This window comes from Triturus cristatus, chromosome 5_2, assembly GCF_964204655.1.
Source record: "Triturus cristatus chromosome 5_2, aTriCri1.1, whole genome shotgun sequence".
Taxonomy (NCBI): Eukaryota; Metazoa; Chordata; class Amphibia; order Caudata; family Salamandridae; genus Triturus; species Triturus cristatus.
Genome location: NC_140588.1, coordinates 492616126 through 492904483, shown reverse-complemented (window position 1 = coordinate 492904483; position 288358 = coordinate 492616126). Strand labels below are relative to the sequence as shown.

The 288358-nt window shown below is 44.2% G+C and overlaps 1 pseudogene; it reads left to right on the top strand.

The window, feature by feature from the left end:
* The first annotated feature begins 254371 nt into the window (after window positions 1-254371).
* Window positions 254372-270646, top strand: LOC146823198 (chloride intracellular channel protein 5-like; annotated as a pseudogene).
* The last annotated feature ends 17712 nt before the right edge of the window (window positions 270647-288358 follow it).

Genomic DNA, 288358 nt, shown 5'->3' with positions numbered 1-288358 from the left:
ATGAACAGACTACCGCCCACCAGGTAACGAGGGAGGTTTATCCAACCAAGGACAAATAACACAAGTGGTGCAAGTAAATTATACACAAAGACAAACTTTTTAACATGCACTAGGACCTGTTGGCTTGTACGGCAGAGTTATCAACTCTGTTTGAGAAGCCAGGAGCGATACTGAAATTGGCAGATGCCCACTCTTGCTTTTTTGAGTACCTGGGCTCATATTTCACTGCATCTGGGCAAAGGAACGACCCCAGATATAAAAATAGGGACTCAAAAACATGGTTCGATCAAGATTGTAGAAGTTCCAGGATCCAACTATCTAAGGCAATCAAATCTAGGGGTGTAGGATTCATCATAACCGTTAGGTAGGTCTATAAATTAGCCCTTTTTTAAAAGCAAAAAGAGAGCAGGATGCATCCATATGGCAGCTCCTGCCCCTGCAAATCATATCCAGGCCTCAGACTAGTATGAGCACTTCAAAGCACTCCACCCCTGATCCTGATATGCTGAATCCTGTGGTAGATCTCCAAGACCTCTGCAGATCACTAGCATCGATGTATTCACCCTGAGTGACATTGAAGCCTCTATTGGCTCAATTGTCTAGGCCAAAGCTCCGGGCCCTGATGGTATACCTGGGGACCTTTTCATACAAAACAGTTTCAACTGGTCTCGATATATATTATTAATTTCTAATGCTATAGCAGGAGGTGCCCTGATCCCAGGGTCCTGGAGGGGGCAGATGTGATTTCCTATTCAAAAAAGGCACTTAGACTAAGCTTGTAATTATAGGCCTATTAGCCTAATTGATTCTATTAAAAAGGTATTCTGTTGTGCACTCTTGCATAAGATTCAGGCCTGGATTAAAGAAAATTATATTCTCACACCCTATCAAGCGGACTTTACAGTAACCCTGGGAGGAAAAGTACGCTACGCTCGCGGAGAGTGCGTAGTGAGCCCAACTACGCACTACGCGAATCGCACGTAGCACAGTGCTAAAACGCGTAGTGTAGCGGCATTTTTTGCTCACTCGCGGTCCTCAACGTTAAGTTGGCGACCGCGAGCGAGCAAAATTAACATCCCGGCAAGACTTTTTCCTCGTTCGCGATAGGCAACATCAAGTTGCCAATCGTGAGCGTGGAAAATAAACCTCCTGGCGAGTTTCTCAACGCAGGGAGGTCAGGTTTCTCATTGCGAGTGGTCGCGTATGCTTCCGACCGCTCGTGATGAGAATCTGCCAGTCCATGTTGCGAAAGCTGCCGCTTGAGTACAAATCTACTCGAGTGGCAGAAAACGACCGCTTGCACTGTGCATGATGCTGTTCGCAATGATTGCACAGTGCGGACAAGCATCCGGCACTGTGCAATCATTGCGAACAGCATTTCCTCTACCGCACTACGCAGTTCGCGTAGCTACGTGTAGTGCGATGTAATGCAAAGTGCACTTGCGCGACTACACGAACTACGCCCAGGGTTACTTTACAGAAAAGATGGGGACAATAGATCAGGTGTTTCGCCTTCTCCTTTTATATTGGAAAATAGTTGTACTCAGCCAGGGCAGTCTGTACATCACCTTTATTGACCTAAATACAGCCTTTGTTTTGGTCCCCAGAAAGAATCTGTAGCAAATTAAAAAAAGTATGGGCCTGGCGAGTGAAATACCCAGCTTGCCTGCTTTTCTATAATCCTTAGATTTAGTCTGAAAGCGGATTTTTCTCTGAAGTTTAACCACTTATTTATTGCTTTAACTGTGGAACTTCAATTATGACATAAGTTATTGTATTTTAATGATTGGGTGGTCTTTTACGATATGTATACTGATGATGTGGAATCTTTTATGGCATGTGTGCTGAATTAAAGTATTTATGACAGCAAAACCATTATGCAACTACACATCATACTTGTTTTGGCTGTGGTCTGGCTAAAAAGTCCCAAGTAGACACTTTTCCTGTTTGTAGGAAACCAGGGGGCCACATGTACATACGTTAGAAACTGCAAATTCCTAATTATGATTCCATGTGAATAGCAATTTGGAAATCGCAATTTCAAATACATAAAACTCTATTGAGTTTCATTTGCGATACCCAGTGGGTTGCAAATTGACCTACCTCATTAATATTTGCAGCCCATTGGGAATCACTAAAAACACAGGCATAGTGGCCTTCTGGGGACAGCAAACTACCATATCTGTCTCTTTTGAATAAAACAAAGGTTTTTTTTTTAATGCAGCCATTTTCCTCAAAGGAATATGGGATGCGTTTCAAAAAGAAAAATGTATTGTTTCAGTTTCCTTTTTTAAGAGAAGACAGTGGTCCACTACTCTTAATAAATGTTTTTGCATGCATTCACAAAGGGGAAAGGGTCATTTGGGGGTAAAAAGTGAATGTTTTGCGACTGCATTTTGGTCACAAATCATTCATACATGGAACAAAGAGTCGCTGTTAGTAAGGGGCATCCTTAACACACCCCTTCCTAATACCGAATCACAAAATCCTAATTGTGATTTAGTAACCAGTTTTCAAATCACGATTTGGGCTTTGTATATGCCAAAACGTATTTTTGCATTTGCAAATGGGACGATTCTGTGAATCGACATGTTTGTGACTGGCAAAACGTTTCGGACATGTGGCGCCAGATTGTTAAATTACACAAACAAAGAGTTCTCAGTTTCCTCTTCATAGTTCGGCGCAATCAATATGGATTTCATCAGTGAGAAATGAGTGTGCTATATTAACAGAAACAGCAAAACAATATAACAGGTAAGAAATATACAAAATACTAAAATAATGCACAATGCGTTTTTAATCAAAAGGAGACTTTGGTAGAAAAAATGTAAACACACTGATTTCAATTTTGTTTGAAAAGTGGTGTCAAATAGTGGAACATAAAACACAATTTAACACAAATTTACTAAAAATGCAAAGGCTCTATGAGAGAAATCATTAAATATTTGGGGTCCTTTTGATGGTTTGTCCAGCCACCAAAACTGGACATTCTAATTTTTTTAAACTGTCATATAGTCGCCCCCTATGTCAAAAGATTGCTCTAGTATATCAAAGTGAACATTCTGTCATGGTTGCCCCTCATACCACAGTTGTCGTCCCTTATGCCAAGAATTACCTACAGTTTCCCAGCGCCAACATTTTTCATGGGCGCTCTCATGCCAAGAATTGCCTCCAGTATGCTAGTGCCATGATTTTGCAATAGGTACCTTCTTAAGTCAAGAATTACCTTGAATATGTCAGGAATATCTGCAGACTCACATATATTATACCTCAGTCACACTCACCCTAACTTTCAATCACTTACACTCATTCATACTCACTTACTCACTCTCACTCATTAATTCTAACTCTTGCACTCACTCTTACTCTACCTCACTCATTCTCACTCTTACTGTGATTCACTCATATTTATTACTTACGCTCACTTGCACTCACTCTTGCTCATTCTTACAGTCATATTCATTCCCACTCACTCAATCACATTCACTCATACTTTCTCGCTCACACTCACATGCACTCATTTATATTCTCACTGTCTCTCACTGTCTCATTCATACTTATTCTCACTCTTTCCGACTCATGTATTATCTCTCTCAGTTACCCTCATTGACACTAAGTCTTATTCACTCTTTCTCGCTTCTCCCACTCCTTCATTCAAACTGATGCTCACTCACTTCCAATAATTCTTTCTCTCACTAACTCTGACTCAATCATGCTCACTGAAAAACACTCAGTCTTGCTCTTTTTCACCCACTCTCTTTCACCCATCTTCTCACACACACACACACACACATGGTCACACATCCAGATGCATGCTCTCTCTAACACAAAAACACTCTCACTCACACACTTGGATATAACATAATTTTAATATAGTTTACCTTACTTACTCAGCTATCAACCAATGTCATATATTAGCTCTTCTTGCTTCATTTTGTCTACGCTAACAGTGAAGAATGGACTAATATTCATTCTTAGTATAATGAACAAATGGACTGTAGAGACGGAGGGTGGAGCCTCAATGCCCATAAGGGTGAGCTGCTCATAAAATATTGGAAATAATATTTCTTCCTTTGAGGACAAGGGCCACAAAAGCAGTGCAAGGGGTCACAAGGGACAAGCCAGGGAGGCACAGCTGCAAATTCTAGTGACCCATAAATGGCACCCATGTATCAATTTCCCCACATGTTGGTTTTTTCTATCTATTCTTTTTGTCTCGTTATTACCTCTGTCTCTCAACTGCAGTCCCCTCTCTGTCTCTCTGAATGCTAACAGGAGTCTCTTTTCATTATGTTACTTCCACCTATCCCTACTCTCATCTCTGTCTCTTTGAACTGCCTCTTCCTCCCTTTCATATATCTTCCCCACTTCTCTCAGGTGTCTATTTTCTTTCATGTGCCCCTTTCTCTGCTGTCTCTTTCTATCCTGGTTGTTTATCACACATACCTCCTCTCTATTTCAATCTCTCTTAGCTGTGTCTTTCTGTCCAGTCTTCTTTTCATATCTTCAACCTGCCTCACTCTACCTGGAGTCTCTTTTTTCATCTGGCTCTGTCTTCATCATGTCTCTCTTCTCTATCTCTCCATGTGCTTCTCCCCTAAACATGAAGACATTGATGTACACCTAATTGGCATAGTTGTTGTACTGGTAAGTACCTTTCGAGTGTCATACCATATACCTGGGCCTGTACTTCAAATGCCTCTAATGGGCTGCAGCACTGATTGAGCCAACAACAGAATTAAGCAAATTCTAATCTGTCTCAAGCCTGTGTAAGCAGTTTACTGCCACTTCTACTTGGCATTTAAAACTACTTGCCAAGCCTTAAACTTCCCTTTTATTACATATCAGTCACCCCTTTGGTAGTCCCTAAGCAACCCTAAGGGCAAGGTGCTTTGTACGTAAAAGGTATGACATGTACCTTTATGTTTTTCATGTCCTGGTAGTGAAAAACAGCCTATTTTGTGTTTCAATAGAGTGAGGCGTACCACTCTCACAGGCCAGCACTGGGAATTTCTTAATAGAATTTTAAACTGTAATTCCTGATCAGGTAGGAGTAGCTTTTTCATGTTTGATATCTTTGGAATGGTAATGATAAAGCCTCCTTACTGGTGAAGTTGGATTTACCCTTACTGTTTTTCTCTGTACATACTGCTATTTGTGCCTGGCTGCCTTTCTTCAATACACATCTGGTTTGGGTGACAGTTATATTTTGTGCATTTCATCTCTACAGCCACAAACTCAGGAAGGTGAGGCTCATCTGCATTCTAAGCACTCATATGCATTCATCTGCATTCTGATGGGTCTTTCTGGGCAGGGAAGGAATGGGAGGGGTTGACACTTGCACTTTAATTGGTAGTGTCCTATCCACACACAAAGCACTGGTTTACTGCCCCAATGTTAGCCTGGCAGAAAGGACAGGGCTGAAAGTGATCCTGGTGCACTTCAGAGAGTTCCTTTGAAGTCACCGCCTACATCAAACTCACTTTTGGGTATAACTACTGGGTCTCTGACCCCCTAAAATCAGACACTTTAGAATTTGAACTGAACCCCTGTCAGAAGGACTGATGTGCTGCTTAAAGGACTCTACTGTACTTCTTTTCTGATAAGACTGTTTTTCTGCTTGTTGCCCTGCTGCCTGCTTCTCCCTAACTCTCCTGGAAATACTTTGCCTTTCCTCCAAGTGATCTCCAAGAGCTTGCTGGCTTGCCTTCTGTTTCGTGAAGTCTCAGGGACACAAAAGATCTCCTACAATTATGTTGGTGCTGCGGGACACAATATAGTTCAGCATTTGCAAATGGGAAGATGCTGCAAATCATGGCTTGGCAAGGCGCACCTCCATGCCCAAGCTCTGAAACAAGGCGTGTGCTCACAGTGACAATCTTAGACAGTGCAGGTCAGTTGGTCATTGGAGAAGCAAAAACTATATTGTCGGACTCTTTACTTCCATGTGAGGAAGTGAAGTCAAATGGTGCATCCTTACCAACCTTGAATAAGAGGCATATCCCTTCATTCCGCTGGGTTGAAAGGGGTTAGGTTGATAGAGGTGCTCCACATGAGCTGTACCAATCTTTATATTATTTTAGCATTTTTATTAGGTGGTTGTTGGACTTGGCCCTTTTTGCAGGGTCATCCCTGAACTTTTTGCCTTCCTCCTGTATTTTTTCTGACCTGTTGGTGGCTGTTTTATGACTCTGGGCACTTTACCACTGCTGTTCAGTGCTAAAGTGCATATGCTCTCCCTATGATAAATTGATGTATGGATTAGTGATTCCATGATTGGCTAGTTTGGTTTACCTGTCAGACCCTAGTACAGTGCACCAGGAGTGCCCAGGGCTTGTAAACCAAATGCTGGTAGTGGACTTGCAGCACTGGTTGTGCCACCCACAGAAGCAGCCTGTAAACATGTTTCTCAGGTCTGCCATTGCAGAGCCTGTGTGCAGTCCGGTACTGCCATGCGGACTGGGCAAGTGCACCCACTTGCCAGTCCCTAAACCTTCCCTTTTCTTCCTATCAGACACCCCTATGGAAGGCCCAAGGGCAGGGTGCATTGTAAGTATAAGGTAGGACATGTCCTGGTGTGTGTGGCATGTCCTAATAGTGAATTACAGCCATTTTCGTTTTTCACTATTGCAAGGCTACCTGTTCTCCATAGGCCAGAATGGGCAGTTTAGATTATTACATCTTATAATCTTAACTGACTCAGGGAACATGGTGGAAATTCGAATTTAGTATGCCTGAACTCAGAATGATAAAATACATCTTTTAGTGAAGTTGGTTTTAACATTCTGTGTTTGAAAATACCACTTTTAGAAAGTAGGTATTTTCTTGCTTAGCTGTCCAAGCCTGCCTCTGCTAGGTTGTGTATTGCTTGTCTGGAGTTTGAGTGACAGGGCTGAGGAATTCCAGGAGACAGGGTGAGGTAGCTCAGTGGTGAATAGAGAGATTTACATCTAGATGGGAGGGAGGAGTTGCACCTGGGACTTGAATAGAACTGTGCCTTCCCTCCACAATGCTGGATCCACCTCCTGTGGTGTGTCTGATGTCTCTGCCCTGCTTTCTGAAAGGGAAGAAGGAGTCATGTAAACAAAGTGCTCCAGGACTGACCAGAACCGGTTTGGACTAGGCAAAGGCCCCTCTGCCCACAGAGGACAAAGGATTTTGAGGTATAAGTAGTGGAACTCTGATCCCAAGAATTTAGGTCAATTTTGGAACAAGAAGAAACCTTTACTGAGGAGCAGAACCTGAAGAAACTGCGGAGAGACTATCCCTAAACTGAAGTGCTGCTTGGGGGATTGGCCTGCAGTGGTTTGCCTGACCGCCAAAGGAAGGAGAAGAGACTTTGTGTGCTTATTTCAACTGGTAAGGATCTCCAAGGGCTTGAGAGAAGTGCTTGCCTCCTGCTGAAGTCTCAGGGACAACAGACTTCAACCACCAGCTCCCCAAGAGTTCTTTCGAAGTGCCTGCTGCTGTTTCGGGCCTTCTGAGGGACTGAGTGTCGCAAGGAGCGGGAAGCATGACTCAAGAGTTAGAAGCATGTCGCCATCGCTGCTGCTGCCGTCGCATCTTGGATGTCGCCGCTGTAGCTGTCGTATTGCACCGCATTGAGAGAAGCGTCTCGCAATGCCAAAGAAGGGTGTCGCCTTCGCATCCGCTGGGGCTGTCGCATCACACCTCATCACGAGAAGTGTCTAGCATCGAGGAAGAAACGTGTCGCCGTCGCTGCTGCTGCCGTTGCATCTTTGATGTCGCCGCTGTAGCTGTCGTACTGCACCGCATCAAGTAAAGCGCCTCACATCCACAGAGTAGCATGCCGCTGTCGGAGCTGCTGTCGTCGCATCACGGAACACGGGTGTCGCCGCTGCAGTTGTCGGATTGAGCGGAAGCGTCTCGCAACGTCGGAGAAGAGTGTCACCGCCAAAGCCGCTGTCATCGTATCACTGGAAAAGGGTGTCGCCGCTGGAGCTGACGCATCGAGCCGAGATCTCTCGCAACATCGGACAAGCGTACCGCATCAGGAAGATCTTCATGTTATTTCTTTGCACCAAACCTTCATCGCATCAACATCGTTGCAACAGTTTCGTTGCCCTGCGTGTCGCATCTAAAGGTACATTTACTTAAAGTGTCGCATTTAGGAACTAAAGTGAACTAAGCTAAATACTACCATTTTAAAGTAACAGTATTGTGGATTTTTGTCGTCTATGGTCTTGTGGTAAATCTATATAAAGAATACTTATTTTTAATATAAAACTGGTGTGGTATCCATCTGTAGTGTTGTCACTTGATTACTGTATGTGTTCACTAATGCTTTACACACTGCCTCTGAGATAAGCCTGTCTGCTCGTGCCAAGCTACCAAGGGGGTGAACAGGGGTAATTTTAGGAGTGTACCCCTTTACCCTGACTAGAGGAGAGGGTCCCTATTTGTCACAAGTACCTACCTGTGCCAACTAGAGACCCCCAATTCTAACATTGGTGGTCAGCAGTGAGGATTTGGACTTGCATTTGTGACTCATGTACAATGATTGGTGAATACTACTAGTGAGTGCAGACCAAACGCAACCACATACTGTTTTTCTGTTTTATGGTGTCCTCCTGGAGGTATTTTTGATACTATGGCTCTGGTTAGTTGTTGCAAAATAGAACTCGACTTCTGGCATATGTTTGTCTACACAATGAAGGAGCTACGTCTGTTTTGTAAGGAAAGGGGGCTGTCTGTGAAGAGAAGGTCCAGGGAGGATCTAGAGGCATCCCTATTTCAGTATGAGTTACCCAGCTGGAAGACAACACTACCAGTTGAGTCTGAGAAGGAGGAATTCCCTGAAAGCAAGGGAGAAAAAGAAAAAGATAGCTGGCTTCTGGCTCATGAGAAGAGGATGAGAGAGATTGATGAAGAGCTGAGAGAGATTGATGAGGCTCAGAGGGCCTTAGCCCATGAAGAAGAAATTTGGGCAGCTCAGAAAGTGAGCTTTGCTGAGTTGGAGGTGGAGTCCAGCTCAGATGGTGGCAGCAAAATTGAGGTATCCAGTGCTGAGGGAGTAGTACACATACCCAGGGATGTGGTGCCTGACTTGAAGGAGGGGGTATAACATACACCAGGAGGTTCAAGGACATGAGGTAGCTCCAGTAGTGCACAGTGTCCTTGAGGAGAATGGGGAAACTGGCACAGGGGTTCATAGTCCTAGTAGCGGGAGAGAAACTCTACTGACTCTTGATGAGAGGTGCAGGGAGAGGGGTTCCCCCATCATTGAAGTCCTGGTGTGTGAGTGTGAAGACCGCCCAGAAGAGTGTGGGTTAAGTGACAGAGACAGTCAGATGCTGTCTTGCCAATCTCAGGAGAGTGGTGTGGAGTACGTGAGTGAGGCACTGGATGGAGAGGTGAAGGATAGTTTGGTTAACCCTTGTAGGGGGCTGTGTGATCCAATTGTGGGAGAGCATATTGTAATTCCCTGTTTTACAGAGCTATGCCAACACCTGTTGGAGAGTGAGTTCTCTGACCGCAGGGAGCTCACATTGGAAGCAGACCTTTTGGTGGATTCCAGAGGGTCTGGAGAGGCATTGGGGAGTGATCCCAAGAAGAGTGGTTCAGGTATCTTCCAACCCAGAGTGGGGGAAGAGGTTCAGTGTAGCCCAGCTAGGTCGCAGGATAGTGGGAGGGGTGTAGGGACTCACGTCCTGTCTGTGGAGAAGGAGTGAGTGTAGGGCTTCATGTCCCAAGGTGCCCAAAACCCGGCCTCATGGTTCTTTAAGGGAACACCAGGAGGGGAGCCTAGTCTGTCCTGAGGGGCTGCCCATTGTGCAGGATCCCCTAGTGTCTGGTGAAGTGGGAGTGTCTGTAAGCAGGCCTCCATCCGTTCTGGTGTCTGGCAGGGCCACTCCTAAGAGGAGGGTGCAGAAGTCCAGACTGAGGGGTGAGAGGGGGAAAGAGTCCCCAGTTGAAGAACCAGTGGGTCAGGGGCCAGCCAGAAGGGCTGTGTCACCAGTGAATGACCATGGTGACACCACTTGTGTCCTGGGGATCTTCGCGCACTGTCAGATGGACAGGGATCGGGAGATCTGCACCAGGCAGACTATCACACAACACATGAGTTATGTGTTACCCTCAGGGGGGGGCATGCGTGCTCCCAAGGAAGTCCTGGTGCGCCGGGCAAGTGTTCAACCACTGGGTACAGACCCTGGGTTGGAGAGCCAGGTTCAGGTGTTGACTGACCTGGAGGAAGGGGCAACTGTAATCAGTGTCCTGACCGGTGTAGCTTCTGGGGGTACTGCTCCTGATGGGAGGGGGCAGTACTCTGGAAGGGGTTGCAGAGGGAGGGAGTCCTCGCCTCTGACCCGGTGCAGCCTGAGGGTTTAGACCCAAAGTTGGAGAGCCAGGTTCAGGTGTTGTCTGACTTGGAGGGTGGGACAACTGTAAACAGTATCCTGACTGGTTTGTCTTCTGGGGGTACCGCTCCTGATGGGAGGGGGCAGTGCTCTGGAACGAGGTACAGAGGGAGGGAGTCCTCGCCTCTGACCCCGGTTCAACTGGAGGGTTTAGACCCTAGATTGGAGGACCAGGTTCAGGGTGTCCCCCCTGACCTGGACGCCCAGTTGCAGGATAGAACCCCTGAACTGGTGGGCGAATTGTGCAGAACACCTGCCACAGGTGCCCTGGCAATTCTAGAAGGGGGTACCACTCCAGGTTGGAGGGTACAGAGCCCCAACAAGGAGGAGGAGGACCGGGTGTGGGAAAGCCCACCCCAGTCTCCTGTCCAGCTGCCGGGTACAGGCCTGGAGCTGGTGGGTCAGTGCCAGGATGTCACACCTGACCTGACAGGGGGAGAGTGGACACAGGGTGCCAAGCACCTGGGACTACCGCCCCCCACTCTCTGATGCCACAGAGGTTTGAGAGCCCTGAGAGGCATAAGACCTGGGTCTCATCGCTGACAACTGTCAGTGGCCACAGTGGCTTGCTGTCTGTCTGTTGGGACACACCAGTGAGCAGGCTAAGGTTAGGTGCTGCACAGGTGGTGTCCATAGGTGAGAAGGGTTCCCCATGGACTAGCTTGGTGGGCCCTGAGAGTATGGACAGAGGGATTCCAATAGGTTCAGATTGGCGTAGAACTGGAGTCTGCCCCTGCAGTTGCGGGCCAGGTCCATGTTCTATCGCCCAAAGCAGGGAAGCCCATCAAGGTAGTGAATGGTCCACCCTGCGTTTTGGCTGGAAGGGGATTTTGTTGGACTTGACCCTTTTTCCAAGGTCATCCCTGAACTTTTTGCCTTCCTCCTGTATTTTTTCTGACCTGTTGTTGGCTGTTTTATGACTCTAGGCACTTTACCACTGCTGTTCAGTGCTAAAGTGCATATGCTCTCCCTATGATAAATTGGTGTATGGATTAGTGATTCCGTGATTGGCTAGTTTGGTTTACCTGTCAGACCCTATTACAGTGCACCAGGAGTGCCCAGGGCTTGTAAACCAAATGCTGCTAGTGGACTTGCAGCACTGGTTGTGCCACCCACAGAAGCAGCCTGTAAACATGTGCCTCAGGTCTGCCATTGCAGAGCCTGTGTGCAGTCTGGTACTGCCATGCTGACTGGACAAGTGCACCCACTTGCCAGTCCCTAAACCTTCCCCTTTCTTCCTATCAGACACCCCTATGGTCGGCCCAAGGGCAGGGTGCATTGTAAGTATAAGGTAGGACATGCCCTGGTGTATGTGGCATGTCCTAATAGTGAATTACAGCCATTTTTGTTCTTCAATATTGCAAGGCTACCTGTTCTTCATAGGCCAGAATGGGCAGTTTAGATTATTACATCTTATAATCTTAACTGACTCAGGGAACATGGTAGAAATTCGAATTTAGTATGCCTGAACTCAGAATTATAAAATACATCTTTTAGTGAAGTTGGTTTTAACATTCTGTGTTTGAAAATACCACTTTTAGAAAGTAGGTATTGTCTTGCTTAACTGTCCAAGCCTGCCTCTCCTAGGTTTGTATTGCTTGTCTAGAGTTTGAGTGACAGGGCTGGGGAATTCCAGGAGACAGGGTGAGGTAGCCCAGTGGTGAATAGAGAGATCTGCATCTAGATGGGAGGGAAGAGATGCACCTGGGACCTGAATAGAATTGTGCCTTCCCTCCACAATGTTGGATCCTCCTCCTGTGGTGTGTCTGATGTCTCTGCCCTGCTCTCTGAAAGGGAAGGAGTCATGTAAACAGAGTGCTCCAGGACTGACCAGAACCGGTTTGGACTAGGCAAAGGCCCCTCTCCCCACAGAGGACAAAGGATTTTGGTGTGCTGAGTTCCTTTTGCCCCCCGATCCCTTCTTGCGGCTCCTGCCGGTCTGTTGGGTTGGGTCTGGTTCCGCTGCCCCATTCCTGTGGTGGTTTCTACTCTCTCATGGTGGGTGGTCCACCAGGCGGTGTTGCGGTGTTTGTCTGGGCTTTTGCTCCCCTCTCGCTTTTTGGCTGTCCGTTGGGCGGTCTTGGTGTGTTGGACCGGCTTGCTGCTTTCTGTTTGGTGCCTGTTTTCTGTAGCTGTTGGTTCCCTGCAGTCTGGTTCTGTACCTTCTCTGTCCTCCTTCGACCTTTGGTTGGGCAGTTTTCTGGCGGCTCTTCTTGTCTGGGGGCTCCGGAGTGTTCGGGCCTTCCAGTGTTTTTCTGTCCCGGGCTGGTTCTTCCTGCTCTTGGTTGCCTCTCTCTTGGGTAGTTTTTTTTTTCCACTCGTTTGGTCTGTTGGGTTTACCCTCTCTCGTGGGTTTCCCTTCTGGTCCGTTGGTTTCTTGTGAGTTTCCATGAAGCCGCTTGGCTTTGGTATGTGCTCACTTTGTTAGTCATGTGGCGAGGAAGACTAGCGAGGAGGTAATGCCCCGATTACTTACCGGTAATCTTCATTACTCCGAGTATAGTCTTCCTCGCCACATGAGTTCCCATCCCTCCCTCCCTGTCTGGCTATCGGCTTCATGTTTGTGCTTGGTAGTTTCAGGCTGATGGGTTGGACTGGCCCGCCTCTTATAGAGGTCATGTGTGTAATGGGTCGGCCATATTGGGAAGGGATGGGAGGAATGGGAGGGTGACTTTTTTGCTTTGGAGGGTTCTGGGGTGGAGCTGAAGCTCACTTTGTTAGTCATGTGGCGAGGAAGACTATACTCGGAGTAATGAAGATTACCGGTAAGTAATCGGGGCATTTACAAAAGCTCTCGCGAGAGCAGCGCTAAAGCGCTGTCTCAGGCGAGACCTAAAAATCCCCACAATCATGCAAAGCCACAGGTTCTTGGGTCCTGTTCCCACGCTGTAAAAAAGAAAGCCACAATTGGTAAAGATCACAGTGGCGAGGCGGACTCATGCATCCAACTCTCCCAAACAAAAAGCAGCAGGTCCGAAGGCTGCATTTAAATGGCGGGCTCAGGGCTCCCATCTTTAAAACAAAGCACCGCACTTGCAAATAACCCAAAAGGGCGAGGAGAGGTGGGAAATCACATCCCATACTTTCAGTCTCTCCCCATCCACAACCCCACCAAGAATACCGAAAGAAATAGAACAATGGTTTCTCCTTCTTGCTAGTGAATGCAGCACCATATCCACGCTCGGCCCGACGCAATAGCACCTTCTCTTTCTCCTCGCCTGACCAAACAACTGTACTTCCGCTTCCACTCCAATGCAAAGGCCACAAGTCTGCATAAAAGAAACTGACAAAGGACTGCAGCAAATACACAGTATAATACTTGACCTTGCGGTCACTAAGCACTGGCAATGACAATACCAGTGTCTTCATTTATATAACGTGCTACCTAAAACCTCTCTGCAGATGAGCGCACCATTTGCGGAAGCCTTTATGTTTTTTCTTATTTAAGTTAACTATCGTAGAAGCAGATGAGGCACTGCTGACATTTTAATTTGTTTGAAAGTGAAGCATTTAACTGCAGATGTATGACGCACAAACTTGCCCTCAATTGGCATTAGAGCGCTTTACACAAAAAAAATATTTTTACTTTTGAGTCAATAATTGCACTTCTTTTCAGGTACAGGGATGTTCAGTTATTTACACTGAATCACGGAATGTGGAGTCGAGGTCAAAACTCGAAGAAACAGTTGTTTCAACCCTTCAGGTGGAATATTATTCTGTTAATATAACAGCCACACCACATATATTAGTTATTCTTAGAGCCATTGAAAATATGCAATAATGGAAAACCTAACGGTAGCAATGGTGACCAAATTACTTGGCAATAAAAGGAAAATTATATTGCATTATCTGCCCACTCTGTGACATTAATATTTTGTTTTTTTTATTTCACCACACATTCCTAAAGGTTTCTAAAAATAAATAAATGTTGGACATTAATAAATAACTAAAATGTTGGACATGTTCCAGAAGCAGTCAACAAATTATCCTCAAATTATTATGAACAAGTCTTTTTAATTTGAAAACGGTGGTGCTATTCAAGTAATCCGACACCTATTGCCAAACAATGCTAAAACCACCAGTAGCAATGCATCTTGTGAAGTAATCAGGTACTCAGTTTCAAGTCATCCTCAAATCATCAGGAACAGTCACACCATGTGAAGTCATCCTCAAATCATTTTCAAGTCATCCTGAAATCATCAGGCTCAAGTTTCTAAACTCTGCTGATGACTTTAAGAGCTTTATGATGTCTGATGACGTGAAAATGACCTCTAATGTAGTTGGATGATCATCCAATGACTCTGGGATTGCTTCTAAAGTCATCCTGTTTGACCTGGGTAAGTAATAGACCCCCACCCGCGACTTATCGACCTGGGGCGGACGTGCACATCAGCGTTACCAAAAACGTGTTACATGCACCCTGCACTCAGATATTTATGGCACGTGCGTTGACCTTCCAAGATATCCTGCTGGCTACCATGATGTGTCCCGGCTATGGCTCCTCAAGACTGAGGAAGAGCCATTTTTGCTCCCCAGGGAAATAACGGGCAGTGTACTGTGGAGAGAAACATGTATTCCAAGGAGTGGCTGCTATAATTTTTTTTTTTCTTTTTCCGCATAAATAAACTGAAAACCATGAAATACTATTCTGTCTCTCTTGTCTCTATCAATTTGCAGTTCAAGCATTGTTCGTGTCAGTTTTTTCGATTGCCTTCCATCTAAAGTGTTTGACAATTATACTGCAGTACTGATGTTGCAATGGCATCGGCAGGGATCAAGAGGTCGATCCCTCTATTTGTTTTAATTTAAAATTTGATATCTGGATAAACCGTCCTTTCTGTTTCAATTGTACCTTTTTATTATTTCTTCAAACAAAAAAATGCATTCCGCAAGAAGGAATCTTCGAAATGTTCCAAACGTGTCAACAAAAGTTAAGTGGGCTTGTTGGCGAGTGTGTGGCAGGTTGGGCCAGGCATGCTAAAGTGCAGGTGCCCATTTGGCTCTTTCATTGCACAACTGCCCGGCCCAGTCCCCCAAAGCAGCCTCGTTAAGGGGTGGCTTCTCGTACACTGGTTTCCCTAAGCTGCCCGCATCCTCCAATGGCACCGGGTGCATCGGAGATTGAGTCCCTGCCACCGCCCCTTTGTATGAGCACCAGTAGCCCTCACCCGAGCCCCAGCACTGCCAGGAGGAGCAACCAGCGCCTGTGTCCCCACAGCCCGTGGCATCGCCGGCCCAGCATAGTGATTAACGAGCGTGAATGGCAAGGGTGTTTGGTGTCCTGGCAGCATTCAAAGCAAAAGCAAGCACAGCGCGCTCAATATAAACAGCAGTGGCTTAGTTATGCCAACATGGATGCTGGCTCCCAATGTTTGCCTGGCTGTGCGCCCTTTCCATTGAGAGTCACCTGAAACTTCTGCCCCAAGTAAAACTGCTACAGTGTACACTTTTGTCACACGTGCGTACGATGTAAGGCATCGTGCGCATGCGAGACAAAAAACGAGTGCGAATTCACCCACCACTCACACAACAAACAAGCATTTAAAATGCAATAGGACTCATATTTACGCGAGACCTATTGCATTTTAAACTTTAGTACGGGCATCCAAGAAAGCACGAAGGGGAGCGAGGGGGTGGTGGTGGGCCGAGAAATCACAGACTGTGGGAGGGAACGTGGGGCAGCAGGGGAACAAAACAGTTTTGAAAGTAAAGGGGCCGATAGCTGTGGAAGGACAAAAATGACGACATGGACGTTAGGAGGCGGGACTCATAAGACAAAATCCAATCACAAGGCAACATTTAGAATTGAAGCCAATCACAAACATGGGCGAAAAGTGGGTGGAGCTTCCCCCGTTATCCCGTATACAGCATGCATCACAAAGCGAGCAACGCATACGCTGCATGCTAGGCTAGACCTAACAAAAAAGGGCTGGATCGACATTTTAATTATAGCAGCTCGGCCTACCATGGGCAAAGAGAAAAACCTCCAGTACTCCAACATTCTCTGAACCTCACCCATCATTACATAGTAATTTAACTGGTGCAAATGGAAAATCTTGGCAGTACCAAAGATGCTTGGTATTTAATCGGGCGAGTGGGCTCCACTTTTCTCTAACCACAAATTGAAGAACCTCCATGGAAGCATTAAACGAGCTGCACCAATCTTGTGGATATCCCTAGACATAAATTAATTCAAAGATATGCAAATTGCAACAGAACCATGTACCCTTGTGGGAGTAGTGATAGGGCAGTGCTGTCTCAGCAGACCTACAGCCCTCTATGTAAATGGGTGCCGGCAGTACATTACAGAAGATGCAACTTGAATATCCAATCTTTGCAATTCCGAGATGTTCTTTTCTATCCCAACAAAGCGGTAGAATTTAAACTGTCACATCGGCACTCACACAGTGCTCATCAGGGATAAAAAAATAAGACCCCAGTGAGCTTTGCACGTTTAGCTGTGCCTGATGTAAGCAAGCAAGCTCAACTCTGGGCCTAGGAGTGAACACATGAAAGTTCTTTCTTTTACTACATGATGGAAGAATTTCCATATGGAATGGGCTTCCTCTTTCCCCACCCCATGCAAGTTGTGCACGATCTGCTTGTTTGCATATGTGTGAATTCAGCAGAGGTTGCACGCTTTCAAAGCAGAGTATGCAGACAGAAATACCCTTGGTGAATTAAGAAAGGCACTCCTTGTCTCTCTTTAAATATGTTACTATTAATCAAGCGCCTTGAAAATCACATTTGGAAACGGACCTCATGCGTCCCGGCACAAATTATGAGGAAATTTGTAGTGACTCTATTTTGGGACTTATGCATTCCGTGACCATTGTATTCATTTAGATGCCCTATTTCTCCTCTCTAACCTTCTCTTGTATATATCCCGATTCTCCGTCAGTAGTCATAATCTAAGAAAAACTGCATCTCGAAACCTCCTTAGAATATATTGCACTATGATCGCATAATGGAGAAAGGAGCATGTCACATAACTGTTTGGGAATATTTTAGCTGAGGACAATGTGTCCTTGAACGCATCATTCTCCCTGCAGGTCCATCAGCGTATAACGAGCTGCGTGTCTCAGCATTCCAGAGCCTAGTTGTAGGCAGGGGGCTGTCTTAGGTAAGGCGCTAGAATTCTGATTTCAAGTGGAATAAAAGTATACCACTACTACCCGTCTTTTAGAGACTGGAGTACGTCGTACACAACTGTCACAATTTAACAGCTCCTGACAATTACCAAGTCAGCTTCTGTTTACATTTCAACACCGAGGAACATGGAGGGGGGGGGAGGGGGGTCCTGACAGGGATCACCATGCTCGGAAATTTGGTTGCTACTGACGCATATTTTAGTGTGACACTTCCTGGTGCATCATAGTATTTGCCCCTTAACAACTTCATGCTACCTTGCTGGTGAGTTAATGTAATCCTCTCTTTTCCAAAAATTAAGAAAATATTATTATAGTTTGATGTAATAACAGCCATCTCTTTTGTTAAATTAACTTAGTGCAGCCAAATAAACCGCTAAATAGTTCCACATGGCCTGTATCCACGGCCTGTTCAGAATATTCACTGCCTATATAAATGATTTCCATTAAATTCATTGCATGTAAATGCATCTCAAATTCATATCCTTAAACTCTGCTATGGCTCTGGCCCTCATGGGAGTGAATTTGGCAATAGCTCCAGAAACCACGGGGTTCTGAAGTTTAGAAGCCTCAAGGGATAGAACTTCAAACAAAGTTGCTTTCTATAAAATTAGTTTCTTTCTCACTGTAATGAACATTTTTTTAAATACAGCCTCAGTGGTTATGGATTTGAATGTTCATTATTTTTCAGTGAAGATGTACAGTCAGCCACTTTACAGTAGAGCTACAATGTGAAATGAGTGCATTAGACTTGAATTGACGATGGGTCTACGAACAATCAGAGGGTTCCCTTCCCATGCAGTGTGGGCGAAAGCACTGGCTATTTCACCTAAGTAATAATCAATAACAGAAGAGGGACCCTGAATATATAGATAAGCGAGGAAGACTTCAGGGAGAAAGACCAATGAGAAACAAAACTTCCTACACTGTATGATTTAAATTAAAGGCAATATGTCCATATGATAAAATAATACCCACAGTCAACGGTGTATACAACTATAATATTTCATTTATTAATGGCTTTTGTCATTTTTTTTATATATAAATTTATCATTTTTTTGAATAATTTTCATTGCAATACATATAATATGGTTCACATCAAACTGTTGAAGCACAATCTATGATTAATTGTACAACCAGGTCAAAAATAGAAAATCATATGTACAACATATATGGCACACAATTAACAACAATAAATCTGTAACTCAGAACAATGACAATATGTAGACAATTAAAATCATTGGTTGTAAGATTTATACATAGGACCAACGCCTACGCGCGTTTCGGAGCTCAAGAGGTGGTCTTTAAAGGCTCCTTCTTCAGGGCGTGTATCTGTGGTCTTTTTAGAGGCGAAAAGAGGTGCTTCAAGATCTAGTTAGATGCACAACACTTCTATATTTAGAATTAAACAATTAGTTTTGACAACCGAGGGTCTGTGGGTATAAAGAGATCACAATAAGTGATTAGGGATATTATTTAACTTCCTTTGACTTATTTAAAACATGAGAGACGAGCAGGAGCTATGAGATAAGAAAAGAGTAAAGATCTCAATGTACATACGTGATAAAAGCAAAACACCGAAATACAAGAATTTGTGTAAAGAAATATCTTTATAGTAGCCAAACCACCTGAGTTGAAAAAAGTAGAAAAATCTCAAAGAAAAAAGAAGAAAATTGGTAAAATTAGGAAAAAATAAATAAGATAAACGGTTATATTGACAACATACTTGCCAATGGCAGATTCTTACACACGAGGAAACCAAAGACGAACTTTCCTCTATCTTTGGTGTAGATAATTTAATACACTACAATGAGAAAGAAACAATCACTGTAACAACATAATGGAAAACTCAAACGTCTGCACTAAGTAGTGAGGCAACTGCGGAAGAAATTCTTCTTCTTATATATTGCAATTTAGGGAGAAACCTATACATTGTGGAGTAAATGATCTTGATCTGCTGTACCTCTTACCGAAGTGGTAAAGTTTATTAGTTCTAAAGATGTCAATGTCATCTCTTATGATAGGTAATCTTAAATTGTTCGATGGGTAGTACAACTGTTGGTCAATTAAGTTAGGATAGGAAGCTGGGAGATATCTATTATAATCCAGCTGCATCATTTTAACATTAGATTTCCTGTGGTGGCCTAATTGAGTGTTATAAAGACGAGTATACATAGAAACCAAGGGCATGGAGCCATAAGGATCACGTAATCAGCCGTAGTCTAAGTGGTGCTCCCAAGCGTGGCCGGTCAAAATGACTAGCAATAAGGACAGAATACTCATTTATGTCTCTCGCTATATAATGGACTAGAGCATAGATGGTGTATTCTAGGCATATCCGGAATTAGATATAGATGCCCTATATGCGCCTAAGGAAACAATAATATAGTTGTAAAAATATATCAGTCTAATGAATTGGATAAGAATCCAAAAGAGTTTTTTGTATACGTGGGTTTTTAGTCTGTATGTTAAAGTCAATGGGGCCTGGCGGGGTGTGTACATTAAATGTAAGTTCAAAAGATGTAAAGAGAAGCAAATAAATTACCTGTCCGTCTCAATCTATCAATCCTAATAAGGACGGGAAGCTCTCGGGTATGGATCCAATTAGCCGTGTGCGCTTTAGCACTCTATAGGGCAATCTATAGTAAGATTACAAAAGGGATTGCATTTGGTATTCAAGTCACTACATCATTGGCGTTTCTTTAAGCGCCCTAGAGGCTAAAAAAAGTGCGTTCCGCTTCTTACCGAACAGTAAAACTGTCACTGGTCAACGATTCCAAGATATTCGTGTTGGCTCAAAGTTAATGGAGCCTGGCGGTACTCCTATCCGGTTTTCCCGGGGTTTTCAATAGCGTGTCTTAGAGATTGGGCTTTAATGCTCATAAAGATGGTCTGCAATTAAAATTATATTTAATTTAAAGATTCAACACTAGACTAGAATTATGAATAATCGCGTAAAGGCATAAGATGTAGCGTCTAGCTCTTACCAGTTAATTCTGACATCATTTGTAATGTATTCCATGGATCGCCTTCGCCGAGGTGAATGGGTGACGCCTGGCGTTTCCCTTATAACGGAGATTCCGGAAGTGATCGCCTAGTCATAGGCATTAAAATAGGACTAAGTACAAGACGAGAAAAGTCCGGAAGTCTTCATGTGATAATAGCCACTGAAATAGGACTAAGTACGAAAACGGGGAAAGTCTACCACTGGTAAATTCCCTGTTCTAGTTGTAAGCCATATGGTAATAAATGGCGGCAGACATATTGGGAGAGATAAAAATATATATATATATATTTTTTTTTTTTTAAAAAGAACATATGTTTGACAAAAACAATCAGAGATTTTATCTTGTCCAATAAGTCCATAAATGAAGTCAGTTACAAGTGGAGGACAGGAGTGGGGGCCACTCAGTCTGGGGATCACTTAAAAATCGGGGCCGAAAAAGTATTCATGCAGCCACTCAGATACAGCTGTAGAGGGAGCAGGTAAGAGAACCTGAAATATAATATCCTAAATGAGAAAACAAAACAGAAACCGTCCCTCTCATAGTAGTTCCTAAAAGTTATTTCAATATCTATTCGGATACACTTAAATCGATAGTAATTAAGTGTGACAGGGGCATTGTTAGGGTGACAAAGGTATTATCTCCTCTGTTAGCACTAAATAAGTCACAAAAGCGATGATATGTTGTCATCATTAGCAGGCTGTCATATTTATTATGGATCTATAAGACATATCTCCAAAGTCATTCACCTTTTTTTTGGGCTAGATGCCTCTACTTGGAGGTGATTTTATATGCATCTGTAGGTTCTGTGTTTGTATAATTACTACGAGCTCAATGGGAGGGAGAAATGGATATAAGACCAAATGATTAAAATGGACAGATAATTTCCCCTCTATCTACAATAATATAGAAAATGTAGATATAGGGCCAAATGATAATTTGCCCTCTGTTACAGTGGATGGAGTCAAAAGTAGATATTATATAATCGCGTTTTTCCAGGAAAGATGTTAATAGGGGCCCTTTTCTTGTGTCTTTAAGGTAGATCGAATCATAAGTGGATATTATATAATCGCGTTTTCCCAGGGAAGATGTTCATTAAGACCTTTTTCTTGTGTCTTAAGGACATATATCCAAAAAACCTCTCTTTTACGTCTGATAGCATCCACATTGAGGCTGTTGAGGGGATGTACATGTTCCAAGATAAGCCACCTGAGTTCAGAGATACTATGGTGTTTCTCAATCCAATGGGCCACCAGTGGCGCTCCCTCGCGTTTGTTTAGTATTGATGACTTATGTTCGCTAAAACGTACGCGAAATTCTCTACTCGTTTCTCCAACGTATCCTTTGCCACAAGGACAAAGGATAAGATAGACAACATTCCGGGTACGACAATTAGTCATGTTTTTAAATGTGTACGTCTGTTTGTCCCAGATTAGTTCATCAGTCACCATGGCATGCTGGCATGCGTGGCAACTCCCACATTTGTGGGTACCACTAATTGGTTGAGTTCCAGTAATAGATTTTTGTGCAAATGGATTAGTGGTAGGTATTTTTGCTTTGACCAAAGAGTTTCTCAGATTTTTGTTGCGTCTGAATGCAAAAATAGGTCTCGGGAGGCTCTTCTTGGTTTGATCCGTATTAAGAATATGCCATTCTTTATTGATGATTTGTCTGATTTTGTGATCGATATTGGAGTGGGTAGTCACACAGACCAATTTCTCATCAGTTTTAGGCTCTTTGGGTTGCAGCAATATGGATCTATCGTGATATTTGGCTCTTTTGTAAGCATCTTTAATGAGCTTAAAGGGATATCCTCTGCTTGCAAATTTCTGTTTGAGTTCCTCTGCATGTATATCGTAATTGGATATAGTAGTACAATTCCTGCGTAGCCGTAAAAATTGACTAAAAGGGATGTTATCCTTTTGGCTGCGCGGATGAAAGCTGGAGTACTGAAGTAGAGTGTTTTTAGCAGTGGGTTTGGTATACAGACTCACCTCAATTTTAGCATCAATAATTTGTATCCAAATATCTAGAAATTCTATTTTGGATTTACTTATATTAGGGCTAAATTTGAGGTGGACATCGCAAAGGTTAATCCATGCCATAAATTCCTGCAGTTGCTCTTCCGGACCTCTCCAAATGAAAAAGATATCATCAATAAAGCGATACCAGCTTTTGATGTTTTCGCTGAATGGAGCCATTTCATTGAAAATAAACCTATTTTCAAATTCTCCCATGTATATGTTCGCTACATTGGGGGCACAGGCAGCACCCATACTTACTCCAAGTATCTGTTTGTAGATTTGTCTGTTAAATTCAAAGTAGTTTTCTTTTAGAACAATGGCTAGACATTCTAGCAGAAATAGCCGATCGACCATAATATTGCTGTTCTCCAGGGTGTGTTTGACTGCTTCTAGTGCTCCTAGCTGTGGAATGTTGGTGTATAAGGCTTCGATGTCCATGGACACTAGGAAGTCTGTGTGGATGTTAAACTGCATGCCTTCAATTTCCCTAATGAGGTGTCCTGTGTCTTTTATGTATCCTCGGAGATTAAAAACCAGCGGTTGTATAATTTTGTCTACATATTTGGACAATGGTTCCGTTAGAGAGCCAATCGTGGACACGATGGGTCTAAACGGAGGGCTGGAGGGATTCTTATGGATTTTAGGTACTCCATATAGGATAGGTATTCGATGGTATTCTACATTGAGATAGTTGAATTCTTGCATGCACAGTGATCCTCTGTCAAGAGCTCTTTGGGTGATTTCTAAAATGTCTCTTTTAATCCTTACTTCAGGGTATGTTCTGGTTTTGGCATAATGTTCGGGAATAGCAAGCATGGCCTCAATTTGTTGTATATAGGCCGGACTATCCATAACTACAATGCCTCCACCCTTGTCCGCGGGTTTAATAGTTAAACTAGTATTGTTGGCCAATTGTTTAAACGCTTGATACTCTGGATAATTCAGATTGTAATCCGGTTTGGGAACAAAGGACAGGAGTTTCTGAATTTTGGTGGAGACCACCTTTTCAAAAACACCTACCTCTGGGCCAATTAGGTCTACAGTTGGAGTAAAGATGGATTTGGGTCTAAATCCTGTAAAGTTGTCACTAGTCTGAAGAGGGTTATCTTCAAAGAATCTTTTCAGACGGATTTTACGAAAAAATGATTGAATATCAGTCATTAATTTGAACCGATCCAGGTTGGTAGTGGGAATGAACGTGAGCCCACGAGATAGCAATTCCATGGCAGGCGTATCTAGTTCGGTCTTTGAAAGGTTAAATACCGGTATTGTTTTACTGTCTTTGGTAGCTGTACTTTCAGGGGTGTTTATTATCTCTGTGGGGAAACAGTCTTTAGATGTACTGGGTAAAGAGGCTGGATTGTGATAGAGTGATACTTCTGTGATACTGTTATTGTAGGAGTTGGTACCTACTCTCTCCAATATTGGTTTCTTCGGGTCTGAAGAAATTGGGGGGTATTCTCTGATTGTTGGTAAGAACCCCTTTCGGAGTTCCGATACCGGGTTTTCATTTGGCCTCGTCTGTTGCCTAAAAAATGGGCGTTCCTTCTAGGGCCTTGATAGTTAGCCCTTCTTTGTCCATAATTGTCAAAGGAGTTGGGCCCACTATCTGTGTCTGATCCAGAGGTATCTGAGAATCTAGTTACTTTTTTATTAGACCAATATTGTCGATCATTAGAGTAGGGTTGATCTATTTGATTTTTATAGTATTCTGGAGCTAAATAGGGATAAACTCTTTGCTCACTAAAATATCTAATATCTTTCTTGAGTTTCTCCGTTTTTTTCTTTATTAGGTATTCACAAAAGGAGTTCATCTCGTTGTTAATCTCCTCTAATTTGTTTTTAGCTTCTTCTAATGAGTTGTTTTTCTTTAGATTTTCTTCCATCTCTGCTATTTCTTTAAGAAGATCTTCCACTACCTCTCTTGCTGTTTCTATGATGAGTATCATTAGGTCTCTTGAGCATCTGTTAGCTATGAGAGACCATTTCTCTAGAAATTTCCTCACCTCCACGAATAGACCCGGTATGTTCCTTATGCGGAGTCCATTTGGAATAACCCCTGCTCTTAAGTACTCCAACATGAACTCCGCATGGGATTCCGTTCTTCTGGTTTTCTTTCTGAGGTTTAGTAATTTCAGCCAATCATCATTGATGTTATTTCCAGTTATAAATTGTCTATCTGTGGTGGAACTACCACCCAGAAGTTTTGAGAAGTCCTCATCAGTAAACCCGAAGGTTTTGATCTTATCCATATTGTATCTAAGATAGTGTGTATAAAAGTGTATCACACTTAATTAAATTATCTATCCCTCGTGTCAAAAGAGTTTGAAATATGTGCCCAGTAGAGGTTCAACCAATTCAGAAAATAAATACAAATACATACAATATCAAGAGAAAGAAGAGAAATAAATAAGTAGAGTTGTAAAGGAAGCTCCAGGAATAAAGAAAATTAATTAAGGACCCTCACAGCAACGTGCTGGGGGAAACAATCAATAACAGAAGAGGGACACTGAATATATAGATAAGCGAGGAAGACTTCAGGGAGAAAGACCAATGAGAAACAAAACTTCCTACACCGTATGATTTAAATTAAAGGCAATATGTCCATATGATAAAATAATACCCACAGTCAACGGTGTATAAAACTATAATATTTCATTTATTAATGGCTTTTGTCGTTTTTTTTATATATAAATTTATCATTTTTTTGAATAATTTTCATTGCAATACATATAATATGGTTCACATCAAACTGTTGAAGCACAATCTATGATTAATTGTACAACCAGGTCAAAAATAGAAAATCATATGTACAACATATATGGCACACAATTAACAACAATAAATCTGTAACTCAGAACAATGACAATATGTAGACAATTAAAATCATTGGTTGTAAGATTTATACATAGGACCAACGCCTACGCGCGTTTCGGAGCTCAAGAGGTGGTCTTTAAAGGCTCCTTCTTCAGGGCCTGTATCTGTGGTCTTTTTAGAGGCGAAAAGAGGTGCTTCAAGATCTAGTTAGATGCACAACACTTCTATATTTAGAATTAAACAATTAGTTTTGACAACCGAGGGTCTGTGGGTATAAAGAGATCACAATAAGTGATTAGGGATATTATTTAACTTCCTTTGACTTATTTAAAACATGAGAGACGAGCAGGAGCTATGAGATAAGAAAAGAGTAAAGATCTCAATGTACATACGTGATAAAAGCAAAACACCGAAATACAAGAATTTGAGTAAAGAAATATCTTTATAGTAGCCAAACCACCTGAGTTGAAAAAAGTAGAAAAATCTCAAAGAAAAAAGAAGAAAATTGGTAAAATTAGGAAAAAATAAATAAGATAAACGGTTATATTGACAACATACTTGCCAATGGCAGATTCTTACACACGAGGAAACCAAAGACGAACTTTCCTCTATCTTTGGTGTAGATAATTTAATACACTACAATGAGAAAGAAACAATCACTGTAACAACATAATGGAAAACTCAAACGTCTGCACTAAGTAGTGAGGCAACTGCGGAAGAAATTCTTCTTCTTATATATTGCAATTTAGGGAGAAACCTATACATTGTGGAGTAAATGATCTTGATCTGCTGTACCTCTTACCGAAGTGGTAAAGTTTATTAGTTCTAAAGATGTCAATGTCATCTCTTATGATAGGTAATCTTAAATTGTTCGATGGGTAGTACAACTGTTGGTCAATTAAGTTAGGATAGGAAGCTGGGAGATATCTATTATAATCCAGCTGCATCATTTTAACATTAGATTTCCTGTGGTGGCCTAATTGAGTGTTATAAAGACGAGTATACATAGAAACCAAGGGCATGGAGCCATAAGGATCACGTAATCAGCCGTAGTCTAAGTGGTGCTCCCAAGCGTGGCCGGTCAAAATGACTAGCAATAAGGACAGAATACTCATTTATGTCTCTCGCTATATAATGGACTAGAGCATAGATGGTGTATTCTAGGCATATCCGGAATTAGATATAGATGCCCTATATGCGCCTAAGGAAACAATAATATAGTTGTAAAAATATATCAGTCTAATGAATTGGATAAGAATCCAAAAGAGTTTTTTGTATACGTGGGTTTTTAGTCTGTATGTTAAAGTCAATGGGGCCTGGCGGGGTGTGTACATTAAATGTAAGTTCAAAAGATGTAAAGAGAAGCAAATAAATTACCTGTCCGTCTCAATCTATCAATCCTAATAAGGACGGGAAGCTCTCGGGTATGGATCCAATTAGCCGTGTGCGCTTTAGCACTCTATAGGGCAATCTATAGTAAGATTACAAAAGGGATTGCATTTGGTATTCAAGTCACTACATCATTGGCGTTTCTTTAAGCGCCCTAGAGGCTAAAAAAAGTGCGTTCCGCTTCTTACCGAACAGTAAAACTGTCACTGGTCAACGATTCCAAGATGTTCGTGTTGGCTCAAAGTTAATGGAGCCTGGCGGTACTCCTATCCGGTTTTCCCGGGGTTTTCAATAGCGTGTCTTAGAGATTGGGCTTTAATGCTCATAAAGATGGTCTGCAATTAAAATTATATTTAATTTAAAGATTCAACACTAGACTAGAATTATGAATAATCGCGTAAAGGCATAAGATGTAGCGTCTAGCTCTTACCAGTTAATTCTGACATCATTTGTAATGTATTCCATGGATCGCCTTCGCCGAGGTGAATGGGTGACGCCTGGCGTTTCCCTTATAACGGAGATTCCGGAAGTGATCGCCTAGTCATAGGCATTAAAATAGGACTAAGTACAAGACGAGAAAAGTCCGGAAGTCTTCATGTGATAATAGCCACTGAAATAGGACTAAGTACGAAAACGGGGAAAGTCTACCACTGGTAAATTCCCTGTTCTAGTTGTAAGCCATATGGTAATAAATGGCGGCAGACATATTGGGAGAGATAAAAATATTTTTTTTTTTAAAAAGAACATATGTTTGACAAAAACAATCAGAGATTTTATCTTGTCCAATAAGTCCATAAATGAAGTCAGTTACAAGTGGAGGACAGGAGTGGGGGCCACTCAGTCTGGGGATCACTTAAAAATCGGGGCCGAAAAAGTATTCATGCAGCCACTCAGATACAGCTGTAGAGGGAGCAGGTAAGAGAACCTGAAATATAATATCCTAAATGAGAAAACAAAACAGAAACCGTCCCTCTCATAGTAGTTCCTAAAAGTTATTTCAATATCTATTCGGATACACTTAAATCGATAGTAATTAAGTGTGACAGGGGCATTGTTAGGGTGACAAAGGTATTATCTCCTCTGTTAGCACTAAATAAGTCACAAAAGCGATGATATGTTGTCATCATTAGCAGGCTGTCATATTTATTATGGATCTATAAGACATATCTCCAAAGTCATTCACCTTTTTTTGGGCTAGATGCCTCTACTTGGAGGTGATTTTATATGCATCTGTAGGTTCTGTGTTTGTATAATTACTACGAGCTCAATGGGAGGGAGAAATGGATATAAGACCAAATGATTAAAACGGACAGATAATTTCCCCTCTATCTACAATAATATAGAAAATGTAGATATAGGGCCAAATGATAATTTGCCCTCTGTTACAGTGGATGGAGTCAAAAGTAGATATTATATAATCGTGTTTTTCCAGGAAAGATGTTAATAGGGGCCCTTTTCTTGTGTCTTTAAGGTAGATCGAATCAAAAGTGGATATTATATAATCGCGTTTTCCCAGGGAAGATGTTCATTAAGACCTTTTTCTTGTGTCTTAAGGACATATATCCAAAAAACCTCTCTTTTACGTCTGATAGCATCCACATTGAGGCTGTTGAGGGGATGTACATGTTCCAAGATAAGCCACCTGAGTTCAGAGATACTATGGTGTTTCTCAATCCAATGGGCCACCAGTGGCGCTCCCTCGCGTTTGTTTAGTATTGATGACTTATGTTCGCTAAAACGTACGCGAAATTCTCTACTCGTTTCTCCAACGTATCCTTTGCCACAAGGACAAAGGATAAGATAGACAACATTCCGGGGACGACAATTAGTCATGTTTTTAAATGTGTACGTCTGTTTGTCCCAGATTAGTTCATCAGTCACCATGGCATGCTGGCATGCGTGGCAACTCCCACATTTGTGGGTACCACTAATTGGTTGAGTTCCAGTAATAGATTTTTGTACAAATGGATTAGTGGTAGGTATTTTTGCTTTGACCAAAGAGTTTCTCAGATTTTAGTTGCGTCTGAATGCAAAAATAGGTCTCGGGAGGCTCTTCTTGGTTTGATCCGTATTAAGAATATGCCATTCTTTATTGATGATTTGTCTGATTTTGTGATCGATATTGGAGTGGGTAGTCACACAGACCAATTTCTCATCAGTTTTAGGCTCTTTGGGTTGCAGCAATATGGATCTATCGTGATATTTGGCTCTTTTGTAAGCATCTTTAATGAGCTTAAAGGGATATCCTCTGCTTGCAAATTTCTGTTTGAGTTCCTCTGCATGTATATCGTAATTGGATATAGTAGTACAATTCCTGCGTAGCCGTAAAAATTGACTAAAAGGGATGTTATCCTTTTGGCTGCGCGGATGAAAGCTGGAGTACTGAAGTAGAGTGTTTTTCGCAGTGGGTTTGGTATACAGACTCACCTCAATTTTAGCATCAATAATTTGTATCCAAATATCTAGAAATTCTATTTTGGATTTACTTATATTAGGGCTAAATTTGAGGTGGACATCGCAAAGGTTAATCCTTAAGTACTCCAACATGAACTCCGCATGGGATTCCGTTCTTCTGGTTTTCTTTCTGAGGTTTAGTAATTTCAGCCAATCATCATTGATGTTATTTCCAGTTATAAATTGTCTATCTGTGGTGGAACTACCACCCAGAAGTTTTGAGAAGTCCTCATCAGTAAACCCGAAGGTTTTGATCTTATCCATATTGTATCTAAGATAGTGTGTATAAAAGTGTATCACACTTAATTAAATTATCTATCCCTCGTGTCAAAAGAGTTTGAAATATGTGCCCAGTAGAGGTTCAACCAATTCAGAAAATAAATACAAATACATACAATATCAAGAGAAAGAAGAGAAATAAATAAGTAGAGTTGTAAAGGAAGCTCCAGATACTTGGAGTAAGTATGGGTGCTGCCTGTGCCCCCAATGTAGCGAACATATACATGGGAGAATTTGAAAATAGGTTTATTTTCAATGAAATGGCTCCATTCAGCGAAAACATCAAAAGCTGGTATCGCTTTATTGATGATATCTTTTTCATTTGGAGAGGTCCGGAAGAGCAACTGCAGGAATTTATGGCATGGATTAACCTTTGCGATGTCCACCTCAAATTTAGCCCTAATATAAGTAAATCCAAAATAGAATTTCTAGATATTTGGATACAAATTATTGATGCTAAAATTGAGGTGAGTCTGTATACCAAACCCACTGCGAAAAACACTCTACTTCAGTACTCCAGCTTTCATCCGCGCAGCCAAAAGGATAACATCCCTTTTAGTCAATTTTTACGGCTACGCAGGAATTGTACTACTATATCCAATTACGATATACATGCAGAGGAACTCAAACAGAAATTTGCAAGCAGAGGATATCCCTTTAAGCTCATTAAAGATGCTTACAAAAGAGCCAAATATCACGATAGATCCATATTGCTGCAACCCAAAGAGCCTAAAACTGATGAGAAAGTGGTCTGTGTGACTACCCACTCCAATATCGATCACAAAATCAGACAAATCATCAATAAAGAATGGCATATTCTTAATACGGATCAAACCAAGAAGAGCCTCCCGAGACCTATTTTTGCATTCAGACGCAACAAAAATCTGAGAAACTCTTTGGTCAAAGCAAAAATACCTACCACTAATCCATTTGTACAAAAATCTATTACTGGAACTCAACCAATTAGTGGTACCCACAAATGTGGGAGTTGCCACGCATGCCAGCATGCCATGGTGACTGATGAACTAATCTGGGACAAACAGACGTACACATTTAAAAACATGACTAATTGTCGTACCCGGAATGTTGTCTATCTTATCCTTTGTCCTTGTGGCAAAGGATACGTTGGAGAAACGAGTAGAGAATTTCGCGTACGTTTTAGCGAACATAAGTCATCAATACTAAACAAACGCGAGGGAGCGCCACTGGTGGCCCATTGGATTGAGAAACACCATAGTATCTCTGAACTCAGGTGGCTTATCTTGGAACATGTACATCCCCTCAACAGCCTCAATGTGGATGCTATCAGACGTAAAAGAGAGGTTTTTTGGATATATGTCCTTAAGACACAAGAAAAAGGTCTTAATGTACATCTTCCCTGGGAAAACGCGATTATATAATATCCACTTTTGATTCGATCTACCTTAAAGACACAAGAAAAGGGCCCCTATTAACATCTTTCCTGGAAAAACGCGATTATATAATATCTACTTTTGACTCCATCCACTGTAACAGAGGGCAAATTATCATTTGGCCCTATATCTACATTTTCTATATTATTGTAGATAGAGGGGAAATTATCTGTCCGTTTTAATCATTTGGTCTTATATCCATTTCTCCCTCCCATTGAGCTCGTAGTAATTATACAAACACAGAACCTACAGATGCATATAAAATCACCTCCAAGTAGAGGCATCTAGCCCAAAAAAAAGGTGAATGACTTTGGAGATATGTCTTATAGATCCATAATAAATATGACAGCCTGCTAATGATGACAACATATCATCGCTTTTGTGACTTATTTAGTGCTAACAGAGGAGATAATACCTTTGTCACCCTAACAATGCCCCTGTCACACTTAATTACTATCGATTTAAGTGTATCCGAATAGATATTGAAATAACTTTTAGGAACTACTATGAGAGGGACGGTTTCTGTTTTGTTTTCTCATTTAGGATATTATATTTCAGGTTCTCTTACCTGCTCCCTCTACAGCTGTATCTGAGTGGCTGCATGAATACTTTTTCGGCCCCGATTTTTAAGTGATCCCCAGACTGAGTGGCCCCCACTCCTGTCCTCCACTTGTAACTGACTTCATTTATGGACTTATTGGACAAGATAAAATCTCTGATTGTTTTTGTCAAACATATGTTCTTTTTAAAAAAAAATATATATTTTTATCTCTCCCAATATGTCTGCCGCCATTTATTACCATATGGCTTACAACTAGAACAGGGAATTTACCAGTAGTAGACTTTCCCCGTTTTCGTACTTAGTCCTATTTCAGTGGCTATTATCACATGAAGACTTCCGGACTTTTCTCGTCTTGTACTTAGTCCTATTTTAATGCCTATGACTAGGCGATCACTTCCGGAATCTCCGTTATAAGGGAAACGCCAGGCGTCACCCATTCACCTCGGCGAAGGCGATCCATGGAATACATTACAAATGATGTCAGAATTAACTGGTAAGAGCTAGCCGCTACATCTTATGCCTTTACGCGATTATTCATAATTCTAGTCTAGTCTTGAATCTTTAAATTAAATATAATTTTAATTGCAGACCATCTTTATGAGCATTAAAGCCCAATCTCTAAGACACGCTATTGAAAACCCCGGGAAAACCGGATAGGAGTACCGCCAGGCTCCATTAACTTTGAGCCAACACGAATATCTTGGAATCGTTGACCAGTGACAGTTTTACTGTTCGGTAAGAAGCGGAACGCACTTTTTTTAGCCTCTAGGGCGCTTAAAGAAACGCCAATGATGTAGTGACTTGAATACCAAATGCAATCCCTTTTGTAATCTTACTATAGATTGCCCTATAGAGTGCTAAAGCGCACACGGCTAATTGGATCCATACCCGAGAGCTTCCCGTCCTTATTAGGATTGATAGATTGAGACGGACAGGTAATTTATTTGCTTCTCTTTACATCTTTTGAACTTACATTTAATGTACACACCCCGCCAGGCCCCATTGACTTTAACATACAGACTAAAAACCCACGTATACAAAAAACTCTTTTGGATTCTTATCCAATTCATTAGACTGATATATTTTTACAACTATATTATTGTTTCCTTAGGCGCATATAGGGCATCTATATCTAATTCCGGATATGCCTAGAATACACCATCTATGCTCTAGTCCATTATATAGCAAGAGACATAAATGAGTATTCTGTCCTTATTGCTAGTCATTTTGACCGGCCACGCTTGGGAGCACCACTTAGACTACGGCTGATTACGTGATCCTTATGGCTCCATGCCCTTGGTTTCTATGTATACTCGTCTTTATAACACTCAATTAGGCCACCACAGGAAATCTAATGTTAAAATGATGCAGCTGGATTATAATAGATATCTCCCAGCTTCCTATCCTAACTTAATTGACCAACAGTTGTACTACCCATCGAACAATTTAAGATTACCTATCATAAGAGATGACATTGACATCTTTAGAACTAATAAACTTTACCACTTCGGTAAGAGGTACAGCAGATCAAGATCATTTACTCCACAATGTATAGGTTTCTCCCTAAATTGCAATATATAAGAAGAAGAATTTCTTCCGCAGTTGCCTCACTACTTAGTGCAGACGTTTGAGTTTTCCATTATGTTGTTACAGTGATTGTTTCTTTCTCATTGTAGTGTATTAAATTATCTACACCAAAGATAGAGGAAAGTTCGTCTTTGGTTTCCTCGTGTGTAAGAATCTGCCATTGGCAAGTATGTTGTCAATATAACCGTTTATCTTATTTATTTTTTCCTAATTTTACCAATTTTCTTCTTTTTTCTTTGAGATTTTTCTACTTTTTTCAACTCAGGTGGTTTGGCTACTATAAAGATATTTCTTTACACAAATTCTTGTATTTCGGTGTTTTGCTTTTATCACGTATGTACATTGAGATCTTTACTCTTTTCTTATCTCATAGCTCCTGCTCGTCTCTCATGTTTTAAATAAGTCAAAGGAAGTTAAATAATATCCCTAATCACTTATTGTGATCTCTTTATACCCACAGACCCTCGGTTGTCAAAACTAATTGTTTAATTCTAAATATAGAAGTGTTGTGCATCTAACTAGATCTTGAAGCACCTCTTTTCGCCTCTAAAAAGACCACAGATACACGCCCTGAAGAAGGAGCCTTTAAAGACCACCTCTTGAGCTCCGAAACGCGCGTAGGCGTTGGTCCTATGTATAAATCTTACAACCAATGATTTTAATTGTCTACATATTGTCATTGTTCTGAGTTACAGATTTATTGTTGTTAATTGTGTGCCATATATGTTGTACATATGATTTTCTATTTTTGACCTGGTTGTACAATTAATCATAGATTGTGCTTCAACAGTTTGATGTGAACCATATTATATGTATTGCAATGAAAATTATTCAAAAAAATGATAAATTTATATATAAAAAAAACGACAAAAGCCATTAATAAATGAAATATTATAGTTTTATACACCGTTGACTGTGGGTATTATTTTATCATATGGACATATTGCCTTTAATTTAAATCATACAGTGTAGGAAGTTTTGTTTCTCATTGGTATTTCACCTAAGTACCCACTCCTGTACTTCTAATTTTATTGCTACAAGTTCTGAAAAACATGCTTGTCAGATGGCCGGAAGTTGTCGATAGGACCACCAAACATAGAACAATATATATATATTTTTTTTCTTCGCAGAAAAGATCTGGCAGCTGTTAGGTTGGCTAGACAAGCTTATAAAAAATCTATAGTAGCTGCTAAACGGGCATGGGAGGAGGAACATTGGCAAGCACAAAAGAGCGCAGCGTTTTTAAAAGATTCCAAAACCTTCTGGACTTTAATAACCCAATTAACTAGAAGAGACTCTGATCCAATCCCCAACAATATAACCAAACAGCAGTGGTCTGTGCACTTTTCAAAACTATATTGTAATGAAGTAGAGCCCGACTACCTCCCGTCTGATAGTCCAGACCCCAACCTAACCTTTTCACAGCCTGATCCATCAGATCTGTTTACATTTGTGGAGGTTCAGATTGCCATTAAAAGTATAGCTTCCGGGAAGGCAGCGGGCCCTGATGGCCTACCAGGCGATTTGATCCTCCATGACCCTCTAATATGGGCAGAACTTATCTTGAACGTGATGAATTTACTGCTAAGTGGCCATTCTATCCCTGACTCATGGAAGGGTGCAGAGGTGGTCACAATCTATAAGAAGGGGGCGAGAGAGGAGCCTGCCAGCTATAGGCCGATAAGTTTAATTGATGTCATCCAAAAGGTGGTTGGCAGGGTTCTCAACTCACGAATGTGGACCTGGCTTGAAGAGGGAAATGTTGTAACACATCTACAAGCAGGGTTTAGGAAGAAAGTGGGTACTATGGACCAGATGTTTAGATTTCTAGCCACATATTGGAAGACCGTCCTTATTGGCGGAGGATCCTTATACCTGGCCTTTATCGACCTCAAAACTGCATTCGATCTCGTTCCCCGGGCCAAACTTTGGCAGGTCCTACATGAAATGGGGTTACCACGATACCTTTTGGAGTTTATTAAAAGACTGCATGAAGGTACATATGCAAGAATTAGATGGGGGAGTGAAGGCCAATTGACTGACCTTATTCCTGTTCAGAGGGGGGTTCGCCAGGGATGTGTGATGGCTCCGACATTGTTCTCCCTCTTTATTAATGGGGTGGTAGACCATTTGAGGGAGGACCCAGCGGATGCCCCTGCCCTGGCGGGGGAAAAAACACCTACCCTCCTATTTGCAGACGATACACTCCTCATGTCCAAAACTCCTATGGGTCTCCAGAAACTGCTCGATAGGTTTTGTGCCTTTTGCGACAATCGTGGACTTACCATCAATACCGCTAAGACAAAATTGATGGTATTATCCAGAAATAAAAAACATAAGAAAATCACTGTCGCATTAAGTGGCACCCCATTAGAAGAAGTGGACACCTTTGATTATTTGGGGGTTAGGATAAACTCTAAAATGAAATGGGATTCCCACATTGTCAAAATGTCTTTAAATTTAAAGAGAGTGACAGGAGCAATCCTTAGAGACCATCGTTTATCCTCTACGAAGCCTATTAGTCCTGCTTTATTGGTATATGAGGGTAAGGCACTCTCTGCTGCTTCTTACGGGTCCGAATTGTGGGGATCGGAAAGAGTTGCCGACCTAGTCTCTGTTGAACACAAATTTATGAGAGAATTAGTGGGTCTTTCAGTCTCCACCCCTACCAAGCCGCTACTCTATGATTTGGGACGTCGTTCCATCAAAGACATTGTTGGTCTCCGCCCCGTTTTATTTTGGGTCCGGCTTAGGAGGACCCCAGAACTGAGCAATTATGCAGCAGTCCTTGACAAACTTATCACTCTAAATGATTCCAGGCTGATCCCATGGCTGAAAAATTGGAGGGATATGGTAATTAAGCTAGGGCTAAAAGAAGAATGGCTCCTGCAGCAGCCCCCGCCAAAAGATATTATTAAAAAATTATACTGGTCAAGCGTAGAGGGAATGGCTCTGACAAACCCAAAGCTGGGCACTTTGACTGACGCATTTTTGACCTGCAAGCCAGTACCGAAGCTGGAACCGTTTCTAGATTTCATCTCTTCACCAAGGGACAGAGCTTTGTTCCTCAAAATGAGGTTTGGTACGCTACCCCTTAATGTTTTTACAAACAGCTGGAAAATTTTTAAACCTAATTGCACAGCTTGCCCGGGATGTTCCAATCCTACTGAGTCACTGGGGCATTTCCTGTTTGCCTGAAAGGCATACAGGGCACCCAGAAAACGCTGGTTATCCCCAGTTTGTAGTAATCTGGGAACCAGGCAATCATCAGTGGCCCTCCGCATCCTAACAACGGATACCACATCCATGATGGTAATTTGTGGGGTAGCTAAATACCTTGGGAAAGCATGGCAATTACGCTCTAAACTGGTTGAAGCAAGCATCGCTTAGATTGCCATTTTTGTCTTTTCATGCCATCTATATGAAATAATTTTCTATTATTGGATTTGTATCTTCTGCCTACATCCTCTTACCACTCTGTTTTATTTAATCTCCCCCTTTTAAAAGTTTTGTAGTTTTTTTTTTTTTTGGAAATTTCTAAAGTATACTTTTATATGTTTTTTATTTCTTGTGGTTTTATCTATGCTGAATTGTAACTACTTTTATGATACTTTGTTATCGAATAAAGTATAAAATCAATCAATCAGAACAATATTTACTTTGAAAAAGCAGAGCATACCATATTTTGTGATTTGCAGCATAGCATATATTAGACATCTATTCATTTGGAGATTTTGTGTTGCTGAGATTTGTTGAGACAAAGCCAATTGACAAAAGAAGTCATGTCCAATGTGATCAAAATGATTCAAGATATATACCTTTAGACATTGATATCTAGCGTGTCATTGTTCAAAGAATAAAGTCGAGTTCACTATTTATTTGTGTTTTCTTAAACTGTGAAAGGCAAAATATGAAACCGGAAATTATTTTGGAATTTCTGACCAACAGAACCTGATGATTTTCATGTCACAAAAGCAGCTACACCTGGTAGCGATTCGAAGGCAAAGGTCAACGTTGCTAGTTGGTTCTGCATTTCACAAATTGTGAAAGACAATGTGGCCAGCAACAATTAGCAAATTCTCTGAAAGTGTCTCGCCGATAAAACCTGACCATCATGTGCCTCTCGAGGAGCTATGACCCACCACAAACAGATGCACACCAATACGATTTTTTCATTTAGTACGAAGACAAATTATGTACCCAGATAAATGCGTATCCATATCTCATTTATGGATCACTCAGATCCACGTGTGAATACATAAATTCTACAACGCACAAACATAGCGATGTTTTTATTTGCAATGTTTTTGGCTGCTTTATCGAATTATCATTAAAATGATTGTATCATATGATGACGCTTAGATATGCCTTATTGATTCTAGGACTTACGGACTTGTAACATACCACAAAATAGCTCACAGTTTATATGATTTTAATAAATCTCTTATTCGGCATGCAGTGTTTAGAACATATAGGGCCTCATTTATGAGAAGTGACGCATCGCTGTGTGAAAGCAGCGATGCGTCACTTCTCAGTGCGCCCTCCTTGCCACATGCTGGATGCGTCATATTTACTGTATGACACTTCATGTCGCAAGGAGTTACAGATATGTATGTATTTCTGATGTATCTGTAGACGCAAAATTGACACATTGCTGGAGTGTGTCAAAAATGTGACGCAACTCCAGCAACGTGTCCTTTCACATGGGGCAAGCCCCATGTGAAAGGGCCTGCGTCAGTCTTACGCCTTCTGTGAGGCAGGCGTAAGATTTTGACGCATTTGCACCCTAGAAGTGGCTCAGTGAAATCTCGTAGATTTCACTGCGTCACTTCTACAAGGCTTACTTACGTGGGAACGCCTACCCTGCATACATTATACCTGACGCAGGTATGATGTAGTGCAGGGGTTTACACAGTGACGCATGTGCTTAGATGCGTCACTTTGTAAATAGGGCGCAACAGGAGGCATGTTTTACGCCGCCGATGCGTCACAAAAAGTGACACAACGGAAGCTCAAAACTGTCACAAGGCCTCATAAATAAGGCCCATAGTACTTTAGTCATTTAACAGTTATCCAACATTATGTTTCGTGACCACACTGAAATATATATATCAAATCCTGTGTTTATCAGCTTAATCATTGCCCCTTTCTTGTATCCAATCGTATTTGTATATCCGATTCTATGAAGAATCTATCTAATATTTAGAGGAGATAATGAAACTATGCATACCCTAAAGATGACAGAAGGGAATTTTTATCTACAGTTAGTACAAGTAAAAAGGAAGGTGCCCACTTTGCCCTTTTACAAATACAGAATTGGATGATTAATGGCTTATGCTCACAGGCATTCATGAGTATGCCAAGTAGTACTGTTGTACTTCTTGTACTCATAATTGCCACTGGTAATGGGTGTCAGTGTCTGTCAGTATGAAACTAAATCTGTGAAAACTCTTCCACAGGATAATTTTGAATTCCTCAATTGCTGGAGATTTACTATGTATTTATTTATTTATAAAGTTTTATATAGCGCGAACAAGGTCCCAAGGGATATCAGAGCGCTTTACACTCAAACTAGCCCTGGAGGCTAATAAAGTAACAACCAGAAGATGAAAACACAAATGAATAGTAAAGTGCATACAGGTTCACATATCAGTTATGTTAAACAGAGTACATTGTACACAGTATGTCAATACATTTTTTTTTTTTAAAAGTATAGTAGTAAATGTTGAAACAATGGAAGTAAGAACAATGTCAACGGGCCAAGGGGTTAGCCCAATTACTGAAGGAATTTATTCATCAGGAATCTTTTGACTTCCAATTTGAACACCGTTGTTCTGGTGATTCTGCGTATATCTGGAGGAAGAGAGTTCCATATCTTTGGAGCCGCGCCGGAGAAGGCTCTGTTAGAGGTTCTCTTTTTGTTCAGGATAGGTGGTTTCAAGAGTAAGGTAGTAGCGCTTCTAGAGGCTCTTACACCACAAGATAGTTCATGTTTTTGCGCCAGATACCTGGGCGTCTTGAAGTGGATAGCTTTATGTGTCATCGTGGCAATTTTTAGCTGGATTCGTGCTTCATAGGGGAGCCAATTTAGAGTTTTTAGGACTGGAGATATGCGCTCATTGCGTTTGGTTCCTGTAACCAGTCTAGCAGCAGCGTTCAATGAGGCCCTTAGCGGAGCCAGGGTGTATTTTGGCAGGCCACAGAGGGTTGCGCTGCCATAATCTAGCCTCGGTAGGACAAGCGCTTTAACCACCTGCTTGAAATCCTTAAGCGGGAGGAAAGGTTTGATGTTTCTGAGTGTCCTTATCAAGTGGTTTGCTCCTTTACAGGTGTTGCTGATATGATTTTTCATATTCAGGTTCTTGTCCATGGTGACTCCTAGAGATTTGGCTGAGTTTACGATGAGCGGAGTGCAGTTGAAAGCAGTGAGGTGGCTCAGCCAGAGGTCAAGATTGGGGGTGTGATTCTGAGGGGAGACAAGCAAGAATTCAGTTTTTGAGGTGTTGAGCAGGAGCTGGTTCTCAGTTAACCAGTTTTGAGTATACGTTAGGATGGTGTTGAGTGATATGAGGTTTTCTAGGGATGAGATTTTCAAGTAGAGTTGCGTGTCGTCGGCATACATGTGGAAATGAATATCCATGGAGTTAAGTGTGTTAGCTAATGGTTCCAGGAAAAGGTTGAAGAGGATAGGCGATAACGCAGATCCTTGGGGGACCCCCATGAGAACAGGCGAAGGCTTGGAGAGAGAGTGATTTGCCTTGACTCTCTGAAATCTGTGATGAAGGAAGGACGAGAACCACTGTAGCACCTGATCACCAAAACCCATCCTGTTTTTCAGGATAGCTAAGAGATTGTCATGATTGACCGTGTCAAAAGCAGAGGAAAGGTCAAGGAGGATCAGGAGGCAGGATTCGTTTTGATCGAGAATCTTTAGAATGTCATCCATAACATGAATGAGGGCCAATTCAGTGCTATGCCCCGTCCGAAAGCCGGATTGATGTTGGTCCAAGAGCTGGTAGTTCTCAATGTGAGCACAGAGTTGGGACTGAACGCATTTTTCAAGGAGTTTCGCAAGTGGAATAAAAGTATACCACTGCTACCCGTCTTTTAGGGACTGGAGTACGTCGTACACAACTGTCACAATTTAACAGCTCCTGAAAATTACCAAGTGAACTTCTGTTTACATTTCAACACCGAGGAACATGGAGGGTGGGGGGGGGGCGAGGGGGGTACTGACAGGGATCACCATGCTCGGAAATTTGGTTGCTACTGACGCATATTTTAGTGTGACACTTCCTGGTGCATCATAGTATTTGCCCCTTAACAACTTCATGCTACCTTGCTGGTGAGTTAACAATGTAATCCTCTCTTTTCCAAAAATTAAGAAAATATTATTATAGTTTGATGTAATAACAGCCATCTCTTTTGTTAAATTAACTTAGTGCAGCCAAATAAAACGCTAATTAGTTCCACATGGTCTGTATCCACGGCCTGTTCAGAATATTCACTGCCTATATAAATGATTTCCATTAAATTCATTGCATGTAAATGCATCTCAAATTCATATCCTTAAACTCTGCTATGGCTCTGGCCCTCATGGGAGTGAATTTGGCAATAGCTCCAGAAACCACGGGGTTCTGAAGTTTAGAAGCCTCAAGGGATAGAACTTCAAACAAAGTTGCTTTCTATAAAATTCGTTTCTTTCTCACTGTAATGAACATTTTTTTAAATGCAGCCTCAGTGGTTATGGATTTGAATGTTCATTATTTTTCAGTGAAGATGTACAGTCAGCCACTTTACAGTAGAGCTACAATGTGAAATGAGTGCATTAGACTTGAATTGACGATGGGTCTACGAACAATCAGAGGGTTCCCTTCCCGTGCAGTGTGGGCGAAAGCACTGGCTATTTCACCTAAGTACCCACTCCTGTACTTCTAATTTTATTGCTACAAGTTCTGAAAAACATGCTTGTCAGATGGCCGGAAGTTGTCGATAGGACCACCAAACATAGAACAATATATATATTTTTTTTTTCTTCGCAGAAAAGATCTGGCAGCTGTTAGGTTGGCTAGACAAGCTTATAAAAAATCTATAGTAGCTGCTAAACGGGCCTGGGAGGAGGAACATTGGCAAGCACAAAAGAGCGCAGCGTTTTTAAAAGATTCCAAAACCTTCTGGACTTTAATAACCCAATTAACCAGAAGAGACTCTGATCCAATCCCCAACAATATAACCAAACAGCAGTGGTCTGTGCACTTTTCAAAACTATATTGTAATGAAGTAGAGCCCGACTACCTCCCGTCTGATAGTCCAGACCCCAACCCAACCTTTTCACAGCCTGATCCATCAGACCTGTTTACATTTGTGGAGGTTCAGATTGCCATTAAAAGTATAGCTTCCAGGAAGGCAGCGGGCCCTGATGGCCTACCAGGCGATTTGATCCTCCATGACCCTCTAATATGGGCAGAACTTATCTTGAACGTGATGAATTTACTGCTAAGAGGCCATTCTATCCCTGACTCATGGAAGGGTGCCGAGGTGGTCACAATCTATAAGAAGGGGGCGAGAGAGGAGCCTGCCAGCTATAGGCCGATAAGTTTAATTGATGTCATCCAAAAGGTGGTTGGCAGGGTTCTCAACTCACGAATGTGGACCTGGCTTGAAGAGGGAAATGTTGTAACACATCTACAAGCAGGGTTTAGGAAGAAAGTGGGTACTATGGACCAGATGTTTAGATTTCTAGCCACATATTGGAAGACCGTCCTTATTGGCGGAGGATCCTTATACCTGGCCTTTATCGACCTCAAAACTGCATTCGATCTCGTTCCCCGGGCCAAACTTTGGCAGGTCCTACATGAAATGGGGTTACCACGATACCTTTTGGAGTTTATTAAAAGACTGCATGAAGGTACATATGCAAGAATTAGATGGGGGAGTGAAGGCCAATTGACTGACTGTATTCCTTTTCAGAGGGGGGTTCGCCAGGGATGTGTGATGGCTCCGACATTGTTCTCTCTCTTTATTAATGGGGTGGTAGACCATTTGAGGGAGGACCCAGCGGATGCCCCTGCCCTGGCGGGGGAAAAAACACCTACCCTCCTATTTGCAGACGATACACTCCTCATGTCCAAAACTCCTATGGGTCTCCAGAAACTGCTCGATAGGTTTTGTGCCTTTTGCGACAATCGTGGACTTACCATCAATACCGCTAAGACAAAATTGATGGTACTATCCAGAAATAAAAAACATAAGAAAATCACTGTCGCATTAAGTGGCACCCCATTAGAAGAAGTGGACGCCTTTGATTATTTGGGGGTTAGGATAAACTCTAAAATGAAATGGGATTCCCACATTGTCAAAATGTCTTTAAATTTAAAGAGAGTGACAGGAGCAATCCTTAGAGACCATCGTTTATCCTCTACCAAGCCTATTAGTCCTGCTTTATTGGTATATGAGGGTAAGGCACTCTCTGCTGCTTCTTACGGGTCCGAATTGTGGGGATCGGAAAGAGTTGCCGACCTAGTCTCTGTTGAACACAAATTTATGAGAGAATTAGTGGGTCTTTCAGTCTCCACCCCTACCAAGCCGCTACTCTATGATTTGGGACGTCGTTCCATCAAAGACATTGTTGGTCTCCGCCCCGTTTTATTTTGGGTCCGGCTTAGGAGGACCCCAGAACTGAGCAATTATGCAGCAGTCCTTGACAAACTTATCACTCTAAATGATTCCAGGCTGATCCCATGGCTGAAAAATTGGAGGGATATGGTAATTAAGCTAGGGCTAAAAGAAGAATGGCTCCTGCAGCAGCCCCCGCCAAAAGATATTATTAAAAAATTATACTGGTCAAGCGTAGAGGGAATGGCTCTGACAAACCCAAAGCTGGGCACTTTGACTGACGCATTTTTGACCTGCAAGCCAGTACCGAAGCTGGAACCGTTTCTAGATTTCATCTCTTCACCAAGGGACAGAGCTTTGTTCCTCAAAATGAGGTTTGGTACGCTACCCCTTAATGTTTTTACAAACAGCTGGAAATTTTTTAAACCTAATTGCACAGCTTGCCCGGGATGTTCCAATCCTACTGAGTCACTGGGGCATTTCCTGTTTGCCTGTAAGGCATACAGGGCACCCAGAAAACGCTGGTTATCCCCAGTTTGTAGTAATCTGGGAACCAGGCAATCATCAGTGGCCCTCCGCATCCTAACAACGGATACCACATCCATGATGGTAATTTGTGGGGTAGCTAAATACCTTGGGAAAGCATGGCAATTACGCTCTAAACTGGTTGAAGCAAGCATCGCTTAGATTGCCATTTTTGTCTTTTCATGCCATCTATATGAAATAATTTTCTATTATTGGATTTGTATCTTCTGCCTACATCCTCTTACCACTCTGTTTTATTTAATCTCCCCCTTTTAAAAGTTTTGTAGTTTTTTTTTTTTTGGGAAATTTCTAAAGTATACTTTTATATGTTTTTTATTTCTTGTGGTTTTATCTATGCTGAATTGTAACTACTTTTATGATACTTTGTTATCGAATAAAGTATAAAATCAATCAATCAGAACAATATTTACTTTGAAAAAGCAGAGCATACCATATTTTGTGATTTGCAGCATAGCATATATTAGACATCTATTCATTTGGAGATTTTGTGTTGCTGAGATTTGTTGAGACAAAGCCAATTGACAAAAGAAGTCATGTCCAATGTGATCAAAATGATTCAAGATATATACCTTTAGACATTGATATCTAGCGTGTCATTGTTCAAAGAATAAAGTCGAGTTCACTATTTATTTGTGTTTTCTTAAACTGTGAAAGTCAAAATATGAAACCGGAAATTATTTTGGAATTTCTGACCAACAGAACCTGATGATTTTCATGCCACAAAAGCAGCTACACCTGGTAGCGATTCGAAGGCAAAGGTCAACGTTGCTAGTTGGTTCTGCATTTCACAAATTGTGAAAGACAATGTGGCCAGCAACAATTAGCAAATTCTCTGAAAGTGTCTCGCCGATAAAACCTGACCATCATGTGCCTCTCGAGGAGCTATGACCCACCACAAACAGATGCACACCAATACGATTTTTTCATTTAGTACGAAGACAAATTATGTACCCAGATAAATGCGTATCCATATCTCATTTATGGATCACTCAGATCCACGTGTGAATACATAAATTCTACAACGCACAAACATAGCGATGTTTTTATTTGCAATGTTTTTGGCTGCTTTATCGAATTATCATTAAAATGATTGTATCATATGATGACGCTTAGATATGCCTTATTGATTCTAGGACTTACGGACTTGTAACATACCACAAAATAGCTCACAGTTTATATGATTTTAATAAATCTCTTATTCGGCATGCAGTGTTTAGAACATATAGGGCCTCATTTATGAGAAGTGACGCATCGCTGTGTGAAAGCAGCGATGCGTCACTTCTCAGTGCGCCCTCCTTGCCACATGCTGGATGCGTCATATTTACTGTATGACACTTCATGTCGCAAGGAGTTACAGATATGTATGTATTTCTGATGTATCTGTAGACGCAAAATTGACACATTGCTGGAGTGTGTCAAAAATGTGACGCAACTCCAGCAACGTGTCCTTTCACATGGGGCAAGCCCCATGTGAAAGGGCCTGCGTCAGTCTTACGCCTTCTGTGAGGCAGGCGTAAGATTTTGACGCATTTGCACCCTAGAAGTGGCTCAGTGAAATCTCGTAGATTTCACTGCGTCACTTCTACAAGGCTTACTTACGTGGGAACGCCTACCCTGCATACATTATACCTGACGCAGGTATGATGTAGTGCAGGGGTTTACACAGTGACGCATGTGCTTAGATGCGTCACTTTGTAAATAGGGCGCAACAGGAGGCATGTTTTACGCCGCCGATGCGTCACAAAAAGTGACACAACGGAAGCTCAAAACTGTCACAAGTCCTCATAAATAAGGCCCATAGTACTTTAGTCATTTAACAGTTATCCAACATTATGTTTCGTGACCACACTGAAATATATATATCAAATCCTGTGTTTATCAGCTTAATCATTGCCCCTTTCTTGTATCCAATCGTATTTGTATATCCGATTCTATGAAGAATCTATCTAATATTTAGAGGAGATAATGAAACTATGCATACCCTAAAGATGACAGAAGGGAATTTTTATCTACAGTTAGTACAAGTAAAAAGGAAGGTGCCCACTTTGCCCTTTTACAAATACAGAATTGGATGATTAATGGCTTATGCTCACAGGCATTTATGAGTATGCCAAGTAGTACTCTTGTACTTCTTGTACTCATAATTGCCACTGGTAATGGGTGTCAGTGTCTGTCAGTATGAAACTAAATCTGTGAAAACTCTTCCACAGGATAATTTTGAATTCCTCAATTGCTGGAGATTTACTATGTATTTATTTATTTATAAAGTTTTATATAGCGCGAACAAGGTCCCAAGGGATATCAGAGCGCTTTACACTCAAACTAGCCCTGGAGGCTAATAAAGTAACAACCAGAAGATGAAAACACAAATGAATAGTAAAGTGCATACAGGTTCACATATCAGTTATGTTAAACAGAGTACATTGTACACAGTATGTCAATACATTTTTTTTTTTAAAAAGTATAGTAGTAAATGTTGAAACAATGGAAGTAAGAACAATGTCAACGGGCCAAGGGGTTAGCCCAATTACTGAAGGAATTTATTCATCAGGAATCTTTTGACTTCCAATTTGAACACCGTTGTTCTGGTGATTCTGCGTATATCTGGAGGAAGAGAGTTCCATATCTTTGGAGCCGCGCCGGAGAAGGCTCTGTTAGAGGTTCTCTTTTTGTTCAGGATAGGTGGTTTCAAGAGTAAGGTAGTAGCGCTTCTAGAGGCTCTTACACCACAAGATAGTTCATGTTTTTGCGCCAGATACCTGGGCGTCTTGAAGTGGATAGCTTTATGTGTCATCGTGGCAATTTTTAGCTGGATTCGTGCTTCATAGGGGAGCCAATTTAGAGTTTTTAGGACTGGAGATATGCGCTCATTGCGTTTGGTTCCTGTAACCAGTCTAGCAGCAGCGTTCAATGAGGCCCTTAGCGGAGCCAGGGTGTATTTTGGCAGGCCACAGAGGGTTGCGCTGCCATAATCTAGCCTCGGTAGGACAAGCGCTTTAACCACCTGCTTGAAATCCTTAAGCGGGAGGAAAGGTTTGATGTTTCTGAGTGTCCTTATCAAGTGGTTTGCTCCTTTACAGGTGTTGCTGATATGATTTTTCATATTCAGGTTCTTGTCCATGGTGACTCCTAGAGATTTGGCTGAGTTTACGATGAGCGGAGTGCAGTTGAAAGCAGTGAGGTGGCTCAGCCAGAGGTCAAGATTGGGGGTGTGATTCTGAGAGGAGACAAGCAAGAATTCAGTTTTTGAGGTGTTGAGCAGGAGCTGGTTCTCAGTTAACCAGTTTTGAGTATACGTTAGGATGGTGTTGAGTGATATGAGGTTTTCTAGGGATGAGATTTTCAAGTAGAGTTGCGTGTCGTCGGCATACATGTGGAAATGAATATCCATGGAGTTAAGTGCGTTAGCTAATGGTTCCAGGAAAAGGTTGAAGAGGATAGGCGATAACGCAGATCCTTGGGGGACCCCCATGAGAACAGGCGAAGGCTTGGAGAGAGAGTGATTTGCCTTGACTCTCTGAAATCTGTGATGAAGGAAGGACGAGAACCACTGTAGCACCTGATCACCAAAACCCATCCTGTTTTTCAGGATAGCTAAGAGATTGTCATAATTGACCGTGTCAAAAGCAGAGGAAAGGTCAAGGAGGATCAGGAGGCAGGATTCGTTTTGATCGAGAATCTTTAGAATGTCATCCATAACATGAATGAGGGCCGATTCAGTGCTATGCCCCGTCCGAAAGCCGGATTGATGTTGGTCCAAGAGCTGGTAGTTCTCAATGTGAGCACAGAGTTGGGACTGAACGCATTTTTCAAGGAGTTTCGCAAGTGGAATAAAAGTATACCACTACTACCCGTCTTTTAGGGACTGGAGTACGTCGTACACAACTGTCACAATTTAACAGCTCCTGAAAATTACCAAGTGAACTTCTGTTTACATTTCAACACCGAGGAACATGGAGGGTGGGGGGGGGGGAGGGGGGTACTGACAGGGATCACCATGCTCGGAAATTTGGTTGCTACTGACGCATATTTTAGTGTGACACTTCCTGGTGCATCATAGTATTTGCCCCTTAACAACTTCATGCTACCTTGCTGGTGAGTTAACAATGTAATCCTCTCTTTTCCAAAAATTAAGAAAATATTATTATAGTTTGATGTAATAACAGCCATCTCTTTTGTTAAATTAACTTAGTGCAGCCAAATAAAACGCTAATTAGTTCCACATGGTCTGTATCCACGGCCTGTTCAGAATATTCACTGCCTATATAAATGATTTCCATTAAATTCATTGCATGTAAATGCATCTCAAATTCATATCCTTAAACTCTGCTATGGCTCTGGCCCTCATGGGAGTGAATTTGGCAATAGCTCCAGAAACCACGGGGTTCTGAAGTTTAGAAGCCTCAAGGGATAGAACTTCAAACAAAGTTGCTTTCTATAAAATTCGTTTCTTTCTCACTGTAATGAACATTTTTTTAAATGCAGCCTCAGTGGTTATGGATTTGAATGTTCATTATTTTTCAGTGAAGATGCACAGTCAGCCACTTTACAGTAGAGCTACAATGTGAAATGAGTGCATTAGACTTGAATTGACGATGGGTCTACGAACAATCAGAGGGTTCCCTTCCCGTGCAGTGTGGGCGAAAGCACTGGCTATTTCACCTAAGTACCCACTCCTGTACTTCTAATTTTATTGCTACAAGTTCTGAAAAACATGCTTGTCAGATGGCCGGAAGTTGTCGATAGGACCACCAAACATAGAACAATATATATATTTTTTTTTTTCTTCGCAGAAAAGATCTGGCAGCTGTTAGGTTGGCTAGACAAGCTTATAAAAAATCTATAGTAGCTGCTAAACGGGCATGGGAGGAAGAACATTGGCAAGCACAAAAGAGCGCAGCGTTTTTAAAAGATTCCAAAACCTTCTGGACTTTAATAACCCAATTAACCAGAAGAGACTCTGATCCAATCCCCAACAATATAACCAAACAGCAGTGGTCTGTGCACTTTTCAAAACTATATTGTAATGAAGTAGAGCCCGACTACCTCCCGTCTGATAGTCCAGACCCCAACCCAACCTTTTCACAGCCTGATCCATCAGATCTGTTTACATTTGTGGAGGTTCAGATTGCCATTAAAAGTATAGCTTCCGGGAAGGCAGCGGGCCCTGATGGCCTACCAGGCGATTTGATCCTCCATGACCCTCTAATATGGGCAGAACTTATCTTGAACGTGATGAATTTACTGCTAAGAGGCCATTCTATCCCTGACTCATGGAAGGGTGCCGAGGTGGTCACAATCTATGAGAAAGGGGCGAGAGAGGACCCTGCCAACTATAGGCCGATAAGTTTAATTGATGTCATCCAAAAGGTGGTTGGCAGGGTTCTCAACTCACGAATGTGGACCTGGCTTGAAGAGGGAAATGTTGTAACACATCTACAAGCAGGGTTTAGGAAGAAAGTGGGTACTATGGACCAGGTGTTTAGATTTCTAGCCACATATTGGAAGACCGTACTTATTGGCGGGGGATCCTTATACCTGGCCTTTATCGACCTCAAAACTGCATTCGATCTCGTTCCCCGGGCCAAACTTTGGCAGGTCCTACATGAAATGGGGTTACCACGATACCTTTTGGAGTTTATTAAAAGACTGCATGAAGGTACATATGCAAGAATTAGATGGGGGAGTGAAGGCCAATTGACTGACCGTATTCCTGTTCAGAGGGGGGTTCGCCAGGGATGTGTGATGGCTCCGACATTGTTCTCCCTCTTTATTAATGGGGTGGTAGACCATTTGAGGGAGGACCCAGCGGATGCCCCTGCCCTGGCGGGGGAAAAAACACCTACCCTCCTATTTGCAGACGATACACTCCTCATGTCCAAAACTCCTATGGGTCTCCAGAAACTGCTCGATAGGTTTTGTGCCTTTTGCGACAATCGTGGACTTACCATCAATACCGCTAAGACAAAATTGATGGTATTATCCAGAAATAAAAAACATAAGAAAATCACTGTCGCATTAAGTGGCACCCCATTAGAAGAAGTGGACGCCTTTGATTATTTGGGGGTTAGGATAAACTCTAAAATGAAATGGGATTCCCACATTGTCAAAATGTCTTTAAATTTAAAGAGAGTGACAGGAGCAATCCTTAGAGACCATCGTTTATCCTCTACCAAGCCTATTAGTCCTGCTTTATTGGTATATGAGGGTAAGGCACTCTCTGCTGCTACTTACGGGTCCGAATTGTGGGGATCAGAAAGAGTTGCCGACCTAGTCTCTGTTGAACACAAATTTATGAGGGAATTAGTGGGTCTTCCAGTCTCCACCCCTACCAAGCCGCTACTCTATGATTTGGGACGTCGTTCCATCAAAGACATTGTTGGTCTCCGCCCCGTTTTATTTTGGGTCCGGCTTAGGAGGACCCCAGAACTGAGCAATTATGCAGCAGTCCTTGATGAACTTATCACTCTAAATGATTCCAGGCTGATCCCATGGCTGAAAAATTTGAGGGATATGGTAATTAAGCTAGGGCTAAAAGAAGAATGGCTCCTGCAGCAGCCCCCGCCAAAAGATATTATTAAAAAATTATACTGGTCAAGCGTAGAGGGAATGGCTCTGACAAACCCAAAGCTGGGCACTTTGACTGACGCATTTTTGACCTGCAAGCCAGTACCGAAGCTGGAACCGTTTCTAGATTTCATCTCTTCACCAAGGGACAGAGCTTTGTTCCTCAAAATGAGGTTTGGTACGCTACCCCTTAATGTTTTTACAAACAGCTGGAAAAATTTTAAACCTAATTGCACAGCTTGCCCGGGATGTTCCAATCCTACTGAGTCACTGGGGCATTTCCTGTTTGCCTGTAAGGCATACAGGGCACCCAGAAAACGCTGGTTATCCCCAGTTTGTAGTAATCTGGGAACCAGGCAATCATCAGTGGCCCTCCGCATCCTAACAACGGATACCACATCCATGATGGTAATTTGTGGGGTAGCTAAATACCTTGGGAAAGCATGGCAATTACGCTCTAAACTGGTTGAAGCAAGCATCGCTTAGATTGCCATTTTTGTCTTTTCATGCCATCTATATGAAATAATTTTCTATTATTGGATTTGTATCTTCTGCCTACATCCTCTTACCCCTCTGTTTTATTTAATCTCCCCCTTTTAAAAGTTTTGTAGTTTTTTTTTTGTGGAAATTTCTAAAGTATACTTTTATATGTTTTTTATTTCTTGTGGTTTTATCTATGCTGAATTGTAACTACTTTTATGATACTTTGTTATCGAATAAAGTATAAAATCAATCAATCAGAACAATATTTACTTTGAAAAAGCAGAGCATACCATATTTTGTGATTTGCAGCATAGCATATATTAGACATCTATTCATTTGGAGATTTTGTGTTGCTGAGATTTGTTGAGACAAAGCCAATTGACAAAAGAAGTCATGTCCAATGTGATCAAAATGATTCAAGATATATACCTTTAGACATTGATATCTAGCGTGTCATTGTTCAAAGAATAAAGTCGAGTTCACTATTTATTTGTGTTTTCTTAAACTGTGAAAGGCAAAATATGAAACCGGAAATTATTTTGGAATTTCTGACCAACAGAACCTGATGATTTTCATGCCACAAAAGCAGCTACACCTGGTAGCGATTCGAAGGCAAAGGTCAACGTTGCTAGTTGGTTCTGCATTTCACAAATTGTGAAAGACAATGTGGCCAGCAACAATTAGCAAATTCTCTGAAAGTGTCTCGCCGATAAAACCTGACCACCATGTGCCTCTCGAGGAGCTATGACCCACCACAAACAGATGCACACCAATACGATTTTTTCATTTAGTACGAAGACAAATTATGTACCCAGATAAATGCGTATCCATATCTCATTTATGGATCACTCAGATCCACGTGTGAATACATAAATTCTACAACGCACAAACATAGCGATGTTTTTATTTGCAATGTTTTTGGCTGCTTTATCGAATTATCATTAAAATGATTGTATCATATGATGACGCTTAGATATGCCTTATTGATTCTAGGACTTACGGACTTGTAACATACCACAAAATAGCTCACAGTTTATATGATTTTAATAAATCTCTTATTCGGCATGCAGTGTTTAGAACATATAGGGCCTCATTTATGAGAAGTGACGCATCGCTGTGTGAAAGCAGCGATGCGTCACTTCTCAGTGCGCCCTCCTTGCCACATGCTGGATGCGTCATATTTACTGTATGACACTTCATGTCGCAAGGAGTTACAGATATGTATGTATTTCTGATGTATCTGTAGACGCAAAATTGACACATTGCTGGAGTGTGTCAAAAATGTGACGCAACTCCAGCAACGTGTCCTTTCACATGGGGCAAGCCCCATGTGAAAGGGCCTGCGTCAGTCTTATGCCTTCTGTGAGGCAGGCGTAAGATTTTGACGCATTTGCACCCTAGAAGTGGCTCAGTGAAATCTCGTAGATTTCACTGCGTCACTTCCACAAGGCTTACTTACGTGGGAACGCCTACCCTGCATACATTATACCTGACGCAGGTATGATGTAGTGCAGGGGTTTACACAGTGACGCATGTGCTTAGATGCGTCACTTTGTAAATAGGGCGCAACAGGAGGCATGTTTTACGCCGCCGATGCGTCACAAAAAGTGACACAACTGAAGCGCAAAACTGTCACAAGGCCTCATAAATAAGGCCCATAGTACTTTAATCATTTAACAGTTATCCAACATTATGTTTCGTGACCACACTGAAATATATATCAAATCCTGTGTTTATCAGCTTAATCATTGCCCCTTTCTTGTATCCAATCGTATTTGTATATCCGATTCTATGAAGAATCTATCTAATATTTAGAGGAGATAATGAAACTATGCATACCCTAAAGATGACAGAAGGGATTTTTTATCTACAGTTAGTACAAGTAAAAAGGAAGGTGCCCACTTTGCCCTTTTACAAATACAGAATTGGATGATTAATGGCTTATGCTCACAGGCATTCATGAGTATGCCAAGTAGTACTCTTGTACTTCTTGTACTCATAATTGCCACTGGTAATGGGTGTCAGTGTCTGTCAGTATGAAACTAAATCTGTGAAAACTCTTCCACGGGATAATTTTGAATTCCTCAATTGCTGGAGATTTACTATTTATTGATTTATTTATTAAGTTTTATATAGCGCGAACAAGGTCCCAAGGGATATCAGAGCGCTTTACACTCAAACTAGCCCTGGAGGCTAATAAAGTAACAACCAGAAGATGAAAACACAAATGAATAGTAAAGTGCATACAGGTTCACATATCAGTTATGTTAAACAGAGTACATTGTACACAGTATGTCAATAATTTTTTTTTTTTTTTTAAAGTATAGTAGTAAATGTTGAAACAATGGAAGTAAGAACAATGTCAACAGGCCAAGGGGTTAGCCCAATTACTGAAGGAATTTATTCATCAGGAATCTTTTGACTTCCAATTTGAACACCGTTGTTCTGGTGATTCTGCGTATATCTGGAGGAAGAGAGTTCCATATCTTTGGAGCCGCGCCAGAGAAGGCTCTGATAGAGGTTCTCTTTTTGTTCAGGATAGGTGGTTTCAAGAGTAAGGTAGTAGCGCTTCTAGAGGCTCTTACACCACAAGATAGTTCATGTTTTTGCGCCAGATACCTGGGCGTCATGAAGTGGATAGCTTTATGCGTCATCGTGGCAATTTTTAGCTGGATTCGTGCTTCATAGGGGAGCCAATTTAGAGTTTTTAGGACTGGAGATATGCGCTCATTGCGTTTGGTTCCTGTAACCAGTCTAGCAGCAGCGTTTAATGAGGCCCATAGCGGAGCCAGGGTGTATTTTGGCAGGCCACAGAGGGTTGCGCTGCCATAATCTAGCCTCGGTAGGACAAGCGCTTTAACCACCTGCTTGAAATCCTTAAGCGGGAGGAAAGGTTTGATGTTTCTGAGTGTCCTTATCAAGTGGTTTGCTCCTTTACAGGTGTTGCTGATATGATTTTTCATATTCAGGTTCTTGTCCATGGTGACTCCTAGAGATTTGGCTGAGTTTACGATGAGCGGAGTGCAGTTGAAAGCAGTGAGGTGGCTCAGCCAGAGGTCAAGATTGGGGGTGTGATTCTGAGGGGAGATAAGCAAGAATTCAGTTTTTGAGGTGTTGAGCAGGAGATGGTTCTCAGTTAACCAGTTTTGAGTATACGTTAGGATGGTGTTGAGTGATATGAGGTTTTCCAGGGATGAGATTTTCAAGTAGAGTTGCGTGTCGTCGGCATACATGTGGAAATGAATATCCATGGAGTTAAGTGCGTTAGCTAATGGTTCCAGGAAATGGTTGAAGAGGATAGGCGATAACGCAGATCCTTGGGGGACCCCCATGAGAACAGGCGAAGGCTTGGAGAGAGAGTGATTTGCCTTGACTCTCTGAAATCTGTGATGAAGGAAGGACGAGAACCACTGTAGCACCTGATCACCAAAACCCATCCTGTTTTTCAGGATAGCTAAGAGATTGTCATGATTGACCGTGTCAAAAGCAGAGGAAAGGTCAAGGAGGATCAGGAGGCAGGATTCGTTTTGATCGAGAATCTTTAGAATGTCATCCATAACATGAATGAGGGCCGATTCAGTGCTATGCCCCGTCCGAAAGCCGGATTGATGTTGGTCCAAGAGCTGGTAGTTCTCAATGTGAGCACAGAGTTGGGACTGAACGCATTTTTCAAGGAGTTTCGCAAGGGTGGGTATGTTGGAGATAGGTCGGAAATTATTGAGGTCTGACCTATCAGCGTTAGGTTTTTTTTAGTAAAGGGGGTACTTGGGCTGCTTTTAAGCAATCAGGGATTGTGCCTTGTGACAGCGACGCATTTACAATCCTTGTCCAAGTAGGGATGAGTGCATTCATGATTTCCTTGAAAATGGATGGGGGTAACGGGTCACTGAAGTGGTTAGAAGGGTTGATATTCAGGAGAATCTTTGTGATATCTTGTTCACTGAGCAGGGCAAAGGTGTACCAGGCCGCATTGTTCTTCAGTATCAGGGGGGTACAGTTGAGCTTTTCAAAGAGGACAGGTGGAAAAGCTGCCCTGGAGGAGAGGAGACCGGCATTCTTAGCAGCGAGCTCAGATGATATGAGTTTAGATTTCTCAATGAAGAAAGAAGCAAGATCATCACATTAGGGTGGACTGCTTCCAGGTTCCGATAGGTTTGGGCCTACAATTGATTGCTGTTTGACCAATTCGAAAAGTTTCTTGGGGCGGTTTGCCGCTTGATCTAATTGGAGTCTGAAATAGTTAGATTTGGCGTTCCTGATTTGTTTGTAGTAAAGGCTCCTGGCATCTCTTAGGAGTTTGAGTTGGTGCGAGGAGGGATTCGATCTCCAGGAGCATTCAACTGCCCTAAGGTTGCGACGTTCCGTGTTTAGGTTTTCGTTATACCACGGTTTGGAAATTTTAGTTAAGGCATTTTTACATTTGAGGGGAGCAATGTCATTCATGATGTTGGAGATGGTCATATTGTAGGAGTCAGTGAGTAACTGCACCGCCGTCAGGTCCGCTTGAGAGGAGAGGGTCGATGTACAGAGGGTGGCTAGCTCAACCGGGTTTACTAGTCTGAGGTCCCTTTTCCATATCTTTGATTTCCTTGGTTGGGCCTTCCACAAATGTACCTCTTTGTTGATATAAAAAAGGATGCAGTGATGGTCTGACCAGTCACATGGAGTAATAGAATCCAAGGTGACAATCTGCTCGTTAGAAATAATGAGGTCAAGAATTTTTCCTTTGTTATGGGTTGGTTGGTCACAATGCTGGGTCAGATCCTGAATATCCTTTACATTCTAGTCTTCTCAGTGGAGTAGCTAGAAATGCAAAGAATGTTCAGAAGTCGATTTATTTAAATCAGGCTCTCCAAGTAGTAGCTTGTGAGCCATTGCTAGCTCTCCATCTACCCATAAATAGCTCTCCCGTGTTCAGTCCATCCTAAGAAATTAGAAGCTTTTCCTTGGTTGAAAATATATAATTTGAAGACAAAATATGTTTTCAGAACTCATGAGCTTATGTTTGGGTAGACCTATTACTAAGATTAACTTGTTGCCAGGGGCATTGCAGCTATCACTTTGTGTATTACCCATGTAGAGGCATTTAACATCGACAAAGACTTTCTTTACATTGCTGCTGGAGTGCGTGCCTTATGCACTGAGGTGATAACTGCTGGCAAGGTTGGATATGGCGGCCTCTAATTTAACCTTGTTTGTTGAGGTCAGTATTCAATCTTTATAAATATTAGTAGTTTAGGATGATTTTCAATGAACATAGGTAGTACTTACTAAAAAAAAGATTGGAGACCCCTGATTAAAATTAAGTTGTATTTTAATTTGCTCCATTCCACTTATTCTAAACGGTTGCAACATGTCTGCACATTATCTTTGCATACCTATCTGTGTTGTATATTTATATTTTGCTAGGAAGAAAAATTCCTTTTGTATCATTGATGGGTTTAGACACTCAATAAGTCATCATACTTATACACTGTAACTCATCATTGTGCTCATGCATCCATTCATCCATCCACTGACTCATTCTTCGATTCACTCACTGACCCAACCACAATAAAACACACATATACTCAACAACATATGCAACATAAATTAAAAGAATACAAGTAGGAAATAGAAAATAGCCTGGTGTCTAAGCACTGTGAGCATATGCTTGCAAAAATGAAACTAAAAATGGTAGAGGATAACTGTTTTCCCGTGGAATTGTACATAATCATAATTGTTTTGCTCTGGAAGTATACCCGTTTGTGTAAAATACTATGATTAAACAGTTTAAAACTTGTGCTCCTTTGTGTGTCTGCTGTAAAATGCGAAGTACATGCAAAGTACGTAAAGCTTTCAGAAAAGAAAACTTTTCTCAAACTTTATACCTTTCTCAAGGAGGCATTATTTTTTTTGCAAGTTCAACCTATATTTTTATAGGTAGGACTTTGTAGCAAAATCCATTGGTCACTCCATGGGAACACCCATGTATCACACATGGGACGCCCCCTGGATGCAAAGTAGCTCAAACTGTTATTTTATGTAATTTTAGAGCTACTTTACAATGAAAATAAGGATTTGTGGCAGAGGGTAAGTCCCAACACAACACTTTGCACTGTTTTGTGTCACCTTTGTGCTGCAAGCCTATGTACAGTGTTAGTATGTGTGTCCTAAGATTTGTGTGTTTGTGAAAAATAGAGTTTCTGTTTGAGTGGGGTGAAACCCTGCTTAAACAACAGCCAGAATCCTTGCCATGGTGAACCACAAAAAGTCCCTACATTAGGCTGTGCTTAACCCTCTGTTAGCTTGGCAAAAAATCAGGCAGGTTTATTTTAGAGGCTATGTGTAAAGTATTCATGCAGCACTCAAACAGAAATAAAGTGAAAATAAAACACAAGAATTTCTAAACATAGATTGAACTTTAATACATTATTTGACAACAAAAGAAGAAAAATACAAATAGTAGCACCTGAGATATGAATATTTAAACTTCAAAGTGAAAAATAGTGCCTAAAAAACAAAAGCACCAACTCTGGACATCTAGTCATGCATGACTGGGGCAAAGATGAAAGTTATGGGGGCGTGGCTAGCAGCCGAAGGGAATGGCCACAGGCTAGCGCGGCTCCGGATCCCTCGCTGTAAATCCTGTATAATATCCGTCTGTAATCCTGATTAAAAGCCCCCATTTTGAGACAATTCCGGCCCTGGAGTCCCGGGGCAACGATTGAGGACGATTATTGTCAAGTGGGGGCTGAGACTCACCGAGTGGCGTCTGGCGTGGCTGGAGCCCCTGAACATCATAGGGGCACGCCCTCGCTCCACTGATTGAAGGTGTGGAAGCGACGGGCATGAGGCAGCGGATCATTCCTATCGGGGCCGGCCAATATCAGTGCTGGAGTCAGTGGGCAGCAGACAGGCCGTGAGTCACTGCGGTCTCGGTCGCCCGGTGCTCCCGCTGTTTACCTGAGCAGAACAGACCTGCGGTGCCGAGCGTGACCGCACTCAGCCGGCAATGAACTAACGTGATGCCCTGGCTTTGTGGGCCCAACGGGCTGACACCCCAGAATTCAATCGCCGTCGGCTGAGATAGCAGCAAATTGGCGGTGAGTGTGGGCCAGGGCCTGTTTCTCCCTCCTTAGCCCCGAGCGGACCCACGGGATGCACTGGGAGAAAGAGCGACGGCCGCCAATATACCCGAGACCCCGGCCTATAAGGCCTACTGTGCTGCATCCTGCAATTGTTGGCATTGGCGGCCAGACCTGTGAAGCATTAGTGGTGAATGCTGCAGGCACTAAACATGACCCAGCGGCCCCGCGGGACGCTGGAAGGGTTTTTACGAAGTGCAGATTTGCAAGGTGGCACCCGCACTAACTACGGATCTGCGTGTGAGTATCTCCTGAGGGACCCCCACCAGACGGACCTGCAAAGCGTGAAGAGGGGTGCTCCACCCGAGACATCCAGCAAGACTGGAAGCAGCTGCACAATACCCATGGATACCACTTGAAGCGTGTGCAGTCAGACAGCGTGGGTCATACTGCGTAGGGGGACAACTCCTAACCCAGAAAGGAGACCAGTGGAGGCTATTTATCATTTAATTGATTGCCTTATTTGATTAATCCGCTACTGCCCCAAAGGAATGTGGAGACCTAGAGCCTTGCTGTTGATGGGGGGGGTGAGGAGCCGTTACATTCTGTGCTGGTTGTAGGCCTCTGAGAGCTCCGCTCTGCGCCGGGCTCCACATCCTCCATCCTGTTGCTAGGGGGTTGTTAGGACAGGAAACCCGATAGGCCTCCAGGGGGTATCACTTTCCCCCTTGGGCAGGCAATGGTGAGTACTGAGGCTGATCCCACAAACCTCAGTCACGACGGGGCCAAAACACCCTATATCATGGTGACCGGGAAAGGCGCCATAATGCAAGCGCAGAACGAGCTGGCCAAATTTGCGTGGTCAGCCTCTGGGGAAGAGAAGGAGACCATGTCACAGGAGGTGTCTGAATCGCAGCAGAGCCCGCCACAACAGCAGGAATTGACACTTCAAGACATTATGGCGGCCATCACGGGCATGCGGACCTCCTTAGAGACTCCCATCGACACTGTGAACGTAGAAGTCTCCCTTATCAGGGCTGACCTCAGAAAAATGTACGCTTGTGTAAAAGAGGTGGAAGATGTCACGGCAGAACTGAACAGAAACACTATTGTTTTGAAACAGCAAGTCACTCAACTACTAGACCAGCAAACCAAGATGGCGAAGCAGCTTGACGTGTATGAAGGTCGGGCGCACAGAAATGACATAAGAATCCTAGGCGTTCCTGAGCGCGCGGAAGGACCTGCTGTAGACCTATTAGTCGAGGAGTTAATCCTGAAGAAGCTACAACTGAAGAGACTCTCAAATTATTTTTCCATTGAGCACGCCCACCGCATCCCCGGAGGAAGGCCTAAACCTGGAGCCCCTCCAAGGCGCATTGTAGCGCGAGACTTCAATTTCAGGGACCGAGACATTATATTCTAAACCGCACGTGCCACCCCACCGTTCAAGCTGGAAGACAGTGCAATTACCTTTGCCCCTGATTATACTGCAAAAGTCCAGGCTGAGCGTCGCAAATATTTGGCGGTCAAACAGGCGTTGAGAGACAAGGAGGGGAATTATGCCATGTTGTTTCCTGCAAAACTCCGAGTGGAATCAGAAGGCAAAGTCTGTTTTTTTTCCTCCCCTGAAGATGCGTGGGACTGGTTGGAGGGTTTGCGTTGAGTGGAGAAACCCAGCAGAGTCCGCACGGTGGTCCTCGGACTGGCAGATCCGACCACGGTGATGGAAAATGTGGCGACATGGTCAGAAAGCAGAAAGAGTCGGACTGAGGGTCACCTAGCTGATCTGATAGGACTCTGAGGTCTGGTATGGACACATTGACCACATATCTGTGACTCTGTGGGGGGCAGTGATATAACTAGAACAGTGGGGGCTTCTTCTCCACACTGGGTTTTCATATCTGACCTTGATGCATATGCATGAGACTGGATAGCTGTTTCTTTAATAATTCTTTGGCTACTATTTTATGTGAAGGGGGCTGGGATGCACCCACAGCGTATAGTATACTAACCAATTATCCTTGCACTACGGCGGGGGGGATACGGCTGCTACCTCTGCACCTTTAAATGGGGGATGGGGCGATAGGCACTCTGTCTTGTTGGGAAGTGGGTAATTCTAAATCCACTGGCAGGGGGACAGGGAGGAGGGGTGGGGAGTTTGACAGCATTGTTTTTGGTTTGTTTTTCTTATCCAATCACACTTTGTGAGCAGTCGGACTTACTCACTGTTTCTTCCACTCCGACTTTGTGGTATGCAATAAGGTTGATTCCTAAACAGTCTTTGCCCAAGGGTAATCTTCAATATTTACATCCAGTGCACATGTTGAATGATATGTCTGTTGCTCCTCCCATAGAGCATTTGCACTCCTGTAGATCTCTAATGCCTATCGTATGGCTGGAAATACAATAGAAACTTCACTGTCTGTTCTGACGTGGAACGTCAATGGACTGGGGGACAAAATCAAAAGAGGTGTAGTGTTACAGTATCTTAAGAGACACGCCCCTGATCTGGTTCTCCAACAAGAGACACATGCAGTGGGAAACAAATGTCAGGCCCTTACACGGTGGGGGGTATAAACTCCTAGTTCATGCAGGATTCACCACCGGCTCCAGAGGCACGGGTATCCTTGTTAGGAAGAGCATTGCATTTACTCCAACACGCACATGGGCAGACCCCCAGGGGAGGTTCGCAGTACTAGAGGCCAGTTGGGAGGGAAAGCCGCTTAATATGATATCAGCGTACCTTTCTCTGATTCCAAGTGACTTGCCATTGCCAAGGCTTGTTGGGTCCAATCTGGACGCCGACACCGCAGCACTCGACAGACTTCGTGGGACAGCTCGAATCCAGCTCCTGGTCATTATCGGCGCCTCCTGGACCTCGTGGCTGAAGAGTCAAGACACCTGTCAACTCACCTGAAGCACCCGACATCTGTGGGCATTGGTCTATCGTGCCCTTGGTCACTGGTAAGTGACCCAGACTCTATCCTCTCTGCTTTCAGGTTCCTTCCATCCTAGATCCGGTCTTGAATCTCTCCGGACACTTCTCCTCTCCACGGCGGCAGCTCTTCCTGAGCAGCTTCCATTGAAAACAGCGATGGGACCCGACACCATTTGACACCTATGCACCCGGCTTCCCTGGGTGAGGTAACTCGAGTACTCCAGTGCTCCCGTGGGTGTTGGCCCTAGACACCTCTAAGTACAAAAGGGTTCGCTCGTAGATATCTTCTAAGTGTCCTTAAACTCTAAATTTCCAACCGCGACATTCCCCATAGAAGTAAACGGCAATTCGCGGCTGTGTTCTCACACTGCACGCGTCCTCCGTGGGTCCCCTGTGTCACAACCTTGGGTGGTTCCTTGTGGTCCAAGCACTTCTGCAGGCTCTAGGCCTTGTGTCTAATTCAGTCGTGGTTCTTATGCCACTTTATTGGTATATGGTTTGGTACGCCCCTAGGGCCCACACGTGTATTTGTGCTATTACTGTTGATTGCTGACTTGTAACTTAAGTTCTTCGAACTCCAGTCTCATAAAGAGACTAGAGCGGTGTGTTTTATCTTAACTACATATATTTTAAATATATACCTGGTGTGGTTGTTCTTTCATTTGATCATTCAAGAGATTATAGACTGGTAAAACAAGCTGTTTTACATTCCTTCAAGACTTAGCCTGAAGGCTGCTCTCCATAGCTACCACAAGGATAGCTTTCAATAAAGGTTGTCTTTAACCTATCACCATAAGGGGTTGTTTGGACTGATACAGGGTGCCCACTATAACTACTGGACAGCATATATCAGTCCAACTTCTCAAAAAGGGCAAAGAGGCGCTGGCGGACCTGGGGAGCCTTGTTGTCGATCTCCCAGTGGGAACCCTAATATTAGGGGGGATTTTAATATGGCCATGGATGATCATAAAGACATATATGCTCCACGCCCTCTAACACGCCCAATGACACACATGGAGGAATTCACTCATACCCTAGGCCTGAGGATGTGTGGAGCTCCCTACAGACTGACGTGACACACTATGCGTTTTATTCCAATGCACACATGAGCATGTCCCACATTGACTATTTCCTTACACACCTGATGGATATCAGGCACTTTAGGCACCCACAAGCCTTACCAAGAGGCATCTCAGATCATTCCCCAGTGTGGGTTGAGTTTACATATTTTCAACACAGACACCGTAACACCGGAGTTCGTAATCCATGGTTGCTTACGGTCCCAGATATAAGGGAGAGCCTGACCACCCAGACAGACCACTACTTCACTGAAAATGTGGGTTCGGTAGATGCGGTGCAGATTGTATGGGAGGCATATAAGGCAGTGTTGAAGGGGCATGCATTAGCATTAAAAGTAGGGTATATTTGAAAGCAGAACCAGCAGTTGCTCAATTTAGAGACCGAGCTCCAACAGTTGAAGGCACAAAATGCACCCTCACCTAGTGCAGCCACCACACATCAATTAGTTATCAAGCAGTTGGAATATAGAACCTTGGCCGAGGAGAAGACGGGGGCCAGATTGCTACAAACACAACACAAGATTTATGAGATGGGACATAGGGGTGGGAAGGTGCTAGCCTGACTGGAGAAACGAGAACAGGGGGAGCGCTGGGTACCTAAACTTACCCTGCCTACAGTGGGGCAGATTACTGACCCGCAGGGTGTTGCAGAAGCTTTTGCAGACCACCTAGAGAAGGTCTATACCTCCTCAACTAAGTATACGGCAGAATACTTGTGTCAACTGTTAGCTGATATACACCTACCCACCTTATCTGCTGTTGATAGGAACGCACTGGAGAAAGACCTTACGGAAGATGAAATTTGTTGGGCAATAAACAATATCCAATCAGGGAAAGCAATGGGACCGATGGCATCCCTATTTAATTCATCAAGACTTTGGCCACGCGAGTCACCCCCCCCACCTTAAAAATATGTTCACTGAGAGTTTTGACAGAGGTGTCCTACCGGACGATCAGCGACTGGCATCTATCGTTGTCATTCGTAAGCCTGGCAAACCTGCTGACAGCTGTGGTTCTTATCGACCAATTTCTTTGATTAATGTCGAAGCCAAGGTTCTGGCCAAGCTCCTGGCTAATCGTCTTATCCCGATAATCTCATCGTTAGTTCATGCCGGGACGGAACACGGCACTGAATATCCGTCAACTCCACAGTGTTTAGGGGAGGCAACGGTATATGGAGGAAGATGCAGTGGTGCTCTCCCTTGATACATCCATGGCGTTTGACTCTATTGAATGGCCCTATATCTTTCAAGTGCTAGAATGCCTGGGGTTTGGCCCAATATTTCGGGGTTGGATCAAACTGTGCTACACGGAACTGCGTGGCCTAGTTAGGGTTAACAATCGTGTATCTCGGACCTTTGCACTGCATAGGGGCACTAGGCAGGGTTGCCCACTATCCCCCTTATCTTTTCTCTGATCCTAGAACTGCTGGCATCCTGGGTGCAAGGAGAAGTGCTACTTAGAGGTTGGAAATGGGAAGATGGGCACGAGGATAGAATATCGCTGTACGCAGACGACATCCTGGTGTATCTGTCGTCTCCCGTGCGTCCCCAAATAGGTTCCTAAATATCTTCACTAATTTTGGCAGATACTCAGGTTATGCCATTAACTGGACTAAATCAGTTTTATTTGTTCTTCAGGGCTCAATTCCTAGGCTTCCCCCGGGATGAAAGCTGGAAGTGGCCATTGACTGTTTTTGATACCTAGGGATTTTTATCACCCCGACCCCCAACTCTTTCTTTACAAGAATCTAGCTGCCCCACTGGATAGACTTAGAAACGGCGTCGCTCATTGGAGATCCCTGCCACTCTCCTTGCTAGGCCGGGCGGCCTTGTTTAAGATGCTCGCTCTCCCGTGGTTTTTGTATGTTTTTCAGAATTGCTCATATAAGATTTCTGACTCATATTTTACCAGTATTGACCACGAGGTTCGATCACTGTTGTGGAATGGAAGGACGCCTTGTATAGCACTGCATAAGTTAACCAAAGGATTGTTCGATGGGGGATTGACCTTCTGGACATGCTACTTTATTACTGGGCGTCGCAGCTCGTGGTGATAAACCACTGGTTGTATCGCTCTTCGTTAGACCCTGCCTACATGCTCGACAAATATCAGTTGGGAAGGGAGGGATACCTTGGAGCTCTATATACAAAAAGGTCCAGAGAGGCAGATATCTGGGCCCCATGGCCAGCACGGTGGAGCTCTGGCATCAGGCTACTAAACACTTAGGCTGGACTGCTGTGCTGACTTAATCCACTCCGTTGTGGTACACTCATAAGTTAGGACTTTTGTGCCATCATCCTGGGTTTGATAAATGGGACACAATCGGGCTCTCCAACATAGGCCATCTTGTAAAAAAAGGTAAAATCATAATGTTCCAGGAACTACAGGAGAAATATGAATTTTCTCAGGGGGAGACGTTTCGATATCTGCAGATCCGTCATGCCCTAATGACCGCTCTCCCAGATATGGGTAGTCTCTCGGAGTCCCCACTAGAAGACTGACTGCTCTCTGAATCAATCCCAGACAAAGCTATTTCTTTAACATACCGCAAGCTATGTAACAACTTGCCTGACCCGTTTCAAGCTCTTCGTAGTTGATGGCAAGCTGACATCAGGGACATCAAAGATGAGGATTGGCAAACAGCACTGATGTCACCGAGAGAGGCAGCGATTTTGCTTTGCTTCCATTTGATTCAAATAAAAATCTTACATAGAACATACCTCACCAGGGTCACACTGGCAAGACTTGGGACTAGGCAGGATGCATTTTGCCTGAGGGGGTGTCATCAAGAAGCAACTTTCTATCATACTATATGGGATTGTCCATTCCTACGATCCATATGGGAGGTGGCAACTATGCACATGCAAGATGCACTTGGTAAAAAGATTAGCTTCACTACACCCCTAGGGCTTCTCAACATCTGGGAAGTGACCGATCTCAAAGAAGTGGAACAACAACTAGTCACTTTGGGTTACACATTAGTTAAAAGAGCAATAGCAATGAAGTGGGGGGTGCCGGGGCGACCATCAACAAATGCCTAGGTAGCTAAACTGGATAAATGCATGATTGCAGAAAAATAAGTGTTTAAATTTAGAGGATTTCCCAAGAAATGGGACAAAAAGTGGAGTGGGTGGAATACACATCGAGGGGACTTATGTCTATCCCAACTGTGGAAATGGAAAGGTCTGGGAATAATCATTATGCACCTGATCTGCTTGAATGACTATATGTCTGCTTTGAATACTCTGCACCTGATGTTACAAGGGGAAACAGTCTGCAAAATATTACATGTGATGATTGGAAGTTTGTATTCAATAAAAACAAATTATTTAAAAGATGAAAGGTATAGCCAACCACAATAGAGAGTGATTCAGATACAAAAAGTGGATTGGGCCCAGACTCACCTTACCGGAGCTAGAAGAAATTTTTATTAAAATGTCTGAGAGAGTAAAATTCAGCGGGCAAGGTAGGATGGGGTCATGGAGAAGGCTTCTTTATTCAGACTTACTTTTTTTGGGGTGGGGAGTCGAAGATCGCCAGCAGGATGGACCTTCAGGCTGCAGCTGATGAGGGCTCCAGAAGGCCGGATACCCCTTCTGTCAGCAGCTGCTAAACAGAATTTTCTGCTATGGAGAAGAACGTAGCCAGAGCTACAGTGAAGTCAGGCCAACCAGTGATGCACCTTGGGCAAATTGGTGAACAGGTAGGTCCTGCTCTTCGTTCGGTTATCATAGAACGTTTGGCCGAAATTGTTTCTTTTCCCAAGTTTTTTATCTGGCCTTTCTTGGCATCTTTAGCACCAAATCAAGGGTTCAACACCACTTGAAGGGTCAGGACTCATTTAGCTGTGGTCCAAGTGTGAGTCCAATATGTTGGAGCATTTTCTGTCTCTAAAGCTATTATCAGGACGCTGCCAACCAGCCCTTGGAGTCACTCTGGAAGTCTTCGGTTCAAATATTGAAGCAGGTCTCAAGCAGCAGGTGAGTCCTCTGAGGGTACCCGGCAGGCTTCAGGCAGCAGAGCAGTTCTCTTGATGCAGCAGGGAAGTCCTCTGAAGTACACAGCAGGCCACAGGCAGCAGGGCAATCCTCTGAGAGTCATTTTGCAGGTCCAGACGTAAACTGAAGAGTAGGTTTGATGGTCCTACTTTTATACCTGGTGTCAGCTTTGAAGTAGAAGAAACTTCTGGTGTTTTTCCCCTACAGAAGTGTTTGGAATTTCCAGCCTCTTTTACCTGTTACCCAGGATGTCTGGGGCACAATAGGCCATTGAAAAGGCATTTGTGTGTGTGCTGAGGCAGTATCTTTGAAGTGCAAGTGGGCTGTGCATAGTGGTGCCCCTCATTCTGCTTGAATGGCTCATCCTGCCAAAATTCAATTCCTCTATTGTGTGGCTCTCTTGGGGAAATTCAAAAAGGTCAAATGCCAACAACATTGAGTCATGTGAACTAGGAATTAGACTGCAGGCACCAAATGGTTAGGACAAGAAAATGCCAACTTTCTTTAGGTTAAATTAATACAATACCACCATTTAGGAAATCAAAATTGGGTGTGCAAATGTATAAATGGAAAAATAAGGAATTTGTATAGCAATAAAGTACAATGCAAAAATAATATACGAAGGGTGAGTCAGCAAAACGTGACAGAGTAATGGGAAATCAGCTGATTTCCTTACCACAGGCAAGTGACTTAAAAAGTGACTTTTCAATGTATGAAAATATACATAAGCAAAAAGTCACAATCAGAGTTACATCTCATACTCCACAATTAGATACAAATTACAGTATCGATTTAACGATGTATGTGTTGACGATGTTTTGATCCCGGGAACCATGAGTTGCAAGTCCAGTCGGTTTAACGAGTATAAGTGGTCGATAGGGCAGTATTCAATCAAATTTCTTGGGTGCTCAGTCCAAGAGCACTTATACTTGTTGCACTGACTGGACTTGCAACTCATGGTTCCTGGATGGGACAATAACCACTCTCCGTTGCCCACGACGTCCGTCGTAAGGGGCTCCAGACCTCTACATAATTCTCCACCCGATCGTACATTTGTTATCTTCCATCTATCAGGAATTGACGAGGACTTCTCAGCAACTTCCCAGGCACTTGTTTTTATCATTTACTCCTGATGATATCCCTATACCTTAATTGGGATCGAAACGTCGTCGACACATACATTGTCAACTCTATACTGTAATTTGTATCTAATTGTGGAGTATGAGATGAAACTCTGATTGTGACTTTTTGCTTATCTACATTTTCATAAATTGAAAAGTCACTTTTTAAGTCACTTGCTTGTGGTAAAGAAATCAGCTGATTTCCCATTACACTGTCACGTTTTGCTCACTCACCCTTCGTATATTATATTTGCGTTGTACTTTATTGCTATTAAAATTCCTTATTTTTCCATTAATCCATCTGTACACCCAATTTTGATTTCCTAAATTGTGGTATTGTATTAATTTATCTTGTATGGGACCACTGTTCTCTTTAACATATGTCCACCCTTGGTCACTTCAGACTTCTAGGGTCTCCTTGTTCCTTTTTCAAACTTTCTATAAGTGGCATTTTCGTAATTGTGACTTAAAAAATCTGATCTGACTTTACGATTAAAAAGGACTTTAAATTACAATCCCTCAGACACCAAACAAGACATTACTTTCTGCTCCCCAACAAACATAACTACTTCTTAAATGAAATAAGGAAACCCAATGTTATCCTATGGCAGGGGTAGGCCTCACAGTAGCGAAACATGAATTTGGAGATTTTCACTACCAGGACATGTAAAACTTAAACGTTCATGTCCAACATTTTGAATACTATGTACCCTACCCTATAAACTCCTTATTCCTAAATTAGAGTTGGCTTGTATGTATTAAAAAGGGAGTTTTATGTCTGGCAATGGGTTTATTTTGCCATGTGTAATTGGAAGTTTAAAACTGCATGCAGGCTGCAATGGCAGGCCTGAGACATGGTTTAAGAGGCTAGTTAAGTGGATTGCACAATAGGTGCTGCAGGCCCACAAGTAGCATTTAATTTACAGTCCCTGGGTACAATTTGTACCACTTTACTAAGGACGTATAAGGCAATTAAATATGCAAATCAGGTTAGACAGTGTTACTATATTTTAGAGATTGAGTACAAACATTTTAGCACTGGCTAGCAGTGTAAAGAACACTGTTTTCTATGGCCAACAAAAACAAATTCAGTAGAACAGGAGGGGAGAAGGTAAAACGTTTCTAGTAACGCTGCAGAGAGGGTCAAGACCAACAATCTTTGTAAGGTGTTTTTATTTTGAAAACTCCTTATACATTTTACATTTCCTTTGATTGCGTTTGGTAGCATGAAACAGTGTCCACTTGATTAACCCTATATATGATTTAGCAAATGATTATATATTGAGGAAATACTTATTACCCCCGGTTTGCTTAGATACATATTGGAAATGCCGCTATTAGTAGAAGTGCAAATAGCATACAGTATTTTCTTTTTTTAGTATTGTATTTGAATATTTCCTGAATATTTCCATTTTTTTCCATTTAGATACTTTAGAGACAACTTACAAACGCATTTAAGATTATGTGAAGTAAGCTACCAGGGTACTACTTCACGAGCTCATAAATGCCTTTGTGAATGAGTCATATATTAGGACTTTGGAAACACATTATTAAGGTGATTCTTCCATTTTGAGGTTTTTTAGAGGAAACAATGTCATTATAGTTGCTACACCAGGAAGCAAAATTGAATATGTCCAGAGCTCCAGAAATGTCGCTGAAATAAGTTCACAGTATCCTGCCGAGGCAGCCATAAACAAAGTAGCACCAACTGATCATGTTAAATGAGACCAGTGAATGCGTCATGTAAATGTAAATGTAAATTGATACTTGTATAGCACACTACTCACCCGCAAGGGTCTAAAGGCACTTGTACGAATACCGCTGTGGAACCCATCCTGGCTTTCCCTGTGAGGCGTCCACTCCTGGGCACCCCCAAGGTGGAGGCCAGGCATCCTTAGCGTTGTGGGGGCTGTTGTGGAGATTAAGCAAGCTATTGCCCAGAGTTGCAGAGTGGGACTCCATGATTGGAATGGCACCGAGGCGAGAATCATCAGGTCCGTGGAATTTGTTGAGCCCAAGACCCGCCGAGGCGGGGAATTGAACCCTGGTCCCGGGCTAGACCTCTGCTTCAGGGTCTGCCGCTCTATTGAGCCACACTTCTCCATGGAGAACAAAAATGTTGTCATGATGCTTTTGTTCCTCTGCATTTAGCCATGTTTATTAGCTCCATCCATGACAACTGGCTTTTCAGAGCCAAGAGTGTTGCAAGTGAAATCAAGTAGACCCACCATGGTATCACTCAGAATCACTATACTTAGCTTCGGACTCATGCAGCAGAGAACAAGCTTCCTTAGACCTCTGCCTCCTCTTTTGCCTTTTATGCTGAGCCTTTCTATACCCTGCTTCCTCCACTACATTTCCAGGAGATATTAGAATTATTCAAGGACTCTGCTTATGATTTGATGAAAAAATTCGGTCCCATATGCTTAGAAAGTCGACTTTTTCTTTTTGATATTTGTGATGGGTCTGGTCATGATACTCCCAATTTCGTGTCCATCGTCATTGATGCTCCGTACAATGAACAATAATTAGGCGCTTGCATCTCTAACTCGGACTTTGAGTGGGAATTAATACCAAGGGTGGACCTGGGAAACAAAAGCAGGCCTGGCAAGAACGCTCAAACATGCCCTGCTCATTTTGCCACTTTGCACAATCTCTTTTCACCACCTTATCTCTCTCTTTCACTCCTTCTGTAATCTATCGTTGATCACTTTATCTCTACTTCTCTCTCCCTGTCTCTCTGTTCTTCTTGAAGCTTCACCATGCCTGCTGAAACTAACTCAGGAACTGGGGAAAGCGGTTGAGGGACCAGGAACGACCCTGGGATTTCAACACTGGCATCTAGAGGCTCCAGCCCACCGGGGAAATGCCTGGTGGAATAAAAGGCCTGTCCAACCCTAATCAATAGGGGTTGTTTGGGTGCACTCTTCCTTTTGTAAGACCTTTTGATTGCTACTAGGGATGTCCCTTTTCCTTTCGCAGATGCTCGATTTAGAATTGGTTGGGTGGTATGGGTAACATTATCTCTGTGTTTGAGCTGATGCCCAATCATTTGGACTGTCTTTCTTTTTCCAACTACTCCTGGCTCCTGCCTATTTTTTTCCATACATTTGGCCATTTATTAATATGAATGGTCTTCATCAAAATTTCTGTTCTCTGCAGATGCTTTTCCTACGTACAGAGCATCGCTCCCAGTGACTTAGGGCCCGATTCACAGAACTAACTTAAGACAAAATCCTAAACTTACTCCCATTTTGGTATTCACAGAAGGCACTTACTCATTTTGGTATTCACAGAAGGCACTTACTCATTTCGGTATTCACAGAAGTTAGGAGTCCTAACTTTAGGACTCCTAAATGCCTTCTGTGAATACCGAAAGTCTTAAAATTTGGTTTTTTCTCAATTTGGTAGTAGTATAGTTAGGACTCCTAACTTTAGGACTCCTAAATGACTTCTGTGAATACCGAAAGTCTTAAAATTAGGATTTTTCTCAATTCAGTAGTAGTAAAGTTAGGACTCCTAACTTTAGGACTCCTAAATGCCTTCTGTGAATACCGAAAGCCTTAAAATTAGGATTTTTCTCAGTTTAGTAGTAGTAAAGTTAGGAGTCCTAACTTTAGGACTCCTAAACTGAGAAAAATCCTAATTTTAAGACTTTCGGTATTCACAGAAGGCATTTAGGAGTCCTAAAGTTGGGACTCCTAACTTCTGTGAATACCGAAGTGGGTAAGTGTCTTCTGTGAATACCAAAATGAGTAAGTGCCTTCTGTGAATACGAAAATGGTAGTAAGTTTAGGATTTTGTCTTAAGTTAGTTCTCTGAATCGGGCCCTTAGAGGTTTGGGCGATTTCATAAGTTCGGCATGATTCATCTTTGTTAGAAGCTACATAAGGAGTACCAAGTATAGTGTTGCATTGTTAGACGGCGACCTCAGAGGAGCCTGGAAGGGGTCCGGACTACCCTGAGACCCACCCTCGAAGTATCGTAGCCGGGCACTGGCGGGAGACTCCCCAGGGGGAGGAATCTCGTATCTAGGATCGTACTTCTGGCACCACACGACACAGAGTGACCACACCAGGTATTCTTAGAAATAAATCTTTATCAAGTAGGTTATCACTGCAAATATGTACAAGGTGAGCACGAGCTCAATGAGTCTTGGAAGGGGTAGAGGGTAGCGGGACAGTCTCTGGTAAAGGTTCAAGGCAGGGACGTATCCGGCGCACAGCTCACAATCCTCGAGCTGGGGGCTACGTGGTGGTAGTCGAGGTCCGGCGGGACCGTGAGAGTCCGTTGGAGCCGCGAGTCACTCAGCGGGCTCAGGTGCAGGTTCAGAGGTCTTACGAGGTTCAAGGAGCCGCGAGTCACTCAGCAGGCTCAGGCACAAGTTTGGAGGTCTGAGGAAATATGAATTTTGTGATCAGTTATGTCCCCTATCGTAGACCCCAACGGCTCCATGTACATGCTATACGTACATGTATGTTCCCTCCTGCTCCAGTTTTGAAGACGCAAATATATGTGCGTCCACCGTCAACATGTCCTCTTTCAGATCCACTATGAATGGGTCAGATATTCCTTTCCTAAGTATGAAAGGCCACCGACTTTATGTGGTTCACTTTCCACATTTTACAGATTCAGGCGAGTAGGCCCGAATTCTGTCATCAAGCCTTTTCCTGCCTTCTCTCTCTGAAAGCTCCAGTCTGAGCCTGCATCTGTGACCATGAACTTTGTCTCACTCCCTGCGCGGCTAACGGTGCCTGATCCAGCCCGTCGCCTGCCAAAAACTGTATTTCACCTTCAAGATTATCTCCTCCGCCCCTCATCCGATGCATTCCTGTCTAGCAGTTTAGGTAAACATTCCTCCAGCTACCGTGCAAAGGGGCCAGGCCTCGCTGTCCTCATGCAAGTAATTCATAGCCCTGTTACCATGGAATATTCCTACCCCCTCGCATCTAGTGTAGACACTTAGACGCTTGTACACGCACTAACAGTCCGTATAGTCAGTATAGAATAAGATTCTATCCTAAGAGACCTCTCTTTTTGGATAACACAGTTCTTTAAACATAGGATACTAGATATGATTTGGGATTAGGTTGACATAACCCCAGACTTCTGTCTCCACATGTAGAGCTAAATGTCAAGTCCCTTTCTCCCTCTAGTTGCACGTCAATCACACGTCATGCGGCTGCGCACGCATCTCTGCCAACTATTTCTGCTGACATTGCAGGATTCTCTTATGGATCCACCCACTTATGACATCATGTATAATGACGTTTTCTAGTTACGCCTATTCTAGTTACGCATGCATAGTTCATTTTGTCTTATCAGTTGATACGCCTACTGCATCTGTTTTACTGTAATGCCTTTTCTATAAAAATGATTACCTGTCAATAATATATGCCCTTCCTTCCTGAACTTTCGTGGTGATGGAATAGAACGCCAACAATTCGAATTGTATTCCTTTGTATAGGAATAAAGCCTTTTTTAAACCTCTAATACTACGGATTCTGCCTCTCATTTTACTGAGTTATTCTTAATAGACTTTACCGCATAAAAAATAGTACCGGTAACGAAATATTTACCACATAAATTGGCGCCCGAATAGGGACACTTTCTCATCTCACGCGCCGGCGGTGCGTTGCAGGCCCGGTCTCCTGCCACAGCTGAACGGACAATAACGCGTACCCGCAGGATTTCCTGTATCTCCCTCCGGCCAAGCGGGGACGACTGAGGCTGCGATCAACACCCAGACGAGGCGGTGAGAAGTGCGAAGTATCCCGACCAGAGCCTAGCTGAGAGAGCAAGATCCGAGGTATACAGAGACCCGCCAGGTTCCGAAGTTCCGAGTCCAGTCCGGTCCAGTCCAGTTTCAGTTCCGTTCCGAGCTACCCGGTGAGTACCATTACCGGGGAGGCATTTAACGTGCACATAGTCTGTGCCGGTCAAGACGGGTTTGGGTACACAAATCCGGTCTGCACTGTTTTAGCAGTGTATCTGTACTGTTTAGCAGTATATATAGTATGTTTTGCATATAAATAAGTATTATCTAGTGTCAGTATTATGTCAGTAACTAGTTTTCTATTAGTTATCATTGTTCGTAAAACTGTTAAGTGTTAAATGTTTTAAATACGTTCTATATACTGTGGTGTGAATGACTGTTCATTATTGTGTTTTTATAAAGTGTGTCCCAGTCATAAGGTCTAAAAATGCCGCTCTTCTCGAAACTAAGACAGATCAAAACTAGAAAAGGTGTACTCGAAGAAGCTGTTCCCATCCCACCTAGGGACACTCCAGGGTACTTTATGTATCATAAGCATGGCCTAGATGCCGTATTATTTCTTGATTTATGGGTGGACTACACCAAAGAATTACCAGAGAGTCAGAGATGGCCCGCAGCGGGGACCTGGGATGCAGATTGCATCATGAGAGTAGAAGAAGAATTATGGAAAAAGAAAGCCAGACAGTCACAGAAAGATGCCATTGAATTATGGCGTAAAGAATCATATAGACGTACAGAAAAAGCACTCAGACAAGAAGATAAGGGTAAGGAGAATTCAAATAAAAACCGAGAAAATCTATTACTTGAGGAAGGTACCCGAGTAAGATCAGAACAAATAGACAGACAAAGAAACGCCCTTATGAATGGTATGTATCCACTTCTGGCCGAAGGGTTACCTAAGGCTACTCCGGAAATACCAAAAGACTTGCCACCTCCATTGTTTCCAATAAAAGCACATCCCAAGGGGCATCCCAGAACCGCAGAAGATGTCTTCCTTTCCTCTTATTTAGATGACGCAGCTCCCGAGTATGCTAATACCGCACCACATAGACCGCTTGCCGATGGTGCTCATCGCCAAGATTCTCCGTCTGTACCTCCACAACAACAAGCTTCGACACACATTCCGACAAACACATCTGTTTCTACCGCTTTTCCCGCAACGACGGTTGCTGTCTCGCCTTCAACAAATCCTTTCACGTCCAGCACCCCAGACGGTGCTACAGGAGGTACGACAGACATTTTTTCTACGCCACCCAGAGGAAATAAATTTTCCCTTAGAGAATTAGCACACCAACGTACGCCCAAACTAGCAACCCCCGACATGCTCAAGGAACTTCTAGTAGATTGTAGATATGATCCTGTACCCGGTAAACGGGACGAAATGCTGCTGTCATCATTACGTATTCGACGAGCTGCAATATATTTAACGAAGCTACCAGGAATGGCTACACATTTAGAAAACATATATCACTTTGTCCAGTCAGGACGAGGTCCTGAAAGTATTAGCAGAGCCATGGAGTACCAGAAAGCGGAGGTACAGGGACAACTGTTACGTTTCCTCATAAACTGTGTGATCAGAAATCAAGACCGGCCTGGGGTAAATCCGGAAGAAATGCAAAAATTTGTCACTTGGGGCCAGAATATATCAGACGGAAGACATGATAAACAGTTATGTATAGTAGCTATGTACCGAAAGATCCGCAAAGAAGTAGAAAGAATACACGAGGAAAGATTAGAGGTAGACGCCACTGACTTAAACAGAGAGGAGGGGGAGCAAGAATCAGACCAAGTAGATACAATAGCTTATGTAGGTAGAGGAAGATCCCATAATAATACCAGAGGTTTTAACGACCCAATACGTCCAATACGTCCAGAATGTAATAGACATCTTCCAAACCCTATGCTAAACACGAAATCCCCTGAACACTTATTCCAAGCCGCTGATAAATTACTCCGAGATCGAAGGGGATACCACGTGCTTGATTCCATGGACGAACAAGAATTAGCCAGGTCAGCAGTACAATGGGCTGACAGTCCCGGCGAATACAATGATGATGTACTTGCACACACGTTTCTGAATCTAGACCCATATGAACAGCGTTTAGCTAGTATATACATGATTCAACACCTCCTTATATTATATAAAGGCCAACACTCCGATCCAGGACCCTTACCTGACATATTGACAGAACTACTCACGAATATATGGAGAGGGTCAGGTACTGATTTGATTAAGGAAATTCTAGAATCCCGAAACCAATATTTAAATTTCATATGTCCAGAACACGTTCCAGTTCCCATTATGGGAAGAAAAATGTATCACATAGATAGACAGAATCCGTTACGCGAAGTACACCCAATTAGAGGTGCCGGTGATAATTTTACACGCGTGTTTGTGTACACGCCTATAACTAAACTGGAATTATTAGAAATGAAGAAAGTAGTACCCAGCCATGACAAGGACCCAGCAGGTTTCCACCGTGAGATAAAAGACATGTTACTCATGGGAGAGTATACCTACCCCGATATTATGAAAATATTAAAGGTCCTATTACCCGCCGGTGTTTATGAGAAACTCAAAGAAAAGGAATGGGAGGTGGGAGACCAAAAGATAGATTGGACAGCATTAGAAAACGAAGAAAAGGCCCGAGCTGCAGGAGCAGGGCTTGGGGAAAAGACTACAGCACTAGCAGGATTACTAATACAGGTACTGCCACGTTTATTAACTACGAAAAAGGAAGACTGGGGTGCGATCTCAGCCTGTAAACAAAAACCAGATGAAGACACTAGTGATTTCTATTCCCGATTTGAAAAATGTTTTAGTATAAACAGTGGCATAAAAGCCAGTAGTGAGTCATATCCACATCTGTTTGTGACAAAATTAGTTGAAAATTCTCTGCTACAAGTCAAGAATAGAGTATTGAAATTCGAAAGTACCTGGCAAGGTAATACCCCATCACAGATGCTACAGATGTTACAATATCACCACAATAGAATTAGAGAAGAACAAGAACACGAACAAAGACGTATGAAAGATACAAAAATGAAAATGCTTGTTGCACAGTCAGTTCCAGCCGATAGTCATCAAAAGGGTGATTCCGCAGGTCCTGCAAAAGGGACATGCAACTATTGTAAACAACCAGGTCATTATATACATGATTGTCCAGTCCTGAAACATAATATTGCCACAGGTAGAACACATGAGAGACCACGTCCACCTAGACAGGATCAGAATCAACAACTAATGCCTCAGCAGGCACAACCTAGGTTAGCTCCGCAACAACTAGCTCCGCAACAGGCAGCTCCACAACAGATCGTAGCACCACCACAAGCGCAGCCTGTCGCTGCAACTCAAGCAACAACACAACAAATGTATCAGTATGCACAAACAGATTATCCCGATTATCAACGATACTCATGAGATAGCCTAGAGAGGGAAGTTGGCTTACCCCTTATAGAGGTTCCAGTAGACCAAGAGGGACCTTATGTACATAGTGAACTATTAGGGGAAGACAGAAAGTTTTTACTTGATACAGGGGCAAGCAGAACAACTATAAGACGCAGTGAAGTTCCAGGGGCACCCCTCTCAGGCTCACAAAATATTTCCCTTGGATTCTCAGGAAAACCTATAATAAATGACGTAACACAACCTCTTCCACTTACAGTCGGTCCATTGACACGTACTACAGATTTATTACTTACTAAATCATGTCCAGAAAACCTGTTAGGTATAAAAACATTGAAAGCTTTAGGAGCCATAATATGTTGCTCTCCGGAAGGAGTACGACTATTTTTACGTGACTTTAAAGGTCACTACGTATCCAGAGACATGGATCACCGACTGCAGAATTTACCTACACATTTATGGGCACAAGGCCCCACTGATGTTGGTTGCATGAACATTACACCATATCGAGTCACACTAAAGACAGGAGTGGTACTACCACGAATGCGACAATACAAGTTACCACCAGATGCTGTAACGGCCTTACTGCAAATCATTGACGAGCTCATTGCACAAGGAGTGGTTGTCGAAACCGACTCCAATGTATGTAATTCCCCGATAATTCCGATTCTTAAAATAACGGATCCAAAAGCTCCGCCAGTATACCGATTAGTTATTGATCTGCGCGAATTAAATAAATGCATTGTACCACAATACCCCGTGGTCCCAGACATCTCTTCATTACTCACAACTATTGACTCAGAAGCAACGTTTTTTTCTGTAATTGATCTCAAGAATGCTTTCTTTAGTGTCCCAATTGATCCAGACAGTCAATATTTATTCGGTTTTAGTTTAAATGGACGAAGTTTTAAATTCACACGCGCACCTCAAGGATTTACAGAAAGCCCCAGCATCTATAGCCAAGCACTAAAGCGAGAACTTGACAGTATCCACATGCCAGTTAACACTGCCTTGCTTCAATATGTCGATGATCTGCTGATCACCGCCCGAAGCGAACATGAATGTGAAAAAGCGTCACTGACGGTTTTAAAATTTCTGGCGGACAAGGGGCACAAGGTGTCCCCTTCCAAGCTGCAATTCTGTGTCCAGCGAGTTGTTTACCTTGGGCACTCGCTGTCCAAGGAGGGAAGGCAGCTTACACCCGATCGCATCCAGTTAATTGCTAACATGCCACCACCCAAGACACAAAAGGAGGTGCGGGTTTTTATAGGCCTCACTTCATACTGTAGGCAGTGGATCCCTCAATATGCATTTCTAGCAAAACCACTCATCCAATTGACAACACAGGAGGCAGCCACATCGACTGTCCTCCCTTGGACTCCAGAACATACACATGCCTTTGAAAGCTTAAAGAAAGCTTTATGTCAAGCACCTGTCCTAGCAACACCATGTTACAGTAAACAGTTTACACTCTTTGTTACAGAACGCGAAGGTACTGCTTTGTCAGTACTCACTCAGGAACAAGCAGGATCACACAAGCCATGTGCTTATTTCTCTAGTACATTAGATCCAGTAGCTCAGGCACTTCCAGCGTGCCTGAAATCAGTGGCAGCAACAGCTTTAGCAATCAGACAAAGCGATGCCATAGTGTTAGGACATCAATTAACAGTACAAGTACCACACGCAGTAGAGGTTCTCTTGAACCGCACACAAACACAACACTTGACTATAGCAAGACTCACCGGTTACGAATTAACATTGTTTCAGCCACACATAGAAATCAGACGTTGTAATACGTTAAATCCTGCCACACTGTTACCAGTAGGCGGAACAGATCCATTGGCACATGATTGTGTCGAAGTCATTACTATCACGACGAAACCCAGACAAGACTTGACAGATATCCCTTTGACAGATCCAGACTTGACATTATATGTAGATGGGTCATGTATGAGAACAAGTACAGGAGAGTTAGTGGCCGCTTACGCAGTCACAACAGACACTGAAGTCATTGAAACAAATTGTATTAACACTTTGTCAGCTCAAGCAGCAGAGCTCATCGCTCTGACACAAGCCTGTATTCAAGCCACAAATAAAAAAGTCAACATATACACAGATTCACGTTATGCATTCGGAGTCGTCCATGACTTCGGCGTACTGTGGCGAGAGAGAGGTTATTTAACTTCTCACGGTGCCCACATCCAACACGGACCCCTCATTCAAGCCCTATTAGACGCGATTCATCTACCTACTGCAATATCGATTATGAAATGCAAAGCCCACACAAAAGTTACCGATATCATTTCCCAGGGTAATGACCTAGCTGACAGAACAGCTAAACAGACTGCTCAGAATCAGACTCACACAACTGACATGACAAAGACAATAGTCCTGACACCAACACATTGCATGACAGTTAAGGATCCCGCCCTTGATGTAATTGACATACAGACACATGCTACACCAGAAGAAATAAAGAAATGGACTGAATTAGGAGGGATCCAAACAGATCAAGGATGGATGACGAAGGAAAAATCTATATGGTTTCTTCCCGACTCAATGGTCCAAGTCATCATTAACACTATACATAGTCCAGCGCACCTAGGAGAAAAAGCTATGCTAGACAGCATTCAACACATTTGGTTCAACAAACACTTGCGAGCCGCAGCGAAACAAAAAGTTCGTACCTGTATGATATGTTGTCAGTTTAATCCAGGTAAAAGCATCCCAGTAGAGCAGGGTGGATTCCAAACTCCCGATCACCCTTTTGAAGTCCTCCAGATGGATTATATCCAGATGGAACGATGTCGAGGATTCAAATATGTTCTCGTAGTTGTCTGTGCTCTTTCCCGTTGGACAGAAGCATACCCGGTTTCAGATTACACTGCCCCGACTACTGCCAAACAGTTAGTTCGAGAATTCTTCCCACGGTACGGTTTACCACGTGTTGTCTACTCAGATAACGGCCAGCCGTTCTCATCCGAATTAATGAAACACGTTTCCCTTCTATTAGGATACCAATGGAAATTCCATTGTGTCCGACATCCCGAGGCGGCAGGTCTCGTGGAACGCCATAATCAAACCCTGAAAATTAGATTGTCCAAAATATGTAGAGAGAAAGTAGTCGATTGGATAGTAGCCTTACCAGTTGCGCTCTTTTACATGAGAATGGTAGCACATTCTCGAACAGGGCTATCCCCGTATGAGGTGATCTTCGGTAGACCACCAAATATGTGGGGGACGCCTATACCTCGTAAAATCACTGATGTTGACTGTAATATGCTGACAGATTACCTGGCTTCCTTGATGTCTGCACTACAATCTTGTCGTTCACAGGTATCCGCAGCTTTTCCCGACAATACTGAGGTGAAACCCCATGACGTGGTTCCTGGGGACTTGGTGTTGGTCAGGAATTTTGACCGGAAGACCCAACTGGATCCTAGGTGGAAGTCACCGAAGTTAGTTCTACTTACCACAAGGACAGCTGTGAAAATCGAGGGAAGAAAAGGGTGGTTGCACTCGAGTCATATCAAGAAATTTTATGGACTACCATCCAGCGTAGAGACTCAACCCTGTATTCCCTCACAAACAGACTCAAAGCTCCCTTTGGCTGAATTAACACAACCAGAACTGTATAAACTAAAATTGAGGTCCAGTAAGTCAGACAATTTGATTGTTTAAGTCCTCTCCAAGGTGAATCGGTTGAATTTGTCTCTGACATGTATCCTCTGGACCGGAATAGAGAAAGAAATAATCAAATGCTGCTCAAGAAGCATGCGTATTGTAAATCATTTCATAGTCATTGTACAGTAACATTATTAATTTTGTTTTTTCTAAGTCTTATGATCATCATTGTCAGCATCCTATTGCACATGTATTATCCTATTCCTAAGCGTGCTTATAATATAACTGCAGAACATTCTTTTAGTGAATTACCTCCACATGAATTGTCTTATAGATTTGCGCTGCGCAATAACACTTTCATTAGTATGCTACATCATTCCCATCAAACCAGCAATGCCACAAATTGTTGGATATGTGGCCGACTCCCTCCCTATCAGAACTATAAGGGAGTTTTGCCCCTCTTTCCCTATCCGTTCACACACAATGGCTCCTGTGGAGCATGGTTTAGTTTGATCAATTCCCTAGATTCGAATTCTGCAGTTTATCAAGACAACTGGGTATGGGGAAACCTGAACTTAGTTTTGCTTAAAGTCTGCTACCCTAACAAGGAGGGACTTCCCAAAAGAACAGGAACTGATCTAGAAAATGAAGTATATGGATTAGGTCATTTTACACTTAACCTCATGATCCTGAACGTTGAATCTGAAGCTACACCAATCTTGCCCGCCATGTCCGTATTCCCAGTAAAAGGGGGATTATGTATAAGAAAGAATGGCTCCATACACATGGGCCATAGTAAATGCACCACTGTAATAAAATTCAGTGATCAAGGCAAGTCTACATTTAGAGCTTCTCGTCATTCTTACTTTATATGTGGCCAGACCGCATATATACGCCTACCTTTAGATTGGGATGGTACCTGTTACATAGCATTCCTCCTACCACCTGTTTTCCTAGCTCCTCCTGATTATCATAGAAATACTCATTTAGTACACAATAGACAGCAGAGAGATCTCCCAATTGTCGATTACACTGAAACAGCATGGGAAAAATACACAGATTTCAATAAAGGTTTCTTTCCCTATATAGGTACAGTCACTAATAGTAAGCTGATACGTAGATTAACCAGAACCCTCGAAGCAGTAGTGAACGAAACTATTTCCGCCTTAGGCAATTTAACAGAAGAGCAGTCTGCTATGCGGATTGTTGTGCTTCAAAATCGTCTTGTCCTTGACGTCATCTTGGCCGATAGGGGCGGAGCTTGTAGGGTCATCGGATCAAGTTGTTGCATTTTCATACCAGAAAATTCGCCGTCAGTATATAAAGCCATAACACGCCTTCATAAGATTGTCAGCCAGATACACCAGAGTCCAGGCACCTGGACTTGGTCCGGTTGGTTCTGGGGCGTGTTGTCAGCCTGGGGATGGAGAATGCTCTCCTTCCTAGGTATTGGCTTTCTCATACTATTCAGTTGCTGCTTATGTCTACAATGTGGGCCAGCGATTTGTGGTCTGTGTGCCACCTCGTGTATCCCACATCCAAGTTTTCGTTCGAGATCCCGGAAGAAGAAAGAAGAGCAAATGATGCTATATGAACAGATCGATGGATTGATGAAGATCGATATCTCCTAAGGGTCCGAAGGGGACAAGGAGGGAATGAGGAAATATGAATTTTGTGATCAGTTATGTCCCCTATCGTAGACCCCAACGGCTCCATGTACATGCTATACGTACATGTATGTTCCCTCCTGCTCCAGTTTTGAAGACGCAAATATATGTGCGTCCACCGTCAACATGTCCTCTTTCAGATCCACTATGAATGCGTCAGATATTCCTTTCCTAAGTATGAAAGGCCACCGACTTTATGTGGTTCACTTTCCACATTTTACAGATTCAGGCGAGTAGGCCCGAATTCTGTCATCAAGCCTTTTCCTGCCTTCTCTCTCTGAAAGCTCCAGTCTGAGCCTGCATCTGTGACCATGAACTTTGTCTCACTCCCTGCGCGGCTAAGGGTGCCTGATCCAGCCCGTCGCCTGCCAAAAACTGTATTTCACCTTCAAGATTATCTCCTCCGCCCCTCATCCGATGCATTCCTGTCTAGCAGTTTAGGTAAACATTCCTCCAGCTACCGTGCAAAGGGGCCAGGCCTCGCTGTCCTCATGCAAGTAATTCATAGCCCTGTTACCATGGAATATTCCTACCCCCTCGCATCTAGTGTAGACACTTAGACGCTTGTACACGCACTAACAGTCCGTATAGTCAGTATAGAATAAGATTCTATCCTAAGAGACCTCTCTTTTTGGATAACACAGTTCTTTAAACATAGGATACTAGATATGATTTGGGATTAGGTTGACATAACCCCAGACTTCTGTCTCCACATGTAGAGCTAAATGTCAAGTCCCTTTCTCCCTCTAGTTGCACGTCAATCACACGTCATGCGGCTGCGCACGCATCTCTGCCAACTATTTCTGCTGACATTGCAGGATTCTCTTATGGATCCACCCACTTATGACATCATGTATAATGACGTTTTCTAGTTACGCCTATTCTAGTTACGCATGCATAGTTCATTTTGTCTTATCAGTTGATACGCCTACTGCATCTGTTTTACTGTAATGCCTTTTCTATAAAAATGATTACCTGTCAATAATATATGCCCTTCCTTCCTGAACTTTCGTGGTGATGGAATAGAACGCCAACAATTCGAATTGTATTCCTTTGTATAGGAATAAAGCCTTTTTTAAACCTCTAATACCACGGATTCTGCCTCTCATTTTACTGAGTTATTCTTAATAGACTTTACCGCATAAAAAATAGTACCGGTAACGAAATATTTACCACAGGTCTTACGGTTCTTTGTGGAGCCGCGAGTCACTCAGCAGGCTCAGGTACAAGTTCGGAGGTCTTACGATCTTCAGGGAGCCGCGAGTCACTCAGCAGGCTCAGGTACAAGTTCGGAGGTCTTACGATCTTCGGGGAGCCGCGAGTCACTCAGCAGGCTCAGGTACAAGTTCGGAGGTCTTACGATCTTCAGGGAGCCGCGAGTCTCTCAGCAGGGCTCAGGAGGGTCCAAGTTTCAGGAGCCGCGACCACGTCGGCAGGCTCTCGTTGTTCCAGCGTCGAATCTGCCGGACAGACCGAGAGCACCCCCTGTTATAGGTCGACCCCTCTTTGATGTCCGGAGTCTGTGCAGGCAGGGATCTTGTCACCTGGGGGTCGCTTGTCGGGATTTCCTGCTATTGTCTTTTGATCCCTTCGGGGCCGGGTCGGGAGGAGTCCCAGACACCCAGCAGGCATGGAGCCAGCCCTCAGGGAGGCCGGAGGGCCGATCGAAACCCATCGTCCCAGGGGAGTTCAGAGGTGCGATAGAAACTGCTCCTCCCTCTCTCATCCCCTGGAAGCGTGATGTCCACCAGCCGGAGTGACGCCTCTAGGCCCGGGTCGCGCTGGGGCCGGCGGCCATCTTGGTGCATGAAGTGGGCACGCGGGCCCGGGGTGGCCGAAAGGAGAGAGGCCATGGACGGGGACGTCCGGGTCGGTGCGTGTGTCCTGGTGGGGAGGGTCGGCTGGGCCGTGTGCTTGGGCTGCAGGTACCAGGTTTCGGGGGTGCGGGGGCACGTAGGGCCATTCTACGAGGCCGGGTCCAACACGCGTCCCCCCCAGCTGAAAGCCGGAGAGAACTGCCCATCATCTTGGGGGGTTCTCTTCGCTGAGGCGGAAGTACCGGGAGAGGCCGTCAGCGTTGGCGTGGTCCGTACCAGGGCGGTGTTCTACGGTGAAATCCATCCCCTGGAGGGAGATTGACCACCGCAGTAGCTTGGGGTTTTCTCCTCACATCTGCATGAGCCATCGCAAGGGCCGATGGTCCGTTTGGACTCTGAAATGGGTGCCGAACAGGTAGGGTCGTAGCTTTTTGAGTGCCCAGACCACGGCAAAGGCTTCGCGCTCTATGGTGCTCCATCTCTGTTCTCGGGGCAACAGTCGCCGACTGAGGAAGGCGACGGGCTGGTCTAGGCCTTGGTCATTCACTTGGGACAGGACGGCCCCAATGCCATGCTCGGAGGCATCGGTCTGGACTATGAACTCCTTGGTGTAGTCGGGAGCCTGGAGGATGGGGGCAGTACACATGGCCTTTTTTAGGGCATCGAAAGCTTCTTGGCAGGCAGCCGTCCACTGCACTTTCTTTGGCTGTCTTTTAGACGTGAGTTCTGTGAGAGGGCCGACAAGGCTGCCATACCCCCGAATGAATCTTCGGTAGTAGCCAGTGAGTCCCAGAAAGGCTCGGACCTCTGTTTGGGTGATGGGTGGTTCCCAGGCCAGGATGGCGTCGATCTTTGGCTGTAGAGGGGCGACCTGGCCGCTCCCGACCTGGTGCCCCAGGTAGACTACGGATCCTTGCCCGATCTGGCACTTGCTGGCTTTTACGGTGAGGCCTGCCTGGCGCAGGGCGGTTCGCACTCTCCGGAGGTGCTGGAGGTGCTCACTCCATTCTGAACTGAAAACAGCGATGTCGTCCAGATATGCCGCGCTGAACTGCTCTAGCCCGGCCAGGACCCTATTCACCAGTCGCTGGAAAGTGGCCGGGGCATTTTTCATCCCGAAGGGCATCACGCGGAAGCGGTAGTGCCCATCGGGGGTGGAGAAAGCGGACCGCTCCTTGGCCCCTTCGTTGAGCGCAATCTGCCAATATCCACAGGTGAGGTCGAAGGTGCTGAGGAACCGGGCTGCCCCTAGTCTGTCAATGAGTTCGTCGGCTCGTGGAATGGGGTGGGCATCGGCTCGGGTAACGTCATTGAGCCCCCGGTAGTCCACGCAGAATCGGAGCTCGGGGGCGACACCGGGGGCCGCTGCCTTCGGGACCAGGACCACGGGGCTGGCCCAAGGACTGTCAGAGGGCTCGATCACCCCCAGGGTCAACATCTTCGAGACTTCGGCTTGAATGCAGGACCGGACCCGGTCAGGAACCCGGTAGGCTCGGTGTCTTACCGGCGGGCTGTCCCCGGTGTCCACGTCGTGAACACACCAGTTGGTGACCCGGGGGGTCAGGGAGAAGAGGTCGGAAAATTGTCTTAGGAGATGGCGGCAGTCCGCTTGTTGCTGGGCAGTGAGGGCTGGGGAGAGGTTCACTCCCACCACGGAGCCATCCTGCTCCTTGACACACAGGAGGTCCGGGAGGGGATCCGACTCATCTTCGGCCCCGTCATCGGTGGCCAGCAGGAGGCTCAGTTCTGTCCGCACGAAGTGAGGCTTGAGGCGGTTCACGTGCAGGACCCGGAGGGGATCCCGAGGCGACTGGACGTCCACCAAGTATGTGACTTGACTCTTCCTCTCAACCACTTTGTAGGGCCCAGTCCATCGGTCCTGGAGGGCGCCAGGCTTCACGGGGGCCATGACCCACACCTGCTGGCCCGGCTGGAACTCGACCAGAGTGGCATTCTGGTCGTACCAGCGCTTCATTTCTTCTTGACTCGCCTCCAGGTTGGCCTCGTCCAGTTCTCGGAACTTCCTGGTCTGGTTCCGGAGGGCCAGGACGTATTGGAACACATCTCGGGGGGTGGTCTGGGGCGCTGCCTCCCACCCTTCCCTAACCAAACTGAGGGGACCTCGGACGGGGTGTCCATAGAGTAATTCAAACGGGCTGAACCCTAAGGACTTCTGGGGGACCTCCCGGTAAGCGAACAAGAGGCAGGGGAGCAGGACGTCCCACTTACGCCGGAGGGGCTCTTCTAGGCCAGCGATCATCCCTTTCAAAGTCCTATTAAACCTTTCTACTAGGCCGTTCCCCTGGGGATGGTACGGGGTGGTGAACTTATAGGACACCCCACATTGTTGCCACAGGGACGTCATATATTTTGAGATAAAATTAGAGCCGCGATCGCTCACGACCTCGCGGGGAAAACCCACCCTGGAAAAGATCCCCATCAGGGCCCGGCCCACCACGGGGGCCGTAATGGTGCATAGGGGAATAGCCTCAGGATAGCGGGTGGCGTGGTCCACTAGGACCAAGATGAAACGGTGACCTTGGGAGGTGGGGGGGTCCAGTGGTCCCACGACGTCGATTCCGACTCGTTCAAAAGGGGTACTGACGACCGGGAAGGGTTGGAGGGGAGCCTTGCGCTTCCCCCCACTCTTCCCACTGGCCTGGCACGTGGGGCAGGACTTGCAGTGGGCTTCTACCGCTGCTCTCATTCTAGGCCAGTAAAAATGGGTCACGAGACGGCTGTAGGTCTTGTCCTGACCCAGGTGGCCGGCGAGGGGGACGTCGTGGGCTAAGCCCAGGAGGAAGTCTCGGAAGCGGAGGGGTACCACCAATACCCGTCCGGATCCCAGCTCCACCGACTTCTGCTCACTGTACAAGATGTTATTTTCCCAATAGATTCGGTGCGTCCCGGTCTGGTCCCCTGCGGCTTGGCCCTCGGCCTGGCGCTGCAGCCCGACCAGGGAAGGACAAGTGGCTTGTTCCCGGCAAAATTCTTCCCGGGTGGGCCCCCCCTCGTGGCGCCACTGGGCCAACTCGGGTAGGTCTCCCAACTCGGGGACCGGGGCGGGGTCGGATGGTGCGGGTTCGTCGCGGGCGACGGACCCTTCTGATGGGGGGACGGGAGGACCCTCAGCGGGGACCGTTTTGGTCTCTTCGATCGGGGTGCTTTCGACTTCTCTCCGGGGAGTGAGTCGGGCTGACATCGATCGGGTGGTGGCGCACACCCACTCAGGGAGTCCCATCATTCCTAGGTGGGCCTTGCGCTCGACGTGCTTCCAGGGAGAACTCTCCAGGTCGTTCCCTAAGAGGCAGTCGACCGGCTGGGAGGTTCTTACGGCCACCTTGAGCTTACCTATCACCCCTCCCCACTCAAACGGCACCAGGGCTACCTGACACATACTTTCTCTATTGTCTGCGGATATTACGGGGCAAAAGACGTTGGGGAGGATTTGCTCCTCGGGGACTAGGTGCCTGAGGACACCGGTGATACTGGCCCCGGTGTCCCGCAGGGCCTCGACTTGGTGGCCATTGATCTTGACGAGCTGCCCGTATTTCTGGGTGTTGGAGGGTAGGAGGCTACCAGGGATCATCTCCCTGTCTCCCAGGGATACTAGGGCCATCGCTGCGGGTTCCCACTCCTCGGCTTCCTCAACCTCCTCCCCCAGGGCTACGTTGGCTATCTGTCTCGTAGGGGTGGTAGGGGAGACTTGGGTGGCCATGGGGCACTCTGGGTCATTGGCGTAGTGCCCGGGCTTCTGGCAACGGAAACATGTGACGGTCACCCGGTGTCCCCGTCTCCCAGGGGGCCCTGTCACTGGTGGGGGGGGCGCCGGGAAAGGTGGAGGTTGTGTCTTCGGGGGGCTAGGCTGGGATTCTCTCGGCCCTCCCTGGTTCCCTCCCCCTCTCTGGCGGGGTGGTCCCTGACTGGCTCGGGGGTACTCTCCTACCATGCCCCGGGAGACCCGGGTGTTGGTCCAGCGGTCGGCCTCCACAGCCAGCTTCCGGGGGTCCGTGAGCTTGCTGTCAAGCAGATGCTGACGTAGTTCTATGAAGCAGTTCGCAGCCAGGTGTTCCCACAACATGAGGTCAGTGAGTTCGGCAAGGGTGGTGACTTTGCTGCCCTTGATCCACTCATCGAAGGCCCGACTGAAAAAGTTTACATACTCCACCCAGGTGGTGCCCGGGATCTTCCTGCAGTCCCGGAATCGCTGACGGTACATTTCTGGGGTGAGGCCGTATCTTGTGAGGAGAGCCTCTTTCATGTGGCTGTAGGAGGTCTGCAGGGAGAGGGGTAGGTCGAGCAGGGTGTCCCTTCCTTCGCTCAGAAACCGCCCCCACAACCCCGCCCCCCAGTCCTTCTGCGGGATCCGATGGGAGGTCATGGCGACCTCGTAGGCCCTGAACCATTGCTGAATGTCATCGTTTTTATAATATTCCTTGACCACATCCTTGGGGATGTGGACCTTCTGTTCCACTGGGGAGGCCGTCTCTCGGTTTCCCGGGGGCCTCCCTTCCTCATTTCTGGCCTTGAGCTCGAGTTCCTTCAAGCTGCGTTCGTGCTCCAGCTGGAGCTTCCTTCCTTCGTGCTCCCGTTGGAGCTTCTTTTCTTCTAGTTCGCCTTGTACACGCATTTGTTCTACCGCTAGCTTTTTTTCCGCTAACTTTAATTCGCCCTCGATTTTGAGTTTGGCTAACTCGAGTTCATGATTGCGACTTCTCTCTCTGTCCGCGAGCTCTTCCGGGGATAGGCCCCCGTCTGGTACGATGCCTCGCACCTGATTGCTGCTGCTTTCACTCTGGGGGGGTTCGGCTTCGTCGGGGCGCTCCCCCGTGCCTTCCGGGCGGGAGACCCGGTCTCCACCCAAGTTTTCAGTGCTTTCTGCAACTCTTCCTTAGTGTTGAGACCAGTGGTAGCGATTTTAAGTTCTTTGCAAAATTGCTTTAGCTCTTTGTGTGTATATTCTTCTAGATGCTCCACCTGGAACACCCTGTTGGCGTTGGTTTCTGCGGGGCTCACGTTGCTTCCTTCTGCCATCTTTGTCGGTAGTGCTTCCGTTGTTCACGGTACGATCTCTAGGTGATGGGCCCGAATCCCGTCGCTTGCCACCAATGTTAGACGGCGACCTCAGAGGAGCCTAGAAGGGGTCCGGACTACCCTGAGACCCACCCTTGAAGTATCGTAGCCGGGCACTGGCGGGAGACTCCCCAGGGGGAGGAATCTCGTATCTAGGATCGTACTTCTGGCACCACACGACACAGAGTGACCACACCAGGTATTCTTAGAAATCAATCTTTATCAAGTAGGTTATCACTGCAAATATGTACAAGGTGAGCACGAGCTCAATGAGTCTTGGAAGGGGTAGAGGGTAGCGGGACAGTCTCTGGTAAAGGTTCAAGGCAGGGACGTATCCGGCGCACAGCTCACAATCCTCGAGCTGGGGGCTACGTGGTGGTAGTCGAGGTCCAGCGGGACCGTGAGAGTCCGTTGGAGCCGCGAGTCACTCAGCGGGCTCAGGTGCAGGTTCAGAGGTCTTACGAGGTTCAAGGAGCCGCGAGTCACTCAGCAGGCTCAGGCACAAGTTCGGAGGTCTTACGGTTCTTCGTGGAGCCGCGAGTCACTCAGCAGGCTCAGGTACAAGTTCGGAGGTCTTACGATCTTCAGGGAGCCGCGAGTCACTCAGCAGGCTCAGGTACAAGTTCGGAGGTCTTACGATCTTCGGGGAGCCGCGAGTCACTCAGCAGGCTCAGGTACAAGTTCGGAGGTCTTACGATCTTCAGGGAGCCGCGAGTCTCTCAGCAGGGCTCAGGAGGGTCCAAGTTTCAGGAGCCGCGACCACGTCGGCAGGCTCTCGTTGTTCCAGCGTCGAATCTGCCGGACAGACCCAGAGCACCCCCTGTTATAGGTCGACCCCTCTTTGATGTCCGGAGTCTGTGCAGGCAGGGGTCTTGTCACCTGGGGGTCGCTTGTCGGGATTTCCTGCTATTGTCTTTTGATCCCTTCGGGGCCGGGTCGGGAGGAGTCCCATACACCCAGCAGGCATGGAGCCAGCCCTCAGGGAGGCCGGAGGGCCGATCGAAACCCATCGTCCCAGGGGAGTTCAGAGGTGCGATATAAACTGCTCCTCCCTCTCTCATCCCCTGGAAGCGTGATGTCCTCCAGCCGGAGTGGTGCCTCTAGGCCCGGGTCGCGCTGGGGCCGGCGGCCATCTTGGTGCATGAAGTGGGCACGCGGGCCCGGGGTGGCCGAAAGGAGAGAGGCCATGGACGGGGACGTCCGGGTCGGTGCGTGTGTCCTGGTGGGGAGGGTCGGCTGGGCCGTGTGCTTGGGCTGCAGGTACCAGGTTTCGGGGGTGCGGGGGCACGTAGGGCCATTCTACGAGGCCGGGTCCAACATGCATGTACTGACATTTGCATGAACTTTGGTCTATGGACGTCGAGGGCTCCTGATCTCTGAGTGGAAGTAATGAAAGAGCAGACATATTTATCTTCAAAAGACGTTTCCACGTTCTTCCCTCTCTCATTCTCCAGCTTTCTCGTGCATCTCAGGCTCTTCTTGATAGTTGGATGAAGAGTTTTGTGCCTTCTTGCTGGATTAACTACCAAACTTGTCATGTTGGAATCTTTAAAGGACACACTTCCCGGGTTTGTTGGTGCTGTGTGCTGGTTTTCTCGGGGGATGGGATTTGTCTGTGGTAAGCATGACCTTTTCTCACCGGAGTCCCATACAACCACCGCGCAGCCCCCTCTGACAATGATGAACTGTGCCTTAATTATGGCTCCCAGCAGGAGGATGGCATAATTTGAAATAGGAGCCTAACTGATGGCTCCTTCACCACCGCTGTCCAAAGGAAGCACCAAATCCGTCCTCTGCACCCAGGCACTGAAATAATGGCCTGAGGGAATCGCGCCAGAGTGTTCCACAGACTGCTCTGAAACATCTTCCTGGAAAACCATCACTAAAGGCAAATATTGAGGTAAATAACATCCCAGGATTCGTCTGCAGCATTTCTTATGTAGAAAAGAATTTGCGGTGGCCAAGGGCTACAATTCGTTACAAACTCAACTCACCACAAGCAGAGGCGCCTATGCAGGGCTATTCTCTTCAGACATCACACCTACCTCTCCAATGAGGCCCAGGGCTCCGAAGAGGTGTGAACTTCTCTCCCGTCCACTCCTGAACGTCTGAATCTCAGCAGTGATGGGTAAAAATTGTTGCAAGACAGCGGGCAGGGGTTAGTGGGTTGAGGGGATGCTGGAGAGGGCAAGGGGGTCCTCAGGTGCTGCTGCCATGATGACAGTGGAGGTGGTATGGTCCACCAGGGGGAAATGGGAAGATGCTGCAAGTAATGGCATGGCAAGGGTCACCTCCATGTGCAAGCTCTGATACAAGCCGCGTGCTCACAGTGGCAATCTCAGTCGGTGCGGGTCAGCTGGTCATCGTAGAAGCAAAACACGTAGTGTCAGACTCTTTAGTTCCTTGTGAGAAAATGAAGTACGTTTCGTGTATGCTTACCATCCTTGAATAAGAGGCAGTTCCATTCATTCTGAGTGGTTGAAAGGGCGTGGGTTGATAGAGCTGCTCCACATGAGCTGTAGCAATCTTGGATATCCATAAGCATTAATTCATGCAAAGAAATTTAAACTGCATCGGTACCCTGTGCCCCTGTGGGAGTAGTGCTAGGGCTGTGTTGTCTCAGCAGACCTACGGTGCATGGGTGCAGGCAGCGCATTGCAGAAGGTGTAAATTGATGACCCAGTCTTTGCAATTCCAAGCGCTTTTCTATCCTAACAAAGTGGTAGAATGTAATTTGTCACATCAGCACCTACAGAGCTCACATCAGCAGGGCTCCAAGCTTTCCGTTTTTACTGATTTTTACAGATAAATACATACAGAAAACTATTTATTTTCCTGTCTGTATTTATTTTTAAATACAGAAAAATATGGACAATAGGCTTTCTTTGGATATTTTTTCTACTGTCAATCATGAGTGCCAGGTCAGTAGGTGTATAGATTGAGAGGTAGGAGAGATTAACAAAGATAATAGATTTCCTAACTAAGCTTAATTAAGTGTGAATCTACAGTTATTTACACTATTCTACCAAGCAAGTGTTCTCAGATAACGCTATTGCACTGTATACTGCTGAAACCTCCTGGATATTCAAATGTGAGTATACGTTTATCAGTTAAATAAATGTGGAGAAATACCCATTGCAGCTTCATTTATACAGAAAACACAAAATAATAATGGATAAATAAAGAAAAAATTGCACAAAATAAATATGGATAAATACAGACGAAAATGTCGAAACAATAAATAGAATAAAACCGGGAGCCCTAATTATCAGTAACCTCCCCTCTGCAGACAGTGCTGTGCCAGGTGTAAGCAAGCAAGTTCAACTCTGGGTCTGGGAGTGAACACATGAAAGCAATACATTTTATGACATGAAGGAAGAATGTCCATACGGGTTGGCCTTGCTCTCCCCCATGCAAGTTGTGCACGATATACTTGTTGGCATATGTGTGAATTCAGCATACGTTGCACGGATTCAAAGCACCGTGTGCAGGCATAAATACCCTTGGTGAATTGAGAAAGGCACACCTTGACCCTCTTTAAATATGTTACTATTGATCAAGCGCCTTGAAAAACACATTTGGAAACGGACCTCATGCGTCCCGGCACAAATTATCAGGAAATTATTAGTGACTCTCTTTTGGGCCTTATGCATTCCGTGCCCTCTGTATTCATTAAGATGCCCTATTTCTCCTCTCTAACCTTCTCTTGTATATATCCCGATTCTCTGTCAGTAATAATAATGTAAGAAGAACTGCATCTCGAAACCTCCTCAGAATATATTGCACTATGATCGCATAATGGAGAAAGGAGCATGTCACATAACTGTGGTGAATATTTTAGCTGAGGACAATGTGTGCTTGAACGCATCATTCTCCCTGCAGGTCCATCAGCGTATAACGAGCTGCGTGTCTCAGCATTCCAGAGCCTAGTTGTAGGCAGGGGGCTGCCTCAGGTGAGGCGCTAGAATTCTGATTTCAGGTGGAATAAAAGTATACCACTGCTACCCATCTTTTAGGGACTGGAGTACGTCGTACACAACTGTCACAATTTCACAGCTCCTGACAATTACCCAGTCAGCTTCTGTTTACATTTCAACACCGAGGAACATGGAGGGTGGGGGGTCCTGACAGGGATCACCATGCTCGGAAATCTGGTTGCTACTGATGCATATATTAGTGTGACACTTCCTGGTGCAACATAGTATTTTCCCTTTACCACTTCATGCTGCCTTGCTGGTGAGTTAATCATTTCTTCTTATCTTTCCCCAAAATTAAGAAAATATTGTATTTCGATGTAATAACAGCCATTTTTTTTTTAAATGAATTTAGTGCAGCCAAAGAAAACGCTAATTAGTTCCACATGGTCTGTATCCACGGCCTTCTAAGGGTAATCACTGACTATGTAAATGATTTCGATTAAATTAACTTCATGTAAAAGCATCTCATGTTCTCTGCTGTGGCTCTGGCCCTCATGGGAGTGAATTTGGCAATAGCTTCAGACACCATGGGGACTGAAGATTAGAAGACTCAAGGGATAGAACTTCAAACAAAGTTGCTTTCCATAAAATTCGCTTCTTTCTCACTGTAATGAACATTTCTAAAATACAGACTCAGTGGCTCTGCATTTGAATGTTAATTATATTTCAGTGAAGATTTACAGTCAGCCACTTTACAATGTGAAATGAGTGCTTTAGACTTGAATTGACAATGGGTCTACGAACAATCAGAGGGTTCCCTCCCTTGCAGGATGGGGGAAAGGACAGGCTACTTCAACTAAGTAACCATCACCCGGACTTCTACTATTATTGCTACAAGTTCTGGAAACATGTTTGTCATAGACAGATGGCCGGAAGCTGTTGATAGGACCACCTAACATAGAACAATATTTACAATGACAAAACAGAGCATAGCAGATTCTATGATTTGCTGCATAGAATATATTAGACATCTATGCATTTGGAGACTTTGTGATGCTAAGATTTGTTGAGACAAAGCCAATCGACAAAGAAGTCAGATTCTATGTTGACAAAATGATTAAAAATTCATTAATTTAAACATTGATGTCTAGAGTTTCATTGTTCAAAGGCTAAAGTCTAGTTTACTACTTTGTTGTGTTGTCTTAAACTGTGAAAAGCAAAATATGAAATTGGATTTTATTTAGGAGTTTCTTACCAACAGAACTTGATGATTCTCATGCCACAAATGCAACTACACTTGCTGCGGTTCTAAGGCAACGGTCAATTTTAGTAGTTGTTTGTGCGTTTCATAAATTGTGAAAAGCTATGTGGGAAACAACAAATACCAAATTCTCTGAAAGTGTCTCACCGATTAAACATGACCATCTTGTTCCTCTTGAGAAGCTATGACCCACCACAAACTGATGCACATCGATACAATGTTATCATTTAATATGAAGACACCATGTACCCGGATAAATGCGTTTCCAGATATCATTTAGAGATCACCCAGATCCACAAGTGAATATACAAGTTCTAGTAAGCACAAATATAGGGATGTTTTTATTTGTAATGTTCCAAACTTCTTTCTCGAAATTATAATTAAAATGATTGAATCATAAAATGTTGCACCGATATGATTTATTGATTCTGGGACTGAAAGTACTTCTAAAACACACAAAAGGTGGTAGGAGGCTCCTTGCAATAAGCCTAACCACTCACAATCGCTTGGGTTGCACTTCAAGCCATCATTGTTTTTCTCACCATGCCATCTCAGTTTGGACACAGCCATATGCAAATCAGTCTTGACCCTGCTCCTCATTGAAACAGTCCAGCCCGAACTGCCAAGCCGGGCCCTCTCTGAATCAGAACACAAGCAACCCAGGACCGGTGTCACCCTAGTTATGGGCTCATCAGTGGGTTGGAGCTTACTTCCTGTGACACAGTGAGCAAGGGAGATACCCATGCCAATTAGGGTAGTTCATGAAACACACAAAAGTTGATGGAAGGCTACTCTAAGTAAGTCTAATCACTGGCAATCACTTGGGGTAGCACTCCAAACCTTTGTTTTTTTGCTGACCACGCTACCTGTTTTGGACCCAGACATATGCAAATCAGTCTTGACCTTGCTCCTCATAGAAACAGTCCAGCCCGAGCTGTCAAGCAACCCAGGGCCAGTTTCACCCGAGTTATGGGCTAATCAACAGAGCTATTGCCAGTGGTCAAACTTATTGCAAGCAGCCTCCCATCTCCTTTTCTGTTTTTTTTACCGCAAGGGATCCTGATATCCTTCTCTCTTGTCGACATATTATGGCTGGTTTTAATGGAGCTAGATTCATAATTTTCTCAACATTTTTTCAGCAGCCCACTAAATTCCATCAGAGGAATTTTGTAGACTTATTAAATATGTTGCCTCAAGAGAGTAAGCCTAGAATCCTTGTCATTGTTTTGTCCTCACCAACCAATGCCATTGTGATACATCGTCTTCCCTCAGAGCGGAGAATTCAATACTGAGCTACAATAATACCCTTCTAGTACCTGCTTTACAGGAGGCTATGGTAAATTGTCCTTGTGCACCAATTCCTCTTGGAAGATTGAACAATTTTCTAAAGGGCTAGAGTTGTTTGAATACTTCTATCTATTCAATGTAGGTGTCTGTGATTTTGGGATGTATAGACCAATATCAATCCCTCTAACTATAAAATAAAGTCACAATTATTCATTATCAGGTCAGCAATTACAGGTGAATTAAAGACAACCCCATATCTCTTCTCAAATTGAATCTTTAGCCATTCTACTAACTTTGTATCTTTGGTTCAGAAGTCAGATTTAAAGCAGATAGCAAATAATGAATTAATTAATGAAATAATTAATAAAGAACTATTGCCTGGAGGTGTTTTGGCTCTGTGCGAAAGAAGGAAAAAAGTGATGCCTCAACTAACGTTTACTGTACAAAAAGCCAGGTTTTTAGTGACGTCATGAATGCTAAAAGCGAGGTGGCAGCCTTTAGACTGTGAGGGAGGCGATTCCAATATAATGCAGTGCATCTGAAGAAACTCCTGAAACCCCAGGAACACCGTTTTAAAGATGGCACCACTAAGTGCATGGTAGAACTAGTACAAAGGGTCCTGCCAGGCACATATCATCTCAGGTTCTTCCTAAAGTAGATGGGACCCTGCCCATGAAGATTTTTATAAGCCATACATAAGGCTTTGAAAATGATTTGTTTCTTCACAAGCAACCAGAGCAGTTTGCTGATGGCTGCTGTTGCATAATAGAATTTAGGAATCTTCAAAAGAATATGTGCAGCCTCGTTTTGAAGGGTTTGTAATTTATTTAAAGAATCCTTGGGCAGATTTAAATCCAGACTATTTCAGTAATCAAATGTGGCCAAGACCAGCATGATGACCACCGTTTTTCAGAAGATCGAAACGTAATCATTCTTCAATTTCTTGAGAGCTGCAGACAGATCCAGCAAGATGAGTGTGGCATTTCCACCCTCATCTAATGCTGATCTGATTTGCTAAGTGGCCACTATTAGCACAGATTCTGTACTGTGGCCTTACTTAAAGCCAAACTGGGTGTCATCGAGGAGATGATTAACACCAATATAATGGACAAGTTGCTCATTCATCACTTTCTCCCCCAGTTTGGCTGGAAAAGGAAGCCAGGAGACTGGGCGGAAATTATCCAGCACTTTTAAGTTGTTTTTTTTTAGCAAAGGGAGCACTGAGGCTGCCTTCCAGTGAGTTGGAAATAATCCTGTCTCAAACATGACCATACAGATCTTGGAGAGATATTAAGCTAATGTCTCTGATACTAATTGAACTACTTTAGGCGGACATTGGCCCTTGAGGATCCAGATTTAGTCTTCATGATGACAGTTTTTAACTCATCTACTGTGGGAGTCTCAAATTTCCATAGGCCCACATTTCCAGCAATCAGCTCAGTTGACCGAATATTGCTATGGTTAGAGAATCATTTTGGACCGTTCAAATTAAATTGACTATGAGTTTTTAATGGGAGTTCCTTGAGTAGTACCGGTCAGAACAATCTGTAGATTTTTCCAATAAGTTCAAAATAGATGACAAAATTCACTCAAGGCTCTTCAGTGTCTTAGAAAAGCAAACATAATCTGATGAAAGAGTAAGAAGTGGATTGAACAACAGACCTGAAGTCACAACGATATTTGACAATACAGATGTATGACAAGATGTATGGAGTACAGCAAAACAGGTCCATTGACTTATACTGAGGATTTGGTATTGGAGATGCTACTACCTCAGAGCCCCTATTGCAGTCCAAAGCAATTTTACAGGTGAAATGTGGGTATGGTATAATCCTACAGGATTGATGAATGTGGGGCCTGTGTAGCTTCTTGAGGATCCCCACGATTGCACACAGGGGTAGCACTAGATTTGAATTCCCCATAAGGTCTTTTTTTAATTTTCACTGTTGGGGGACAACTGTTGCTGCTGTTGGTTTGAGCTTTTATTCCCACATGAACCTTCAGTGAACACGACCTGAGAGAGATCCTCTATCTATGAATGTATTTTCCTCTCTGCATGCACTGTTTATATAGGAGTAATATTTCTTCAAATGATTTTAAGAAATATGCAGGAATTGTCCCATTGGCATATAGAATTCCCAAATAGGGCACTTTGTTCGTTAAGGGATTTTATTTAGTTTTTTTACAGTTTCTGGGGGAAAGGATTTTTCCTGATCTAAGGGGCATATTATCAAGAAGCGGTGTTAAAATTATCGCCGCTTTAGCGGCAGAAAACTGCTGCTAAAGCGGCGATAATGGACTAGATAATATGCCCTTGAGAATTCCCATAGAAGCCCATGCTCTGGTGTCAACATGGGCTTCTATTGAAATTCTCTGCAGCATATTATCAAGCCCATTATCGCTGCTTTAGCGGCAGCTTTCTGCCGCTAAAGCGGCGATATTTTAACGCCGTGCTTGATAATATGCCCCTAAGTTTTTTTGCGGTCATTGTTTCCTCAAAGGTGGTCAGAGGAAGGTGACAGAAAATAGGAGCAGAGGGAGTGAGAGCTCACGGTAACCAGCAAACTGCCGCCAAACCTAGACGGGCTGCTTCAGCAGAGGATGGAATCTACCTTGCGGCCACAGCCACTAATACTGTAGTACTCCAGACTCTCGACTGCATTGTTTAGTGTGATCAGCTGGCGCCCACAGACCCCTAGCTGTATTTTTGTAAATGTTAGCATAAGGGGTTTACATGCAGAACTGAGCACAAAATTGAAAAAAGAAGACTTGAATATAAGTGCCACCTCACCTTCCCTTTCGTGGCGCTACACAACCCAAGTGTTTAAGGGAAGGGGCATGAGAACGCCCATAGGCCTCAGTAGGAGCGTTTCCCTTTTTTAAATTAGTTTGCAGCAAATTGCAGCTCACACTTTAAGTATACCAGGATATATTGAGATATGCGGCAAATGCCGAGTAGCTGCTATCAACCCTTATTGGGGCTTCAAGAGAAAATCTATTTAAGTGAAAAAGTAAAAAGAACTTGCTATTAAATTTAAGGCTTAAGGTTTTTTGAAAAACAAAAGTCATAAATCTAAGAATACAAAGCAGAAGATTTTGCAGCTCCACGTAACAACAATGCTTTAACATTCCGATTTCGATACTTCATTGACACGGTGGTCTGCTGACTCAAAGAGGCAAGCATCCCTGTGATGGTGGGATTCCAAGTGGTTGGCAAATTGTGACCTACCTCATTCATATTCATGAGGTAGGTCATTTTGGGACCCACTAGGAATCAATAACAAGTTTCATACATTAAGAATAGCAATTTCCTAATTCGGAGTCAGAGATAATCACAATTAGGAAATTGCTTTTCCCCTAATGTTTGTACATCTGACCCTTAATGGGGTAGCATTTGCAGATGGGTTGTTTTTTGTTTTAGCATGGCCATTGAAAGAGAGCTAGTCATAAACATATTGAGACTTGGAGTGCAATTTGGATGTAACTTAATCACATTTTTGACCAAGAAATAATGGTAAGGAGTTTTATCAATATTATTGTTTTAATTAATTCCATAGCCCATATCCATTGTAGGTGTTTACAAAACTGCATGGTGCTTAGGGACTACAAATGAAAAACTTCCCATTTTCTGTACGTTTCCAAGTTTGATTTTGGCATAATATACAGTGCAAGTGTCATTCATGTTGGATGTGATTCACAAAGGCGAACTTACACTTTAGAGCAACTTTACTATTTTTTTGCTGTTCACAAATTTAAATTTAATAGTAAATTTCTGACTGTTGAGACTCCGCAGTCGGAGCAGAAAACCCCACATATAAAAATATTGACCTGTCCTCTCTTTTTATGTGCAGAGTTTCTTCCCCAACTGCGGAATCTCTGCAGTCCTAAACTTACTATTAACATTTGTAAATTGGAAAAAAAAGTAAATTTACACAAAAGGGAATCAGACCCTTTGTGTTTAATATTTCTGCTTCTTCAAACAATCTGTTTGTGTCTTCTGAGAGATGTAAAAGAAAAGTATAAGTTCATTGAAAATGCGCTACTTTACTGTCTTGAAGCATTTCATATTTTGCAGCAAGATCACATTAAAACTGTACAGTAAGACTAGCCATGCTGAGATTTTGCCAGTGATTTAGTAATTCATGGGCAATTAGCAGAAGTGGACTAGAACCTTTTTTGAATATTTCAGTTGTTAAAATGTGTTCACACATATAAATATATTAGTTTGCCATTTTATATCCACATATTCAAGTTTTGTGTTGTAGGTGTAAGCTATGATGTGTCTTTTCCATTTTATTTTTCTATAGTTCTGTTACCTCAACAAATGAGTAAATAAACTTACAACTGTCTCCATTTTCCCCTTTACAGTCTTACTGCTTGTAGTGCAACTCTCATTTCAAACAAAATTCTTCACTACCAAGATTGGTGCTTCTTTCTAAATGTAGATATATCCAGGCACAAAAGCAATTAACAAAGAAATTAATTCACACTAATGCCATTAAAACTTTTACCTACTTCGCCGTGGGAAAGGTAAGTGCCTCACTTCACGGCCTAATAATAACAGCATTTTTTGGAAAATTGAAATCAGTATTGCGCACTATTCGCACTAGCAAATGTTATTCACAAGTATCTGGCAGGATAGTTCTGCTTTTGCCTACTTCATCATGTGCACAGATTCCTGCTATGAATGTGGCTATCTCTGCACATAGAGTTATATATTTTTGCACTAAATTTAGGAGAGACAAGATAGAGTAGTTGAAAACTGGGAAATATCTACCACTTAATGAGTGGGATTAAAGGAAATTTAATGAAAGGTTTAGGGACATATGTGTAAAGAGTAAAACACACACAAAAGTGTAAGACAATTGCTATTCACAAAGGTTATACTTCAATCTTCTATAGTAGTAAGAATGATAAAACAGGCTCAATACTGCTCATTGGTACTGAAACACATTCTCATAGAAATCGGTGGTGACAATAAAGAACAACCAAATAGGGAAAAGTGGGAAAGAATTTCAATTTTTTATTATAATTAAAAAATATATAAACAACATTTTTCCAGTACAACTAAAACATAGTCCAACAAAACTACAAATACATGCAACACACTTGCTACTCTGACAGGGGTGCGGAGACAGTAAAAAGTCAGGACTCACTCACAACCGCATCACAGATAGCCTGCTCACATAAGAAAACAAGACAGAGACAACATAAAAACATTTGTTTCACCATTTTGGTAAACATCTCTGTTAGTGTGGCATTTATTTCAAAACCAATTATTTAAGGAGGATTTATAGGCAGAAGATCAACAACTTTGGCATCTCATGGGAAGCCTCCATTGCTAGTTACCACTTCTCTTTAGATGTGATCTTTGAAATGGTTGCAGACTAGGAGCTGGAGTACACTTCACCCAAAGCGCGATGTTAATCCATTTGCGAATATTTTAAAAAAACTATCTGACTGCCATTTCCCAGTCACTAGATCTTTGCTTATGTTCAGTGGGGACATTGCTGGCACAGACAAAGTGAATAACAATGCTTGTAATAAGTATTGCATGCATTCCTAACTGAATGCACCAGTTTATCACCATGCTATAGTCACTGGCGGAAAGGCAAAGTGGGGGAAGGAAATTCTATGCCTGTGCCTACTTCCCTCGGGTATTAGGTGCTATTGATTGCACCCATGTGACACTTCTGCCACCCCATCACAAAAAGTACAGTGTCTGCAACAGACACCACTGGCCCTCCCTCAATGTGCAAGCTGTACGAAATGCATGGGCTGCTTTACTGAGGTGTATGCTGTGTTTACTAGGAGCAGACACCACTCCTATATCTTTCCAGTGGCGGCTCCTCTGCTAAGGCACTGCTTTTCGCAGTGGAATTCTTTTTAAAATAAAATAATAATAAATCTACGTTTATGCGCACTGTGGATGTTCTCCATGCAGACTGCATAACAGCCTGCATTACAGTCTACATGGAGAACATGCCCAGTCTCCCATTCTCGTATATATATATATATATATATTTGCACAATTAATTGGTTTTTGATTTGACTATTCCATACGAGCAATACTAGGGAGCTGATACCTTTACTGCATGCTGCTAAAGAAGTTACTTAGGCTTCATTTTCTCCTTCAGGGGGCATCATATATTGTATATTATTAGACCTGGCACCCTTGGCATGGCTTCCCATGACTTTTCACCTCTGACCTCCTGTTTTGCTGACTTATTTTTGCTGGCTTTAGGAGTGCTAAAGTGCACATGCTCTGCACTTAAGACATGGTAACGTTGACTTGACCAATTGGTAAATTTCATTTATTTATAAGTCACTAGTAAGGTGCAACACATTTGTCCAGGGACAGTAAATTAAATGCTACTAGTGGGTCTGCAACACTGATTGCACTAGCTATTTAAGTAGCCCTCCAAACATGTCTCTGGCCTGCAATTGCAGAGCTTGTGTGTGCAGTTTAAACTATCATGTCGACCTGGCAAGTTAACCCTCTTTTCAGGCGCAACCCTTCATTTTTAATACATATAAATACATATAAGTCATCCCTAAGGTGACCCTGGACAGCTCAAGGACAGGGTGCAGTGTATTTAAAAAAGTAGGTCACGTACTTTCAAGTTTTGCATGTCCTCATAGTGAAAAACTCTTACATTCGTTTTTTATTACTGCAAGGCTTTACTCTCCAATAGGTTAACTTTGGGATTAATTAATTACAGCTTATAAGTAAAATTTACAATTGGGAAGAGATGGGTCTCTCAAGTTTGGTTTATTTGGAATAACAATTAAAAATCCTAACTTATGGTGAAGTTAGATTTTAACTCGCAATTCTGAAAAATCCACTTTTAGAAAGTTGGCATTTTCTTACTTTCACCATTTCACATCTGGGCTGGGTGTCAGCTGGGCTTTCTGCATTCCCTCCAGATAGCCATACACAAAGGGAGTTTAGGTGTGACTAATGGGCCATCCACATCCTGATAGGCCATCCTGGGCATGATGGGAGGGAGGAGCTGACAATTGCAGCTGAAAGGGCTGTGTCCTGTGGCCACACACAGGGCTGCATACCCCCTTGTAGTGAGTCTGGATCCGGTGAAGGAAGGGCAAGGACTCTGTGAACTTTAGAGACCTATCTTTGAAGTCTCCCTCACTTCAAAGGTACAACTGGGTGTAAGTACTGGAAAGCAGAGCCCAGCGTAGCAATGCTATACCCATCTCCGTCCAGGTGTTGTGCTCCCTCCACCTATTGGTCAGTTGTAGTTACCAAGATGTCATTGCAGTGGCCGGAGGGGTGTCACAGAGTGCTCATACATGTTTCTTTCACAATTTCTTAGACGTCATGCTCCACCACATAAACCAACACATCTACCTGCCCATGGATGATGTGGAACAGTAAAATACTAAAATTCAATTCTACAGGATAGCAAGATTTCCACAGGTCATCGGGTGCATAGATGGCACCCATGTGGCCATATGTCCACCATCTCACCTAGAATACATATTCCAGGACCACAAAAACACACATTTCCTCAACATTCAAGTTGTCTGCAATGCATACAATATCATCACGGACATTGTGGCCAAATATCCAAGGAGCACCCATGACTCCTACATCTTTAGGCACAGTGGCACATACCACCGACTAGAAAGAGCGGAATTTGATGAAAGATACTCACTCTGTACTAGAATGTCATGTCCACAGTAAAATGTATTGACACATTCATTACTCTCTGTGTGTTGTCTCACCCTTATATGCATTTCACCCAGTGACTGTGCATTTGCCCTTCAGCCATAGATCCTCAAACCATACCTGTCTCCCAACACCCCACATGATAGGCGTTACAACATGGCACATAGACGCACCAGGTCCATGACTGATTGCAAATTTATCCTGCTCAAATCACGCTTCTGGTGCCTTAAAAAGAGTGGTGGAGCCTTGCAGTATGTGCCTGACACTACATGCAAAATTGTGGCAAACTGTGCCATACTCCACAATGCCTGCAGAAGAGGCTTACCCATAGAGGTGTCTGGATCAGACTTGGAGGATAAAGACCTTGTCCCACCTGCCCAACAGTAAATTGAGGGAAGCACAGCAGCAGAAGGCGCAGGGACCACATAGCCAGACATTATTGTTCAAGGCACGATCTATCCATTGACACAGTAGCCTCTACAAATGGCATTACAAAATGTAGATCTCACAAAAAAAAATTCCCTTTATTTTCAGGGCTCACAAAAACCTTGGTGGAAAACCCGTCCATCATCTTCAGCATAACATAAGAAAAATTTACATGTTGTGGTGTTATTCCACCACTAACATAAATATTAATTTGGGCAACTGTATGGCACATTGCCAGTCAACAGTTATTTCTACACGCTAGGTCCGGCAGGGGATGATCCGGCAAGTGGAATGACAGCCTGCGGCTGCTGCTCCAATGCTCCATTTGTGAGTCTGCAGCAGAGACACTACTGCAGCTAGACACCTCACTGTCTGCTGCATCTCTTGTTCCTCCAATGACAATGGTGGTGATCTGTATCACCTCAACTGTTGCTGTAATTTGTTGCAGCCTTCGCGCAACATCACCACTGTAGTGGCCCATCTCAACCTGCAGGCTTTGAGTGTGCTTTCTGTGTTGGGTGGTCGCCTGCACCTGCCTCCCACTTGCCCTGGTCAATGCCTCCACCCTATGTGCCTGGCCATGCTCCATGCCCCTTTGCTGCCTTTCTTCCTCTGACAACATTGTACACAGTTGCACAATTGCCTCTGTAAGTTCATCAAATTTCTCATAAAGCCATGCCTGGCTGTCAGCCAACTGTTGGGTAATGTTTTCAAATCCCCGGCTCAGCTTATTGTTAATCAGCCTTATTTGTTTTTGTTATAGGTGTTGAAACTTCAGCATTGCCTGCTCAAGACCACCAAACACCACCTGATTGTCTGCCTGGAAGTGAGTGTCAAGCCGTGATTGCAGATGCCTTCTTGCTTGCTGCTTTGGAAGAAGGTGCTGAGCCCTGGTGACAGGACTGCATTTGATTGTAGCTGGCTGATGGGATGCTGGGTCCGGTATCACAGTAGGCTGTTGTGATCTTGATGCAGCAATGCACTGGACATGGGAACCACTTAGCTGATCCCTGCCCTTCCTCCATCTGGCCCTGCTCCTGGGCTTTGCCCACATCATCAGGCCTTTCCTGTCCTCCTGTGGTGGTGCTATGTTGTTCAGCTTATGTCAGACCTTAACTGCACTGTTTTTGTCACTGACTACGTTTCCCATAATGCACCAGCTGTTACTTTTTGCTCATGTAAAGGGAGCATCTAAGTGTAGTTGGGTGAGGGTGTGTAGCATGCATGTGGAGAACAGGGTTTTGGCTGGAATGCTGAAATAGTAGACATTTTGCACTTACCAAGGGGTGGTGGTGGTTGAGATGTGTTGAGGGTCTCAAAGTCAACCACTGCCTCTGTTTCCAGTGTACTCTACACCATTGCTTCTGCAGTTGATGGTTCGTTACGTTGGATGGACCTCCTCCTGTTCCCTAGACATCACACAGCCATTCTGCCACCTTGTCCTTTGCCCGGGAGCATAGGTCATAACCACCAGTTCCATTTAAGGGCCGTGCCACTGAGACCAGCTGCAGCCAGACGGTCCACTTAGATGTCGTGGTTGACGGTATCAAAGGCTGCAGACAGGTCCAGGAGGATCAATGCTTGAGTCCTGTTTACATCTGCCTTCCCCTTTAGATCATCCATTACAGATAGAATAATGGACTCCGGGAGCGGGCTGCATGGAAACCTGCCTGATGTGGGTCTAAGAAGTTTGTTTATTCAATATAGGAGCTGAGAGTCTTTGCTACGTGTGTATCCAACACGTTAGCCGAGAAGGGGAGGAGGGATATTGGCCTATAATTATCAAGCCTCTGAGGAGCAGCTTCTTTTTTTCTGAAGTGGAAAAGTCACTGATTCTTTGAAAGCTTGTGGAACTGTCCCTTGAGTTAAGGATAGGTTCAGAAGAGAGAGTGATCTTCGGAAATGCTTTGAAGATGGATTTTTGCACTTCAGGTGGACAGACATCGTTTGGGGAGCCCGATTTTATTATGTTTAGGTACTTCAAGAGTTGGTCTTGGCCTATGCACGGTAGGTGGTCTGGATGTCAGTGTTGATATTTACAAACCAATTTTCCACCTCCTGATGTTTGGTATCTATGGATTCCTGAATTTTCTCTATTTTCTCAATGAAGAAATTGCTTAGGGCATGGCAAAGTTTCTGTGTAGCGGGGTTTGGTGGGGTGACACGATCGGGGTTAGATAATTTCCTTACTGTGTTGAAGATATCTTTGGTTTTATTAGCTGAGTTCAACACCTTGTTGGAGAAGAATAGTTTTTTTGCCTCCATCTTTCTATTTTTGTGCAGCTGCCAAAATCAGCAGATGCTCAGAAGACTTAAGATTCCTGCTAGGCAGGCAGGGATCTCATGATTTGGTGGGCAGACCTCCAACAGGAGAGTGCAGCCTTGGCCACCTCTGACCTTGCACACTGCCAGCTATCTGACATGGTTGAAATTACCACGTATAAAAGCTTACATGCATTGAGAATGCACTATTAGCTAAAAGACATTACGCCTGTGAAGGTGTCAAAAAATCAAAATAACTAATTAGGGTCCAATTCCGATCTCGCTGGAAGAAGGCTCCATCCGACTCGGATCCGGAGGGCTTTCCGACCGACTCGATCTCCGGGGCTCCGAGCGCCTGAGTACGATGCGAACAAGCGCTGACGGACACGGGTCGTTCGGAGCCCCATTGAAGTCAATGGGAGCATGCCGTATGACGCGTACATAGGCTCCCATTGATGAAAAATGTGCGTTGCGCACAAAGGCGTTCCCTGTAGTGGGGATGCGTCTGTGCCACCTGATACCGTACATGCATGTGGCCCTGTGGTTGACTTGTAAAGCTACGGGTGAAGGGGGTCCGGCGCGGACCCCAAAGTCCGCTTCCCGGAGCATTTACGTATCGGATGCTCCGAATCGATACAGCTGTCCGAATCGTGCATCGTACTGGCTCCATCGTAAATCGCCTCCATTGGACGGCATGGTTTGCCTACGGACGAGACGTACGGAGCGGTTCGGACCCAGAAACGATTCGGTCGGTGATTTCGTGTTTCTCGCATCGTACTTGCTCGCTCGTACAGCTGTACGAATCGGTAGGAAAACACGCAGACGGTTCGTACTTTTTCCGGCCAGATCACGTTCGGAGCAGTTCCGAGCGAGATCGGAATCGGCTCCTAAGTGATGCAAAGGGCTGAATGTGGGCAGTAAACCAATTTATAAGAAAAGAGCTGCTTCTGATAAATGCCTAGCCTTGAAAAGTACAAAATGTATTAGTACATGAAGTGCCACCTCGTGTCACCTCGGCTGGAAGACCTTTCTTGACTTCTCAGTTCCATAACTACAGTAGAAAATGTAGAAATACAAGCTCACAAAAAATCAAGAACTTGAGAAAGGAGACAGAAGTTGTTTGTTGTGATAACAGGATTGAGCAGTAGAGTGCATGTAAGTGTTTGAGAGAAAGCAGAGACACGTACAATTAGTTATCAGGGATTCAATGTATGGAGTGGAATATCAGTTGTTACAATGCAGTTCATTATTTTACAATTCATGCCCTATATGCATATTTAAAATGTATATTAAAGTATTGCATTAGAATGTTGAAACTTTTTGGGGGGTAACTAAAATTACCTGTACTAAACTATCTTCTTACCTATCTCTAAACCATAAAAACATGTTAATAAATACTATACCAGTCGCTACTCTTAACCTCTTAACCTTACCTGAATATTAACAATCCCTTAATATTCGATACACAACCCTGAACCTGCCTGCAAATTTTTCCTTAACTATGTCTGAACCCTAAAACCCTAAAAACCTTACCACTTTACTCATCCCTAAATGCTGAAACCCAATTACTACACCATACCCTTACCCAACCCTATTCCCTAAAAATCACTTACTAACCTCTTCCCTTGCCCATCCATCGACCCAAAAAACCCTTTATTACCCCATACCCTAACTCAACCCTGAACCCTTAGATGATGGTATTAACCCCTTTCATTAACCATCCTTGAATAATAAAAACTTGAAAAACCCTTACACCTTTAAATACTTTTACCCATTCCTAATCCCTTAACGCCCATAATACTCCATAGCTTTACCAATCATGAATCCCAAAAACGTATTACTAACTCTTTTCCTTACCCATCACTGAACTCTACAAACTTTAAAACATCCTTACCACCCCATTCCCTTACCCTTACCTGGACTTGACTAGAATTCTTACCCAACCCTGAACCCTAAAAACCTGCTACTAACCATTTCCCTTCACCATAGCTGACCCCTAAAAATCCTAAAATACCCATTCAACCCATACCTTTTTCTGAGTTCTAAAACGCCCTCGCCAACCCATACACTTACTCCTCACTGGGCTCTTAAAATTACTTACAGCCTTTAAACACCTATTTCCCTTAAGAGATGAGTTTAACTTGCATTGTAAAGTTCAGCATATAAAGTACTGAAAAAGGGCTCTTGTTATACTTACCAGTGTTGTATCGCCTTGTGTTCTAATGGGCATCATGGTAAAGATTGCACTGTAAATGTTACATAGTTATTGAGGGGCAAGTCAATTAACACATAGGAGCAAGCACAAATAAAAGGGAAGCCAACAGCAAGAACTGAAAGAGAAAGCATTATGGGTGGTCAAGACAAGTTGAAGGGAAAGAATGAATAACTGAATGAATAACTTGAAATACTGAATGTAAACTGAATTATCATGAAAGCAGAATGAAAGACCAAGAGAGTTACAACCATAGTTCAGGGAGGTCATAATGAGTTGAAGCAGGAAAGAAGATAAAATGGCAAATTATTTGGATATGGAATGACTGGAAATGACAGAATCTAGCAATATATGTAACATGTTGAGAGGAAAGAACCAGATTTAAAGGCTGTATGTAAGAATATTGACTTCAAATGTATTCTGATATCAAAATATTGCAACCAAAAGGACAAAAACATTGAAAACAATTGCATATTTATTTTATTTGCTTCAAATACATGGATATAAAAATTACTTTTATTATCCATTATTTTACTATATAACTGTTTAAGTCATAAGAATAAATAAATATATGAAAGATATTAACCAAAAAACCCATTGACTAAAGAAAACGTCGATATTTACTAATGATTTTTTATGCAAAATAAAATAGCAATATAAACAATAAAATATATGTATGGTACTCTAGTTCATAAGCCTTTTTAATAATTTGATAATCTATTTAAAAAAAGGCAAAGTTTCTGTCCATTTGAGGCTGAAATATGTTTAATATTTTAAAATGAATTTCATTTTTCTTTAAATAAGTATATTATATAAAGTAGTGCATTATAAAAACATTAAATGTGAATACAGACAATTAGATGTTTCAAATCTAATAACTATTAGAAAGTATTTTAAAATGATACAGCAAAACGCTAATAATACGATTAATTTCAAAGTTGTAGCAAACATTTCTCTTGTGCACATAAATTTCATATAGGGAATAGGAAATATATATGAGAATTAATTCAAATGATGTTATTATGGCTAGTTTTCCATGTTCCATATATAAAAAAAAATCATTATAATGATTAAAAGACTGAAAGAAGAAAATGTAAATATGTATATCAAGGTACTGTGATTACAGCTTGAACTACATTAAAATGTTTCTTTTAAAGGAGGTCCTCTGGATATAATACGGACACTGTTTCAGATTGGCTTGTATATCAGTAGCATACTTTATTAATACCTATGTGTGCTCCTGTCATTGGAAGGAGGAATCATCTGCCATTTCACAGCATGAAAGAAAAATTAACTGTTGTTTTCGTACATTAGGGAATGTTTTGACTTGTTCAAAATACTTAGAACATAGTATAGCAGAAATAGACATACAATTCTCTTCTTGACTGACAATAATTATATATTGTTAATAATTAATTTGTGTGGATAGAGGTAAACTCAATGAAATGTTGTAATGGAAGCAATCTTATGGTTGCACACAATGTATAATGAATATGGAGTTTGGAGCATTGTATGGAAAATAAACCAGCAATAAGAATAACTTGTAATTTTTTGCAAACACATATTTATAGGCATGTTAACATAAGTCAGTGTCAATGTCACTTTTGTGATTTACAATATATAGGTTCACTCAGAAAAATTCCTGTTTTGAATTGAAGCAGCACAATAAATAAACATTTTGACATAAATATACAATAACCGTTTAGGCGAAAAAGGGCTGCATGGAAAAATATTGGGAAAAATATATTGAGATAGAGTAATATTGTGTCCAAAATATCATCACTAAAAATATTGTAGTTTACATACTTTGTATGCAAACTACAAAAGTATCCAAAAAACTGGTGAGGACAAGAATATAGTCAAAAACACACACATATGTGTGTGTGTTTATAAAGCATTATAAACAGTGTATTTAACTTATTGAATTTTCATATAATAAAAAGATAAAAAGTAAAGATGAAACACACTGTAATTATTCATTGAAAAAATATATATACGTTTAGAAATATAAACATTATGTAAATAATTTTTAAAAAAAAATGATTTGTAACAATAAAAATATTAAATGTAACAAACTTAAATCACAAACCATATATTATAATTTATTGAAAAATAAAATTAATACAAAAGCAACTAAATAAATTCTTTCTTTTGATATATACTGTAAAAATGAAGAAATAAAAATAAATATTCACAATCTAAACTAAACAATTGTAGGGAAAGTGTTAGACTTTGATGGAATCCGATTTACTATTCTAACTCAAACGTGAGCAACAATAGGGACATTATTGGCCTTTGGCGGGGTTACATTTAGTATTGGCTTTCCAAAATAAGTATAAGTGTTGAAAGTGTTGGACTTTGGAGGGATAAGATTTACTATTCACACTCTAATCCAAGCCACAACAAGGAAATGTTGTACTTTGGAAGAGTCAGATTTACTATTCCCACTTCAACATAAGCAAAAGCAGGGAAGTGTTGGACTTTGGAGAGGTTAGGTTTACTATTCTCACTACAGTCTTAGCAACAATAGGGAAATTGCTGGCATGTGAAATGGTTAGATTTACTATTCCCACTTGAATCTGAGCCATAGTGGGGAAAGTGTTTGACTTTGGAGGTTTTAGATTTAATATCCCCCCTCTACTATGAGGAAAGCATGGAATTTGCTGGACTTTGGAGGGGCTTGTTTTACTATTCCCAATCCAATCTGAATAACAGTAGGGAAAATGTTTGAAGAGTTAGATTTACTTATGCCACTCCAACCTAAGCAGAATCAGGGAAAATGTTGAAATTTGGAAGTTTCAGATTTTCTATTTTCATTCCAGTCTGAGCAACAGTAGGGAAAGTGTTGGAATTTGGAGGCGTTAGATGTCCTATTCCTACCCAAATCTTAGTAACAGTAGGGAAATGTTGTGCTTTTGAGGAGTCAAATGTAATATTCTTGTTCCAACATAAACATAAACTGGGAAAGTGTTAGGCGTATTAGGTTTCAGATATACTATTCCAACAAAATCCAATCAAAGCAACAGTGGATGAAAGTGGAGGACTTTGGAGGGGATCATTTACTATTTCCACTCCAATATGAAAAATGGTAGGGAAGGTGTTGTGATTTGGAGGCAGGTATTCATATTTGTAGTATGCTATAGTGGACAAACCCATACTTTTTGAAGGTATAGCATTTGCAAACTATGAAAGACTTCACAAACTAGAAATCACAATCCAAAACTAGTACAGATGCCTTATAATGTGACATTAGTTTACCGTGCTCTGTAAGAGAACTTTTCTGAAAGGACTTGCACATAAGCATATATTAAAGTGAAAATCCACAGATGATTTATTTTGTTTTGGTTACCTGTCAGTATAAACCCATTCAAAAAGTATACTTCATCTTAAAAGGACAGACAACAGCCCCTTCTGACAAGTTTGCGACATAATATGTCAGATTTAATATCTAAATACACTAAAACTCAGAAGACTAATTAATTTGAGATGTGTTCATGTCAATGCTGTGCCATTGTCAGATTGTGGATGATGTCAAACCATCTAGAAGATATGAAGCTTGAGGCGCTGAAAAACTTTACACATTTTCAAATAAAAAAATATGACTTTTCTCCTGCTTGTGAAGGTCACGGACGAGTAGGAACCATCTGAAAATAAGATACAATGCATACTGCATATTTTGGCTACGTTACTCAAAGTCGGGAGTTGGAGGAGCAGCAATATATATGCCGAGTGGGTCCGGTAACTTGATGACTGACTGATTACAGGGAAAGCTTCTCCCTCTATTCTATGGACCCTAACTCTATACCAAAAGGGATAATCCAAATATGACACCAAATGAGTAAATCTTCTTTTATTTCATCCTAACACTTACTGAGTTAGTTTACACTTAATTCTCCCTGTTGTCATAGAGTAATGATTGCTTAGGGTGTAACCAACTAGATTTATGCCATCCTTACACATGTCATTGACCTGGATGGGCACGTCGCAACTGCTGAAACATGTTCGAGAAAATGATGTAAGGAAAACTAACTTTCCATACATGCCGTTGTGATATTTATCCTTGTTGAACTGATCCATTTACTAAAGACATGTGGTTACTAGATGACAATTTTAAGTTACCTCTCCCATACTTTATGATATCTGTCAGTGCCCAGGGATCTTCTTTAAGCCTAATCCTTTTTAACATAAATGTCCTCCCTGTGGGATCATTTGACTTTAATCTGGTCCCTTATGCCAATGACACACAGCTTGTGATTTCCCTCAGTTTTGGCTTAGTAACAACTCTTCACAGTTAGGAAACTGTCTACCTGCTGTACCTGAATAGATGTATCTTAATTGTTTTAAACACAACTGCTGAAAGACTGGCGTGATGGTGGCGAGGAATCAGCCCAACCTCTAGTCCACTTCATGGTGGCCTGGTGTCTTGGGCCCTTTACCAGCCCCTAAAACTATTGTGAACAACTTGGTTTTATGGCTTGATCATAGTTCAGAACACAAAATGAAGAACTTATCAGCCTGCTGCTTTGGTCTCTTAAGGTGCCTTAAGAAAGTTGTATAGGCTCACCTGCATTCCACTCAGAAAATCTGGGGTCCAGGCCATTATTACGTCTTGGGGTCCAGGCCATTAGTACATCATGACTGGACTACTAGAACGTCTTGTACATGGGCATCTCACAGAAGCTACTAAGGTAGCTTCAAGCTATACAAGGTGCCACAGCACATCCTCTCCTGCATATTTCCGAACATCAATCCATCTCGTCCTATTTGATTAATCTTCATTGGCTACTGATTAATACATTCAAAGCCCTCATATTGCACCTTCTCTAACATGTGTCCTTTTTCATCTTAGACTTCTGATTCATCCCTACGCCCAGCCTAGGGCTTTCAGGTCCTTCAGACATTTGGAACCTAAACTTTGGAGCACCTTACAGCACCATTTGTGCCTGAGCACTACTGTAGTGATCTTTAGGAAACAACTGAAGACCTGGCTATTTTATCTTTATCACCCCTGCTTCATTGTAGCAAGTTCTTTAGCACTGGGAAGCCCTTGATGGGTAGCCACATGCTTTGCAAATCCTAAATAGAAACATATCTAGAGCTCCTCAAATGAGGCTGAGCCTGCTACAGAAGAACATTACTTGGGATGAGATATTAGCCCTAGGATGAAGCATTTCTCGAAATGTGGACGAGGGTTTTCATCTTTTAAAAGAAGGAATCCTTGTAGAGAGACTTTGTACTTTCATTCTGTTATAACTCAGTTTGATGTTACATTTGTGTTTCACAGATCTAGGATCTGACCCTATTTCAAATGTTGTTCTAAGAGTTAAAGGAATATAACATTAAAAAATCAGCAAAATCTTTACTCTGGAGCTGAACACCAAGCCACAAATAATATTCCACTGCATGCAATTCCACCGAAGTCAAAGCAATGTGCCTTAGATTAAATAGCACTTCTACAAGATAATTTGGTTGGTAACTAGGTGCTGTGGTCCCTAACCAAAATCAGGTATTCCACCAATAGTGCTAAGCAATGTCGAGCAACAGGGAAATGAGTAACTGTTCATTCAACGTCCGCTTGCAATGTCAGTCTGGTCACACCTCATTTTAAAACAGCCAAGTAGGTATCTAACTGGAGACACCTTCTATGTACCTTACAGTTACCCATGACTCATCCAAGCACATTCAAAGATTACAGCAATCACTACCACGATTCCTTTAACAATGTGTGTTCTCTGCAGATCTTGCATGGCAGCTACACCAACCAAAAGAGGGAAGCAACTGCACAGGTAGGGGAATATCAGTTGCATCAATATTACCCAACATAGAGTCTTTTTTCACAAAATGAACCTTTCACAAGGCTAGTGGTTCAATGACCCATGTGCCAGTAAATATTTGAATTACTTTAATGAGGGTCAAATGTAAACCCCTGTTGAATGGTGCTGACATGCCCATAATGATGATTAACTCACAGCCGCAGATGCTCTCAAATTGAATTGGAGCAATATCCAAAACAAATTGTACTTACCAAAACAACAGGGCATATGCAATAATATCTCACGCGAACAGCACATCAACCTAGGTTGCAGTGCTCCATTGCTTGGAAGGGGGAGAGCAGAACAACTATATGGCCCAGATTTCCCAAGACTTTAAATGGGACTTGCATTACTTTTTAAAACAAACCAAAGTTTGGCTAAGATTTACAATACAACACAAACCGCTATTTACATTGGATTTTAACCAGAAGTGTGCAATGCATGGGTTTTGAATGCAAATCTCTATCTGAAAAGAACTATAGTCAGGTATTTTTGCCATAATCCTGCATCTCCATGAGGCAGGTGTCTTTCCCTCCTTGCATGTGTGCTGCAATCAAAAGGACATATAAAAAGAGAGAAATGCCTTAAAGCCTATTTTTAGAACAGGATTGACCCCTTCCTGCACAAAACTATGCTTACCACAATGCAGACACCCTTGCACTATGGCACAAGCGTGTCTGTGCTGGTACATGGCAGCTTAAAGTTTGACAGAACAGGGAAAGAGCAGAACGGTGCCACATTTCAGGAGATATACTGCTAATCCGCTCTTTCCCAGGCAATGAAGCTTTGCTACTTGCCATGCTGCATTGCATGATTTCTTCCTAAATCTCGGACTATCGCTACTGCTGCTCTCTTCCCAAGTGCTGCCACTCTTTCTGGCTGAATATATCCATGCAGATGCAGACACCTTAGCACCATAGTGAAGAGATACAGTATTCAAGGGGTGAAAGATCCTGTGTATTGGCCGGTCCTGCTTTAATGAGGATTCTTAAGAAATCAGAATCACTGAAACCAAACTCTATATGCTCTACAGCCAACAGGTGTTTCACCCCCTTAGGATATGCAGGTCTGGGGCTTTTTCAAGGCTGGTTGCACAGTGTGAACACAGAAAGTACACATATGGATGTATGATGTTACAACGCATGCGTTTACAACGCATGCTGTTACAACGAAATTTTTACAACGCAAATGCAGTGACAACGCAAGTCTTTACAACGCAAGTCTTTACATCGACTTGCACTAGATCGCGTGCTAACATTAAAAAAGTGTAATTTACTATTCTAACTCCAGTCCACGTAACAGTAGGGAAGGTGTTTGGATAGTAAACTACACTATTTTTAATGTTAGCATGCCATCTAGTGCAAGTCGATGTAAAGACTTGCGTTGTAATGGCAGGCGTTGTCAAATGTAACAGTTTCGTTGTAATGGTAGTGCGTTGTAAAAGTTTCGTTGTAAAGGTTGTTCACCACACATATATTTTCAAAATAATAATAAGTGTAGGAATTGAAGACAAACAAAGCCCGTTGTACAATCATAGTGTAATGACCATGGTTAAAATTCAAGTTAGAAATGTGAGTTTTTAATTGTGACACAATTTGAAACATTGCAGGATTATAAAGCAATACCAGTTAAGTTCAACCAAACCAAGCATAGCATTTATGTGGCAAAGATAAGACAGTTCATTAGTGGCAATGGTTTTCATTTTTGGTAGATATGAAGATACTTAACCACATTAGTATTGTAGACAACATTTAAAATTATGAGAACATATAAGTAAGTGTGGGTAGCAAAACCCAGTGGGACATAAGGAAAACCCATTGTCGGTAATGCGCAAATATACAGCATTAGTAGTGTAATAGTCCCATTTAAAAATATTATTGAATTGTGTCATCAATGGTGTGATAAAGATACGATTTGGGAAAAAAGATGGGGAAAATAAACAAAGAACGTTTTTAAAAAAAAGGAATGATGTATTATATTGCAGTACAGATTTGTGCATTCAGTGTTAGTGTATATCATGCAATGTTTAGTTTAGTTTAGTTTTATCCATTTATAGAGCGCTTGGTTACACCTAACGGTGTGTCCCCGCGCTAAGACATCTGAGAGGGAGCTGTTCTAGGGGCGAGACTAAGGTCATAAGACTAAGGGAATTCTGTCTTTCTGTAAAGCCAGGTTTTAAGGTGTTTGCGGAAAACTGTCTCCGATGTCTCTGCTCTTAAGTGTAACGGCAGAGTGTTCCAAGTTTTTGCCGCCCTATATCTGAAAGAGCGAGCTCCTAGTCTGGCCTTGTATATCCTAGGTACTGTAACCAAGGCCTTGCCTAAAGACCGCAGATTCCGGTCCGGAGTGTATTCTGTTAGTAGAGACTGAAGGTATTTTGGGCTGGTCTTCCTGAGGATACGGTGGCCGTAACATAAAGTCTTAAAAATGATCCTCTCCTCCACTGGCAACCAATGTAGTTTTTTTAGGGCATTCCTTGAATTCGCTCTTCTAGGTAGACCAAGTACAAGTCGATATTATAGTTCTAATCCCTTAGTTGTGATGCATTATACTATTGTGGAGAAGTCTTAGATGATGTTTTACCATCTGTAAGATGGTTGGGAAGTTGTAAGACTGAAATGGTATTTATACACCAAGGTGTGTCAACCTCGTGAGAGGGCAAATGGTCTGGGGTACCTATGGTACCCAAAGCTGTTCTGGTAGTCTTAGATGGTGTTTTACCATACGTATGATGGCTGGTAATTGGTAAGACCTAAATACTATTTATACGCCCAAGTGTGTCAACCCCGTGAGGGGGCAAACAGTCTACGGTACCTATGGTAGCTAAAGCTGTTTGGGTAGACCCATGCCATGATAAATAAGTCAGACATGTGTCCCAGAATCAGAATAAATTATTTAGGCTGCTGTAAGGTATATTATAATATATTCATCAGGGATTGACTGATGCCATGTCCCCATCCTGCTTCAGTTATATGACCGTGTAGTCAATGTACCTGTGAAATGATGGCTATATTTTGCTGGAGAGCCGTGTCGGGCATGTTGAGCCTGTGGTCTGTAAGCCAGTCCAAGGACAGTTCACTTGTGGTCGGAAGAAGACGATGGCTACACTACGTTTAAGAGTAGCAGACCGAAAGTACGTGTACACAGGAAGTTATGATGTGCTAGTTGGTCTAATCGGGATGGCGCACTCTGGGCGCCATAATGGGAAGAGGCGCGTGGAAGGTTTCTAGTCTTGTGAACAAGTCATATTTGTGTAATTTGATATAAAGTCTGTAATAATAATAATTAGCAGGGGAAGATGTGCTGGTATGTTTTGTTTTCTCAGAAAGGCATAGTCAAGGCACCATACCGACGAGTGGAGCAGGCGGGGGCAACGGCGGCCGTCGTATATTTTCAGCTGGCAGGCAAAGGAATCTCATTATGCAGGTGCGATGATGCGCTGGAAGCTTACTTAGTTTATCTGCAGAACATATATTATCATGATGATCCCTGATCTACTATGTGATTACGCTAGTAACGTAAGCCTTATGATTCGTTACGGGTTTCTTTTTAGTGACCATCAATATAGTCAGCCTCTTTACCCCCATAGAACATCAGGACGGCTTAGCAGCAATCAAACAGACCATTTGGACTAGACCAGCACATTTTCTTGAATGCAATTAAATGTTTCTCAGCATGCTGGAATTGTGCCTAACCCAAAATTTCTTCAGTTTCAACCAAAAGTTCTACAAACAAAAATGCAGAACTGTGATGGGCGCACAATTTGCACCGCCCTACACATCTATCTTGATGAGCCACGTGGAAATATTCTGGCTCTGGGATCCATGTTATTCCCATTTTATCACACACATATCTTTTTCATATGGCAGGGAGGAGCAGATCTACTGCAGCAATTTCTGGACCAACTGGATGCGAACCCATGGCACATTAAGACTACGTAGTCCTTTACCCAAATAGAGGTTAATTTCTTAGATCTCACACTGTTTATAAGGAATGAACAACTTTACAGCAAAATATTTCAGAAAAATAAATTAGTCAATTCTATCCTTCGGGCAGACAGCTGTCACCCAATACACAACATCCATAATATACCAAAGGGTGAATACTTGAAGGCAGATGAAAAAAATATATATACTTTAAGAAATTGTTTTCCGTTGAGTGAAGCCAGCTAGCCAATTATTGTATGAAAAATAAAGAAGCACACAAACATTTTGAGCGTGCCTGTCAAAGGAGCTTTCCACAACACTCCAAACAGTAATTTTTGCAAAGAGCTATGTTCTAAAGAGGAGAGCTTGCCGTGGAATCGGTGTTTCAAGGCGTGAGATCCATATTTTTGGGCAGTCCATGAAAAAGCATGTTGCATGGTGGATGACTCCTTGAAATGGTACCTGTAGTGGTATCACAAGGGCACTGGTAGCAGTAGCTCTGGGGCGCCAACGTTACCTTGGATTACAAATAGGACCTTGAGGGCACCTTTACAAATAAACGCAAGTTGCAACATGAGCATTCATGAAGAGTGGCCCGGTAACTCTTCTGGATACTCCGTCCCAGCACAGATATTGATACTGCTAGCACTGGTAACTCGGAGATGGGTGGCACAAATACTTGGGGATTACAAGTGGGACCTTGATTGTACCCTTAGAAACTTACTAGGCGCATCAGTAGTTGCATGTCTGATTCTCTCCACCCGCCCCCCATCACCTGCTATTCCCCATTTTTTTCCTGAGTTTCACTCAGAGATTCAAACTGAATCTAGCACAAATCCTCTTATTACCCTTTTAACCTCCATTTTTGGCCGCATCAGAATTCAAAGGCCGTGTGACAAGCTCAGTTAGTTGGTATTCACCACATTCCCAATAGTCACTACCATGGGCTCACCTATGGCCCACCAATTAATTTACTACTGTGGAAAGTCTCATATGATGGCAGCTTTCTCCAGTTGTAAGTGCAGTGCACAGTCTATAAAATCAGTAAATCCGGTCGCAAATTCAGCTGTTTGCTGTTGCGGGTTGCATTTACACAACCAAAGATTCTGGGATTCGGGTCAATATATAGCAGTTACAGAAGTTGACCAGAACTTCAGAAATGTGGAGAGGATATGGCCTAATGGCTAGAGCGGGCGAACCGGGTTTGAGTCTCAGCAGGGAAGAGGTGAATCAGGACAAATCATTTATTCTCCCTGTGCCTAACAAAATTAATGTGTCCATCCGTAATGCAACAAGTGCTCATGTAAAGCAGTCTGAGACCCTCGGTTCTAGTTCGCGCTATATAAAACTCCACCACCCAAAAAAAAAAATCGCATTTTGTTTGTCATTTTCAGGGTTAGGTGTTCAAGCCCTTGCGCTTGTTTTCTGTCAATGCAGGATCTTTGATACTGTTTACACTCACCTCTGGGCACGAACATTATTAATTTAAGAAAGGATGAAAGAAATAGGTTGTCTGATTGTGACAAGCAGCACTTTCCCAAAACAAGTTACAACATTCATAAACAAGCATTTGCAATGCAATAGGTCTCGCATTTGCGAGAGTTTGAGCTATTGGCATTGTAAATAGCAATGCTTTTTATTTATGTATTTTGAAAAGCGGTGCGTAAACATGCACTTTGTACTTCAAGTCCTTGCTTACGAGAAGCAAGGCTGGCAGTAAAAGAAGCGCAGTTATTGCCAGCCTTGCTTCTCCTAAGCAAGGACTATAAGTACAAAGTGCACCCTCGCAGGATTTCAAAACACACAAATAAAATGCATTGTCATTTGCAAAGCCAATAGCTCAAACTCTCGCAAATGCGAGACCAATTGCATTGCAAATGCTTGTTAAAGTTTACAATCTGTTAACGAGCTGGAATTGTTCGTATCTGTATTTTATTACTTTACTATATTAGTGCAGTATTACATAGCCGGACTTTGGTTTAAAGTGTTTTAAAGTGTAGAAGGAGATGATAAAACCAATGTGACAGAGATAAGGATCATATTGTTCAATGGATCATTCTTGTTATAAATTTATGTATTTCCTCTGGCTTGCATAAGCAAAGTAGCATGGAAGATAGTCTAAAGAAACGAGATGATGCAAGAGAAATAAAAGGACACAATTCACCAAGTTTTTTTCATAAGTCGATCTGTCTTTCTCCAGTTTTAAACAACAGTAGTTTTATTTCTGTTTGGAGACAGCTTTTACTCTCGGCTAGAACTTATTAATCACAAAAAAGAATAAAAAGCAGTATAAAGAGAGGGGGTGCAGCTCTGTTGCTTTGCTGAACTTATTTACAGCACTTGATTGGGCAGCAACTGCTTGTGAAATACCTTAATTGCTCATAACAGACAAAGGCAAACACAAACCTAGTGACAAATACACTGAAAATGGTTTTACACTCTGAACTCTCCAAGATGCAATAGGATGGGAGTGTATATTGAGGTTCCAGGACTTCAGCTTTGCCCCTTGCCTGTTGTTTTTTTTCTTAGTGGGTTTCATTTGATTGAGCTACAGTTCTTTAAGCACACCTATAAAATTCTTGCTCATAACTGAAAGAGATATTGCCGACACAGAACAAGTAAAGTAAGAAAGGGCTTACCTGACCCAGGCAAGTTACGAATACAATAGGAGTGAGTTTTACCTTGTGGACGCTGTGACAAATGAAATTGGAAGTGGTTTTACATTAAGAACTCTCTGGCAAAGGCATATACATGGTTCCAGGCGCGCAACACCCATTGGGCTCACCGGGCTTCAGCCCCCCCCCATCATGTGTGTCAGCCCGGCTGAGAGCGGGCTGGCGTCCGTCTAATTGCAGCCGCACCCGAGTACTTCACAAGTCTTTAAAAGACCATTTACTCATTATTGAGGCTTTTGTTGTGTTTTCACCCCTTCTTACAGCCACCCTGCCTATGGCTGGAAGACTTAGCCGCCCCCCCCCCCAATCTTTTTCAGCCCCCCCTGAAATTTGGCTCTAGTTGCCCGCCTGCATGGTTCCGTGCAGGTCCTACCATTCTATCGTACGCCCGAGACCCCGAGAGCCCGCCGGCTTCCCTGCAACTCCCAACATCGCTTCCCTGCGCCCCTTGAGCACTTGAGCACTGGACCTGGGCACAGCGCAGGCACGGATTGCCCGGGCTGCCCAGGCGCCGTTAAGGTCGGCACTGCCTGCCTGAACTTTCTGCTGCAACAGTTCGTACTGGCATACAGAGTACCCAGCACAGAGGCAGAGATGCAGAGGACGGTTGGTGGACTCCCAGGATATAGCGCAAAGGGGCGAGAAGGCTCCCGCAGGCTCCAGCGGCCCCAGTGCTCCCCGTGCTCCCCGTGCTCCATTGCCCCTGTGTGGCGCCTCCTGCAGTGGAACGGGAATCGGAGCGTCTGGAGTGCTGCTGGAAGTCCTGCTGTTCAAGCCCCTGCCGGAGCGCTGGAGTGCTGAAAGCCATTGGACCCAGGCGGATCCTGCGGGGGAGTGGTGGTGAGCATAGTGTAAGCAGCGGGTGCAAGTCCAGGGGCAAGGAAGGGGCAGGTGCGGGAGTGAGTGCGGGTGTGGGCGATTGCACTGTGGCAAACCTTTTGGCGCACAGAGTGGTGGCAAAGACAAAGGCAAAGGCAACTAAACAGCCAGTGTAGCCAGCAAGCCACATGCGTTGCCTGCCGCATCTACTCAGCCCCCGCTTGTCCCCACCTCACCCCAGCTCCCTGGCCCAGACCCCTCATGCACAGCTCCATAGGGGACTTTGGATCATAACACACAACACTCAAACTCTAGCTGGGTGTACAGGGCAACGTAAAACAGTAAAACAGTAATCGGCAGACGGACGTGAACAGCGCAATAGTAACGTGCAGAGACGCAGTACTGATGAGACGGTGACAACCACTGCGGCATTAACGGCAGCAATGAAACGCAGCCTGCAACGCATTAAGGATAACACGCAGGAGAGCGGAAGAAAAACGCACAATGAATAACACACTGAAAAGTGATCATACCACTTGGACAAACACGCGGAAGAGCGCACAACGCAGAATGCAGAACAGCCAGACACGCGATCACACAGCCCGCCTTGCCTTGAGCTGCTGCCCTGCTAGTCCTGCTAGCCACAGCTGCTGATATGCTCTTCAAATCACACAGGCTCGATGAGGTCAGGAAGAATGAGAGAGGCCATGCCACCCAGGACAAGGGGGATAAAAGGAAAGAAACAAAATCCCATCGATCAGCTCAGTATCGAACAAAAGCTTATCGCAACAGATCAGGATCAAACTGAGACAACAGCATGGACGGGACTTACCGGCATCGCACGCTCTAACCAACCCAAGATCTACACAAAGTTCAACTTTCTAAGAGATGCAGGGTCAGTTCTTTATTCCAGTAGTGCAACCCTCAAAGGCCTGCAACCGCCACTGCTTCCCCTGCAGTCACAAGTATCTGTCCCAAACTTTCTGCCCTTGGACGAAGTCAGGGCGCCACAGCAACAAGGCCAGCAATCTCAGCTCAAGCCTCAATCTCCAAAGCATCCTACGGGGGCGCTAGCGGCACGTATCACATCCCCTGCGGTTCCCGCAGAAACGCTTGGGAACTTAGGATTCTCCCCAATAAAAACTAGCCAACAGGGAAGTACTCAGGGGACTCCTACTGCAGAATATAGGCTTAAAAAAACAGCTGCACCTCTGCTACAGCCTGACGTCAGGGATGGGGACAGGGCCACCAAACAAAACAAAGATGAAAGCAACGCCGAAGATGAGGCAAGGAGAGCAGTTGGGTAACAAAACAGTGTAATCAATTCCAGCGCCACAATCAATATGATGACTAGCTGCCATAGCACCCCCATCAAAATAACTGATTCAGTAAGCACAGAATCTCCAACAATTTCACCACTCCTTGTTCAAGGGAGTCTGCTTACCCAACAAGGAGGAGCACATGCAGGGAAACTAGACCTGAAACAGAACGAGGAGGGGAGGGCGATAATATCCTATTTAAACACACAAGAATGGGAAGATATGCTGGCCACTTATACATCAGATCAGGAACAGGAACAAAGGCTACACTCTCCCCAAGAATTTCCTTGGGACTCACCTCCAACAGACCAGACCAAAAGGAGCGGGCGCAAATAAAGGAACAAAACGCTTTCACTTGGACCTCCCTATTAAATACAACTGGCCCTTGAAGCCCTGCAATATCAGTCAGAAAAGATGGAGATCCAACTAACATTATTGAACACATTGGCCGTCTTTACTGCAGATATCGACGTGAAATTGGGAAATCTGAACGGCCTGATTAAAATAGGGCAATCAAATGCCCACCTTAGCTGCAACTGTGACCAGGTGGTCGACAAGCTGTCCACCCTGCCCACAATGCTAAGCAGCCTGATAAAGGACACTAAAAGCGCAACAGCAGGAAACACAATAAAAGGCCAGGGCATGTCCAATAGAATGAAGGGAACAACCAATGGTCAGCAATATAGGTACAGACAACATTAATGTGGACACTGAGAAGACGGGAGGGTCTGGTAACGGAGGACTATTAAAACTCAACGCCAAGAAACTTCGTCAACAGAAAAGGAAAGGGCGCAACCAAAAGCTCCACACAAATGTAACAGCTTACTTCCCTATCTTTTCAGGTTCACATAACAAACGTGATACCAACTTAGAAGATGCAAGCTTTTCAAATCAAGCACAATCGCCTCCAACTATCTGCGAACATCTCCCGGAACAGGGAGATGCTCCAAAACAGACTTCCACAAGTAGGGCACACGCGGAAAGTGGAGAAGAAAATGGACACGGACCCCCACCCAGGATCAACATAGAACACAAAGAAGGTAAAAGACAAGACATTACAACCACCTCCCACTTAACAAATCCTGACAGAGGCCACATCCAACAGGTAACACATTGCCAAGACGTGAGAGGAGAGACAAGGGTCTCATCCAATAAACTTGCACTCTTACAACAGTCAAGTGGAGAGGCGTGCAACCCTGGGGCCCGAAAGGTTGCCAAAAACAAAGCAAAAAGTCACCAATACGAGCTCTATCAATGGGCCCAAAAGAGAAGCTTGTGGAACGTCAGATAGGCCAAACAGGAGCCATTGCTCAGAGAGTTTAAAAGGCCTAGCATACCAACCAACGCTTGCCCTAGTCGGAGGTCACTGGAACAAGGGCACAGGACGGGGGGCTTGACTCAAAACAAACATCTCCCATGTCAATAACATCTAAGGCAGACTCAAGGAAATCTATGGTAGAAGTACCAAGTAACCAAGAGGTAACACAGCTCAAAGAAGTAACTAGCTCCATACTTCTAACCTAATCGATGGCTACAGTAAATCCACAGTTGCCGGTAAAACAACCAGCAAGAACCAGACAACAAGTAACAGCGGTTTTGATTTTCTATTCTCTATATATTTCTAAGGGACATCAGGATATGTTAAATCGAGGGAACATTCTAAGATTAATTAAGTAATTCCTAATCTTGCCAGCATAAGGTCAAAGGATCTACTCTCCATAGAGTTCATACACACCACCAGCCTTCAAAGCCCAGAGGCAACAAAGACAACGTGGAGCACAAGCAAAATTGCAGAGTCAATTCTAGCAGAACTGGGCATATTCCAAACCTGGGGCACTGACATTGTTCCCTTTCATAAACCAGCCAACCCATTTCCACTACTAAGCAACGCAAGCCCAGGACCAAAAACACACCGAGCGCACTCAAACTGTGTACTTAGAGGCGCTCGGGGGAGATCACGACAACAGAGTGTCAGCAGCCAGTGGGACTAACCAGAGATACCATTGAGGGCAGTCGCCTACACAAGCCAAGGGCTCAACAGGGAAACACTATCCCGTATCATAATCACACGCACAGAGGAAAACTGACGTTATACACAAGATAGAGTCCACAGCAGGGTAAAGGAGTCCCCTCTTAGACTAAGCTCGTGGAACATCAATGGCTTAGCAACAAAAATAGAGGACTCAGACTTCTTGAAGTACGTCACAACCTTTAATATAATCTTGCTGTAAGAAACTTGGCTCACGGTTCCTCAGCACATAGAGGGTTACACATGCTTTGCCATATCAGAAACAAGGACCGGCAGATTTGGCCACTGCTCTGGTGGGCTGGCCACGTATGTCTCCACGACGAGCATACCATCAGCAACTCTCATGAACTCGACGTCAAACGTAGCAATTGCAGTCACAATCACTATCATCCTGGAGGAAGAAGAAATGGAGGTGTGCCTAATCAACTCGTATGTCCATCCCAAACGCAAAGCGAAATATTAAAAAAATCTCACTAACCAAGTGGCCAAGTATGCCACTGATATGGAAAATCCAACGTTTATCCTGAGAGGGGACCTAAACCATTATCTTATGGCTCGGCAGAAGGGGAGGAGGTATCTGCTCAATCTGGAATCCATAATATCCCCTCACAATGCGTTCCACTGTATGGAAGGAAGAAATGCTGCAACAGCCGCTTTCTTGATGACTTAGAACACCCAAACCTTCGAGCACTAAATGGAAGATTCCCGGATGACTCTCCTCCAGTCGATTCATTTTACTCTGCAAAAACAAATTCCATATTGGATTACACCTTCATAAGCCTCGCTCTGTTCTCATACATTCTGGGGTTGGGGTTATGGGAGAGAGTGACCATCGCCCCCAGGAATTTCAACTAACAGTTACTGCACCTAGATCAATAAGGTCAGATGTAACCTTGGGGCCTATTTTCACCTCCAATTTAAGAAGGATCAAATGTACAACAACCAATACAAATTCTCAGGCCGAAGCAGCAATTCAACTTTTTAACCGCAAGCATCCAGCATAGATGACCAAATTGCCTACTGGGGACAGTTTACTGCCATACTGCTAGAAGAACTCGCAGATACTTTCCCTATAAAAAACACCCGTAAAGAATGTGGAAAAAATAAAATTCAGAAAGACAAAAGAGTACAGCTCAAGTCCCTCAAAAAATTAATAAACTCAATTCCGCGCAGGCTGAGAAGATTCCCAGGGAATGCCAGCGGACGCTTATCCCTGAAGGACCAAAGGGCAGCACTAAAAAGATTGAAATGGAACATCAATAGAGAGCGTGAGGATGAAATATGGTCAAAACTCCTATACGACACAAATTGTAACAATAGTGCCCACTTCTGGAAAACTGTGAACGGGATTATACGCCCACAACATAAGGGCATTGGGTCACACATCTCGGAAGCAAACTGGGTAAAATATCTTACTACACATTTCAACAACCAAATAGAAAACGCCGGAGTACAAATGGTCAACAGCTGGACTCCAGAGGGCCAAGCTGGAGCAAACAAATCTGAGAAAAGGGCAGGGAGCCTCCAGCCACAGAAAGCACACCATCAGGTGCAGCTAGATGCTCTCTGTCACTCTCAATTAAAAAGCAGATCACCAAAGGAAGAAAAGAAGGAGCTTCAGGACCGAACGGCATTCCACCTGCCCTGTTCAAAGCAAAGAGTGAGGACTGGGCGGACATCCTGCAACCTCTATTTTTGGAAGTCAGGCTGCTGAACAGAATTCCGGAATCTTGGAAGGGCTCGCCAATTTACAAAAAAGGAGAGAAGGCTGAGCCCAAAAACTATCACCTAGTAGCTCTGATAGATAATGAAACAAAATACTTTGCGGGCATCATATTAGAGGAGCTTATATCCTGGGCTGAGGCAAATCAGATAATACCGCTGGATCAGACCGGGTTTCGCAAAATGGTCAGCACATCAATAAACATCCTCACAATCTCTCTAATAATCGACGCAGCAAAAGCAGCTAAATTACCACTACAACTATGCTTCATTGACTTTAGCGCTGCTTTCAACAATGTAGAGAGGGGCAGACTGTGGGGGAAACTGGCACGATGGGGCATACCACAGCCCACTTTATATATGCTGTCGCTTCTACACTCAGATACCTGCGTGCAGGTGAAATTAGGCGACGGCACCCCCCTTTCCTCGAAAATTCCCACAACAAAAGGACTGAAACAGGGTTGTGTGCTTGCACCAACCCTGTTCAACCTATTCATGGACGACCTTCCAAAGGTGCTTGATGCCTGCAATTCCCATTCACCCAGGATAGGAGGAAACACATTGACCAATCTCATGTATGCAGACGACGTAGTTCTACTTAGTCATACTTACGTCGGACTCCAACATCTACTGACCGAAATGCAGGACTACGCAACAGAAAACAACTTAATAATAAATCTGAGTAAGACTCGGACAATGTCAATAATTAACAAAAAGAACCTACAGAGGAATTGGTTCCTGGGCGGCACCAAACTCGATCCAGCTCACGAGTACAAGTGCCTAGGAGTCACATTCGATGAGGAAGGGTCATTCAGGCACCAGAAAGAGGAAATAAGAAATAAAGGTCTGTTGATCGTTCTAACGATGAAAAATCTGGCAAATAAATTGATGGGGCCGACAATGACCCCACTCCTGAAGGTAGTCCAGGCTAAATGTCTCCCCTCAATTGCATATGGTAGCGAGGCAATGCAGGGAAGTGACTCTAAGGATCTGAATAACACGCAGGTCAAAACCTATAGAACTATGTTTTGTCTTCCGCACTATACATCACCTGCTCAAATAAGGTTGGAGTTTGGTCTTCTACAACAAGTCTTAGCCAAATATGGCGCTTGCATCATCTGCTGGCATAAGTTCAGAAGTGCCACTATAAATACGCTAAGTTACTTGCTGTGGAACGACATACAGCACAGGGAGTCCTCCCAAGCTAGATGCTACCCTCAGTTAGCCCTGGAATCTACTAAACGTACGGGGCTTTGGGATGCGCAACTCGGATATCTGAACTTCAAAAAACTAGTCTGGAAAAACGTAAAACAAATTTCCTTGGTGGAGGACAAGGCAAGCTTCTCAAACAGATCACACACCTGGATGAACCTTAACTCCTACAAATCAATTGCCCCACAATCATTCTTTAATCAGGGTTATCATAAGGTCATCAAAATGAACTTTTTAAGGCACAGACTGGGAATCTTTCTGTGTGCTCAGTATCTTCCACCATGACCGAGGACAACAGCGCAAGACACGTGCAGGCTGTGTAACACCAAGAATGGCGATATTCCAAACCTAATTTGCTTATGGAAGGAACTGCATCAAGCACGGCAACAGCTTCTAAAAGAACCTCTTAAACAGAAAGGCATCCACACCAGGAGACAAGCAGTGCTGGCCTGCTTAAACCCTGAAAACACCCAACTGAACTGCAGATTGGTAAAATGTCTTATGTTGGCTGAACAAAAAATGCCTAAAATACCAAAATATGCTCCAGAAAGCATTGCTGCCGTAGGCTGTCCAGCTGACGGTAAGAGGCCCTAGACCGATCACACTAAGGATAGTCTACCAGTAGCTCAGGGATAATCCTTGCAATAAATCGAGACAATATGGACAGCATACTTAATACTACCTGACAAAAGGGCAAGCATGACTGAAGCAAAAAATCGGAGTCTGCACCCCACAGCATCCAGCGAGCTAATGACTAGGCCTGGGCGGTAAATTTCGTTCCGTTCGCGGAATTTGCGATATTTTGACATTTTCACATTCCGCGGAAAGCGCGAAAATGTCAAAACTTTCCCAACCTGACGCGAAACTGAAGTATTTTTCTTGTTCGTGCTTTAATAATGCATTCCCTGCGTTCGCCGACGAGTTTTCCTATCCATTCGCGCGCGCTACAAGATGTTGGATTGTTGGTAGCCGGTTGCGCTATCCCGCGAGAGTTTGAGATCGCGAACACGTCATTGCGATCGCGAACAGGAAATAAGCTTCGCGAGCAAGATTTGCCAACCTCAGAACGTTGAAAGAGTAATTTGATACAACTCAAAATCTATCACCTGCACATCAAAGCAAATAACAGTAATAAAAGATTTACTTTCTTAGTCACTTTCCCAGTGTGAAGTGAGACTTCCGACTTTTGAAGTGTGAGAAGCAGTTTCTTACAGAAGCAGCTTCATAAATTGAACCATCGGGTGTTATTCACAAAGGTAGCTTACCCTTATGAGTAATTTACTTGTGTAATATACTTTAATACTTTTGAATACCATTACTACCTTTGGCTTTTCACAAAACCTGATTATAAAGTTCCTCAAAGTGTAGACCTACATGTCTCTACCTCTTCAGTTTCGAGTATGGAGTCAGAATAATCATAATGTATAGCAGTGTAGTTCCTACCAGCAACGTATGACTGTATTTTCCATATGGCAGAACCTCTGCACTCAGGGCAGAGACTTTGCCTTCTGTTTGGAGTCTCTGTATGGTAGTGAATAGAAAACATCTGTATGTCACTGAATAGGAGAATTGCACACATCGGAAAGAAATCAGACACGCCTTGCACGCATTCCATTACAACCACATAAATGTTGCCCATACCATAGGATCTGTTTCTTTTATCTTTAGGTTTTGGGTCCTACAGCCACCACTGTATCTTTCTCCCTCAAGGATTTTGCCTGTGTGGAAAGGAAGAGAAATTTGGATAGGGGGGAGGCAGGTTACGTATTTAAATTTGCAGGTTATATACCATAAGCTGTTACATGGACTCCCACTGTTCTCCCTCAGTGGAACTCAGAAAGCAGTCTTATATCTACAGGTCATAGACTCTATGACGGCATTTGAGGCAGCTGTCTAGACTATGAGGAACATTTAGAAAATTTGCAAAATGAGATGTGGTGAGTGAAGGGGAAATTCTCTAGGAATTAGATGGTTCAAGTTCTTACTGGAAAGCCAAATGGAGTTGTTTCTGTCTCCCACCTCTCGAGAAGGATGTCCTCTCTACAATGCAGGTTAACACTGCTCTGGTGCCAAGTAAGACCATAACCACCCCCGCTTCTCTACTTTCCATAGCTGCCAAATTTCCCAGATCCATGTATGATTAGGTCAGGTAGTCCCTTCTTTTCCTCTGAGACTCACAGTCTTGGTTTTGGACCTTGGAAAACATGGCAGATATGACCCTCTCTGTCTTTATAAAAACCAGTCTACAAGTACTCATTTATATCTGTCCTTCACTCATACCTGTATTGTTAGCCACACTTCACATTAATACCCCTCATAAATTTACTGTAACATAAGCTCGAAAATTGTATATGTTTGTTATTATTTATTTTACTACTCTACATACACCTAGATTGATAGCTTCAGCTTGGGCAGTAGACATTGCAACTGCAGTATGGCAACACACAGGACGGGTCTTACAAAGCGGACCACCTACACAGATTTGCAGGCCCCTATGCTAGCAATTCAAGACATTACAGAGGATTGTTTTAACTTTTTTTTTTTTTTTTTTTGTATTCTAACCAGTAATGTCAATATGTGTTTTGCCATGGCTTTTAATTGTACTCAGTTCTAATCTCCTCATGTATCCTGGTACACTAATATATACTAATGTTTTAGTTTTAACTTTTATGGCTGTGGTTTGTTGTTCAACAGCACTGGGATAGTCACCACACAGCAGAGAGATGGTACACACTAGGAAGTATAAAGTCAGTGCACTTGCCTAAGGTTCTAATACCTATAAATACTACTGACAGGGTAGCTGCGTGTTGTTTCTCACACATTCCTGATATAGCATGCTCAGTATGTCAGCCTATTATTTTTTTTTCAAACTTTATATTTTCATTAACATAACATACAGTAGACAAGTGACTTTTACAATCGTCATTTCATGTGGTGTGCTGTATGCAGTAATTTTGATGCATCTATAGTAGGGATTCCATTACTTTCATAGCATCTTCACAGGTGAGCCAGTTTATATTGGGTGCTCCTTGACCAAATCTAGGTTGGGCTTCTATTATGACCCCCCTCCCTCCCTCATACGTACGTGCCCCATTCTTCTATGATCCCATTTTAATAACATTTTGGCCTCTTGTTCCAGTGGTCACATACATACGACATACTGTTCTGGGTTGTAACCTATCCCATACCTGTGGCATCTAATGCTGTACGCTCCTCTTCATCTACATCTTTCCATAATAGGTACTGTTGATAGAGTCCCCGGATATTTTTGGGCCTGCAACGTACAGGTATTAAGGCGTTATAATGATCTGTTTGTGTGGAACAGTACGCCAAATCTGTGTGCCAGTCATGCAGCGTGGGTACTGGGCCTTGCATCCAGTGCATTAGGATTCTCCATTTTTGCAAAAAGAATGCCTATTGCTGCCAGTTTCTGGCCTGATTTTTGTATATCTTTGTTGTACCCTAGCAGTACAAACACAGGGGAGTCGGATAGCTGCTCCACCAGCAGATCACTCAATGCTGCAAATACTTCACCCCAGAATGCCCGAACACCCCCATACCATATGTATAGAATTAGCTTCACTTGCCCCGCATCGCGGACACCTGTCTTCTTCCCTCATGTCAAATGTATGTATCCTGGCAGGTGTAATAGGCTCTGTGTAGGTAGTTATAATGTATTAATCTATGCCTACCATTTTGTGAAATGGTCCTGGTACATGCATAGCAGTATGCCCATTGTGCCTCAGTAATCTCTATTCCTAGCTCGTCCTGCCATTATTGCTGTGTTTTGCTCAATGCCTGAATATGGTATGATTTGGAGAGTGCATATGGTACAGTTATCCCGTGCTGCGGCAAAACAGCCTGGAGCAAGTGTGTTAGTGAAGCAAGTTCTCATGGTTCTGCCATGTCCTCCCCCACTATTGCCCGCATTGATTGTCTAGGACGGTGAAGTTGATATCTGTCTAACATAGTTAGTGGGGGTGCTTGGGCTTGTATTTTTTCCCATGTTTTCAATACCCCTTTGTGAAAGAGATCTGCCATATGCTCTATGTGTAGGGTGTTAACTGTCAGCCTATTCTTTTACATATTTTTTGACATCAAATTGGCACTGAAATCTGGTAATGTAAGGGTATCACTATAAGATAAGATAGGTCTTGTATTGCCTATCAGAATATCCCAAAATGAGTAGTGAAAGCATGTACCTAGTATTTTGTCTTTGAATTGCAATGACTCACTCTCTTAAGTATGTCTCTCTCCCCTGTCAGCTTCTGTCATACAACAGCCCCTGATGTTATCCTTCAAAACATTCTCAACTAGGACCTCAGGGGGCATCCTAGCAGCAATTATGCCCTCTACCATCCATTCATCAGGTAAGTCTGGGAATTGTGATCTTAACTTCTTCATGTCATCATTTGTCCTTTCACTAAATCTTTTTCCTCTTTTGTGTTAGTATATAAATGTTTAAAGATTTATTTCATAGTACTGTGTGGGCTCCTCTACTATATTTGCATCTGATGTCATGATGACTTAGATAGACTGAGAATATCAAGTGAACCTGCATCATATCTCTATAACTGCTGGATCTGGAAATACTTTGGAAACACCATCTTCAAGGGCTCAGGTGCAGAAGCTGACCTCATGGGAGATCTCATCCATAAATCAACTCTTAATAGCATATGGTGACTTAGGGTCACGTGTCTCTGAATTTATTTATATTGAAGTATTGAGTTGAGAATTTGACCCAAATCGTGATGACATGTTCTTCACCTGATGAAGTCTTCTTCTTCTAGGTACTGGAGCCAGACAATGATGTTGAAACATTTATAAGTGGAAAATGGCTTGTAATCGGAAGAAAGAATTTGATTCTTCTCCAAGCAACAATATATGTGGACAACAGTGCTTACCGACAATAGCAGGGGAGGAGGAGCAATAGCTGGTCGAGGAGGGGGAGGCGGAGGAGGACCTAGACTCAGAGGAGGGCATTGTTGCCCCCATGTATAAAATCTAAAAGAAAACGGCTTAATGGACTGGGAGCAGTGTACCTCCTAAATCCCTTCTGAGAATTGCCTGTCCCCCTCTACTAGTTAAGGAGCTACAGATACTAGTTCCACCTACACACCAGTCGTTAAACACAACTATCAAAGTACAGGTCTCGCTGTACAATCATTTACACATTCCTCACGTGAGGCTCTTCTCCGGTCTTCTATTAATCCTTTGAGGGAGAGCACACCTCTGGTGAGGAGCAAGTATCCCCCATTCATGAATCTTTCCCCCACAATTTACAAGGTGCCACCCCTTTCCATACTGAACCAGCAGGCCATGTGAGGTGGCCATCCATGCAGGGGGACATGTCAAGGGCTAATGTTGGCTACTGGAAGGTTCAGCTTTACCAGCACAGAGTTAAGTACAGAATTATATTTGTGCTATGGAGGCTACTGAGATTTCTGACTTACTTAAAGTACTTCCTCAGATGATTGACAAGCAGCACCGTCCTTTGATACAATTGCAGAATGTTACCAAGATATGATAAAGATGTAGCCCCTTAATTATTGTGTTTACTTTGTATTTTGAAGATAATACCTGTGACCATTTTCTCTTTATATAACACAGACTTGTGTCAACCTTTCATCTTTGTTGACTGTTTTATGTTGCATTTACCTCATAAACCACATACAATAGTGTTATGTATGCAATTTTCTATGTTCATTTTCAAAGTGTAATGCATTGAAAAACTGAAAAACTGCATAGTAACATAGAAAACATCATCTAATCTAATTACCCAAACACTTTCTTTGACTGACATACAATGCATCTTACAGTTTGATTTATAAATGCAAGTTCAGTTCTGAATTTAGTTAGAAAAGGGTTCAAATGCAGTAGTCCAATATCCAAAATTATAATAAAGTCAGACAGCGAGCTAAAGCGGCCATGTTCAACTCAGATTACTGGCTTGGGGGACAAAAGTCTGTGGGGATCCTGACTTGCCATTTTAAACATGATGCGGAGAGCCTCCGCTGATGCGGACTAAATTGTCTGGCTGTTTGGATGTGTCCAGAGAACATTTCTCATGATAGCATCCAAACCTTGCCAATTAAGTCCCAGATGTCCACAGAGCGTGTTCCCTGAACTTCTACAATTGTCATCTGGGCCTTCTTGAGGGCAGCCACTAATACATATTCTGGGGAAAGGAACTGGGCAGCACAAGAGGAATGTGGGATATTGGGGGCTGACGTGTCCCTTGACTCAAGATCTTCTGGGCAAGCACCAGGAGGTGTAGTTCATGACAGGGCAGAGGTTGTAGTTGGCAGCCCCCATGGAATGGGGGCCTCAGGAGTTAAGGAGGGGCTGGCACACCACAGTTTTGTCTTGCTCAAGGCAAGGAGGAGAGCCAAGAACTTCCTCCTCCCTGGCTAGTGGTGCACATATCCACTGCCCTGCCCCTCATGGTGACTGTTCAGCCTCTGCCCAGAGTCTCTTGAGAACACACCTTGTCTCTGGGTGTGAAGACTTCCCCTGCTGGTGATGGGTTAGTGATGTCTAGTGTTCGTGCCCACCTCCCAGCCGAGGGTCTATCTTCATGCCCGTGGTCCTACTGTGATTGCTGTAGGCAAGCTCAGTCCACTGAAACGGAATATGAACAAAGGGAGACTTTGTTAAATAACTGAGTCAGTAATGCATGTCTACAAACTTTTAGTTAAAAGGGAATGATTTCCGCTCTTTTACAAGTATTGACAATGTGGAGACTGTAACCAACCTGTAACCTGCTTTCTTTCTCGTAATTTCATACTCAAATTTGATCTCCCTTACATTGACAATTCATAATATATCTACATATTCAGCTAATAAAAGCAGGTGAAAGGGTTGGCAATAGTTGAGGTATGCCAAAATTCAATTGTAACCTATTGGAAATGGAGATTCACAACAGGTTCCACAAAAATCATTTTAAAGGAGCTTAAACTGGTCTATGATTTTGTACATCAGAACATTTACACAATATTCATTGATAGTGTAAAGTTTTAACGTAGGACATATGGTGGTTTGGAAACTAGGTTAAGGTACACAAGGCCAGCATTTCCATAATGACACAAATGATCAATAGTCAAGCCAAAGAAAACAAATAAAAACATGTGTGTTCTTAAATTTGACCTTTCAAACTTTCATACAATAACAAAACATCATCAATAGAACATGTATGATTATGACAAAGCTCACAGTGAACACCTGACAGGACAGCACTCTCAAATTGCACATGTACTTAGGTACCTAACATACACTTACTTGCATTCTCTCTCCTGTTCAAACATGTCCAGCCGACGATGGAGGGTGAGCCATGCAGCTATTAGGCCCCTACAGCACAGTGATGTAATATGGGGATGCCGCATATGTGGTTGGGAAGACAAGCACATAATGTCTGTGTTGGACCTCATGCTGAAATGTTTTGCAGTTTTGCCTTCACTTTGTTCAGAATTCTTTTTGTTGGCCTTAGGCCTCTGAGCACTTTACTACTGCTAGTCAGTGCTACAGTGCTTATGCTCTCTCCTTTAAAACTGATTGCTATATTTAAGTTACATATATGTCCCTTGTAGAAAGGTATACATTATACCTAGGGCCTGTAAATAAAATGCTGCCAGTGGACCTGCAGCACTTATTGTCCCACCTACTTAAGTAGCATCTTAAAACATGTCCTGGCCTGCCACCACAGCCAGAATGCAGTTGCAAACTACCATGTGGATTTGGCATTTAAACTCCCTTTGCCAAGCCTTAAACTCCCATTTTATTACATACAAGCCACCCCTAAAGTAAGCCCTAGGTAGCCCATAGGGCAGGGTGATGTGTAATTAAAATGTTGGACATGTACTTTTAGGTTTTACATGTAGTAAAAAACTCCTAAATTATTTTTTCACTACCATGTGGCCTACCACTCCTATTAGATAACATTGGGGATTCCCTATTAGATTTATTAAATTGTAATATCCAGTTGGGAGAGGATGAGGGCCAACAGCTAGAGAAGTTGTACTCAAAGCTGTGGAAATGGGCTCAAGTCTCGGCAGGAATTCTAAACACCTTGTTAAGGTTTCGCAAAAATATTTACGAATCCTTCATGCATGTGCCCCTAAATCTCCCCGTGCCTACCAAAAATGAATTAGTCCATCTGTAACGTAACTGGTGCTCATGTAATGCCCAATGATACCTTTGGGTTGAGTTTATACTATATAAAAATCTGGAGAAAAACATTTGGGAGCAGGTAGCTATGCCACGTTCGGTATCTATGGATCTGTGATGATAAATCTTCAATAATGGTAAAGATGAATTTGTTTATTACAGTTTTGAAAATGCTACTTTTGAAAAGTTGGCATTTACCTTCATACAAAGGACCTAACAGCCTCACATTGTCATTACAGCGAGCTTGGAGCAATGACAGGTGAGTCAGGAAATTCCATGCAATTCAAAGAATCTTTCTAGAAGCTTTGTCTATCTTCCAAATGAACGGCACCAGGGTATAAAAATGGGACCATCATCACCACTGTTCAGTTCCCTCCTGAACCTGAGGAGGGATTCTAAGAGGACTGCCTGCTGTTGTGACCTGCTTTGCACTCCGCAAGACTGCTTTGCTGTACTTGGAAGGACTGCTTGCTGCATGGGGGTCTGCCTTGAACTCTCGGGTCCAGACCTGCTGTTAAGCCCTGCATCTTCACCTGAACCCAGGACTACCAGAGTGACTCTAAGGGCTAATTTGTTGGCATCCTGTTGAGAGGCATAGAGACACATAAGTCTCCCAAAATTATGATCCCGCACCTGAATCCAGCCTGAGTGAGTCCTAAAGCCCCAAGAGGTGTCCTCAGTCTTGGACCCTAGGTTGTGGTGCTAAATGTACCGATATGACCAAATCCAATACCAGCCCTCTGCCTCTTCCTATTGGAGATTTTTGACTTTCATTTTAGAGAAGTCCAAATGTAGGAATCTTCTCTATGGCTTTGACCCAAGGCTATAGCATGACGATGCTCCCTCCTCAGACACCTCAGACACCTCCTGCAGACTTGCCCCTCTGAAGTTTACCTTCTCAGACAAAATATTCTAAGAATTTCTTCTATGTACGAAGGTAAGAGCTGACAGGGCACAATCCACTTCTGGAGTCCTAACCACTGACCATTGCGGCTGGCCACATTTTTCAACTTTGGCCCAGTCTTGTGTGACTTAATGTCCGCGGTTCACGCTTTGATATTTTAGGTGCTAGTTTATACTAAAAGCTTAAACAATGCATAACTCCAATTCTGCTAATTGGATTTCTGTTGTTTTGGTGTAAAATATTTATTAAAATGTACTCCTTTATTCTACACAGGTTAATTTAGCAACTTTTTGTGATTCACCTAGCAGGGGATTGCCACTGTTGCTTGACCAGTGCAAACACACCAGTCTATCAATGTCGTGGTTTCCCATCTAGCAGGTGTGCTTGGTGTGTTGTGTGAGGGGCGTGTCTACTGGTGCAACCCTGGGCACTTGAAAACGTAAGGATGTAACAGGCCGGTAGGTGGTCTAGCTTCACTGCACTGGAAGCAGTCGCCAGACAGCTGAATTACACTTCCGGAGGAGACCGCATAACAGTCTGCGGTTCCCGCCTGGACAGCGCTTCAGATTGATGATTTCGTCTCGTTCAAGTCTGTGCATCAAGTGCCGGTATTTTTAGCGGCAAACGCACAGGAGCGCTTGCCTATTCCCTCTGTGTGGCTAGCCCTGGTGTGTGTAGCCCAAATGTATATGCTTGAAGCAAGCGCAGGAGCGCTTGCCTATTTCTTACTTCACGGCTCTTGCTGGTGCACGGAGCTCCTTCCTGACATCCTGGGGTAAGCGCAGGAGCACTTGCCTATACCCTTTGTGTGGCTAGCGCCGGTGCGCGTAGCCAAAATTGACATGCTTGAAGCAAGCGCAGGAGCACTTGCTTATTTCTTACTTCACGGCTCTTGCTGGTGTACGGAGCCCCTTCCCAACATCCTGGAATAAGCACAGGAGTGCTTGCCTATTCCCTTCTTGCAGCTAGCGCTGGTGTGCGTAGCCATTTTCCTGGGTCCCCCAGAGACAGGCTCAGGAGCGCTTGGTGTTTCTGGACAACGTGCAGGAGTGCTTCCTTTGATATTTTCTTTTTGTGGCACAACGTGCAGGAGCGCTTCCTCTGATCTTTTCTTTTTGTGGCAACATGCGCAGCAGCGGTTCATTGGTCCTTATCTGTTGAAAGGACACATAGGAGCACTAGCCCTGTTCTATTTACTTTGACAGCATGCGCAGGAGCACATTGTTTCTTTTCTATTTCTGGGGAAGTCACCTCCTTGACATCTGTTATGTTGCCAAGCCTCAGGTGACTATATGATTCTCTGAGTGCTGTTAACTATTGTGTGTGAGTCTGCATGAGTGAAATCAGTGGTAATAGTGTTTGCCCATATTTTTCTCCTTCCAGATGGTGTTTTCTTGAGGGATTCCATGACCACCAGGGTGTGCACCATCCAGCTTTTCATTTAGGATATCTTCTCATACCTCTAGGACTTCCCCCCCACCCCGGACACCATCTTCTTCGTGGTCAGTACATATGCCTTTTCTAGGGTAAGGTGAGAGACGGTGGTGGTTGTTCATGTCTTCCCTGTGACAATACTTCACAAGCAGAAGGTAAGACTTCTGGGGTCATGACAATCAACAACCCAATTCCTCACTGTCTGAGGTACTAATTCAAGTCCAGTGGTGAAGGTCCTTCCAGGGCTTGTGACACAGCTTTCCCTGCAATTCGTGGGTGAAAGTGATGATGTTCTGTCAGATTTGAGCCTGCGCTGCATTGCTCAGCTGTGTGTCAGAACCCTATAATGCTGAGGGTTCCTGGTAACGACCACTTCAGTGATAATATTCAATGCACTCACGGAAAATTATGGGGCCTTCTCTTCAAGTTCCTCAGCCATGTTGGGTGCTGGATTGGGCAAAGGAGCAACAGAATGGTGGAGGATGGTGCTAGGAGGAGAGGATGACTCAGAATGAAAACAAAATGGGCGACTTCTCATTCATGTATGTTGTGGTAGGTGGAGGTCTCTGTTCTCAGCATGTATTCCCCACCCTGAGTTAGAGTCTCTGCCCCGCATATGAAGGAAAGCCTTCACACACAGAGCAGACTCAGCATTGAGACACAAGACACTGTACATGTACTACAAGAACTCCAAATATAAGACAGTATCAAAATCAAAGCAGGGATATTTAGCGAACCTAATATATGTATAATAAGTTATGATTTTCGAATGTTTGCCCTAAACCACAACAGTGGTTGTACGCTGGTCCTGATAAGTGTTACAATGCATGAGAAAATGAACAGTCCGATTTTTTATACTTGAGCATTGCACGTTAGTTAGCAAAATTATGTGAAGTACGCAAAGTTGTCTCAAGATATGATGTATGGTCAGTGTGTTAGACATCCACCATTCTGCATTGATAAGAAACTGCACTATCACATAAACGCAGTAACCAAACTAGCAGTTCAAGAGAAAAATTAGTTGATCTGCTGATTTCCACACAGAGAAAGATAGAAGATGCAAAGGCAGCAACCCCTCATGTAGGTTTGTGAATAGCACTTCGAAGAACTTTTGCAGTGCTATTGCAGTACTATGAAATGTACCCCACAATGGAGTTTGGGATTAGGACCCTAGATTTTCAGTTTTAGATTAGAAACTGAGAGCCAGATGTACAACCCTTTTTTGCCGCCGCAAACAGGAGACTGACTCGCAAAACAGCATTTGCGACTCTCGCTATTAGGAAGGGGCGTCCCTGTGTAATAGCGAGTCACCATGCCATGTACTGTTGTTTTGCAACCACATTTGCAGTCGCAAAACACTCGCAGTTTACCACCTACTTTAAGTAGGTGGTACACCACTAACAAAAGAGAAGGGGTCCCCACGGGACCCCTTCCACTTTGTGAGTGTGTGCATAAGTATTTTTAAAAAACAGGCATTGGCCCCTGTGACCCAACCTGGCCACCAAGCCGGCCACCATCCCTGTGACTGCTGGCCATTCCCAATGGGGTCGCAAATTGCGATTGCCTCATGAATATTGATGAGGCATGCAATTTTCAACCCCATTGGGAATTGCAAACAGTGTCTGAGACACTGTTGTACATTGCATTTAGCGAGTCGCAAATTGCGAGTCGCAATTTGACGCAATATGTGACTCGCTAAATGCAAGCGTCATACATCTGTCCCTAAGGCCCAGATTATGAGTCTGGCAGTCCACAGCCTGCCAGACTCACCTGTGCGCGGCGGTCTCCCCACCACCCTATTACGAGAGAAGCGGTGGGACCACCACAACCCGCCCCAGCCACCAAGGAACTGCTGTTTCTGGCGGTGCTGCAGCAGTGTAGAGGCATCCATAGAGGCATCCGTAGAGACATCCATATGCTTGGCGGGCCCACCAAGCATATTAGGAGTTCCCTCTACACCAGGGTTTTCATGGAAGTTCCTCCTTCATGAAAAACCTTTCAGTCCATGCCATGCAGAAACTGTTTTTTTGTTCCCATTACTGTGCTCATTTTTAGAGGCGCCCCTATGGGAATAAAGCCCCCCAGTCAGGAGGAAACTCCTTAACTGTTGGGTGTTCTGACAACAGCTTTGGCAGTACGACAACAGGGCAAACCTGGCTCTCCACCCCCAAAGTCATAATCGGGCCCTATGAGAAATATGATTACATTTTTGGCTTAAATTATCATTCAGGGTACTGTGCAAGGGTGCGTTAATGTAAGCCCCTGAGGCCATGGTAAAACTGTGACTAAAGCATTCTGATCAAATTTCCTAGATGACTAGCAAAGAGAGAAACTGTAGTGGGCAAGCATGAACTAGCTTTTCATTAAAGGTTTAGCATTTTCCTGTTTGTACCAGTCTTTACAAAACTGCAACATTAGCTAGAACTCAAAGGAATCCACTGAGCAATACATTAATGTATTTTCAAGAAAACTCCATTCGATTTTTTTTCACAGTGGCAGCTTGAAAATTGAAAGCCAGGAACATGGTGAAAAGCATATGGGTATTCAGAAGTGTGATAATTTGATTCTGTGTTTTAACTTTCATTATAAATGTTCTATTAAATGACCGAACAAAAGTAACATTTTGTCTAGACACATGTTTAAAATTGTATACATTAATATCAGCAGGTTATGAATTTATATGTCAAAGTATAAATAGTTTCTTCCCTAGACACATTTTAAATGTGCTTAAACAGGCTAAACATATAATTTGTTGTCAAAATGACCCTGCACTATATTTCACAATTTTTTGTAAGAGCTTGCCATTGAGTTGGAGATGGAAAATAGTAGTGCTGGATACAGCAATTCAGATTACTTGAAGCAAAGCTTCAATGCAGAAGAGCAAGGGGAGGGGTAGTACTGCTACCTAAAGTATAAGAAACATCTCTGACATTTTACCATGTGCTACAGGCGAGAAATATTAGATCTGCTGTTCCCACACTGAACACATGATCTCAAAGTAACAAAAGAAATAACCACAATGTGTGCGCACTGCTTAAACATGGACATCATATAGGGGTTGTTTGCTACCTGCAACCCCTTGCACTGTGTTTGTGACCCCTGGCCTCAGAGGTGACAAAAGCAGTACCAAACCTTGAATTTAAACAGTGTTCATGGGAACACTGTTCATCTCATTCAGAACTAACTGGGAGATTACAACTTAAGTTAAATAAATTCAGGAGTGGAAGGGTATTCTTCATAATATAAAATAAAATTAATCGATTTAAAAAAAAAAAATGTTTTTAATTGTTGCCATGGTCCATTACTGTGAATACTTGGAAAAAAATATGTTTGAACAGAACCATCACCTCGGTGATCGTTACCTGTAAGTTATGGTCAATGAAACTTATTGTCAATGAAAAGGACTAACTCACGCTAGCAAGATAGTAATAATGCACTTACAGTCTGTACTTATTAGTATTAGTGGCCCTGATCTTTATTGTTTTTTTAAATCTCTTTTTTGAAAAACTCCTTGTGATATAGCAATGTTTTCTCACTTTTGAGTATACAATAGGACTCCGTCATATCAGTTATTATGATCTCATCAGAATTAAGGTCTTGTGGCATATTTTCCTGGAATTCAGGGTCAAAAGTCATATGATGTCACTTCCTGTGACGTCATGGAGATGTCTGGTAGCTTCTGCAGCCCCAGGGACTTTGGTGAATAGATGTTCCTGCATTTAAATATGTATTTTTATCATGCGTGTTGCATGCCCTTTGTTTGGAAGTCACAGGTGAAAAAAAGATTCTTTGGGATAGCCAAAATTTTTTTTAAAGGGCCGAGCTATTGTCTTTTCTAACACTTGTTTGCACTGGCATGCAGATACGTGCATCTATCCACCTGCACGAGCATGTCTGGCACTTTTGGAATTGATTTCTTATTGAAAAAAGGAGACCAACTGCCAGATGTACTAAGGCTTTTTGGAAGCGGCGTGTTTAGGACATCTCTTCCAAATAGCAATTCGTAATGGTATGTTTTGAAGCCAAACTATGGTTGCAACACTTTACTATTTCACTGACTACAAAATAGTAGTGGGAACCCATTTATAAATGGGAAGGTGTCCCCAAGAGATCCTATCCCCTGTATAAATGTCAATAACAACATTTTTACAGTAGGTCTAATATTTAAAAATGTTTGCAAGACTTTTCATTTTTTTTAAATGTAGCCTATTTTCCTTTAAGACAAACTAGATATGCATTCACATAAAAAAGATTTCTTTATTTATAAGTGATCACAAACATGGTGATCTGCTGACCCCTGCAGGTCCCAGTTCTATGGTGGCAGCAAATCATAGTGGGTCGCCATTTGTGACCTACCCCATTATTAATAATAAGGTAGGTTAAATTGTGAATCACTACAATTAGGCATTTAGCAAAATGACCTATTAGTACATAAGTTACTTTGTAAAATGCAACACTGGTTGCAAAAATACTGGGCACAAATTGCGGCCAGTATTTTGCAAACAGTGTTTGGTTCATCTGGCCACACATTACTCCACAGAAAGGAATGAAAGTCCATACATTTCCAGAAAGTTTATATTTATGTATAGATAACATTGTGATCCTATGCTTATATTGGTAAGTACAAAAATATCGGAAAACAATATAATTGACACTAATATCATCCAAAAATAGAGAAAAATATTAATTGTTTAATAAAAGTAGGATTTAAAGAAGTAAAGGGCAAGTATTTTAATGTATAATTTTAATATAATGTAAACAAAATATTTTATACTAATTCCACCAATATGTAATACTATATATAGAAATATACTGTTACTTAAACAGACACAGTCGTGTTTATATATTTGTATGTGTTTATATATGTATATACGAATATATATATTCAGATAGTGTAACATAATTTAAAAATATTTATTTTACATTATATACATTGTTTTATTTTTATTATGTAGTAATGAGAAACTATATATCTATTGTATCTATCTTTCAATATATATATATATATTCATTTAGAATTATGTTTTCAATTGAATTTGAATGGTGTTCCAATCCAAAATTCTAAAGAAGGGAGTGGGAAATATTGAAGGTTATCTACCGCGTTTACCTTCTTCCCCGCGCTGTTCTACTGGATCCGCTTGATGGCAGCTATTTTAGCAAGGCTGAGGTGAGCGTTCTAGCAGTTCTTGTTGAGAACAGGAAGGGGGGTATTTAGGCCGTAAGCTGGCACAACCGCGCAGCAAGCGTGCCGGTGTCACACCGAAGGCGTGCCAAACCCAAGCTTTTTTGCGCTCATCAGCATCACGGAAGCGGCCAGCACCACCCATGCTGCTGGTTTGAAGCCAGAAACAGTGTTACTAGTAACTGGATAAAACCACCAGGCTATGGAAATCAGAGGTGAGATGGGGCACCTGGGGAAGAGTAAGGAAAAGGAGAACAGGGGAAATCGGGGAAGCCTTAAATGTGGTCACATTAAGGCTCGCTCGCTGGTAAAGCACACACATGAGCTCTATTTGTTACTAGACTCATCTGGCTGGGACATGTTATTCATAACTGAGACCTGGATTCCAAATGGTGCAGAGATAGACTTGAGTATTACCTGCCCACTGGGATATAAGGTATTAAAACAGCCTAGAGCCCACAAAAGAGGAGGAGGAATAGCAATCATTTTCAAGCTAAAGTGGGAAGTTGATATACTCCCAGTTGATGATATTCAATGGATAGAAATCTTGGGCTTCTCCTTGAAAAGAAGAGAGAGAACTGTACTATCTGGGATTTTATGCTATAGGCCCTCAGCAAACTTACTAAATGACTTCCAATCCCTCTTAAATCTAATCTCAAAACTAACCCTAACCCACTCCAAGCTACTAGTGGTAGGAGATGTTAACATCTGGGCAGAAAATAGAGCCTACACCCAAATTAGCAACTTTTGCACATCCTGTGAAACTTTAAGACTAGAGAAAACAGTTAAGGGACCTGCACACCAAGGTGGAAGCTCCCTGGATTTGGTATTGGCCCCCTACAACATGGTGGTTATAGAGGATGTGGCCCTGGTCAGCTGGTCAAATCACTACCTGATCATGTTTAAATTAATAGAGCTTCCCATAGACAACTCTCAAAAACCACTAGAGCGAAGGTACAGGGAAGAACCTGGGCAAAACTTAGGAAGCTGGAGGGAAGGAAAATCTTCAATACTACACACTGGTTCCACGAGGATGAGAAAGTACACACTAACTATAACCATCTACAGAACAAACTTACAACCACATTAAATGAACTTAGTCCAATAAAACTGATGACACCAAAACAAAAACCGTCTGCCCCATGGTACACTGAAGCCTGAAGGAGTGAAAACTGAGTGTAGAATACAAGAAAGACAATTGCAAAGAACTTACACAGATAAAGATAAGTTATAACTGAAAGAAGCATTAAAAAATTACAAAATGGAAATTAGAAAATCAAAACCAATACGATTATCACTGCAGCTAGAAAAACTAAAAAGGTTTTTGAGATCATTAAAGAACTTGCTCACCCAGACTGCGCAAAAACATAGTAGAACCAATATAGGAAATATGTAATAAACTGTCAGACTTCTTCCATATTAAAGTGGAACCAATCTTAAATATCATTAGTAAAGAGATTTCTGGGCACGAGCAATGTCAATTTCTTCAGGCTCGATACTAGACCCTATACCACACAAACTCTGAAAAGAAAGGGGGAATGAATTATTCCCAGCCTTATGAAAAGCATGTAACCTATCACTAGTGACAGGGGCGGTTCCAGCAGTTTGGAAGAAAGCACTAGTCACCCCCTTGGTTAAGAAACCCCAAGCTGACTTACAAGATCCTAGTTACTTTCAAACTATCTCGCAGCGCTCCCCTTTGCTGCTAAGATTGTAGAAAGGCACCCTAGCAAAATACTGTCAGACCTTCTAGAGTCTAATCACCTACTTGAACTAGAACAGATGGACTTTAGACCAGCCCATGGCACGGAGTCTGTTCTAATTATATCAACAGTCACCTGTGCTGATTTTATTAGATTTCTAAGCAGCGTTTGAGACTGTCAACCACTGAATCCTACTCCACAGATTTCAAGAGATCGGGATGGAAGGCACCTTCCAAAAATGTGTTGAATCCTACCTATCAGAGAGATGGCAGGCTATCTCTCTCCCCCATTCAGATAAGAGTTCAAAGAGTTCGTCCATGGAATGAGACAAGTGTCAGCCCTAAGCCCTATTTTATTCAATGTGTATCTACGCCCCCCTACTAACCATAATTAAATCCTTTGGGTTGTCTTTCACAAACAATGCAGATGACACCAAGTTGATTATATCTCTGGATAATGATGACCCAAATCAGTTGAACAACCTCCATGTCTGCCTTACAGAAATGGCAAACTGGCTCAGTAACAAAACACTAAATTTAAACAAAAGCAAACAGAGCTCTTGTGATGCTCACCCAAAAAACTTCCCGGCAAATCCCAGATAACTTCTGGCCATGGACAAAAACCGTAGATCTGAGTACTGCTAAATCAGTGCAATATTTAGGGGTGCATATAGATACAAAACTCTCGATGGAAACTCAGGTTAATAAGATAGTGGCAACTTGTCATAGTCTGATTAGAAAGCTGAGGAAAATCCTTCCTCACATGGACACTGATGGACTTTCAGAGTCCATGGGAGCCCATGATCAGCAGACCGGTCAGCTTAGTTGCGGTGCCTGCAGATGTAGGGAAGTGACTCCTTCACTTCAAGGGAGATTCCTTCAGGTGTCTTAGATGCCCACAGGCCGTGGAAGGATTCCTGTATGGAGCACAGGCATGGATGCTGCAGCAGACGAGCATGGTGAAGAGATCAGGAGCAGCAGAAGTCTTCCCTGTTGCAGCCATGATGCCCAGAGCGAAGTCCATCGAAGTCCAGAGTGCCCCGATGGCCACACTTGAAGTGGTGTCTGAATTGTATCGTGTCCCATGACGAATCTAGGGACCCACCCTCAGGTGCGCCCTTAAATACCCTAGAGAAAGGGATGGGATGATCCAGGGATAAGGAAGGCTGGACAAGGTGAAGGATACTCCCCTGCCCTTTGTCCAGTTCTGCAGCAGAGCAGTAGCCAGCGGTTCCCTCAACTGGTTTGAACTGGACTATGCATGGAGGGCACTAAATGTGCCCTGCATGCAGACTATGGCAAGCGCTGGCACCCTGTCCCAATACACTAAACCCTGTTGGGGAGGTGGTCACACCTCTCTGTGCCAGGATACCTATGTTCTGCCTTCCCCTGCTCAAGCTTGGCTCGGCAGCAGGATGGCAGTATCATGTCCCTGGTCGGCAGCAGCCAGCTTGTGCTGTCTGGGTCTAGAAGACTGGTACCAGGAGCACTGAGGGCCTAACAGAGGGCCTTTATAGTGCTTGGAATCATACCTCCCACACTGTTTACGGTGTATGGTAATGATTCCAGCATGTTTGATAACCAAACATGACAGGGTTCGTTACAGCCAGTTTCTTTTTTTTCTTCTTTTGTCTAGTCCTCATTCGCCTTAGATAGAAACAGAAATATCCAGGGCTTATCTGCCCCCCCCTCGGTCGGCACCAACCAGAGAGCTCTGTTTCAAGGTGGTGCACTTTACACAGAACCTCTCCTTTCTTGGTTGGCCTATTCCGGCCCTCTCTCAGAGTCACCCAAGGGACACCCGGAGTGATGAAGTATCTCAGTGCAGAGGCATAATCATAGGACTGTGCTTGCCTCAGCTGCCAACCAGTTTACACACGGTAGCCAAAATCTCTCTTCTTATTTGGTGATGATCGTTCTAACTTAATTTTATATCTCACAGAGTTGATCCAATCTCTAGCAGTCAGGGGGACGTTCTTAATCCAGTTTTTACAAATTTCCCTCCGGGCAAGTAAAATTAAATAGAACATTAATTTGTTTTTATCAACAGATAAGGAATCATGCTGTATGGAAACCCCAAAGAAAACCCACAATGGGCTTACTTGAAGCTCCAAACCGAGTATTGTAGAGATACTATTACTTACATCTGCCCAGAAGTGCTGCAGTATTGGACAATGCAGGAACATGTGCATATCATCTACCTTTTCTTGGGAGCACTTAGGGCATCTTAGAGTGGCAACCTTCCTAATTTTAGAAAGACTTAAAGGAGTCCAATAAACCATATGGACTCAAAAAATGTGGTCTGTGCTTGCCAGATTTAGTTTACTATGCATGGGTTTTTCTTGTAAGGAATGGGAAAGTGCTATTAAGTGAAACGGATGGTTCGGACAGTGGGAGAATGTTGAAGGTGATGCTTTTAGATGTGAAGGGAAGGGAGCAGGGTTTAATCTGTAAATTCTGAGATACCAGATACTTTAAAAAAGTGCGTCTGATGACCTTGTATGGATTAGCCATTACGTGACATAAAATCAGAAAGGTGCTAAAAAAAACTATTATAGTGCACTAGTGTTAGATCTGGTACCTTGGCGTGGGTCTCCCTTCCATTTGTTGCTGTTGCCGCATGTGTTTTTGCTGGTGTTAGATGCTTTGGGCACTGTGCCACTGCTATCCAGTGCCACAGTGCAAGTGCTCCCAATTGTAAATTGATGTATGGATTAGTGATTCTATGATTGGCGGAGTTGGTTTACTTGTCAGACCCTTATACAGTGCACCAGGAGTGCCCAGGGCTGGTAATCCAAATGCTGCTAGTGGGCTTGCAGCACTGGTTGTGCCACCCACAGAAGCAGCCTGTCAAAGTGTATCTAAGGTTTGCCATTGCAGAGCCTGTGTGCTGTCTGGTACTTCCCTGCTGATTGGGTGGTGCACCCACTTGCCAGTCCCTAAACATTCCCTTTTCTTCATATCAGACACCCCTATGGTAGGCCCAAGGGCAGGGTGCATTGTAAGTATAAGGTAGGACATGCCCTGGTGTGTGTGGCATGTCCTAATAGTGAATTACAGCCATTTTAATGTTTCACTGTTGCAAGGCTCCCTGTTCCCCATAGTCCAGAATTGGCAGTTTGATTATTACACCTTATAATCCTAACTGACTCAGGGAACTAGGTAGAAATTCTACTTTAGTATGCCTGAACTCAGAATGATAAAATGCATCTTTTAGTGAAGTTGGTTTTAACATTCTGTGTTTGAAAATACCACTTTTAGAAAGTAGGTATTTTCTTGTCTAACCATCCAAGCCTGCCTCTGCTAGGTTGTGTATTCCTTGTCTGGAGTTTGAGTGACAGTGGCTGGGGGATTCCAGAAGAGAGGGTGAGTCAGCACAGGGTTGAATAGAAAGATCTGCATGTAGATGGGTGGGAGGAGTTGCACCTGGGACCTGAATAGGCCTGTGCCTCCCCTCTACAATGCTGGCTCCACCTCCTGTGGTGCGTCTGATGTCTCTGTCCTGCACTGTGAAAGGAAAGAAGGAGTCTTGTAAGCAGAGTGCTCCAGGACTGACCAGAACTGGTTTGGACTAGGCAAAGGCCTCTCTGCCTTCAGAGAACAATGAGAAACTGTGTATAAATATTGGGACCAAAACCCAAGAACTTTAGATCACTTTGGGAAACAAGAAGAAACCTTTGCTGAGGAGAGGAACCAGAGAGACTGAAGAGAGACTATCCCTAAGCTTGAGGGATTGGCCTGCAGTGGTTGCCTGACTGGGAGGAGAAAGGAACTTTGTGTGTAGTTTATTCAACTTGTGAAGGATATCCAAGGGCTTGAGAAAAGAACTTGCCTCCTGCTGAAGTCTCAGGGACAACAGACTTCACCAACCAGCTCCCCAAGACTTCTTTGGAAGTGCCTGCAGTTGTGCTGGGCTTTCTGAGGGACTGCGTGTCGCAAGGAGCTGGAAGCGCGACTCACGAGTAAGAAGCGTGACGCCGAACAGCCGCTGTCGCCTCACAACGTGGAAGTGCTTTGCATCGCCGGAGAAGAGGATCGACGTCGCATCAGACGCCGCCGCATCACCGGGAAGCGTGTTGCAGGGCCTGTCGCAGCTCAGAAGAATCATTGAGTCACCGCAGGGCCGTCGCATCATTGCCGAAGCGTCTCGCATCACCGGAGAAAAGGATCGACTTTGCATCAGACCCCGCCGCATCAGCGGGAAGCATGTCGCAGGGCCTGACGCGGCTCAGAAGTATCATTGAGTCGCCACACGGCCGGTGTGCGTGCACGCATCGTGTTGCAACAAGAAGAAGATGCCATCTTTGTCGCATTGTACCAGATCTTCATCGCATCACGGTGTTGCGGGCTGCATCGCCACGGAAAACGCAGTAAGAAACAGACACATCACCTCCCCTCACAGAGAAGAACCGACGCATCCCCTATGCAGCAGTAGGGACCAGACGCATCACCGTTCTTGCGTGTAAGGAACCGACGCATCACCTTCCCTGCAACACTTTTGTTGTATAGTGTTACGCATCCTAAGGTACATTGAACTCAAAGTGTCGTATTTTAACATCTAAAGAGAACTAAGCTAATTCTACCATTTTAAGTACAGTATTGTGGATTTTTGTCATTTGTGGTCTTGTGTTAAGTCTATATAAAAGATGCCTATTTTTAATATACAACTTGTGTGGTGTCCATCTGTATTGTTGTCACTTGGTTACTGTATGTGTTCACAAATGCTTTACACACTGCCTCTGAGATAAGCCTGTCTGCTCGTGCCAAGCTACCAAGGGGGGTGAGCAGGGGTTATTTTAGGAGTGTACCCCCTTACCCTGACTAGACGCATGGGTCCCTATTTGTCAAAGGTACCTACCTCTGCCAACTAGAGACCCCCAAATCTAACAACTAGCACCTATCTGGCATGCTCCTGGCTCCCCGTAATGGACAAAGAATTCCCTGGCAGTGCCTTTGAGGAAAGCAGGAATATTGTCCTGGAAACAGCTAGTCGAAGATGGTACTCTACTTTCTTGGGAGGACTTGTCGGACATTACGGAGATTGAGCTATCCAGATTTAAGTATCTGCAATTAAAAAGTTGGCACCAAGCAGTCGGAGCAGTCATCAGCACCCCGAATGAGTACGAGTCTGCATTAATGAGGAAAGTGGCAAAAAAGAAAGAGGTGGCAAACCTATACTCACTCCTGATCGATCTTTCAGAGGGTGATTTCAAACTGCTGACGGAGCTGTGGGAAAAGAGCTTGCCTGGGATCCATCTAGAAACATTATGGCAAGTATCTTGTAACATCTTGTATTCCAAGGTCCATGCTGCAAATTTAAAGAGTTACAGCCAGTTTTGAAATGGTCTTCGCGTAATGACGCGGTGCCCCTCTGTATGTTATATGGCTGTCTCACTTACAACCTAGGAGATTGGACTCCAAAGGCTGTAAGGGTGCTCTGCCCATGCAGGGGCACCCTCACATTTAGAACCAAGCACCCTTCCTTCAGGATTTAAAAGGCCCGCTGCAAGGGTGACTTATAGGTTTTAAGTGCAGTTATCCTAGATATAGGGAAACCTAAATTGTTCATAAGTGGTGCTAGCACCAGCTTACACATGCTGCAATGGCAGGCCTGTAGTGATAGATTAAATGGTCTACCATAGGTGGCATAATACATGCTTCAGCCTATGGGGGACCTCTGGGGTGCCTATGCCCTGGGTAGCTTAGTACCATATACTAGGGACTTACAAGGGTACCCAAGTATCCAATCTGGGATGTACCTAAGTGCTTACCATAACAATTTAGGGGAGAAAGCAGGGAGACTGGGGTTCTGATTATCAGGATCCCAGTCAGACTAGTTAGAAACTTCATTACATCAAGCAAAATTGGGGGTAACCAGGGAAGCAGATCCTACTTTAATACATTGTTATGTTATGTCATGTTATGTTATGTTGTGCTGTATTGTGTTGTGTTACATGCAATGTTATGTTAGGGAATTTTATAAAGCTCTTTTTATCCAAAAGGTGTCCTCGCACTACTAAAATTTGTTAAAACCACAGTGGAAGCAAGGGCCTATGTTTATTCAAATAAAAAAAAAGCTTTTAGAATGTTCCTAAAATGAAGGTAATTTGGCATTTGTTAGATTCGGGAGTCGCTGGTTGGCGCAAGGTTGCCCTTGTGTCAAGCAGGAACCCTCTCCTCCACGTCAGGGCGCAGGATAACCCCTCGCGAATGACCCTTGCTCACCCTCTAGGTGCGTGGCGTGAGCAGCCAAGGCGATTCCTCAGGCGTTGTTGGTTAAGCACTTACAATCATACACACAGTAAATACATTAATCCCCCCAGAAACGGACACCAGACTTGGATATATATAAAAATACGATTCTTTATGTAAAAATAAGGTATATATATCTCAACAGACTTATCACAAGACCAATAACGTTTTCGCTAGGCCACCAGGTTATCCAGCAGGCAAATGTTCTGGGTTCGTAGTTTCAAATGGATACGTTGTAGTCTCTTTACTTGTAGTTCCGGTACTCACAGAGATCGACTCCTGCGAACGGGGAAATAAGGCGTTGCGGGCCCCGAGCCCGATACTGGAACTTCTTTCGTGATGTGGAGAGTCGGCACAGGTCGGTGCGACTCTCAGCTTGGGAAGTGTTCTTGGGTCCTCAATCAGCAGGTGTGGGCAAGTAGGCAGGCGCGGCCCGCGACCCTTTAGCACGGCGGTGCAGGAGGGTCTCCACAGCGGGGGCGGCGCGGCCTGAGATGTCCGGGGATAGCGAAGCGGGGTCACAGGGCACAGTCAGTGCAGCTGGATGACCCGGCGTAGATCACAGTCGTCGGACGGCTTCCGGCAGGAGGGGTGATAGCGCGTTCAGCGCACTCCAATGGCAGGCGGTGACAGGGATGCAGGCGGCCTGGCCCGGGAACAGAGAGCGGCTCCGGACGGAGCGGGGCTCTCACGGGTTGGAGGCAGGCGAGCTTCTGAGTGTCACGGCCCTAGGAGGGGCGATGAGGGGCGCAGTCTCTTTTCCAGCGGGATGCACACACAGCTCGAATTGGAGGACGAGCAAGAAGCACAGAGAACCCACTGTTCCTGGGGTTCAGTTCAGGGGGCAAGCTCAGATCAAGCCCTTGGAGAATGTTCAAGCACAAAGTAGCAAAGTCTTTTCAGTAAGTCTCTTCCTCTCCTCTCTCAGCAAGGCAAGCAGCAGGCCAGCTCCTCCGGCGTCTTCTTCTCCTTCTAGTCGGGCAGAGGTTCTTTGTGGTAAACAGGATTCTGCTTTCTTAGGAGCCAGGCTCCTACTTTTATACCATGATTCTTTTGTTCTTCAGCGCCAGGGGGCCTAGGCCTGGCTCAGTCCAGTTCTGGAGCACTTTGTTATGGTGAGTCTGCTCTTTCCTTTCAGCAGCAGGGCAGAGACATCAGCCGCCCCACAGGGGGTGGCGCCGGCTTTGTGGTGGCAGAGCACAGGTCTATTCAAGAGTCAAGGTGTACTCCTCCCACCCATCCAGGTGTAATCTCTCTACCCACCACCTGGCAGCCAACCTGTCTCTGGGGATTCCCCAACCCTGCTCTTTACTGTTGCCAGGCAGAACACATACACACAGCAGAGGCGGACTGAGATGGTCAGGTCAGTAAATACTAACTTTCTAAAAGTAGTATTTACAAACCCAGGATATTAAAATAGACTTGACTACACGACGTATTTTATCATCCTGAGTTCAGGCATACTAAACTTGACGCTTCTACCATGCTCTCTGAGTCCACTGGGGTCACAGCGTCGGCGTGATCCCGGCAGCCCATTCTGGCCTATGGAGAGCAGGTAGCCTTCAATAGTGAAAAACGACAAGGGCTGTAATTCACTACTAAGACATGCCACACACATCAGGGCATGTCCTACCTTATGCCTACAATGCACCCTGCCCTTGGGCCTACCAGAGGGGTGGCTAATATGTAGGTAAGGGAAGGTTTAGGGACTGGCAAGTGGGGGCACTTGCGCAGTCAGCGCGACGGTCCCGGACCGCGCACAGGGTCTGCGGTGGCAGGCCCTAGACACACTTTACAAGGCCGCTTCCGTGGGTGGCGCAACCAGCGCTGCAAGCCCACCAGCAGCATTGGCATTCACGAGCCCTGGCACCCCTGGTGCACTTTACTGGGGACTGACAGTGAATCCAATAAACCAATCGTGGACATCAATTACAGGTACACTTTACCTAGGGAGCACTTGCACTGCGGCACGGATTAGCCGTGGCGCAGTGCCCTGAGCGGACAACACCAGCAAAACAGTCGAGGCACACCATCAAAAAGTGGAAGGGAAACTCACGCCAAGGTGCCAGGTCTAACACGTGTCCCCTCCAGCTGAAATGTGGGGAGAACTACCCTTGCCCAGGGGGTTCCTCGTCACTAAGGCGGAAATACCTGGACAGACCGTCAGCGTTGGCGTGATCTGTACCAGGACGGTGTTCCACCGTAAAGTCCATACCCTGTAGGGAGATGGACCACCTCAACAGCTTCGGGTTTTCACTCCTCATTTGCATCAACCATCTGAGGGGCCTGTGGTCCGTCTGAACCCGGAAGTGAGACCCAAACAAGTAGGGTCTTAGCTTCTTCAGCGCCCAGACCACAGCAAATGCTTCTCGCTCAATTGCACTCCACCTACTTTCCCGTGGAAGTAACCTCCTACTGATGAAGGCTACGGGTTGGTCCCAGCCCTCCTCAGTCATCTGTGAAAGAACAGCCCCTACACCATGCTCTGAAGCGTCTGTCTGTACTAGGAATTCCTTGGAGAAGTCAGGGGCCAAGAGCACGGGCGCCGTGCACATGGCAGTCTTCAGGGTGTCGAAAGCTTTCTGACAGGTGTCAGTCCAAATCACGTTCCTGGGCTGCTTCCTAGAAGTCAGCTCTGTCAAGGGGGCAACGATCGTTCCATAGCCCTTGACAAACCTCCTGTAGTACCCAGTGAGCCCCAGGAAGGCCCTCACTGCGGTCTGCGTCTTGGGGGGTTCCCAAGCCAGGATGGTCTCAATTTTGGGTTGCAAGGGTGCCACCTTGCCACTCCCCACTTGGTGTCCCAAGTACACCACGGAACCCTGCCCGATCTGGCACTTGCTTTCCTTGATCGTGAGGCCTGCTCGGCGCAGCGCCATCAACACTTCCCAGAGGTGGTGCAGGTGTTCAGGCCAGGTGGCGCTGAACACTGCGATGTCATCCAGGTAGGCGGCACTGAACGCATCCAGCCCAACCAGCACCTGGTTGACCAACCTCTGAAAGGTGGCAGGGGCATTCTTCATCCCAAATGGCATGACTCGGAACTGGAAGTGCCCATCTGGTGTAGAGAATGCGGACCTCTCTTTGGCCCCATCGGTCAAGGCGATCTGCCAGTACCCAGACGTTAAATCAAACGTACTGAGGAACCGGGCAGCCCCCAGCCGATCAATGAGCTCATCAGCTCTGGGGATGGGGTGCGCGTCAGTCTTCGTTACTGAATTGAGTCCTCTGTAGTCCACACAGAACCGGAGTTCAGGTGTGGCTCCCGGCGCAGCAGCCTTTGGGACCAAGACCACGGGGCTGGACCAAGGACTGTTGGAGGACTCAACCACCCCTAGCGCAAGCATTTTGGAGACCTCCTCCTTAATGCAAGCTCTGACCCTGTCAGTTACCCTGTAAGCCTTGTGCTTCACAGGTAAGCTGTCTCCTGTGTCCACATCATGGACGCACCAATCTGTGACACCAGGAACCAGGGAGAATCGGTCGGAAAATTGTCCCAGCAAGTGGCGGCAGTCTTCCTGTTGTTCGGGCGTCAGGGTGGGTGAGAGGTTAACTCCATCCACTGACCCATCTTTCTCAGAGGCCACTAAGAGGTCAGGAAGAGGCTCGGTCTCCTCTTCCATTCCATCATCAGTGGCCAGCAGCATGCCCACTTCGGTCCTCTCTAAGTGGGGCTTAAGGCGGTTAACATGTAGGACCCTCAAAGGGTTCCTGGGAGTCTGCATGTCCACCAAGTAGGTGATAGGACTTTTGCGCTCCACAACCTCAAATGGACCGGTCCACTTATCCTGAAGTGCACACGGCTCCACTGGGGCCAAGACCCACACCTTTTGTCCAGGTTGAAGCTCTACCAGAGTGGCATTCCGGTCGTACCACCGCTTCATCTCCTCCTGGCTGGCTTCCAGATTTGCCTCAGCAAGTTGCCTGAAACGCCGAGTCTGGTTTCGGAAGGCCAGCATGTAACTATATACATTCTGGGGAGGTTTCCTGGGAGATTGCTCCCAGCCTTCCTTTACCAAACTCAGAGGTCCTCTTACCGGGTGACCATACAGAAGCTCAAAGGGGCTGAACCCTAGAGACTTCTGTGGCACCTCTCGGTAAGCGAAGAGCAGGCATGGCAAGAGGACGTCCCACTTACGCCTCATTGGACCGTCCAGGCCCATGATCATGCCTTTGAGGGTTCGGTTGAATCTCTCAACCAACCCATTTCCTTGGGGATGGTAAGGAGTGGTGAACTTGTAAGTTACCCCACACTCCTTCCACAGGGATTTCATATATGTGGATATGAAATTGGTCCCCCTGTCGCTCACCACCTCTAGAGGGAATCCCACTCGGGAGAAAATTCCCATCAGTGCCCGTCCCACCACGGGGGCCGTCACTGTCCTCAGAGGGATGGCTTCAGGGTACCGGGTGGCATGGTCCACCAAGACCAGGATGAACCTGTTGCCCAGGGCTGTCTTGGGGTCCAGAGGCCCCACAATGTCAATACCCACTCGTTGGAATGGCGTACCGACCACAGGGAAAGGTTGCAGAGGAGCCTTGTGCTTCCCTCCGCTCTTACCACTTGCCTGGCAAGTCTGACAGGTTCTGCAGTAGGAATCGGAATTCTTGTGCATTTGGGGCCAGTAAAAGTGGGTGACAAGCCTGTCATAGGTCTTGTCCATCCCCAAATGTCCTGCTAACGGCACATCATGAGCCAGCCCCAGTAGGAAGGTTCTGAACTTCTGGGGTACCACCAGCACACGGGCTGACCCAGGTTCAGCAGCCTTAGGCTCGGAATACAGGAGGTCACTCTCCCAGTACACGTAGTGTGTTTTGGCCTGAACACCATTGGCCTGGTCTGCAGCCTGTTGCCGCATACCTACGAGAGAAGGGCATTCTTTCTGCTCCCTGCAGAATTCCTCCCTGGAGGGACCTCCTTCTTGCTGCCAATGGGTCAGCTCAGGCAGATCTCCCAGTTCGGCAATCTGTTCCCCGGTAGGCTCCAGAGCATCCCCCTCAGGGTCTACTTCCTCCTGGGCCGTGGGAACTTCGGGGGCCGGTTTCCCGCGCCTCCTGCGCCTTCTCCCTAAGACCGGTTCCTGGACCTCTCCCTCAGGCTCCAGGACCCTCTCAACACCCCTACTGGCTGCCATGGACCGGGTGGTCACGCACGCCCAGTCGGGTAGACCCACCATCCTCAGATGCGTGGTCTTCTCCACCTTTTCCCAAGGGGAGCTCTCCAGGTCGTTCCCTAGCAGACAATCTACAGGCATGTCAGTTCTCACAGCGACTTGTAGAGTACCAGAGACCTCCCCCCACTCAAAGGGAACTTGAGCCATTGGACAACGACTCTCTACGTTGTCAGCATTGACAACCCTACAGTAGGCATTGGGTACAATCTGCTCTTGAGACACCAGGTGTTGCCTCACCGAGGTCACGCTGGCTCCTGTATCTCTAAGAGCCTCCACCTTCCTTCCATTGATGGTCACCACTTGCCCATATTTCTTAGTGTTAGAGGGCAGGTAGGTTACAGGGACCATCTCACTGTCTCCTAGCGAGACTAGGGTCATCTGCCCGGGACCCCCACCCTCCTGGACTGCTACTTCCTCCCCAAAGTTAACACTAGCTACTTGCCGGGGTGGAGCACCCGTGGGTGCGGTCTTACCAAACTGGCGACACTTAGGATCAGAGGCAATGTGACCCGGATCACCACACTTATAACAATTGAAGGGCCCCTTTGGAACAGGTCTACCTGTCGGGGCCCCGTTCTGCTGCGGGGGTGGGGGAGGCTGAGAACCCTTCTGCTGGTTCCCTTGGGAATTACTTTGGGGGCCTTTTTGGAACCCCTTCTGTTTACCCTTGTCCCCCCCACTCTTCTGCTGGGGACCCTGCCCACCTTTGGCGGAGTCTCCCACTTGACCCTTGTGGACCCTGGTGCTGAGCCAGCGGTCCGCCTCCTCAGCAAGCTTCCTCGGGTTGGACAGCTTGCTATCAATCAGGTGCTGGCGTAGCTCAGGAAAACATTGACTGGACAAGTGCTCCCATGCAATTAAATCAAGCAGCCCTTGATAATCATTCGCTTTGCTACCCTTCACCCAACCATCCAGCGCTCTGCAGAAAAAGGTCACATATTCCACATACGTACTCTCAGGGATCTTCTTCGTCTCCCTGAACCGCTGTCTATATAGCTCCGGAGTTAACCCATACCTGGTCATTAAAGCTTCCTTCATATGGGGGTATGAGGTTTGGAGATCTAAGGGTAAATCTAACAGTGTGTCACGCCCTTCAGCAAGGAACCTTCCCCACAACCCCGCTCCCCAGTCTTTCTCAGGGACCCGGTGTGAGGACATGGCCACCTCGTAGGCCCTAAACCACTGCCCTATGTCATCCTTTCTGAAATACTCCTTTACTACATCTTTGGGGATGTACACCTTGGACTCTACCTGCGCTGGTGGAGTGCTGCCACCAGAAGGAGCGGTGTCCAAACTTTTCGCCTTCAGCTCCAACTCCTTCAATCTGATATCATGATCCATTTGGCGTTGTTGTGCCTCCAGGGCCAACTTCTGCTTTTCCATTTCCATCTGTCCTGCCAACTTTGCCATCTCCATTGCATGCGCCCTGTCTGCTGCCCTGTCTGCCAGCTCCTCTGGCGACCGGACTCTGCTGGGCTCCTCAAGGTTGTCGGGTGGAACGATGTCCCCCGCATTCCGTAGGTCTCGTGACTCCTTCCAGGCTCTCAACGCCTTGGTGTACTGGGGCTTCCTCTTGCATCCAGCATGGGGGACTCTGAATTGTACACTGTAGCCTTTCAATTGCTCCATCGTGTAGCCTTCCAGTCTCTCCCAATCCACCTCATCGATTCCAGAAATCACAGAGAGTGCTCTCCCAGCGGAGTGTGAGCCAGGCATGGTTGCAGTAATGGCAGATGTCTCAACAAAGTTCAACAATTACAAACCTGTGGCTGCGTTATTTGGTCTGCTCTCACTATCTGGTGATTAATAATTCACTGTATGCAAATTACAAGTGCAAATCCGAAATCCCAACCGCTGCCAACAATGTTAGATTCGGGAGTCGCTGGTTGGCGCAAGGTTGCCCTTGTGTCAAGCAGGAACCCTCTCCTCCACGTCAGGGCGCAGGATAACCCCTCGCGAATGACCCTTGCTCACCCTCTAGGTGCGTGGCGTGAGCAGCCAAGGCGATTCCTCAGGCGTTGTTGGTTAAGCACTTACAATCATACACACAGTAAATACATTAATCCCCCCAGAAACGGACACCAGACTTGGATATATATAAAAATACGATTCTTTATGTAAAAATAAGGTATATATATCTCAACAGACTTATCACAAGACCAATAACGTTTTCGCTAGGCCACCAGGTTATCCAGCAGGCAAATGTTCTGGGTTCGTAGTTTCAAATGGATACGTTGTAGTCTCTTTACTTGTAGTTCCGGTACTCACAGAGATCGACTCCTGCGAACGGGGAAATAAGGCGTTGCGGGCCCCGAGCCCGATACTGGAACTTCTTTCGTGATGTGGAGAGTCGGCACAGGTCGGTGCGACTCTCAGCTTGGGAAGTGTTCTTGGGTCCTCAATCAGCAGGTGTGGGCAAGTAGGCAGGCGCGGCCCGCGACCCTTTAGCACGGCGGTGCAGGAGGGTCTCCACAGCGGGGGCGGCGCGGCCTGAGATGTCCGGGGATAGCGAAGCGGGGTCACAGGGCACAGTCAGTGCAGCTGGATGACCCGGCGTAGATCACAGTCGTCGGACGGCTTCCGGCAGGAGGGGTGATAGCGCGTTCAGCGCACTCCAATGGCAGGCGGTGACAGGGATGCAGGCGGCCTGGCCCGGGAACAGAGAGCGGCTCCGGACGGAGCGGGGCTCTCACGGGTTGGAGGCAGGCGAGCTTCTGAGTGTCACGGCCCTAGGAGGGGCGATGAGGGGCGCAGTCTCTTTTCCAGCGGGATGCACACACGGCTCGAATTGGAGGACGAGCAAGAAGCACAGAGAACCCACTGTTCCTGGGGTTCAGTTCAGGGGGCAAGCTCAGATCAAGCCCTTGGAGAATGTTCAAGCACAAAGTAGCAAAGTCTTTTCAGTAAGTCTCTTCCTCTCCTCTCTCAGCAAGGCAAGCAGCAGGCCAGCTCCTCCGGCGTCTTCTTCTCCTTCTAGTCGGGCAGAGGTTCTTTGTGGTAAACAGGATTCTGCTTTCTTAGGAGCCAGGCTCCTACTTTTATACCATGATTCTTTTGTTCTTCAGCGCCAGGGGGCCTAGGCCTGGCTCAGTCCAGTTCTGGAGCACTTTGTTATGGTGAGTCTGCTCTTTCCTTTCAGCAGCAGGGCAGAGACATCAGCCGCCCCACAGGGGGTGGCGCCGGCTTTGTGGTGGCAGAGCACAGGTCTATTCAAGAGTCAAGGTGTACTCCTCCCACCCATCCAGGTGTAATCTCTCTACCCACCACCTGGCAGCCAACCTGTCTCTGGGGATTCCCCAACCCTGCTCCTTACTGTTGCCAGGCAGAACACATACACACAGCAGAGGCGGACTGAGATGGTCAGGTCAGTAAATACTAACTTTCTAAAAGTAGTATTTACAAACCCAGGATATTAAAATAGACTTGACTACACGACGTATTTTATCATCCTGAGTTCAGGCATACTAAACTTGACGCTTCTACCATGCTCTCTGAGTCCACTGGGGTCACAGCGTCGGCGTGATCCCGGCAGCCCATTCTGGCCTATGGAGAGCAGGTAGCCTTCAATAGTGAAAAACGACAAGGGCTGTAATTCACTACTAAGACATGCCACACACATCAGGGCATGTCCTACCTTATGCCTACAATGCACCCTGCCCTTGGGCCTACCAGAGGGGTGGCTAATATGTAGGTAAGGGAAGGTTTAGGGACTGGCAAGTGGGGGCACTTGCGCAGTCAGCGCGACGGTCCCGGACCGCGCACAGGGTCTGCGGTGGCAGGCCCTAGACACACTTTACAAGGCCGCTTCCGTGGGTGGCGCAACCAGCGCTGCAAGCCCACCAGCAGCATTGGCATTCACGAGCCCTGGCACCCCTGGTGCACTTTACTGGGGACTGACAGTGAATCCAATAAACCAATCGTGGACATCAATTACAGGTACACTTTACCTAGGGAGCACTTGCACTGCGGCACGGATTAGCCGTGGCGCAGTGCCCTGAGCGGACAACACCATCAAAACAGTAGAGGCACACCATCAAAAAGTGGAAGGGAAACTCACGCCAAGGTGCCAGGTCTAACAGCATTACTTTAAAAAACATATGAAAAAGCATTCTTATACTTAGCATCAAGAAAGTGAAAGAAGCAACCCTTCTAGCTTCTTAAACTTTGGGATGATTTGGTGCCAGATGTTCTAAACTCTGGTCGCAATTTACAACCAGTGTTTTTGCTACCACATTGCTATCTTGCGAACTGACTATGTATTATTGATATGTTGATTACCACATCCTAGTGTGTTGCAATTCGTACTACCTCATTAATATTGATGAGGTAGGTCATAATTTGCGACCCACTAGGAATTGTAGCCATCACAGTGATGGAGGCTGGCTGGGATCAGCAGACCATATTATCTGTGATTATGTTTAAATAAAGCAATCTTTTTTGTTAAACACCACCCATTTTCCTTAATGAAAAACTGAATGTGTTTTAAAAAACAATTAAACATGTAACTTACATTTTTTGAGTAGGCAGTGGTTCCTGAGACCACTGCCTACTCTTAATAAATATTTGTCAACATTCTCAAAGAGGAAGTGGCCCTTGTTTATGAATGCCTTACTACTAACCCTATGTAGTAGGTACAGTATTAATGTTTTGTGACCGGATTCCAGTCACAAAACACTAAAACATACCATTCAGGTTCAGTATTTGGAAGAAACACCCTTAAGACGCACTTTACAAATCAGAATAGGGTCACAAACCCATATTGCAAAGTAGTAAGTTTTTAATGAATCGTAATTTGGTGCTTGTACATAAGAAAACGCATTTTTGAGATTGCATAAATGTTTTGAACTCCTGGCTCTAAGTTATTATCTGAAGCCGAGCAAAGAGGTCTAATAGGAATATATTTCTGAAATTTGCTCTTCAATATAAAGAGGGCCTGATTTATTGATCGTCTAAAGAGTGAGAAATATTTTTTTTTCTTTAATCCACTTTTCAACTTGAAGACAGTGCATCCGAGGCATGCACAAAGATATATGTGCCTGACATGTGCCTGATGAAGCAAACCAAGGATCAATCATGCAACAGTATTCTGAATCTTTGTTATGATTTGTTTTGATGCTCCAATGTACAAACTAGTATAGCAGTCAAAAATAGAATTTACAAACATTTATAAAGAAATGTTCTCTCTTGAACCCTAGCAAAGGCATGGAGAGCACAGCTTTAATTCAACCCACAGAGACTCCTTCCGGAACCCAGACTGACTAGTTATTGACAACCATTCACCTGCTTGCCTCCTTTGTCCCACACTTTGATTCTAAACCGAAAAATGACTCACATAAAATCAAAAGATACAATCCAATGAGATATTTGGCCGACCGGTTCTAGATTACAACACAACCATAAACCTTGCTCCATGCCTTGACTTCTAACCCAATAACGATTCATATAAACCTTGAAAAAACTCCAGGTCTGGGTGCCACTAGAGGGCGATACACAGGTTGTCTGTACATTACACATCAAACCAATTGAAAAAAAGAAACAATAAATTAAATGAGCATTTATGCATCTCTACAAACAAGGTGTGTACTCATTAATTGTACCAATTTTCCCTTACTTTTCATGTAAATCTTTATATCACAGTGGGTAAGTGAGGTGTTACCCACCTAAGGAAAACTCTAGAATATATATGTGCCTTAAATACTGTTAGGAAACTTGACAAAAGTTGGGCTCAACGAAGAGTGCTGTGGCACTCCATTCATTACTTCTTTAATGTCAGACTAGAATGTCACAACTTTAATTGCTTGTGTCCTACTGCTTAAGTACTTTAAAAGCCATATCAAAGCTAAGCCTCTGAACACCAATTGCCTTAGTTAGGCACTGTATAAAAGTTGTGGGAGATAGGGGTATGTTTTCCTGCTAACTGCAACATTTGCATTGCCTATTGATGTCTGAAAATGCATACAATTATAGCCCCAGAGAGTAAGCCAGGTTATGCAAAGGTGGTATTCAGTTGTTTAGACAGTAGTTCCTACTAATCTGTAGGATCTGTGCATTGTTTGGACAACATAAACTAAGGGCTTGAAGTCAAGACTGATTCCACACACCCCGCAGGATATGTTGGCCTATAGACCAACTAGCTCACAGTGCCACTTTAAGCCCAATAACTTACCATGGAGCGAACAGTTTCCTGTAACCACTGAACATGACAACCCTTAACACTCGGGGATTGTGGAAACAGTACAGAATCTTTTGCTCAGTCACTCATGCTTACTGTCTTTCAGATAAGTATACAGAATACACAGTGGGACGTTTTCAATATATTTATTGAACCCACGTTATTCTTGCATAAAATACATGTGCTGCAATGATTAGGAGACAGTAGCAAATAAAGGAGATTACAAGCACCAAAAGAGTAAACAGTAGATAGATTTCTACCATGGTGCTGAAGCAATGAATATATGCAGGCATGTATGCAATGTGCAATCAAACGTACTCCTACGATGTGGACCCTGCTCTGAGTGTACCTAGAGTGTGTATAGGTGTTGAGGCAAGAATCCCCCCAAGGGATGATCCAACCACATTACCTGATAGGAGAGAGTGAAGGACCCCATCTTGGTCTTGAGTTGGACACCCCTTATGGAATGTCAGACCGGTGTGTGGTGATTTCTCAGCATGCAGGGACCTTCAGTGTCATCAGAAGTGCCTTCTAGACCAATCTATCGGGATGCCTATTATTTGTAATAAAAAGCAGCCTTCGAGATGTGTGCGGTATATTAGTGATGTTATGGATATGTAGATAACGCTGTCACTACTTGGATGAAGATGGGACATCTTTTGTACCTAGTGCGTAGAGAGGCCTGGTACATGATGTTCAAGGAATTGTGATAACGTTGTGCAAAGCTGGATGTGTAAACAAAGTAGTTTCAGAGAAACTAATCCAACATTGTTGTGCATGCAAATGTGTGCAAAAGTTCACCACTGAAAAATTATTTTCTAGGACAATGTGAGGAATAAGCTGCCTTGCTACATGGGCTTTACTCGGGAATATGCCAATTGCACAAGGACCCCATGCTGTCTTCTATGAGCTTCTCTAGGATCCTGTAGAACCTGACATCATCACGTCTGTAGCGTCATTTTAATTTTCCATATGTAGCTGCCAGATGTCAGCACCCAAGTTAGGAATGGAGCTCATTCGGTCTTCTAGATCCGTTTTTTGTCAGAAGCATCCAGCTTGTGGTGGAGGCCTCTAAAGTCTGCTCGCATGAACTTCGCCTATAAGGCCAGCTCAGTGATCTTCTGCCCTATCTTCTCCATCAAGGCTCCCACTGCTGAGATGTCTTCCAAAGTATTTCCAGATTGATATCAGTGGTAGGTGATGAGGTGGGTAGTCATCAAGAGCCTCTGAAAATAGACATTATGAGGGATGGGAGGAAGACATTGTCTTTCATTATGGTGATGTGTGACAGGGTCATTAAGTAGTTCACAAGGGGATGTGGATAATGTTTTTGCTGATACACTGGCCTTTAGACTGCGTTCAACAAGACTTAGAGGCTTGTGAACCAGGTAGGCAGTCCCAAAGTAGTGTATCTAGGGTGCTTTGGGCCTTGGTGGATCAGGGAAAATAGGCTCCCTCTCTGCTGGTAGGGTAGTAAAATACAGTCACGAGATTGTGCTTTAATGGACTACCAAGATCAATAGGCCCTTGTGCCCTTGCTTCTGCTGCACTATTAACCCCTTCGCTGCTAGGCCTTTTCCCCTCCTGTGCTAAGCCTTTTTTGGGCTATTTGAGGTAGTGCGCGCTTAGGCCCCTGTAACTTTTTGACCACATTAGGTATCCACACCAAATTTGCGTCCTTTTCTTCCAACATCTTGGGGATTCTAAAGGTACCCAGGGTTTGTGGATTCTCCTAGAGGGTTCCCAGAAATTAGTCAAAATACAGCAATGTTTTTTTTTTTTTGTGAAAAATGTGAAAAACGGGCTGCAAATGAAAGCTTCTGGGTTTTTCTCTGCAAATGGTATCAAAAAAGGGTTTGTGGGGCTGAAATCACAATTTCTCCAGCTTTTAGGGAATTACAGAATTTTGTTAGAAAACCAACATTTTTTACACAGTTTTGGCATTTTTCTGGGACATACCCTATTTTTGCTATTTTTTGTGCTTTCAACCTCCTTCCAGTTAACGGTAGAAATGGGTACAAAAACAATAATGGATCCTGGAAAGCTATACATTTTTGAAAAGTAGACAAAATTCTGAATTCAGCAAGGGGTCCTTTGTGTAGATCCATCAAGGTTTCTTTATAGAAATTTACAGGCAAATATAGGAAAAATTAAAAATTTGTTGAAAAAAGCAGCCTTTTGAGTCAACGTTTTTACCTGTAACTTCTTCGAATTATGACATCTCTTTGAAATCAATGTACCGTTACATCCGGTAGACCTTCCTGGTTGTGGGGACATATAAGACTTGTAGGTTCACCAAGAGCCCAACGAACCCAGAGTAGAAAAATGAGCAGCATTTTGTAATGTTTTTTTTTTTTGGTCCGGGTATATAGCAATTATTGTGGGAAAATGTATACATGGAAAAATCGGTATGAAAGTCACCTATGTATTTCTGAAATGGGAACAAATTACAGAGTTCAGAAACAGTGCATATTTGCACATTTTCGAAATTGGGAATACTCATATTTGCATGACAATTATTGGTCATTTTTCAAAATGACTTTTTTTTTACACAATGTCTTTCATTTGGAAGGGAGAAATGCATCAAAAATCAATAGGTAATAACAGTTGCTTTACAAATTTGAACTACCCTAAGTCTCCCGATAAAAATGGTACCTCACTTGTGTGGGTAGGCATAGTGCCCACGACAGGAAGTGGCTCAAAACCTAAGGTGAACACACCACATTTTCACACTGAAAATTTACACTTTTTTTGCAAAGAGTCTAGCTGTAGTTTTTAAACCCTAGCCCTGCCGGCACCTAGGGAAACCTAGCAAACCTATACATTTTTGAAAACTAGACACCCAGGGGAATCCAGGATGGGGTGACTTGACTGCCTCCCACCATGGTCTGTCACCCAGAATCCCTTGCAAACGTAAAAAATTGACAAAAAAAACACATTTTCCCCACATTTCTGTGATGGAAAGTTCTGGAATCTGCGTGGATCCACAAATTTCCACCCACCCCACGTTCCCCAAAGTCCTACGAGAAAAATGGTACCTCACTTGTGCGGGTCGGCCTAGTGCCTGCGACAGGAAACGGCGCAAAACGCAACGTGGTTTTGCAGTGAAAAATGACCCTTTTTTTGGCAAAGTGACTAGCTGTAGATTTTGAACCCTAGCCCTGCAAGCACCTAGGGAAAACTAGCAAACCTATACATTTTTGAAAACTAGACACCCAGGGGAATCCAGGATGGGGTGACTTGACTGCCTCCCACCATGGTCTGTTACCCAGAATCCCTTGCAAACGTAAAAAATTGACAAAAAAAACACATTTTCCCCACATTTCTGTGATGGAAAGTTCTGGAATCTGCATGGATCCACAAATTTCCACCCACCCCGCGTTCCCCAAAGTCCTACGAGAAAAATGGTACCTCACTTGTGCGGGTCGGCATAGTGCCCGCGACAGGAAACGGTGCAAAACGCAACGTGGTTTTGCAGTGCAAAATGACCCTTTTTTTGGCAAAGTGACTAGCTGTAGATTTTGAACCCTAGCCCTGCCGGCACCTAGGGAAACCTAGCAAACCTATACATTTTTGAAAACTAGACACCCAGGGGAATCCAGGATGGGGTGGCTTGACTGCCTCCCACCATGGTCTGTTACCCAGAATCCCTTGCAAACGTAAAAAATTGACAAAAAAAACACATTTTCCCCACATTTCTGTGATGGAAAGTTCTGGAATCTGCGTGGATCCACAAATTTCCACCCACCCCGCGTTCCCCAAAGTCCTACGAGAAAAATGGTACCTCACTTGTGCGGGTCGGCCTAGTGCCCGCGACAGGAAACGGCGCAAAACGCAACGTGGTTTTGCAGTGAAAAATGACCCTTTTTTTGGCAAAGTGACTAGCTGTAGATTTTGAACCCTAGCCCTGCAAGCACCTAGGGAAAGCTAGCAAACCTATACATTTTTGAAAACTAGACACCCAGGGGAATCCAGGATGGGGTGACTTGACTGCCTCCCACCAGTGTCTGTTACCCAGAATCCCTTGCAAACGTAAAAAATTGACAAAAAAAACACATTTTCCCTACATTTCTGTGATGGAAAGTTCTGGAATCTGCGTGGATCCACAAATTTCCACCCACCCCGCGTTCCCCAAAGTCCTACGAGAAAAATGGTACCTCACTTGTGCGGGTCGGCATAGTGCCCGCGACAGGAAACGGTGCAAAACGCAACGTGGTTTTGCAGTGCAAAATGACCCTTTTTTGGGCAAAGTGACTAGCTGTAGATTTTGAACCCTAGCCCTGCCGGCACCTAGGGAAACCTAGCAAACCTATACTTTTTTGAAAACTAGACACCCAGGGGAATCCAGGATGGGGTGGCTTGACTGCCTCCCACCATGGTCTGTTACCCAGAATCCCTTGCAAACGTAAAAAATTGACAAAAAAAACACATTTTCCCCACATTTCTGTGATGGAAAGTTCTGGAATCTGCGTGGATCCACAAATTTCCACCCACCCCGCGTTCCCCAAAGTCCTACGAGAAAAATGGTACCTCACTTGTGCGGGTCGGCCTAGTGCCCGCGACAGGAAACGGCGCAAAACGCAACGTGGTTTTGCAGTGAAAAATGACCCTTTTTTTGGCAAAGTGACTAGCTGTAGATTTTGTACCCTAGCCCTGCCGGCACCTAGGGAAACCTAGCAAACCTATACATTTTTGAAAACTAGACACCCAGGGGAATCCAGGATGGGGTGACTTGACTGCCTCCCACCATGGTCTGTTACCCAGAATCCCTTGCAAACGTAAAAAATTGACAAAAAAAACACATTTTCCCCACATTTCTGTGACGGAAAGTTCTGGAATCTGCGTGGATCCACAAATTTCCACCCACCCCGCGTTCCCCAAAGTCCTACGAGAAAAATGGTACCTCACTTGTGCGGGTCGGCCTAGTGCCCGCGACAGGAAACGGCGCAAAACGCAACGTGGTTTTGCAGTGAAAAATGACCCTTTTTTTGGCAAAGTGACTAGCTGTAGATTTTGTACCCTAGCCCTGCAGGCACCTAGGGAAACCTAGCAAACCTATACATTTTTCAAAACTAGACACCCAGGGGAATCCAGGATGGGGTGGCTTGACTGCCTCCCACCATGGTCTGTTACCCAGAATCCCTTGCAAACGTAAAAAATTGACAAAAAAAACACATTTTCCCCACATTTCTGTGATGGAAAGTTCTGGAATCTGCGTGGATCCACAAATTTCCACCCACCCCGCGTTCCCCAAAGTCCTACGAGAAAAATGGTACCTCACTTGTGCGGGTCGGCCTAGTGCCCGCGACAGGAAATGGCGCAAAACGCAACGTGGTTTTGTAGCGAAAAATGACCCTTTTTTTGGCAAAGTGACTAGCTGTAGATTTTGAACCCTAGCCCTGCCGGCACCTAGGGAAACCTAGCAAACCCACGCATTTCTGAAAACTAGACACCCGGCGGCTTCCAGGGAGGTATGGCTTGCGTGGATCCCCCAACGTTTCCTTACCCAGAATCCCCTGCAAACCTCAATGTTTGCTCAAAAAATCACTTTTTTCACACATTTTGGGGTGGGAAAGTAGTGGCATCACCGGGCTCACGCAAATTTACCACCACCCAGCGTTCCCCCAGGTCTCCTGGTAAAAATAGTGCCTCACTTGTGTGGGAGGCCCAAGTACCCGCGGCAGGCAAGGGCCCCAAACGTAGTGAGGCGACATCAAAATGGCCTATCGCCAAACCACCTGGTTTTGCAAGGGGGGTCACTTTGGTTTTTGGCCCGGTGCGCGGCGGCCATCTAGGGAAACCTACCAAACCCAGGCATTTTTGAAAACTAGACACCCGGCGGCTTCCAGGGAGGTATGGCTTGCGTGGATCCCCCAACGTTTCCTTACCCAGAATCCCCTGCAAACCTCAATGTTTGCTCAAAAAATCACTTTTTTCACACATTTTGGGGTGGGAAAGTAGTGGCATCACCGGGCTCACACAAATTTACCACCACCCAGCATTCCCCCAGGTCTCCCGGTAAAAATGGTGCCTCACTTGTGTGGGAGGCCCAAGTACCCGCGGCAGGCAAGGGCCCCAAACGTAGTGAGGCGACATCAAAATGGCCTATCGCCAAACCACCTGGTTTTGCAAGGGGGGACACTTTGGTTTTTGGCCCGGTGCGCGGCGGCCATCTAGGGAAACCTACCAAACCCAGGCATTTCTGAAAACTAGACACCCGGCGGCTTCCAGGGAGGTATGGCTTGCGTGGATCCCCCAACGTTTCCTTACCCAGAATCCCCTGCAAACCTCATTTTTTGCTCAAAAAATCACTTTTTTATCACATTTTGGGGTGGGAAAGTAGTGGCATCACCGGGCTCACACAAATTTACCACCCCCCAGCGTTCCCCCAGGTCTCCCGGTAAAAATGGTGCCTCACTTGTGTGGGAGGCCCAAGTACCCGCGGCAGGCAAGGGCCCCAAACGTAGTGAGGCGACATCAAAATGGCCTATCGCCAAACCACCTGGTTTTGCAAGGGGGGTCACTTTGGTTTTTGGCCCGGTGCGCGGCGGCCATCTAGGGAAACCTACCAAACCCAGGCATTTTTGAAAACTAGACACCCGGCGGCTTCCAGGGAGGTATGGCTTGCGTGGATCCCCCAACGTTTCCTTACCCAGAATCCCCTGCAAACCTCATTTTTTGCTCAAAAAATCACTTTTTTCACACATTTTGGGGTGGGAAAGTAGTGGCATCACCGGGCTCACACAAATTTACCACCACCCAGCGTTCCCCCAGGTCTCCCGGTAAAAATGGTGCCTCACTTGTGTGGGAGGCCCAAGTACCCGCGGCAGGCAAGGGCCCCAAACGTAGTGAGGCGACATCAAAATGGCCTATCGCCAAACCACCTGGTTTTGCAAGGGGGGTCACTTTGGTTTTTGGCCCGGTGCGCGGCGGCCATCTAGGGAAACCTACCAAACCCAGGCATTTTTGAAAACTAGACACCCGGCGGCTTCCAGGGAGGTATGGCTTGCGTGGATCCCCCAACGTTTCCTTACCCAGAATCCCCTGCAAACCTCATTTGTTGCTCAAAAAATCACTTTTTTCACACATTTTGGGGTGGGAAAGTAGTGGCATCACCGGGCTCACACAAATTTACCACCACCCAGCGTTCCCCCAGGTCTCCCAGTAAAAATGGTGCCTCACTTGTGTGGGAGGCCCAAGTACCCGCGGCAGGCAAGGGCCCCAAACGTAGTGAGGCGACATCAAAATGGCCTATCGCCAAACCACCTGGTTTTGCAAGGGGGGTCACTTTGGTTTTTGGCCCGGTGCGCGGCGGCCATCTAGGGAAACCTACCAAACCCAGGCATTTTTGAAAACTAGACACCCGGCGGCTTCCAGGGAGGTATGGCTTGCGTGGATCCCCCAACGTTTCCTTACCCAGAATCCCCTGCAAACCTCATTTTTTGCTCAAAAAATCACTTTTTTCACACATTTTGGGGTGGGAAAGTAGTGGCATCACCGGGCTCACACAAATTTACCACCACCCAGCGTTCCCCCAGGTCTCCCGGTAAAAATGGTGCCTCACTTGTGTGGGAGGCCCAAGTACCCGCGGCAGGCAAGGGCCCCAAACGTAGTGAGGCGACATCAAAATGGCCTATCGCCAAACCACCTGGTTTTGCAAGGGGGGTCACTTTGGTTTTTGGCCCGGTGCGCGGCGGCCATCTACGGAAACCTACCAAACCCAGGCATTTTTGAAAACTAGACACCCGGCGGCTTCCAGGGAGGTATGGCTTGCGTGGATCCCCCAACGTTTCCTTACCCAGAATCCCCTGCAAACCTAAATTTTTGCCCAAAAAATCACTTTTTTCACACATTTTGGGGTGGGAAAGTAGTGGCATCACCGGGCTCACACAAATTTACCACCACCCAGCATTCCCCCTGGTCTCCCGGTAAAAATGGTGCCTCACTTGTGTGGGAGGCCCAAGTACCCGCGGCAGGCAAGGACAACAAACGTAGTGAGGCGACATCAAAATGGCCTATCGCCAAACCACCTGGTTTTGCAAGGGGGGTCACTTTGGTTTTTGGCCCGGTGCGCGGCGGCCATCTAGGGAAACCTACCAAACCCAGGCATTTCTGAAAACTAGACACCCGGCGGCTTCCAGGGAGGTATGGCTTGCGTGGATCCCCCAACGTTTCCTTACCCAGAATCCCCTGCAAACCTCATTTTTTGCTCAAAAAATCACTTTTTTCACACATTTTGGGGTGGGAAAGTAGTGGCATCACCGGGCTCACACAAATTTACCACCACCCAGCGTTCCCCCAGGTCTCCCGGTAAAAATGGTGCCTCACTTGTGTGGGAGGCCCAAGTACCCGCGGCAGGCAAGGGCCTAAAACGCAGTGAGGCGACATCAAGATGGCCTATCGCCAAACCACCTGGTTTTTCAAAGGGGGTCTCTTTGGTTTTTGGCCTGGTGCGCGGCGGCCATCTAGGGAAACCTACCAAACCCAGGCATTTCTGAAAACTGGACACCCGGCGGCTTCCAGGGAGGTATGGCTTGCGTGGATCCCCCAACGTTTCCTTACCCAGAATCCCCTGCAAACCTCATTTTTTGCTCAAAAAATCACTTTTTTCACACATTTTGGGGTGGGAAAGTAGTGGCATCACCGGGCTCACACAAATTTACCACCACCCAGCGTTCCCCCAGGTCTCCCGGTAAAAATGGTGCCTCACTTGTGTGGGAGGCCCAAGTACCCGCGGCAGGCAAGGTCCCCAAACGTAGTGAGGCGACATCAAAATGGCCTATCGCCAAACCACCTGGTTTTGCAAGGGGGGTCACTTTGGTTTTTGGCCCGGTGCGCGGCGGCCATCTAGGGAAACCTACCAAACCCAGGCATTTTGGAAAACTAGACACCCGGAGGCTTCCAGGGAGGTATGGCTTGCGTGGATCCCCCAACGTTTCCTTACCCAGAATCCCCTGCAAACCTCATTTTTTGCTCAAAAAATCACTTTTTTCACACATTTTGGGGTGGGAAAGTAGTGGCTGTAAAGCCACGACAAGGCACCAACCTCTTTACAGGCCATTCATACACCTTTCATACGTGTGAGACATACAAAACCATTCACACCGCCAGCCGAGGGCCCATCACATAACAAAACTCACACCAGCACACAGCGCCATTCAAGGGCCCATCACTTTCACACGCCCACAATCCAGACACAGCAACTACACAGGCTGAAGGATTGCGTGGAGTGGCACTCAGCTAGCAGTGTGTGTAGTGACCAGCAGAAAGTCACTACTCACACACAGCCAGCCAAGCACCAGTCGACACACACCGCTAGCCAAACGCCAGTCCACGCACACCGCTAGCCAAGCGCCAGTCCAGGCACACCGCCATCCAATCGCCAGTCCAGGCACACCGGCAGCCAATCGCCAATCCACCTACACCGCCAGCCAAGCTCCAGTCCACGGACACCACCAGACAAGCACCAGTCCGCACACACCACCAGTCCACGCACACCGCCAGCCAAGTACCAGTCCACGCACACCGCCAGCCAAGCACCATTCCACGCACACCGCCAGCCAAGCTCCAGTCCACACACACCACCAGACAAGCTCCAGTCCACGGACACCACCAGCCAAGCTCCAGTCCACGGACACCACCAGCCAAACACCAGTCCGCACACACCACCAGTCCACACACACCGCCAGCCAAGTACCAGTCCACGCACACCGCCAGCCAAGCACCATTCCACGCACACCGCCAGCCAAGCACCATTCCACGCACACCGCCAGCCAAGCACCATTCCACGCACACCACCAGCCACGCACCAGTCCACGCACACCGCCAGTCCATGCACACCGCCAGTCCACGCACACCGTCAGCCAAGCACCATTCCACACACACCACCAACCAAGTGCCAGTCCACACACACCAACAGCCAAGCGCAAGCCTACACACACCGCCATCACATTTTGGATTTTTTTAGAAAAAAATAAAAACACAAACAAATTGCAAATAGATACAAATCTTCTAACAGAAAATCAGCAACTAAATACATTGCACTAACACCAACCTTGAAACAGAATCATATTTTCCAAAGAATACAGACCAGCCAGTTCACTTTACCACTCATGAATGTTCCCAAAAGTTTTTTCGCGTGTGGTACGCTCTGAAACAAGCAGGGAGACACAGTGCAGGATGAGAGGGACAATCGGGGCAGTACATACGACTCTCCTTCCGCAAACCTCTTCGCCAACAGACTCTACATCTCCTACTGGGAAAATCTTTTGCGGGTGTGGGAGGAATGTGATCTGGAAAGTGGCGTTCTTTCAATCTAGCAACATCCTCCACCAGTCCAACTCTAGGAACACTTGCCTGTTCCACTACAACAAGGCTGCCTATTACAGACTCCTGAAACTCAGCAAAAGTCATCTTTGACTCAGGGCAAGAATCCTGGAACACAACAAAAGCATTAAACATTGCCAAGTGGAAAAGATGGATAGCCAACTTCTTGTACCAAATGTAAGCCTTACGAAGAGCAGCGTAAGGTTCCAACCTCTGATCTACTCTGTCAACACCACCCATGTGCCTATTATAGTCTAAAACGCACACAGGTTTGCGCACTTCAGCGACCTGACCCCAAACAGTCACAGGTGCAGTGCTTTCATCATGGATGGAAGTCAGCATGTAGACATCTCTCCTGTCTGTAAACTTCACAGCAAGAAGCTCCTGGCAACGCAACGCACTGCACTGTCCCCGCACAAGCTTTTGACAAACAAGTTCTTTTGGAAAACCTTTACGGTTACAGCGGATTGTGCCACAAGCAAAAGTGTCCACTTTGGCCAATTCCCTGAACAACCGCACACCAGTGTAGAAGTTATCTACATATAAATGGTGGCCTTTGTTAAAAAATCCTCTACCAAGTTCCCAAACAATTTTCTCAGTCACTCCAAAAGTGGACGGACAACCAGGGAGGTTAAACCTAGATTCCTTACCGGTGTACACCCTGAAATTAGAGACATATCCAGTCCTACTGTCACACAGCATATACAGCTTTATTCCATAGCGTGCCCTCTTACTAGGAATGTATTGCCTAAAAACCAAGCGGCCCTTGAACAACACCAAAGACTCATCCACTGCAATTTCTCTACCAGGGGCATAAATCTCAGAAAATCTATCAACAAAGTGATCAAGGACAGGCCTAATCCTAAAAAGACGGTCACAATCAGGATGATCTCGTGGCAACGCTAAACCATTATCAACAAAGTGCATCATCCGAAGCAGAAGCAAATACCTGTCACGAGTCATGACTGCCGGAAAAATAGACGTTGCCATCAAGGGACTGCTAGACCAATATGAAGCCAATGATGGCTTCCTTAGCAAGCCCATCAAAAAAGTTAAACCCAAGAACTTCTTCATCTCTTCAACATTTGTGGGAGTCCACCGGGTAGCTCTAGAGTGTGGCTTAAGACTGGCACTGTTGTCCCTCAAAAACTGTTCGGCATACAAATTAGTCTGCTCAACAATCTCTGCCAAAAACACATCGTCCATAAACAACTGAAATAATTTACAGGCAAAAAGTTCTCAGTATTCACTCTAGACCCTGGAACACCAGTAAACTCTGGAAATTCCAGCTGCACCATGCCAGGGGCAACCCAGAGGTCATCACTTTCAACGGGAAGACTTGCAGCCCCAGCCTGCAGCCCAGATGTCTCTTGCCGCACTACACCAACGGAAAGGCTTGCAGCCCCAGCCTGCAGCCCAGATGCCTCTTGCCGCACTACACCAACGGGAAGCCTTGCAGCCCCAGCCTGCAGCCCAGATGTCTCTTGCCGCACTACACCAACGGAAAGGCTTGCAGCCCCAGCCTGCAGCCCAGATGCCTCTTGCCGCACTACACCAACGGGAAGCCTTGCAGTCCCAGCCTGCAGCCCAGATGCCTCTTGCCGCACTATCGGCACATCAGTCTCCTCCTCTAACACAGGCACTTCATCCGCACTAAGAGTATCTTCATCATCCGATGAACCCATACGGAGAGAAAACTCACTGCCAGAATCGTCCCCTGCCTCCTCTCCCTCAGAAGCAGAGTCAGTCTCTGACCCAATATCAGAGGAAGACTCAAACAGCAAACCAACAACCTGCTGAGCAGTCATCCTGCGGCTAGCCATTAGACTTACTAAGATAGAAGACTGCACAAACAAGTCAACAACAACCAACAATGTGCAAACCAAGTAAGTAAAAAAATGTGTACCTTTTATCACAAAGATCAATGTACTCAAAAACTATACAATCCAATTACAAGAGACAGCTGCACTCACCAGAAACAAACTCTGCAGTGACACAGCAAAGACCAACGATATCAAACTAGAAAGAAGAAAAAAAAACAAATTACTCACAAGACAACAAAATACACATCGAGCACCAATGCAAAAAGTTTTTGACACTCAAAAACCAAACATACTGCTATTATTACACCATTTGCAAAAAAAAACAGGCAGAGAAATCAAACACATTTGCATTGTACAAAAAAACAGTCTCTTACCAAACTACACAAACAGCAGAACCACCAGTACCACAACGTCAACGTGAACAGAAGAAAAGCCTTCACCTAGAACAAAAAAGTAAACAAAAAAAACATTACAATTGGAAATCACAAAAAATATAACAATAAACATTATAACATGCCATGTCACTACCCAAATGGTCAATCGGTTTGTGTGCCAGGTGGGGCAGAAAACAGCAGGAAAAAAAAGGCTACTCAGTCCCGGGGTGGGTGAGCCAAATACATATAACAAATTGCACCCTGGAAGCGAGGGGTCACTTCTATTTCTAATTGAACTAATTCCCTGGTGTCTAGTGGGCTTTTCTGCCCCCAATGGGAGCAGAAACGGCAAAAAAATAAAACCGATCTGCCCCCAGAGGGGGCAGAAAAGTCTTCAAAAAATTTAGGGGCCCAAGGAAGCAACCCTTGCCCAAGGGGTCGCTTCCTACAATAATATTTATATCCCTGGTGTCTAGTGGGCTTTTCTGCCCCCCCCCTAGGAGCAGAAACGGACAGAAAGACAACCAATCTGCCCCCAGGGGGGGCAGAAAAGTATTCTAAATAATTAGGCCGCAAAGGAAGCGACCCTTGCCCAAGGGGTCGCTTCCTACATAAAGAAAAAGACATTCCTGGTGTCTAGTGGGCTTTTCTGCCCCCCCTGGGGGCAGAAACGGGCAGAAAGACGACCGATCTGCCCCCAGGGGGGGCAGAAAAGTCTTCTAATTATTTTACCACCCTAGGAAGTGACCCTTGCCCAAGGGGTCACTTCCTACATAACATAAAAGACATCCCTGGTGTCTAGTGGGCTTTTCTGCCCCCCTGGGGGCAGAAACGGGCAGAAAGAAGACCGATCTGCCCCCAGGGGGGGCAGAAAAGTCTTCAAATTATTGGGCCCCCCAAGGAAGCGACCCTTGCCTAAGGGGTCGCTTCCTACATAGCATAAACGACATCCCTGGTGTCTAGTGGGCTTTTCTGCCCCCCCTGGGGGCAGAAACGCGCAGAAAGCGGACCGATCTGCCCCCAGGGGGGGCAGAAAAGACTTCCAAAAATTTTGCCCCCAAGGAAGCGACCCTTGCCTAAGGGGTCGCTTCCTACATAGCATAAACGACATCCCTGGTGTCTAGTGGGCTTTTCTGCCCCCCCTGGGGGCAGAAACGCGCAGAAAGCGGACCGATCTGCCCCCAGGGGAGGCAGAAAAGACTTCGACAAATTTTTCCCCCAAGGAAGCGACCCTTGCCTAAGGGGTCGCTTCCCAAATTCGAAAAAACAAATCCCTGGTGTCTAGTGGGGCATCCCTACTCCACGATCGCGACGCTGTGCGCGATCGTGGAGCAGGAATGCCCTGTATTGAGACATCGGGGGAGAGGAAATACTCTTTCCTCTCCCCCGATGCCTCAATACTACAAATTTCACCGCCGCGGCCCCCACCGGACAAGAAAACCTACCTCTACCCCCTTGGACGCGCTGGAAGAAATGGATTCCAGCGTGTCCAACGCTTCCTGATGACGCCGGCGCGCGCTGTGCGCGCTGATGTCATCAGAAAGCGTGGGGGGGCTCGGGGGGGCTCGGGGGTGGCAGCGGCCACCCCCGTAAAGGGGGGCAAGATCGCTGCACAAGGGGGGGAGCGCCAGCGCTTCCCCCGGGGGCTGTCCTCATGATGGAACGGTTCCGTCATGAGCACAGCCCAACCGATGCTCATGACGGAACCGTTCCATCATGAGCATCGAAGGGGTTAATAGCTCCACCCCTGCAGCTCCAACAACTACATTACATAGTAAGTATTAAGAAGTGTAACTATCCCAAGAAAGAAGTGTATGGTTCTGAATTCATAATCCAAGCAGGTCTGAACTGCAGTGGCAATACTCCTACCAAAAAACCCATAGTATCTATTGATGTTAAAACTACAAGCAGGCTATCGGCATCCAAATTCTGCAAACTTTTTCAGGGCCAAGGTGAAAGGGATCGAGGTCATTCAAAACACTCTTGACTTAAGGATCCGCCCCAACTCTATACCTACCTCATTTATCCTTCACTTGCTGAATATTTGTCTAACTCTGATTTTTTTCTCATCATCATCATCATAAGTCTTTATTCGATTTTGAAAGATCATAAAAGACACAAACATAGAACAAGACATTACATCTGGTGCCCAATACAATTATTAAAATCCATCAATAAATACTTAAAAAGAGCATTGAACAAGTCGAAAAGACTACAGAAATAAAATCTACATAGTTAAGAATCAACTACATCTACTACAAAGTAAAAGAATATCAATAAAAAAAAGAAAAAGAAAACCCACATCCCATTATTTATATGTTTTAATAAGAGTACTTCAGATGTTTACTTGGAGGCTTTTTTCCTTGAGATCCATGCCCATCCCAAAAATTTAGCTAATGCTATAGAGATAATTGATAAAGTGCTTGTGCATAAGATTCTTAGTGCAACAGCACTGCTCCTAATGCCTAGAGTCTTGCACATTGGAGTCAACCAAACTCGTCTTGGGGTAGCAAATACAGGGCAAACAAACAAGAAATGGGCGGTTGATTCTGCTTGTAGCCCACAAGCGGGACATATTTCCTCGCATGCACTAGACCATCTTCCTGTGAGAGACCTAAGTGGTAAAGAACCAGCTCTGAACTGAAAATAAAGTTTCCTATCTCCAGGTTTGGTAACCAAGTCCCAGTACGGTTCTAGAGCAGGTATAGTTTTTACCTCCAGATAACAACCGGTCATCCCAGAGGAATTTGCTCTGCTCCATACGTGATATGCAACTCGTTCCCAGTATATCATTTTCAAGGATTTCTTTGAAGGGAACAGAGCAGCCGCTGGGTCACTCCACTGCCCCTCCATACCCAGGTCAATCAAGGTCTCATGGAGGTTTCTCAGCCATCCGATCTTATGGAACACATCTAATTTTATAACATCCATGAGACCTTTGGCATAAGGGAAGAGCTCCGGAGTGGTCCAGAGCCTCCGCCAGTATAAAACCGGACGCAGTTTAGCTTTATCCATAATGGCCTTCCTACCTAGTTCGTATCTTAAAGGTACCAAAGGAGTACTCTGGGGAAGACCAGTTATGCTACAAAAAAATGTATTTTCAACTACAGTTAAAGATGTTAGCTGGTCAAACCCCCATAGCTCTGCCCCATACAACGCAGAACTTAGGGCCTTGGCCTCATAGACTTGGAGCACTGGTTTTATTGGTTTAGTAAAAGATTTTTTATGCTCCCTAGCTAGGGCTCCCGATATTTGTCTAAATTTCAGGGCAGCCATCTCTATATGCTTACTCCATTTATTGTCTTTTGCTACGTGCATACCTAGATAAACAACGTTATTAACCATTTCTAACGGTTGCCCGCTCATAAAAAACTTTTTCCCTCTATAGCTTGGATGTGGGTTAAAAGCCATGAGTTTCGTTTTAGCCACGTTCACCTCCAGACCATGACCAAGGCCAAGGCAAAAATCTTCAAACACTAGCAGAGCTCTTTGCAGGCCACTCGGTGTTTTTGATACGATAAGCGTATCATCCGCAAACATAAATTTCGGAGTAATAACTCCCGGCCAACTTTGGGGCATCTGTATTGACGCTAAGCATACATTCTACTATCCCGTTAATATATAATGAAAAGAGTGTGGGGGCCATGGTGCAACCTTGGCGCACACCACGCTCTACCGGGAACTCAGGAGTAACATCTCCAGGGCCTCCCCACTGTATTTTAGCAAAGTTAGTCTCATGTAGCCTCATTACCAGGGTCAAAGTTTCTGCGGGCAGCCCTAACTTTTCTAACACTGCCCACAACCGTGGCCAAGGCACAAGATCAAAGGCAGCTCTTAAGTCCACGAAAGCGGCATAGAGACTGCCTTTTCCCAAGGTAACTACCTTCCAATGAAGTTGAACAAAACGAAAACCTGATTCACTGTACTAATTAACTTACGAAAGCCCGCTTGGAAAGGGGACAAGCTCTTATTGTCTTCAGTCCACTCTAATATCTGGTTCAAGACCATCCTCCCTATGACCTTCTGGATTGTGTCTATCAGGCTAATTAGCCTGTAGTTACCTGGTAGTGCCTTGTCTCCCTTCTTAAACACTGGAATTATAACTGCACCCCCCCCATGATTTAGGGACAAGCGCACCTTCGGCCACAGCATTTGCCAATAGTGTGATATACTTGCTCCAACAGACTTTGTTGTGGAGAAAGACATCAGGTGGGACCCCGTCTGGTCCCGGAGCTCGCCCACTAGCTACAGATCCCAAAGCCATTAAAGCATCTTCGCTACTAAAAGGACCTTGGGAATAGAAAACATAAGTTGTCTCCCAAGTGGGATTGGATTTAAAATGACATGCATATTGCGGTTTGAAATATTTTAACCATTCCTCTTGAGTAACATGGTTTGAGGGTCTATCAGGCAGACCTCCTCTATCCCACTTAATGATATTCCAAAATAATCTTGCGTCCCTGGCATTGCTTGCTCCCTTCAAATCTAGCCAATAGAGCTCATCCCATTTCTTTTTAGCCTGCCCTACACATTTTTTGTATGTTTGTCTAGCCTTTCGGACGCGATCATTATATCCACTAGAAAGGGCTGCAGCCAAGTCAGCTCTGGCTCTCCGACAATCACCATCATACCATCGTAACTGCTTAGGTGGTGCCTTTTTGCCTTTTCTTACTGGTTTCAGAAAATGCCAACGTATTCCCTCAAAAAAGGTTTCATGAAATCCAGTGGCTAGTACACTACCTGCCTCAGTGGCCATAGCACCCTCGAGTTCCAATGTAACTTTGGCTAACTCATTATCAATTTTAGCAGTGGCCTTATCGTTAATCTTAACCTCACGCCACTTGAGCCTACGCATGTCATTAGAGGGGACAACTTCAGGTGGCTTAAATTCCGTCACCTCTTCTTCTATTTGACCACTCTTCCACCACCAGTGCGTTACACATATAGGATTATGATCGCTCTCGACTCTTAATTCGACCACCATATCTATTACAAATTGCCATAACTTCATACTACAAAGCACATAATCAATCCTACTTTTATACCGACCATTATCAAATGTATTGGCCCCTGTCTTGACACCCGGCGTCCTGCCGTTCAATGCCCTCAGTCCTCTCTCATAGCAGAGAGCATTGACCTGGACCACAGCCTCTGACCACCTTTTAATTGGTTCGAGGTCAAGTCCGGGTATACCCCAAACTGATCTTCCTCAGGATCAAGACCCCAATCAGAGTCTGAATCCAGAAGGGGTTCAAAAGTTACATTCAAATCCCCCGCGACGATCACTCCCCTCTCACTCGAGTGCTGGTCTATAAGGGAATCCAAATTAGGCAGGACCCGTGACCTTGTCCCCTTGGTCCCCCTAAGATACAGATTATATATATCCAAATCGCCCAAGGGTCCCAGAGATAACCTGACTAGTTGAATGTCAGGAGACCCCGTTGATATCTCACTAGCCGTCGAAAATAAATCTTGTCGTGCCCAAGTTGTTAGGCCACCCATAGGGCGCCCTTTGGGTCCCTTTGTTGCTGGAACATGAAAATTCAAATATCCCAGCAAGAGCTGTAACTCACAGGACCAAGTCTCCTGAAAAAGGCAGACATCGAAATTACCAATAAATTCAACCCATTTGGGAGAATCCATTTTTACCTTCAGGCCAGCAACGTTCCAAGAGATCAATTTGCCCACCCCTGATCCTAACTTTTTAGCCTGATGGGTAATATTGGAGCTTGCTTCATATTGCCTCTGATTCTCCCTGTTCAGATTTAAATTTGGGACCCTTTTTAAATTAGACGTCCTGGGTGGTGCAGATTGGGCTACATCTGCTCCACCCATGAGCGCATCTCCATCTGCAGTGGCATCCCTAGAAACTATTAAATTCAGCCCTTCTATCTCCGGTCAGTCCAGGTCATCTAGATTACACAAACCATTGTAAGAGTCAGAGGGGACAATGATACGCCCAGAATTTTTTCCTGTCCCTACCCAGTCCTGTCTAGTTCTTCCATCTGGCTTAGGGGCTAGATTATAAAAATAGCTTAAATCATGCACCCCAATCCCCGACCTATCCCCGAGAAATGCACAATCACAGATAAAGCGCGCTATGCGCCTATCTTTAAAATTGACAATAATGGAGTCACCCAAAACATCTTTTGGTCTAGATCCAACCCAGCTGACCCTTCTAACGAATAAGATCTTCCCATTCATGTTGCTGGGAGTTGGTATGTTCTTGTTTAACCAGAATGTCACTTTATTTTTAAGTTCTTGATAGGATTCAGATTTGCCACCTTTTATCTCGGGGACACAAGTTAGTACGGCAACATAAGGAAGGGAGTCCGGAGGAAGATGGATATGGGCCATGGAAGATTTAATGGATTTATCATGGTTCTCTCTATTTACGTCTTCTCTCACTCCCTTGTTACCCCCAGATTCATTTCTTCTTTGGCCTGCCCCTGGATTGATTTGGTTGGATTTAGCTAAAACCTTTTGTGGATCAGTTCCTAAAATAACCTTAGTTATCAAACCAGGATCAACAGTGGGAATAGGTGCAGGAATCATGGATGTGTCAGAAGGCGTAGAGTTAGATTTTGCTCTGTCTTTTGTTGCTAATTTTATGACATTTTTTAATGAGCAAAAGTTATCAAGGATCGTTTGTTCTAGGCGTTCAATTCTTTCATTAACCAGTTTTACCCTTTCTAAGAGGGGGAGTATTAATGATCGCACCACCTGTTCAATCTGGGGGATCATTTCTCCTAATTGTGATTGATCAGAAAGACATTTATTTGCCTCGTCCAGAACCAGACGATCTTCAGCTAGTGAAACACCAGGCACTTTGGATATAATGTTCAAAATTTTTGGTATTTTCGACTGCCTCCCACTTTGGGTATCCCCTCCTCTTTTCCTCTTCGGGTTAGTAGATCTTTTTACTTTTTTACTAGCCCATGTCTGGGGATAGGCTGCTTCGGATCTTAAAGAACCCTCGATTTCTGAGGCAGCCTCACCAAAGGCCTCCATGTTCTTCATACTATCCTGTAAAATAATAGGGCTATCCTCAACATCCCCAAGCAGGAACGCCTCACTGATACCATGCCCTACTGGCCTGATAGGTGATATTACTACTGCTAATGATCCAATAGATGAACGTTTGACATTCAATGGCTCAGTGGAAAGGCGCCGCTCAGTTATAGCAATTTCATGTTCTAGGACCGAAACAGCCCTAGTTATAAACTGGTCTAAGGTACCGGTTACTGTCCCACCCACCCCTGTACGCTTCCCTTTCCCTGCCATTTAGTATAATACACACCAAGATACTTGCCAAGAGATAATAAACTACAATGGGTTAGCATTGACTCATTAGCATAAAATGTCTTACTGTACATTTAGAGGTTAGGGGGGTGGCCCAGTCCGGCCTCCCTCGGCCCCTGATGGCCACAGACGGCCCGCCCTTTGCCCGGGCTTAGCCCGGCGTGTCCCGCGCGCGTCCTCGCGAGACGAAGGCCCAGGCGTAGCTTTATGCGCCGCCTGGCGCGTATTGTTTAGGGCGTCCTGCCCCGAGGGATCTTGGGGCCTGTAGTTCAAAGACCTGGCGAAGCCAAGCCTGGCCCGTCAGTTTCCCCAGTCGTCGTAGCCAGGTGATGGGCGGAGCAAAGCCCAGCCGTGGAAAGGAGCAGGAAAACAGCAGAGACCCTCCACGGAGCAAAGCTCGATGTAAAATAAACACCAACAGATTTTTTTCTCATTCGATGGTATAATTTTCCAACAAATCAAAGGTACATCCATGGGAGAATTTTTTGCTTCCAATTTTGCGATCCTGTATATGGATTGGGTTAAAACTAAGAGGATCCTATCCAAATGCAACCCTTTCATGACCAACATAATGATTTGGAAGAGATATATTGATGATATTTTTATGATTTGGCAAGGCTCTGAAGCTACTTCGATCATGTTCCATGACTGGCTGAATAGGAATTGCAATGGTCTAAAATTCACCATTACACATAGCAAATCACAGATAGCATTTTTGTATTTACTCGTCAAACCACACAATGGTGAATTGCGGACTACATTATTTTGCAAACCAACTGAGAGAAACCCCTACTCTCTAACAGCAGCCATCACACACGAGCATTAAGAGATTCCCTTCCATTCTCAAAGTTCTTACGTATTAGAAGGAATTGTTCCTTTGAACAGGACTATTTCGATCAAGCAAACCATCTGGCTAGCAAACTTGTAAGCAGAGGCTACCCACGTAAACTGGTTAGAAGATCACTCAAACGAGCATGGTATTGTCCATGTGAAGCCCTTCTTACACCCAAATCCAAAACAGAAAATGACCGACTGGTTTGCATCACTACCTTTACTCCTGTCTCCATTCAGATAAAAAAAGCATCTTAAAGCATTGGCCCATACTCAATGCAGGTGATTTGGCTTTAGATTGACCATTGTTCACCTTCCGTAAGAATAAAAACATAAAAGATCATTTGGTCAGAGCGTCCCTCCCTGCAAAAAAATCAATTCAAACTCTCACAGACTTGTGGGGACTTATGCCCGTGCTATACCATTTTAAATGTGGGGGCTGCAGTGTCTGTCAATTGACCATCGAAAGCAAAGAGTTTGCCTACAGAAATATTGAAGTAACATTGAACCACTTCTCAAATTGTAACACTGCCAACGTTGTATATGCGATCCTCTGTCCCTGTAACTTTATCTATATAGCCAGACAACTCAAAAGATCAGAATCCGGATCTTTCAGCATCGAAGCCGTCTCAGATGTAAAACACCGAGCGCTGCTCTGGTGGACCACTTCACAGACCATGAACACATGGAGGACGATCTAAAATGGCAAGTCATCAGCCTGATTAAACCACCACCATGGAACACACACTGGACTCAACAAAACTGGGGATTGGACTACTTTGATCTAAATCATGAAGTATGCCATTACTAGCTTTTTAATTTTCCCTTTGTGGTTGGTCTACTTATCTACAAAAAAGTTAAAATGACCCTCCTAAGTTGAGTGGGAACTCTGTACCAGCGCTACTATTTGCAGATGACACCATCCTGATTTTGCAGACAGCCAGCGTTTGTCAAAACTTAATGAACGATTTTAATAGATACTGCAATGTAAAAGGTCTAGAAATAAACACTGGTAAAACTAAGTACATGGCCATAAATCCTGATAAGGGATTTAGACATAATTTTAGGATGAACAACCAAAAATTAGAAAACGACCCAAACGTCACTTATTTTGGTATATTATTCGATTCAAAGCTATCATGGAAACCGCAGGTAAACCACACAGCACTATGGCTTGCCCAGGGGCCAGGAACGCTTCTCAAAAAGTACAGTTTATCCTCAAGTAAACCCTTGACACCCGTCTAAGCGCTATATAAATGCAAGGCGCAGGCAGCAGCATTGTTTGGATCAGAACTCAGGGGTATTGTTGACACTAAACAACTAACAAATGGGGAAAACAAGTTTGCGAGGAGACTAATGGGGCTTCCATCTTCAACACCACTCGTCCCAATGTTCCAGGATCTAAACATGAAGCACATATGACAAATTGCAAGCCTGCGACCGCTACTTTATTGGATACGCCTGTGGCAGCGGTATATAGAGAAGTCGTAAGAGAACTCCTAGCCATTGACAGATGTCACCCTTTTCCTTGGCTAAGATTTGTCAAGATATGGCTCATAGAGTTAGGTCTCAGTTCATACTGGATAGAGCCACATCACCTAATATCAAGTTGCAAACATTTACTGAAAAGAACCTGTTGGTTACACATCTTGAATGTACTCCATTGTGACCCAAGTTTGGGAAGGCTAACGACCCAATTTCTTACTGTAAAACCTAACCCAAGCTTCAAAGAATTTCTTGATAATTTACAACCACACTTAGCAAGAATTCTGTATTTAAAATTAAGGTATGACACTCTGCAGATCAAGAATTATACAGCAAATTGGGGAACAAAAGGAGACGGCACTTGCACTTTATGGAATCTATGCACTTTAAGGTCTATCGAAAACAGCCCACATCCTATCCTTCTGCCCAGCATATGCTCGGGCAAGGAGGAAATGCATATGTCGGTTGTGCACTGGGTTTGAGGAAGCACCAAGACACACTGTGGGTGCTGACAGCTAGCACTGCACCGTATGTAATATTTGCCTTATCCTTAAATTTGTTTGTAGTAGGGATTATAAGAAGCAAAATGGGGCTAAAGCTGTGATGCTGTAATGAATAATGCACTTTTGACTTGGAAAAAGCACTTTGAATTGCATGAAATTATTTGTCATTTTTAATTGTATCATATAAAGTTTTAACTCATTTTAAACACTCATACAGTAGGGGGATCTATTGGAATACTTAGTGACCAGCTTATACTGTTTTATCTTGAGCTTGATAATCATCTTACTGAGAATATTATATATATTGCTTGATGAATTTCAGATCATACCAACCGGGTGTTTAATACATGTATACAGTACAGTTGAGCAAAGGCAATTGAATATTTTGTTTTGCTGTGAAACTTTTATGGCCCTTTGGCTGAAATAAAGTAATTCTACCACTACTTACTAATGTATTATCTTACAAACATGCTTGACACTCACATTTTCCCTTCGCACTCAGGTTATTTAACTGTATAAATGTTAATTCACACTTTGTAGCAGGCATTGCTCTTAGGCGCACATTACTTGGCCAGAATTATTGTTTACCAATAACATTATACTTATTATAGGGACCTCTTATATGCCCTGCTTATGGGACCACTTATATGCCCTTTTCATGTGACATTAATTACTGCACCAACTGTCTTATGTACTTTTTCACTTTTTCTGTGTGAATAACATTTTGCTCACAATTCTCTTAATTAGTCTATCCACCCGATCTCTCAGCTCTCGGCAACTGCCATTCATGATTGTAGCCCCTCACTTTTATACACATATGGGCAACCCACACTGGTTTGCTTTTGGATCCATCTCAATCTGACGGTACCTCCTCAACATGGCACCCATCCTTACTCCTGAATTAATTTCCCCTTCCCAGAGTTTCGCAGTTGAACCCGGTCATGCCCACTGGTAACTTGCTGCACTGCTCCATATACCGAACACGGTGACACACACATTGAATTTCCTTGTCTGGCATCCTCCCGGACTCTGGTGGATGCAGGAACTCTTTTCTTCACTCCGTCGCGTGTTAACGGTAAGCTCCACCGTTAACCACTTTACCTGAAATGTCGGCCTGTCTGCCCTGCTTGATTTTTATCAATTTTATTCTCAACCATAGGCCAGTTATTCATCACTGTGATCAGGGCTCCGATTCAGGAGAATACTACCAAGGTGGACTTTGTTCCCTTTCTCACCTCCAACTCTTAACAGCCCCATTGTCCTCTCATCACGCATCACGTGGTTACAGTAAGACACACCGCTGACCTCCTCAACCTTGCTGTCGGACTGAACGCCTTTATGCGTCAGTCCTGTCTAATTACTCCCAATTTCTTCCATGGACCCATTATCCTAGTATCCTGATCGGGGCTCCGATTCAGCATACGCTTACCAGGGTGGATTGTCCCCATCCTCGCCACTCATCACTACTCAACAGTAAGTTGAACACCGCGGGCGCCTGGTGGACTCACCCAATTGTCTTCCCATGACTCACTAGGTTCAACTTAATTGGCTTTTCCTTCCAGACCGGCTTCCAATGATTATTTGCCCCATCTCTCCGGTCCTTGGCTTTGCAGGGCCCGCTCAAAGTAGCAATTGCTACTTCGAACCCTCTCTCCCTTGCATGGCTATGAATTTCGCACAGGTCAGTTCTTCTGCTGGCTTCACTTTCCATTACATGCACGTTGCGGACCTCAGCCGCTAACGTCACAATGCTGTTCATCATAGGAGCACTACTATAATTACAATTAAATGTTCTAAATCTGCCATGTCTTCCATCCAGCTCAACATAGTGGCACTTAGCTTCATGTGTCTTCACCCGTATTATAGGTAGTCAAGCACTGCTCATTGGGAATTGTCCTTGGGAAATTATTGTGAAATCCTCATAAACTTCTTCTTTCTCCCTTTCTTTTCCCCTTTTCCTCCTTTCTTTTTTCTCCCCCATCCTATGTATAGGCTATCACTTGGGCATTATATCTTATGTCCTGATGATGATCCCCCATTCTAGTGGGGATCGAAATGTCATTGACTGTTGCATCTTGACTCCAAAATGTCTTATTTGAATTCTCATGGAGCAAAAGATACTTGCTTAATTGTGACTGTCTGATATTTGTATTCCTTCACAAAGTCACCCTGTACTTTTAATGCCTGAGGTTTGGAAATCTAATGACTTCCAACCTTTGATCCACGTAATTCTGTATATAATTTTGTTTTTATGTTCTTCAATTGATTTATATTCCATAAATGTACTGTATTGCCATTGAAGAGCATAGTCACAGGGCTCATTGCAGATCTGTGCCATAATGTGTTTATAAACCCTTCCTAAAGGGACAGTTGTTTCTTATATTGCAGTTATTCAGCCCTCACTGATGGATGGAACTAGCTCCTTTCATATCCAGAAGCATTGGTGTCCTGGAGCTGCAGGTACGCTTCTACCGCCACAAGACAGTGCAGGCACCTAGGTCAAGCCTGAGCAGCCAGTGGTGAGTTTTAGTAGTGTTCTCAAGGCCACCAAGCCAGCTCCAACTGAGGGCCTCATTTATGAAAAGTGACGCATCACTGCGTGAAAACAGTGATGCGCCACTTTTCACTGCGCCCTCCCTGCGACTCCAGTGATGCGTCATATTTACAGTATGACGCATCATGTCGCAAGGAGTCACAGATACGTCAGTATTTCTGACGTATCTGTAGGCGCAAAAGTGACGCATCGCTGGAGTGTGTCACAAAAGTGATGCAACTCCAGCAATGTGTCCTTTCACATGGGGCAAGCCCCATGTGAAAGGGCCTGCGTCAGTCTTACGCCTGCCTTGAGGCAGGCGCAAGAAATTGACGCATTTGCACCCTAGAAGTGGCGCAGTGAAATCTCGTAGATTTCACTGCGTCACTTCTACGACCCTTTGTTGCGTCAAAACGCCCCCCTTGCATACATTATACCTGGCGCAGGTATAATGTGGCGCAGGGGTTTACAAAGTGACGCATCTACCTAGATGCGTCACTTTGTAAATATGGCGCAACATGGCGCATGTTTTATGCCACTGGTGCGTCACAAAAAGTGACGCACCGGCGGCGCAAAAGTGACGCAGGGGCTCATAAATGAGCTCCTGAATCTTTACCACAGGCCCGCTCCTCTACCGCCATCACACAGTGTCCTTCCAGAGGGGGCCAAACACCAAGAGAGGTGTGATGCGGCCATTGGTGGGGTGGGGTATGGTGAGCCCACTCCATTTAGATGTTCTCTAGGCCCCCTCAATCATTCAATCAATCATAGCATTTATAAAGCGCACTACTTACCCGTGAGGGTCTCAAGGCGCTGGGGAGTGGGGAATGCCACTACTGCTCAAAAAGCTAGGCCTTGAGGAGTCTTCTGAAGGTCAGCAGGTCTTGGGTCTGCCGTAGGTGGGTGGGGAGGGTGTTCCAGGTCTTGGCGGCGGGATGGGAGAATGATCTGCCACCGGAGGTCACTCTTCGGATGCGGGGGACTGTGGCGAGGGCGAGGTCGGCAGAGCGGAGCTGGCGGGTGGGGGTGTAGAAGCTGAGTCGTCTGTTGAGGTACGCTGGTCCGGTGTTGTGGAGTGCCTTGTGTGCGAGGGTGAGGAGCTTGATGGTGAGCCTCTTGTTGACGGGGGGCCAGTGCAGGTCTCTCAGGTGGGATTTGATGTGGCTACGGTGAGGGATGTCGAGGATCAGGCGTGCAGAGGCGTTCTGGATGCGTTGAAGCCGTTTCAGGAGTTTGGCCGAGGCTCCTGCGTAGAGGGCGTTTCAGTAGTCCAACCTGTTGCTGACGAGGGCCTGGGTGACCGTTCTTCTCGTTTCGGTGGGGATCCACTTGTAGATCTTACTGAGCATGCGGAGGGTGTTGAAGCAGGAGGAAGAGACGGCGTTGACCTGCTTCGTCATGGAGAGGGTGGAGTCGAGGATGACCTCTAGGTTGCGTGCGTGGTCGGTGGGTGTTGGAGCTGTTCCCAGTGCGGTCGGCCACCAGGAGTCGTCCAAGGTCGAGGGGGTGGACCTCCGTCTTGTCTGAGTTCAGCTTCAACCGGCTGTTCCTCATCCATTCGGCGATAGCCTTCATTCCTTCGTGGAGGTTGGTTTTGGCGGTGTGGGGGTCCTTGGTGAGGGAGAGGATCAGCTGGGTGTCATCAGCGTAAGAGATGATGTTAAGGTCGTGCAGTCGGGCGACATGGGCGAGCGGTGCCATGTAGATGTTAAACAGCGTTGGGCTGAGGGATGAGCCTTGGGGTATGCCGCAGATGATCTCGGTGGCTCCGGAGCAGAAGGGGGAGGCGGAAGCTCTGTGTTCTGCCGGAGAGGTAGGAGGTGGTCCAGTCTGGGGCCTCCTCTTGGATGCCGGCGTTGTGGAGGCGTGTGCATAGTGTGCAGTGGCAGAAGGCGGCTGACAGGTCCAGGAGAATGAGAGCCACGGTTTCTCCATTGTCTAGCAGGGTCCTGATGTCATCGGTGGCGGTGATGACGGCAGTTTTGGTGCTGTGGTTGCTGTGGAACCCAAACTGGGACGGGTCCAGGATGCTGTTTTCCTCGAGGTAGCGGGTCAGTTGTTTGTTGACGGCCTTCTTGATGACCTTCGCCGGGAACGGGAGCAGGAAGATGGGCCGAAAGTTCTTGAGATCTTTGGGGTCCGCCTTGGGTTTCTTGAGTAGGGCGTTGATCTCGGCGGGCTTCCAGCTCTCCGGGAAGGTAGCTGTCTCGAAGGAGATGTTGTTGGCCTTCCAGAGAAGGGGTGCGATGGCAGTGCTGGCTTTGTTGAAGATGTGGTACGGGCAAGGGTCTGATGAAGAACCGGATTGGACGGAGTACATGATCTTGATGGTGTCGTCGTCGATTATGTTGGTCCAGGAGGTCAGGCGGTTGGTGCGGATGGTGGTCGTGGGGACGGGGGTCTCAGTGCGGTCGTGGCTTTGAAGCTGTCATGGATGTCTGTGAACTTGCGATGGAAGAAGGAGGCCAGCGAGTCGCACAGGTCTTGCGAAGTTGGGATGTCGTTGGTGTTGGAGCTGGGGTTGGAGAGTTCTTTCACGATGTTGAAGATGTTGAAGAGCTCTTTGCTGTTGTGTGCGTTGTTGTCTAGGCGGTCTTTGAAGGAGGCACTTCTGGCGGATCTGATGAGGTGATGGTGTCTGCGGGTGGCGTCCTTGTGGGCTGCGTAGCTGTCCGGTGTTTGTTCACGGTGCCAGTTCTTTTCTAGCTTTCGGCAGGTTTGCTTGGAGGCCTGGAGGTCTTCAGTGAACCAGCTGGCTTTCTTGCTGGTGTGGCTGTTGGAGGGTTTCTTGAGTGGGGCGAGGGTGTTGGTGCAGTTGTCGATCCACTGTCTGAGGTTGCGGGCGGAGGGGTCGGGGTGGGTGGGGTCGGCGTGTGGGCTCTGGGCGAGGGTGGTGGTTAGCTGGTCTTCGGTGACTTTGCTCCGGCAGCGGTGAGGCATCTGTTGGGTGCGGTGGTGCGTGGTGGGTTTCCGAAAGGTGACGCGTATGCAGCGATGGTCGGTCCAGTGGAGTTCGGTGGTGTGGTTGAAGGCAACGTGAGGGCTTGCGGAGAAGATGGGGTCAAGCGTGTGGCCGGCGGAGTGGGTGGGTGTTGTGGTGAGTTGTCTGAGTCTGAGGTTGGCGATCAGGGTGGTGGAGTTGGTGTCGTTGTTGTTCTCGAGGTGGAAATTCAGGTCCCCAAGGAGGATGTAGTCTGTGGAAGCGAGGGCGTGTGTGCTGACGAAGTCGGCGATGGATTCGCTGAACAGTGGTCGGGGTTCGGGGCGTCTTTAGACGAGGGTTTCTCTGAGGGTGGTGTTGGGGTCAGTGTGGATCTGGAAGTGCAGGTGTTCGGCGGTGCTGAGGGTGTCGTCGGTGTTGGTCGAGACTCTGAGAGTGTTCCTATGGACGATGGCGATTACTGCACTACTTAAATACTTTATACGTTGCCTGTAAGCCTGACTGCTTTGTGTCATGTTGCCAGGAATTTAGCAACATTTTAATTTAATTTAATTTGTGTGATATCTAGCAAGTGGTGGCATTAACCTTTGAGGTAGACACATGGGCACCCCAAATAATAATCTACTTTCACACAATGAGGGTTTAAAAAATATTAAAGTTTGCAATCTCTGGTAGAATTTGAATTGTATTGATTCTATTATTAAGCCCTCAGGCACAGGGCTTTACATTGGTACTCATTGATAAAACGGTTAGTTAGATGAGAGGAGAATTAACTCAGGCCATGACCATTAAAGCTCAAGCAATCCTCCAAAATAATTAGTAGCCTACAATTTTCGAATCTGTTAAAACTCATTCATAGATCAAGAACAATAAGTAATATTTATGCTTTCTCATCTTGAAAACATATGAACATTTTCCAGTATTTTCAGAGTGGTTGATTCAATGCTACATCAAAAATGGACCCCTGTTTGCTGATCTCTGGGCAGATGGCTGTCATTGATATAGTACACGTTGCTTGGACATATATCTTTCAATTGTCTTGTGTTGCCAAGGTAGGGCATAAACTGTCCTGCAATCAAGTAGTCAATTGGTAATCAGGTTCAGTGTTTCCTGAATGGAAGTACATTGCATGATTTATTAGAGAGGTAGCAAATCTTCTTTGGTAAGTGAGTTGTTGCTCAACAAGCACCAGATTTGTTCCTAAAGGGGGAAATTTGTTGTCATGATGTTCAGGAGGAAATTTTAGAGTATTCCTTAGTATGTTTAAGTTGTACTTCTTACTTTGGAGCTGGAGAGCTATTTGAAGATTTTTGCAGATGTGGAAACGTGCTCTCAGTTTTAGGTAGATGAGGTTGCACAGAGTTCTGGTAATTAATGATTTTATTTCTAATGGCCAAAGAAACAACTATCATATGGACCAAAACCAATATTTGTGTTACATGAATTTGTATTGCTCTTTGATGTTGGCATATCATACAAATTACAGTATATGGAATACACATTATGACATTTATAAAGCATTCTGTAAAGGACATTTTCCCCTTACTTATCCGATCCATATAATGCATCCAGAATGATTCGCAACATAAATTGTGAAATAACTACATAAGAGAAAATTCAATTTGCCGGTTCTCATAAGATCTTGCCACAGGGACAGTTTAGGATGTTGACAAACTGGATATAACTCCTACAAATATTGGGAACCAAGTAGTCAGAGAACGGCCCTACAGATGAGACTTTCATTGCCAGGTTAGGGACCGCTTGATACCGTTGCTGTGGGGAGTAAGATAGATATCACAGTTGTTATGGCGTTCTTGGGTTTAGGTGAGGGAAACAAACCCAACAGGCAGTAGTTGTAATGTCTGTTCTCTTAGTAATCTGTGAGATGTCAGAAAGCACCTCCTGCCAGAATTGGTGCACAGACTAAAGTATATGCAGGAAATCTGCTTGGGTCACTCGTGTTAGGAAAAATGTCTGCTCTAGCAGGATATATCAGGTGTAATGTATGCGGGGTTAAGTAGGCTTTAAGTAGGTTATGGAATTGAATAAACTGGAATCAGGCATTCTTTGGGATTTTACGGTGACAATCAAAGGTTTTTAATCAATCTGAGTCTTTGTGCACTTATCCCAAACATTTCTCCCATGTATTCCTCAACAGTGTTAAGACTACAAAGGGCTCTTACTGAAATGTGCTTTATTGGGGTCAATCTCCCTGGACCATTATGGTGTCGCTGCACCTATCTGTGTGATCGATCTGGGATTTACTGTTCACGTATTTGTCTGCCAGCTGCGTGCTACCCCACCTGTGATCTATCTATGAGTGACCTCGGACCTGCGTCTCAGGGCCTACCTACCTATGTATTTCTGAGTCAAGGTTGACGTTGAGTTCACAACGGGCGAATCCGTCAATAAAGATGCGATTTTGTTTTTATACATGAAGGTCTCGTTATTCATGTAAACATCAACTTTTTAAATATTAACAGGTGGTAAGGTTAGTGTCAGAAACAGAAGTTAAATAAGTCTCTAGTGAGCCTGGTTTACTTTCTGTGCTCTTCAGCCAAATTGTACTTGGACCTGAGTAAAAACATGCCTGGGTATCTCTCTGCCTGCCAGCGACCATGAGCAGGGAGGAAGAAATACAAAAAGGGGGACTATCAAAAGGAAGACCAGGAAGAGGACACCGCAGAGATATGGGTGAGAGATAGATACAAAGACAGGTCCATGTGTGTGTGTGTGTGTGTGTGTGTGTGTGTGTGGGTGTGTGCGTGTGTGGGTGTGTGTGTGTGTGTGTGTGCATGCGTGTGTGTGTGTGTGTGTGTGCGTGTGTGTGTGTTACGAGAGAGAGAGAGAGAGAGAGAGAGAGAGAGAGAGAGTGAAAGGGATTAAAGAGGTTTCAGCGAGAGGTGACAGGAGTGAGAGAGTGAGAGTTATATAGAAAGGTGTGAAAGAGAGTGCGAGAAGAGAGAGCAATAAATGATAGACATACAGACAGGTTACAAAGAGACAGCCAAGAGTCAGACATAGGGGAAGAGCCTTGAGTGGGGATGCCAGTATGAGAGGCATGATGCAGATAGAAAGAGATGGGAAAGAGACAAGACAGGTGTGAGAAAAATGATAAAGGGACAGCAAGTACAACTGAGAGGCAGAGGGGGGTAGATGAGCCTTGTTAGAAAGATTCAGCACAAAGAAGGACAGGGAAGAGACAAGTAATAAAGAGAAATCTAAGAGAGAGTTGGGAGGCAGGTGAAAGAGGTAAGAGACTAGTGACAAAGAGTCGACTCAGAAAGAAGGAGAGGCTGACTGTGGGAGAGAGAGTTTAGAGAGGAGCTAGAGACAACGATGAGATGCAGCTCAGACAGAAAGGGAGGCAAGTGTGAAAGAGAATTGCAATAAGCAGAGTGGATAGAAATACAGCAGTGGGAGATGGGGACCAGGGCAGGTGAGAAAATGACAGCCGAAAGAAGGGAGACAATTGAAAGAATGGTGATAGAGTGATAGAGCTGAATTGGAGACATTTTAAAGCAAGAGAGAAAAATTGTGATAAGAGAGAGAGCAAGAGGGCGTGGTGTAATGTCCAGCGCCGCCAACTCTGGTACTGGGGAACCATGTTTGAATCTCGGTATCAGCTCAACATTCTGTGATTCTGGGTATAATGACTTAATCTCCCCATGCCCAAAACACAACAATGAATGTGTTTTTGTGTATTGTATCAGCTGCTCATGTGAAAGGACCTTTGAGTCGAGCCTTCGGGTTGAGTTTGCGCTATATAAAACTGCAAAAAACAAAGATATAGGTGCCAAAAAAACAGTTGAGGGAGAGGTGGGAGAATGAAAGGTGAGAGATGTGGAAGTGATAGCGAGGCAGAGAAAGGTGAGAAAGAGACTAGGGAGTACGAAAGGTGGAAGATAAGTGAAAGAGATGAAAAAGACAGATAAGGTGAAAAGTCAGGGGGGAGAGGGGAAGACGTGATAGTTTATGTGATGATCAGTGAGAAAGTCAGTTGGGCTAGAGAAAGAAGCAGGAGGGGTGAGACAGAGATATCAATAGGAGAGAAAGACCTGAGAAAGAGATAATGAAAACTAATGACAGATGAGGAGAGGGTGGCAATGGGTCAAAGGTCATTTGATGTCACTTCCTGTGATGTCATTGGCTTACTATGAAATGTGTCACTCCAGTTTCTCCCGGCATTTTGGTGAATTGATGTCAATGGATACATCCTTCAGGAGCTTCCACTTTTACCCACAAAGTGTATTTTTGCGAAAACTAAATTGAAGTAGTTGCTGTGAACCTTCTGAATGCATACATAAAACTTTCCACATGGATATGAAATATTTGTCTACAATCACTCACATTCAAGATTTGTTTCTATTCTATGCCAAGGAAAATCATACTCATAAAATCAACATTCTAGTCTTTTAGGAATCGTTTTACAATTACATATCAAAATAAGACCCATGGTGGCATTTATGTTTTACAGTAAAACCACTTCCAAAACAAGGAAATAAGCAGCACAGTTTAAGAACAGGCCAAGGTAAGCAAAAATGTGTGGCAATAATAAAACACGAGTAGGTTTATAACACAATAGTCTCATGCAGATTAATATTTATTGATTTCCCCGCACAACGCACTAATGAAAATATATTGATTTACAAATGTATATGAAGCTATAATTGAAATAGCAGCACTTAAATTAGTCTAAATTCAGAGAAATCAAGGTTCCGGATACCGCTTCATTGAAAACACGAGGCCGGTTCGCCCAAATGCCTACCTTAAGAAATGTACTGCAAATTGTCATAAATATTTTCTCATAGCAGGATGTTCCAAAAACTATAGATTTTTGACACTTTTGACATCTTTATCATATGCCAGATTTATGTCTTGATGTGTGTTGACATTATTTTTCCAAAAATAAATGCAACCTGCTATTGAAACGTTATCTCTAACTAACATAGACATTTGAGGCCTCATACTCCCTTTTGTTGTGATATTTTTGAAAATATATGTTTTATTAGTATTTGGTATCATTACAAAGAAGTCTGCGGTCAAAGGATGCACACTGAGCAATCAATTCTCAAGAAATTCAGGATATAATTTCAGCTGAGTATGGATATCCCCTTTCTGCTTTATATCCTGCCGGAGCATACATGTTCGATGCATGAATGTGCAACCTAAAAAAACTTGTACTCGCACCACCAATAGTCATAATCGGGCACTTAAGGTGTGACATTTACTTTTCCCATTCCAATCTAACCATACTGGAGGAAGGTGTTAAACACTAAAGGGATCACATTAATTATTCCCACTCCAATCTAACCATATTGGGAGAAGGTGTTGGAAACTTTAGGGGTGTTATTTACTGTACCCACTCCAATCTAACCATATGGGGGGAGGTGTTGCACACTAAAGGGGTGTCATTTACTATTCCCACTCTTATCAAACCCTTTTGGGGGAAGATGTTGGACACTAGAGTGATGACATTTATTATTCCCACTCAAATGTAAACCAATTTGGGGAAGACATTGGACATAAAAGGGGTGAGATTTACTGTTACAATTTCAATCTAACCATATTGGGAGAAAGTGTTGGACAATAAAGGGATTATATTTACTGTTAATACTTCAATCTAACCACATTAGGGGAAGGTGTTGGACAGTAAAGGGGTTACATTTACTATTCCCGCTCCAATCTAAACCAATTTGCGGAAGACGTTAGACACTAAAAGGGTAACATTTACTATTCCCACTCCAATGTAACCATATTGAGAGAAGATGATGGATGCTAAATGGTTGGCATTTACTGTTCCAACCTAACCATATTAAGGAAAGGTGTTGGACACTAAGGAGAAAGTTTTACTATTCCCAATCTAATATAAACTAATTTGTGGAATGCATTGGACACTAAAGGGATGACAGTTACTATCTCCACTCTAATCTAAAGTGTTGGATACTAAGGGCCTAATTACGAGTCTGGTGGTCCTCGGACTGCCAGACTCGTGGTGAGCCAGAGGTGGCACTCTTACGGCCGCCACATTACAACCACAGTGCTCGTGCCACCCAGACACGGCCAACGCTGCCAGGGAACTGCTGCTCCCTGGCAGGGACATGGCAGTCCCTTGACATTCATGTGCTTTGCGAGACCGCCGTGGACCTGCCAAGCGAATTATGAGTTTCCTCTCTTCCCGAGATTTTATGGCAGTTCTTCCTCCATGAAAACCCTGGTTAAGAGCAAACAGAAGGGGCCCTAAAGGGCTCCCTTGTGCCTCACTCCCTGTGGATGCACACATGTGGGGCAAAACATGTTCTCCCCCGTGCGCATGCACAGAAATTCTAGCACAGCATGTACTTTTCAGTCCATACCATGCTGAAACTGCTTTTGACAGTCCCATGGCGGTGCCTATTTTATAGGCACTGCCATGGGAACGGCAAAGGAATCACTTCCAATGACTAAAAAAGTAATCATACGGCGCGCAGTTCTCACGCAGGTTTGGTGGTGGAGCAGTGGGGTGGTACCATCGCCGCAGCATGAAACCTGTTATCGGACCCTAAATGGGTGATATTTACTATTCGTACTCCAATCTAAACATATTAGGTTAAGGTGTTGGACAATTAAGGTGCACAATTTACTATTTCCACTACAATTTAAACCAATTTGGGGAAGGTGTTGGACACTAAAGGGGTGACATTTACGGTTTCTACTCCAGTCTAACCATATTTGGTTTGGGTGTTGGACACATAAGGGTCACAATTTACTATTCCCACTGCAATATAAACCAACTTGGGGAAGGCGCTGGACACTAAACGGGTGACAGTAACTATTCACACTCCAATCTAACCTTATTGGGGGAAGGTGTTGGAAACTTTAGGGGTGACAATTCTAAGGCTGTTTGAAGAAGGTGTTGAACTTTAAAGAGGCAAAATTTACCATACCCACTTCAACCTAAAACATTAATAGAAATCAAACATTTTAAATATACACTCAATACTTCACACTCACACACATTTGTTTACCATAAAATACAATACAATTTTATCTAAAACTACAAATCTATATAATCTATATACATATTAATAAAATATACAAAAATATTAGTATTAAACATTAATATAATTTCCAAAATATTTGCTACTATTCCAAAACTTTAACACATAAAATAAGAAAATATAAACCAAAATTAACAATGATGAAATAAAAAGTTTGATACAAAAATCTAAATATAAAATTACAATTTTTCAACAAAATACATATAAAATATTACTATCACTGAATTTTTTTCAGAAAAATGTAATTTTTTTAAATTTTAATATAACAAATTACTAATTATTTTACTTTACTAAAATAGGTATGTAATGTAGTTTTAATGTGCATCAAAAATATTTTAAATATATATTTTTAACTGTAATACTATTATTATAGATTATAACTAATATTAATGTAAGAAATAAATTACAAATTTGTAAATTATGAATTTGCTTATCATTACAATTATTAACATAAAATAAGTTTAAAATATGCACTTTAAAAAAAATCTCTTCCATCCTTATCCCCTAATAATTCAATATACTGCTATTTAAAAAATGTATAAAACAATTGTTTATATAAACTACACAACTAAAAATACTAATTTTCAACAATTGAATGAATAATAAATTATCTTACTACAACACAGATACATTTTTTTTATAACCATATGCAGTAAAACACACTACAATAAATTAAATGCTAATTAACTCTGACAAACGATACTCCACATAATGATATTTTCTACATTGATCTTTTCACAACAATATTAAAAGCAAACACTAAAAGCGATATTTTTACCTTTGATAATCCTGTTAATAACATTTTTAATACCCCGATAATATTGACATTATTTTTTTGTGTCACAATGTTTTTTTGCCTACATTTTGTCCAGACACACTTTCCTGGCCCACTCAAAATAAAAACCTGAATGGAATGTGCCAAACTGTGTTTAATTGTGGAAGAAATCCAACAATGTAAATGAGATGAGAAATTGGTTGTAATTGCATTCTGTTGCAGAGGTTAGACTGTTAGCCCATCCCTTGGCAGTGAGGAGACACTAACCAGGCTTCAGTGAAAAACTTGAAGTCAGTCAGGCAAGACTTTCCATAAAGTCACCCATTTGCATTTTTGATTGTGTAAGGCCCCACCCTTCTCTGGGTCACTCTCTGTGAAGACCAAGTAATAGTATCTGGTAGTAACCTTTCAGATCTTTGTTTAGAGGTAGAAATGCCACCATTTATGACTGAAGTCAAGGGAGAGTGAAAAAACACTATCTGTAGGCTTAGGAGAAGCTTAGTAGTTGTAGTAGGAATTTGCTTTGGAATTTATTGCCCGATTATAGTTTGATCAATACATGTGCTCATCACAGTGCTTTATTCTAGGGACCTTGTGTTGTAACACTGGCAAGGTTGAAACCTGATGTTTCATTGTGGAAATTCTGAGACACTGTTGTAAAAGAAGCAATAGGATCTGAATATCCAGTAATCCAAATCCGTCAAATGTTGCTTAACTGAGCTAGCATTAGTTATGAATGTGCTCATATATGGAGAAAGTCATAATCACAGACAGTGAGAATAATATTTCGACTTCAATATTGAAATGTTAACACTGATGAAATGAAAACAACCACTAAACTCATGCAGGGAATTACAAACTGTAAAATGTTTATGGTAACACATATGTCAACTGAAAGACTTTATTAAGTGGTACACAGGAAAGCATTGTGGAGATGCTTCTTCTGGAGATGTTGATGATGATCATTAAGGGGAGGAATACTATATTAATTTCTATTGCTTTCTTCAGAAATATTTACAGTATTTCTTCAAACTGTTTTTCCTTTATAGTTCAGTGATGGTAGAAACATGTTTTTATTTTTTTTTATTTTTAAAAACTCTTTTTATTATACATAAAAACATAACAAGGTCACATATGAAAACGTGGGTCATCAAGAGAGCAGGTTTGCTGCAGCACCAGCAATACAGAAGACAGTGTAGGACTAGACATATTAATCTTAAGCCTGAGCGTAGGCTATATTCAATCTTTGATCTCCAAGCCGGATAGTCGGGCCTGCGGAGGCTCACAGATATCACCTCTGTAGGTGTTCCAAAGCGCCCACACCTCCCCCTACTTTCTGGGGCACCCCCTTGCCGTATATACCGTCTTCTCCTGCAGCATACACCAATCCATGTCTTTTTGCCAGTCCACCAATTTCGGCAGCCTCGCTACACCCCACAGTCGGGCTATGTTCCTTTTTGCCACCATTTGCCCGAGCGTGACCCAGAGCCTCCCCCGTGTAGATAAGTCTGTGGTTTCCCATATGTTCAGGGGACATCGCTTTGCCTCTGTGCGAAGGTCCACCTCCCACACTTCCGCCATGCAAGACACAACTCGCCTCCAGAACCGCTGCACCCCGGGGCACTCCCACAAAATATGGAAAAAGGAGCCAGACGCCCCACACCCTCGCCGGCAGAGCCCCTCCCCCCCCCATCGCCTGAATTCTTGTGCAGGAAACGTATACTCTGTGCAATATTTTAAGCTGCACGAGTCGCAGTCTAGCCGATATCGCCACCTCCCTTGGGGACGCCAGAGCTGTAACCCACTCCTCGTCGTCAATTTCAAGTCCATGAGCCACCCACTTCTCTTTCAGGGAATCAAGTGAATCTGGGGGATTATTGATCAGTTTTTTGTACGTGAGCGAGTTGGCATGTTCTGGCATGTGCCCGTCGAGCAGCCGATCCTCGAGCGGGGAGGCCTGCGGGGGTCGAGTCCCGGGTGGAATGTTCGCTTGGAGGGAGTGTCTAATCTGCAGGTATCGGAAGTACTCCGCAGGCGCCAAGTCGTACGTTTCCTGCAGGTAGGCAAAGGATCTGACCCCCTCGGATCCCCACAGGTCCTTCACCTGGGAGATCCAGATAAAGTCCCAGCTACGGAACCCCTTTGTGTGTCCCAGGCTTCCCAATTTCTCCGACGCCCACAGGGGGGTGGCCATGGTCAAAGTGTTAGACCAGCCCAGCTTGCGGTGAGCCGCGTGCCATATTTGCACCGAATGCTTCGTCGGTCCAGTGAGCTGATGCTTGCCGGGTTTAGAGTAAAGCGCGACCTCATAATTCCCCCCCGGAAGTAACCACCTGTCCATCCCGTAACCTGGGTCATCCCCAGCACTATACGTCCCCTGATTGATCGGCGAAAGGTGTGCGGCCCAATAGTACTTGCGGATATCTGGGAGGGCTATCCCCCCGTCTTACCACCCCAGCGTGAATTTCCGCAACGCGATTCTGGGCGCGCCCGCCCAAAGGAGAGCTTGCTGTGCCGCCTCTATAGCCACAAAGTAGGAATTGGGCACTAAGTCCGGGTAGTTTTGGAGGGAGTATAGAAATCTAGGGAGCGCCATCATTTTTTGAAAGAGGGCCGCCCGGCCCAGCAGGGACAATGGGAGTCTCTGCCACGAACACGAGTCGCTTTGGAGCCATCGCAGTGGCGGCAGTAAGTTTTTTTCATACCGTAGAGTCCTATCCAGGGTGACAAACACTCCAAGGTACCTGAAGCCGTCCTCCGCCACGGTGAGCGGGCAGCTGTCGGGGAGCCTGGGGGGGCCGCCATGGAGGACATAGAGGACGGATTTGGTCCAATTTATGCGGAACCCCGAGTTGCGTCCGAAACTTGTAAATATATCCATCGCCGCCACTATAGATCTCCGCGGGTGGGACAAGTAGAGGAGGATATCATCGGCGTATAGCGAGATTTTATCCTCCCAGCCGTCCGCCCATCGCAGCCCTGTGAGGTGGATGTCCTGTCGGATCCACGCCGCCAGCGGCTCAAGGGAGAGTGCAAATAGGAGAGGAGAGACCGGGCACCCCTGTGTGGTGCCCCTCTCCAGGGCGAAAACCTCAGAAACCCTGTTGTTGACCACCACCTGAGCCAGGGGCTCCGAGTAGAGGAGGCGAACCCACGCCGCAAAGCGGGGGCCGAAGCCCAGTTTACGCAGTACCGCCATCCTGTATGGCCATTCGAGGGTGTCGAAAGCCATGGTTGCATCAAGCGACACCACCACCGCGTCTTCTTGGATCGTGTGGCACCTGCCCAATATGCCATTCAGGCGGCGAATGTTTAATGCCGTATTACGATGTGGCATGAAGCCGGACTGATCCGGGTGTACCAGCGTGGGAAGAACGGAGAGAAACCTATTGGCGAGAGTTTTTGCCAATATTTTCGGCTCTGCATTGAGCAGTGAGATCGGTCGATACGATGAGCAGGCGTCTCTCGGCTTCCCTTCCTTCGGTATTAGCACTATAGTGGCCTAGTGCTGCTCGCGTGGCAAGCTCCCCGTCGCCGCGCTTTCCTCAAACATATGGAGGAGGTGCACGCTAAGAACATCGGGCTTCAGCTTGTAGAGCTCAATCGGCAGACCATTCGGTCCAAGTGCTATACCCGGGCGAAGGGCCACAATCGCACGCTGCAGCTCATCAGCAGCGAGAGGGGCCTCTAGGGCCTCACGGTCGGCCTCCGACAGGCAGGGCATGCGAATATCTGCGAGCAGTTCATCAGAGTCCTCCTCTGGATGATCCGACCCCTTACTGTATATCTGTCGATAGTGCCCTGCGAATTCCGCCGCTATCTCTCGGGGCTCTGTTATCACGTCCCCCGACGCCTTAAGAATCTCCGGCACCACAGTAGTGGCCCTTTGTTTTTTCTTTAGCCAGGCAATAAGCTTGCCCGCCTTGTCGCCCTGGTCATATATCCTGCCGACCTTGTGTTGAATGGCTGTCTGGGCAGCGTGCGTGACCAGCTCCTTATACTCTGCGGTTTTGAGGCGCAACCGGTGTCGCACCCCCGGGTCAGCGTCTGCGCACACGGTTTCTTCAAGTGCCCGTAGGTCCGTTTCAGCCGAGGTGATTTGAGCCACCCATTCCTTACGGCTGCCTGAGATGGCCGAAAGGGCCTCTCCCCGCAGCACCGTTTTAAAGGCCTCCCACAGGGTGACCGCGGAGGTAGTCGACCCGACGTTAAGCTCGAAGTATTGCTCGATAGAGCCGGCCAACTTTTTCCGGTAGTCCTCACCCCTGAGGCGCCAGGCGGGTATGGGCAAGACACAGCCCTCTCGGCCCCCCCCCCCGCAAGGTGCACGTAAACCGAGGAATGATCCGAGATGCCGCGCGCCAGAAGGGCGGCCTCCCGTATAGTCATGTCAGGCTGTGAGGAAGTCAATATATAGTCTAGGCGGGAGAAGGAGTGATGAGGGCCAGAGTGGAAGGTAAAGCGTCTGCTCGTGGGGTGCAACAGCCGCCAGCTGTCCGTGAGCCCGAAGGCGTTGAGGAAGTCTGCCAGCCACCTTTGCCCCCGCGGTGTTTCTCTAGGGGGTTGTCTGTCAAGGGTTCCGGAGATCACTGCGTTAAAGTCACCCCCGATGATCAACGCCCCGTCCGGGAGGGAGAGCAGGAGCCTACCGAGGTCCACATACGCCTGAGTCTGGAGGCCTGGGGGGATATACGCAGAGAGGAGATTCCATCGGCGGCCAGCCCATCTCCCCGACAAGCCCGCAAAGCGGCCCAGTGGGTCTGTTTCCGAGTGATCAATGTGGAGTGGCAGGGAACGGCGAAGCAGAATCCCCACCCCCCGAGAGCCGGAGGTGAAGCCAGAGTGGACCACTAGAGTGCACCCCCATCTGTTGAGGGCCTGACATGCGTTTCCCATTAAGTGCGTTTCCTGCAGTAACACTACATCTGGGAGGTGGCGTTTGATAAACTGTAGGACAATAGTACGCTTGAGCCCATTTCCCAGACCATTAACATTCCAGCTAAGAACCCGGAGGCTGTCTTCCCGACTACTAGCCATATCCATTACTGTAGGAGCCCACCTGTCTTCGAGTACCGGCACCGCCCTCCAGCCCCACCATATCATCACTGTGTGACCATAACAACCTTCTAACCACCCCCACTCCCACCCATCCCCCCAACTGCTCAAAACAAGAGACATAGCAATAAGGACTGCCCAACGTGGGTCCGTCCCGGTCCGCCTTCCCGGCCCAGCCAGAACCGCTGCAACATCCCACCAAACATACCCCCCCACCCCGCTCCCTGCTCCGCAGGTTTTAAACTACCCACCGCCCCAATTAGCAGAGCGCCTGTCGCCCAACCCACCCCGGAGAGAGTAACCGCCCCCCCCCCCGGGAGAACTCTGTTAGGGAGTGCGTATGCCGGCCCCAACTCCAGCCGCCATAACCGTGTGTCCCCAGATTAATGGTCCCCTGAGTGCGCGATGAAAACCAGGGTCAGTCTCAAAACCAGCTAGGGAGGGAGCGACAAGGTCTGCCTCACCACCCAGCCGCGTCAACAAGGACCCCGGTACACGCCCTATACCTTACTGTTCTGTATGTCCTGGTCCCTTGTTTGGCAGTCTCAACGTGCCGCTGCGTCCGGAAGCGAGTCCCAGCGGGGGCTATTCCATCTGGACCTCCACGACCCCTGACTCTGTTCAGCACGCGCCGCTCCCCCGTTCACTGAGCCAGGAGATGCCGCTCCCCTCTGCAGCGTGTGTTGACGATCGTGCCCCCTTCGCACCTCCGTCGCCGTCGCATCAAGCCACTCCTGGACCGTCGCCGGCGAGGTGAAGAAATGCGATTTGCCGTCCGCGATGATTTTCAGTTTGGCGGGGAAGAACATCATGTATTTAATGCCCCGTTCCCGGAGTGCCGCCTTCACGCCCAGGAACGAGCGGCGCTCCTGCTGAACCCGCAGCGTGAAGTTAGGGAAGAATCTGATGGTGGCCCCTTCGTGCTGGAGATCGCCTTGCTGCCTGGCCACCTGTAAGATGGCGTCCCTGTCACGATAGTTCAATATTTTAGCGATGATTGTCCGCGGCGGTGCCCCCGGCCTGGGTCTAGGGAGCGGGGCACGGTGAGCCCGCTCGATGGTGAAGAGCTTTGAGAGTCGTCCGGGCTTCAAATAATGCAGAATGAGGACCTCCAGAAAGAGCTCTACGCTACGCCCCTCCATTCCCTCCGGCACACCTACGACGCGGATGTTGCTCCTTCGGGCCCTCCCTTCCTGATCCTCAATGCGAAGGGCCATTTGACGATGCTGGAGGACAAGTTCGTTAATGCGCCCCTCAAGTCGTTTCTCTGAGGCGTGCATTGCCTTTATGTCTGTCTCATTAGCTTTGAACCTCTCCGTAATTTTGCCAAGGTCTGTGCGCAGGAGATTAACCTCAATCGAGATCTTGTCCATCTTTGTCTCAAGGTTAGCACCTAGCGTCTGTATCGCGGCCATAATGGAGGTCAGGGAGGGTTCTGCACGTTCCACGTCGGTCTCCATCGTCGCCCCAGACTGCGCCTGGCCGGTGGGTACAGCGTATTTATCGAGTTTATTGGTTTGCGTGGGTTAACCCACCTTCGGGCGCATGGTTGATGTCACCCGCTGCTTCGCCAAGGATCGTGGCTCAGCCCGAGCTCCGGCAGGCACCCCTCGCGCCCCGGCTTCACCTCCTCTCCACCCGGGCGATGCAACCTTCCAGCCACACCGGCCGGCCACGTCGCCGCCGTAGAGCCACCAGCGCGGCCAGTACACCACTCCGCGGTCCGCTGTCCTCCTCAGGCCTAGCCGCCCACCGCCGTTTGCCGCCACTGAAGGGCTCCCTTGGATGTTGGGCGGAGGGCTGCGGGCACGCTCCCACCGCACCCACGGAACAGGCCCCTCCGGTTTACCTGCGCCACCTCCAGCCGGTCCACTTCCCGGCCTCCTCCCAATCGTCGGTGTCAATCCCTCGGGGCCGCCTGTCTCTCTGCCTCAGTCGTGCCTCAGGCGAGCCGGCTTCCCTCGCAGGCCCGGCAAGTCCGTGCGCCGAGCTCCACCCCGGAGCCCAGCTTGTCGCAGGCGGCCGCCACCACAGACCGGGCCGAGAGGCGTACAATGCTGTCCCCGCTCCTGCATGCTCACCAGGGATCCCAGCCGGCAGCCAGTCGCCAGGCCGCGATGTCCCGCGGCTATATCTCAGGCACCGCCCGCGATGTTCCGCTCTGTGCCCGTCGCACCCACGATGCAGGCCTCACGCCGGGACCTCCAGTAGCGGCCCTCCCGCGTCTCGGACTCCAGCCGTTTGCCAGCGTCCCCGTGGCACTAGCAGTCGCCGCCGCCGCCGGTCCTCTCGCAGCCTCCGGACGCCGCTCCAAGCGCCGATCCGTCGCGCTATACTTCAGGGAGGTGGCGCTGCGAATTTGATGCGCGCCACCCGGAGAAATGTACGGATATCCTTGGGGAACACAGTGGGCTCGGCGGAGCTCTGTCTCTAGGCGGCCATCTTCGTCGGCGCCTGGCCACGCCCCCAGAAGAAACATGGTTTTTAATTACAAAAGTTGTAAGGGGGGTAAAATGTTTGAATGTTATGTCAAAAACAAGGAGACGTCCTAATGTGGCATATCCCTTTTTTATTGCTGCTCCCAGCAAGATAACTGCTCTCCTACTATTTGCTATCTTATCACCCTTTTTAACTTAACTGTTCCATTTTACATTCTTTATCTTATCACCAGATTGTGCCTTTATCTTCAAACACCTCTTCAACACCCTTAAATGCCTTCTGCAGCCTTCTTATTTATTTCTCTCTTTAGGCACTTTAAGCTACTTTGCTTATCACTTTTTCCCTTATTTTCTTTTCTTCCCTAAACCTGAGCCCAGGACAAACTTTCTTTGTGTTGTGCTTTCATATTTATCTCTATGTTCTCATTTCTTTCACTTTATTTAACAATGCTCTTAAACGCAATCCAAGCACGATCTATGTTACTTTGTACACCCATACCATCTTTCAAAACATGCTTTGCATCTTCTGGAGTGACTTTGTTATCCATGAGCACCTAGGAAGGATGCACTACAATGCCCTGAAGTTGCCATGTTGCATTCTGCTCGGTAGCCATCATAGGAGAACAAAAAGGTCCAATTGCAGCCCCTTCTTCTCTCCTTTGCTTTGCCTTCAAGCCCGCTTTTTCATTGAGCACTCTAGTCCTTTTCATTTTCAAGCTTCAACCCAAACTAAAACTGGCCAGCTGTTAGGAGCAAAACTATGCACTATCTCACACTTGCCTGGCAATACCAGAAGAATTTCTGAAAGACAGGATTAAATTGCCAAGGACCAGATGTACGATTTATTGCTCGCAAAGCATTGGTGATAGTTTAAATGCAAAAGGGGTCCCAAAGGGATCCTTCCCATTTCCGCATGGGTTACCACTCTAACTTGGTGGTTGGTAAAATCTCAATGTTTTGCAACAGAATTTTGGTAACATAAGACTGATACATTTAATACTGATTTGGTATTTAGAAGTGATGTCTATATTTGCATCCATTGGTAATCCTTTTCCAGCTCCTAAAATGGATTGGTAAAATTGCAGTATTTGCAACTATTAAAATGCTTCGCATAGTTGGCCCTTAGACTCTAAGCATTTGAACATTATACACTTAAGACCTATTCTCCTTTTAAATAACCCATAACAGTTGAGGATTACACCTTTCCTCTCAGGCTAATTTTTATTACACGATAGATGAAACTGACAACATTGCGTGTGAGTTTTCCTTCTCCATATTTCTAAGAGGCAAGTTATGAAGCTCTTGGCAGATTTCTAAGGCAATGGAGGCTTCATTAGACTACTCATTAGAGCATCCCTCATCAGCCTCAGAGACCCTTCTTCAAGATGTTTTTGCCCTGATCCAAACCTCCACGAAACATACTATCCATGCTCACTGTTACATATTGGGGATGAGAAGTCTGCCAGTACATGAAAGACTGGTAATATTATTGAGATAAGTCTTCCACCAGTAGGTCTACTACTGAGAACACTAGTGGTGCAGTTAGGAATGATATCCAAAGGTGTAGCCATTAAAATCCAGAGTTCCTACCTAAACTGTCTGACAAAGGCTCTACCCATTCAGGCAGTCTCTCAATTCTTTCCTCAATTCCTGGGCTCTTTGCAACTAGTGGTTGGACTAGAGAAAATATAACTGATGATGAGGACCTAAGTTCTTATCCTCCGGTGACCAGAGAGAAGACAGATATGGACATGGACTTCACCTTTTATTGGGAATTCCCTGATGCTTTGCCTCTACATCGGGCACTAACTCCTATATGATTTACTTCACTTTGAAGAATTCATCCTTTCTTCATTTAAACGGTGAGGCTATATTTGAGCCAGGTGAACTTTACCACCTTAAATGTCATAAATGGTCCCCCGATTGATCATGAGGCCCAGTTTTCCAGACACTGGTTCTGCAAACACCTGGATAAGCATCCACTTTTACACTCAAAGCAAAATGCCCATGGCCTTTGTTTTACAAGTTTTGCTCTGAGGTATACCCTTATATGGACTCCTTCTTTATCCTTTCAGGTCACAATCCTAGGAAGGGCATCAACTCTTCCTTGAAAGGCTGCCAGAATCACATCCTTTATATTCCCAGTCCCTTAATTTGACTGCTAGTCATGCTAGGGTGTGGCACATCTTCTCCAGACTTGATCGATCCCGTTTTAATTTAAAGCTCAGCACAAGAGCAGTGTATCTTTTCGACAATACCACTATTACAGATGAGCACAGGAAGTCAATTCTCATGCACCTTGACAAAAAAGATTGCCGACATGGGTGCCAACAAACACTAAAATGCCTTAGGAAAACTTCTCCTTGGTGATATTTCTAAATTTGTCACTATATTTCCTTCCTTCTATCAAACCCTGACTACTATCAAAAGGTGTTTTTGGCCAGCCTGTGATAGATGGGGACACCCTACCAGCCGTTGAGACCAGGCTTCCAATTACTTCTTCAGATGTGGCTATGCAGGTCAAATTGCTACTTCTTGAGCGGGATCTCTGATTCTATAACAGGAGGTTGCCTCTCTGGAGGCCACCAACTCCTTCCAACCTCTCCAGACTCCATCTGGTTGTAATATAGGGAAGGCTTTTGTATTTCTTCTCTTCTTTTCCTTTTCTCCCTTTGCATTGTTTATTTTCCTCCAAATGGAAAATATGACAGCAGACCCCATGGGTCATCCCAACCATTCAGGGCTTATGTTTCAATTTTGGAGAACCATCCTTTCAAAACTACTTCTTTCTCCTCTTTTACACCAGAGAAAATACCCCTGATGTAGTAAATGCTCTGCAAAAGAGCTATCATCCCTGCTTCTGCTCTGTGAGGCTTTGTTGGTTCCAATTTCCTTGTTTGCAAAGAGCTAAAAGGTGTCAGTTCAGTGATCAACCTAAAATACTTAAACTCATTATTTGTCTATCACCATGTAATGATGACATTTATCCACTTCCTTTAGAACTTTTACCCAGTGACTGGTTGGTCCACGTAGACCTTAAGGATGCCTACTTCTCCATCTCAATTTATTCTCTACATCAGCAACACCTGAAGTTCCAGTGACAAAGTTGCTCCTATAATTCCCAGTGCCTTCTCTCCCTTGCCCCTTGATGTTTCACCAAGCTTCTGAGACCGATGTCACATTTCTGAGGATGCAATGCATCGATCTAATCTTCTAATTAAAAAAATTCTCCTGATGGCCCATGATGAAGACTTTTGCCTTCAACTCAGTCATACAATCGTACCTCCTGAGCCTCCAGAAGTACAAGCTTCATTGCGTTGAGAGAGAACTTAACTATCTTTCCCCTCATTGTCCCCCAGACAGATGGCCAATCTTCTGATTCTTCTCCCTTCTTCCATTTAAGCAACATTTCAGGCTAGCCCCTACATTACAAGTCTCTTTCCATCAATGGAAAGCCCTCCATCATTGCTGAGTATTTCTTAGACTAGAACCATAGCATAGAACTACTGTGGTGTTTGACAAACATTGGGTACTGGAAAAGCAAGGCCATTTAAGACCCGAAACCAGACTTCACTATCAAATCTTACATGAGCAAATTAGCCCAGGTGCTATAGCAGTGGCCTTCCACTTCAACTCTTTAGAGTGGCTAGTCAGCACCTTCACCATCAAGATTCTTCCCCACAGATTTAATAAGGTCAGTCTATGGATGGACAGTATTCCAGTGGTTTGTTATGTGATCAAAATGGGGAGAGACCAGATCAATAACTCAACCATCTCTCTCTCTGGACCTTTTAAACTCTTGCCTGAAAAGTAACCTCTCACTTGAAATGAAGTACCTTTCAGGCAACTCTAATTCTGTAGCAGACTGATTTTCTCACAGCCTTCTCGACTCCAGCAACTAGATGCTGGATTGACAAATCTGCTTAAGAATCTCTTCTCTCGCTGATCCTTTAGAGATGGATTGGTTTACCTAACAGGTCAATATGCAGCTTCAGAAATTTTGAGAACTATTGCCTGGATCCAGATGCCTCGTTGGTAGATCCTTTCATCAAAGACTGTAACCCTCTTCTGGGTTATGCGTTTTCCTCTTTTTGTGTATTTTCCTGCATTCTCCTTCACTGTTGTGAAGAACAGTTGGTCTTTATATGTCTATTCTGTCTCTCCAAAGCCTGGTTTATCCCTCATCTACAGTTCTCCACAGATCTTCCTTGATTCCTTCCACCCTTTTCAGACCTCCTAATGGATATGGAGCAAAACCCTCACCAGCTGGTTGTCAGCAACCATCTTTACCTGCTAGATTGGCTAGTCTCAGGGATAACAGAGGGGAGAGCTACCTTTTGGGTGCAGCTTTGAGCATCCTGGAAGACTCTTGGACAACACTAATCATACTTGTTCATCAATAGAACATTTATATCTGTATTTGTTGAATGCAAACGTGGATCACATTCATGCCATTGCATTTGCATTAGTTGACTTCCCTCTTCGAGATGGACCTTTACTACTGGAACATCAAAGTATTTTGTTCTGCGCTTTCCGCAGGTCATCTTCCTGTCAATTCCCTTCCATTAGGAAAGACCTCCTTGTTTTTAGATTAATGAGAAGCATTCACTATTCATGCCCTCCTCACCACCACGACTACTTTCTTTGGAACATTAACACTTTTCTCCAGGGCCTCTCAGCCGTACATACAAATCCAGACTTGTCTTTCAAATACTTTTAGTCTAACTAACCGTTCTTTTCTCTCTGATCATCATTAAAGGCATATACAATCTCAGACCTCTAAATGTACTCCAACTCTCCTTCACTCCAAAAAGAGTTGTCTTCTTAATCTCCGGGCAACCTAGGACCAACTCTGCTTTCCTCATTTATGTCTGTTGCCCAAACAGTATCACAGATGCACTAGTTACCTTAGAACATCTTCCAATGATCAAGTCCTCATTTGCATCAGCAAACCCAGGCATGCGTTTAGCTCACCTACCCTAGACTTGTGGTTCTTCTGGCCACTCTTCGTAATGAGCATCGCTGTTTCCATATTCATTGTTCATTTTACTGGTGGAGCATCCAATGCCTCTCTTTCTGGCAGTCACCTAGACGATGTCCTTAATTCTGCTGACTGGTCTAGTGCTTCCACTTCATCTTCAAACCTGTGGCAAACTCTGCTCAAGCCGGGCTTTAAATGAGCAGTATAAGGACGCCTCCCTGTCTTTGAAATAAAACGGTGATTTTCCTAGTAAGTGACAAGGAAATTTAAATGTTACGAAGGGCAAGGAGGTGGAAATATGTCTCACTGTTCTCTGCCCTTGGATTCATCCTAGCATGTGACATTTTATGTTACATATACATTGCTGTAATCCTGGTATCATGTTAGCTTGTACATTTCTCGACATGTTTAACTTGTAAAGTTATAATTACTTTACTTGTTTCCTCCTCTGACAGTGGCTTTTCTCACTTTCCACAAATAACTCTCTATCTCCTTCCTAAGCTTAATGGCTCATCATGAATGCTCTGCCTCTGGTCCTGCGGTTTGCAGGCAATGAACTTGTATTCCAGAAACAAATCAAAATGTGGCTATCCAACAACTAACCCCTACACAACGGGCTGCTCAAGTAGTGTCGCCTCGTTCAGCACTTGGGTGCCTACAGGTTGCAATGCACTTTATAAATCTACCTAGTATATTAGTATAGTATCATTTGGCATTCAGCCTTCAGGATTGGTCTTTCACCCTTCTCCTGCCTTATCCTTTATTCCTTCAAGTTTTAAAGTTTTATTATCGAAATACAGCTTTCGTCTCATCATGCTGCTCCAGGATGCCTTATTGTGCAATCAAAAGGGGAAGACACAAGAGGTTTCATGTGCTATTTACTCTGACATCTTCTCTGTTGATGTCTGATTTCTGCTGGTGGTAAATTCATTGAAAGGGATACACCAAATAATGCTGTCTCCTTATCTTTATTAAAATCTATATTTCCTTGCCACAAGGCAACAAAATCTCAAATATATTGTTTGTTATGTTTTTATTTTATCACACCATCGTTTACTACGTAGTAAATTATCCTTCCACACAAGGTTGGTCTGGTAGTGATAGTGGTGCTGCAGTAGTTCTATGGTCAACCTGCATTCAATTGTTCAAATATATAAAAATGAAATTTGTAGTCCTTTAATTTTATATGAACCATATCCTAGAGTACAAGGTAACTTTTTTCAAATATTTGGGGTTAATAAGATGGAAACGTTCCCTGTGTTTCTCAGGATAAGGTGTACTGCAGTTCTGGTTTACATTGATAGGAAAGTCAAGGTGCTTATGCATATCCTCTTGTTTGTCATTGTAAACACAACAATCACTCATGTTCAGTGAGGCCCCCCCATGTTTGCTACATCAGCACAATGATATATAGTCAGGAAAAGGATACATTGTGCACCCACCCCTTTGTTACAATAGTCATTGCACAGGTCTGAGAGGTACTAATGGTGGGAGTAAATTATTATAGTATTAGAGTTAGGCCTAATTACCTAACAACAGTTACAGGAAAGCTTTCTACTGGCCTAGTCTAGTAAAAGTTCTGCCTAGTGCCCTGATGTTTTCTTTGCATAGTTGAAGGCAGTTGAGCATAGAGAGCGCATTGTGATTTAGTGGTGTGGACAGGTATTTATTTTAAAATTCGTCTTTATGGACAAATCAAAAGATGGAGAAAGATGTGGGACAGCTTAGCTTTTTTTAACTGAGAGGACACTTGAATCATTCCACAGTCCGTTTTTTAAAAGGGCCAGGGGTTAATAGCTTGGGGTGAATGATCACCTTTTGAGATGTAAAGGCTGCCCCTTTTTGTTTCCAGTTTCCCTGAGAGTATCACTGTTGATAGGGGGTGAATAGTGGACCATTAGAATGCCTCTTCTTCATTTGACCTGTTATATCATCCTTCAAGTCAGGACACACCCAACTCTTCCTGCTCTTTCTGGCGATTATGTAAGACAAAGACTGTGGCTGGAGTAGCATGTTTCCATGAAGAATAGACATTAAAAAAACCCAGAGGGACTTTGACATTCACTTACTGGAAAAACAGACATTAGAAAAAACTCAGAGGGACTTTGGCATTCACTTACTGGGATTTCTCTCTCACCTGTGCTGAAGCTTCGTACAGCAATGAGGGCAACAAAATTCCCAGTGGCGTAAGAAGGGGATGCGGTGTATGCAGGCCACCGCAGGTGTCATCACTGAGGGGCATACAGAAAAGCTTCGTGGATTTGCTGAAAAGATCTGCACATCATTTAGTGTACATAAGTAATGTCAACAAACAGTAAAAAAAAAAAAAATTCTCAAGTAGTAGTATTGGGTGCTGACATGAAGCCAAATACTCATCCACTAAGAGTATTAATAATCTTTGCGACTGTAAAAATCCAAAGATTTTAAATCAACTAGAAAGGCAATGTAGCACACCACCATAGTCTAATAATACCCTGAATTGACCATTTCCTTGGGTATTGTCCATGGATTGTAGAGTTCATAGAAAGATGTACATCATTGTCCAATCTTGGTAAGGTTGTTGTGTTGAGTTTATTTATTATTAACCAAGTATATGTCCAATGTTCACAACGCAGCTGACGCGCGTTTCGCCCACAGGGCTTTCTCAAGGCTGCATACATACAAAGAAGAAAATAAAACATAAAGTCTAATTGACTCCATATATAAGTATGCAAAAAAACATAGCAATCTGCACCAAACCATAAGTAATAAGGGAAGAGAAAATGGATTGTGCTAGAAACCATGTTAAGGGCAAGACTGAAAGAAAAAGATCCAAAGAATACCACCACCGAAGACAACCCCGTACCAGGTGGAGTAAAGGATCAGAATGATGAGTGAAAAAATGACCAAGTATAGTACCAGATTGAAATAAAATAGAAGAACAATCTGTGAAGAATAGTATTAAGAAATAAGTTGGTGAATGAGTGGATCCCCGTAGTATGAAAGACAAATGTGCTAATGGGAGAACCGTTATCTCATCTTGAATGGTTCAAAATGTAGATTCTGCAAATAGACAATATGTATACACATGTTATAACTATCAGGGTAACCGTATATTTAAGGCACCTGAACTAATAAAATATTGCGTAGGTAACTACATTATATCAGTATCGTCCTTGTATGTTATGTGTTGGAAATCTTACCTAATGTGAAAATTTCCATTGGGTGATCATATGTCAATACGCCAAAAAATCCAAGTAATACAGCTCCTATTTCAGTATTGTCCAAAAGATAATTGGGACCAGTATCCGTCCTCTCTGTTAAAATGCGACAAGAAAAAACATTCTATTGGGGGTTGCCTGATAGTTATAACATGTGTATACATATATATACATATTGTCTATTTGCAGAATCTACAAAATAAGATAATTACTATCAGGAATTACCTACGGTACAGTCTACATTTTGAACCATTCAAGGTGAGATAACGGTTCTCCCATTAGCACATTTGTCTTTCATACTACGGGGATCCACTCATTCGCCAACTTATTTCTTAATATTATTCACAGATTGTTCTTCTATTTAATTTCAATCTGGTACTATACCTGGTCCTTTTTTCACTCATCATTCTGATCCTTTACTCCACCTGGTACGGGGTTGTCTTCGGTGGTGGTATTCTTTGGATCTTTTTCTTTCAGTTTTGCCCATAACATGGTTTCTAGCACAATCCATTTTCTCTTCCCTTATTACTTATGGTTTGGTGCAGATTGCTATGTTTTTTTGCATACTTATATATGGAGTCAATTAGACTTTATGTTTTATTTTCTTCTTTGTATGTATGCAGCCTTGAGAAAGCCCTGTGGGTGAAACGCGCGTCGGCTGCGTTGTGAACATTGGACATTTACTTGGTTAATAATAAATAAACTCAACACAACAACCTTACCAACATTGGACAATGATGTACATCTTTCTATGAACTCTACAATCCATGGACAATACCCAAGGAAATGGTCAATTCAGGGTATTATTAGACTATGGTGGTGTGCTACGTTGCCTTTCTAGGTCATCACTGAGGGGGGTGACAAAATGGCAAGAATATGTGTTTTAAACACATATTTTTGCCATTTTGTCAAGCCTGGGGGGGGGGGGACAAGAAATATTGCGCACCAGGGGGGATATTCACAAGAGCGTGTGATAACTACCGCAAAAGTAGCTTAACGCAACTCATCACATCGCAGTCCATCGTGGGAAAATAACTCCGTGTCAACGTCGTATTCCCAAGCCGGCGGCACCATGCGATAGTCCCACGACAACGCGTCAAACCAACGCGTTAAAATCAACGCGACACCGCAAAAATGTGAAACACCAACACAAAAAAGCAGCGATTACACCAATCGCAATACAAAAATTATCAAAAAACAGCCACAGGCCTGCAATCCCCACGCGACTTGTGGGAAAATGCACTATATAAGTTGAAAAAAACCACATACAAAAGCCAAACATCTGCGAAGCACAATGGAGTCAGCCGGAGCAAGTGCAGATGACAACCAGAACCCCACAAGCACCCCAGAGGACCAGCCTGGGACTTTGGGGTCTGGGAAAGGCAAGGAATAAAAGGTTCGGTCCGCAGGAAAACAGGATCCTGATAACGGAGGTGATAGAACACCATCAACTACTGTTCGTCACCTCCACTGTGTCACGGGCAACCCAAAATGGAATATGGTAGATCATTGTGGACAAGGTGAATGCAGTCGGAGTGCTGAAGAGGCCATCCTTGACCTACTGGTTCCTCCTAGACATGACCTGATCCGCCTAGACAGAAATCTGAAACCCGGTGGTGGGTTAGCTTGCATTTATCATAACACAATCTCAGTCAAGCAAGCAGACTCCATCGATCTATCCTCCTGCCAATATCTCTGTATCAATATCTCCGATGAGAAGCGCCTCGCCAGCAAGCTTCAATAATTCTACCACCCCCCCGGGTGACAACCTGACTTTCATAGACGAGCTAATGGAAGTCATTTCATCCAACGGCAACTGACAAGTACCACATATTTACCTGGGTGACTTTAATCTCCACAACAACGCAAATTACAATGGGGTAGGTTGTCTTAAAGTGTTCCTGTCAGACCATGATCATCCCAATTCTGTGACAGTCCAACTCACAACAAGGGAGAGACACTGGACCTCATCATAGCAAAAACGAACACCGTCTCGTTAGAATCCAGCACCCCATGTGACTGGACTGACCATCACAGCATCCTCTTCTCCATCAATATCGAGGTAATTTCAAAAAGGGGCCAACTCTCAAAAACAAAGCAATGAAAAGGGCACTTAAAAAATATCAACCCCATCACCCTGGTAAACCAATGCAGATCCTCCCTGACCCCCACAACTGACATGGCTGATGTCAGTGATCTCACAGCCTTTTACAATTCTACTATGCTTGAAATCATAGACTCTACAGCGCCCCTCCAGGAAAAAAACATTTCCTCAAAACTTTCCAAACCATGGTTCAATGAGACACTGAACTCGGAGCGACGCAAGCTAAGAGTTGCTGAGCGACTATGGAACTCAGCACCCACCACTGATCACCTAGATCACCTTAGAATGTTAAGGAACTCCTACAGCAGGAAGATTCTAAAGGCCAAGGCAGACTTTTTCAGAACCCAGCTGAACCAAGCAATCCACCGCCCAAAAAAATCTTTCCGAAATCGTAAAGCAACAAGCACGCAACACGACTAAATCCGTGGAACTTAATGAACCGGCGACACCTACCTGCGAGGAGCTTGCCAATTTCTTCTGTGATAAGACAAAGGCCATCAAGCTTGACATCCAATCTAAGAAGGCCCTCCCACAACATGTGGCCCAGGATACTAACTGTTACTCACAGCTCAAGGACCATTTTAGCACTCCAGGGAAAGTCACAAAAAACAATGCCTCCTGGCATACCTTCTCGCTAATCCCTGAACAAAGAATCTATAACACTTTTCTAACAATCAACCACTCCAATCACTTCTCTGACCCCCTCCCTCCTGCCTTATTCAAAATGATAAAAACGTATATCCTACAATTATGGGCAAAAATTGAAAATGCCCCTCTGAGACAAGGCTCCATACCGGACTGTCTTAAAATAGGCAGGTCACACCTATACAAAAGAAATCTGACGCCACCCAATCAGATCTCAACAACTACCACCCTATATCCAACATCCCCACCTTGGCGAAACTGTTGGAGAAATGTGTACAAATACAATTATTCAATCATGTTGAGAATTTCAACCTCTTAGACAATCACCAATCTGGCTTCCGTCAAGGTCACGCACAGCACAGAATCTGCACTCACCCACATAATGGAAGATATACTAAAAATGCTTGAACACAACGAATCATGTCTAATGATACTGCTTGACTTGTCCTCCGCCTTTGATTCAGTGAAGCACGACAACCTTTTGTCCCTATTGAAAGGAAGGATGGGCCTCTCGGACACGGTATTACAATAGTTCTCATCCTTCCTAAGTAACAGAACACAAAGATTCAAGATGAAGAACTCACTCTCTCAACCCTCCGTGGTCACCCTAGACATTCCAGAGGGCTCCGCCCTATCACCCATCCTTTTCAACCTACTAATGGAAGCCCTGGCGAACGCATTGAAATCAGCAAATATTCTATATCATCTGTATGTGGACAACACCCAATTGTATCTGAAAATCTACACTCCAGAAGACTTCATTTCCCTCAACACTATTCTAAAGAACACACAAAACTGGCTCACTAACAACCACCTCATGCTTAATACCAAAAAAACAGAATTCATTCTCATCTCCCCACCCAATCACACACCTAAGATAGACCTATAGCTGAAACAGCTAAGCGCCTTTGACTGTGCTTCCCTCATCATTGACTCCGCGAAATCCCTGGGAGTCACCTTAGACAAACATTTGAATATGAAGACGCACATCACTAATGCCACCAAGGGAGCTAATCACCAAATGAGTATATTAAGGAAACTCAAACCCTTTCTCCCTCAGGCCGACCTAAAAAATGGCAGTGCAAGCCCTAGTGCTACCAAGATTAGACTATGGAAGCACCACCCTCTGCGGTCTCCCCAAATACAAGCCAGCTCCGCTGAGGGCATCACTTAATGCTGCAGCTAGATTTGTATCAGGAACTAAAAGAAATAGCCACATTTCTCCGACCTTGAGAGCTCTGAACTGGCTGCCATACGAGGCAAGAATACACCTAAAGGTTGCCTGCATGGCCCATAAAGCACTCCATAACAATACACCCAGTTACTTAGCTCTAAAGCTAGACCGATCAGGAGGATACAGACAATTACGAAGTGCGAGTTCTTTACTTCTGAAACTACAATCCTTTCATAAAAAGAGAACTGGTTGCAGAGTGTTCTCAGGGATTGCTCCAAAGATCTGGAACTCCTTACCTCCAGGGTTACGTGAAATCTCATCATTTACCGCCTCCAAAAAAGAAGTAAAAATACTCCTAATGAACAAATTCACGTCCTAAGACTTATTTCTAGGCAGACATCGAGTCACCTATGCAAACCTCTTATCACTGCATACCTCTTGTGGTTGGAAGGAGAATATTATATGTATGTTTATTACCACAACCACCTAATGTTCAATAACTGTATATAGTGGAATGTTCTGCTGCCCTCTGGGATCATCATGAGTCGTCTACGGGACACCTATGTTACCCATTTATTATATACCTGTTTTGTACGTAATGTCGAATACCAAAAGCCTTATAGTATCTCATATCATTATGTTTTATAACTGTATACTTTAAAGCAGTCTGATACCCTTGTGGGTCACGTTTGCGCTATCTAAAACCTTATAAATAAATAAATAGACAAGGTAAAGAGGCACTGGAATGAAGTTAAGCGCAAAACCAAGCAGAAACTCGCAAACAACAGGAAGGCAGCAATACAGACTGGAGGTGGCAGTCCAGCACCACAGGAGGAGCTGGACGAGATGGAGGAAATGGTGTCCACAGTCATCAGTGGGGAGATGGTGGCAGGCGTTGGGGGACCGGACACTGCTCAACAGGACCAGACAAAACAGCAACAGGGTGATTAACGACCAGGGACTGTCGGGAAGTGGGGAGATGGGCTCAATGGCACAGATGCACAAGTAAGCATAGCACATCTTCAGACAAACCATGCCCCAGACCCCAAACTCCCACCAAGATAACAATGCACCCAAGAATGCATCATCCCAGCACTGTAGAAGCACAGAAGTCAAAGGCAAACCGCATGTAAGGGATCAGGGGCAGCCAAATCAGAGCTGCAGGGGCGACTCCCCCAAAAAGCAGCACACACATCACATGAAGAGCACATCAACATTGACAATGATGTGGCACAATCCACAACAAGTCCACAACAGAACAGGGGATACTGGTCCTGCTTGTGTGCAGTAACTGGCTAATCACATATGGCCTAGCAGGGAAATGTGAGTTGACAATGTACAAGTACAAACACACATCCGTGAAGTTGTCGAAATGTCCACTGTCCCAAATCACATAGGCAGCTCACCACAAACAGTAACAATGTACACTGTCATTCAGTCTGCATAAACATGTACAATGTGTCAACATAGATGTGAACAAAATGTTAAACTGCATCTCACCTTCACATTGCAGAGGGGTAGTCAACTCCTCCTGCAGAGCAGTCCCAACCTCTCTTCTCTCGAAGAGGACAACCAGACCTCCGACTCCCTCCACCAGCTCGTGGACAGTCTTCGCAGCCCCCTTCCAGGAGCAGGGCAGCCAGCTGCTATGAGCAGAAACCACCCCCTGCACAGAACACACAACAGGCAGCACCCACCACCATGGCTGTCTCCCAGGACCCCCACAACGAACACATGGCCTTCCAAAACCGTGTGTTGGGGTGCCAGGAGAAGCTAGTCGAACAGCTGCAGGTGGGGTTCGACCGCATGGCAGCCAAACTAGACGCCATACGTGGGTGTCTAAGTCCCATCAGGAACCACTCACAGTCCCTAATGGACACCGACAGTCCGCTCGATGCTCTACAACGAACCATAGCTGATTTCACCAGGGTCCTGACTCAGAGGCAAGAACGACTGGCCAGTTATAGTGGCTCCAGCAAGCTTTCACTGGAGTTGGGACTCATGCAGAGCCTCATGGAGGACAGGGAGTGTTAGCTTGGGGAAACATGGGCTTCACACCAGCGAGAGTTAGCTGGGTCCCTCAATGCCATAAAGACCATCCTCATGGCATTGCTGCCACCAGGCCTGACGCTGATGCATGCTGCTGCTACCACTCCATCTACATCACCGGCCCCTGATGTGTCAGTTACACACAGTGTGGCGGACATTCCACATCTGGTACCTGCGGTGTCAGTGCCACACAGTGCTGGAGACAGAGCACCACCACCCACATGTGAGGCACATGCAACAGCTGAGGATGAAGATGCGGATGAATCTGCCCCCGTGGTCAGAAGAAAGTGGTAGCATTCATGTCTACCATATGGGCTGTTTCTGCTTGGTTTTGCCCTCAGCATCATCCCCTTTCACTGTCGCGCGATGCACTCTGCAACACTCACCTTGGACCTCGACGTGGACTGCCATATTCTGTTTTGGCATTAAGGACACAGATATCAGACTGTGGACTGAACTCCTCCACTGCTGATGTACATGTCATTCCCTGAAGGACTCTGGCTGGCCCTCCATGGGCCAGCGCTGAAAGGTGAAGTTTGCATGGCCCTGTACTGCTCCAGCTGCAACACTCCACTGAATGTGCATTAAACATTAATTTACAGAACGGAGTGTCATGTCTATGATCTTGCAAGTGTGGAGGTATGGATACATGTAGGGTCATTGATTTCACCTTATGTTCATGTTGCTTATGTTGTGGGACTTGGATCACATTGCCGATTGCGTGCTGGGTGGCGCCAACACTAGGACGGGGAAACACGCTTTTGTTACTTCCTTGTCCAGGCCAGAACGGAAGCATGCCCACAGCCCTGAAGTCATTGTTCACACCCTTACGCTGGACTGGCATATGCAGCCCACTCCACTCACGCTCACAAGGGGGGCGTCGCTACATGTCCCAGGTCTTCCCTGTAGGGATCTGCTGCTCACAGCTCTAGTTGCCCGTATGCCACAGCCACTCCCTCACTGCTGGTTCACACCCACACCACATCCATTTAGCACCGGTGTCAAAGGACATGTGACCCTGCCAATAAAAAGGGCCTGGCGCACGTGCTGGACGCCATTTCCAATCTCCAAATGGGTGTCCCGTGTGGGTATCTGTTATGCATGAGCGCCTAGGGCCCTGCCAGAGCACATTGTCCAGTGCCAGTGGTGACATGATGGCACCACGGGACTCAATCATAAAGGGTCCATGGCTTGCGGTGCACAGACTTGGTGGTACCGGAATCACTGCGGCAGGCACAGGCACACCGCCACAGGACGGTGTCTTTCGGTGCACTGAGATAGGGGCACCTTCAGTGCTAAGTGGGTGTGCAGCCTGCAATGATGCGCCATCCGGGCAGTCCGGAATGGTGGCATTGGTGTGAGCCCTGCGGTTCACAGAGTTAGTGGCACCTATTGGGCTGAGCGGGTGTACAGCCTGAGATGAGGCCGTGTGCACTGATATGTTCTCTGCTATAGCGAAATCAAGACCCAGAATCAGGTGTGTGACCTGGTGTCCCGCGGTGCGTGGCTGCATGATGTGGAGGGTGCCATGGTTGCATGCCCCGGACTTAGAGCTCCCCCAGGCACGTGGTGGGCCATCATGGAGACACTCCGGTGGCAAAAGGTGAGCAGTGAGGCCTGGACGCGCAGGGGCGGGCAAGCGATTACAGCGTGTGCTACTGTATGGACTCTGCAATTCCTGTCTCTGACATCTGTTTCAGTTGAGTGACCTGGGGGACTGCAGTGTGTACCGGCATGTGGTTGGAGACACACTGGTGGCTGCAGTTGGGCAATGGGGCCTGGTTCCCTCCCTCCCTCTCACCCTCACTCTCTCTCCCTCCCTCTCTCCCTCTCCCTCCCTCTCTCCCTCACTCTCTCCCTCCCTCTTTCCCTCTCTCTCTCTCTCTCTCTCTCTCTCCCTTCCTCCCTCTTTCCCTCCATCTCTCCCTTTCCCTCCCTCTCTCCCTCTCATTCTCTCTTTCTCTCTCCCTTTCCCTCCCTCTCTCCCTCTCATTCTCTCTTTCTCTCTCCCTCTATCCTTCTCTCTCCCTCTCTCTCCCTCTCTCCCTCTCCCCCTCTCTCCCTCTCCCTCCCTCTCTCTCTCCCTCTCTCCCTCTACCTCCCTCTCTCCCTCTCTCCTTCTCTCTTTCTCTCTGCCCCTATCCTTCTCTTTCCCTCTCTCCCTCTCTCTCCCTCTCTCCCTCTCCTCCCTCTCTCCCTCTCTCTACCTCTCTCCCTCCCTCTCCCCCTCTTTCTCTCTCCCCTCTCTCTCTCTTCCCTCTCCCCTTCTCTCTCTCTCTCTCTCTCTCTGTCGCTCTCCCTCTCTGTCCTTTGATGGGCGCATGTCACACCTTCTTATCTGTCTTTCTGTCTTGCAGGCTGTGACTTATGAAATTTCCGGAGAAGACCCGCCGTGCCTCTTCATGATTGTTTTTTTTTTGTGTCATCTGTAATAAAAAAAAAATTGGTTATATGATGTGGATGTGTATTTCCATTTCTGTGGCCACATCTGTATGTTAGGTGTTGTGGTTGTGCGACTTAAGGCAATTTGTTTGGGTCATGGTTTCGTGGAATTGATGTGCATTCTCTTTGCCGGAAGGTGGGGGGGTGGGGGCCTGGGGGGTGGCGGTTAGTGTTGTTGCCCTATTGGGGCTCTGGGCTGCATATTCAGTTGCTGTGGGCATCTGTTGTTCTTCATGTTTGGCTATGGGCTGTGCTCCCTTGGCTGCTGCCGGTTGTCATCCGACTTTGCACCAGGTCAGAGCAGGTGTTAGTTTCCTGCTGCTAATGCGCCTTATCGCCTGTTTTGTGTTCTTATCGCAGATCAGGCTGGTCGTTGTGAATGTTGCAGAGTGGTGTTGTCGCGGCTTTTTGCTCAGGAACGCCTACTCTGCATCTCATTAGCGATAGTTGCCGGGGTCATCTGTCGCGATGTTTTTTGAGGATGCTATCGCCGGAAAACTGGTGGTATCGGCTGTTTGCACCAGCTCATGAATGGGGCGGTAATTTTATTGTGACTTTGGCTACGCTAAAGTGCCAATAACTCGGTGTTAGCTCCTTGAGAATATGCCTCCAGGTACCACTTGACTTTGCTACGCCACTGAAAATTCCTGAAGTCTACCACTGATGTCCTTGAGTTGGCGTGCCTGAAAAGTTGGGATCAGAACCTGAAAAAGGCCTTGTCAGAACAGCTGAAGACTGACAATAAGAAGAAAGAGCCAGTATTTGCCTGATTGCAAACTCTCAATTTTGTCAAGCTTTAGCTGGAGACATACATTTACTGACAGCCCCAGCTGTTCCCCTATCCTGTACACAGAGTTATTCCTAATCAAATACCTCACCAGAGAAGAAAGGGGAAAACACAGAAGCACTGGCTTTCACAGATCAGTGTCGGCAAAACACGTGATGGCATAGCATTTGCTTGCAGGTAAGCCCATTTAGACACTCTTAAATGGTTAAGTGAATAATACATAAGTGGGTTAGATGAAGAAGTCAGTAACAGATAGACTTTACAGATGCACTTTTGATATGCAACCTTAACCTTCGTAAATTGCGCCAGCTCAGCAACTGAATCCCAGGTGATGATGCAGTTGTGGGAATAGACATCGACCTGGATATTGACGTTGGTTTCCAGGATGCCCAGGCATCTGTAACCAAAGATCAGCAGTGGATGAGCTCACTCCAAACACATTTTAGCACAAAGAAGCAGGGAAGGCCACACAAGATAAAATGAAAAGGCAACTACAAGAGAACTGAGAAAGGACAAAACCAATAACAATGAGAAAGGGTGAGCCAATGCAGCTATGAGTTGTTGCTAAGCAGAGACTCTTGTGTGCATGGTAGTTGAAGATGCTAATGCCTTCATTGGCTCAGACATGTACTGCAACCTGGAATTTTCCATACACACTATGGTTAGCAGTCCAGTTCCTTGACTCTCCGGTGTGTGAAACCTTCCATTATCTTTACAGTCAGAGTTTGGTGATTCTAAAATTCATACAAGGGGTTACCTTTTCAGTATGTAAGGGCTTTGTTCATTTTTGTAAGACTGAACTCGAGAGCTAGAAATACTGCTTCACTCTACTTTATTTGATACTATTGAAATTGACCACATTTAAAATTGAAGCTAATGTGGCCCTTGCCACATGCACCACACATACTTCACACAAACATGTACCTGATTTGTATGTGCATACAGGTGCTACTGGTCTCCAATTGAAAAAGGTGGGAGTTGGGAGGTGCTGGTAAGACCTCTGCTATGCTTGGGACAGGTAAAAAGTCCTGCCTTGCTTACTAAAATTGGGATCACTACCACCAATGTCACTCCTCTACAGCCCTGCGAGGTGACGGTGGTCACACTGATGCAAGGAGGGTGCATATGATGTGCCCCTGGAACCTTAGCGAAACACTCTAGGTCTAATTTACTTTCAAATCAGTCCTCAGCACACACACACAGATTTGTTGACTACAGTATTCGGGTACCAAACACTTTATCTTGCTATAGTGAACTGAGGTAGGGTGGCATCCTCTCCTGAGGCACATAGAGGAACATTTTTCTGTCTCAACACCACTGAAGATATAGGCTTTCAAAAATCACAAACCAAACAAAGCCACTCATCTATAGTGTAGGTTCTTTGTGGTTGTTTTTGAGCAGTGCTTCAAAAAACAAAACACTAGGAGGACAATTTAGTCTTTGGTGGGTGGTTCACCTTCATGCAAGGTCAGTAGAGGCAGTGCCTCTTTTTTTTGGATTAAATGTATTTTTAAATCCCTGCCTACTCGACAGAAATCTTGTATTTCAATGTGACTGTATTTTCATTTTTCAATGAGTTCACAAGCAGCAAAATGTGCAGAAATAAAATACTTTTGTATGATGTGTGGTTCGCTGTCAGTTCTGCAGGAATCCTTCAGTCAAAATCTAACTGTACAAGGTCCTTCCTGCCTGTACTTCAGTTTATCTATTCATTTCATAAGTCTGTCATCATTTGGTGTGTAACTAGCTCTGTACTGTCCCATCCATTGACATTTGATCAAAAGGGGATTCATTATTATTCATTACGTGACGGTGTTTCGAATGATCTTAGTTTCTACGTAGCATTTGGTCACCTCATGCTGACTGTGTGATCTTTGCTGTACATTTTCCTATAAAACATGCTCATTAGGGAGGTGAGCCAGAGTCAATCTCTTGATTCTTAGAGAGCAGACATTTGTTAGTCTCACTCATGCTTGGGGCTTTGAATAATTTCTAGTATTTTCTCTGAGGTCTGGCATAATATCAGACCTCCTGCTGCATTTGACTTAGCCTTATGCTAATTCCCAATTTAACTATGTCTCCTCTATTGAACTTTAATGTTTTAATAAACATTGATGGTTTCTAAAAATAGCATTGCCTCCAGAAGCCCATTTAATTGAAGAGGCTGCTTGTTGTATTGACACTTATACTGTGTGCCCTATCCTGTGTACGTGTTTTATCATATATCTTATGAGATTATCAAAGAGTGCCTTTTATCATCTATTCGTGCTTCTCAGTATACTCCCCCCTTCAACTGTTTCAAAAAATGAGTTCGGTGGTACATGCGGTAAACTACTACAACTGCACCCTCGCAGTCCACAAAATAACAATGTGTAAACCGATACGGTACAAAATCTCAAGTCTTGCATTATAGTACAATTATCACATTACTCCTGTTCTCAAATATGTCCACTAGCTTGCAATTATTATACTTGACATCTTTTGGCATGTTGTCCTGTCTTTTTGCTTTCTGACCTCCTGGTTTTGACTCTGTTTTTGCTGGTTTAGTGTCTCTGCGCACTTTCTCACTGCAGTTTAGTGTTAAAGTGCAAGTTATGCTGTTGTAAATTGTGTTATGGATTGGTGCTTCTATGATTGGCATATTGGATTTACTGGTAAGTCCCCAGTTAATTGCACTGATAGTGCCAGGGCCTGTAAATCCAATGCTACTAGTGGGCTCGCATCACAGGTTGTGCCACCCACACAAGTAGCCGGTAAACAGCTAACTCGGACCTGCCACCGCAGAGTCAGCGCGCAGTAGGTAACTGCCATGTAGACCTGGCAAGTGCACCCACTTGCCAGGCTCTCCCCTAACCTTCCCTTCTCTTACATGTCAGTCACCCATAAGGTAGGACCAAGGTACCCCTGTGGGCAGAGTACAGTGTATGTGAAAGGTAGGACATGCTCTGGTGTTTGCAGCATGTCCTGATAGTGAATTACTGCCAATTTCGTTTTTCACTACTGCAAGGCTACCTGCCCCCATAGGACAGAATGTGGAGTTTGTTTATAACAGCTTATAAACATAACTGGCCCTGGGAACTAGGTAGAAAAATTAAGTTTAGTATGCCTGAACTCAGGATCTAAATATGCATCTTTTAGTGAAGGTTATTTTTACATTCTGTGTTTGAAAATACCTCTTTCAGAAAGTAGGTATTTTCTTGCTTAGCCATCCAGTGGGCCTCTGCAGGGGTTGTGGATTGACTGTCTAGGTTTTGGATGACAGGGGTTGGGGAGGATCCATGGCTCCAGATAGTCTAGGTGGGTCAGGAAAGGGCTGAATAGACCTGGGCTGCATTTATAGTAGGGGGAGGAGATTTCCTTTCACCTGAATGGGCCTGTTCTGCCTCTGACAATGCCGTCTCCACCTCCTGCCAGAAAACCACACCAGAGAGGGCAGAACTGGTTCTGCTGCTGGGCACAGACACTCTCTGCCTGAGAGGACAAACGATTTGGGGCTATAAAAAGTAGGGCCCAAACCCCTGAAATTTAGAACTCTTTTGGACCATGAAGACTGCCAATAGGAAGAGCTGGAAAAGCTGTGAGGAGGAACTGCCATTTTACAGAGTGCTTTGCTGTGTTGGCCTGCAATGGCTGCTTCTGTCTTGGGCAGTGAAAGGACTGGACTGAACTTTCTGCAATCTACTTATGTGAGTTTCTCCAATCGCTTGACGTAGAGCTTGCCCCCTGTTCAAGAAGTCTCAGGAACAGCAAAGACTTCAAGTCCTTCTACCCTCAGCACTGGGGACTGTGAGTTGTGTGCTGCAACAGTAGAAAAAGCAACCCAACGCTGTCTACAACGCTGCTGCCGACTCCGTGTCCCGATGGCACCGCAGAGGGCACCGCCGCCATGCCGCACCACGACCCTGGTCTTACCGACGATGCCCTTTGATGCCGCCACTGAGCCGCTGCTCGTACTGCGACCTGTGGGCACCGCACTCCGCATCACCTCGCTTCACAATGCCACCTCGGTATCCCCGACGATGCCGCTCCATGCCGATATCGACGCCGCTGCTTGCACTGTGGTTGAGGGCATACTTTTGTACAGTTACACGACGCACCCCCTCATCTCGCACCAGAGCCTTGGCCTACTGACGACTGCACCATCGACTTTAGTTTGTCAGATGACTACAGTGCTTCAGCAATGACGACGACGCTGCTGGCACCACAACCTGCCAGCACCGCGACGAGCACAGCGTGGATATTTTTCTAAACTGGTGTGGTGTCCTTTTGTAGTGCTTTCACTGTATTACTGTTGGTTATGTGCAAATGCTTTACACACTGCCTCTAAGATAAGCTACCAAGGGGGTGATCAGGGGTTATTTTAGGAGTGTGACTCCCTTATCCTGACTAGGAAGAAGAGTCCCTGTTTGGACAAAGGTACCTACCTCTGCCAACTAGAGACCCCCATTTCTAACAGCCATCAAACACACATTGGTGCTCTCATGTTTTTTCCATAAATCCACTGCACAACCATATTTCATGTTTTACGAATAATGTTTTCCAAACCTAATTATCAATTGACATACAAGTTCTCTCTCTGCAAACTTTCTTTAAAGAATTGGGGGAAGGTGTCTACACATAGGTTCCGGACTGCTTGCATATCTGAAGAGGCTTGGCAACAAATCTCTCCTGCATAGAGTATAGTCTGGTTTGTTCAGGCCTAAGTCCACAATTATTGCATATTTTTTCTACCACTTGCCTCTGTCACTAGAATACCTAAGACTGCCATATACTTTGAGATGTCTTTACAAGGTTTTTACAATTCAAGTAGATATTTGAGACACTCAAGGACTTGCCATTAAAAGAGACTGTCAAGATTACCACCACCAGTCTTTGGATACTTAATATGGCTTGGCTTGTCCTAATGCAAAAATGGTTGATGTGATGACATGTTCCCATGTGAATTTTGTTTTAACGATAAGTATTTGACCAAAACAAAGATTCAATGGGGGACATTTGTGCCATTGAATAAAATCACATTGGGTAGTCTCCTGACTATTATGAAAGCTGTTTCTATGAGTAATGTAATTGCTATGTGCAATCTGCGATGCAGTAGCCATGTTTTTCTAATTTCAATTTTGCTGTACTGAGGTACCAAAGTCGAATTCAACCTTTCCACTGTAGTACTAAATCGGTTCTTATAAGTACAATTGCTCTAAATACCATTGTATTAGGCCAGTAGGAATTAAAAACTGTGCTCCCCTCATTACAGGTTGCAAAAATACATAATACAATAACATAACACTTTGCTAGATCTTTGTCTTAAAATGTCAAGGACTAGCTATTTTCACTTCTGAACATAAATAAATAAAACATGCATAACTAGTAAAGCATGCCATGTCTGTTTTACTCCACAGATGTCTACTTACCTGTAGACTGCACAGTGCTTCTTTCTTTCCTATGCTTGCCCGAAGTGGTCCTTTTATATATTTGTCTTCTTAATTTTCAAGGTATTCTTGACGTTATGTCTAACTTCTTTAAGATTGAGTCCTGGAGGAATTATACTTTCTTCATGACCGGTTACAAACGTACAAAGTGCAATAACATACATTTTCTGATCTCATTTTCTTAAATAGTCAAGGGTTTTTAAAAATGGAATTGATTGTTCTTATATTCTTTTTAAAAGAAGAGGCCTTCATAGGCCCTTTGTAGATTGTTAATTAGGTACAAACAAATAAAACATGATTTAAATCTTTAATAGCAGTATTGCAGTATTACACTTTCTGTTCCAAATGTTCAAGCCTTTCTAAGAGAATTAAACTGCAAAATGTTTAGAACAATTCATTTGAAATTTCAAAAGTATTTGGTAGCCTCAGATTATGATAGGCTGATTACAGGATCGTACCATGCTCTTTGTTTCTGTTTACCTAATTATCATCCTTAAGAAAAGTAATTTTTTGAAACAGTAGTCTAATTTTTGCATCTCTTGCAATAGCTCCGTAGTTATACAGCCAAAGGGAGGATCACTCAATCCTATCAGAACCATTTATCTCCTGAGACGGAGTTAGCGGACTTCATTGGCCAACTCAAACAAAGAATACAGAAAAAAGAGGAACATTGTCCACTTATCCTTGTAAAAGGATACCCACAACAGCAAACCTTTTTGTGTAGGGAGATGCAGTTCAAAACACTGGTGCCACAAAGTTCAGGGATGGAGACGGGGCGTAAATTAGGATATTTTTGTTATCCTCGCATTGAGGAAGTGGATCAGCATTGGAGAGAGGCCTAGCGAGAGAGTGAGATGAGGAGAAGGGTTCAGCCTTCTGTCTAAGTGCTTTTTGTTAGTGAAAAGTGCTCTTGGATTAGATTAGCCAGAAAGCATTTCCCTTAACTGGAACCCTTTGCCAAAAACTGAGATGGGAAAAGTGAGTGAATTTAAGTCTGATTCTCTCAGGAGCCTTCTCCAATGACAAATTTATTTTGTCTTTACAAAGCTCCAACTTGACACATTCTTGGGCAGATTTACAAGAAAGTGACGCATCTGTAGAGATGCATCACTTTCCCTGCGCCTCCCGGGGAAAACCCTTGTGCCACCATGGATGCGCCGTATTTAAAATATGGCGCACCATGGCACAAGGATTGATAGATGCGTCAGAAATTCTGACGCATCTGTTGGGGAAAAAGTCATGCGTTGCTGGAGTCGTGTCGCAAGCACTACACAACTCCAGCAATGCATTTTGAGGCCTATTCCCAATACAGTGAGTCACTCCTTATGCCTGCTTCAAGCAGGCGTGAGGTTTTGACGCAGTGGCGTCCTTGAAGTGACGCAGTGAAATCTTGTAGATTTCACTGCGTCACTTTTACGAGGCTTTCCTGTGTGGGAACGCCCACCCTGCATACATTACACCTGACGCAGGTATAATGTGATGCAGGGCTTTACAACGTGACACATCTCCCTAGATGCATTACATTGTAAATTGCCCGCATTTTTTACGCCACGGCTGCGTTACAAAAGTGACGCAACAGCGGTGCAAAAGTGTTGCAGAGGGCTTGTAAATCTGCCCCTCTGTCTCTGTGGAGACCTGCCTAGAACAGCTGAAGGTAATATGGTTTCCCTGAAGTATTCCTGCCTGCCTGTTAGAGAGATGTTTATCTAGCTTTAGTATTAATCTTTAGGTTCAAAAGTGTTGTCCAGGTCCAACTGCAGCAGACTCCTTCTGATCTCTAAGGATGCAGGGGCTCAAGGTCTTGCCAATGCTTTAGAACTGCTACATGCATAGAAAAAGATCAAGGGTGAAAAAGATTAAAGGTGAAATGTATTTTATTATCTTTAAGTTTAAATCTTCTTGTTTATCCTGCTTTTTCACATTAGTATCTGTGTCTATATCCATGTGCAACGAGAAAACAACGACCAGTTGTGATTCTGAGATTCTCCCAAATGCCCATGTACAGTGTATATTTTAATGATTAGCCATGCAGGGTGGCTTGCTTCACCCTAAAGATAGTTTTCCCAGTTTGTGGAATCAAATTACTTTCTCCTCGCTCATAAATATGTTCCAGAACATAATGCCTATATACCGTTTTATCTATAAGGCAAAGCAAACACAAGGAGATGATGGACGGAGCTCTGAAACTTTTCAGATACCCACCCCTAGCTATATGCAAATAAGTCTTGACCCAGTGCTTCATGGGAACAGTCCAGCCCGAACTGCCAAGACATGTCTTCCCTGGACTGGAAACAAGCACCCTGGAACCAGTTTCAGGCTAACAGCCCTCATCTGCCAGGCTAGCTTGAATCCAATGGCAAAGTGAGCAAGTGATCCAAGTCTGGGCACACCCTGCCAAATTAGGGCGGACAAAGCAAACACAAGGAGATGATGGACGGAATGCTGAAACTTTTTAGACACTCACACCCAGTTACAGAACTGGGTTGAATCCATAATCGTTCTTTAGCTCACTTCGCCACCCAGGTTCAGACACCGCTGCTTATGTTTGCTTTATCTATAGAGCAAACATCGTGCAATTTCATGTCTTGTGTTCAGTGTTTTTTCTGCACCTGCATATTGCTTCCTTCCTTCTGTGATTTATACAAAATCTAGTTTATAAAACACACACAAAGGCTGTCTCAGGGATTAAAAATGTAGGCACAGGGTTTGTAGTTGATTTGAACATAGTGGTACAACCCTCATTGATATATTAATCTTACTAAGGAGTCGCCAATGGTATGAAGGAATCTTCTTTCTCAATGGTCCTGTGAATGAGTGTCCTGATCAATGCTGTTTATATGTGTTATAACTTGGCTGTCAACAAACGCAGTCAATGTTACTGGGGAATTTCATCAAAAGACTATAGTGATTAAATTAAGAAAAGTCTCCTCAATAACCTTTCCATTCGTTAAGTTTTCCTTTGTAAACGGTAATCCCTAGAACAGTCACAAAATTGTGAATGTCATGTACAATTAGCATGCACAGAAGCAAACAGGTTACACAATGGGAACCACTAAACTGTGAAAATCCCTCTTTCTCTCTTGTTGAGTCTCATTCAAGTGTATTTAATTGTTTCCTCTACGAGCAGCGCATTCATATAATAACACCTTATGCTTGAAATTCATAGCAGTTTGCGGGACACAAACAGATGTTCTGATCGGGATCTCGTTCTTTTCTCAATGTGTTCTTTAAGTATTCTCACATCCAGGTGCAGTAACTATCTTGAAATCACATTTATATTTTTCTTATCTTAACAGGTTAGCATTCTTGCAATATTTGCCCAGTAGATACACTGAAACATTATTTTAGTTTGAATTACCCAAGCATTCGCCCTAATACTGCCTAAAGGTGAACATTTGTATTTTTGTGCATATTCATTATATTACAATCAGATACTACAGTAGTAAGTGCAGTGCAGAAGTTCGAAAATACATTGTGGTTTTCAGAGCAAGAGTTCATGACAGTTATGATGTGTTTTCATTTTTTGTTAAAGCATCCTTTAGGGAGACCTGCATTACATTCTGAATGGATTACAACAGAGCTCATCTTTCCCGACTAAAATTTTATCCACCACAATATATTTTCCTGAAGATGAAAATCAAGATATATATCAGCAAGTTATTGTATTCTCACCGTGCGTAAATGCTCTATGCAATTGTGAACTTCCTTTCTACGTTTTTATTGTAATACATTTACAACTATTTTGAGAATATTTCGCATCATTGAACATGTGTTTTAAATGCTTTGTGAAATTAAACAAAATACTCATTTTCCTATTTTCAATAGGTGTGGACTGGCACTTGTGACATCACTTAGCAATATGCCAGATCTCCATGGTTTTTCACTTGGTTCCATTGTTTTAATCAATTGAAAATAAATGACGAAACATCAGCGATGTGCCAGCTGTAGATATGGAGATTCGTGGTAAGATGTATACTGGCAAGTGCTTTGCATTTCAAGATGCACAAACTCAATGCATTTTTATATACTGTTGCAATTTCATTTGTGATAAAAATATTTATATGGCGTGTAGAAGCTGCCAATGTATTATATTCAAAAGTTACAGCTCGCTCTCAGATGTTCTCATTGTATCAGCATTCCTTTCTGAGTGCTAGTGAATATGTTATACCAACTTTGTTGTTGACAATAAAAATGGACATCGTTATAACTATTTTCAGTGGAGATGTTTCTTTTTATTCCTTGCCCTAAAAAGTTGTGACTGTGACAAATTTGCACTTTATGTAGTTCACAAGATTGCAATACTGCCATTACCCAAAAATACATTGCTGTGGAGAACACCACTCAACATTACACATGACATAATTAAATAATCATGAATTTTATTTCTGACATCTATGCAACATAACATAACAAGGAGTACCAAATCTCTCAATCCAATGTCAGAATTGACTGGCCACAGCCACTATTTTAAGGTGGCAGGACCAGCAAAATTCACTTAACCCACAGGTGCCACCATACATTTTGGACTGGAATGCGGGAGTATTTGTCTAGGACAAAGTGTGAAAACATGGTGAAACATACAAACTCATATTGGCAAACACTAACATTCCAGCATGTTTGGCATTAGGAGATCAAACACGGCTAATAATAACACAAGAACTTGTCTGAAGTTCAAGAATATCTGCGCTCTATTGTCTTAAGGGCAGCACATTTCTATGAGATGACATGAAGGTGGTTTGAGTCCGCTTGTTCTTGCATTGTGTTCTCTTAGCCAGGCGCCTGTTCTGCTTCTCACGTCATGAAGATCTGTATCCCTTCTCCAAAGCCAGATCACAGGATCAGGGTATCCTACAAGGATCAGAACCGACCTGGCTTTCAAGAAAAGACAGCAACCAGTAAAATTTCCGTGCTGATAGATGTGTCTCTTTGGGTCACCTCAAACTCCAGGTAAAGTGCGATTGCTGGCCACTAAAGGATTTAAGTTTTCTTTGGGGTCTCTGACTCGAAACCACTACCAACAAAGCACATGTATTGCACAAAACTGAAACCCTACCATTCCTGACATCCTCAAGAGATGGCCTGTGGTTTCAAGGCAAAATCTAGCACACAATAAGAAGGTAAAAAATGACTCGGTTGAGTAGGTAGGTAGTGGTTTGTCCGTAGCAGACATGATTCCTCTAGCTCTCTCCCACCCCCAACACTTTTTGTGTTTCGGGGTAAATTCAAATGAGAGAATACTTATCAGTTGGGAGCAACACTTCTGTGTAGGCATTCATTGTGTCATTGCTAGATGCTATTCATGTCATAGAAGGTCTCCTGGTTCCATATATTTATGAAAGTGGAAAATTCGCCATCCACTGAGGGATGAAATGAATGCCCCCATTACAGGGATGATCATTCTCATAGGTACCCCGCTTCCAGTGGTACAGACACTGGTTGTATGTTGCTATATTGACCTTAAAATATTGCGGATATCATGATAATACTATTGACTGCTGATATATAGTCCAGGTAACTGTAGATTTACTATAATTCAGGATTCAATGTTATGCTCACAGAATATTTGTGGGTTGATATTTTGACCATGAAAATGTCGTGCAATACCCTGAAAATGTTGCTTAAATTACTGCTTCTAACCATGACTAACCCAACAACTGGTACATGGGGACAGCCTTCAAATATCTGTGGGCCTAGGATGTACTGTTCAGTGTTTGAGAAAGAGAGGCATTGAGTACTTCCAGTGCACTCCCAAATTGCTGAATCAATGGAGAAAAAAAGGCAAACAGGGGCAGCGTGGCACCATTTTGACAGCTCTGCACAGACTTTTCATTGCTAATTATTTATGAGATGCAGGGTGCTTTCACTTGTGTCCAATTGGGCTTTTAAACATGACGGTTTATGGGTGTTATCCCGTATTGGACTTGGCCATTTCTGTTGTGTCATCCCCCAAACTTTTTGCCTACACGCTTCTGTTTTCTGAACCTGTTTTTGTCGACTCTTAGGAGTGTGAACTTTACGACTGTTAACAAGTGCTGAAGTGCTTGTAGTTTCTCCTTTAAACATTTTCAAATTGGTGCACACCCAATTGGATCATTTAATTTACTTGTAAGTGTCTAGTAAAGTAGTGCAACATGTACTAAAAGCCTGTAAATTAAATGCGACTAGTGGGTCTGCACTCATTGTGCCACCTTGGTAAGTAGCCCTTTAAACATGTTTCATGCCTTCCATTCCAGCCTTTGGGTGCAGCTTTAAACTGCCCTTTTGAGCTGGCAAAATAAACCTTTTGCAGGCCTAAACGTTCTCTTTTTAATAAATATTACATACCCATAGAGTGGGCCCTAAATGGCCAATAGGGCAGATTGCAGTGTATTTTAAACATTATATATGTAATTTTAACTTTTACATCTCCTGGCAGTAGAAAACATTTACATTTGTTTTTAACTACTTTAAGGCCTACCTTTCCCATAATATAACATTGGATTACCGTATGACATTTAATAAGTGATAACTTTTACTTAGGGGCAGGAAGACATGTCAACTTTGTTGTCAAAATAATTGTCATTTAAAACTCTCTTTAATGATAAAGTTGGATTTTAAGTCACAATTATGAAAATAGCACTTTTAAAAAGTGACATTTTTCTGTCCCAATTATTTGGTGCCTGCAGCCTGTATTCTGGGTCACATGACAAGGTGTAGCTGGCAGTTGGTCTTTGTGTAGTACTCCCTTACAGTGAGACAAAGGGGAATAGGTGTTGGCAGAATGGGACATCTCTGACTTGATGGGGGGTGAAGCTGTCACCTACCTCACTTGCACATCACAAAGATCGCCTCAGCACACTGACAAAGGGTTTCATACAAGTCTTTTGTGCCTCCAGATAAGCTGGGGACAGGACAGGGAGGAAATACATTCTAAACAAGTCTGGGGAGGAGGGGAGTCTCCAGAAACTTCCCCTACTTCAAAGATGGCACCAAGTATAAATATTGGCCTCTCAGACCTAACTCTTCAGTACACCTCTGGACCTGTGGAAGACTCAGACGGACTCCTGTGATGCTGTGCTGCTCTGCTGCAAGAAGGACTGCTACTCGACTGCCCCCCTGCCATGCTGCCTGAGTGAGAAAGAGCGCACCTGCATCTTGAATACAGGACCAACAAAGTGACTCCAAGGGCTAGTTGTCTGGCCTCCTGATCAATGCCTCAGTGACAGAAAAGGCTCCAGCCACCTCAAACTCCTCACCTGGACTATGCCTGAAGTGGGTTCAGGCCCCAAGTGGTGCCACCCCAGTCCTGAACCCTTGGAAGGGGGCCTGAAGGTGTCCTGCCAGCCCAACTATGGTCTTCTGGGCAGAACTGAGGCAGCAAGCACAATGCATCTCTTTTCAGCTCCACATCAGAACTGCCACTCTCTGTCGCATCTCCAATGCAGGACCTTGCATTTCAGCCTGAAGCTCCTCTAAACCGCCGCTTCAAAATGCATCCTCAATGCAGGACTTGGCATCATAAGGCACTGTCGATGGCATTCTCAATGACAACTCAGAACCTTGTATTGCATGCCCTGTCAATGGCTTCATTGAAACTGCTGTTATATGATGCACATCCCAAAGCAGGACCTTGCAACGCAGCCCACAGCTTCTTTGGAACCACTGCTGCGTGATGCATCTTCGATGGCTGATCTCACAACGCTTCATCACGGTTGGCCTGAATGTGTGACTTTGTCCCAGTATTGTGTGACCAGATAACCTCTGTTAGTGCTTCGTACTTTAAAGCACTATTTCGATCAAAATCTTTAAAATTTCATATCTTCGGTTATACGGATTGGATGTTCATCATTTTGGTCTCAGATAATTAATCACATTTTACTCTATTATTCTACATGAGTGTGGGATTTTTCTTGTGTTGGGTTTTCACTTTATTACTGTTTGCAGTGCTACATAAATACTTTACACAGTGCCTATAAGTTAAGCCTGACTGCTTTGTGCCACACTACCAGAGGGTTAAGCAGAGATTAATTTGAGGTTTGATTGTGTTTCACCCTGACACAAATTGTGGTGGCTGCTTGAATAGGGTTTCACTCTCCTTTAACCAGTAATTCCATTTCCTAGTCTACTTTTAATGCTGGCAGACTTCTTACACTTTAGACAAGTGCTGCTGATTTTTTTCCATCATGTGTGCATTTGAAAGCTCATCATCTGGACTTTCCATTAGTAGTCCCAGAAATGTAGGCTTATTAATACCAGCAGTCAATGGACTCTTTTGTAGAAACAGAATCAATTATATGAATGTGTTGACCCTATCATATGCATGTTAAGGAATGGCTTAACTGCACACTGTTACCTTTCCCGACTGTCATAAGCCATAGTTCACTTTCAGTTACGAGAGAAAAAGGTCTTGGTGGTCTTATTTTGTCAGACTGCTTTGGGAATACAATGTTTCATGTTAGACAAAAACATTCTTCATAAAAGTTGATATGACACATTCAATATCAATGGATGTTTTTTGTCCCATGCGTAAGCATGGGACATTTTTTATGTGGTTTAAAGCCACTGACAGCTATCTGCAATCTTGTCCAAGGAAAATACCAGGAATTAAAATAATTTAAATTACAATATTTTAGGTAAATGGATCAGAAAATCCAAGAGAAGGAAGACCAGAAGACCAGAAGATCTGGTTCATTTTGCTCCTTATTTGATGGGAAAATGATGCCAATGTCCAGAACAGAAGAAGCTGAATTAATGTAAGAGAAAGTCACTTTGTTTTAGGAGCAGTGTCCTCCTCATCATTCCTAGTCTATTGCTAGCCTTCCTGTGCTCGAACACAGTCAATGCTGGCCTAGCCACTGGGACAGAAGAAAGAATCAGTAGATCGTAAGGACAGAAGAAATTATGCAGAATGGACACTAAACTTTCAAGTCCCAACAAGTAAATGCAGAGGCACCAGATGACCGAGAAGTTGCTAAGCCATTTGATTGGAATATTAGGTCAATTTTCGACTGCAGCACAGTGAACATCAAGATTGTTTCCATAATTTCATATTCCCATTACTGATGCTCTGCCTCTTTATAGGGAAGTGCAGGATGTTGTCCTGAGATATTGGCAGGAGTTAGAGAATGGTGGGCTACCTCAATTTATAATAAAGCAGTCCTTCCAGGAGGGGTATTGATCCAAACTCCCATTCATAATTAGGTCTGGTTTCTTGAAACTGAACTTCATAAGATCAAATCCTAATCCCATGGATATGAATGCTAATGGAGCACAGAATAAATAATATGATTTCATGCATCTTAGTTTACGAGCTGGAAATTACATTGCTTATGACAGAAGTCACTGATTCACATTTTCCAATATGTGTATAATGAAATTCAAATCCTCACAACTCCTAGAAATAGTTAGAGAAGATGATGTGCTATCTGTTGTACAGCACTTCCACATATTGTGGCCTTGGTAGTGGTGCTATAGGTGTCATAAGAATAACGTCTATGACTTTCCCTGTGGAAGACAGATTCATCACATGCTTTTCCCAAGATCAACACTGTTTGGTTTGGCATTGGAGGAGGTTATTTGCACTCCCATTCAGGAACCATGGAATCCATTTATTTTCAGGCACATATATTGGATATCTGAATTTGAAGCAGAGAGGATAACTCTTCATGGACAGTGAGTAAACTGCTGAGTTGCCATTGGCAATAGGCTCCAGCCCACTACTTTTCCCCCAGAAATTTCTTGGTTGCATTGAGAGTAACCCGGTCATTCACTAATTACTGAAGAGGTACCTCCTTGAAACACTTCAAACAAAACAGTAGTCTTCATCTACAGACCAGCATTTCCTGAATGTGATCTGGCAAGGATACTCAACTAATAACGGACCTGGATTTAGACCTAGCAAATAATCCTAGAAACAAGTACATATAAAAGAGGAAAGGTAGTTTTATATGAGAATAAAATCATCTCAGTATCTTTTCTCAAGAAGCGAAAGGGATTATTATCAGGCCTAGTTCTAATAAGAAAATATGTGCTTTAAGACTGGACATGGAACTCAAGAAATTGTATCAATTCATAATACATCAGCAACTACAAATGACAAACTTTTAGAGACATAAACTCTACAATCTCCCAGACTCTGTGTAGTAGTGGAGCTGTAAGATGGTTTCCTGTGTATGCAAGGAAAGATACTAGACGTGCCTGATGTTTTCTCTAATTTCACATCCTGCTGGTTGGTTTTGGTTTAGCTCCAGAGACAATCATCATAGGATTTGCTTATCAGTTTGCTCGACAACAGGGAACCTTAACCATCCCTTATTTTGATGTCTGGCTGTCTCTGTACGATGTTCAGTGGACATATTCAGTTCTTCAGCATCATCAGTGGATTATCAACTGATAAAAATCTCACCTCCTTGATGTTGAGAGTTTTTTCCATAGATGCTGTACTCAATACACAGAATGGAAAGGCATTAATGCCACAGGACAGGGAGAGAAGGACACAGCACAAAAATCAGTTGCCCTAGACATTATTAGAGGCCACTATGGAATTGTGATCTAAGGGGCTGTTCCACAGACCACTCATTAATATCCACAGATCCACTTTTAATTTTTTCTTTGAGACAAGGGTGTGCCTTACATAGCATTTTTAAAGATCTTTGCAGCTCTGCAAAGGGAGACCTTGCTGGGTATTCATTCATTTGTATTGTTCTAATCTCTGTGGTGCAAGATAAGACACACAGGGCTTTTTTTCTTCCCACTGGTTTAGAGGATAGAGAAACAGTCAGCTGTTTGCTCAGTTCTCCTCTTCATGTTGCTTTTGTGGATGAAAAAGGACAAAGCAAGCAACCCATTATTTACCACCCTTATATGATTTGCAATGCAATCAGGAAACTCCCCTCCTCAAGCTTCTATAGGCAGCTAAACTTTGCATAGTGACCGGAAATATGTATCACAGAAATGTAAAAGAATGGACATTATACTGTCATGTCAACCTATTGTTGCCATGAAGAACTCTGTTCACAATCCATGGCAGACCATAGATTGTGTGAGTGCTGCATAATAAGTATTCTGGGCCATGATATGTATTACGAGCAGCACTGTGTGCATTTAGATTGGTGCTGAGAAGTGGAAGAATGCTAAAGTTTGCAGACACTTTATTCTTCCTCTCCTGGGCATCATCTATTCTAGTTTTGTTTTTGCATTTATTTCTGATTATGAGTATGCTCAGTATGCATCTCAAATACACTTTCAAAGCAGATCAATAAGAGGTATGTGATTTAGATTACCAATTTAATCTGTGAGTTTTTTAATGTAGTGTAGCATAAATTCAGTAAATTCTCTATCATTAAAGGGAACCATATCATATGTCAACCCATTGTTGCCATATGAGACAAAAAATGAATGGCCTGATAACCTTCTAGGCTTGTGTTCACATAGACTGAGTGGGATCTGAATTGTACTTAAAATTAGTATATTGTTGATTCTCAAGAAAGTAATATATTTTGCACCACTCAAATATTGCCTGCCACAGCTTGATTTAGACATCTCCATTCATCGACAATTTTCAGATTGTGAGTTTGACCAAATTGATACCCTTTACTTTTTTCCCACAAACCTAATTATTTTAGATTATTTATTTAATTATAAACATAAGTGGTATATTCAAGCCATCATTGTGTCAATGAATGTGGAGAATTCAGTGCTCAATATCTAGTTCACTAAGTTTATTATAAGAGCAGCAAAAAGGTTCAGCCAGTGGGAGAGCCAGCAAGTCAACCACTGTAATCCTGTAACGGGCTGCTCCTAATTTAATAAGATGACAACTGTTATGTCCTATTGTTTTATCTGATGATGGCCTTAACTGTTAAATCAGCTGTCCTTTCAAAGACTTTGCACTTCTTGTGATTTTAGAGCTTTTGCCATCTTTTGTATTTGCCCTATCATAAATAGAGCTGCAAAGCAGTGGATCTGCTAGAAGGACTTTCGCGATCAGTCACCCGTCCTCTTTTTAGAATGAAGTTAAAGCTCAATTGTTTATTCCAGTCCCTTAATCGAGAACCAACTTAAAGGGCATTTGGTTTGAATTAACTTTCTGACACCTTCAAAATGCTGTTTAACTCAAGTACTATGGAATTTAAAAATTAAGGGAATTTTTGTTGGTGCTGACTTGATTAGTTTTAAGTATTAAGTGTTATACATTTTAACCATTTACCTCTGTCTTCCAAATGTGAAGCAATTAAGGGACTAAGGGTTGTACTAATGATGCCCATAAATCGTGAAGAAAACAAGCAGTATGGACCTAGAAACCAATTCAATTTTAGAGGGTGCATATATTTTAACTATCAATTATTATATACTTCTGTCTTTTATTATAATGTGAGAATTAACGTATGGATGATAGTTATTGTAATCATTTTTAATAATCAAACAATAAAGCATTATTATTATAGTAAGTGGTTTCTTCCAGTTCTCAGGTAACTACCATGTAAGGCGCCATGAAATCACTTTGTCAAAGTCGAAACATCCGATATCCTTAGGCCTTTCACAATGGATGATAAATGTAAGTGCATTTTATTCCTATAACTAGGGGGTGTTCAACATTGACAAATCTTAGTCTTTCCTGTTTGTCAGTTGATGTATGCATGATTTAGGCTTCCAATTCTTTGTCAATATAAATTAGGAAATCCTTATGGGTCTTTTAAAGTTTGAGACTACAAGAGGTCTTGCAAATTCAATAATCTGTTGGGAAACTGTGTGATCTGCATATTTAATATATGTTCTTCTTTTATCAAACAAATGCGGCCCAGAGCGCCATCATTCCAGCATGTATTATTTTGGCAACGTTTCACTCTGATCCCATTCGTTTTCCGGTCCATTGTTAATATTTTGTTATTTTGATATTTCTAGCCATTACTGCTTTTCTTGTTCCTTGAACTCTGGCATATGTTGCATTACTTCCTGTAAAACAGTTTTTGTAGAAATTCTTAATTTTATTTTTTCACTGCATTTGCTGAGCCACAAAACTGACCTCTCTCCTTATTTTACAATACCTGGAAAATCTTCCCAGAATTGTGCTTTAAGCTGAGCTAACAAATTGATACTCTTATTCTTCCTCCCTCCTTTCTAGCTTTAATTCAGCCCACTTGGCTCATGTGTTTCAGTTAGACTAAGTCACTGTTCTCTTTATTATAGCTTGTTGTTCGCATTTCGTTTCCATGTCTCGTTCTGTGCTGTCCACGTCAGCATGAGTTCTAGAGTGCTGGTCAGTGGACGTTTGAGCTGAGCAGGGAATGGAGGCATTTCCTGTACCGGTGTTTGATCTACAATAAATCTTTCTATAAATCTCACTCTTGTGCGACTACACTTTACTAGTGGCGACGAGCGAAACACCGGAAGAATCCACGCATTTCAACAATTTTCTGGACCAAACTTTGACCAATTTTGTGAGCTTTCGTAGCTGTTTTAAATTTTAACCCTTTAACCGCGGCGTAAAATCCGGCCATTTCCGTGCGCAGGCGGGGCCGCGTCGGCCAACGGTCGTACGCAGCACTACGGAGGTAGTGCTCGCGACGGCAGTTGGTCGACGCACACAGCGAACGGGTTAAGGAGCTGCCGGAGTGTGTCAGTGTGTTGCAACTTGGACGCGCACACACACGAGTGCTGCGGGCAGGTCGTATACCTTATTTACTGCTGTTCCCTGACTGTTTGCTGTGACGCAGCCTTAAGCTACAGTTGCAGCCCACCTGTTTTATTTGAATGCTGCGAGCGCTCACACTTGCCTGCATCTCCACAATCATGCCGAACCTGGAACACAATGTGACGGTGCACTGGATTTGTTCGTGGAACTCTTTTCTGTTGCTGAGCTCCTTTGCTTCTGGTCATTCTCTGTGGAATTGAAGCCTCATTTAGTATTCACACTGGGGTCACGTAGCGTGAATGTACGTGCCGCCATATTGTCAGGCACTTGCTTTTGCCTGTTTCAGCATGGTGAAGCGCACACCCTGTTATAATTAAAGGCGGTTGCAAGTAATCCGGTCACTTTCCTTCAGGGCGGTGACGCACACCCTTGCAGTATTTAAAAGATTATACCAGGCGTATTTCTTGTGCATTTTGATTACCTTAATTACCCTGCCTCAGCGCAGTGATGCGAACACCATACAATCATTCAAGTGCGCATTGTAGCATTTTATCACCTTGCTTCAGCATGGTGATGTGCACACCATACTATTATTAAAGGCTTTCAAATCACAGTTACTTGATACATCATCATTGCTTCAGCGCGGTGACGCGCACTCCTTTGCAATCATCAAAAGCAGTGTTTCTGCGAGGTGATGCATACACCCTTATGTTGTTTATGGCTTTTAATCCTTAGGTACCACAGTGTTGCCTGGCATCTATCTTCATTGTTCAGCATTGTGATGCGCACACCTTTACAATTTTATGTGCATTTTAAGAGTTCGCGGTGATTTGCACACCCCTTAAAAACTAAAGCTATTGTTTTTTGTTTTTTTTATTCACTATATTTTGCACAGCAAACTAGTTCTTCTCAAGGGGTGTTGGTACGCTTATAATCTTCCCACATCCTTGTGCATTTTATTCCTTGGTACTATGGCTTGCCAACATTTTTTTCTTCACCCACCTCAAGCATTTTGGCCTGCTGGTGGTAATCCATGCATGAAATGGATTGAGTGGAAGTCTTATTTCCTCAACGTTTACACTATTGATGAAGATGGGAAGATGACACCAGATAGGAAAAAGAGGATTTTATTGCATTCAGTTGGCCCAGGAGGGCTAAAAGCTTATACGGAAATGACTAAAGTGTTGGGGAATGGAGATGTTAATGTATTTGATCCCATTATTAATGACTTTGACAATTACTTTGCACCAAAAGGTTGTATTGGTAGTGTAAGGTTTACATTTTTCCACAGGAAGCAGGAGACCAACGAGACTCTTGAGGAGTATGTTTCGGCCTGAAGGAAACTTCCAGCAGATTGTAAGTTTGATGATTTGGCTGATCAGTTTATTAGAGACCAAGTGGTCATGCATGCTAGAGATCCTGCAATCCAACAGAGGTTATGGATTAATGGGGATGCAGAACTTAAAGATATTTTAAATATTGTAAGGAAAGTCGAGATGTCTAGTCGCAGTGCTAAATTACTTAAACAAGATGCTGCTGTCACAGATACCCCAGGAGAGGTAATTAGCAAGGTTAAGGCGAGGGCTAACACTAGCAAAACTAGTTCTACAGCTAAACCTAAAACCGAGTTATTAAGAACAAAGATTTTAATCGGTGTCGTAACTTCAGGTGTTACCATTCTGATAGTTTCACACACATTGCTTCTAGCAAATCTTGTCCTGCAATCAAGCAAAAGTGTTCCAATTGTGTAATTCTGGGACATTTTGCTAAGGTTTGCAGGAGGAAAGGTAGTAGGAGGGTGAAGTGTGTGGATGAAGCTGACTGTGATTCGAGCGACAGTGAGTGTAACATCAAGAAGCTTACCATTATTGATTCTAGTGAAAGTTCTCAAAACCTTGATCCTAAAGAATTGTTCATTTGGAATGTCAATGACAAGAGCAACATGTGCTTGAAGAAACCGTTGTGTACTATGTCTATTGGTGGCGTCATGGTGCAAATGTATGCAGATTCAGGTTCTCCATATACAATAGTTGATGTGAAATACTTGGAAATCCTTATTTGCTCTGCATTTGGGAGATAGAATTCTTGAACCTGACATCCATCCAGAAAGATTTTCTGGAACAAAAATTGATATGGATGGTTACAGGTCTTTAGTATTTAAATTTAAGAATAGAGAAGTTATTAGTAAATTGTATGTTGGTAAGAAAGGAACTGCTGTTTTAGGTTGGAAGAACCAAGGAAAATTGATCATTATCCTCAATCCTAATAGCCCTGATCCTGTTATGGTTCTTAATGATAGTGATTTACTTTGTGAGGAGATTTTGATGAAATTTCCCAAAAGTTTTCAATGGGGACATTGGTAATCTCAATGATTTCGAACATCACATTATGTTGAAAAATGATGCGTGTCTCAAAGTACATAAGGTTAGGCACATTCCTGCTTTACTCCGAGATGATGTTAAAAAAGAGTTGGAAAATTGGTTAAGGCTGACATTATTGAGCCATTTGGGTCAGCTGAATGGAATTCTCCATTTGTGGTAACCAGAAGTAGAAATGGCAAGTTGAGGTTATGTATTGACCTTAGGCACTTAAATATGAACATTGTAGTGGACAAATTTCCTCTTCCAAAGACTTCTGAGATGCTTTCTCTTGTAGGAAAATGCTAGGTGGTTCTCGTCCATTGATCTCTCAGCTGCTTACCGCCAGGGGGCATATTGTCAAGGGGCTGTGGTAATCATTGCATTATCGCCGTCTATTGCCGGTTCACATGCCGTGTTAGTGGTGTATTTGCAACACTTTGCGATATAAAACCCGGCGATAGATGGCGATGCACATAAATAACGGAGGATTACAGCAAAATAAGAACAGCGCTAATGAGAATGTTGTAAATAGGGAGATGTGGACTTAGCCATGCAATCCACCCCCCATCTAACTTATTGCTAAGTCGAAATTTTTGCAGATGTAGGAATCCGGCGAAAACCGCGGTTAGCGCGGCTTTATTTATCGCTTTGCGTGTTTGGGGCCGAGTTGTAAATACCGCGGTGTTTCCTTAGCGACTTTATTCATGTTGGTTTTCGAGGGAACACCTATTTTGCATCTGATTAGTGATGTATATTGCTAAGATCCGAGGCGTCTCGTAAACGGCAGCTAACATGCGCTAATGCATGTTAGCGCGACCTTGATGATTGTGCGATGTGTAAATCGGCTCTTCTCCAGCGCTATGTGCCAGGAAAGCGGCAATATGGCCCTTGTTAATATGCCCTCAGATTTCTCTTGCTGAAGAGAGTTAGCAGCTAAACGCATTCATTACCCCTTTTGGATGTTTCCAGTACAAAAGACTTCCTTTTGGTTTAGCCTCAACCGCTGCCATCTTTCAAAGGTTAATGTACCAATTATTTGGTAAAACCAAAAACGACAGGTTTTTCCAGGATGATATCCTAGTTTTTGTGGAAGATAGGTTGGAACATGACAGGATTTTAAATGAAGTTCTTACTATTTTGGAGACTAAAGGGTTAACAGTGGAGCATTCTAAGTGCAAATTTGCAGTCAATTCTATTACTTATTTAGGTCACGTTCTCAGTAGTGAAGGTGTTTCTCCTAAACCTTCGTTAATTGATGCCATTCGTGATGCTCCCAGTCCTAAGAATACAGAGGAGGTCAGATCTTTCCCTGGACTTGTGGAGTTTTATTCAAAATTTGTGAAGGAATTTTCTTCTAAAGTGGTTCATATTACACAATTGCTTAAAAACAGAGTTACATTTTTGTGGGACAAGAAATGCCAATTTGAATTTGACAATATCAAATGTGCAATTGTGGAAGATCCTGCTCTTAAGGGATTCAATCCTGATTTAGATAATGCGGTCACTGTGGATGCCTGCAACAAGGGTTTGGGTCAAGGCTGGTGGGAATGAAAACATTGTAGCCTATGCTTCTTGAGACTTATCTCCTACTGAGGAGGAGTTTTCTGTAATTGAAATAGAAACCCTTGAATTCATGTGGGCCATGGAGCATTTTTGTCCATTTGTCTGGGGAAAACCTTGTGAGATACGGCGTGACCTCAAATCCTTAGTCAAGTTACTCACTATAGATTGCTAGGTTGTCTATGAATCTACAAGACTATATTTACAAAATTGTAAACGTTCCTGGTAAGAAGAATGTTATTGCCAATTTCTTGTCCAGGTTACCCATTGACATGCAGGAATGTGACAGTACTGATTTGGATGTTGACCAAATTGCTTTGATTCATAACCAAGCTATGCTCAATTTTTGAGAGAATGAATGGTCAGAGTGTTATAGTCTTGACAAAGATTTACAGAGGCTGTCCTTGTTTATCAACACTGGTTGGCCTAGTAAAACCAAACTCCCTGAGGTTTTGAGACCATTTTGGGAGATTAGTCATGAACTCTCTATTATCAAGGGGTCTGTCTTCAGAGATGATAGGATTGCTCCTCCTTCTTCTTTGAGGTCGGAGATTGTTAAATTTTGTCATGAGTAGTACGGCGGTATCGTCAAGACCAAACAAAGAGTCAAACAATGGTTCTGGTGGCCTGGTATTGATGTTCTTATTGAGAGAATTGTGCGTGATTGTTTGTTGTGCCCTAATTCAGATAAGTCAATGGATACTTTGAGACCTAAAATGTGTGAGTCTCTTGTTCCTACCAAACCGCAGCATACCATTGCTATTGATATCATGGGTCCTATTGGTTTGAAGTATATCATAACGCTCATTAATGTTTTTTCCAGGTGACCTGTTATAGAAATTGTCAACAAAGTTACTTCTGATGAAGTGTTGAAATTCCTTGACAGGAGTTTTATTTAGGAAGGGTTACCTTTCCAAGTGATTTCGGACAATGGTGTCCAATTCATGTCCAACATTGCCAAAGATTATTTCAAGGTAATTGAAATCGGACATAGAACAACTCTTTACAACCCTTTGGGTAATGGTATGATTGAAAGATTTAACAGAGTGTTAAAGAACTCTATTCAAATGGCTGTTCAGAATGGTTGTGATTGGTAAGTTTAAGTATTTAAGACCATGTGAAAGGACTACCCCTCATGATGCTTTGGAAGTGTCTCCTTTTGAAGTCATTAGAGGTTGTGGGGCCAGAACTAAGTGCAACTCAGAATGGTTGTTGGAAACTGTGATCAGTACTGTGCCAGTTGATGTAATCAGGTCTAGGATTGTTAACAGACATAATAAGTACAAAGAGATGAATGACCTAAAACATAATTCTAAAAGAGTTTGCATCAAGTTTGGTTGCTGGGTCAAGGTTAAAAACCGCTGGAAAACCAGAAAGGGTGAAAGCCAGTTCTTTGAACCTTTAAGAGGTACGAAAGTCCTAAGGAATGCTGTACAATTATCTGAAGGCAAGGTCTGGAACCTTAAACGTGTGGCTATTTTTCCTCCTAGTCCCAATTCCGTTAGGAATTTGGCTCTGCCTGCAGTTTCTTGTTCTGCAGCTACTCATTCTGAATGGGGCATTAATGAATGCAGAAGAAGCTGTTTCATCTAATTTTAATGATGACTGCAACAGCAGTCCTTGGTTGTCCACCACTGAGCCTAATTGTATTAATAACGATTCCTCTATTACAGGTGATAATGTTGTTGTACCTGGTGGTGGAGGTTGCAATAAGAATAGTGGTTTACCACTTTGTGACAAATGTATTCGCTCTAAACCCAAATGGGTGGCAGACTTTGTTTGCGAAGAAGAATCTTATTTTTTTGGGGGGGGGGATTATGTGTTGTGTTTATTATTGCTTGTTGTATGCATTTCGTTCCCTGTCTCGCTCTGTACTGTCCACGTCAGCATGAGTTCCAGAGTGCTGGTCAGTGGACGTTGGAACTGAGCAGGGAAAGGAGGCATTTGCTGTACCGGTGTTTTAGCTACAATACATCTTTATTTAAATCTCACTTGTGTGTGTTTCCACTTTACAGCCACGTCTACAGTTTATGTGTCTTTTTGCATGAGATAACCTTTTGCATCATTTATTAGCGCGAAAGTTGCCCTTTTGTATGTAGTTCAGTTAACATTTTTGCCACATAAGCCAAAAGCCCATCAGTTGCTCAAATAAACATGCCATTCTGTTGTTCTGTGACATATACTTTTGCAGGATAAGACGGTTAAATTGACAAATCTAAATTAAGTTTTATACATCTAGCATATCTTAACATCAGTTCCTTAAAAGTATAGCTCAGTATTTTTATTAGAACCATTCCAGGTTTACTGTGAATGAGATTTTTCCAAACTTTGTCCTCGAGAATATGTTCAATCTCTTCTTCAACGTAATGTTTTGATTTGATTTCAGGAACAGCAGCTGCGAGACTCTGATACAAAATCAAAGATAGGATCTTGTCACTTTCCCTATTATCCTACAGCTCCAAGCTAGAACCTTTCCATTCATTTAAACTGTTTTTCTGAATAAAAGGATGCACTAGCAGATAGAGAGCTGATTGGGGCTGGACAGCAAAGCCCAGTGGAATGCTGTGCTGGAAGAAAGTGGTACTAAAAGCAAGAACAATAGCTGAGATCTACATGGCATGTCCCCAGATATCACAGCGTGGAATGCCCCTGCAGGTAGAGAGGTGATTGGCGGTGGACTGCATGGACCATGGAGATGCTGTGCCACCAGGAGGTGGCGATTGAAGGCAGGAGCAACAGCTGAGTGCTATATAGTGTATACTCTGACACCACAGCACGGGACACTTGCGGGGCATGCCCGGGTGAAGACTGGGTCCTTCTGCGCCCATCAAAGCTTGAAAAAGTCTGAGTAGGCAAATCTTTCTAACTTGAAAATGAGGAAGTGCAAGCCTGCTGGTTGTACATCACCTATAACTGATAAAAGAACAATGATTGATAGCTTCTGGGAGCATATAGTTGGAGTAATTGTCAACGAGTTCGAGCTTGCGGACACGCTATTATCATGAATGGAGATATAGTTTTGTTTAATACCAACTCATTACAACTAGAAATGCCATGCTTCAGTAGTAATGTTTTGTGAAGGGGAGGGTGTTTCGGGGCCTGAAGATAAAGAAGAATCCACTTCACATCTCGAGAGTCTAGGCTTTATTGTATGAAAGATAGGCTTCTTACGGGTTGCCAGAATTCAGAATAGGCAAAGAGAAAAAAAACAAAGGGGGTATGGATAATGTCTCTTATCCGGGTCTTCCTGCTTTCACTATCGAGATGTCTCCTCGTCTACTTCCTTGTACGCAGATCAAGATCCCTCGGATGGTGGAGGCAAATAAAGAAAAAGGGAAAAGAAAAAAACAACAGACAACTTGTGAGGCCACTTGTCCTTGTTCGCTTGCTCGGGAAGGGAGTGTAGGACCACCGGTGCAGGTACTCGGGTTTAAGGGCTGGTCCACGTGAAGCGGGATAACCAGGAGAGGGAAGTTGTGTGATGGGAAGTCTACGACTTTTCCTTTGCCCTCCTCCCGATCCACCCCATAAACCGGTCCCGTACCTGGTTTGGCCACGCTCCTCCTGAAGCGTGGCTGGGCGGGGCGTGTAACCGTTGGCCTCCGGGCTCTCCTCGAAGTCTGGTTTCCGGGAGGTCTCGTCTCAGCTGCTAGTCTCCTGGTATCTCCGTCTTCTCTCGAGTCGTACTCCTGCACACCGCCGTCTCGCGTCTTCCGGGTTTTTGTACTTCCCTCCTCCAACAGGGATCCCATGTGATTGGATCGGGGCAGAGGACTTCGTCATCCGGGGCGGAACCTTTGTGGAGTAATGTTTCATTAAAGTGACAGGACTCTGAAACGGGAGTGTAGGTGTCACAGGATGTCGTGGGTTCGCTGCTCCAGTCCGGTGGCTGAAAGGAAAGGAGACTGTGTTTTTCATTCGGGACGGCCCACCACTCTTCCGTATATACTTCCCCTTTTATACTTGGATTCTCAGAATGGGGAGCGCTGACATCGTGACATACCCTCCCCCTAGGATTCTCCCGGTCAGGGAGAGGGATTAACCTAGACAAAGAGTCAGCATTCCAGTTCTCGGAACCCTTTTTGTGTCTCACGTCAAACAAGAAGGGCTGGAGAGACAGGAACCAGCGGAGGACTCGGGGATTATGGCCCTTGTTTCTACTCATCCACTGGAGGGAAGTGTGGTCAGTGTAAAGGGTAAAGTGGGTCCCCTCAAGATAATACCTCAGTTTATCTATTTCCCATTTCACCGCTAGACACTCTTTTTCTATTGTTGGGTATTTTGTCTCCCGGGGAAACAGTTTCCTGCTTATGAAGAGGACTGGATGCTCTACGCCGTCTGGGGATGTCTGTTACAAAACCGCCCCTAACCCACAGTCACATGCATCAGTGTGGAGGACGAAGGGTTTGGTGACATTGGGAGTGGAGAGAACAGGGCTAGTGGTGAGGGCTTCTTTTAGACGGTGGAAGGCCTCTAACATAGTCTGGCTACGGTTCTGAAGGAGTTTAGTAGGTACCTCTTTGCACAGAACATCAGTAAGGGCACTGGCTATCTCAGAGTACATGGGTATAAAGCGTCTGTAGTACCCAAGTAATCCCAGGAAGGCCCTCACATCCCGTTAGGTGGTGGGAAAAGGGGTCTCTCTGATGGCCCTGATTTTCTCCTCTTGAGGAGCTATCACCCCATGCCCCAATATGTACCCAAGGTACTTGACCTTTTGAAAGCCCAAGCAGGATTTTTTTTAATTGATGTGGAGGCCAGCAGTTCGCAAGGCCTCCAAGATCTGTTTCAGGTGTCTGAGGTGATCCTCCCACGTGGGGCTGTATACCACGAGGTCATCCAGATACGCTGACAAGTATGTTTGGTGGTCACGGAGCACCGCGTTCATAAGACATTGAAAGGTGGAGGGTGCCCCGTGAAGACCAAATGGGAGGGCCGTGAACTTGTACAGTCCATCTGGGGTCACAAAGGCCGTCTTCTTCCTGTCTGATTCTTTAAGGGGAACCTGCCAGTAGCCTTTAGTGAGGTCCAGAGTGGTTATGTATCTGGCCTCACCCAGTTTTTCTATTAGCTCGTCTACCCTTGGGATGGGATATGAATCAAATTTGGAGGCAGCGTTGAGGGCCCTGAAGTCCATACAAAACCTGGTGGACCCATCAGATTTGGGCACCATCACGATGGGGGAGGAACATTCACTTTGGGAGGGGCGAATAACCCCCATTTCCAACATGTTGTGGACTTTCTTTCTCACCATCTCTCTTCGGACTGCAGGGATACGGTAGGGTTGTTGTTTTACCACTCGGCCAGGGATAGTCTCTATGGCGTGTTCTGTAAGAGCAGTTCTCTCTGTTTTGTCTGAGAACATGGAAGAAAATGGTCGGAGTAAGGCATCTAAGGACTGTTTTTCCTGTTCTCCGAAGGGGTCATTAACCATCAGATGTTCAAGGGTACATGCCTGACTTGTGCAGGAGGGTATCGTCAATCTGGCCTGTCTGGGTACTGGTCCCAGCCATTTCTTTTGTAGATTTATATGGTATGTTTGGACCTGTGAGGGCCTAACCTGTACTCTGTAGCTGGTTTGACCTACTGTACCCAACACTTGGTTGGGGCCCAGCCATTCTGATCTGATTTTGCTGGTGGCAGAGGGCATCAATAATAATCCACATTTGTAAAGCGCGAACAATTACCCGTAAGGGTCTCTAGGCGCTGGGGGCCGTCGGTAAGATTAAGCAAGCTATTGCCCAGAGTCACATGGTGCTGGGCTAATCTGCCGCCGGGGATCGAACCATGATCCCCAGGTTCCGGAGGCAGTCAACCTGGCCGCGGCACCACACCTCTTCAACACCAATACCCAATCATGGACGTCTAGTCTTTACCATTTCTTTCCCTTTTCATATATGTACTTTTGTTGTTTTTGTTTTTGCTTGAGTTGGGAATAGGCAAGGTCCCTTAATTTTCCCAATCTCGACCTGAGGTTTTGCATGTATTCCAGAAAACCGCAGGCTTAGTCCCCCTCCTCTTATTCCCAGGCATCTTTAGTCATGTCCAAGAGAGACCGGGGCTGTCTCCCATATAGCATCTCGAATGAGGAGCAGCCCAGGCTACTCAGGACCTGACTCCTGATCACATACAGGGCTAGAGGAAGAAGCTGGTCCCACTCTTTCCCTTCAACACAGAGCATTTTCTTTAGAATCAGTTTGATGGTCCCGTTATACCTCTCCACCAAACCATCCGTTTGTTGATGGTACACTAAGGTTTTTATATGAATGAGGTGGAGGGTTTTACATACTTCTCTCATCATCCGGGAAACAAACGGTGTACCTTGATCAGTCAAGATTTCTCTCGGGAAACCGACACTTGGAAATAGTTCTATGAGTCGGTCTGCTATGTTCTGGGAGGTGGGGGCTTTTAGGGGAAAAGCTTCCGGATATCTGGTTGCGTAGTCCACTACTACTAGGGCGTATTGATGTCCTCTATGGATTTTTGGTAGGGGTCCTATGAGGTCCATTCCTATTCTGCTGAAAGGGGTGCCTATCACGGGTAACGGTTGTAAGTGCATGGGTGGAGGGTGGTACGGGTTTATCCGCTGACATGTCTCGCATTCCTGACAGTGCTTCTTTATATCAGTGTAGACGCCTGGCCAGTAAAAATACCTCAGGACGTTCTGCGTGGTCTTTTCGTGCCTATGTGACCCACCATAAGATGGGAATGTGAAAAGAACAGTATCTGGTTTCTGTAGCTAGAGGGGACCAGTAATTGGGGGCGTTCTTTGTGTGCACCTATTCTGTAAAGCAGTCCTTCCTTTATCAAGAAATGCAGGTATCCCAGTCTGGGTCTTTGAACGTTTTCCACAGCACTTTGCCAGGCGTTTTGTAGAGTGGGGTCGTTCAATTGGGCAAACCAAAAACTCCTATCAAGGAGCCAAGGTTCTGGTGTGAGCATAGCTAGTAGGGTTTTAGGTTCGGGGGTCCTTTCTTCCTGGCCCTGCCCCTCTTGCACTGTGGATAGGAACATCCCCAAGAAGCTGGAGTTGTCGGTCCCTATGATCAGTTCTTCAGGTAACTCGGACATAACCCCTTCTCTCACCTTGTATGGGACACCCCCTCCATCTGTGAGGTCTATATCCGCCACTGGGTAGGGTTTCACATCTCCATGAACACAGCTAATGTGCACAAGGGTTTCGGGAATGTGCTGGTTGAGTTACACTAACTCCCCCTGTATCACTGACTTTCTACACCCTGAGTCGAGTAGAGCCCTGACTGCATGTCCACTCACTCTCACACTCACATAAAAGGCGCTCCCCATCTCTACAGAAAAGAGGACGGATCGCAGAATGTAACCGATCTCCATCGGCTCTTCGTTGGGCTTCTTCTGGGTGCATGCTCTGGCTATATGGCCCAAGTCTCCGCACTCGAAGCATTGGGGGCCTTTGAGAGGAGGGACCTCTGGTCTTCTTCCCCGATTTCTTATGTTTTCGGACTGGGGTTTGGGTATCGGCCTTACAAATTTGCCGGGTAAGGGCCTGTAAGTACAGTCTGCCTCCCCTACAGTGCCCCTGGGTTGTGCCCGGGAGAAGGTGGTGGCCATTTCTATCGCTTCCTTGGGGGTCAGGTTGGAGTGTTGGCGCAGCCATTTTTGTGTGCTGTACGGGAGGGCCCCGAGGTACTGCTCAAGGTATATCTTGTTTATAATGTCCTCTTTCGTGCTTTCCCAGGGTTGTAGCCACTTATCCGCTGCCGCCTTTAACCGGAAGTACAATGTTTTGGGGTTTTCCTCAGGAGACCCTTTTTCCTTTCGGAATCGTACACGGTACGCCTCTGCATCTAGTCCCAGGTGGTTGAGGACGATATTCTTAATTTCCAGGTACGGGGTATTGCCTATGGGGTTTGCTACCTGGTAGGCAGCCGGTGCCTCCTCCGACAATAAAGGTGCCACAAAAGGGGCCACTTCTCAACTGGCCAACCGCAGGCTCTGGCTACCCTCTCAAGGTTGAGTAGGTACGCGTCAGGATCCTCTTCTGGGATGTATTTTTGTAGGGAGAATCCTGGGGGTCCTGTTGTCTGGGCTCACGTCCCCCTGCCGCCATTTGTTCAGTGACCATTTTATGTAGGCCCTCCATTTGTGTGAAGATGTCCCTATCGGCTTGCGCCGAGGACATCTGGCGCTCCACCGCACGTTTAAGCTCCTCCTGCCCCTTCACTAGATGCTGTATCAGGGTGTCCATTATGTCGCTGCTAATGGTTAAATTGCCCGCATTCTCCACCACATGTGAAGGGGAGGGTGTTTCGGGGCCTGAAGATAAAGAATAATCCACTTCAAGTCTCCAGAATCTGGGCTTTATTGTACGAAAGTTAGGCTTCTTACGGGTCGCCAGAGTTCAGAACAGGCAAAGAGAAAAAAAACAAAGGGGGTATGGATAATGTCTCTTATCCGGGTTTTCCTGCTTTGACTATCGAGATGTCTCCTCGTCTACTTCCCCGTACGCAGATTGGAATCCCTCGGACGGTGTAGGCAAATAAAGGAAAAGGGAAAGGAAAAAAACAACAGACAACTCGTGAGGCCACTTGCCCTTGTCTCGCTTGCTCGGAAAGGGAGTGTAGGACCACCGGTGCAGGTACTCGGGTTTAAGGGCTGGTGCACGTGAAGTGGGATAACTGGGAGAGGGAAGTTGTGTGATGTCAAGTTTACGACTCTTCCTTTGCCCTCCTCCCGGCCCACCCCGTAAACCGGTCTGGTACCTGGTGTTCTCCTGCTGGGAGAAACTTGCTCCACAAGGTCATCTGATCTTCAGAAAGTAGTTGAGGTGTTAATTGAGAGCCCTTCAGGAAAGGCCAAGAGCTCAGATGGGGTGTCATTTTTGTGGTTCTCTATAAAACTAATATATGTCTCTAGACTCCATTGTTAACCAGAGTACTAAACTGTGCCTGTGTTCGATGTTTCATCTCATCTTCTTCGTGGGACACTTCTATTATTGTCCCACTTTATCCAAAAAAGAAAATCACTATGAGCTACAATGTTATAGACTAATACCTTTTACAGATTTAACAATCAAATCAGAAGGTAGAAAGCTATATAGCAGGATTCAGGATGTGCTAATGAGAACAACATTTTGTATGGTTTTTGGAAGGACTAAGTATCTTGAAGCAGTGTCTTTTCCTTCACTTCATTCTTGGTAAGTAAAAACTTGCAAAAGAGTGCCCTTTGTAGTTAGCCTCCATGGACCTGCCAGGCAACTTTGATCTGGTTAACAAGGTCAAACTTTGTTGTCTTACATCACAGATTGGACTTGATGGTTCAATTGAAAATTGTTTTATCAGTACTGGATTCTCATCACCTGGCCAAAGTGAGGTATGGGAACAACTGGGAATATACAAACTTTTTTACTTTATAGCTGAGAGTGCACCAGGGCAGTGTCCTTGCTCCTATCAAAATATGGTACTTGTATTAATAGCCTAAATGCTTTTTTGATAAATACTAAGAAGGACGTACCTGTGATAGTGGCAAATCAGACCCAACTAAATTATATGTGGATGATGTATATGATCTGGACTTTGTAAAAATGCATCTAAATTCTGCATCATGGCTTGTGGGTTAAAAAGTTCCACATTTTGCAATATTTTCATTAAAGACAAATTCTTGGACAAATATAGCTTCTCAGGGGTACTCTTTGACTCGGGGAGCTCCAGTTCTCAATGCATTTCTTCAATATGTAAACAATTTCTTCAGGAGGTTGGCTCCCTGTTTAGTATGTGTGCCAATTTAGACACTCAGCCAAACACTCCTGTCTTGGAGATATATAAAACACAGTATCATATGGGGCAGGGATAGGGGCTATTTCAAAATCAAAAATACACAAACCAAGAAGAACAGTTTCTACTTTCCCTTCTCTTAAGCTCACCACACTCTATTTGCTATGAGGAGCTTAGGAAGGCCTATCTTAAGGATACTGTTAGCTTGACCTCCGTTCCCTTTTAGATATCAGTCTGGAGTAAAGATAATCAAACATTTAACAAGAAGGTGATTAAAGACTGCCTCAATTGTGATAAGGATATGAGGACAAATCGTTGTTGTTTGTTAAAAGAGCTTACGAAGAACTTGGCAGGGAATCTCTAATAATGAGTCCTACCACAATTAGGAAATTAGATAGATCTTGGATTTAGAGGGAACTTAGGGAGTCTACGGAACTCATGAAACCCATGATAAAACAATATGTATTTGTACAGACTTGGCCCTGAATCATACTTATTGATAGTCAATAATAGTAAGAAAAGACTTTTCCTAAGAGGTTCAGCTTAGGCACAATATATCATCTTTTTTTTCATTCCCTTTAGGCCAATGTAGTAGGACATCAAATTGTTTATGCCGTTGAAATGAGATTTCAATCAAACGCTATCCATTTTACTTATAGTTTGAGTGTAATTGTAAATATGCTAAGTTCTTTCTTATCCCCCTTCTTGAAATGATACGATTTTCCGAGAATGCAAGCCTGCATTGTGTTTTTACAACCTTTAAAGACAAAAGATATTTGTTTTGCTGTTGGGTCTTTTTTGTAACACCATATTATTTTACATGTAAATCTCTTTATGTATTTTATATGTTTGACTTTTATACTTATACAAATGATCGAAAAAGGTTTCTTGATGATGCTGTTGATGAATGAATGTTCTCATGGTCACAAAGTTGCTATGCACTCCTAAACTGCTTTTATTTGATTATTCAGTTTGTTTTAAGCAATGAGGCAATGCCTTTACTTGTCACATTGAAACCTTCTGAGACATTGTCAATATTTGTCTTGCAATTAGTCATACTTTCCGTCATGTGGGGGATTCCAGATAAATAGGTTTTCATCGCTCTCAATCCATCAATCATGCACTTTGTTTCTTTTTTTTCACTTTGCTGAGACTGATTGGAAGTCTATGAATTTATTCGTATATACTTTTTCTCTTTCTCTATGCACACCACCCCTGTGGAATGAGATCTACAAAACATGGAAATACAATTAGGAGTCTGCTAGGTCTATGGGGACTGTATAATACATTAAATAATACCTTGACTTTAAATATGGGCTTTTTTCTTTACCACCTCATCTCCTATTTAGAATATACAGTCACCATAGATGAAGCTAAGCCAAGGGATAGCACATGTACCACAAACATATGTCTGATGATAAATGAGGATTGCATTATCTGCCTGTGACCATTCACATTTAAGAGCTCAGGCTCAGGGTGCAGAAACAGCCATAGAAAAAAACATCTTGTCCATAATTCCTGCATAAAAAGGCTGATGCAATTATTGGTTTAATAATTAGTTAAGTGCCTGATATGTGCATTAAAAAATAGACATGCCCAAACTTCCCATTTTGCCCCATTCCTTCACGTTTCCAGACAGGTTTGTATTACTGCTATGTTTTTGCTGTTCTTCACATGTTATCTAAGGTGGCTGTATTTTTGTAACACTGCAATGATGAGGGCAGCATTCTTTTCTTTGCAGGGTTGCCCCCAGGGCCGGACTAACTACCGGGCGTTTTGGAATTCCGCAGAGCTGGGGGCTGATTTCACTAGGCCTGGGCAAAAATTTCGTTCCGTTCGCGGAAATTGCGATAATTTGACATTTTCGCGTTCCGCTGAGAGCGCGAAAATGTCAAAAATTCCGGTTTCCGCAGCTTGGCGATAATTTGTTTCTTGCTCGCGCTGTAAAATAATACATTCTTGCGCGCGCGCGATCGCCTTACCTGAATCCCTGCGTTCGCCGACAAGTTTTCTTGATCCGGTCGCGTTCTCCATGAGATGTTGTATTGTTTTTAGCCATTTGCGCTGTCTCGCGACAGTTCGCGCCCGCAGTGACGTCATGCGTCGCGCGATCACGTCTTTCTTCTCGCGATCATGCACCGCGAGAACAACTCAAAACAAGATGGCCGCGCCCGCAAGCAACCACATGGGTAAGTTGGCGACCCGCAACCATGCAGAAAATATCGCGAACATGCCGGAAAAAAACTTCCGCATCTTCGCGATATTTCTGCTTGTTTGCGATAATTTTAAACATTTTCGCGATAATTTGCGAAGGTTAATTCCGCAAATTCCGCCCACCCCTAGATTTCACTGCGGTGGGGGCTGATTTTGTTCATGGAGACCTGCGTGTACTTCGAAATAATTAAAGCAAAACTAATTTCGTTCAGTACACGCAGGTCCCCATCAACGAAATCAGCCCCCAGCTCAGCAGCATTCCAAAACGCCCGGTAGCCAGCCCGGTCCTGGTTGCCCCCCGTCCATTGGAATATGTGAACTCCTCCTGCAAACCATCGTAGCCTCATTATGATCATGCTCCCAGTGAAAATATTTATGAAACTACTTGTTATGTGCCTTCAGGGACTGCAGCACCAACTCAATCTTAGGGTTTTCGAAACACAAGCACACCTTTACAAATGTGGGAACTGTGCAGCTTGAATCATTTCTAGCAACACAATAACAGACATAAGGCCTTCAAGGACATTTTAAAGTTTCATACCAGCCGTGGCACATCTAATGTGCTCCAGTCTCTTTTCTTTATAGAGGACAATATATGTTTGTTTGAGTTGGAACATTTACACCTAGGGACTCCTCAGGGATGCAGATCACATATCAACAACAGGAACAAATGGATTCACCCTATAAATACAGAGATTAACATTATGATAAACACACTAAGTGGCACATAATCGACAGATTCTGAAAGGACTTAGTAGTGTTATTTCAGAGCCAACTTGCCTGCACTTATGACTATTTTTCAGCTTCAGCCTTATGTGACCAGTATTTTCATTTTAAAAAGTTCAAAGAAATTTGATTCATAAAGATGTTGGATGAATAGCCAAGATACTCCTGCCCAGATGACAATCTGCATGTTTCTACTCTTTTCCCCACTCCACCTGTCTACAAGAGCTCCAGAACCAGGGGAGCTTTTCCATGAAGAGTGAAATGAAGGACAGCACATTTGTGGTGCTTTGGTGGCCCTGAGACAGATATGCAAAGAGATCCAGGACTAGCTGAGGGGGCAAGGAGAGGTTAGTGGTGAGACTGGAAGGGCCAAAGTGCCTTCCCTGTGTGGCTTATGATGCCATTGAAAAGAAGCAAGTATTGGAGCCTACCATGAAGTAAAACAAAATAGTGGCCCCCACAAATGCTTGGCATGGTGGAGGATGGTGGCAGACATAGCCATTTGACACAGCAGGGAGGAGAGAATGGAGTTCTCTGACCCTGAAGGCCCTGTTTCTGGAGTACAATGCAATGTAGTGGGGTACTCGTAGGGCCTGCAGCACACAGACTTGTGTGGGAAGCCCCATGTGTAATTCAGAATTGCGAACAAGCTGGCAGCCAGGCAGCAATCTAATAAAGGTCTTAATTGGTGTGGTGCACTGATATCCGTATGCTCACCAATGCAAGGGTCTGAGACATGGACAGCATTTCCATTGAGGTGTAGAGTGAGGTAAAGTTGTGGTTGATGGATAGAGCTTATATAAACATTAGCGGCCCAGACTGCATTCATGGACTGGTGACCAACTATGATTACGGACGATCTGTTAAATGTACACCAGCAATAATGGCAAATAATGTGGGGAGTGGGCCTTGGAGGCCCTTGAGAGGACCACCAGTGGAGCTCTAAAGGACTTGTATGCAACTTGTGGTGTGGAGGCTATGGAAAATGTATGCTGGGTCTGAAACACAAGACGTGGGAGTCTCCAGCTCTCGTTGTCCCCCTTACCAATGCATTATAACAATCTGACTACCTTCACCATAACTAGAGGACTAGGCAAGAAAGAAGCAAACATCAAGGCTTTGCTCGAACAAGAGTCAGCCAGAAGAGCCCTCCAGACTGCCACAGCCTCAGGAAAATCTGAGGGTGCAACCTAGGATGCAGACGAGGAGGTTACTAATAGCCCACTTCCATGGTGTTTCAGGAAGGGAGAGAAGAGGTAATAGGGATTAAAATAGGCCCACCAATTGATGAGATCAGCAAAGACAGGAAGAAATAGTAGCACCCATGGCAATTGGTTCACTTCATCCTTGACAAGTAGAACATTATAAATAAAGCATGCCAGGAAAGACACACATCTTACAACAGATCAGAGATGCAGATCTAGCAGGACCTCTGGTCCACCACCATGGTCAAGTGCATAACTTTCAAGTCCATCACAGACTTACCTGTTCGACCAAATCAAGTACATTTAGGGAGACCCATTGAAACTCATTTTCCAGTGGGGAAGTAATCAATGGTTGTTCAGTTTACTGGATGAGCCTGCACAGCCATAAAGTTGAAGGGCGAGCAAGAGCCAAGCCATGAAGGGGAGCCAGGGCAGGACCCACTGCCTTCCCGGGAATAATGAGAGAAGGTCAGACTATGACAGCAAAAATCACCCCTCTACAACTCAGATTAGAGCAAGCAGGGAAAAAATACTCCAGCACCTGCAGTAGTCCTGCACTGAACAAGAGACAAAAGGCACACAACTTATCTTGGGACGGTAGAAGTGATCTTGGAGCTGACTAATCACTGTGGGAAATGCCCAGGGCTTGCAGACGCGTACTCCCCGAATGCAGGGCAAACACTTGCAGCTTGGCTGAGAGGCAGGGAGCCTGGTCTTATTGAATGTTGGCCTATTTGACTTGCATGTCTAACACCCTAGTACCTTACTTAATCTTAGTTGCCATACTAAGGATATCACTCCTGAGGCTTCTAATTGTTACCTGATGGTGATTTATAGAAATTACACCTATAATTATTATAATGTATCATATCGTAAGTATGTGGTTTGTAGATTGATTCTGAAGGGAGGGACAATGGGGAAATTCATGAGCTGTACTACTTTTTCATCATACCTCTGGAGTGGTACAGGGAACTTAAGCCATTTGAACCAAGTGACCATACTAAGATACAGATCACATGCCTTAACTTACATTTTCTGGCCTATAATATGATAAACATCTTTTGCAAACAGAATATAAATGTCTGCATTCCTGCAACATTCCTAAACAGTACTTCTCATCTTTTAAAAAAAACAGTTGGGTTAGAATACTACTGATCCCACAGATGTAAATTGGTTATTGGTCAGAGGAGCTTCAATCCCCTCTTAGTAGCATCAGTGAACCCCCTGATGAGGACAGAATTTTTTTTATGACACACTATTTTGAAAATAAACTGCATCACAGGACCTCCGTTTGTCATTCAAGACCCTAACATTGTTATGTATATATAGCAAGATATGTCACAAAGGAAATGGAGGGACAATGCCTATATCATTGAGTGGGGGTTAGTGGCTAGAAGACCTAGGTTTGGTGAATATTTGCCATCATGGACACCCTCTAATCTCATTATTCAGCAGTGCCTGACTACCACGTCATGATCAAAAGATTGTTGGTCTTGGTGACATCTGTAGATGTTTTCTGATCATGACCAGGTAATCAAAAGCCTCAAATGGCATATCCAGACTTGAAATCAGGGTTAGAAAATAAATGATATGCCTTCAAATGCCCCACATGTGGTTGAAATGGTTAAAAAATTGATCAACGATTAACTAACCCATAATGGTAAAGGTGAGGTATAGAAGGAGTGGTGTGGGATCCACCGAAGGAAGAAATCCGGGGAAAGTTAATCACAAAGGGCTCAACTTAAAAACATGAGTGAAGTCTTATTCATCAATCTCACACAGTATTTTCATGAGGTAGAAGGTCAACACAAAAATACCCCTTCTTTTGTGAATTGGTGCAAACTGACAGTGCTGTGAGGCCAAATCAGGGTGGTAGAGCAAGATAGAGCAAACTACAGAGTAGCAAATCTTGGTATGCACTATTATAAAGAGGAAATTAAAGAAGGAAAAGTGCTTGCTAATAAACTGAGTGCATTGCAGGTCCGCAAACTAAAAGAAAAAGGCGAGCATGGGTTATGCTACAGAGGAGAGATAGTGAAGCTGCAATGCTTCCAAACATTCTTCCTGTTTCTCTACACATCAATGTTAAGATCAAATAATTGATATCTCCAATCTTAGCAAGATGGACAAAGCTGATCTAGATGAGTTTATAATATAAGGAGGTGCTTAGAACAGTTAGAATTATCAAGGTAGTTGTGGTTATAGATGGCTTAATGGAATCATTTTATAGGACATTTGTCTCCTATTAGCTAAGTCTCCCTTTCAGTGGCTTTGGAGAGATCAAGAGGATGACCTCTTAATGGAGGAAGTAACAACATTGTTTAACATTCAATGGGATAAATAGCCCACATGTCGCTAACCATACTGCCCCATACTGCTCTCAACCTAGTTGCCGAGATTTGTAAGAAAATACCAACCAGACCAGGTTCTTTCTGGGACTGGCACAAGCAACAATATGGGAAAATGCCTTATCTCTTATCATCATAGCCAACTGAAATAGAGAGATGAGATCTTATTTTTACCAGAGACTGAGAAAGCATTTGTTAGGATAGGCTGTTTGTTTCATGGTAGATCCCTCCCTGCTTTTTTCACTTTCAGAACTCTGTTCCTTAGTTGGGTAATAGCCTGCGATGGAAATTTCACAGCAAAGTTAGGAATAAATCATGAGCTCTACGAGTTCTCAGACCTCTGGAAAGGGACCAGGAAGTGCTGTGCCTCATCCTGTTTGCTATTAGCCATGGCACTGAAGCCCCATTTGCAAATAATTAGGGAGAACCCCTTAATATAATGGATTATGCTAAAACCTGACACCTTCAAGCTAACCACCTTTATTGATGACATATTGCTGACATTTGTGAACACAGAGCAGTGACTATGTGAGCTGCATTCAGAACAATACTTTTGTCAGTCCATACCAAGCATCCATGTATATTCCCATCAACAGAAGGTATGATCTTGTCAAGGGGCACAAACCTGCCCTGTAGCTTACAAGAAAATTATCCTTCCAGGTGGACAAAATCTGAAATTAAATTCCTCAGGTTAGTCTAATCCTAACCTTCCCACAAGAGCAACAGAGAAACTACCAGGCTTACTAAAAGTACTAAAGGCAGGCATCTCACTGTGGCGTAATCAAACTTTTTCCTGGAAGGCACAGTAATCATAATTGAAACTGCTGATCATTCCACAAATCCTTAATATATTTCAGTCTCCTACTTCTTCTAAAGGCTACTGAAATCCAGCATATGCAGGAACTTTGTTACTCATTTGCCCCGGAAGGGAAACAGCCCAGCTTAAGTGAATAGCAATGTACTGCACACATGTGTCACACCAGATTGGGGATACCATATTGCTGGCACAGCTACCTGGCAGCTCACCCACGGTTCCCGGTGGAAAGGTCCCATCGAAAGACAAAAAGAAGCGATGGTGCTTTATTGACCAGAATGTAGACAATATGCCGTTGGAGAGGTCTCCTGGATGCCCCATAGGATCAGAATGTATATTTTTCACCAGTCACTGGAACCACCTTGAGCATGTGGGACAGTATGACCAGGTAGAGGGACTGACTATACAATGTACATCCTTTGACATTTATCCTAATTTTTGGAAACACAGACTTTACTGCAGGTAAAGAGAGTTACGTTCAAAGCTTGGAAAGATGGCGGGCCTTATAGATTGAGAGACCCTTTCCTTAGGCTGAGATTAACTGCTTCTAGGTAGTCAAAAGTTAGTATGCACACAAGTAGGTGGAAGTGTTCTACTATCTCCAATTGTGTTATTGGTTCATGCAGCCTGGTGTGCAGGCAGAGATGACAAATGAGCTCACCCAACTCGAGAACCTACTATATTTGCTTAAAGTTTTTATTGGATTCTGAAATCCAAGGACACTGGCCGAAACATTTCCTTTCAACTTCAGTGGGAATCGAAGTTAGGTATCAGAGTTGATGCGAAACGGTAGGAGGATAATTTTTAGGTTGCAAATAATTATGCCAGACAAGCATAGGAGCCTGAGGCAATTTGTAAAATCCTATACATATGGCACCAACCCTGCTCATGTACATGCAATGGACCAGGCAAGATTTGCAAAATGTTGAAGAGGGTGTGGTGGGGTGGAAATATCTCATATATTATGTATTAGCCCGAGGTTGTCTGGTTCCTGGTCATAGATTTTTAAAAGCATTCAAAAGACAACAGAGAGTGAGAAAGAACAAAGAAAGGCCCGAGGCAGTATTGTTGGGACAATTGTCACTGATAGCTTTCTCACATACTCAAACAGAGGAAAAACCGTCTCCCATCTCTTGCAGTGACTAAACAATTAAAATTGCCATTATGGGCAAACAAACGAGCCTCTGACAGCAGGTCTGTGAATACAATGGATAGGGTGACTGTTGAGTAATCGAAAACAAATGTACAATGCCCAACACATGAGCATTTGGTTCTGCAAGCGGTGGCCTACTGAGCTCCTTAAATGAAGTTTATAGAGGACTGACTGGCTCCACGAAACTCAAAGAGCCAGGACTCCTAGAATGAAACTAGAGGACACAAAACAACAACACAGGCAAGCTCTTAGATACAGGCCTTTATGAAAAGTAGCCAGCCTGAGAAATATGGGGAAGGGGAACAGCGGGAGTTCTTGGGAGGTGGATCCGGCATTGAACCATAGAACATTTTTGGTGGGCATGGCCACTTTCATTGAATTTTAATAATTACAAAACCCAATGTAAAAATAATGAAAAGATTTCAAAAGACCTTCCCGGAAAGCTTTAGTATGAAAACATTATTTTTACTGTTCCAAAAGAGTTTAGAGGGCGTACCCTAGAATTTAAAATTAGAGTCAAATTGAAACAGATAGCTGCTTGTCTTACTGCTTACTAATTATATGCATTAACAATCTTCACCCTCATTGCTTAATGTTCACACTACACTCTTCTTCACAGGCATGTTTTAGGTGAATACAGACTTCCCCACAGTTCTTAGAAAATAAAAAATAAAACTGTCAAATGTTATTGCTTGTTTTACATTATATCCCATTTTTTCAAAGAACACATTCCCAGTGGTTTCCGTTTTAGGCACATTAAGGTAGTTTTTCTGTATTTATTTAGATATCAACATTCATGACCCAATTAGCAGTGGCGGCTGTGTAGGTAAGAGCGGTTGTGCTGGGTGGGGGGGTGACGATGATGAGAAAAAATAACATTTTAAAAAAAGAAAACCACTTCATTCCGCTCGCCGCATCGCTCAGTGATGCGGTGAGTGCAAGTTAAGTTGGTTTCTTTTTTTAAATTTTATATACCCTCGTCATCGTCTGTCGACTCCCCTCCACCCGCCACCGCTCTTACCTGCACCAGCCGTCACTGCCAATTAGATACCTCCCTTCCCTAGACTTGCAAGCCTATTTGCTTTTTCTAAACAGGCCTTTTTATAATATTTTTTCTCCAGATTTTAATTTTCATTACTGTTTCACAAAAACAAACACATTATTATAGTGACTGGGTTTTTGGGTGTCTTCTTCGCTGCCTCTGAGCACTTCATTAGACTATGCTTGAAGGAATTCCTCAAGCATGTCAGGGAAGGCTTTCCCAAAGGAATCTTTCAACTCTGCTTTAATGGCACAGTGAGTCCCAGCCACTGCTGTATTTAACCCGTAGTTCCCTCCAATCTCTATTTGAGGCCGAACTATTCAACGAGTGCCGAGTCCAAAGTCAATCAAACATGGTGCTAAGAATGTATGTCTTCTTTCTGTTCGGATTCCCTGGCGGTTCTGTGTTCTTTGCCCTTCTATTACTCTTGATAAGACCTATTTGTGAATAAGGTGCCTTAACCTCAACTGGATATTATTTTGTACTTGTTATGTAGCTATTCATTAGTGGCAGCACCTCCATGCGTCTTAGCATTTAAATTAGTATTATCGTTGGTATAATATCCATAAGACTATTAATTACACTGTGTAATGAACGCTTGAACTAATTAATTAACTGACGGAATACTCTTTTTTCAGATCTGAACATCTAATCGTATTTTTACATTACGATTTGCTTCAAGTTGTTCACAAGTCGCTTGAATTCATGAAAACGATTTAGCAGGAGAAAAAGCTTATTCAGTTAATGTAATGAGCATCATTTTTTGAAGCAAAGACACTTTTTACTTCCAGGCATTAATATTTTCGGAGTTGTTCTGCTGTGTGGTGACATTCAATTACGGTTGAATGTTCCTTAAGCTTGATGAAGGCATAATGGAGAACACTTATGAGGCAAAGCGTGTGTTGAAGCCCTGAAACTGACTATTATGTGATCTCTGTGTTGCCATATGTTCACAATATTTATTGCAAATCAGGAACAGTTGCTTCTCTGGATAAAGTGCAGTGTTGGGGCGGAAAGAGCCAGGCATGGCTCCAAAGAGCTGTGCCTGTGCCGCTGTGTCTGCTTTCAGCTGCATCTTCCCCCCCAGTGAGTGAACTCTACAATCATTCAAGCCCACGACCGGTTCCTTCCATTCAACATTTGAGATGTGGTCTGAGTTTGAGGAGGAACTCTAAGTGTGCACTTTTATTGGAGATTGGCTACTCCTTCTCCACACAGACTTTGAGAGACTGGTAATGGTTGCAGCGTACTTGCAAGTTCAGGAACAGGTCGTCTTACCTACATCCTGCTGGGGGAATGCCTTCTGGACTTCCCTGTGCAAAAGGTCTACTTATCCTCCTTTACCTTCATTCATATGTAAATGTGTGGAGAATTACTGTACCTGCATCAACATAGTTGTGTTTGAGTGGAAGGTCTATGTGCCTGTTCAGCTGGTTGTGTGATAAATTCCATTGGACTCCACCCTTGCTTGGCTTTCAAACTGATAGCTGGTTTTATGCAGACTGACCATGACTCCGCTGGCCTTAGAGCCAGCATGAAGATATTTATTTTCCCACTGTGGGTGGGTACCGTGTTATCCATAGCACTGGAGTCAAGCTTTCGTCGAGCTGAGGGGTGAAACCCCGAAACCGGTCCTAGGATGCGTGTTTCCAGTCCAGGAAGGACCGGGCCTGGCAGTTCAGGCTGGACTGTTGACATTGGGCACAGGGTCAAGACTAATTTGCATATGGTTGGTTTCAAACTTGAATGGCATGGGGAACAAAAAAACAATGGATTTACGCCTTTAGATCTCTGTATTGGGGTGAATGTATGACATTGTTTTGCATTCTGTCCATCAACTGTTGTTTTTGCATTTGTCACCCCGAGTGGGACGGGTATGCCCAGACGTGGGTTCCGTGCTCTCCATGCCACTGGAATCAAGGGGCCCGATTCACAGAACTAACTTAAGAAAAAATCCTAAACTTACTACCATTTTTGTATTCACAGAAGGCACTTACTCATTTTGGTATTCACAGAACACACTTACTTACTTCGGTATTCACAGAAGTTAGGAGTCCTAACTTTAGGACTCCTAAATGCCTTCTGTGAATACCGAAAGTCTTAAAATTAGAAGGGTGAAATGCTACCCCCACCACCAGAACTGGCGGGGGGTAGTATTCCAAAGCATTTGACACCAAACACGACATGTTTTGATGCAGCCATCCCAAAGTTAGCATTTACCCCGAGGTTACAATGCACTTAAGAGTATATGGTATGGCTGTATCACAGAACAGCCATAAGGAAGTATTTCCAAAAGCTGCAGAGGGGCTCAGTTCATGCTTGGGCACCCTCTCACACAAAACCAAGCACTCTGCCTTCAGGATTGTCAAGGCCTGCCATAGGAGTGGCTTATAGGTTTATATGTGTCTGTATATATGTGTGGATATAGGTAGCCTATACCACTGTAAGGGGTGCAAGCACACCCTTACCCAGGCTACAGTAGCAGACCTGTGGTGCCATTTTGGAGTGCTTCCCAGGGGTGGCATACTATATGCTGCAGCCCCTGGTAGGCCTCTGAGGTACCTATGCCCTAGGTGCATAGTATACCATAAACTAGGGGCTTGTAAGGCACTCCAGAATCCAATTAGATATGTACCTAATGTACATGCAAACCATTTTAGAGAGGAAGCAGCTAGGCTGTGGTCCTGATTATCAGGGCCACAGCCAGACTAAGGTCGAAAAACAGTGAAACACCAGCAAAAAGTGGGGGTACCCATGTGAAGCAGATCCTACTCTCCTACACATGCCCCACCTTTTATTTACGCAACAGCCTTCCCTTCGGGTTGCTTAAGGCCTACGTTAGGGGTGACTTATATGCAATACAAGGAGAGTTTAAGGCTTTCCAAGTAGTTTTAAATGGCATGTCAAAGTGTCAATAAACTACACACACAGGTACTGCAGTCGCAGGTCTTAGACAGGTTTGAAAGGCTACTTCTGTGGGTGGCACAATTTGTGCTGCAGGTCCACTAGTAGCATTTAATTTACAGGCCTTGTGTATATGGTATATCACTTTACAAGGGACTTACAAGTAAATCAAATATGCCAAAGAAGTATAAACCAATTATACCATGTTTAGAAGAGAGAGCGCATGCACTTTAGCACAGGTCAGCCGTGGTGAAGTGCTTAGATTCCTAAAGCCAACAACCTTGCAAAAAAGAGCTCAATACATGGTTCAATTTCATCACTCATACAACCATTCAGCGACTACTAGTCACATACATAGTAAACCCAAAGAGACTCACTACATTACTCACATGTCATTGTCGGTGATTCTGAAGAAATCAACACAAGAAGTGACCAGCATACCGCCGGCTTCTGTCAGAGCAGCAAGCTGAAGCGTGGCCGCCACTGCCCTCTCTAGAGTGAATCACTTGCAGGTTACTGCGTCAGCAACCTCGTCTCCTCACAGTCATCACTAGTCACTGTCAGGGTGCGGACTGGGTCAGTTCGATTCTCGGGCGCGACCACCTACACCATGAAGGCCAGCCCCTGAGACTCACCCACAGTTTCTAACCTTTAATGGTGAGGTCAAAGCTGATATCAACAAAATTGAAGAGTTCCTGGAGGAGACTCTGGCACCACCAAAGTACCCTAAACTGGCTGTTAAGAATCGAGAATCCAACACTGCAGTAATTGATATATTCTCCAAATTCTCTGCTTACATCAAAAACGCGAAGCAGCAGGACAATGCCGGCTTGAAGAAAGGTGAGATGAAAGCATTGAAAAAACTTGATAATTACCTAGACACACCTCTGCCTGAAGAGATTGATGCTAACAGTACAAAGGATGAAAAGGTTTTGCAGCGCGAAATCCTTGATGGTGATGGTTTGACGCTTGCTGACTGCATTCTTCTACCCAAACTTCATGTAGTAAAGATTGTAACAAAAAAATACAGCAATTACAAGATCCCAACAGACATGATGGGTGTATGGTGATACCTGAAGAATGCCTATGTGTGGGACGAATTTACCAACACATTTTATCTGCTACTCAATTTCTGCAACACACACCTACCTGATTCAAACAGAAAGACACCTACTTGATTCAAACAGAAAAATTTGAATAGCTTAAACTACAGCCTCTGCTGGACAGCGGCGAGACCGCAGCACTCATCCTCCTAGACCTCTCCACCGCCTTCGACACCGTCTGCCACCGTACACTACGCGCAAGCCTTCAAACCGCAGGGATCCGAGACAAGGCTCTGGAATGGACCACCTCCTTCCTCTCCGGCAGAACCCAGAGTGTCTGCCTCCCCCCATTCCGTTCCAAAGCCTCCAAGATCATCTGCAGCGTACCCCAGGGTTCCTCCCTCAGCCCGACACTGTTTAACATTTACATGGCCTCGCTCGCACACGTCGCCCGACAGCACAACCTCAATATAATCTCCTACGCCGACAACACTCATCTGATCATCTCCCTCACCAAGGACCCCATCACCTCCAAAGCCAACCTCCACGAAGGAAGGAAGGCCGTTGCCGACTGGATGAAAATCAGCCTGATGCTGAACTCGGACAAGACGGAGGTCCTCATCCTCAGCTCCAACCCTTCAGCCTAGGACGACTCCTGGTGGCCGACGGCACTGGGAGCAGCCCCGAAACCCACCGACCACGCACACAACCTGGGAATCATCCTCGACTCAACGCTCTCAATGACCAAGCAAGTCAACGCCATCTCCTCCTCCTGCTTCAACACCCTCCGCATGCTCCGCAAGATCTACAGATGGATCCCGACAAATACAACAAAGACAGTCACCCAGGCCCTCGTCAGCAGCAGACTCGACTACGGAAACGCCCTCTACGCTGGAGCCACGACCAAGCTCATCAAACGACTACAACGCATCCAAAACGCCTCGGCACGACTGATCCTCGACGTACCATGACACGGCCACATCACCCCCCACTTGAGAAACCTGCACTGGCTCCCCGTCAACAAGAGGATATCCTTCAAGCTCTTCATCCACGCACACAAAACACTCCACAAGACCGGCCCCGCCTACCTCAACAGACGGCTCTCCTTCTACATCCCCAACCGCCGGCTACGCTCCGCCGACCTCTCACTCGCCACCGTACCACGCATCCGAAGAACAACCACCGGCGGGAGATCCTTCTCCCACCTCACCGCCAAGACATGGAACACCCTCCCACTGAGCCTACGACAGACCCAAGACCTGCTGACCTTCAGGAGGATGCTCAAGACCTGGCTGTTCGATCAGTTGCGCCCCCCCCCCAGCGCCTTGAGACCCTTGTGGGTATGTAGTGCGCTTTACAAATGATTGATTGATTGATTGATTGATTGATTGATGTATAATACTTTATGCACCAAACTCTGCATGTACCAATATTTATCAGGGACTTTCCACAAGTAAAATTCTGCAAGATTCACCTGCCCAAATATATCCAGTGAGAGTTTCAGGAATCTGGTTATCACTACAAAACACATATTTGCTGGTCCCTGCACAAACAACTTGGAAAACCACAGGAGACTTTTAATGAAGCCCTAGACGTATTATGGAACCCACCACACAACTCATCCAAAGAATCCTACAGAAAATGTGGGTCCGAATCACAAAAGGCCTGTGCACTCGTGTCAGGAGACCCACACTTGTGGCAGGATATCCGTACTGCAGTTACCCATTATGAGTTCTGGCCCCCGCCACGCTGCAGGCCTCTGCCATGAGTGCAGAGGCCTTTGTGAATTGACCCCTGACGCTTCATACTACTTGGACAGAGTTTGACTACTTTCACTTCTCAATAAGGGCCTGGGGCACAGACGTTCCAGAACTTATTTCTGTGTTAGTTATCGGTTACATGGAAATCCTTTCTACAATATCAGCAGCAGTAAGGTACTAATGCACTGTGAACTTGAACCTTTTAGATAAAAACTGCTTATCCGGCCTAAATAATTAAAAACTTTATGCCAGCTCATGAAGTCTGAATAAGAAGAACAGCCACAAATATCACAATTATCAGAACTCAGTTATACAACAGTGAACAGTTGTTTGTTCGTTTTGAAACACAACCCCACTAAAACAGAGAAACAGAAAAGCAGGTTTATGAAAAGGCAGCTCACATAAACAGTACTGTACAATTTTGAAATAACAGATGGATATGGGGAAATTGTATATTTATGTGAACCAATCATTTTCACTCATGGCAAGTTCAGGACTGCCAGTGTCCATGTAACAGATTCCTGAGGAAATGATATTCCTCAGAGGGAGAACGTGGTCACACATTACGGGTCCAAAAGGTAATGTTTTGAAATATTAAAAACATTTGAAGTAACTTTCGCATCTCATTGTAAAATTAACAATGACTCCGACCATATAAAAGCTCCACTGGAAAAGAATATGGCAGGTGAAATCTGCCCCCAAAAGAAGGATATTCACGTTCCCCTACTCTTAGATGCTGATACCCAATGGAAGATTTTCAAAAGTATGCCTATCAAGCAAAGTGTGGAAAAACTAATTTGTCCTACTCAAAAGGTAATTTCATAGGCCTCCGCTACAACCAGTACATCAGAAAAATGGTGTGAGAACATCTGCAAAACAACTAACTGCAAATACTAGTTGTGTTTGCCCAAATAATACATATCTCAAGAGTTTGACAATCGTACCAATAAATAAAGTGATCACCAATTAGACGGGCACACATTAGGCGGAGTGAAGAAATAATGATGTGTAGCCCAGTGCAGGGCACCGATGGGTTATGTGCAAGGGAATATCCTTCTAGGGTCCTGCATACCTGTATATATTATAAAAATCTTGAAAACTCTGAGCAGTCGCACTGTTGCATAGAGATGCAAGGGTGCCATATTAGAAGGTCTTCCAACTGCTCATTCATGGGGAAATATCAAACAAAATATTGCAGAAAATGTTATTGCTGTCAGTTAGGAGGAAACATTCTAAAACTAAACAGAAAGAGGAATAAAGTCTGTCAAACCAGTTGGTTAAATCATATTTAAAACCTGATTACAAGCCTATAACTGTGTGTGTGAATATAACCAGTGCGTAAGAGAAGCACCATATTGGGTAGGGTTATACAGAGCACAACGCCTTATTAAATGAGTGTAACAGAATGATAGAGTCTATAAAAATTAACAAGAAATAAAACTTGTTTGTTAAAATGTGTCAGGAGACCAATTGTTTCGTTATATACTTGTCCAATGCATATATGGATACGTGGCCTATTTATGAGAGCCCTGCATCACTTTTCCACCATGTAAAGTGGTACATGCTTGACGAATGGCTTTCATAAAGATTTATGAAGCTCACATGGCTTTAAGCGGCCTCATAAATCATGAGTGAGGCGACGCATCGCAAATAGCTGTGTTGCCTTACTCTTTGCCAGGGAGGTGTTCCATGGGTGTTACAGTGGGTTTTCCCATGCAACATCCATGGAATTTGCCGCTGCCCCAGATTTACAAGTGATGTAAACCTTGGGAAGTGCCAAATCCATACACATTTCGAGGTTAGGCATAACAAGCAGAAATAGCATTATTTCTCCTTGTTTTTTCCTCTTTTCATGTGTGCTGCATTCTGCAGGTGCCCCTTTCCTGCACAAAAACAAGGCACCCTTGCACCACGGTGCAAGGGTGCCTACCTAGGCTCTAGGTTGCCAAACGGCGCCACTGCAGGCAGAAAGGACAGGAATGTAAAGTATTTCTTAAATATTTTAAATACCTGCACTTTAACTTTGGCATAGGGCAGCACAGCAAGGTGCCTTGTTGCGTTATCCTATGCACACATTGTACAAAGAGCCGGGCAACTGTGTAGTACTCTGATAGCAAAATGGAAGGGCTAATTTAGCTGTGAACATTAGAGACATTCATTGCAACGCTAATCGGATCCAGTATATTAGTTCACTGAGTTCTCGTCTGATTGTAGATTCAGAAAATTTCCACTGTGACTCTTATTTATGAGGAATAAGTTCTGCCACATGCATTTTAGGGTTAACATATTCAAACACAGTCCACTTTAGATCTATAGGCGTCTAGGGACTAGATAAAGGATCATAGATTGAAACCAATATAAAGTGTTCATTTTTTATTTTAGGTGACCTTCCAATGCTGTTGTGTGCGATGTATTTCATGTGATGCATGGTCTTTTAAATGTTTAACAAATTACTTTCTGTCGATATACCCTTGGTTCCAATTGTTATTTTAAACTCATAGATTGTGTAGAAAAATAGGGCTTTACTACAATTACTCCTATGTCTGCAAAATTGTCCTATAGGCAAAAAGTCTCTTAGATAACAAGCGCTTAAATATGATTTTCTGCCCATCTGTTCATGATGCACTGTAGTTAAAAGCTCATTAGGTTAGACCTTTGCCCATTTTTGGGATTTTCGGTGTACTGCTGACTGTTTTAATTTGTGAGTCTAACCTTTAGGGAGATCTAGGTTGGAACCACTAAAGAACATATTTCTTGATTCCATGGAAAGTGAAATGATCACCTTTCCTGCAACATGCATGCATCGGTTCTGTTCATAAGTTCACATGTGTGATGTCTCAGGGCTCTGCTCTTTGGCCATATCCGCTCCATCTGTATTTTAAACTTTTCAATGTGCTTCTTCACCCTTATGGTCTCACTGTGTAAACCTATGTGGCTCATACCAAACATCTGTTCAGATTAAGCAATAATGCCACTGACAATTTGTCCCTGAAGTACTTTCTTCCGTGCAGTCGGAGAATAGATGGCTACCCACTGGTTCAAACTAAAAATATACAAAACAGAAATTCTCCTCACAAGTGGTAACACCTTTCTATGGCACTCCTCTCTTTCACACCTTGACTCTGGATCCTGCCCTCAACCATCCAATACAGACAGAATCCTTGGGGTGAAATTTGATGCTTCACTTTAGGACAACCACGTTATAGTTATATCCTCATGTACTTTTTGCTGAGGAAAATGCCCCCTACTTCCTATCTGCTCTTCCTTGCCAGGAAGTGGGAACACTCAGTGGCTCAAGACTTGATTCCTGCAATAGCAGCTATTTAGACGTCAAGCCATCATTGATTGACCATTTCCTGTCCATTCCGAATCAAGCTGCTGAAACCGTAGTAGCTGCACCCTATTTTTGTAGCATCATTCCGAATCTAAAAGCATTAACCAGGCTTCCAATCAAGGTCCAAGTCATCTTCAAAACACTATGCTTGACACCTCACTGATGGCTTATTTCTTGGATCGATTGGCAATTGCTTAATCAGATATCTTCCACCAAGATCTCTTTGTTCCTCCTCAGATTTTCCTCCACAAACGCAGAGACCATAGTGGCGTCTGGAAGGTTGTGGCCACTTGGGCAGAACTCAGTGCCCTGCTGAACTTAGAAACCGCTGAAGAGCTTGCTATTCTGTCAACTCTTCCAATAATGCTCTTCGCACTTTCCTTAACGAACTTAGGGGCATATTATCAAGGACGGCGTTAAAAGTATCGCCGGTTTAGCGGCAGAAAACTGCCGCTAAAGCAGCGATAATGGGCTTGATAATATGCCGCAGAGAATTCCGATAGAGCCCATGTTCACACCAGAACATGGGTTTCTATGGGAATTCCCAAGCGCATATTATCAAGCCCATTATAGCCGCTTTTCTGCCGCTAAACCGGCAATAATTTTTAATGCCGTCCTTGATAATATGCCCCTTTGACACCAAGAGATCTATGATTCTAAAAGTTGTCCTTGACATGAAATAAAATAATAAAAGATGTTGGAATTGGAGTAAAAAGCACAATTTTTGAACGATTTCACAGTTGATCCGGCATCGTCCGTTCACACTGCATGGCCACGGAACCCATTTCTGCAAGTTGACTGAGGCATTGTCCTACCGTAAACTCGTACCCTTATCTCAACGGTACCTTTCCGTGATTCGCCATCTTTTTCGTTGCCTCCATGGCAACATGAGGCATTCCAAATAAGGGCAATTTAACTAATTTAGTCCTGATGATGATCCTGTATCTTTCCCATAAGGATCGAAACGCCGTCGACTCTGTTGCCCACCCTACACCATAAATATTGCTGTATGTAATATAGTGTGAAGGTGGCAGTCTGAATATCAGATGTTTCGCTATTCATTATCTGTCACAGAAACATCACTGTAATTGCCTGAATGTGTTTTGTCATTTTCTGTTTACTCGGTATGTAAGTCAGAGGATACAGGCTTGTGTCCCACCGAATTCTACTTACATTTCCCTGTTCACTGTCAAGAATTTCTACTTATTAAAGTTGCCATGCCCGGCTGGACACTGGCTAAAATATAGTTTCAATTTTGACTATATTCATTTTCTGCTCTATCGTTTGGTTTCAGGGACCACTGTTTCCTGTAATACGTATCTACCCAAGGTCCCTGTCTATTTCCTTTGGGTGCCCTTGTTCCTCCTTTGATACACCTCACTGATGGCTTATTTCTTGGATCGATTGGCAATTGCTTAATCAGATATCTTCCACCAAGATCTCTTTGTTCCTCCTCAGATTTTCCTCCACAAACGCAGAGACCATAGTGGCGTCTGGAAGGTTGTGGCCACTTGGGCAGAACTCAGTGCCCTGCTGAACTTAGAAACCGCTGAAGAGCTTGCTATTCTGTCAACTCTTCCAATAATGCTCTTCGCACTTTCCTTAACGAACTTAGGGGCATATTATCAAGGACGGCGTTAAAAGTATCGCCGGTTTAGCGGCAGAAAACTGCCGCTAAAGCAGCGATAATGGGCTTGATAATATGCCGCAGAGAATTCCGATAGAGCCCATGTTCACACCAGAACATGGGTTTCTATGGGAATTCCCAAGCGCATATTATCAAGCCCATTATAGCCGCTTTTCTGCCGCTAAACCGGCAATAATTTTTAATGCCGTCCTTGATAATATGCCCCTTTGACACCAAGAGATCTATGATTCTAAAAGTTGTCCTTGACATGAAATAAAATAATAAAAGATGTTGGAATTGGAGTAAAAAGCACAATTTTTGAACGATTTCAGCAGGTGTCACTATAACAAATGTAACTGTCCGTGGCTCAGCAGAGACCAAGTGACAGTGAAAATTGATTTTTTTTAGAAAACTGCAAATACCTCACTCAAATCAACAAAAATGAATCTGGGATCCCAGAAATGTCGGCCCCTTCACATAATAAAACATTTTCCATCAGAATAGAAAATGTCGAATCAATATGGCAGAAAATGAAAATGGATTATTTAACAGCCTTGGCTGTGCTTTTTCTCAAACAACAAAGATGCCTGTTTCCAAAATTCGTATTTCAATAGCCCTCATATGCGACTCATTAGAGCTCTCCCTCTGTTTTAACAACCTTCAGTTGTAATTGTGCGCCAGCCTATATGGTAGATTTCTAAAATATTTAGAAAGGCACGTGCTGACAAACCGGTATTCAATATTAAGTAAAAGATCTATGTGAAACTGTAGTAGGCCTATAAATGACTGCCTTGAAGCGTTTTATATTTATTTGACTTAAAGGAGATTCTAGCATGTGCATTCAGCTTCCCAGATATCAATCAGAAGAACATGAGTTACCATGAAGCCCCTGACTCATGCTTATGGAAGCGAAATCATGACAGCAACCCATCTCCGCGTAAGCACTGGTCCACAAGAACACATGCATGACCCATGCTTTTGTGCCAGAATATAGTTCACAGAAATATTGTCTGGCATAAATGTCAGGTTCTAAATATTGTTGACAAATCATTGCCCCGTTGCATGCAGAGTTCCTATTATTGCCTCCAATTGGGCAATATGTTTGCAGCTGATGTTTAGAACACGATATTCATATCAGATGAGAGTCCAACAATATCATTTTGAAACCACACCATAAACTGAGTTCTCAGCAACTGAAATATAACAAGCACTGGCATAGCCAATAGGTCTCGCTTTTGGGACCTTATAAGTATTTTGTTATGCAGCGCAATTTCCTTGGTGCAACAACATCAACTGTTGCATGGCTAAACACTTATAAGGTTCCAAGGGCGAGACCTATTGGCTATGCCAATGCTTGTTTTTAATGCACACAAGAATAAATGAGTCGCTGGATTTTAGTCTTCTACAGGCTTATATTTTTTTAATCAAGCAAAAGTACTATGCATAAGCAGTCTACTTGTGCATGACCACTTTATAAGAGACAGTAGTAGATTTAATGAGGATGTGCTACAACCAATAATAAATATTTTTTTCTTGGCCTGAGGTTTAAATGCTCTGATGATCATGAAACAGAAGCGCTAAGGGTGGCAATACCCACTAACAAACCTCTGCTTCTGGGTGGCATCACAGGAACCAGGAATACCAGCTGATAAAAAATTAAAAAAAGTAAAGTACAAACAAACATGAAATCTCACTATGTGCCTCAGGTCTAGGCACGTCAAGCTTCCTTTGAATGGCCGATGCTTCCAAAAACAACAAAGCGAGATGTCCTGTTTACCCAGTTTGGATTCTATGCCAAAGGAAGATGCGCTGCAGCGCCCCTAGTGCCATGGCCTGGTGGTGGCACGCGCCGATGAAGACGTGTGGCTGGGCATGTAGCATTGTGACTCCTGTAATGAGGCGCGCAAGTGTGTGCCTGATGCACGATAATTAGGACAGGCTGCTGATTAGAATGGCGGATTGCTTTCAAACGAGCCCAGCGAGTGTGCCACTGAAGCAGAGCAGGAAAGAGTTGTGGTTAATTGAAGAGGCCAAGAGTAGACACAGATTGCCCTCCCCTGCTTTTCTTTCCGTAAGTGGTCCAATCATTTCCCGCGCCTTTGTTTCTTAAAAGCTGGGGGATATAATAGAAGCCAGATACGGAAGAAAAGATAGGGGTTAGGAAGAGAGGGGTAAAAGTGGTTATAGACCTAGGAATAAGGGAAATGAAAACAAGGGACTGAATGAGCAAAGAAGGGTATATGTGCATAAAAGGTGGAAAAAATAAATATTTGCAAACTGGAGGGTGGAAAATAAAAGAGAAAAGGGTATGAAAAAGGCAAGAATGAAATCTAGTGAAACAGCAACCACAGAGAAAAATTAATATAAGAGAGATGGAGATGAGAAAATCGTAAGTAAAAATATACAGCGGAGACAGAAGAGAACAAGACGGCAAAAGTGTAAGCAGGGGTGCGCGCGTGTGACAGCAAACAAGCGAGCAGCAAAAGTGAAAGTAATCAGGGTCCAGATGGCGCCTCGGGCACTGAAAGCTGGCGGCTGGGCGCGCTTGTGCGCGTAACAGCAAGCTGGTGGCCGGCTGCCTCTGGGTAGCACTTTCAAAACCCGCTTACTAAATGTCTTGCTTGAGACAGCGCATGCGCTGGCTCAGGCGAGACCTAAAAAATGGATAGCGTTCCTTCACAGTGCTGCAAAAATTGTGGAATGAACTATCAATATTCCAGTTAGAGTAACACAAAAGTGTCTAGTAAACATGTTTATAACCCCCAACTCTTTACTATTTAGACCATTCCCTCCATCTTTCCTACACTCACTTGGTACCTTGAGACTACACTGAAAGTAAAATTTTTGGATATAATGCGAATGCAAAAGGACTATGATAGAAATTGGGTTTCCGGTTGGCAGAGGTATGCACATTGTCTAGCAGAAACAAAATTCTTGTTAGGGTAAGTCCAGTACACACTTAGGGGGTCTATTATAATGTCGGACGGATCGCCACCACCTGCATAGCGGTGGCGAATCACCCGACATTATCTCCTGCCCGCCTACCATTCCCCCACCATATTATGATGGCAGGGGGTACCGCAGCGGACGGGAAGATGGTCAGCCGCATTTCCGCCCGGTCATGGGTCGACAGGGGGAAAAGGGTTGAATATGGTGGCGGTGTCTGCAAGACACCGCCATCCATATTACTATGCAGGTGGGAAGCATCCTTTCCGTGGTGGCAACGGTATGAAGTGTTCACAGTTGGGGGCCAATTGCGGGCACCCAGAATGTTGGGGGGTAGGGGGTGAACATGGGGGTACCTACTGCATGCACAACGTGGCAGGCACCGCGCGGTGCCTCCCACGTTGTGCATGCAAATGCACAATGTGCAGGCACAGCATTGTGGCGGGCGGTGCTGTGTGTGGCAGAGCAGCTCCCTTCTAAGGGCCCAGGACTGGATTTGGCACCACTTGGAAGAGCAGGACTCACAGTAGAGGAGCCTAGGTGCTGGTAGCAAGATGCAGGTGAAGTCTACCCCTGAGACTTCAGAAAGAGAAGGAAAGCCAAACAAGCCCTTTGAGAATCTTTAGAGATTCAGGATGTAGAGAGTCAAGTCCAGTCCTCTCACTCTCAGGCAAGAAGCATCAATGCAGCAGGTCAATACAGCAAAGCAAGCAGAAAAGTGGCAGTCGCTCCTGGCAGTACAACAGCTCTTCTTCCTGGTAAAATGTCCTCAGTTCCAGATATGTTCTGAGTATATGGTGTTAGAGGTCCAGTATTTATACCCATTTTAGCCTTTGAAGTTGGGAGACTCCAAAGAAAGGTCTTTGTAGTACACAAGGTCCTGCCTGGTCTTTCCCTGGCCCCAGACACACTAGAGGGATATATGCAACTCTGTGTGGGGGCAGGCACAGCCCTATTCAGGTGCAGGTGTCAGCTCCTCTCTCTAACTCTAGCTCAGAAAGACCCATCAGTCTGGTGATGGGCCAACGGGATATGCACGGCACACCTCAGCTCCCTCTATGCATGACTGTCTAGAGGGAATGCACAAAGCCCTGCTGTTACCCTACCTAGGCATGCATTCCAGAGTCGGGCAGAAGCACAGAATGGTTGAAGTAAGAAAAGGCCCACTTGCTACAAGTGGCATTTTCATACCTGCAACTTAAAAATGAACTTATCCAGAGACACCAAATTTACTCTTTCTATCTTTTCCCCATTGGAAGTTACACTGCACCCTGCCGATGGGGCTATCTAGGGCCTACCTTAGAGGTAACCTACATGTAACAAAAGGGAAGGTTTGGGTCTGACAAGTAGGTGAACTTGACAGGTCAAAATGGCAGTTTAAAACTGCACACACAGACTCTGCAGCAGCAGGCCTGAGACATGTTTTATAGGGCCACTTATGTGGGTGGCACAATCAGTTCTGCTTGCCCACTAGTAGCTTTTAATTTACAGGCCCTGGGCACATATAGTGCAATGTACTAAAGACTTTTCATTAAATCAACTATGCCATTCATGGAGAATCTGTGCACTCCCTGGTTTATCAAACGCAAATCTGTGGATAAAATGGTTGGATGCCAAAATGGTGTCACTCACTGATTCTGAGTTCGTCACCTGTATTTCTGAATAAAAACTGCACATCCTAAAAGTCTATTTGCTCATTGTTTTGTTGATTATATCCATAAATCAAAACCAATTAAGTTAGTAGGTAGATGCAAGAATTCATGAACGGAAAAAAATATTCAAAAGGTCCTTTATCAGGAGGTCATAGTATACTGTGGAAAAAAATAAATTAAATATTCAAATGTACATGTTAAAAAAATAGTAATATGATACATTTAGTGAATTATTGCATTAAATATAATGCATGCGGTACATAATCCAAACAGAAAATTACTCCCCTTTCCTGTGTAGGATATCAATTTATATCGAGCAACATTTATATGATTATCCTGTATTTAAATAATACTTATACTGACTAAGGTCAGAAAAGATTAATAAAATGAACAATGTCATTACAGTGTCATCAAAGGTGTCATCTATGTCAAGTAACATATAATGCCTTAACATGCGTATAATGTAAAACTCAAGCAACATTATTCAAATAGATAGTGTCATGATGGTATTATCAACAATATTGCATATATCAAATAGTGTTCAATTCGTCAACAACCATCAAACATAAAGCTCATGTTGGTGCGTGTTCTCAAAGTTAACAATTTCGTACTAGTCTCATGATGACCAATATAGATGTGTTCTGTTCATCAGAATTTCCACATAACCGTCCCTCATCAATGTTTAAACCACACTCTGCATTTCACTGTATATATTGAGACTCGTTGAGAAGTTAAATCAAAACCAGCACCTAAAATATGTATATATGTTCAAAATTACTATTCCCCCTCCATATCTGTCGAGCAGACCAGTAGTGTTTCACTTCCAAAATTGTCCCACTTGTGTATCCACGGATAGTTTAAATCCTTGAAATGTTCTAAATCAAATTCTTACCGAGTTTGAGGTCATTTTATCGAGATCCCATGTATCTAGTGTAGTCACCCCTTCATAGAAATGTCTGAGTTTTCCTCTTGCATGTTTGCAAATCTCTAAATTAATAAAAACAGAAAGCAAACATTGGCAGCTGAAGGTTTATTAAGCCAATTATCATGATGTGTTATTGAAAAATTGGAATAAAACCTACCAGGGAGCTCAATGATAGGAGCATACAAATTTCCTCAGGTACGTAATGTGGAACATAACATCTCAGCCGTGGTAACTCTATGGCATGTTCGGCTCAAATGTTCAGCCATGCTGGTTGTCCATTGGCTATATTAATCAAATGTTTAAAAAACATTGCTTACAATTCTTTTTAAATTTTTTTTTTAAATGAATGTAAGATTCACCAATGTAACAACCTGTGACTGTGGTATCCATATGTGTACTGGTACTACCACAGATCTCTAAAATGCACTAATGTATACGGTGCTTAGGGCTGTTAACTAAGAGTTACATGTTTCCTAATTCTATCAATGTAGACTGATGTTAAGTAAATGTTAATATGCGTGATACGACATCTGCTGTTAAGGTCTGAACGAATGCGTGGCTGAGGATTACTATACTCCATGATGAAGTAAATTGTGTTTGACAATTTTCTACGTTCTGAATCATGTAAGCTTAACAAATACCATTGCGGGTCATTCGTATGTTCCTGCTGGTCTTACTAAAGTGAATAGCTGTCTCAAATGAAATCAATTAAATATTCATATAAACATTTCAGGTTGCAATTCATCTGTATATATCTGATACATATGAAACATCCCAGTTTGCATAGCAATTTATCTGTAAATATCTGATAGTCTTATACATATCAAACAAGTAATTTTGATACAAATGACATACGTCACCAACTGAGACCTACGTCTTGTGTGTACATTCCATGATTCTTATTCGTACTTCATAAATGTCTTTAGACCCATTGTCACGTGATGAGTCATATACTTGTTGACATTGTATCATTCATTCATTCATTCATTCATTATTATCTTTATTTCGACTTAAAAAGTCATAAAAGAAATAGCAGTACATTACAAAACAAATCTTTACAGATTATAAAATTTACAATTGCAATTAAAAATCAGAACAGTTTGTTCATTTGTACCTTAAAACAACAGGAATACAACTACCTATTTAAAAGACCTTAAGCCCCATCCAATAGACATTGATATGGCTAAACTCATTTTGCCACAAGGCATCTTCTAATGTTGCACTTGGTAGCTAGAAATTTGCTAACAGCAAAAACAGTTAATGGGGATAGGTCAGTTTTTAATATTCGATATGCAAATGAACAGTGCCTGATCCCCCAGTTTCTACATGAGGGAATGATCCACTTTTTCCTAGGCTTTAAATAGGAAGGACAAAAAAACATGACATGGATATCATTCTCACACTTATCAGAACACACTGGGCAATTTTTGCTGGTAGATGGGTGCCATCTACTAGTAAGGGCTCTAATTGGTAGGGAGTTGTATCTCCATTGGAGATACAGTTTCCTCAAACCATAATGGCTAATGTTGTCCAAGACAGTCTCCAACTTGTAGTAGTCTTTTGATGCTATAAAGGTGCTGGACATTATCCCCATTTGATCATTAAATAAGCTACTGGATAAATTATACTCATAATACCGGTTAACCAGGTCCTTGCGCGATATATTTCTACTTGCCTCTTCCGGGTTAATCCACATCAAAGGGCAGCCCAACCTCTCAAATTCCAGCTTAATATATTTTACCCAGGGGAGTTCCCGTACAAGTGGGATTTGTAGCAGTTCCTTAAGCTCTTGCCTATAGCTAGATAGTTCGGGGGTTACCCATAAGCGTCTCCAAAAAGTTAGGGGCTTCAAACCCAATTCCTCCTTTAATGGTCTTATTCCCAGATCAAGCCTGAGAGGAAGAATGGGTGAACTATTAGGTAAGGAAGCTAACTGCCTAAGGAATTTATTTTCCGTTACAGTAATTGCAGGGATACACTTATGTCCCCACAATTCACCACCGTAGATTATAGCACCTCGGGCCTGCATTTTGTAGATTTCAAGGGGGGGCCCAATAGGTTTTATCGTCGACTTGTTCCACAGTTTAATAATCCCCCCAGCCTTTTGTATTAGCTTAAGATGAGATTTAGTCTGGTGTTGAACCCAGGTCATATTCTTGTTTAACCCCTTCGACGCTCATGACGGAACGGTTCCGTCATGAGCGTCGGTTGAGCTGTGCTCATGACGGAACCGTTCTGTCATGACCACGCCCGCGCAGGTAGCGGTCAGCACAGCGGGGGAATCCGCCCCGCATGGAAGGGGTTAAAGTCAAGCCCAAATACTCGAACGTTTGTACTCTTTCTAGGCTCACACCATTTATAACCGGATTTGGTCGGGTTAACTTAGGAGGGTTAAAAATCATAAATTTTGTCTTGGCCGTATTTATTTCCAGCCCCCTATCAGAGCAGAATGCGACAAAACCCTCTAAAACTCGCTGGATGCCCATAGGCGTTTTGGCGAGTAAGAGGGTGTCGTCAGCAAACATAACAGCTGATATCCTTGTGCCACCAAGCTTTGGAGCATCTCTGTTGGGGACCGCATTCAGGTGGGAGATAACACCGTTTACGTAGAGGCAGAACAGGGTTGGCGCCAAAACACAACCCTGCCTAACCCCCCTGGTAACGGGAAAGCTAGACGACATATTGCCTTCTCTCCCACACCTGACCTTTGCAAAATTATGGGTGTGGAGTCTTATAATAATATCCAGTGGTGGAGGAGGTATTCCTAAGTCCCGTAGGACATTCCATAATTTCCTGCGCGGGACTAAATCGAAGGCCGCACGCAGGTCTACAAAAACAGTATAGAGAGAGCCACCCTCGACCTTCGCCGTCTTCCAAAAAAGCATAGCTAATCTAAAAATCTGGTCGATGGTTGAAACACTCTTTCTAAAACCTGCCTGATACTGGCTCAGAATATCTGCATCCTCGATCCAATCCAAGAGGCGATCGAGGATCAGCCTTGCAAAAAGTTTTTGATCTACATCTATTAGGCTGATGGGCCTATAGTTGGCTGGGAGCAGGGGCGACCCCTTCTTAAAAATCGGGACTACCTCCGCTCCCAGCCAAGTATCAGGGACCTCCATACCACCAGAAACAGCATTAAAAATTGTCAGCAGGTAGGGTGCCCAAACCTTAGGTTCCTGTTTGTAAAGATCTCCCGGAACCTTATTCAGCCCTGGTGCTTTGCCCACAGGTAGTCTGGATATCGCTAGGTAAACCTCGCTTAGGGTAAAAATAATCGCTTCTAAGCCGTCAGTACGACTCGGCAATCTATCATCCGAGAGGTCTTCCAAACAGGGGTCATCCCCTTTATACAAGGTACTAAAATGATCTTCCCATACCTCTGCAGCAATATTCGGAGTTACTGCAGGGTCGGGGTCAGGTGAGCCTGTAGTCACAATCTGCCAGAATTTGCGTCCGTCCTTGGCGGCTAGTGCTGTAGTTAACCTAGCCCAGTTCTCATTGCCCCACTCAAGCTTAGCATGGTGTATTAGGTGGCGATATACTTGCCTTCTTTCCTGAATAGTTTCCCTGCTTGCACTATTCTTTACTGCATCAAGGAGTTCGCTCTTTGCTAGTCTACATGTCCTATTATACCAGGATTGCTTCCTTCGTGTCCTATTCCCACCCAAACCTGGGGGATTTAAAATATCTGAGAGTCCTAAAAATAGTAAATTATTAAGTTCTCTCAGTCTTTGGAAGAAACCAGACGCAGGCTGTTCAATAAGGGCAGCCACATCTGACAGCACTGAAGCAACCCTAGCATAAAGACCAGATAATTCCTCAGGGTTATCAGCCAACTTGTCCCATCTTACCCTACGTCTATTAGTAGAAAGGGTAGCCCTACTAGATATACCAGATAGCGATCGTAGTCTGTTCTTGCAGACATCTGGGACTAGAAGATCCAAAATCAAAGGGTTGTGGTCACTCTCACCCCGAGGAACCACCCTAAAATCTGAGACTCTATTCCAGGCAATGCACTGGACAAAAATGTAGTCAAGACGTGCCTCCCTCCCTGCCTTATTAAATGTAGGCATGGAGGGATTATCGGATTTTGCACGGCTGTTACAAGCCCTGATCGAGTGGGCAAGGGTCAAAGATGTAATTTGGACAGCAAGAGGAGTCCATGTCCATGCCACCGGGCCTACAACTGGTGGGATCTTCCAACGATCATCCTCCTCGTGGTTTGTACCATCCAACAGCCCTGCAAGCGGTTCGAAATGGGAGTTGAAATCACCACCCACCACGAACAAGATACCCTCTGGAATTCTGGACAGGACTGCGGACAGCTCTTCAATTGCCCCGGCTCAGTGGAAAGACTCATAGGTCTAGAATAAACATTGACCATAGCAAGTCTGAAGCCAGACCGCCACTCCAAAAACACACACTGAACATCATCAGTCTCAGTGTCCAGGACTGTGGGTCTGCAGCCCAGATGTGTTGCAACCCATATTGTTAGGCCCCCTGACGGTTGGCCCTTTCTCCCCACCTAGCAGGGACTGAGAAAGAAGCATATCCGAAACGGGATAATTGTTCCCTTGCCCATGTCTCCTGGAAGAGACAGATATCATGAAGATCTATAAAAGATCCCCATTCAGGACAGGCCAGCTTGTTACCAAGGCCTGCTACGTTCCAGGAAAGAATTTTTAATACTGGTGGGCCTGGGGAGGTATCAAAAAGTTAGAGGGGAGTAGGCTCATTTCCTGGATTCGCCAGTCGAAGAGGCGTTTGACCTCGCGGTGAGTGCCTGATGCAAGGGGCAATAACCATTGCCCCCGACTGCACTAGACAGCAATTCCCTCCTTCAGAAAGTCAGTCAACCTGCTCAAGACAGCTATATCTATTAACACATGAGTAATCACCTAAAGTGGGAGTCTGATGCTGAATATAGCTAAATCTTCTACCTAAAGGTCTAGGTCCCACCCTTGTCCATTCGTCAACAGCCCCTGAATGGTTGCGAAAATTACATGGGGGATAAAAAAAGGAAAGTGGGAAAGGATGAATGGATGTACCTTCCTTACTACCCAACCAATTGCAGATATGAGAAACAATTTGTGGATTTCTGAAATTTACCAGAATACAGTCGCCCCTCAATTTCTTCTCAGTATGTCCCAGCCAAGTTACCCTCCTAACCACCAACAATTCACCTCTCATAGACAAGGGGAGAGGTCTATGCAAGTTCAACCAACTGATAACCTTGTTTTTTAAGGACTCATAAGTTTCTAATACAGAATTTTTGAGCTCAGGGACACCGGTTAGGACAATTACATATGGTGCGACCTCTGGGGGAAGGTTAACTACGTTTTTCCCACTTAGACTTGATAGGTCTTGTGGATTGCGACTACTACTTTCATTCGGAATCTTCCCTACTGTGTCACATTTAAATTATCTACCGGGTTAGAATTCCTTACACCTGAAAGGGGCTGACTTTTGGAGGGAAGTGGAGTTACAGATGTACCCTGTAAAATAGAATGCGATCCTATCGTAGGTTTTGTGAGGGCAAGAGGATTAGGCAAGGAAAAATCAGCAGTTTTTGTTAACACCACACTTTGAGTGTTGCCCTTGGACATCAAGCAGCTCTCAATATTCCCTGTTACCAATTCTATTATATTTAACCTGGCATCAATAGAATCAAATCTAGCCAACAGAGGTGCAAGGGAATCTTTTAAAGCATTAGTGATAACATTAATGAGGTACTCTCCACCCCCTCCAAGCCCCACTTCAGAGATACCCAAAAGAGGTTCAGGTGAAGACAATATTTGTACCGGGTCAGATGGAACTGGGGTAAGATTAGGATTTAAAGTTGGCAAACTATCCGGAATCGTAGTTAGTGGGTTATGACGGGAACGGTCTACCTTAGCCCTTTTACCTCCCTTAGGCTTCCTCACTCCCTTTCTCTTTGGAACAGCGCCCTCCCGGGACCCACATACAGAAAATGTATTTAAGTCACTCCCGCCTTCATCAGTTAATACAACTTCAGAGGTAGAGGGAGTAAGACTCTCAGGGATGGGTTGGAGTGACTTTCGTCGGGAGGATGTACTAGACCTGAGTTCTTGCAGGACAGAGTCTATTGTTTGATCAATACTGTCCATGAGAGCAGTGTGAGAGTCGTCTAAGTTCTCGAGGGGTCCAACAGTTGACATTAGACCCAGAGATGATCTTCTAGTACTTGCGATCCCTTCTGACAATCGAATTTCTAGAAGATCCAATTTGTAGTTCACCACAGAGTGAGCCCTAATGAGAAAGTTATCAAGGGTACCTGTGATCATAGAGGCTGCTGGCATAGCTTTTTTCCTCGTTTCCCTTGAGGACATGACCTCGTTCTTCACCTAATGGTACAGATTGCAGGTAAGAGGGGGGGCCCGGTCCGGTCTTGCCCGTGCTTGAACGGGCTTAAACGGGCCCACCCTTTGCCCAGGCTTCGCCCCGGTCTGCGCCCCGCACATGTCCCGCTCACGCGAGACTGGGCGTGTGTTAAATAAACAAAAGGGGAGGAGTTGGGAAGAGGACCCAGGTGCGATAACTGCAGAATGTGCAAGGCCCGCTGGTCCTCGCAGTCCCATGCAAAAACAACAATTGATGGACAGAATGCAGAACAATGTCATACATTCACCCCAGTACAGAGATCTGGGCCTAAATCCATCGTTTTTTTGCTCACCATGCCATTCCAGTTTGAACCCAGCCATATGCAAATCAGTCTTGACCCTGTGCCCCATGGGAACAGTCCAGCCCGAACTGCCAAGCCAGGTCCTCCCTGGACTGGAAACAAGCATCCTAGGACCGGTTTCGGGCTTTCAGCCCTCGTCAGCCAGGATAGCTTGATTCCAGTGGCATGGAGAGCAAGGGACTCACGTCTGAGCATACCCTTCCCACTCGGGGTGACTAATGCAAAAACAACAATTGATGGACAGAATGCAGAACAATGTCATACATTCACCCCAGTACAGAGATCTGGGCCTAAATCCATCGTTTTTTTGCTCACCATGCCATTCCAGTTTGAACCCAGCCATATGCAAATCAGTCTTGACCCTGTGCCCCATGGGAACAGTCCAGCCCGAACTGCCAAGCCAGGTCCTCCCTGGACTGGAAACAAGCATCCTAGGACCGGTTTCGGGCTTTCAGCCCTCGTCATGATGGATCAAACCCAGATCTGTTGACTGGGTGTGAGTGTGTGATTGGTTCTGATGCTCTGTCCATCACCACCCCCTTTTGTACTGCTTTGTTCGCCATAAGTTGGCAGGGTATGCTCGACGTGAGTCCCTTGCTCACTTTGCCACTGGATTCAAGCAAGCCTGGCTGAAGACGGCTGAAATGCCAGAAACCGGTCCTAGGAAGCTTGTTTCTGGTCCAGGGAAGGCATGGCTTGGCAGTTCGGGCTGGACTGTTCCCATGAGGCACAGGGTCAGACTGATTTGCATATGGCCATGTCTGAACTGGGGTGGCAGAGTGGGCTAAAAAATGGTGATGGATCAAACCCAGATCTGTTGACTGGGTGTGAGTGTTTGATTGGTTCTGATGCTCCGTCCATCACCACCCCCTTTTGTACTGCCTTGCTCGCAGTCCCAACACTGAAATGTTCCTGGTAAAAACACTCGTTTGTGAATAGCAACCGGTCTGCTCCTCCAGGGCGACCCCAGCAAGTGGGAGATTTAAAAGCAGCAGGCAAACAATGTCCCAGCCTACGAGCGGCTCCCGCGCAGCGGGGGCCGCGAGGCGTTAAAT